The sequence below is a fragment of the Poromitra crassiceps genome, assembly GCF_964638095.1.
Source record: "Poromitra crassiceps genome assembly, chromosome: 2".
Taxonomy (NCBI): Eukaryota; Metazoa; Chordata; class Actinopteri; order Beryciformes; family Melamphaidae; genus Poromitra; species Poromitra crassiceps.
Genome location: NC_139624.1, coordinates 2,946,848 through 3,235,205, shown reverse-complemented (window position 1 = coordinate 3,235,205; position 288,358 = coordinate 2,946,848). Strand labels below are relative to the sequence as shown.

At 44.5% G+C, this 288,358-nt stretch overlaps 1 protein-coding gene across 1 annotated transcript; it reads right to left on the bottom strand.

The window, feature by feature from the left end:
- Positions 1 to 138,600: 138,600 nt before the first annotated feature.
- LOC310791693 (plexin-C1-like) lies at positions 138,601 to 264,297 on the bottom strand (the record flags this gene model as incomplete). The annotated part of the gene is made up of 13 exons (XM_083653348.1): positions 138,601 to 138,700; positions 139,343 to 139,445; positions 140,897 to 141,059; positions 141,163 to 141,271; positions 143,114 to 143,214; positions 144,360 to 144,494; positions 161,087 to 161,203; positions 163,093 to 163,743; positions 259,893 to 260,120; positions 262,613 to 262,741; positions 262,871 to 263,046; positions 263,584 to 263,913; positions 264,162 to 264,297. The coding sequence occupies 13 exons, from the start codon at positions 264,295 to 264,297 to the stop codon at positions 138,601 to 138,603; spliced, it is 2,478 nt and encodes an 825-aa protein (XP_083509474.1).
- Positions 264,298 to 288,358: the final 24,061 nt, after the last annotated feature.

Sequence of the window (288,358 nt, the reverse complement as noted above, 5' to 3'; positions counted from 1 at the left end):
GTCTCACGTCGTGGGTAACAGATGAGCTCACCTTGTCTCACGTCCTGGCTGACATGAGCTCACCTTGTCTCACGTCCTGGGTAACAGATGAGCTCACCTTGTCTCACGTCCTGGCTAACATGAGCTCACCTTGCCTCACGTCCTGGCTAACATGAGCTCACCTTGTCTCACGTCCTGGCTAACATGAGCTCACCTTGTCTCACGTCCTGGGTAACAGATAAGCTCACCTTGTCTCACGTCCTGGGTAACAGATGAGCTCAGCTTGTCTCACGTCCTGGCTAACATGAGCTCACCTTGTCTCGCATCCTGGGTAACATGAGCTCACCTTGTCTCACGTCCTGGGTAACAGATGAGCTCCCCTTGTCTCACATCCTGGCTAACATGAGCTCAACTTGTCTCACGTCCTGGGTAACAGATGAGCTCACCTTGTCTCATGTCCTGGCTAACATGAGCTCACCTTGTCTCAGGTCCTGGGTAACATGAGCTCACCTTGTCTCACGTCCTGGGTAACATGAGCTCACCTTGCCTCACGTCCTGGCTAACATGAGCTCACCTTGTCTCATGTCCTGGCTAACATGAGCTCACCTTGTCTCACGTCCTGGGTAACAGATGCGCTCACCTTGTCTCACGTCCTGTGTAACATGAGCTCACCTTGTCTCACGTCCTGGCTAACATGAGCTCACCTTGTCTCACATCCTGGGTAACAGATGAGCTCCCCTTGTCTCACGTCCTGGCTAACATGAGCTCACCTTGTCTCACGTCCTGGCTAACATGAGCTCACCTTGTCTCACGTCCTGGGTAACAGATGAGCTCACCTTGTCTCCCGTCCTGGCAAACATGAGCTCACCTTGTCTCACATCCTGGGTAACAGATGAGCTCACCTTGTCTCACGTCCTGGGTAACAGATGAGCTCACCTTGTCTCACGTCCTGGGTAACAGATGAGCTCACCTTGTCTCACGTCCTGGGTAACAGATGAGCTCACCTTGTCTCACGTCCTGGGTAACAGATGAGATCACCTTGTCTCACGTCCTGGCTAACATGAGCTCACCTTGTCTCACGTCCTGGGTAACAGATGAGGGCCCTGCCGCTGCTCCGCTCTCGGTGGATGATTCTGAAACTGAGGGCCATGTGTTTCATGATGTTAAAAGCTTTGCAAAGTAATGTTGTCGCTGTGATGCAGATTCATTTACCATACTGATTAAGTTATGTTATATGCTGAAAATCTGCTGCAAGGGAGCTAGATTCCTGGCTGCATACATCTGTCTGTGTGTGTGTGTGTGTGTGTGTGTGTGTGTGTGTGTGTGTGTTTCACACACACACACGCACATGCACAGAGCAGAGATGCAACAGCAGACTGTGAATGCAGCCAGACTGAAAAATGATCTAGAGCATGAACCACCATCAACTTCTCCATTCTAACAGACTGAGTGAAGCTGTAGGAGGATTTAAGTCTTTACCAGGCAGATCAAGCTCATGATTCCGGACTGATGTCCTCTCTTCATTCTGGACGATCAGAGTCACTTCCTCTGTGCTTGTATCCAAGTCTTTGCAGAGACGACAATCGGACTCAGCATTTTCTTGTTGACCTTTCACCTTAAATTATATCACAACAGTTGTACTTGAAAGATCGTTTCATTGTCATGTTCATGATGACAATCTTGTCAACAGTTTGACATGTTTAGATACATATATCACCGTGTGTGTGTGTGTGTGTGTGTGTGTGTGTGTGTGTGTGTGTGTGTGTGTGTGTGTGTGTCTGTGTGTGTGTGTGTGAGAGGGGAGAGAGATTTGGTCAGCGGTCATTTTTTTGTGCATAATATCTGCTATGGGTGTCGTTAGTCCTGGGATTTGGGGCCCTAAATGTTTTATGAATAGCCCTGCAGGTCTCAAATGGGGGGGAAGAGTAGCTAATCTGAAAAAAAGTATGGTATTGATCAGAAATGCAAGATTTTTCTTCCTCTCTGTGTGCAAGTAGTAGCCTAACCTATAACAAAAGGAAGAGACATCACTCATCACAGCGTTCAAATTCTGCATTGGGGCTAGACTTTAGGGACAGTTCTATAGATACAGTTGGTCTGTGTGGGAACGCAGACAAAACGGTACTTCCGCTAGCGTTGTGTCAGTAGGGCGTGGTGGAAAACCAATAATATGTCTTAATGACCTGACTCACCTGCGGAAGGTGCTGCAGCTCTACACTACATTATCGGGGATTCAGGTACACATACTGTTCAGATGTGTGTTTACTGCAGGGGTTAATGTTGCATTCCTTTATCGCAAAATAACTGGGATGTGGAGGCTAAATGACGTAACATCGCACATGCTCGCACATGCACACGCACACATACACACACACTCACAATATACATACAGTAGGCTAAAGGAAGACATCATTTCTTAAGAGATTCCCCACAGATAAGACGTACGTAGTCCACCATGGGCCGGACCAGATTTCAGTACCAGTCGAGTGCGCAAATTCTAAGCAAGATTTTTGAAAAGGTACTTTTGTCACATGGTTCTCGGCTCATGAAGTTAGCCAGCCCATACAATAAATTGGATTCTAGGTGCTGATGCATACAGTACATATCCTATTCTATATCTATATATACAGTATATACTGTCTATATATATATATATATATATATATGAAGGAGGGAATCTCTTGTGCTTCAGCTCCCCCACAGAGGGAGGTCGGTGCTTCTCAGAACAGGAGGATATCACAGTAAAGGAAGAATCTGGAGCACACAGGTCACTGGTGAGAAGGTTTCTTTTAATAGGCTAAGTGCACCAACGTTTCGACGCAACGCGTCTTCATCAGGGTCAAAAAGGAATGACAGAATGACAGCAGTTTAAATATACCTCCCCAATAGACAAGGCAGTTTGCAATTGGTTAGACGGGATGGGGGGTGGTCAATTAATAAGCCAATCCTGTGACAGCACTTAGGAAGGGGGGTGGGGGTGGGGTGGGAGGGAGGGGGAAAAGGGAAAAGGAGAGGATAAAGGATTAATGCATAAAATATAATTACATATTTAAACATAGGAACACAATACAAATATCAGTACATTTAGATTTACATTTAGAGGAAGCAGGAGAGGCTGAGCTCATCATTAAGTCCATTAGGCTCCACCGTATTCAGTGTATGAATCCAGAAGGCTTCATGCCTCAACAGTTTTGTGACAATATCGCCACCTCTCTGTGGGGAAGAGACTTTCTCTATCCCCCAGAACTTAAGGGAGGCGACTGAGCCATGGTGGGCTTGTTTATAATGTCTTACTATTGCATAGTCCAGATTTTGGGTGCGTATGGCCGTTTTATGTTCAGCAATGCGGAGCTTTAATGCACGTTTGGTTTGTCCTATATCGACACTCCCACACAAACATTTCAGCATATAGATCACATGTGTGGTCCTACAGTTTATGAAGGACTTGATTGGATATTTTTTACCAGTCCAGGGGTGAAGGAAATGTTTTGTGTCGGAGAAGTTTGAGCAATGAGTACAGTGGCCACATCTGTAGAAACCCGAGGGAGGGGGTGGGAGCCAGGTGAGAGTAGAGGGGGGTGGAGTCATGGTGCTGTGCACTAACCTGTCTCTCAGTGATCGGGCTCGCCTGAAGGGATTCGGGGGGGATCAGTACAGAGAGACTTCATGATTGGATCCGACTGAAGAACGTGCCAGTGTTTCACCATGATCTGTTTGATGGCTCCGCTGATGGGAGAGAACTCAGTGGCAAAGCAGAGGTGTGGCTGTGCGGGTGTAATACCGACAGTTTTGTTGAGGAGGCGGGTTCTCGGGGTGCGCACAGCTCTTTCATAGGCTGCCGCGATGTCAGTCTGGGCATACCCTCTGTCTGAGAAGCGCTGCTTCATCTCCCCAGCCTTAAGAATGAATTCATCCTCCGTGCTGCAAATTCGTTTCAATCGGAGGAATTGACCCACCGGGATGTTTTTGATTAATTGTTTCGGGTGATGGCTATCTGCTCTCAACAGGGTGTTCCTACTGAGTGGTTTGCGGTAGATGACGGTAGATATATATATATATATTAGGGCTGTCAGTCTTAATCGCGATGCGATTAAGGGCCGACCATAACGCGTTATTTTTTTTTTCTCGTGTTAATCGCATGCCGCTATTACACGTAGTCAAGCCGTTCGCAGCGGTTTCATGAAGTAAAGCAGAAATACATCTCCGTGAAGAAAAGGGTATTAATGGCAAGTTCCGCTTCAAGTAGAGGGTGAGCAGATGTCATGAGTAGAAGACGGTAGAATGGAGCAAAACCAACACTGCGGTGCGCACACGTGTACTACACTCAACAGCTGGCTTGGCTATCCTTCGGTACATAGGTTACTCGTCTCATCTGCAGAATGAAATGTTCAACAGCTTGCTGCCTCATCTGCTGCTCATATTGGGCACATTCTTGTCAAATATTGATTTGATAGTAACACCAAAGTAAAACCAGAAATCCCGATATCGCAGGTGATGTTGCTCCATGCTTTGTGTTTTGCGGATTCACTTGTGTTGTTCAGTCAGCCAGGCAAGAAGCCTGCTGAAGAGAGGAGAGATTTCCGTTCTCTATTCTGTCCAATTCATAGCTTTCAAGGGGCGTTACGTGCTGCCGGGAACACCCACCTGGCGGGCAAAAAAAAAACTTGTTCATTCCGTTGCCAGCCGAGTCAACTAGTTTCTCACGCTGTGTTTGTTCAGCCGTTTGTACACACGTCTTTGCGGCCAACATTTCATCAAAGGTAAGCTCAAGTAACGTTACAATAATGATTAAAATACCCCGTTAACGTTACTTGAGCTTACCTTTGATGAAATGTTGGCCGCAAAAACGTGTGTACTCTGATGGTAGAAAAAAAGCCATTTGCCCTCCCCACTGAACCACGTCTAATCGCACAAATGCACAACCTCCTCCTGTCTGAGGTTTCTTTCTCCAACGGGATTCTGTAAAAGCACAAGCCAGGCGTGTCTCCTCGTCGGTTAGTGCAACCAATAGCACAACAGGTATCCGGCAAGTTTTTTTTTGACCGTCAGGTGGGCGTTCCCGGCAGCACGTAACGCCCCTTGAAAGCTATGAATAGACCAGACCAAATGAAAATCGCAACAATGTTGCAACTTCACCCCCCCGAATCGCACAGAGTCCACCAGCTTATGTGAAAGCGACCTTAAAGGAACACTCCGCCCATTTTCAACCAGCTTTGTATCATTAGAACATCAGTAGTATATCAGAAAACTGTAAACGGTTTTGAAGTCTGTCATTTAATTTGACAGTTATTGAGTGTTAAAGTGTGGACCAGTGACATCACTGGTCCACACTAACTCAAATTAATAACTCATTACCTCAAATCAACTCTCAATAACTGTCAAACTAGATGCAGCCGCGTTTTGGACCATCTGGAGGCGGCGGAGCAGGGACTGGTCGATCCCCGCATAAAGTGCGTTGCAATAGTCTAAGCGGGTGGTAATAAAAGCATGTATCGCCGTCTCCAGGTTTTTCTGGGAGAGATAGTCCCTCGTCTTTGCCAGGAGCCTAAGATGATAAAAACTGCTTTTTACCACAGCGCTGACTTGCTTTTCGAATTTAAAAACACTGTCGAAAATGACTCCAAGGTTTCTTACTGAATAATAATATAATAATGAATTGTATTTGTATAGCACACTTTCAAATCAAAACTGACATCTCAAGGTGCTTCACAAGAGAAAGTACAAGCACACAGAATAAAAAAATAATAATGATAATAATAAAAGAAAAAAAAAACTTAAATAGAGGATTAAAAACAGGCCCTAGTGGAACGCAGCATGAAAAAGGTGGGTCTTTAGGCTGCTTTTAAAGGATGGCTTTCCCGTGGGGAATATGAATATATATTAAATCTCACGCCCCTAAGGTTTTCGAATCCGTTGACATTTTTGAAATTGGTTGTTTACAGCTAGAGATATCAACCAAAATCCACTCTGTGTGTGTGTGTGGGGGGGGGGGGTGGAGGGGCGGGTGCGGGAGCCGAAATCCTACAGTTCCCACAACGCACTGGGCTCGCGTGGCCTTAGATTCCACGCCCACCCCTCAGGCATTTGGCTGATATCAAACTCCAGTAGGTGGCGGTAATGCACATATATGTTTGCCAACCGCCATAAAACTCAAAGAAGAAGAAGAAGAAGGCTTCGACATAAAAACATTATGAGAAGAAGAAAAAATCAAAAATAAAATTGCCTCCAAATTGCACCAAATTTAAACCGAGGTATAATATGTCGGGAGATGTCTTCATAAAAAAAAATTCATGCATTTTAAGGCATTTTCCAAGGAGTTACGCGCATCTGATGTTGTAACTATTTCATGTAAAAATGTGTAAAAACGGGTACATTGCTCAGCGTTGATTTCGTTACTTCAACGCACCTACTACTAGATGTAAAATTTGACGAGCTTTCCAATGCCGCCAGTCCCGTGTCTGTCTGTGCTTCCGTTCCCGAGATATGGTCTCTTTGCAAGGAGCTATGGGAAGCTAATATTAGCTACCGTAGGCTAGGCGGTCGAAAAATATGGCTGCCTTTTGTTTTTCTTCAAGACCTCTGAAGGGGCGTGGAGGACCTCTAGAGGCGGGACCATGGCCCACATGGCCCACAGGCCCACAAGTAGTGTAGTTCATAGGTGCTCGACTTCCGCAAGGCTGGACTTGTCGCCCCGACGCCACTGGCGCCGGAACAAGGGGGACATGGGGACATTTTGTCCCCCTTAAAATTTGGTCCCCCTAAAAAAATTTTTTTTTTTAATCTGAGGGGGCAACTGCCCCTGACGCTTAGAGCCCACTTTACACTGTTTACACAGCCTGTGATGCTTGTTAAAGCCATGATCGTTGTGGGATTATTACACCTGAGACAGACAGACCCAGGGATCAAATTACAGAGAGCCCACTTTACACTGTTTACACAGCCTGTGACACTTGTTAAAGCCGTGATCATTGTGGGATTATTACACCTGAGAGACAGACAGACCTGGACTCTGTTTGCACTCACTGTCATTGGCTGCTGCTATAATCGTATACGGTTATTGTTATTTTATTTTAGTGTTTCTGCCTGTGTTGCTGTCTGTTGTAGTGTAATTGTAAAATGACCTAAAGGGAGAGCAGGTCACCAAGTGAGTGAGAAAAGGAGAAAATACTGAATAATTACATCACTACAGTATAATCCTAATGTTAATTTAAAATTAGATATTCCTCTAAATATGGCTAAAAATCATCCAGACGTTAAAAAAAACATAAATTTTTGAAAAAAAACATTGAAAAAAAAAATTAAAAAAAAAAAATTTTAAAAAAAAATTTTAAAAAAAAATTTTGACCAAAAAAATAAAAATGTCCCCCTAATTGCAAACTCGTTCCGGCGCCACTGCCCGACGCGTTTTGCGTCAGAGCGTCATGGAAATAATGTGAGAGATGGTTGATAGCTCTGGCTGTAAACAACCAATTTCAAAAATTTCAACGGGTTCGAAAACCTTAGGGGCGTGAGATTTAATATATATTCATATTCCCCACGGGAAAGCCATCCTTTTTAAAGGCAGCAAGGGAGTCCGAGGCCCGGATGGATCCTGGGAGCAGATTCAACAGGCGTGGCCCCAGTGCACAAAAGGCACGATTTCCCATGGTTGAGAGCCTTGTGCGTGGGATTGCAAGCAGATTTTGGCTGCCAGATCTGAGAGTCCGGGATAAGATAAGATAAGATATTACTTTATTGTCAGACAGAGTCCGAAAATTGTCTTGCATCCACAGACACTTGTTTCTCATTTATACATACAATAGTGCAAAACGACAACCAACACCATCCTCAAAGTGCATAGTAGACAAAACAAAACAATAACAAAAGACAAGAATAAGGAAAGTGGCTGCAGCGCTTCCTTAGTCCCTGAGGTTTGGGGGAGAGGAGGTCCCGGAGGTAGGTCGGCCCGGGGTGGTTGGTGGCCTTGTAGAAGAGCAGGAGGGTTTTGTAAAGTATGCGCTGGTTTACTGGCAACCAATGGAGGGAGAGGAGGACTGGGGTGGCTTTTCCGGGTTTTTGTGAGGACACTGTTTTGCACATATTGTAGTCTCTGGATGTTTTTGGCGGGGAGGCCTGCCAGCAGTGAATTACAGTAGTCGATGCTGTTGTGTCTTACGTCGGCTCCGCTAGGCCGGAGGCGGGGGTTTAGCGAAGCCGCGGGGTGGTGGTGGCTTCCCTTCTCCCCGTAGCGTAACCCCCGTCCGCCGCGCAGCGCATGCATGTAATTGTAAATAACAACAAATTGATATCCATTTTCCTGGCCGATGGTCTCATTGCCCGGTCATACAGTATAGAGGCAACAGGATTTCATAACCAGTTTAAAAGTTCTGTGTATGGATTTAATTGTAACGTTATACGTTATAGCCTACTTGGGCTGTGGGCGGAGGGCATGTGTGCGGTCGCTATGACGACCAGCAGGGCTGTAATATAAATATGTGACATGAGTCACATGATTTTAGATGGGTCAAAGTAATATTTCCGATATATTCTGCCCATTCTCTGGCCAGGCGAGTTGTAATAATATATTCCAAACACACTCCTTGCTAGCAAGGGTAGTGAGCACACTCACCAAATAAGAATAAAAATTCAGGTGCACGGCACAAAAGTAACAGTGAAAAAACAAGGAACGCCAGCACGCTATGAATGTCCTTTCAGGGTTTTTATTCCATCATCAAGACCATACAACGGACGTTTCAGCCAACAGGCCTTCTTCAGCGTTGTAACATGGTAAGGCGGAAATGACAATTATACAGTATAAAGGTAGCATCCGGAAACACAATCAATTAAGCCAAAGATTCAGTGAAAAGTTTCTTTCCAAATACACCACTCTAAGAAACAAATACAAAAAGAGAAATAACAGTGACTTTTGCAAACAGTGGTGTGAAATTATCAGCAAGTGCTCGCTCGATCTCATGCTTCTTGTGATCAAACATGCTGATTCTGACCTGTCCAAAACCCGTCTGGAGATTGCCGACCGAAAGAAGGAGATGAGTAGCAAGCTCAATTCTAAGCATTACAAGGAGATCGAGACAGAGAAAGCAGCTGTTCAAGCGACATACGAGCAGGAGGTGTTGGAGATGAAACTCAACAAGTACCGCAGAGACACCTTGGATTATAAGAATGACCGCGTCTAGTCCTGGTTATCTTCGGGCGGCTTCAAACCCTACCACCGTCAACACTTCAGACGGAATGAATACACCGCTTCCAGCGAGATGTCCACGGAGGAGTCGGGCAGCAAGGCTCCAGCTGCGGGCAGACGGCGCCATTTTTTAGGAGTCCGCCTCACAGGTACATGACCAGAGGGGCAGTAAGTGGCAACCCACCCAGAGGGGGGCAAGCGGCACCGTGCGCACCGGCAGAGTGAACAGGAGCCAGAGGGGAAAAACATTGTGAACCTCTCCAATAGACCCTTGTCTCCACAAGAAACATCCATCCTCCCTAAAGGTTTATCTTTTATTCCCTCTACTAGAACTGACCCGTTCAAAACCAGAGTTGAAATATTTTAATTCTTAAGAAATGTGAAACTGCGGGCTTTTTTTGATAAGGGACCTCCCCAAGTAGTTGTGAATTCTTTACAGACTGTTTCAGATGAACCTGTGTCTACTCCCGTGCCGACGAGGCTGAGGGCCAAGAGCACTTTTGTTCCACCTGCATTAAACCCGTCTGTTGCCACCTTTTGCAGACTGGTGGAGCAGGATGCAATGGAGAAGGTTAGTTTATGCAATAAAGAGAGACTCTATTCCAATATCGAATTGGAGGAAAGAAATGCACTGTCTACATTGTCCAATGATTCAACTATTGTTATAAAAAATGCCGACAAAGGGGGCGCTATTGTTGTCCAAAACAAAGAAGCTTATAGAACAGAAATCTTGAGTCAGCTTGGTGACAGTGTGTTTTATACTCCAGTAATGGGGGACCCCACAATTAAGCTTGCTAAATAGATTGATTCATTTTTGTGTACAGCCCTTACTAATTCTTCAATCTGTCAGGACGAATACAACTTCTTGTTACAGAAACATCCTATACACCCTGTTTTCTATAGACTTCCTAAGATACATACAGTAAGAACTGTGTCGAACCTGTACCTGGCAGACCCATAGTAGCTGGTACACAGTCTCTGACAGAACCTTTGTCTCAATATATTGACAAACACATTAAATCTTTAGTTTCCATTCTTCCTTCATATCTTAAAGACACCACCGACTTCCTTAATAAGTTGGGTGCTGTACAAGACTTTGAAAAAGTGACCTTTTATGTACTATGGATGTAAACAGTCTTTATACTAATGTGTGTTATAAGTTAGCCTGGCTTAGCCTAGCCAGTGACTCATAGGAATAGACTACGTGACAACCAGGAATAGACTAGTGACCACTGGAGAGACAGTTGACAGCCGGAACAGGGACGGCACCCGGGAGCAGTATGGGTTAGCGCCCCAGCCTGCGTCTTCCGTGAGGAAGAAGCCCAACAATCCACGAGAGGCCTTTTAGGAGGGCCATTCAAGCCGCAAGTGGAGTCTGCAGTGCCACCAATTACTGGTACTGCATGGTATCCACCAAGATACCATCACATCGGAATGAGATGTTTGGAGCGGGGGAGTCTGGTGCAGTGCACAGGTCCTAGACCTGGTGAGACGAGGGAGGAGCCCGGCCAGGTGGCAACCCACAGAGCCCGGTCCCTCTACGTACCAGAGTCCTCCCCCCCCCCGGTCCCGGCAGAGTAGTTCCGGAGCAGCGGATTGAGTGGCCCTGACCACGTGACCACCTTCGACCCTTCCTAGAGGGCTGACCGTGGGTAGCTACTGGGACGTAAGTTGGGGCTTGGCACCTGGGCGAGGGTGTATGATGTTACGAGACCCGAAACATCCTGTGACCCCAGGGTACATCACGTCCCAGTTGCATCCATGCGATGTTTTCTCTTTATGCCTCATGTGGAGGGCCTTGAAGCCCTCGCCCATTTTCTGAATAAGAGACAGAATCTCACACCCCTACTGGCTTTTTGACAGATCTCTCTAAGCTAGTCCTAAACTGTAATTATTTTAAATTTGAAAATTCATATTATCTACAGTGTCAGGGTGTTAGCATGGGGTGCCCGTGATCTCTTTATGGGTAAATTTGAAGATGATTTTGTTTACCATAACATCCCCTTTTCTGGTTTATTGAAATGTTGGTTTAGGTTTATTGATGATATTTTTTTCATTTTTACTGGGTCTCTCTCTCAATTAGAGGAGTTTAAACTCCACATGAACTCAAGAATGCCATCTATAAGGTTTTCCTTAGAATACAGTCAAGAGTGTCTCTTTTCTAGATGTTTGTGTGAGCAAAACAAATAAACTGGTCACGAAGGTACATAAAAAAAAAGACTGACAGGAACAGCTTTCTTGACTTTTCCAGTTACCATCCTCCGGGGCTTAAAAAAGGTTTACGTACAGCCAACTGTTGAGGATCAGAATAATTTGTATCAGTGACTCAGTTTTTGAACAGCAGGCGTCTGAGCTCTGCGACCACTTTAGTATTAAAGGCTACAATAGTAGAGACTTGAATAATAGCCTCCAGAGGGTGAAGAGCCTTAACAGACACGACCTGCTGTTGCCTAGAACCTCCTCCACCCATGATTTTAACATTGTATGCGCCACCACTTTTTCTCCTGCATCTCAGGAAATTATTTTACAACATTGGCATATACTGCGTCGCGACCCCCTAGTGGGCCATGTATATGACTTTTTTTTTTCTTCGCCCAGAAACGTTCTAGGAACCTGAGAGACAGGTTAGTTAGAGCGGACTCCTACACACGTCCACGTCCTTTTCATTTTCTGTCAACTTTACCCAATGGGAACTTTCCTTGCTCCAATTGTGTTCAATGTAATGCAATGATCAGAGGAGAGTTCTTCTACTACCCTCACTCTGGTAAAAAGTTTTCTATCAAAAGTAGAATTTCATGTAAAACTAAGTTTGTTGTTTACCTTTTAAAATGCAGTTGTAATTTTGTCTACATTGGGAAAACTTCTAGAGAGCTTAAAATACGAATCTCAGAACACAAGAGCAGTATCAGAATGGCGGACGAAAAATCTTCTGTGGCCAGACATTTTAATTCTGCTGGACACAATGTGTCCTCCCTCAGGTTCCAGGGGATAGAGCTAGTTGCACCTCTTAACAGGGGTGGTAACAGAGATAGCTCTCTTACAGAGAGAAGCATTTTGGATCAATAATTTGCAGACAGAACATCCTAAGGGCCTCAATGAGGAGCTCCTATTGGGCTGTTTTCTTTAAAGAAATTGTAATTAGGGGTCCAAGCACGAAGTGCGTGGATCCCTATTGTATCTGTTCCGATTATTGTTTATCTTCTTCTCCGGTAAAACTGTATGTACAGCAGAAACTGTAATGCTCAGCGTAGCCAGACTGGGCACATAGATTGTAAATGTGCCTCACTACTCAGAAACAAAAAATGACCCATATCGGCCATGACCCATATCGGCCAGATGGTGGCGCTATAACAGTCCATTTCACGTTATGGTCCATATCTTCTGAACCGTGTGTCCTATACTCAGAATTCCTTGGATCAATACGCATCTATCCATCTAGGCCCCGCCCATTTGCGTGTGCCTAGATTTTCCGCCATTTTGAATTTGATCAAAAACCTACTTTTGCGAACTCCTCCTAGACCGTTTGGCCAAATCACACGGAAATTCTTCTGGGTCATCTATGGACTACCCCGACCTAAAGTTATTAAAGGATTTTGGATACGTGAAACCGTTTTGAAATTATAAATGTCTAAACTTTTGTGTATTTGCTTTTGTTCTTTTCCTGCCCTAAAAGTGTGTGGATGTCAGAAACCATACACCCCCCATCACCCAAACTTTCCACAGTTTCACGACATCACCCACTACTCAGAGTAAAACAATTACACCAATCCACCAGATGGTGGCGCTATAACAGCCAATTTCACGTTTGTCGGTCCATAACTTCTGAACCACGAGCCGTAGAATCAAAATTCCACGTCTACCGGTTTCCTTGGAGCATCATGCATCTAACCTACTATGCCACGCCCATTTCTGTCTGGTAGATTTTCCGCCATTTTGAATTTGATCAAAAAGCTACTTTTGCGAGCTCCTCCTAGACCGTTTGGCCAAATCACACAAAACTTTTTCTGGGTCATCTATGGACTACCCCGACCTGAAGTTATTAAAGGATTTTGGATACGTGAAACCGTTTTGAAATTATAAATGTCTAAACTTTTGTGTATTTGCTTTTGTTCTTTTCCTGCCCTAAAAGTGTGTGGATCTCAGAAACCATACACCCCCTATCACCCAAACTTTCCACACAGGTTCACGACATCACCCAGTCCTCAGAGAAAAATAATTACACCAATCCACCATATGGTGGCGCTATAACAGCCAATTTCACGTTTTTTTGGTCCATAACTCCTGAACCACGAGCCGTATAATCAAAATTCCACATCTAGTGGTTTCCCTGGAGCATCATGCATATAACCTACTAGGGCAGGCCCATTTCTGTCTGGTAGATTTTCCGCCATTTTGAATTTGATCAAAAACCTACTTTTGCGAACTCCTCCTAGACCGTTTGGCCAAATCACACGAAACTTTTTCTGGGTCATCTATGGACTACCCCGACCTAAAGTTATCAAAGGATTTTGGATACGTGAAACCGTTTTGAAATGATAAATGTCTAAACTTTTAATGAAACACACCCCGACACTAAATTGCTCACAACTCATTAACCAGTCAATTACAACTACTACTGCTACTACTACTACTACTACTACTGCTTGGAAACCGTCAGGTCACCGGATCTCAACCAAACTTTGTTTACTTGTGCACATACCAACTCTGAATAAATGTGCACTATTCAGTGTCTATATTATCTGACATATACCCCACACAGGCCAGTTTGCGGTAGTCCGAGGGGTATGTGGGGGCACTGAAAGGGTGTCTCTTCATTGTATCTACTTGGACTCGGACATCATGCACGGTTACATCACAGTGGCAGTGATCTAGTGGATCTAGTCCTGGGGAATGACGCGGCTGGCATGAGGGTTTTCCCAGAGGCCTGTGACCCGCCGCTGGTGGGGGCTCCTGAGAGGGGGCTCCTGGAGGCAGAATACCCTGAGCTAGTGTCCGTAGGTGTGGTTACTCGCGCTCAGGCGAGGGCAGTGGCCAGTGAGCATGGCGAGGAGCTGACGCCTGCAATATTGGAAAGCGAAGAGGTTTCCGCAACGCGGACATTGCCCGTGATGGAGTCCGAGGGGGATGTTTTTACAGCAGCAGAGGGATTCGTCACTGGGTCAGGCGATGAAGGAGGCGACTAGCGCTAGAGAGGCAGAGCAGGTCGCAGTTGGGTATTTTGTGAGGGACGGTATGCTTTTCCAGAAGTAGAGGCCACCGGCATGGCCGGCAGATGTTGAGGGCGGTTTATTAGAGCAGGTGGTGTTGCCCGCACGTTACCGACAGGAAGTAATGCGCCTGGCTCATGATTCGCCGCTCGGTCAACCCGATCTCCAAAACAAATTGTAAAATAGCAGTTTGTGGACCAACGTTGCTATGTTACAATTTCGGCTCCGAAATTGTAAAATGGTAACGTACGTTTCTACAGGGGTGGGCATGGTTTGGGCGTGGTTCATGGATATTTTTTGTTTCTAACCCCTCCCCCTACCCTAACCCTACAATACAGTCTCACAGACAATTGTAAAATAGCAATGTTTTGGACCAACGTTGCTATGTTACAATTTCGACTCCAAAATTGTAAAATGGTAACATTCTGAGATTTTAGGGTTAGGGGAGGGGGAGGGGTTAGAAACGGAACATCTCCGTAAACCACGCCCACCCCTGTAGAAACGTACGTTACCAAAAACGTTGCTATTTTACAATTTTTTGGGAGATCGGGTTGTAACCCTAATCCAAAAATCTCAGAACGTTACCATTTTACAATTTTCGAGCCGAAATTATAACATAGCAACGTTGGTCCAAAACGTTGCTATTTTACAATTTTCTGTGAGACTGTGTTGGCTCGGTGGGTATCTGGCTGCAGAGAAAACAAGAGAGAAGATGGTGCGTCACTTCTACTGGCCTCGCATATGGAAGGATGTGAAGGGGCATTGTCGAGCATGTCCGACCTGTCAGGTGGTGGGGAAGCCTGGGAGGCTCCCACCCGTTGCGCCGTTGCAGCCTTTAGCAGTGGAGATGCAGCCATTTGCCCACCTAGTAATTGACTGTGTGCCGAAGTCCAAGCGGGGGAATGAATATTTGCTCACGATTTTAGATGCAGCCACCCGGTACCCCGAGGCGATTCCTTTGCGGAGTATCCGGGCAAAGGTGCATCTCCAAAAGTTTGCTTGGGCTGGCGTTCCACGTACAATTCAGTCGGATCTGGGGACACATTTTACGTCGGCTTTGTTCAAACAGGTGATGGCTGGGTGGAATATTACCACCAAATATTCGTCGGCTTATCATCCTCAGTCGCAGGGAGCCATAGAGAGGTTTCACAGTACATTGAAGGGCATGATTCAAACGTTTGTGGCGGCACAGCCAAAGGAGTGGGATGAGGCCATCCCCTTTCTTTTATTTGCTGTTTGTGAGACTCCATCCGAGTTTAGCACGTTTTAATTAATTGTTGGTCATCAAGTGAGGGGCCCGCTGAGTATGTTCAAGGAGATGGTGGTGGAACGGAAAGAGCCTGGTGGGACTGAGCAGTATGTGTATACTTTCCGCACAAGACTGAAGTTAGCATGTGAAATAGCCGGACGTAACATGGCTGGAGCTAAGGCAAGATGAAAGTATGATAAAAAGGCTGTAAGGCGGTCTTTCGATCCAGGGGATAGGGTGCTGCTGGCTGTGCCGGAGTCGAGGGACCCCCTGGGGCCTGGGTTCATACTGAGTACTCCTGATCAGCGGAGGAAAACGAGGCTTTGTCACATTAACCTGTTAAAGGCCTATGAGGAGCGTGAGACATTTGTGGGTTGTGCAGGGATAGAGGCAGATGAGGACGCAGGCGGGGAGGGTCTGGAGCTGTCCGGCCCTCCGCCGGAAGTCGTCAGTGCACGTCTGTATAACTCTCGAGCTCGACTGGAGCTGGAAGCCGGGTTGGTTCATCTTATGGGAGAACAACGAGACTATGTTTTGCGGTTATTGGATTCACACCTTTCTCTGTGTAGGGACGTCCCGGGAAGAACACATCTGGCGGTGCATGATCTGAATGTTGGGGAGGCTCGGCCCCATCAAACAGCATCCATATCGTTACCCCCGTGGAAGAAGAAAGTGCTGCAGGAGGAGTTCGAATATATGCTGGACATCGGCATGATAGAGCCAGCTGGCGGAGCGTGGAGTTCCCCGGTAGTGGTCGTGGCGCAGGAGGGGAAAGCAGATCGGTTCTGTGTTGATTACTGAAACCCAACCAGGTGACAAAAGCTGACGCTTATCCTATCCCGTTGCTAGACAATTGTATCGATCAGGTTGGGCAGGCGAAGTTCGTGACTAAAATAGACCTCAAAGGCTATTTCCAAGTTCCATTGACCAAACGAGCCAGCGAAATTTCCACCTTTGCTATGCATGATGGTTTATATCATTTCCTGGTGATGCCATTTGGGATGAAAAATGCTCCCGCGACGTTCCAACGTCTAATGAATACGGTCACAAGGGGATTGAAGAACACTGTGGCGTATATTGATGACATGGTGACGTATAGCATGACATGGGAGGAACATGTGCCGCAGGTGAGAGAGCTGTTTGAGCGCTTTGTAGATGCTGGTCTTGTGATCAATTTGAAGAAGTGCGAGTTTGGGAGAGGTAGGGTTACCTACCTAGGGTATCAGGTCGGATGCGGTTCGGTACTGCCTCGGGAGGCAAAAGTGAGGGCTATTTTAGAATATCCCGTCCCACAGATCAGGTCACAGCTGCGGTGTTTCCTGGGAATGTGTGGGTTTTACAACAGGTTTGTGAAGAAGTATGCCCATATTACAGCGCCTCTGACCAACCTGTTGAGCGAGAAGGTACGGTGGATTTGGGAGTGTCAGGAAGCGGTGGAGCAGGTAAAGGGGATCCTGGCTAGTTCCCGGGAGCTTAAGGCTCCAGATTTTACCCAGCCGTTTAAGCTGGCCGTTGACGCTTCAGAGGTAGGAGTTGGTGCAGTGTTGCTGCAGGAGGAAGACGGAGAGGAGAAACCAGTAGTGTATTTTTCAAAGAAGCTGAAGAAACATCAGAAAGCGTATTCTACCATCGAGAAGGAGGCCTTGGCGTTGGTCTTGGCTGTCCAGCACTTTGAAGTCTACGTGGCTAGGAGTGATACTGTTCTAGTTTACTCCGATCACAATCCTCTGGCTTTTCGTGCGAGATTCCGCACAGCTAACGCGAGTGTTTCAGTGGAGTTTGGTGCTGCAGCCGTATAATCTCTATGTTAAAAACATCTCTGGCAAGGAAAATAGAATTGCAGATGCCCTGTCTAGAGGATAGGAGAGGTCTGGTTTATAGAAGGAAAATTAATTTGGTCCTGCTCTAGTGAGAATTGCGTGACTCTTCTTCTCTATTTAGAATGGGAGAGTCCTGGTTTTAGGATATTACAAAATATCATTTTCAACCTTAGAATCACCGAAAATAACCCGTGTATATATGTAAAATAGTGGTGTCAACTGGAAAATAGGTACGAGTTTAGAAGAATTATAAAATATAAAAAAAAGAAAATATATATATATATATTTTTTTTATATATATTTTCGTGTAAACTCGGAAATAAATGTAATTATTAAAGGTGATGGATAATCAGTTTTTTTTTCTTTTCTCTTTTTATAGGGGTGGGCACGGCTGGACTGCAATGTAATTCTACCGGTGCAATGGCCGGTGGGCCGCTCGCTAGTGGGCCGGTCAGGTTGGTGAAAAAGTATGTATTATGTATTTGAAAAAAAAAAAAAAAATTTTTTTTTTGGGAACTGAAATGTACCCAGGCCCGGGCCCGTGTGGCCCGGGCGGTTCCGCGACCCATGATTACACCTAAAACCCCTAGACCGGGTCATAACATGTGGCTTTATAAGTAAATCCCCATGTGAGCGCGAGCGAAGCGAGCGCGAGCTTGAAAAATTGGGCCGTTTCGAAATTGTGGGCCTGTCTGACACATGGCAGGTAGCTTTTTTGGTCCCAGTCCAGCCCTGGGGGTGGGGGTATGTCACAGTTCGTTAGTATGATGTTTGTCGGTTACCCCTGTTATGTGATTTATGACGTCGCGTGAGGCTGTCATAGGAGAGTGGGAGTTGACTTGAGGGAGTGTGATCTATATGACGTGGCAATAGGCGGCGGGGCGTTCTCTCTGCCACTCTGAACAAGGAAGACATGTCGTCTCTACCACTCCTGTTTCTATTCTCTTTATTCCTTTATTTCCACGTATGGGTGTGAGCAGTGTTCGAATTGGGGGGGAGCTAAGGGGAGCTGAGCTCCCCTAAGAAGGACATTGGCTCCCCTGAAAGACTGCTTTGTGAAATGTAGGGGGAGCTCTAAAATATTGGCTGTTTCTTTTTCAGACAGGTTATAGAGTTCGATTTTCTGTACTGAAATAAATAATACTACAAATACGTCAAAGTTGTGTCTTTATTTTGCTCTGAATCGCTTATTAACGTTCACACTTCGATGTTTATTATTTCTATTCCTGCTGGGGCCATCCATGCGTGGCGGCGCTGCAGTCAAATCCCTCACCTAGTTTGCACGTTTGACTTGTCTTTACTTGCCGGCTGTATTTGAAACTTTAAAAAATAAAAACAAACCGTGATGGCATCCTGGGCGATTGGCGAAAATGTCTAAATGAAATCAACCGAGCCTCGCACAATTTGGGTTTGCCAAGAAACCTAAAACGACAACTAATGTTGAACATTCTGCACCTGTGCTTCGCGTCAGCTCAGAGGGGGAGAGATCAGCTGTTTCAACCGCAGCACACAGCAACGCACCAGGGACGTCTACAGCGAGTTTGCCGAACAGGCAGCCGGTACGAGAGCCGCTGGTGGTTGATGTAAACATCAGCTCGGACTCAGGAGAAGAGAGCGAGGCTCTATGGGACGTTCACAATGACAGCTCGGAGGAGAGTTCAGGTGCTGAGCCGTCGGTTGACAATAATAATGACAGCTTGGATGAAGAGAGCGAAGCTTCAGTAGCCGCTCCTGCTGCAGCACCAGACGGCCCCGCGGACCCCGCCCCCACCACAGACACAGTGCTGTGCACAGACCCACCTTTCAACTGGACAAAGAAGCGATGGAGTGGGTGGAGAGACAGAAATCCATGGCTCTTCACCAAAAATAAAAAGTTAGGATGTGCTGTGTGCAAAGCTGCAAAAAGCCTGCTGCAATACGGCTAGTAGAATGTTTTTCACATGGTCTTTAACCCAGCAAGCACCGTTCTAAAAGAGGAGCAAATGATACATTTGTTTATTTATATTGAGACCCGTTATGTTGCCAAATTGCATCAATTAATTTGCTTCAAAGTGAAAATTTCGGGGGGGGGGGGGGGGGGGAGGAGTCTCCTCCCCCCCCCCCCCCCCCCCCCCGTCCAACCCCTCAAAAAATTTGGCTCCCCCAGGACCCATGGTCCAAATCGAACCCTGGGTGTGAGTGTGTGTGAGATACTTTTCTATTAGCGTCTAAACTAATAAACGGAAGCTGGTTGTAGCTAGCTTCTACACCCCGGCTTGGGCTGTCCCGTGAAGCGGTTTGCCTCAGCCGGCCTGCTGTCTGCGCCCTGTGCCGTATGCTGGGTAAGTTCCTTTTGCAAACTTTCCATCTGACAGCCTGGTTATTTCGTTCTGCCGTGGTGTGTTGCGGGTCCAGTCCATCTAGACATGAGCTTATCTCCTTTTAGAACTGAACCCGTGACAGGAGGAACACGCGTAGTTATAATGACATTGAATTAGTGTAACGGCGTTGTGTAGGTGGTACTTGCAGCAACCCATGTTAAGGGCTTGCCCAGGGGTGGATTCGAACTGCTGACCCTTGGCTTGGGAGACCGACATGTTAACCACAACGCCAAGAGAGCTAGCTCTCTTGGCGGAGCTGATTAACATGCCTTTATACCTGGGGAGAGTGAGTTTAACCAATCCACTCGCTACCACTCGGGACTCACGAGGAATCCGCGCTGATTCAACTCAGTTACACTCACCCCTTTAAGCTCACTCCACACCCACTGGACATCCGGGTTCACGGCATCAATGTAACGGCGTTGTGTAGGTGGTACTTGCAGCAACCCATGTTAAGGGCTTGCCCAGGGGTGGATTCGAACTGCCGACCCTCGGCTTGGGAGACCGACATATTAACCGCAACGCCAAGAGAGCTAGCTCCCTTGGCGGAGCTGATTAACATGCCTTTATACCTGGGGAGTGAGTTTAACCAATCCACTCGCTACCACTCGGGACTCACGAGGAATCCGCGCTGATTCAACTCGGTTACATTAGGGCCCCAGCCAGGTCTAAGGCTGACATGTTAACTCATTCACCGCCAAAGACGTCTTTGACGTGTTATCAGCAATGGCCTTCCCCGCCAAGGACGTGTTTGACGTGTTTTTGTTTTTATTGGTGCAGCGCCTGCAGCAAACACTTGCCCAGCCTGTCACACAGACACAGGTCCCTGCCTTCAAAGGGTAGCCGACAGCACGCGATCAAACACATACCGCAGCTGTTGTTTTGAAATTGAGCGAGAGGAAAAGCAGCAAAACGGGTAACGCTTCCTTGTGCAGACAGGAGAAACTACATTGAAACGCCCTCGGCGCGCTGCACGAGCTGGAGTCGCCTTCCTCTGTGCCAGCCATGAGAAAACGGGAGAAAGTAATCAAGAGATGTGTTTGATCATCGGAGGAATGAGGAAATGATCGATCAGTTTGCGAGGGCGGTGAGGACGTGTTGAATAGCCGAGGGGAAAACGGGAACGATCAAATAGCAGAGTTGATATGACAGGGACGAGGACGAGGACCAGAACAAATCAAAATAAACACAGGAACAGCTAGGCAGCAGCGGGCAGAAGGCACTCACAGCAGCCCGCTGTCCTTCTCAAGAGCTCTTCAGTCACTTCATGAAATCGCTGGGCTGCTCGCCCTCCAGTGTTGCTCCTGGCCAATCCCAGCGCCACAGGGCGTGGTTATTGCTTATCCTATGTTGGGTTAGAAATCTAAAAGGGGGATCGTGTGTGTGTGTGTGTGTGTGTGTGTGTGTGTGTGTGTGTGTGTGTGTGTGTGTGTGTGTGTGTGTGTGTGTGTGTGTGTGTGTGTGTGTGTGTGTGTCTGTCTGTCTGTCTGTCTGTCTGTCTGTCTGTCTGTCTGCACACTCACACCGAGTAAACTGTATTGTTGAATGTAAAAAAAAAGCACTTCATGTGTGTATATATATATATATATATATATTTTTTTTTGTCATTTGTGTCCTAACGAATAATATTTACATGTCTGATGTCAATACAGTTCAAAATAAAAGAATTGAGAGTGAGTTATGCCTGAGATTGTGCCCTTTTACAAAAATGCTTTTTTCTCCCTTTTCTCTTCCCAGACAGGCTTTTTTGGTGAACATGGGGTGTATAAAAAGGGTTATAAGTAGAGTACAGAACATGCTAAAAGCTAACTTTCTTTTTGGGGATGAAAGTAGAGACTTAGATCTTCATTTCGAGGTATTGGACATCACTGTAGTCCTAGTACAGAATTTACTGTGGGTCTTGAAAGATGACCAAACATTATGGAAATACTTGGCCTGTGCCAAAAATGCCAGTCAGATATTGGCAGTGAATGAGTTAATAGTGCCTGAAGTGCCTACTCTCCGCCAGATCGTCCTGAATGTAGAAGTTTGGGAAATTTGCCATCGATTCGCCAACTAGTGCTTTCTCTATCTGCACATCTCGTAGTCGTGTTTATGTTGTCACAAACGTTAAAATCGTTAGAAACATTAAAAATCCACGAGCAGTGGCAGACGTCGACCTGCCTGCTGTCGCCATCTTGGAGGGTGAGGTCAGGACCTGCCATTGGAGACAGGCGCTGCTCTTGCTGCTGCAGCCTGAGTGTGTGGCATCGAGGATGGTGCCAGCCGTGCCAGCTCCAAGCCCCTTCGGGAGTGGGTGGTGGGCGCTCGCTGCCGGCATGGCATGAGGGACCTCACGCCCTCAGAGTCCTTCCACTGCTTCTCAAACCGGTGTGCCATGTCCTCCACGGTCGCCCAGAAGAGTAGACTGACTCCCAGTCACTGAGGAGGGCCGCCTGGTAGTTCAAGTTCAAGTTCATCTTTATTGTCATAATAAATACAATGAAATTCTTATGCTCGGAGCACCCTCAGCCTAAACACACAAGGACATGGTCACACAGACCGACAAGAAAAAATAAGGTGTAAACCTACATAACTCTGTAGGCTACACAACACAACAGCTATACACTCAAGTACATACCACAATCCACCAATACAATACAATACAATGTGATTTACAAATAAAAGTGACAAGTGCGTTTCAGTACGTATGGTGCAGCTGTTCAGCAGCCTGACTGGCTGGGGGAAGAAACTATCACTGAGACGGTGGGGTGTGATTTGATGCTCCGGTAACGTTTTTTGGATGGGAGGAGTGAGAAGAGGGTATGGGAGCGGTGGCTGTTGTCTTTAATGATGTTCTGAGCTTTCTTTACAGCGAGCGGTGTAGATGTTATGGAGTTGTGGCAGTTCTGTGCCAATGATTTTAGGTAAGTCTGCAGGATGGCAGGATGAAGTTATTAGCCATCGCAGCAATCTGGCCCGCTGCCCTGTAGGTCTTCTCAGCCAGGTTAACTGTAACCTGCCAGGCCCTGGAGGGGAGCTGAGTCTTGCCAGAGGGGGGGAACAGATGGGTCGCCACAGCATCCTCCAGCTCTGGCATGGCTGTGTAGCCCAGCTCCGGCTCACCGTCCATGGTGGACTAGCAGGTGAATGCCTGGGTGGGGGACCTAGCCTGGTGGGGCTTCCCCACGAGGACTGCAAAGAAGTCCAGACATTGTGGAACTGAGTTGTGGGGGAGCTACGGGGCCTGGGAAAAAACTCCCCCGGAGCATGGAGCTAGGGGGGAGGGGGCTCGGCCCAATCGATGCCATGCTTGGCGACCGCTCTGGTCAACACCTCCCGGAACTGCTTCTGATCTCCCACGAAGGCAGCTGGAGGTCTCTCCAGACTCGCCCAGGGCATCTCACTCGCATCCTCTTCACTCACATCTGGGTGGAGAGAAATGACATCATCGGCGCTAAGGGCGAAATTGTGCTCTGTGAGGGCACCATCCTGGCTGTCAGCCCACTGATGGGAGTGAAAATCGACCATCTGCTGATGGGCAGCCAGCCCACTTGGCTCCGACCCACGGGGAAGAGGTGCCTCTGCCGCCATGCCAGGCGTGGTGCCATGCAGCAGATCCTCACAGAGGATGGAGGCACGGTAGCGGTGAGTGGAATTAGAAAAGGTGGTACAGCGGATGCAGAAGACTGGATCCGCCAGCTGTCCACTGTCCACTGTTCTTCCGTAGGAAGGAGCCGTTAAGACAGATTGTGGCAGACCAGTTTCGGTACTTTCAGGTGAGACATTTTGTTCAGGCCCAGTTCCCAACTTTTCCACATGTACCTCCCAGGCTACCTTGGGACAGATGTCTGGAAATCCTGCCCAATCAAAGGCGTATAATTTCACAAATGTACGATCACCTCATGTCATTAGACACTCATACTCTTTTGAAAACTAAATTAGCCTGGGAAGCCGAGTTGGGGTCGGAAATTACAGATGAGTTTTGGGATGCAGCTGTTGATAGGATACATTCATCAACATCATGCGCACGCCTCGGGCTTATACAATTTAAGGTCCTGCACCGTACACACTTTAGCAAGGCCAGGCTGGCCGAGATATATCCGAATGTTGATAACAGATGTGACCGCTGCAACAACACTCCTGCAGATTTGTCTCATATGTTTTATTTCTGTCCCAAACTAAGTAATTTCTGGACCTCGGTTTTTAGAACCATGTCAGATATTTTAGGAAAGGATTTGCAACCCTGTACTTTCATATTGCTATTTGGAGCTCCAGAAGACCACACTACTCTAACTGTTAAACAAGCTGATATTGTGGCCTACGCATCACTATTAGCTCGTCGCAGAATACTGTTAGACTGGAAGTCCCCTAAGCCACCATCATCCACTGTTTGGCTTAGAGACCTTGTCTTTTTTCTTAAGCTTGAAAAAATTTAATTCACTCTCAGGGGCTCTGTAGACCGTTTCCATAAGAAATGGCAAGGCATGATAGATTACTTTATGAACCTTCAAACACTCCCCCCGGAATGAGAAAATTATTTGTATTACTTGTATAACTATTTTTTTTTTCTTCATTTTTTCATTTTTTCTTTTTATCCTTTGCTATGGTGTGTGTGCATACATTTTGCTGTTGTGAATTAATGATGTGCTTTACTTTGTTGTTCGGAATCAGAACTGAGTATACACTCGCTGAACCAGTATGAATCAGGGTCTTTCAAGGTAGGGGTGGGAGGGAATGGGGAGGGAGGAGGGAAGGGGCATCTGCTGTCAAAAAAAAAGAAAATCTGAAGGAGATAATTAATGTTGATTGTTCATGTTTGCCATGTCTGTCCTTCAATAAAAATCATTGAAAAAAAAAAAAAAAAGACAGATTGTGGCTGTCGGATAGCTTGAAGCTAACGGCTAGCTTAGGCCTGAATAGCTAGCTAGCTATGTCAGAGGAACTGAATGCAGAGAGAATGGTCTTCCTTGGCGTTGGTGCAGGACGTGTCAATGACACATCAGAGGGAGGTGGGTGGCCGCACCAATCACCTGCCAAGGTATGCCAGGATGCCTTCAAGTGCACCTGGGTCTTTTTTTAAGGTCTTCTTAAGAGAAAAAAAAGAAAAGCATTCAGTTCAGCGCTGCTTGTGCAGGCTTCAGCATATATGAGAATCCGAGTTTGAAACGAAGTAAAACTTACTGTATATGGATCGTACAGTTTTACCACAAACTGACTTTCTTCTTGACTTGCAAAGTTATCTTTTAAATTGACAAACATAATGTGTACCTCATGGCATAATTCAAATGAGATCAAAAAAAGTATTGCCTCTCGTCATTCACCACCATTCATTTTTTTCAGATGCTGGTGCATGTAGGCTCCGACGGGAAGGGGCGGGCCTTTGGCTCTGTTAACACATTGAGTGCCAGCCGTTTTTTCAATCCTGTAGGTAAGTTGTGCCAGGTTTTTTTTTGAGGATTCTGGCTCATTTTACAACAGCCGAGGATTCTTTTCTGTTAAGACTTCGTGAACACCAATCATCTAAAAATAACTAATAGAATGTGTGCTTTCTCTGTCTAAAAGAGTTAGTTTGCAGAGTTAGTAGTTATGTAGATATTAGCCGTTGAGTACAGCATGGTTTTAGCGTATGAGACAGGAAGCTGAGATAATCGCAGTTTTGTGAAATTCAATCAAACAGCAGAACAGTCACCTGCCTGTGATTATGGGTGCCCTTGGGCAAGTCTGTATACTGTATTGTGTGTGTGTGTGTGTGTGTGTGTGTGTGTGTGTGTGTGTGTGTTCGCGCGTTGCTCCGCGGCTCTGAGAGGAAGAGATCTCTGTCCGTTCTTTGCCCCCACAGCGTGTCTGTCTCCCACTCTGTGTGCTCTCTCTCTCTCTCTCTCTCTCTCTCTCTCTCCTCTCTCTCTCTCTCTCTCTCTCTCTCGGGACTAGAGAGAGAGAGAGAGAGAGAGAGAGAGTGTGTGTGTGTCTCCAAACTCCTCCCTCCGTCTGTGCTGCTGAGGGAGGATTCTCCGCGGCCGTCTGGACTGTAAAACTGTTTCTTGAGGTGTCGGCTGAGAGCTTTGAATAAGCTTTTGCGATTCTGGTCTTATTTATGCGCAAAGGTACTCGAGTGTGTGTGTGCGCGCACGCGCGCGCGCGTGTGTGTGTGTGTGTGTGTGTGTGTGTGTGTGTGTGTGAAATCGAAAGAGTTTTCGCCCAGCTACTTCCTTGAAAATTACACTGGCTTTCTCCAGCGCGCTGGCTGGCTGTGGCTCTGGCTGTGGCTGGCTGTGGCTTTCTCTCTGTCTTGGGAGAGAACTGTCGCCACTTAGTGGTCGGTAAAATAGATTATACACATTCTCTTCCTCCCAATATTGATATAGAAGACGTAAAAGGGGTTGATTGATGTCCCACCGTCAAAAAAAAAAAATGTTTATGTAAGACGAGATAGCTCGTCTATGGCACTCAACCGTTGGATTATGTAAGACGAGATATCTCGGCTATGGCACTCAACGTGTTAAGTTTATATAATGCCAATTTTTAAGGATTTAACTTTTTCCAAAATTATAATTAATGAATTAGACTTATTACAATTTGTATTTCTTTTTTTTTGTATTAACCTATTATAAAATGTGTTGTGTTTAATTATACAAACTTATAGCCTCCACTCACTCCACCATTCTCTTTCAATAAACAAATGTTAGCTTAGAAATGGAGTCCGCTAACGTCCTAAAACAACCCATAACACAGAGTTCAACAAAAAGTCCACCTATGCACACAACAACAACAACAAAAAGGTTTCTGGATGAAAAGCATCATTTACATTTCTCAACTGAATTTCAGTGAGTAATTTTTATATTCAAGGAATTATGATCTTATGCTCATTTGCTTAGAAATACTGTGGGGATCTGAATAGCTAACATTAGTGGTTGCAATAATCATCGGTCTCTGAGCATGACTGATGGATATCTGACACACAACCAGAAGGTGTGCGATAACGCAAAATTTGGTATTGACGCGATACCAAGATGTGTTGCACAGACAGCTACTGGTATTGATCCTACTGATGCTGATGTGGTATTGATAGTATTGATATTTCGATTGATCTGCCCACATACATTCCGGATGTCCATCTGCTGGTCTTCCAGGCGCCGTTTCATCTGAGCGATGGACTTCATCCGCTTGCTCCAGTAGATCGTCACGACGACTGACACAAAAAGAGCAAGTCAGTTAAAGCACGGCAGACAACCAAGCTGTGAACAGAAAAAAACTTACAATTGGGGTTCGATCAATGTCGGCCGATACCAGTATTTTTGGCTTGAAGCTGCCCATGCTTGATATTTTGTGTCAATATGGAATAGGTTTGAATTTGACCATTTCCTCCAAAATTCCCACAAGAATTAGAAATATTCCGGGTCTCCCCATGATGTTATTCTTGTCATGATGGAGCCACTGAAGCAGAAGCAGAATCACTTTTATTGCCACAATATCCAAGATTACAGTACATACAAGGAATTTGTCTTAGTGTAAGTATGCAGCGTAGCGGTCATATAAATATTCAGAGATAAAGGTAACTAAAAGACAAAATCACAGCATTGCAAGTGCAGTCTAATATACAGTATATAGCCTGGCAGCCGGTCACGTGAACTCACATTTCATTTCATTCTGCGGGACCGTCTGGCTTCAAGCCCTTGGAGGGCTTGAAGCAGAAACTGCAAAGCGGACTGCAAAGCTCAGTGCCCTCACTGCCCCATGATTGAAAGCGCAAGTTGGCCAATCAGGAATGCCACTAGCACTGCACAAGCAAAACAATAATGGCCTTGCCTGTTCACCTCGAGGAGTAATGTCAACGTTTGTGGAGTTTAAACAGCCATAAATTGCAGTTATTGCAGAAATATTATCAATAACAACAATTAAACAAGTAGAAGAGTATGCAACAGCGGAGTTTCTTGGCGGAAAATTAGATTTTTGCTGTTCTCCCAAGTGGATTTGGTTTTGACTGGATCCAACGCTCTTACTGCGAGGGTTAAATTCCGATCCTGTCTGCCTGGGCTGGGCTAGCACCTAAATGCTAAATATGCTGAATGGGGACAATGGGAGGATTTCCCCTATGCTGACAAATTGACCATGCGTCTATGGACCATGCGTCTATGACGAGACACCGTCTGAATCATTGGCCATGGCCGTGTTGTACTTATACACGGCATCGCAGTGCTTGCAGTGAGCAAAGTCGTCTTTTAACTCAAAATGGTCCCAAACAAAACTCCGCTCTCAGTTCTCCTAAAACTACTTAGATTGCGCCCTCACCTGGTTGCGACCACCTAGTGAAATTTGCTCCCATGCCTGGCAGATAACATTTGTTGTGAGGAATATACATTTTTAAAACACAACTCGAGTTTCTCGTTGTCGCCCAACTCAAAAAAGTCAACATAAATCGTGACTCTGATGAAGATGCTGTCGGGTCGAAATGTTGGTCTGCACCTAGTGAATTACATTTATTCCAGTGAATCGAGTGCTCCAGGTCCTTCTTGGGTTTACCCATTTATTTCTGTTATAAATTGCAGACATTTTACTAAAAAGTATGACCCTTGCCTCATCATAAGCAGTACAATAGAACAAGAAATTAGTCTCATTTTCAATTTCCTGTAGTTCACACAATAGACAGAGTCTATCTTCTTCAGGGGTAGCTTTAAGTCTACCAGTTTCTAGTGCTATAGACCTTATTCACAGCGCGGCCATCTTGGATTACGTCATCGCACAGGGTGGCAACGCGTCTGAGCCTGCGTTACAACCCATGTAAACAATGGAGCGGTGGTCCCAAAACCTGAGTTCTGTTCCACCAATTTCTTTTGACAAAATTGATAAATGGGCAGATGACGTCAACATCCCCAAAAGGATTCAAAAGAAGGGCTACAGTAACTGGATTGAAGGGTACATCCACGATATCATAGAGCAGTCCTGTCCAAGATGGCGCCGCCCAGGGCAGCTGTGGTGTTGACGTGTGCTGCGTTTTGTCTGTCCTGTGCTGTTTACGTGTCTTGTCTAACTTCTTACACAAAAGAAGCACTTCTGCACATTGGGTGTTCAACCCCACTGGATATTGTACCAACATTACTCACCTGATCCACGGATATATTGGATATCCTGGTGCGAGGGACGGCGTTCTTCGCCAGTGCCGTGTGTTGGACTAGAAGGCAACGGGGAAGAAGAGGAGGTTGCCTGGTTCACCTACGCCGGAGAGGATCGCGTCCACCTCTCCCGGGTATATTCCTTGGAAACATGAACTCTTTACCCAATAAAATGGATGAGCTCCGGTTATTGGTCTCGAGGAACAATGACTTCCACTCCACGGCTGTTTTCGCGTTAGTAGAGTCCCATCTAACGCCGGCAGTTCCAGACGAGGCTGTACAGCTGGAAGGTTTTTCCGCTTTTCGGGCTGACAGAGACTTCGAGGCGGTTGGCAAGTCGCGTGGAGGAGGATTAATGTTCTTTGTGAACAATCGCTGGTGTTCCGATGTGACAGTGATTCATCAACACTGTTCTAATGCACTTGAATCTCTCTTCATCCTCTGTCATCCATTCTATTCCCCACGCAAGTTTAATGCGTTCATCCTCATGTGTGTTTACATTCCTCCGGATGCTGAGGTCACAGCAGCAGTAAACACATTAGCAGAACAGCTGTCGGGGGCGGAGCGTAATTACCCGGACAGTTTTGCTGTAGTTTTGGGGGATTTCAACCAGGCTCATTTGAGTCGGGCTCTCCCCAAATACAGGCAGCAGGTCACGTGCCCAACCCGGGGAGTGAACATTTTGGATCACTGCTACTGTACCATCAAGCAAGCTTACCACTCTGTCCCCCGTGCTGCGCTGGGCAAAGGTGATCACCATCTCATACACCTGATCCCTCACTACAGGCAGAGATTAAAAATCTCTAAACCTGTAGTGAGGAGTTACAGAGTGTGGTCCAGTGACGCATGTGAGCGACTCCGTGCCTGGCTTGAGAGCGCTGGTTGTGACCAGGACTGTGTCGAATGGGCGGGGCCTGAGGCTGGAAACAATCTGGATGAATACACAGACACTGTGACATCATTTATCAGCCTCGGTGAGGAGGTGTGTGTACCACTCCGCTCCAGGAGGGTTTACAACAACGACAAGCCCTGGTTCTCAGCCCAACTCAGAAGGCTAAGGACGGAGAAGGAGGTGGCCAGGCGTAACGGAGACGTGGCTCTGTTCAGGCAAGCTAAGTACAGCTTTGCCAAAGCGGTGAAGGAGGCGAAACATCGCTTCTCAGAGAAACTGCGGCAGCAGCTCTCTGAGGGGAATTCCTTCTCCGTCTGGAAAGGTCTCAAGACCATTACAAACTATAAGCCAAAGTCCCCACAGGCGTCTGACAACCTACCCCTTGCGAACGAGCTCAATGAGTTCTACTGTAGGTTTGAGAAAGAAAGGTTCCCCTCCTCCCCCTCCCCTCCCTCCCCTCTCCCCTCCTCCCCTCCCTCCCCTCCCTCCCCTCCCCTCCCCTCTCCCCCCCGCCCTCTTCCTCCACCCCCCCCTGCCACAACCTTCATCCCCACACCCCCCTCTCTCTGTCACGGAAAGAGAGGTGAAACTGCTGCTGAGGAGCCAGAATCCCCGTAAGGCAGCCGGCCCGGATTCTGTCTCTCCCTCTGTCCTGAAGCACTGCGCTGACCAGCTCGCCCCGGTGTTTACCAACATCTTTAATGCCTCGCTGGAGCAGTGTCACGTCCCAGCGTGCTTCAAGGTCTCGACCATCATCCCCGTCCCCAAGAAGGCCAAGGTGTCGGGCCTAAATGACTACAGACCCGTCGCCCTGACCTCTGTGGTCATGAAGGTCCTGGAGCGCCTTGTCCTGGCTCACCTGAAGAGCATCACAGATCCTGTACTGGACCCACTGCAGTTCGCGTACAGAGCCAACAGATCCACGGAGGATGCCGTGAACATGGCTCTGCACTACACCTTACAACACCTGGACACTGCAGGCGACTACGCCAGGATCCTGTTCGTGGACTTCAGCTCGGCCTTCAATACCATCCTGCCATCCATCCTGGAGCACCAGCTGTCCCTGCTGCAAGTGCCGGAGTCCACTCGGAGGTGGATCACGAGCTTCCTCACCAACAGGTCGCAGCGGGTCAAGCTGGGGAAGTGCACTTCCAGCTCCAGGTCCACCAACACCGGTTCCCCGCAGGGCTGTGTCCTGTCCTCACTCCTGTTCTCCCTGTACACCAACAGCTGTGTTTCCCTCCACCCATCCGTCAAACTCCTGAAATTTGCGGATGATACCACCCTGGTAGGCCTCATCTCCAATGGGGATGAGTCGGCCTACAGGAGGGAGATCGAGAGGCTACAGAGTTGGTGCAGCAACAACAACTTAGAGCTGAATGCTCTAAAGACAGTGGAGATGGTGGTGGACTTCAGGAGGAACGCAGCCCCGCCCCCTCCCATCATGCTGGGAGGCACTCAGGTGACCCAAGTAGAGTCATGTCGGTTCCTGGGCATGATCCTCTCTCGGGACCTGAAGTGGGAACTCAACATCATGGCCCTCCTAAAGAAGGCCCAGAAGAGGCTGTATTTCCTCAGGCAGCTGAGGAAGTTCAGACTGTCAAGAACAAGAACTATGATGGCTCGGTTCTATACAGCCATCATTGAGTCTATCCTCACACACTCCATCATCACCTGGTTCCCTGCTGCAGCTGCAAAAGATCTCGCCAAGCTGCAGCGGGTGATACGCTCTGCGGAGAGGGTGATTGGCCGTCCTCTGCCCTCCCTCAAGTCCCTGCATGACTCCAGGGCTTTGAGGAGAGGGAGAAAGATCATGGCCGACCCCTCCCACCCTGGCCACGGCCTCCTCACCCTGCTCCCCTCTGGGAGACGGTTGCGGCTGCCGAAGGCTACAAAGGTCCGCCATAGACTGAGCTTTTTCCCCTCAGCCGCCAGGCTGCTAAATGCCTCTGGGTTCCCTCCCACCCCTGCCCCCTAGGCAGTGTCACCGGACATCTTTGCACTATGTTCCTTAACTCTGCACTTTATATCTATACTTCCTGCACTGTGCTATGTTTGTGTTGTTGTCTTGTTGTTATATGTGGAAAAGATTAAGAAATGCGCACACTGTCAATGTCAAAACAAATTCCTATGTGTTTTACACAATGGCAAATAAAGATATCTGAATCTGAATCTGAATATTCAAGGTAAATTAGGGTGCAACGTTACTGTGTACAAAGACTTGCTATCTGTGCAGTGCTTGCTCCGCCGTCATATTAACTTCACTTATCGTGAATTGTGCATGTTAATCATGAATCAATCTAACACGATTAATTTGTAATCTGACAACTTTAGTAGCGCTAACATTGCTGACATCGTCAGTTAGCTGTAAGTAGATATTGGCCACTTGTAGGTGCTATGACGTTTCCATGCTAACATTGTTTTATTAAATGGATGAATGAGCGTTATTCTATCATTAGTAGGCTACTTTTCAGATAGGTTTAACGTTGAAGGATACGTTCATATCAAATTACATAGCCTGGAAGCAAGCTTCCAGGCTATGTAATTTGAAGCAAGCTTCCAGGCTATGTAATTTGATATGAACGTATCCTTCAACGTTAAACCTATCTGAAAAGTAGGATACTAATGATAGAATAACGCTCATTCATCCATTTAATAAAACAATGTTAGCATGGAAACGTCATTCCATATAAAATGAAGACATTTTGGGCTCATTAAATATGTTAATCTTGTTAAATAAAACTTACGTTGTTTTTGAACAAAGACTCACTCTTGTATTTGCATACAGAGTTTCGATTGGCTATTCAGCTTTTGTTTACATCGGAGTAGCCACGAGTAGCCTTTGTTTCCCCCTCCCCACTCCCAGGGACTGTTGTCTCTCTGGCATGATCTGACTGCTTTAGCTAATGCAGCTGCAAGCTCCCATTAACCCAGGACAATATTGAGCTTAAAGGCGTCTGTGCGGATTCACTTTTTTAAACTTTATTTGCGAGTACTCCCGGGCCACTTTCCTGACATGGAGGCGCTCATTGCCACCCGACAACTGTAACGTTAGTGTTTCCCGTGAGATGATCTTGTTGGGGTGAGTTTAATATCTAACAACATGTCTGTGCATGCGCGTGTCTGTCCGTCCGTCCGTCCGTCTGTCTGTTTGTGTTGTGTGTTTATCGCCATTGTGTGGATGGCTCTCTGGCTAACGTTAGCAAATGACTTAAAATAAGAAGTGAGATTTAATCCGTTGTAAGCGCACAGAGAAGCCATTTTGGCCTGTCATTGTTCTGTCATACGCTTTCTCCTCTCCCACATTTCCCATTCTCTCCCCACCTCCTCCCTCCCCCTGCTCTCTTCTCCCCCACAGCCCCCGCCCCCCCCCACTTTCCCCTCTCCTGCTCTCTCCTCTTGCTCCTTCCCCACCTCCTATACCCTCCAACATTTCCCATTCCCTCCCCACCCCATCACTCTCTCACATTCCCCCTGCTCTCCTCCCTTCTCCTGCTCTCTCCTCTGCTCTATCCTTCATTTCTATATTTTCTATATTTCTCTATAAATTGTTCAAAATGTTATCTTTATTCTGTATATTCTTGCTACTGTTGTGTGAGCTAGAATTAGCTAGACATATTTTTTTGTGAAGCCCTCTGAGACATGCTTGTGAATTAGGGCTATATAAATAAACTTGACTTGACTTGACTTGACTTTCTCTCATTGGCCAGGAGATGTTTTTGCGCCAAAATGGTGGTAGCGCTATTGTCTAGCATACAGTTGTCGACTCTTGTCTTCAATCCTCTTTGATAGCTAGCTTGATCAGCTAGCTTGCCATGTCAAAAAATGGACAGAATTATAAACCGATATGCTAGATGTAACGCTATGTCCATTGCAGTGTTTTTGAGATCACATGGGAATGCGCTGCATGCACACTGTAGTCAGGAGGACATGAGAACATGACAGTAAGGATGCAAGTATTGCATCCATTTAACCCAGTGCGCCTGGAATCTGCTTACCTACAAGTCAAATCAAGGACCCCTAAACTGACAAAAATTAGACCATAAACCCCCATTTCATAATATATTTTAGATGTTTTATTACAGAAATACATGAAACCGTCGTTTTGTTACTTATGGATCTAATTATAGTGATAATATAATAGCCCGCCGTAAATTCGCGCAAATTATTTCATACTATTTATAGATCCGCGCCCGCCATGCACCCGACATTTCACAGCGCTATTCACCTTATGTAGCCACGCCCATTTGACCTGGTTGTGTGGTCGTTCGACGACTTCCGGCAAAGAAAAAAGGAAAAAAAATGGCTGGCTGCTCCAATATAATCTAACTCTGAATTAACTAATAATTTCGCCAATTGTGTGTAACATACCAATCGTTAATTCTCGCATTCCAGGGAATTACGTTAACGTCTGAAGCGTCTGAAGCTTTCTTTGTTGGAGTCCAGGTATGTTTTACAAGAAAGTGCTCGTCATTGTCGACGATAACGTTATCTGACCTGGCTAACAGTGGATACTCGCTTGCTTGCTGTGTACCGAGCTCAAAGTAGTAGGCTACGTTCTGTGTTTTACACCCTGCGCTGTCCGCTACAAAAACAACTCTCTTCTTCATGACGTTCTTTCATATTTGGCGCCGTGACCGCCGGAAGTGTTAATAGGACCCGGAAGAATTTGGCCCACTGTAAGGACTGAACATAAGGTGAATAAAAGGAGCGAACTTATGGTTTCTGCTGCCGTTGGTGCGATCGGTGCAGTCCAAGACTCCAAATAAACTTCCATGCTGTATTATGTCCAGTCCACCACTTGCCCTCATGTAGCTTACTCGGCTAACACTATAGCTTTAAGTTTAGTTTACTGGATTGCCTCATTGTATGGGAAAATACGAACGCGTCTTCTCTTCAAACACGTCTTCAGCGGAGACTCCTCTTTGAGGGTGACATCATTGACCCTATATGGACCAAAAGTGGAGCCTAGCGACCTAGCACATGGCTATTGTTTTGTTTAGCACTGCCGTGGGTCCTTTGGGGATGCTACAATTAATAGGCGACTAAGAATGTGCCTGACAGAAAATGTAGCTTAAAATATGTTCATAGACTAGAGAACATAATTAGTGGCCGGGCCAGCGAAGCGGCAGGGCCACTTATTGTATTTGCCTGTATTATTAGTGGCCGGGCCAGCGAAGCGCCAGGCCACTTCTTGTATTTGCCTGTATTCTTCATCCTCCCGGGAAGTTCGACTTCCCATGGATGAAAACTAACCAAACTTTGCACAAAGGTCCAGTCCCATGCCAAACGTCTTTGACACAAATTTGGGGCCAATAGTCCTAACGGTGGCACTACAGCGACCGTCTAAAGTTTAAAACTTAAAAAATTCATAAAAAATCAGGCGTACGTGCTACGGCTTTGCAACTTTCACCTAAATGTGCGCCTAAATGAGGGGAAGCTTTTGTACAATGCAACCTATGGCCAATTATGAAGTCTAAAGACCGCAAAACTGCAAAAACTGCAAAAACGATTAAACCCTACTCCTCCCACATTTTTTCTTCAAACGACACCAAACTTCAGTATCTGCATCGTTAGACTGTTCTACACAAAAGTATCAAACCAGATTTTCGATCGGTCAAAAATTGAGCCCACAGTGCATCAAAACGTTGAATTCTGGCCCCGTGTATAGCCTAATTACCTTAATTACCTTTGGCAATTAGGTTGTATTTGTGATGTCATCAGTCAGTCAAACAATTGTGATGCCATCACTAATGTCACTCGAGCAATTGTGATGTCATAATTTTTTTTTCCCCCATTGACTTGCATGGGGTTTCGAAAAATCTTGTTACATTTGGCAATTAGGTTGTATTTGTGATGTCATCAGTCAGTCAAGCAATTGTGATGCCATCACTGATGTCACTCGAGCAATTGTGATGTTATAATATTTTTTTTCCCCATTGACTTGCATGGGGTTTCGAAAAATCTTGCAGTAAATTAGCTGTAATTCAGAAACCATAACAGCTACAGCTACGAAACTTGGTAGGGAGGTGCACAGAGGGGCCTTTTATTCTACACGAAAGAATTACACAAATTGAGCAGATGGTGGAGCTATAACAGCCCTCTTTACATTCTGGTCCATAACTTCTGAACCGTATGGTCTATCATCAAAGCCTTGAGAGTTGCCCGGCCACGACCCATTGCTGCGCAGCAGCTATAATTATTATTCTTCTTCTCCCGGGAAGTTCGACTTCCCATGGATGAAAACTAACCAAACTTTGCACAAAGGTCCAGTCCCATGCCAAACGTCTTTGACACAAATTTGGGGCCAATAGTCCTAACGGTGGCACTACAGCGACCGTCTAAAGTTTCAAACTTTGAAAATTCATAAAAAATCAGGCATACGTGCTACGGCTTTGCAACTTTTACCGAAATGTGCGCCCAAATGAGGAGAAACTTTTGTACAATGCAACCTATGGCCAATTATGAAGTCTAAAGACCCCAAAACTGCAAAAACTGTAAAACTAATTAAACCCTACTCCTCCCACATTTTTTCTTCAAACGACACCAAACTTAAGCATCTGCATCGTTAGACTGTCCTACACAAAAGTATCGAAACAGATTTTCGATCGGTCAAAAATTGAGCCCACAGTGCATCAAAACGTTGAATTCTGACCCGTCTATTATTAAACATCTGAGACCCGACCCCGTTCAGAACCGATAAATGTCGGACCCGGACCCGGAGTGGACCCGTCTATTATTACAAATCTGAGACATCAGATTTCGAAACTTGGACATCGAAAGGTGTCGATGTCAAAGTTGCTTGTTAACTGCTACAAGTTGTATATCAAATGAAACTTTGTGCATCTTAACGTTATAGCATTCTCACCTGGTTGATGCTGCCTAACGCTAGTTAGATAGTACAGTGGCAGTCTCTCTATGCTACTGCCATTCCTTCGCCCAAAAACACACACAACAGCGCTAGAAACAATCACATACATGTTGTGACTTGTGTACTCACCATGCGATCATCGAATAATAATCCAAAAGTACGGGAAACAGTCATCTTCAATTAAATCCATAGCGAGAGGAGCCAGCAAGAGGGTTACCTCTCTGCAACGAAAATCACTTCCTCGTTTGCCTGAGGCGCATCTGTGCGCATGTGTCCGCATGTGGTGGTCACATGCGCCTCATGTAAACGAGGAAGTAATTTTCATTGCAGATGGGAACGCTCTTTGCTAGTTATTTTCTCTATGGATATACTTGCAGTTTGTGACAACAAGCCTCACGTGTGCTGTTTTGATGCGTTTCTCTCGTGATCAGCGCTGATCGCCGGGTCCACTCGGGTCTTATTGGACCTGGCATTTCACTGTCAGAGCCCCGAGACCCGTGACAATCACTACTGGAACCGACCCAGACCCAGAGGCACTTCTTTTGAATGGACCCAGACCCGGCCGGGTCCGGGTCGGAACCTCGGGTATTCGGGGGGTCGGGCATACCCGAAGACCTCTAGCTCAAAGCCTTGAGACTTGCCCGGCCACGACCCATTGCTGCGCAGCAGCTATAATTAATATTATTTTTCTTCATTAATGATACACCGTTTCAACCGCCCGCAACCCATCCGCTATTAATCAGAATGTTTTTTTTTTTTATCCCGCCCACGGGGCGGGATATCCGCGGTCAGCGTGGTTATAACTGCGGTACTGCCTGATTAAGACCCATGAGGGTCGAAACGTTGCATTATTGTAATTAAAAACTCACTGTGGGAGCTTAAAAAACAGTGTGCGGATTTTCTTTTTCTATAACTGCGGCCCACGCATCACTAATATATTATATATATATATATATATATATATATATATATATATATATATATATATATATATATATATATATATATATATATGCAGTATATATATTAGGCACAACCCATCTGACAGAGACTGACAGCTGAAATGGTTTGGGAGTGGTTAATGTAAATGAGGAGCTATTGTCCACTCCCCCCTTACCTGGCTGCCTCAGGTGTGAAAAACTTTTCCAACTTTGAGGGGCGATTTCTCAGCGTCTTGCTTTTCAGAGTGTGAACAATCAAATAAGCATAATCTGGTTCAATTTTCAAAAAGCTTATAGTCTGCAGTTTCAGAATCTGTACAAAACTGAAAAATGACCTCGGCCTACTTGTGGGTCGAAACGCCAGGACTTGTCACAATATGATTCCTCGTTGGCCAAATAAGGACTTACTTGAACCTTTGCAACCAAAAGAGAGTGGTCGGGTAATTTGCATTTATCACCCAATAGAGATAGAAACCTTCTACTCTAACTCTCTCAATGAGTTCGTTTGGAGTGAAAACATGAAAACGAACACAATTATTTAGTCCATCATGTGGGACAACAATGTAATCGACTACTGCTTTTCCTTTAAAGGAAGGCTTTCCCGTGGGGAATATGAAGATATATTAAATCCTTGCAAATAACCATATCTCGGGAACGGAAGCACCTACAGACACGGGACTGGCGGCATTGGAAAGCTCGTCAAATTTTACATCTAGTAGAAGGTGCGTTGAAGTTACGAAATCAACGCTGAGCAATGTACCCTTTTTTACATGAAATAGTTACAACATCAGATGCTCATAACTCCTAGGAAAATGCCTTAAAATGCATGAATTTTTTTTATGAAGACATCTCCCGACATATATACTTCCGTTTAAATTTGGTGCAATTTGGAGGCAAAAAATAATAATATTATTCTTCTTCTACTATTGTTTTTATGTCGAAGCCTTCTTCTTCTTTGAGTTTTATGGCGGTTGGCAAACATATATGTGCATTACCGCCACCTACTGGAGTTTGATATCAGCCAAATGCCTGAGGGGTGGGCGTGGAATAGAAGGCCACGAGCCCAGTGCATTGTGGGAAGTGTAGGATTTCACGGCTTGTAGTTTGTGATTTCTTTTAGCCCTCTCCAGACAGAGGCTGTCCAGAGTCAACTGCATCATATCCGAGGTGTACGATGCTGACTGGACCAGATCCAGATCAGCAAATTGATATATCTGTCCGACATTATTTTATGTACTTACTTAGAAGAATAATGCACGGGATGAGCAGCAGGACGAGCAACGTCCATGGATGAGATGGATGATCAAGTCTCACTGTCTTCTCTCCAAACTTTATCTGGAAAACAACAACAGCAGTATGTTCAGAGAGGTACTTAGAAAGGGACCTTTCAGCAAAGTGAATTTTATGATTTTTTTTCTCCCCAATTGACTGTACTTCACCAATTCCCCCTGCTGTCCCTCTGCCGATCTGGGGAGAGTTGTAGACTAGCGCATGCTTCCACTGATACATGTGCTGTCGGCAACCAGTTCTTTTCACCTAACAGCGTCAAGTTTCACCGGTAGAATGCGTGGGAGGATCACGCTGTTCCCCCCCAGTTCAGTCAGTCTCAAGTCTTGAGGCACAAGACCCAAGTCAAGTCCCAAGTCTAAATGTAGAATAGCAAGTCAAGTCTCAAGTCTTCTCTTCACGCAGCAAGTTGTCTCAAGATATTCAAACTGTGACTTGAGGCCAAGTCATGTGACTAGAGTCCCACCTCTGGCTTGTATAGTATTTAACATAGGAGAAATAATAAGCAATTGAGATGAATGTGTTGCTGCTGATAAAACTAACCCACAACAGCCGAAACCTCGTCAGGTCCTTTTTGAGGAAACAGTTATTCTGGGTCACAGCCTCGCTGAAAAGCTTTCATTGAGGGAGTGAAAAGTGGCAACAACACGTACAAGTACAAGTCAAAGCCAAGTCCCAAGTCACCAGAACCCAAGTCAAGTCTCAATGCATCAAGTCAATTCTGTCTTCAAACTGTGACTTGGCATCCATTGCACAAAAAATGATTTGAGGATTTCCTTTGTTGTGTGTAATTTTCTGCTGCCTTGTACATCATTTGACCAAACAGCATGGGAAGAGTTCAGGGCTGCAGGGGACCTGGACGATTATGCAGAAACTGTAACAGGCTTCATAAAAAAATGCACAGAGGATATAATCCCAACAAAAATAATCAAACTAATGCCAAACCAGAAACCCTGGATCAACAGTGATGTCGGGGCTGCCCTCCACGCCAGGACCACCGCCTTCAACTCTGGAACACCAGAGGAATACAAGCAGACAAGAACCACTATAAAAAGAGCACGGAGAGAATATGGCAATATGCTAGAGTCCAAACTGGACTCTAACAACTCCAGGCATCTATGGAGAGGACTCCCTGCTGCCACTGACTTCAAGGGGGAGAAACAGCTATCCCCCCACACATCACCCTCCCTGCCGGACAAACTCAACGCGTTCTACGCTAGGTTTGACCCCTCTGCCAGAGCGCCCCCCCTCCTCCCCCCCTCCTCTCCTCCCCCCCCGCCACTTCTCCCCCCATCACCTCTCCTCCTCTCCATCCCCCCACCACCCCTCCTCCTCTCCTCCCCCCACCACCCCCACTGCCCTCCTCCCCCCGACCACCTCCCCGCCACCTCTCCCCCCCACCACCCCTCCTCCTCTCCTCCACCCCACCCCTCAGCACCCCCTCCCATTCCCACCTAACCACCAACCCCCCCCCACCTCCCACCCCCCACAGATCCAGACCGCCCTCTCACCATCACTGAGGATGAGGTGCGCCGGTCGTTCTTGCGTATCAACCCACGCAAGGCGGCCAGCCCCGACGGCATCCCTGGGCGTGTCCTCAAGGCCTGCACCCACCAGCTGGCAGGCGTATTCACAGACATTTTCAACCAGTCCCTCTCCCTCCGACAAGTTCCCTCCTGCTTCAAAGCAGCGACAATCATCCCCATTCCCAAGCAGCAGAAAGTGACCAGCCTCAACGACTGGCGCCCAATAGCCCTCACGCCAACAGCCAGCAAGTGCTTTGAAAAGCTGGTTATATCACAGATCCGCCCCACACTCCCCCCGGACCATGACCCGCTACAATTTGCATACCGCCCCAACAGGAGCACAGCGGATGCAGTAGCACACATGCTCCACACCGCCCTCTCCCACCTGGAGGGGAAGGACACCTATGTGAGAATGCTGTTCGTGGACTACAGCTCAGCATTCAACACCATAGTACCCTCCAGGCTGGTACGCAAGCTCAAGGATCTGGGACTAAACACAGCAATGTGTGACTGGATCCTGGATTTCCTGACAGATCGCCGCCAGGTGGTGAGAGTGGGCAACCTCACCTCCTCCCCACTGACCATCAGCATAGGAGCGCCGCAGAGGTGCGTCTCCAGCCCGTTCTGGTACGACCTCTACACCCACGACTGCGTGGCGACTCAATCTTCGAACACCATCGTGAAGTTTGCAGACGACACAGCAGTCGTGGGGCTGATCTCTGTAAATCTAAATAAATCTAAATAAATGTAGGTGCTTCTGTTAATCTATAAATCTTTGCACGGGCTCGCACCCTAGTACTTATCTGAGCTAATCATTCCTTATGTTCCCACGCGTACTCTCCGCTCACAGGACGGTAATTATCTTACCGGCCCTAAAATTAAGAAAAAATCAGCAGGTAGCAGAGCATTTTCTTACCGTGCTCCACATCTCTGGAACCAGCGATTATTTCCATAATAAAACAGAGTTTCATTATCTGAAACTCTGTAAATGGTTTAGCCCGGCATCTCTCGGCCTGTCTCGGAGGGGAGTCCCCGGATGGGGTCCATAGCTGGACCCCTACAGTACAACGACCTCACAAGGTTCCTCCTCAGCCAAGTCACTGAGGCAATCCATGTGACAATCCATGTGGTGGATTGCCACCATATGGTGGAAAGGTTTTCTTGCGTTCACTGGGGGTGCAGGGGGTACCGCTGTGTCCCGGCCTGGCCTTCTCTCCCACGCCTTATGTGTGTGGGGGCCGGGGCCGGGGCGGGGGGCATCGGTGCCCTCCATCACTGGTCGAGGGCTGCCGGTTGGTTTAGAATAGCTTAGGTAGGCGATAGATTAGCTACAGCCTAACTATAGGCTGACCTGTTATAGTGTTCAGGCAAAGATCAGACTAGAGCAGAATAGGACAGGCCAGACTAGGCTGTAGATTAGCTAGATCCCCTATGTCCCAGTTAGCTCTGGTTAATGTCTAGAGTAGTCAGTTTGTCTGATCTCCCCCCCCCCCCTCTTTCTCTTTCCCCCTTCCCCCGCTCCTTCCCCTCTTCTCCCTTCCTGTTCTCTCCTCTCCCACATTTCCCATTCCCCCCCACCTCCTCTCTTTCCATGCTCTTTCCTCCCCCACATCCCACCGCTCTCCCCCCCCTTCTCCTGCTCTCTCCTCTTTCTCCCCTTCTCTGCTCCTTCTCCTTCTCCTCTTCTCCCCAATTTTTCCCCATTCCCTGCCACTTCCTGCTCTCCCCTCTCTCACATTCCCCCTGCTCTCCCTCCCCTGCACCCTCCCACCTCTCCTTCTCTGTTCTCTCCTCCCCCACATTTCCCATTTTCTCCCCACCTCCTCCCTCTCCCTGCCCTCTCCTCCCCCACATCCCCCCACTCTCCCTCCCTCCTCCACTCTCCTGCTCTCTCATCTTCCCCCCTTCCCCCACTACTCTAAAGCATAGTACACATTCTACTCCAAAGCATGGCACCCATTCTATCCCCTCCAATATTCCGCCACTATTTAAAGCATGGCACCCATTCTTCCCTAAAGCGAGGCACCCATAAGCTCTATATGTGAACATGTGTTTATTTGGCAAAGGGACTCACTACTAAAGGCTTGCAGCCAATTAAATTATGCATAGTTTGGTTGCTAAGAAATCGACATATGTCCGTTTGCAAGATGTGTGTCTATATTTCTCTATCATATAATTGTTCGATGTGTTATTATTACTACTGTAATTTGTTAATGTTGTGTCAGCTAGCCCTCCTTTCCCTGCTCTCTCCATATAGTCTCCCATACTCCTCTATACTCCCATACTCTTCCATACGCTCTCTCCTCTCCCACATTTCCCATTCTCTCCCCACCTCCTCCCTCCCCCTGCTCTCTTCTCCCCCACACACACCCCCGCTCCCCCCCCCCTTTCCCCTCTCCTGCTCTCTCCTCTTGCTCCTTCCCCACCTCCTATACCCTCCAACATTTCCCATTCCCTCCCCACCCCATCACTCTCTCACATTCCCCATGCTCTCCTCCCTTCTCCTGCTCTCTCCTCTGCTCTATCCTTCATTTCTATATTTCTCTATGAATTGTTCAAAATGTTATCTTTATTCTGTATATTCTTGCTACTGTTGTGTCAGCTAGAATTAGCTAGACATATTTTCTGTGAAGCCCTCTGAGACATGCTTGTGAATTAGGGCTATATAAATAAACTTGACTTGACTTGACTTGAAGTTTGCAGACGACACAGCAGTCGTGGGGCTGATCTCCAGGAGCGACGAGACGGCCTACAGAGAGGAGGTGGGGGCCTGGAACAATGGTGCCAGGACAACCACCTCTCTCTGAACGTCTCCAAGACCAAGGAGATCATTGTAGACTACAGGAGGTGGGGGGGGGGGGATCACCATCAACGGCACAGTGGTGGAAAGGGTGGACAGCTTCAAGTACCTGGGAGTCAACATCCACCAGGACCTGACATGGGCCGGTCACACCGCCACTGTTGTAAAAAAGGCCCAACAGCGACTACAGCGGACTCAGGCACCTGAAGAAATTTGGGCTAAGGGCAGAAATCCTTAGGGACTTCTACAGAGGCACCATTGAAAGCCTGCTGACTGGCTGCTTCACCTACAGGAACTGTACCACCATGGACCGCAGGGCGCTACGAAGAGTGAGACGCGCGGCCCAGCACGTAACAGGATGTGAGCTGCCAGAACTGCAGGAACTGTATAACCAGCGGTGCCTCAGGAGGTCCCTGAAGATCATCAAAGACACAAACCATCCCCACAACAGCCTGTTCTCCCTGTTACCCTCAGGGAGGAGATACAGGGTCCCAAAAGCATGCACAAATCGCTTGAGGGACAGTTTCTTCCCGCAGGCCACGAGACTCCTTAACATACACAAATAGTGTAGTAGCTGTACTGTACCGTACTGTAGCTGCTACCATTATGTATGTCTAATGTTTAATTGTATGTTTATATGCTATTTGCACCTGTACGTCAAATACGTCGAATTTAAAATGTTTAAGCACGTCTAAAGTATGCACATGACATGTGCACCTATGTGCAGTGAATATGCCTGTCTCTGACTTGTCTTATCACTCTACTGCCTTATTGCTTGTTGTGTCTCTTGTTGTTTTTGCACTCATATGCCCTGTTATATTTGTACTATGTTGTAAACGGAGTCCACAGCACAATAATTTCACACGTGATACTTGTACCACGGAGTGACAATAAAAAAATAAAAAAAAATCTTGAATCGTTAATAATCCGAATAAAAACTGCCTGGTTTAATAAGGATATATTGTCAGGATCGGTGTTGGACATGTGGATCTATTCGCGGGTAGTTGAGGGCCACGGGAAACTTGGTAGGTCTTGAGAAGCTGGGGTGTTGTGGAACTTGATGGCTGGGGCTGCACAGTTCGAGGTTTGGGAACGGTCGCAGAGATTGCAGAAGTTGCTGGTTGCAGAAGTTGCAGGTTGCAGACGTTGCAGAGATTGGTATGATCCTTGATGTGAAATTATGAATCACTGGCGAGGACCTGCAGGAACAGGCCCTTATAGATGTGAATATGACATCACCTGTGTTATGACATCACCAGCGAAAGGCATGAAAGACGCTTATGAATCATGACATCATCAGTGATTGATGACATCATAGTAGGAATGACGACGTCAAAGTAGGAATGATGACGTCATCCTAACAGTACCCTCCCCTCAACGGACGTCACCTGGCGTCCAATGAGGCCATCAAGGATGGCATCTGGGAGACAAAAAATCCGTAGGTTCTGGTGGAGGTGCTCTTCCGCAGGTGGTTAGACGCAGGTGGTTAGGCCCCAAAGGGGGTGTAAGAGAGTGAGGTGCTCTTCAGCAGGTGGTTAGATGCAGGTGGTCAGACCCCAAAGGGGGTGTAGGACAGTGGAGGTGCTCCTCCCTAATACAGGAAGCCATAGATGGACCGATACGTAGATAGAACTTCCACCGGTTCCGGTGGATCCTCTGGGGCCGGCCATCCCGCGGGGCACGATACAAACACGGGAGGCTGGAGACCATCAAAAGGGTCAAATGCCGCCGTCACCGAAGGCAGAGCCGCAGGGGGATCTGACACAGCGAGGCCTGCCCTCCCGACCTGTAGTTTGGGGGGGTCACCCACCGTCTCCTCCTTTAAACGCCTCTTATTTCTTCTTGCTCTTGACCGAGGGCTGGCGACACTACGGGGACCTCACAGCATCAAGCTGGAACCTACGTGTGGGTCAACAACTGAAATTGGCTGCTCCTGGGGTACGGGTTCAGACTCGGCGAGGGGAAGGTCCACAGGTTGTGCCTCAGGTACGGGTTCAGACTCGGCGAGGGGCAGGTCCATAGGTTGTGCCTCAGGGCCAGCAGACTCGGAGGCCCCCTGCGGGGGGACGGAGCCGATCTGCAGGCAGCGATTGAACTTCCCCATGAGACGATCGACAGTCCTCTCCAACTCCCTAACCCTCTTGGCGACACACTGCCACTCCTGGGTCCTGCAGGGAACGCTACCCAACCGTACAGATTTCTTGGCTGGACACGTAGAGTCTTGACCCACTGAGAGTACCACGGGCCGGCGAGCGGTGGGACCACTTACTGGACGCCGGGAGCAGGAGGAGAGGTAATGCCCGGCTCGACCACAGTACAGGCAGCTCCGGGTGTCCAAACGGCGCTGCCTCTCCTCTGGTGTGATGCGAACCCTGCCGGTCAGATCACGGTACAGATGGCTGCTGGGACTCAAATGTGGCTGCCCCTGCTCTGGGATGACGCGAACTCCCCCCCAGAATATGCCCTTAGCAGCTGGAGGCGGCTGAGAGGCAGAGCTAGAAGCAACGGCCGCAGTAGCGAGGGGGGGGGGTAGCAGGTCTGGAAACCTCCGGGACGACAGTGCCCTCGGAAGCTGGGGCAGGAGGAGCGGAAGTCTGCAGAATGACACCCTCAGGAGGGTTTAGTCCGTCGAGACGATCTAGCCGTTTTACCAGGAGGGCGTACCGATCCTCGGCCTTGGAAGCCAGGGCCAGGTGGGCCTTGTTTGCTTCTTCCTGTCTGTCGAGTAGTTCCTGAAACTGGAGCATTTGCTGCCGTTGTGTCTCCGTGAGTATTAATTTTAGTATTTGAGTGGAGATATCCAGCTGACCGCCTGGTGGGTCAGCAGAAGCGGCCGGCCGGGTAACTGGCCTCTCGGGGGCTTCCTCCTTGATTGGGGTACCTGCTAAGTCCATCTCAGAGTGGTTCACGCTCTGAAACTCATACATATCTAGCCGGTTCGCCAGGAGGGCAACCTCAGGAGGGTTTAGTCCGTCGAGACGATCTAGCCGTTTTGCCAGGAGGGCAAAACGCCTCTCCTCCTGAGAAGTCTGAACTTTCTGGGCGTCCCGCAGGCGTGACAACATGGTAACCATGGTTTGTAAGGTCTCCTCGGTGACAAGGCCCTTCGTTGGTTCGCCTGGTGGGTCACCTGAAGCGGCCGGCGGGAAAACTGGCGTCTCAGGGTCTTCCTCCTTGATTGGGGGGAGAAATTTGCCCGCTAAATCCATTTCTGAGTGATTCATACTGTCAGGATCGGTGTTGGACATGTGGATCTATTCGCGGGTAGTTGAGGGCCACGGGAAACTTGGTAGGTCTTGAGAAGCTGGGGTGTTGTGGAACTTGATGGCTGGGGCTGCACAGTTCGAGGTTTGGGAACGGTCGCAGAGATTGCAGAAGTTGCTGGTTGCAGAAGTTGCAGGTTGCAGACGTTGCAGAGATTGGTATGATCCTTGATGTGAAATTATGAATCACTGGCGAGGACCTGCAGGAACAGGCCCTTATAGATGTGAATATGACATCACCTGTGTTATGACATCACCAGCGAAAGGCATGAACGACGCTTATGAATCATGACATCATCAGTGATTGATGACATCATAGTAGGAATGACGACGTCAAAGTAGGAATGGTGACGTCATCCTAACATATATAGCTTGATGTGTGAGTGAAAGATTTACCTTTATGAAGTGAATTTCAGTTGTACTTCGAATCTCACAGGTGACAAAGTCGGTCCCGTTACTGGTTTCTATGGTTTCCACAATGCAGTCATACGGTGTCTCCTCCTTAAAGGCCTGAACTTTGAGCTCTGCTGGGGCGATCTGCAGCTTGTCTGCCTTTTTCTGAAACAACAACAGAGACAAATGCAAACCCGTAAGAAGTTGTGTCCAGTGTTGGGCAGTAACTTAGTTACAGTAACTTAGTTGTTATAATTGTATTAGTTTCCTCAGTAACTAATGTAAGGGATTACAATTTCCAAAAAGTAATTATTTTACAGTTACTGATCCAAGTAACTTCAAGTTCCTGCGCTACTTTCTCCAGCGCTGGCAATTGTGGTGATAGGTCTGGCTATGTAAGACTACTGCGTTGCCAGAACACGATTTGTTTTTTCTCCTAGGCAGGCAAATAAATACAAACTATGCAGTTTGGCTGATTGTTGACTCGTCCTGTAAGGTTAATTATTGTTTCAATAAAGTGGATTCAGTTCTAAAAGGAGCTGGTTGAACAGGTTGGACCTGCCTTTACAGGAGGGGGGTAGCTAAAGTAATATAGTAGCTAGTAACGTATCTAATTACTTTTGATACTAATTAAGTAAAATAATTGTATTACTTTTTAAAAGAAGTAATCCGTAATAAGTAACTAATTACACTTCCTGAGTAACTTGCTCAGCACTACATATGTGCATGTGGCTGTGTGTTTGGAGCGTGTGCATGTATGTTTGGAACGTGTATGACAGTGTGTTTGGAAAGTGTCATACCTGTATGGTGACGCGCAGGCCGTCCACGCTCCTGGTGGAGCTGAAGCTGGTGAACTGGGGGTCTGGGTGGTAGCTGAAGTTTGAGGAACACAGCAGCTTTTGGTTTCCAACGATCATGAATGATGCGCTGGTAAAAACCTCACGAGCGGCCGGAGGCGTGTCGTAAGACAGACTCTGTAGGGGACGAGAATAAGAAAAAGTGTGATGTCTAACGCAATCTGGGCACCCAGATTCTGACTAGTATGACTCTGGGACAGACGGCCGATTTCCCGCTATTTCTGCTGCATAGTGGATGTCCGCGCCAAGATTTCTGCTTCCGTGCGCCGCGGTTATTGTTTACAGTCCAATTGACACAATATTTTTTTATTTTATTTGCACACAGTAAAAATCAAGAAGAGAAAGAAAGATACAAGTATGGAAATATTGTGCAGGTAAGAGACAATAATTATTATCTCTAAACCAGTATAAACAATTACAGCAAAAACATACAATATAAACAAGAACAAGAGAGAAGAACAAACACCAAAAAAAGAAATAAGAGCAAAGAAAATAAAATAAAACATGGCAATGTGAGTGTAGTGTGTAATGTGCGAAGACTATGTGTGACTCAATAGAGAGTGGAGAAGGGTGAGTTTGATTTATTGTTCCCGTACGTTTTGCGACCAAACGCACACACTTTATTGATGTAATTTGCATGGGCAGCGACCAAGGATGAATAATAAACGAGTCCACCACTTCCAAACATGTTTGCCATTTGGGGGATCCACTGCCTTATGTGAAGACTTGGCTGGGCAAAGGAAGAAGAGCAGCCCACTCAACAAGTTGCATGGGTCGCCATTACACAGAAAACAAGGATAACTACTTCAGCCCTCTGTAAAAAAGGTGAAAAAGTGTTTAAGTGTACCCACTTTCACAGGGACCGAGATCCAGCTAGGAGTTTACAACCAGCTAGTGATGACAAGAAGTCAGACTCTTCTGAACCTAAGACTGAAGACAGTGATGAAGAATGGATGGAAATTAGTGAACCTTAGACTCAAAGAGAAACAGTGAAGTTATTGGGAAGAAACACTTGAGTTGCCCAATTTGGGTTAAAAAATTCTGGTCAAAAAGGAGACTTGAACAGACATGATAATCCACACATGGTGAGAAACTATTTCATTGCTCAGTCTGTGGTAAAGGTTTTGGTCGTAAAGCACACTTGAAGAGACGCATGCTAGTCAACACAGGTGAGAACCAATTTAATTGTTCAGTCTGTGGTAAATGTTTTGGTCATGAGAATTTTTTTTTGAAGAGACATGATAGTTCACACAGGTGAGAAAAAATGTAATTGTTCAGTCTGTTTTTAACTGTGTTGTTGTCATGTTTAAATAAATAATTGACTATATAGATTGTCGAGTGTTTCTCATTTCTACACCATACAGGCATTAAAAAATTGGATGTGTGTGTTCAGGGATGCATGATTTTATTTGATTTTATTTGATTTTATTAGACGTCAATCATGGAAAAAACAAGTTACAACAAGTTTATCAGAGCGTCAGGGATACAGACACATGAAAGTCTTTCGACTTATTTCCACTGTGGTCCCTGGACTGGGACAAACAACATAGTAACAAATACATACAATACACCAATTAACACCAATAAATAAAATAAATAAAGCATCCTAAGCTACACTACCTACAGCATAAACACACCAAGAGTTAATACTAAAAAAAGGTGACCATTCTATTCTGAAACATTATCTAAAAGCCATGCTTTGACCTTTATCTTAAAAATGAGATGGCTGGAGATGCTTTTTATAGCTAGGGGTAGAGAGTTCCAATTAACTGCTCCCCCAAACTTAAAAGAGCGTTTACCCATTTCGGTGGTGAACGTGGGCACGGTCAGGTCTGCAATACTGGCTCTGATGAGGTGTGTGTGGGCTTCACTACGTTTCTGGAAGAGCTTACAAAGAAACGTATGAAGCTGAGGGTGGGAGGAGAACAATATGAAGCGATGAAGGTTGGGGTAGTATAGTTCCTGCAAGAAATTCAAACCACTTTCACCCATAAACAATGACTGAATAGTCCATGGGCCAGACCAGATTCCGGTACCACTCATGGTGGCAAAACTTGCTTATAATTTTTGATAAGACACATGTCTGTAGATGATATTTTGGTATGATTGTTTCGGTACTATTGTTTTTGGTCCTATTTTAAACGGGATCTTCTTACCTTTCATTTAAGGCAACTGCTGCTAACAACAACTGCTGTTTGCTTCAAGAGGAAACCTGCCTATCTGCTGCCAAAAGGGCCTAAACACCTCGGCCCTTTTCACACCTAGAAAACCCCCACTTTGCACTCAAGAAGAACAAGAACAGCTCAAACTCAAACTGAAAATGCATGCTGACATAAGCATGATCACATAATTTTTAGTAATCTATTCATATCCTAATTAATATTAGGTCAATAATAGATTAGTGTAATTGTGTTAATAGTCCCATGAAATACTTAGGCCTATAGATTCAAATGTTATTTTCTAATGTTAGAAATAACTGGTCAAGATGAGCTCTGATAATAGGCTCTTTCACACACAGATTGTGCAAAATTGCAGTTCAGAAGGCCCGCAAAGCCAGCAGCCTCGCCACAGAAATTGCTTTCACACAGAGCCAAGCAGCACGACCACATTCCCGTCCTGCGGTGTGCATTCAGGCGACATCCACCGCTCCCGGATTGAAAGGCGAGCGGAGGCATTCCACTCAGCTCCTCGCCCAAATTAATATTTTCATAGGTTAGTGTAGCCTAGCCTACTGTATGATGAACGAATTCATTCAACAACCAAACATCGCTGATGTATGCCAGCCAACGAGGTGCAGCTGCGGTTGTTAAGGATCAGATAAAACACGAAAGTGTTGTCCACATGCATGGTAACAATCAATCAATCATCAATCAATCATTTTTAATACATGTCCCAGAAGGGCACTTTGGTTTACATCAGGCAGTAGTGGTTATTACAACATCATTACTAGTTTGAAAGTAGTAATAAAGGCACACTTCAGGATTATAGTAACATTATTACTAGTTTGAAAAGTAATAAAGGCACACTTCAATATTATACAATACATATACATTTGTTGCAATATGTACAGATTCCAAAAGACCATCTACTCCCTTCTGCCGAGTCGCCGCGTGCGCAGCGCCCCGTTGCAAACTAGCTCGTCAACAAACGCAAGTGGCTATGCTGTCAATACAGCGCCAGATGGATGTATCTGAGGAAAGGGGGGGGGGAGGATGCAAGAGAGCTATAGGGTGTAACAAGGCGGGGGGTTTGGGTGGGGGGAGAGGATCGTGAGATGGGGTGGGATGTGCGTGTGTGCGTGTATGTTTGTGAATGTGTATATGTGGGTCCGTGTGTAAATGTCCAAAATGTACTTGTGTGTGCAAAGTCTGAGTATGCCTGGAATTCCTTTCAGGGTCACGGCAAGTCTCTGCCATGGTTGTAGAGCATGATAACACAGCAAGTTGCTATGGAGACAGCCTCGTGATGTACAGATCAAAGTCAACAACAGGTGTCCATGGGAGGCGGGGGAGGGGTGAGGGTATAGAGCTCCTTTGCATTGTCGCTTCAGGGTTGTTGTTTTTTTGCCAGTGGCCTTGCCGGGCCAACAAGCGAGGGGGGGATGCCGAAATGAGCTGGATGTTGTGGTTAGCGAAGCAAAAACAGCATTCCAAATGATTTCCACTCCAGGGTCGGTCTCACAACTTAACCACTTCCGCGCCGAGCGATAATTATCTCCAAAATCGGATCCATTTTGCGATTCAGATGGGAAATCACACCATCCATCTTGCGATTCCGATCAGAAGTTGAAGCAGTCTGAGTATTCACAACACGGCCCACCTCGTTTAACATATTCAACATGACGGGTAGTTTTGGGCTCTCAGGAATAGCTCCCATCATTTTTATCTTTCGATAGACTATGGCAATGCTCAGTCCGATAAGCAAGTGTCCTGCTATCATAAATCCAAATAGATAAACATCTTCGGTGTCCTCAACGGAGAGAATGGCCAGGCAGAGAACCCGCCACTTCATCCATGAATCCATCACATAGCCCGCAGCAAAGGTACCGTCGGGGCAGATAGGTTCCCCCGAACCTGCGCTTCTCGTGGAGAAAAGAAAACAAGGCTTTCAATACACCATCATGTAGCCTATTAGGTAGGCTACAAGGCTAATTCTTATCTTTTGGTTCCAGTTTTTTGTAAAGCAAATTATTCCCATCAAGTAGCCTAATTAGGGGCCGTTCTGAAAGACGACGCCCGCATATCAAACAGCTGCAGTCTGCATAACGTTCATCGGGGGAATAGTAGCCTATAGACTACTATAACGTTAGTAGTTTTTGTAAGGGAATGCACAGAGCTGGTTTCGAGAGGGAATATCCTCAGACCAACTCGCCACAGACAGCTATAGTCCTCTGAAGCTTATTATTATATCCGTTAATTTTACCTACTAATGTCAACATCGTTTGAGCATGAAGCCTAACCTACTTACTAGGCACGGAGCATTCCTCCTGGCGTCCCTGCAGTCATGATTGTATAGGCTACTTTTTTTACTTTCACTCATGCACTTTCTTGCTGCATGAGGTGATTTCCCCTGAATTTTTTTTAGGAATGAGCTGACCATTCGCACCGTTCCGGCTTGCTGCTCCGACGCGTTCAAGTGGAGGCGGGTTGCCTGCTAATCCGGCGCTGTGACAAGGTCTAGTCGCAGGACAAAAGGCGTACAACAATTACCCACCAATGCGCGTTTCACATCGGAGGCGCGGATCCTATTTTCCGTGCATTTTTCGGCTTTCAAGGCCGGTGTGAAAGCGCCTAATAAGACTGCTGGTAGTGGGGCTCAGCCCCTAATCATAATGTGACATGCATACAGTGCCTCGCAAAAGTGGTTGAACACCCCCCTCCCCACCACCACCACCACCACCAGCAACTAATATAACTAATATAGCCAGTCCAGTAGTAAATATTTTTTAGAAAATGAAAAATTGAATATGTGTTTGAAGTATCCAACCCCTTTCACTTTGGCAAACCTCAACTAAAATACACAATGGAGTCCACTGCAATGAATGTGCAAGGGCAAAACAGAAGCTGCCCTGGCATTATAGCTACACTCACTGGAACTTTACTGGAACGCCATACTAATACTGGGTAGATATCAGCTTTCAGCTCGGTGTTAACCGACTACCAAAGTGACATCCGCCTTAAAGGAGAATTTCGTTTTTTTTAACCTGGACCCCTCTCCTCACATTAATTATGATCTGACGACTCACCCAGCGATCTCCGCAGCGTTTCCGGCCGTCCTAGCATTGTTTTGAGATCAATAGCGTCCAAGCCAGTCCTAAAATGGAGCTCTGAGGGGGCCAAGTGGCAGCCTGTCTTTCCTGCATCTAAATAGCCAGTTTTATTCCCGTTTTCGCCACATATCTTTCCAATTTTAGTATAGCCTACTAAATTGGAACGATACAGAGAAGACTGGCTGTGGTCGTGTATCGTTCCAATTTTAGTATAGCCTACTAAATTGGAAGATACAGAGAAGACTGGCGTGGTCGTGTATCGTTCCAATTTTAGTATAGCCTACTAAATTGGAACGATACAGAGAAGACTGGCGTGCAGTCGTGTATCGTTCCAATTTAGTAGGCTATACTAAAATTGGAACGATACACTGGCCAGCCGGCAGGAAAGTATCGCGGGACTTGACTTGGTGACCGAGATCACGAATGAGGTAATTTGATCCCTGGGAGACTCCAGGGAACAGCCCGGGAGGAAATATCAGTCTGGTGGTTGTTGCGGGATGAGATTATGACGATATGTGGTGAAAACGGGAATAAAACTGGCTATTTAGATGCCACTTGGCCCCCTTGGAGCTCCATTTTAGGACTGGCTTGGATGCTATTGATCTCAAAACAACACTAGGATGGCCAGAAACGCTGCGGAGATCGTTGGGTGAGTCGTCAGATCATAATTAATGTGAGGAGAGGGGTCCAGGTTAAAAAAAAACGAAATTCTCCTTTAAGGTTTGACATGTTGCATTCTGAGATACTTTTCTCCTGACTAGTTGTTGTTTTTGCACCATTCTGTGTAAATTCTTGAGACTGTTGTGAGATCAGCCGTTTCAGAAGGGTTGCACCAACAACCATGCCGTGCCGCGGTCAAAGTCGCTTATGGTGTGAGTTGCATATGTTAGTTAGTTTGTTAGTTTGTTCAGCCATAGTAACCACACGCAATGCCAGCATTCAAAATAGCTGTTGAATTCAACAATTTGATCAATTATAAACAATAAACACATGTTGCATGCAGGTGTAATTACACCTCAATTAGGTCAACAACAGACACGTTTGATATTAAATTTGACAAACCAGAGCTCTGAAATGAAAGCCACCACGTCTCTTGCCCAGGACAAAATGATCCCTTATTTGGACTAAATGTTCGATGGACAATTAGATGGTTATTGTGCTTTTGGCTTTAATTGAGTGTACCTGTGCTGTAAATGTGTTATTGAGACAGCGTCCAAAATTAGCACCAGCCACCAGCCAAATGCTGGTAAAATATGCAAGTGGCTGGTAGATTTGCTTCACTCACCATCCAAAAACCCCACAATGGTAATCTATTGAGTGGCTGGTAAAATTTTAACATTCACTAGCCATTTGACTGGTGGACAAAAAAGTTAATTTTGGACCCTGTATTGAGATCCAGGTGAATTTATTTCTTGTTGTTGTGCTGTTGGCTTTTGAGTGTTCAGGTGGCTGTGCTGTAAATCCTGTTGAGAGTCAGGTGAATGTGTCTTAGTTATTCTGGCTTTAATTCTGCTTACCGGTATGTGTGCTGTGAGGGGGGGCTCTTTATGTGACCATGCCCAAGGGCCCATCATGTCATAATCCACCTGGGCATAAGATGTTGGGAGAAGTATTCCTCTATACCGGTGGAGAGGAGTGGAACAAGATCCCCAATGGAATTAAATCTGCAAATTCTCTAAATGGTTTTAAAAACCTGAAAAAAATATTGCTGAGTAAACTAGAGTAATGTGTGAGGCTCTGAGCCTTCCATTGTAATGGTTATTGAACTTGTGTGTTTTTGTTGATTGTTCTATTTGGTTTATTTGATGTTTTGTGTTTCCTGTCCTGTTTTTATTAGGCCAGGGACCATGTTGGAAATAAGTGTTCACACTTTTACATGTCTGTCCCTTTTATTTTGTCTGCTATATCCATCAAATCAATCAATCAATCAATCAATCAATCAATCAATCAATCAATCAATCAATCAATAAGATACTCTGGTACCATAGATCTATGAGCATCCTTATGCTTGACTATGGTGTTTGTTATGGCCAATCCATGTCTAAAGCACAGAAACCCAATAACAGAACACTCAGGTTCAGATCAGGGAAGCCATCCCAATGATGCTCCTCCGAGTGCTGTGAGCATTCCAGTGTTTGTGTGTCGTCTCTCTGATGTTCCTTGATGCCAATGGGCTAAAATAAATGATACAATTTAGGCAAAAACTTTGGAAAAATGTGTGTCATTGATGGTTTGAAGAGCTCAAGTCACCTCTATGTCCTGACCATTAGCCTAAACCAGGATATGCACCAGCGTCTAAAATGCAATTTACTTTAGGAGTGGTTAACTTCACGAGCTGTGTCACAGCTGTGTCACAGCTACCACTCAGGAACGACTATCATACCAAAATATCATCTACAGACATGTATCTTATCAAAAATCATAAGTAAGGTTTGCCACCTTGAGTGGTACCGAGAAGTGAAATTTTGAGCTCTGGCCCATGGACTAGAAGGGGCGGGACGTCCGCTATACAGCGGAAAACACGAAATATCAGCCATCTGTCGCAGAGTCATAGTCAGACTGATTGAGTCTAACGTGACGTGATGTGACACCAGATAATATAAGGTGATATAGTGACATGATGTAACATATTGTAATGTAATATGACTTGACATGATGTCATGTAACACAACACACAATATAACATCACAACTTAATATAATGTAGCTTTATGGACATAACATGGCACATAACTTAAAGTCCCTGGAAACCAGAAATATTTCTTTATTATTTAGCATTTTGAGTTCATCACATCACAGGACCCTATGTTAATAAGCCACCAGCCAAATTTGAACGATGATGAACGTCGCAAAGTATATACATTTAGGTTTGACAGTCATGGCAAAACTCATGAGAATCAATTATTTTTTAGAGTGTATTTTCTCCCGCGGACTGTGTGGGCGCGTCCCGTCTGCAGCAGGGAAATTTCTCTCGGAGAGAGAGGGAGAGAAGGAGAGAGAGAGAATTTAAGAGAGATTGGGTGAGTGTGTGCGTGTGTGTATGTGTGTGTGTGTGTGCGTGCGTGTGTGTGTGTGTGTGTGTGTGTGTGTGTGTTCGCGCATTGCTCTGACGCCGGGATTGCACTGGTTGCATTTCCGTTGCGTTGCAGCTGTTCTCCGGTTTTGCTCCGTGCTCTGTGCTCCGCCAACACTAACCCGGCTGCGTGCAGAGCACGTCACGGCTCCACTCCGCCAGACAGCTAGAGTGAAGAGACCCATAGGTTCTCACGGTGAAATCGCACGAGACAATTTGTATGTTGGATAAATACAACAACAAACAGGCAGAAGATCATAGTTCCCAACTGGAGAAGCAGAGGAGGGGTGGACTTGCTTGGTGTTGTCCTTGTAAAAAGGATGTGTTGTGTCATATATTATTTTGTGGTTTTCCACTTCAATTATGAACTTTTCCTCATACATGTTTGTCCTCTGGCTTGATATTGAATGCTGTAAACACCTCTGCCCTGTTGATTTCATGCCTGGCTCCGCCCAACTTGCTGCGGCTTTGCTCAGTCATCCGTGAAAAATAGAAGCCTTGCGTATCTTTTTCGGAGAGCTCCGGATCGTCGGAGCTGGGACGGAGTAGACACGCAACGCAGCGGAGTAGGTGGGAGTTGACACAATGATTAGAGTGGAAACGTATCGGCTCCGATGCCGTACCGCAGCGCAGATGGACCGAACATGGACCTAGTGGAATGTAGGCGTGAGAGGAAGAGATCTGTCCGTTCTTTGCCCCCACAGCGCTCGCTGAGTGTCCGTCTCCCACTCTGTGTGCTGTGTGCTTCTCTCTCTCTCTCTCTCTCTCTCTCTCTCTCTCTCTCTCTCTCTCTCTCTCGGGACTAGTGAGAGAGAGAGAGAGAGAGAGAGAGAGAGAGAGAGAGAGAGAACAGCATAGCGCTCGACACAGCCTGGTGACGCGAGGTTACTCACACACACGCACACACACACACAGTAGGGCGGGTTGCGCGCGTGTACAAAGGTTATATAGCGCTTATGACGTCATAAGCTCCTGCATTTTAGCACCTCGCGCACTGCTCTCTTCAATGAGGAAGTACCTTGTAGAAGCTTGTAGAAAAGTGTCGATTTTAAGGCTTTGGGTTGAAAGTAATGTATAATAATTTCGGAGGCACACAATTACTAACATAAGACCCTAAATTACATAGTTAGAACGTTTTTGTGGATTTTGGTTTCCAGGGACTTTAATGTAATGTAACATGATGCAACATGAACTTGACATAACGTGATGTAATGCAGTGTAGAATGACAAGACCAAGCCCACCGTTGAGTTGTCATGTGACTGGGCTGTCGTGGGCTGACAGTGTGTGTGTGTGTGTGTGTGTGTGTGTGTGTGTGTGTGTGTGTGTGTGTGTGTGTGTGTGTGTGTGTGTACCCATCCGAGTATACTCAAGGCATGAAACATACTCTTATCTTGGCCATACATTTAATATAGCAGGAGACTGGGAAGACCAAGTCAGGGAGCTGACTCGCGACTACTCTGTCAGACTTGACCTAATTGACTCCTCCCCCCTCCCCATCCTAATGAAACTACAGGCGATCAGAGAAGTTGCACTTGCCAAAATACAACATCTGTTTTCAAATCTCCATATACCACAAAACATTATCACGGAGCTGAATGACAAGACAGCGCGAGCTGTGAGGAAATGGCTCTGCCTAAACACTCACTCGACCCGAGACATCATCTTTCAGCCCCGTGGAGATGGAGGTCTGGGCGTCCCAAACATTGAATGGGTTTACACTGCCACCAGAACTGCTCATCTACTCAACATGCTCAACAGTGATGACCTACAACTCAGAGAAATGGCCCGTGCCTCACTCTTTCTACACCTGCAGCGTCGCAAGATACCACCCGCTGAGGAGAACGAGCCACAATTCCTGGGATTCAAAAGAAAAGAAAACGGTAAACTGGACATCAGAGCCACAGGCTTTGGTGTGCGGTCAGACTGGATGGACCTTAATGACCTATGCCCAGGGCCGTAGCCAGGGTTCCGAAATAGGGGAGGTCCAGCAAGGGGAGGCGGATTCGGGCCGAAAAAAAATTGAGTTTTTTTTTTCCCTTTTTAAGCCATATTTAGAGTAATATATCATTTTAAATCAACATTAGGATTATACTGTTGTGATGTCATTATTCAGTATATTCTCTTTCATGTCACCACCTGCTCAGCTCTCCTGTCAACATAATTGTAACTAACAAACACAAACTGTTTTAGCCAAATTCATATCAAAATGACACCTACAAACACAGGTACACAACCCAAGCCGTACACAACACACAAAGTCATCATCGATAATAAAAAAAAACATACAGAGGGACATTTATTTATTCCTGATAGGAACGATTGAAAAATAAAATAAAATATATTATGTTGTTTTTAACTTTACACCACCTCTTTTTGTTACTTATTGGGTCATGAAACTGAAACCATGCATATAGCCACCTGCATACCTGACTTCGGGAGATTGGCAATTGGCATCATGCATGATTAGCCAGTAGCATCCCAACGTGTCACACAGGTAACATTACTTAAGAGACAGACTAGACACTTACTTTCTTGGTTGTTGCAAAAAAATCTGTCAGTGTCACTCACTGTCTGTCGTTCACTCGCTCACTGTCTCGCAGGTCGCTCACCTTCAATTATCTCGCCAGGCAGACAGACAGTCATCACTCACCACCATGCTGCTGCTCTCTCGGAATCAAGTTACCGCGGACGCGGCGTCAGATGACTTCCTGCCTGACCTGCCTTTCGTTTCAAAATAAAAGCGATCCCGTGTTTTTCATGCTTTTCCATGCAGATTGTTTTATTAAAAAAAAAAAAAAAAATCTCTGAAATATTAGGGGAGGTCCGGACCTCCCCGTCCTCATAGCTAGCTACGGCCCTGCCTATGCCACCGCTCAGGATTGCAGCTGAGCTGGGTGACGCCTGACGGTACAACCGTGGCGCTCAACAACCGCATCATCATAGATCTGCTTATTTCCACCCGGGCGATCTATGAACAGGACGGCACGCACCATGAACTGACAAACAAATCCGCGAGAGCATCTATTCTAAGAATGAAGAGGTCACACAACATTCAGCACTGGACCAGCCTGAGCCTGCAAGGAAAGCTGGCCCTTCTACCCTTTGCAGACCATGCACTGTCACATTCCATCTTCTCCAATAACACCATAGGTGAGGACATTCTCATCTTCACCATCAAGGCCCGCCTACAAGTCCTACCAACAAAATATAACCTGGCAACCTGGTATCCATCAACACATGACCCACACTGTATCCTACACCCAGCCCCCGCGACAAAGAGACAATAGCACATATCCTAAACGGCTGCAGCCAATACAAAGGACTTTACATAAGCAGGCATGACCGCCTGGTGGATCTGGTGTCAAACAGCATCAGAGAAGTACAGGACAATACAACACAAATGCACAAACACAGCACTGTCAAACTGGACTGGTTCAATCACAACACCACCGACAATAACACACTGCACAATATCCCAAATACCCCAGACATTGTTTTCATCAATGAAAGCAGAAAGTCAGTCACCATCATTGAAATAGCCTGCTCTTTTGATCTGTACATGGACACCTGCTTCACAACCAAACTCATGAAATATCAGCCCTTGGTAGAATATATTACAACTCTAGGCTATAGCTGTCAACTCATTGTGCTTGTGTTTGGGGGTCTGGGGCATGTCCACAAACTCCTGCTCCGTGGACTGCAATTAGGCAGGCTGCTAAAGCCTGATGCAAAAAAATTAGCAAAATACTGCTCCATTTCAGCCATAATAGGCAGCCTCTTTATCTGGAGAAGACGATGCTTTGTATACCCTTGAGTGCTAAACATGCTTACATATGTTAGTTTGCATACATTATATTTAAGTCATCATCTTGCTGCAATGTCTTTTCCTATGCATGGCACCGTAACCCCGGCGTTACGTTTCTGATTTTTTGCTGTTCATCTGTCATTTATGTGATTAATTAGGTAGTTAATTCTGAACAATGCTGTTCATGCTACATACCAAATTAACCGGCTAAATCTTGCGCATTAAACCATGTCTTCCTTTTTCAGATCAAATCAACACAGCAGAAGTTATAGCTGTCTTTGTACAAAGACAAAGACAACATTTCAGATTATTTGGCTTTTTCAAATGGCTTTTTATAATGGCTTTTTGGAAATCCGTCTAGGTATCTCCCTACAAAAACCACTGCCAAATACTGATGTTTTGGTATTTTTTCATCTTCTTTGAGTTGGGATGTGGTAAGGCCTGTGGCTATGTCTCCATTGGGTTTCTAGCCATAAATACAACAACCACAGGTAACTGTTTACACTCTAAAAGTGTTTTTTATTCTAGGCGAGAATCAACCACTGTGTTTGAGCTGGTGTTACTCAGGGTCAGTAAGACATAGAGTCATTCTGAAACTTGGAACAGAAACTTCAAAGTCTTACATTTCAGAAAAGGTCAGGCAGTTGTCTGTAACCCTAGCGGTTCAGCCACAGTAAGCATTTTAGTTTGGGTATGTCGTTTTCACCATTTTCTTCAGAAATAGGTGCAGCTTTAGAAGAGGTTGGAAGTACATGCATCAGTGGCTGGTCCAATATAAATGTACTGTACTGCGGCCTTCTTCTAAAATGTTTGGGTCTGTAATATTTGCTCTACTTTGGATCCAAATAAAAGTATTTAAATGTGTGTGCGTGCGTGCGTGCATGAGTGTGTACCATTGAGTTGTTGTGTGTGGGCTGGCTGACTGTGTTTGTGTGGCTGTGGACGATCCCCTCCACAAAGTCCAGGTGAGATCCCACAACTGTGATCGTCCTCTTCCCACTGCAGCAGGCACAGCACCAGCAGCCAATCAGAGGACACAACAGCAGCCAATCAGAGGACAGGGCAGAGGAGCAGCAGCAGCCAATCAGAGGGGAGGAACATTACACATACAGTATATCATACCAGATAGCCATTGAGTCAAGTTAAGTCAATCTATTTATAGAACACATTTAAAAACAACCAGAAGTTAACCAAAGTACTGTACAACAAGTTAAAACAACATAAGAATAAGGCAGGCAAAAATACAGTACCAGTAACAGTATGCATTAAAACAACATAAAATATAACAGACAGATAATAAGCCAGAGAGAAAGATAAAATTGATGTGAGTGCTAAAGTTTCAAGATTATTTAATAGCCATAGTAAGTAAACATGTTACTTCCCCCTGGCCTTAAACCCTAATTTAAGGCCTGGCGCAGCGCTATTAGTGGGCGTGGTCAGGCGCATTCCCTAATTTGTCCTCGGTGCTAAAGCCGGCGTTAACCATTTAACCATGCCTTTTAAGCGTAGAATTATTCACAACTGCTGCTCCTGCACATCACAGCACAGGCTAAATGATGCGACATAAATATACATTATGTAAAGTCATGGCATAAATGTGTCTTTGTTGAACAAGTACGTGTCAAGTAAGCTAAGTCTTGTTGGAGCAGACATCACAGTACACTATAAACTCGACTATACCACGTTGTATTTGCGACGCCACCTGGATTACATGTATGTTTCACATAGGGTTGTGTTTTGATTTTTATGTTTTATTTTGTTTAACGCCAGTTTAGCGCCTATAAGGACAGGGGGAAGATTCAGGGTTAGGGTTCCGATCCGACTCACAACATTTGCATATCATAGCAGACTGGAGTATTGGCCTTGGTGGAGATCTGCGCTCTCCGAATGCCCTTCTAGTTAGCCTATTCATTAGTTTGTCTATTTGGCAAACCAGCGGCTGATCTTTTGTACTTGCATGTGCATGTTCCTCCTGACCTGCTGTTCTGTTGAAGGCTTGCTGTAAAACCTGAACACAGTTTGACGAGTCTGACTCAACACTGAGAGAGAAGTGGCAGTTGCAGTTTTTGCAGTAAAAGAGGGACGTGATCTGATTTTGAAAGTGGTTTCTGAAGGGAAGTGCCAGCCTGCCAGCCTGTAAACATCTCTGAATTACTGACACACTTTCGTGGAATAAGTCTCAAGTCAATCTAATGAGGTCAGAGGTCAGAGGCTGCGCACGCGGCAACCCGGCTGAGGGCAGCAGACGGTCTTTTGGAATCTGTACATATTGCAACAAATGTATATGTATTATAATAACCACTACTGCCTGATGTGAAACAAAGTGCCCTTCTGGGACATGTATTAAACTGATTGATTGATTGATTGATTGATTGATTGATTGATTGATTGATTGTGAATGACTTGATTTGATGAAGGAACAGAAGACTTGACATGAGACTTGACTTGGGTTCTGGTGACTTGGGACTTGACTCTGACTTGTACTTTGATGACTTGAAAAGGTTTCTAAAGTATTGACTTGAGATCTTGTGTTTGTGTAAATGACTTAGATTGAAAGTGATGAGATTTGTTCCAGCAGATGACTGAATTTAAATTCTGTTTTCTGAATTTGTATGGAATGATTGTATTTATTGAAGTTGAAACTGATGATAGAAATCCAACTCACGATGCCCTTCCCAATTGTTATCCTATTAAAACCATATTGCATTGAAACGTCTTGTCTTATATTTAGTTTTGTTAAGATATTCATTTTGGACTCTTGGGCCCCTATCGTTGCATCGGCGCAGTTTCTAGGCCGAGCGGCAGGCGCAGATCAAAGCAGTGGGCGTGGAAAGGCGCACTTGATATCGTCGTGCTGGCGCTAGATGCAGCCCAAAGCATTACAACCACGCCTTTTAGGCGTAAAATTATGCACCGTCATGCTCATTGGATAAGTGCAATAAACGAATCGCAGGCTTGCCTTTTTAGCTCCAATTCCAGTGATCCCGCAAAACCAGACGAAAGCCAAACGCTCTGCCCCCCCCCCTCCCTTCATCCAGCCTGTCTGTCTGCATTATAGGCTATTATTCCATATTATTATGCTTCTCAAACCAATCTAACTGCAGTTTCAATACTGCAAGCATGTAAATACGCTACACTATAGCAAGATCAAAGTGAAAATAATGTTCTATGCATCAGCTAGAAAAATATAGCCTATTAGATTGGTGAAAGTTTGTCCAGAAAGATATCATTTTCTCTCGCCTGCTGCAGGAAGGATGATGCACATAAATATACCCTACATTATGTCAAGTCATTGCATAAATGTGTTTTTATTGTAAAACTAAATGTGAAATAGGGCCAAGTTATTGGAGGGACATCACAGTATAGCAGATGCCATTAGAAGCGCGTTCCGAAGCGCGTTCCGCTGTTACTTCTCTAAATCACGTTAACTCGACAAGGGGTATATATAGCCTCAAGAGGACATATATGTTTCACATAGGGTGGTGTTTTCATTTCAAAGTTTTATTTGGTCCAATATTGAAATGTTGACAATGGCAGGCTGTGTTACCATTACACATTAATTTAGAACTACCTTTTATATCTATTTTGGCTCATTTGGTGGCTATTTAGTAGCGAAATGAAGAAACACAATGCATGCTGGGAACTCAGAGAGAGAGAGAGAGAAGGGTGACAGAGAAGAAGCAGTGAAGGCAGAGAATAGGCCTGCTTTTCAAAAGCGCAAAGCGCTAAATGTAGGCCAGCTCCCAAGATATCACTAGGCTGGTATTTAGCGCCGACACGCCCACTTTGGGACTGCGCCACGCCCATTCGGCCTAAAGCGCATTTGGCAGCCTAAAGCCTATTGCTATCTTGCCGAAACAGGCGCAAGGCACGTTTTTTTGCGGTTAAGGCCCGTAATAGCGCCGATGGCCTGTGGGAGAATAGAGCCCAGGATCTGTTCTGACTAGACTTGAGACCTGACTTGAGCCTGACTTGGTGTAGTCTTCCTTGTGCCTGACTTGGTCTAGTCTTACAGTATCTTGAGCCTGACTTGGCCTAGTCTTACCTTGAGCCTGACTTGGTCTAGTCTTACAGTATCTTGAGCCTCACTTGGCCTAGTCTTACCTTGAGCCTGACTTGATCTAGTCTTACAGTATCTTGAGCCTGACTTGGCCTAGTCTTACAGTATCTTGAGCCTGACTTGGCCTAGTCTTACAGTATCTTGAGACCTGACTTGAGCCTGACTTGGTGTAGTCTTACCTTGAGCCTGACTTGATCTAGTCTTACAGTACCTTGAGCCTGACTTGGACTAGTCTTACCTTGAGCCTGACTTGATCTAGTCTTACAGTACCTTGAGCCTGACTTGGTCTAGTCTTACAGTATCTTGAGCCTGATGTGGCCTAGTCTTACCTTGAGCCTGACTTGGTCTAGTCTTGCCTTGCGCCTGACTTGGTCTAGTGCAGGGATGGGCAACTTTGAGGATAGAGAGGGCCACAAAAAAAAATCCTCGCTACCAGAGGGCCAGATTGTGACCGTGCACTTCCACCAGTAGACTACTGTAACACCATCACTTTCATTTTTTATTTATTTTATTTATTTTTTAACCAGGAAGTCCCATTGAGATACGATTGGCCCTATTCTCCCACAGGCCTTCGGCGCAAAAACTGGCCTTACACGGAAAAAAACGTGCCTTGCGCCTGCCTCTGGAAGATAGCAACATGGCTTTAGGCCCCCAAATGCGCTTTACGCAAAATGGGCGTGGCGCAGTCCCAGAATGGGCGAGAATGGGCGTTTCGGCCTTAAATACCGGCCTAATGACATCTTCCCACCTGGCGTTAATTTAGCGCTTTGCACTTTTGAAAACCAGGCCTATTCAGTCCGCCGTTGCGCGGAGCGCTCCTCTGCCTCTCCTATGTGCCCCTTCTCTCTGTGTCACTCCCTCTCTCTTACTCATCAGTCTGACAGGCACAATACGGACTGCTTGAAAAAAAGTTTGCCGGTTCTCTCTCTCTCTCAGAAAAAATAAGTTGTTATACCTACATAGTATAACAACATGACAGTTTTTTCTAACATGACAGTTTTGAGCCCGTGACATTCAGAGGCTATTGCATCATCCTACCTGTGCAGTGAAGGTGAGAGAAAACGAGATAATTCTGGGCAAACATTCACTGCCTGGCTTCCCTGCAACAGCCAGACATGTGAAATCTCCCAGCATGCATTGGGCTAATACATTTCGATAATAATAAATTGCATCGAAATTAGCCTAAATAGATAGAAAGGTACATTGAAATAGATCTAAATAATGTGTAATGTTCCCACAACATGCTATTGTAGAACATTTCAATATTGGACAAAATAAAATTTATTTATTTTTATTTATTTATTTATTTATTTCAGGGACAATGCAGCATTAATGAACATTTGCATGTAAAATGTGCCGGATTATAGCCTTAGCTAATTTCCATCCGTAGTCCCTCGACAGGTGAGGTACAAAAAAAGTTTAAAATAGAAATAGAAAAATTAGTGCATACATAGAGCATACATACACATACAGCAATGTAAGTGACATAGGGTAAAAAGGAGAGGAGACATACATATGCACGAAGGGGGCATTCAACTTTGCAAATCAAGTGGGCACACACAGACCTTCAATGCAACACAAATGAAACAAAAACAGGAAACAGAAGGGTTTAAATGTGGTCGCAGATTTGATTTGTTCTGAGCCATGATTTTAACAGGCCCTTGAAGGTATGAAAACTGCTACTCTCTCTGACTGAGATTGGTAGGCTATTCCATAGTTTGCTTCCCCTATAGGACAAAACATTTTGTCCGATAGAGGACCGTCTCAGAGGTAGTTCACAGTCGCCTCTCGACGAGCTTCGCATGATGTTCTGGGTAGCTCTCCGTTTGACAAAGCATTCTAAAGGAGGTGGTGCTAGCCCATGAAGAATTTTATAAATCATACAAGCAATTTTAAATTTTTTATAATTGTCGAAGCTGAGGAGCTTGTACTTTAGAAGTATATTGCAATGATGGTAAGATATAGGTTTCTTATCTAAGATTTTCAGGGCCTTTTTATATAGAGACTCGATGGACTTCAAGGTGGTTACTCCTGTGAAGGACCAGCTCGTGAGGCAGTAGTCTATGGTCCCTATCGTTGCATCGGCGCTGTTTCTAGGCCGAGCGGCTGGCGCAGCTCAAACATTATGTCTACATTATGTAAAGTCATTGCATAAATGTGTTTCTATTGTAAAACTAAATGTCAAGTAGGGCCAAGTTATTGGAGCGGACATCACAATATAGCACATCACAGAAGCGCGTTCCGCTGTCACTTATCTAAATCACGTTAAACCCACAAGGGGTATATATAGGCTCAAGAGGACATATATGTTTCACATAGGGTGGTGTTTCATTTCGATGTTTTATTTGGTCCAATATTGAAATGTTCTACAATTGCAGGTTGTCTTACCATTACACATTATTTTAGATCTACCTTTTATATCTATTTCGGCTCATTTGGTTTCTATTTAGTAGCGAAATGGAGGACCCAATTGCATGCTGGGAGTGGACATTCACAGGCAGTAAACTTACAACTGCTATTTCCTATGGGAAGCTGGGTGCTGCTATGTGTTGTGTCTGTTTGAGCGAGGGAGTCAGAGAGAGAGAGAGAAGGGTGACTCAGAGGCAGAAGAGCACTGGCGCACTGAATAGGCCTGGTTTCAGAGAGAGACAGAGAAGGGTGACAGGGGAGAGGCACAAGTGCACTGACGCACTGAATAGGCCTGGTTTTCAAAGGCGCAAAGCGCTAAATTTACGGCAGGTGCGAAGATAGCAGTACGCCGGTATTTAAGGCCGACACGCCCACTTTGGCCCATTCTGGGACTGCGCCACGCCCATTCGGCCTAAAGCGCATTTGGCAGCGTAAAGCCATATTGATATCGTCCCAAAACAGGCGCAAGGCACGTTTTTTTGCGTTTAAGGCCCGTTTTAGCGCCGAAGGCTTGTGGGAGAATAGGGCCCAATGGGCTCTATCGTTGCAGCGGCGCAGTTTCTAGGCCGAGCGCCAGCCGCAGCGCAAAGCAGTGGGCGTGGAAAAGCGCACTTGATATCTTGGTATCGGCGCTAAACTCAGCCTCAACCATTATAACCACGCCTTTTAAGCGTAAAATTATGCATTGTCCGCTCATTGGAGAATTGCAGGGAAGAGACACACGCTTGCCTTTTAAGCTCCAATTCCTGGACAAATCCGGTAAAACCAGACAAAGCCAAGGGCTCCGCCGCCCCCCCCTCCCTTCATCCGGTCTGTCTATCTCCATATATAGGCTATTATTCCATATTATTATGCTTCTCAAACCAATCTAACTGCAGTTAAAATACTGCAAGCATGTAAATACGCTACACTATAGCAAGACCAAAGTGAAAATAATTTCTAAATGCATCTGATAGAAAAAAATATTGCCTATGGCTGGATGTCATGAGATTAGATGAAAGTTTGGCCAGAATGATATCGTTTTATCTCTCCTCCCCCACTGCACGATGCAACATCCTCTGAATGACACCTATCACTTTTACTGGATCTGATAACTTAATTCTATTTAATTTACAGGATTTTATTATTGAGTAATAGTATTTTATTTGGCCTATATATGCGTCCCCCCCACCCCCTGCCCACAGGCTCTGACAAATATGTTCATTCTCAATAAAATCTTCAGTAATCAATCAGAGGGGCTTTAAAAGCCAGATTGGCAGCAGCTGGCGCAGTGTGATCAATATGGCAGACCAAAACCGATCCACTAAATTCACAGCTGAGGAGAAGATGGTGCTGGCGAATCAGGTGATATATCTGTCCACCATTCATTTTGAATAGCTACAAAACAACTCTTTACTTAAGTTGTTTATTCATCTATCCATTCAGGTTCAAATGTACCATCGCGCACTGTTTGGGGAGGAGAATTACCCCGCCGACGCCCCGCGCCCAGTCCTGGACCGCCTGAGTGAGCCGCCCCAGGTGGCCGTCTATGCGCTGCGCTTGTTCAGCACCTCGGACAGCTCCGCTGCCACAGACGGGGGAAACATTTGGAAATAATTATAACTTTCTATGCTTTGCACACAGAAAAAATAAATACAACAGACAATTCTGTAATGAATAGCTGTAATGAAGAGTGGGGTTTGAAGAAGCGCTACACAACAGTTTATCCAGTTTCTCTCTCTCTTTCTTTCTCTCTCCCTTTCTCTCACATTAAACGATATACATGCCTATAATGTCAATTATCTGAATGAAATAATAATACATATTAATTAGGAATATTAGTAATATTAGTAGCCTAGCTAATTTCGGGGGGGGGGGGGGGGGTAATAAAACGTAGAGCTATATTACACATAAATGGGGATTATTATGATAGCCTAAACTAAATTTATGAAACTGCATTACAGCTTCACCCAAAGCCTGAGAAGGGTTGCAATCTTATATTCTATTGTATTCTAAAGTATTTTTTTCTATATATTGTATTCTCCATTCACTTTCCTGTCCCCGGTGCACAGAATCCTGCTTTAGGCCTGCTTTTCAAAAGCGCAAAGCGCTAAAAGTAGGCCAGGTCGGAAGATGGCTGGAAGATAGTAGTACGCCGGTATTTAGCGCCGACACGCCCACTTCGGCGCATTCAGGGACTCCGCCACGCCCATTCGGCCTAAAGCGCATTTGGCAGCCTAAAGCCTATTGCTATTTTCCCGAAACAGGCGCAAGGCACGTTTTTTTGCGGTTAAGGCCCGTAATAGCGCCGATGGCCTGTGGGAGAATAGGGCCCATCATGTGCAAAAATCATTGAATGAAGAAAGGTTAGGGCCGCACTGTCAGTCAGAGATGCTCTAATCTGCCTAAAATTGCAGAGATTGAATTTTAGAGTGTTCGATACCTTTTTTATGTGACTCTTGAAAGAGAGTGTGGAGTCCAAAGTGAGCCCTAGATACTTAAACTCATCCACAGTTTCTATCTCCACCCCTCCCACAAGGATGTTAAGATGTGGGTTTAAGATGGGTTTTTTCGAGAAAACCATAGCCACTGTTTTCTTGGTATTTAATGCAAGATAAGATTTTTCGAGCCAGACCTGAATTTGAGTCATGGCTACAGAGAGGGTGTTAGAGGCTTCTTCCATAGTTTTGGATGGAGTGAAGATTACTGCGTCATCTGCGTACATTAAGGTGTTACTAGGGCATACATCTGGTAAATCATTAATATAAAGTGAAAATAATATAGGTGCAAAAATGGAACCCTGAGGCAGTCCTGTAGTACATTCTATATAGGGAGATTTGACACCCTTTACCATTACACACTGTTTTCTATCTGAAAGATAGGATTTCATCCACAAGATGGCTGTCGTGGAGAAGTTAAAGTGGGAGAGTTTAGCTAGAAGGGCTTCATGGTTAACAGTATCGAATGCTCTTCTGAGATCTAGAAATACACAAGACACAAAATTATATTTGTCTAAAAAGCACTTTGTCTTTTCCAAAAAAAGTAAGGTGGCAGACTCTGTTGAGTGATGAGAGCGAAAACCAAATTGCATTGGATGCAGGGGCTTGTGACTATTATTTAAATGATTAATTAATTGATTAGTTATAAATTTTTCTATTACTTTGGAAAATATAGGTAGTATACTAATGGGTCTATAGTTTTTGGGGTCCGTTTTATGACCAGATTTGTGTATGGGGCTTACTATGGCTAGCTTCCAAGCTGCCGGAAAGACAGAATGCTTAATAGACAAATTGATCAAATGCGTAATAGGGCAAATCAGGTTATCTCCATATCTTTTCAAAAAGCTACAGTCGAGACCATAGTCGTCTCTAGCTTTAGAGTTATTCAAGTTGCCAATAATTTTGGCTGTTTCAGCTTCAGTGATTTCTTTAAAGGAAAAAATAGGATATGTATCATTTATCGGAGAATAGGAGTCTTGAGTAGAGGGGGGGGAAAGCTGGGCTATCTCCTGAATAGACTTTACGAAGAAGGAGTTCATCTCTGTCGCAACGGTGACAGGATTGTCAATCAGTTGGCCGTTTACAATTAATTCAAGGTAATTTGTGTTCTTTTTATTTATTCTACCAGTTAGTTTATTTATATTTTGCCAGACTTTCTTCCCATTTCCTCTAGCATTTGAGATCAGGGTCATAAAGAAGTTGGCTTTCAGCTTCCGCATTGTTTGTGTAACCTTGTTTCTCATTGAGGTGAAATTTTGCCTGTCTATTATTAATCCAGTTTGTAAAGATTTTTTCAGGAGTAGATCCCTGGCCTTCATTAGTTTTAGGCAATCACTATTGATCCATGGCAGGTTGTCTTTCCTTCTTCTCTGGCTCCCTCTAATGGAGAAGGTGTCAATAATCTCCTTGACTTTTGCTATGAGATATTTTGCATTGATATTTACATCATGACAAGACAATAGATCAACCCAGGATAATTCTTTTAGGGCAGATTCAACATGTTGATGTTGACTCTTAGGGATTATGCTAAAGCTTGTTTTTTTTTCTCGTTTTATCTATGGGTGGATTTACGGGACATTTTTTGTTAAGTTTTCTATAAAAAAAAATTATATTATGGTCTGAGAGACCGGTCAAGAAGTTTAACGTTTTATGAATTCTGTCTGGTTTATTTGTAAATAGAAGGTCAATTCTGGTTCTGGTCAGGTTTGTGATTCTAGTCGGCTGTTCTATAAGTTGGGTAAAGTTGTGATAGTCAGTGATTTTTTTTAGGTTTTTTCTATTATTTTTTTCATCCCAGTTTACGTTCAGGTCGCCCAATAAAATTAATTCCTTTTTGTGGTCACACATATTGAGCATAGCTTTAAGGTCGTCATAGAAGTTTGCTTTTGCAGAAGGTTTTCTGTAAATACAAATGACTGTAAAAGTCATTTCTGCAGATAGTGAGATATTTACCCCAATGCATTCAATGTTAGTAGCATTAGGCCATTCAATCTGGCTACATTTCAGGTGATCTTTAACATACAGGAGGACACCTCCTCCTCTCCCCTCATCCCTATCTTTTCTAAAAACATTAAAGCCAGGCATTGTTATGGCGGCTTCCGGAGAAGACCGGGATAGCCACGTTTCAGATAAACCTAGGATATCGATGTTGGAATCATTTAGTAGATGTTCTAGTTGTTCTCTCTTCGGGATCATACTTTGAATGTTAATATGGCCCCCAAGTAGGCCTGACTTCTTACTTTCTGGGTGCCATATTTCTTTGGCCTGGTTAAGTGTTCGAAAAAGTCTAAAAGTACGTTGTTTTTTAAAAGCTGGGTTTCTGTTACTAATCCTAGTGTCACCTTGGTAGGTTCTTACTGTTACTGGGCTCGCCAGTGTTCGCTGGTGCTCGTCCGTAGAGACCGGGTGGCCGATCATAGGCCGCGGGGGCCCAGCCCGCAACCGTGTTGTGGCGGCCGGATGGCCAGGCGCTGCTAAGCCACAGGAGTTTTCACTTGAGGAGAAATCAGCAGGACCCTGGGAGGGATCCTCATAACAGTAGGTGGGAGCAGTTTATATAGTGGGGTCATGCTGAGATATGTGTCAGTCAGAGTTGAAAGCAATGTGTTGGATGAGATTTTTTGTGAGTGTTTTTACACCCTTAATATTTGGGTGCAGGCCATCTGGTTTAAAAAGTTCTGGTCTGGACCAGAAGTGGTCAAAGTGACTGATAAAGCCACACCCAGTCGCAGTGCAGAACGTTTTAACCCATTCATGGAGACCAAAGAGACGGCTAAAACGTTCAGAATTTAGTGAGAGTGTAGGAATGGGGCCGGAAAAGACACAGGTTTTGCCAAGACTTTGGATTGTAATGGCAAGAGATTCAAGCTTTGTGCGGAATATAACTGATTGTTTATTTCTGGTGTCATTTGTACCGACGTGGATAATGAGTGTGTGAACTGAGGGATGGAGATCACATAGGACTGGGGTGAGTTCAGTAATATCATCAATTTTACCACCAGGAAGGCAGTAAGTGATGGCACATGGAAGTTCAACAGATCTAATGATCGAGTCTCCAAGGATCAGGATTTCTGGCTGGCTGTTCTTACAGCCCCCTCTGAAAACGCTGAGTTTAGGATGGAGAGGCGGTTGCAACTGGTTCATGTCATTGGTTTCAGCTGGGAGCGGAGATGCACTGCTAGTGACGTCACCGCTGGCCACAGCAGAGTCCAGGGGTGTGACGGACAGGTGGGTCACGGGCTGCGGGCTCACGGGGAAGCACACAGAGTTGGGGTTTGGGGGAGATGGCGGGGACGTAAGTCGAGAGCGTTTTGTCTGTGCTATTGGAGGTGACTCTGGGTGGATACGCCGCTTCCTCTTCGCCTTGGAGTGGACCAGAGACGGGGCAGGCTGTTTTGGGGAAGACAGCAAGCTGGTAGCACTAGCCGCTACGACTGTAGCACTAGTCGCTACCACATTAGCACTAGCAGGTGTCACGGCTAGCTCTGCAAGTGGAGCAAAAGCGTTTGATAACGGGAAAAACTCCTCGTCACCGCTGGGAGAAAACAATGGGAGAGAGACCCGTCTCCCGCTCCTCACCACATCTGCCCAAGATGGACCAGGAGTAGGACTTCCAGGGTTGAGGGTAGCGTCCCCTTGCAGACCAGCCAAGCGGGAGGAGAGTTGGTTTTGCCGCTGGAGGACATCATGGAGGAGGGATTCGATTGATTGGATTTCAGACCTCACACTGGACAACTCAACTGGGGTAAGTGGAGGCATGCTGTGGATAGAGAAGAAAAGCTGCCAGTACACAGAACTATGGGCAGTGGGAAATGTTGTTGCTGTTGATGGCAGGGCTAGCAGGGCGCTAACAGCTGTTAGCTGCTAGGCTCAGCGGCTGCGGGACTTACTCGCGACTTAAATCGCGAAATCCAAACACAACCCTATGTGAAACATATATGTCATCCTGGGCCTATATATATCCCTCGTAGATTTAACGTGATTTAGATAAGTGACAGCGTAACGCGGTTCTACTGTCATGTGCTATACTGTGATGTCTGCTCCAATAAATTGGCCCTACTTCACATTTAGTTTTACAATAAAAACACATTTCTGCAATGACTTTACATAATGTAGGCTATATTTATGTGCATCATCCTACCTGTGCAGCAGGGGAGAGAAAACGATATCATTCTGGACAAACTTTCACCAATCTAATTAATCTCATCATAGGGATAGGCTATATTTTTCTAGCTGATGCGTTTAGAACATTCTTTTCACTTTGATCTTGCTATTGTAACCCCTCCCTGGTCTGTCACTATAGCTAGTGCAGATCTAGTAACCAGGGTTTGGCCTCTAGTCTAAGTTCGATAAGTTTGTAGATAGCCACCCCAATTAACACACGTGAACACTGATAGCTGTGGTATAAGGAAAGTGTTCTTTACTACAAAGTGGAAAAAATAAATTAGGATAATAAAATAAACTGTCTTCACAATTCAGCTTTGTGGATTCACAATATTCTTTTCAGTTCTACATTCAATTCTTTCATCTTTCCTTTTAAACACCAAATAAAACAAACCTGAGATCTCAGAAAACAACAAAGAAAACAGAACCACTCAAAAAAAGGTCCTACCACACTCTACGATCACTGTCCGAGCGAGACGGCAGATAGGGGAGTGGATGGGCAGTGGATGGGCAATGGGGCAGTGGATGGGGCAATGGGGCAGTGGATGGAGCAATGGGGCAGTGGATGGGGCAATGGGGCAGTGGGATGGACAGCACGACAGTCAGTGGACAGACAGCAGGACAGTCAGTGGGTGGACAGCAGGGCAGCGGACGGACAGCAGGGCAGGGGATGGACAGCAGGACAGGGGACGGACAGCAGGACAGTGGACGGACAGGAGGACAGTGGACGGACAGCAGGACAGTGGGCTCCAACGGTTCCTCTACAAAAAAAACAGCCTACACAAAATGCAGGGCAGTTAATAATAAAGTCCCTTATAAAAGTCCTTTGAGATCTATTTCAATAAAATACTACAATGTCTTCCCTCCTTTCCAGTAACTCCTAAGTAACAACTGTAGACATATTGTAATAATCCGCTCCCGGGATCATTAAGTGAGGAGGAGAAGAGGCAATACTTGGTACAGTCTTTATTCCTGGTTCACACTCATAGCTTCTAGCTACACACACAGCTCCTAGCTACACACACGTCCTGTCCGCTTCCTCGTATTCCCAGACTCCCTCCCCAGCCGAGACCGGAAGTCCCCTATACACTGGCTGGTCCGCTGCCTTCACGTAACGTCGTAATCACCACCGACATGTCAAACTCTGGGTCGCCACATTACCCCCTCCCTTCTTAGGCCAGCTCCCACGCTGGCACCTACAACCCACACATATCCCCCTGTACCAAAACACACCAACACATCAACGCTTTTCCCCAATATCTTTTTTTCCTATCCCCACATTAAATTCTAATTCCCCACAACAGTCTTTTCTTTTCTTTTTTTTCACACACCATCATCTACATCATTGACATTTTCCCCCTTTCCTTTTACACTCATTTTCACTCACATTTCAATTATTTAAACCGCCATTTCCATCCCCCCTTTCAAAGCTTCTGTCCCATCTGAAGCACTCTAGTCCCTCCCAACCCCCAGTGGGGTTAGTCCTTCGCAGGGTGACTCTCTTCGGTCCCCCTTCTGTGCCCTACAGTCATCACACGCCCTGCAGTAGCTCCGCACGTCCTCTTTTTGTTTGCCCCAGTAGTACATGCTACGGATGCGGCTGAGTGTCTCTTCAGGCCCGAAATGCCTTTTAAGTCTGAGATGACCTCTTACGGGGCCCCTGTGCATGCACCGCAAGACCAATTCCCGCAGGTAGCTGGGTACAACCGTCCGGGACCCCTCTTTCCCGTGTCCTTTCCTCACCAACATCCCCTCTTCATCCAGACGCAGGTCCGTAAACATGTTCCACAGTCCCTTCGTGGTACCGGAAAACATGTGAATCTCCTCTCCAGGGGGTCGGCTCCCGGCCGCCACCCACGCGAGCACCGGACCGATGTCCGCGTCCTCCGCCTGCCTGCGTTTCCACTCCTCCACGTCGACATCCATGATGGTCATGTCGTCTCCCATCAGCCCAAAGTCTACACAGTAGTTCTCCAATCCCCCACCCCCAGGGGGCGGCGCTTTCATTCCAGTAAGGAGAAAATGACCGACGGCGATCTCCACCGTGGCTTCCTGCACCGCAATTGTGGGGGGTGTGGAGCAGTCAGGTTGGGCTGGTTCCTCCGGCGTTGACCCCTCTCGCTCACCCGGAGACAGGAGCGTTGCTCTCCTGACTGTAACAGCGTTGCAGATGATGTCCTCTACCGTGGGGGTTGCAGAGCAGCTAGGCTCCTCCGGCGTTAGCAACACCCGTCCATCTGGACACGCAGTCCACACTCTCCTGACCTGAATGACCTCTTCCCCCCGGCTGCACACATTCTCCTCTGGAGACACAATCGTCAGTCCCCTGACTCTAATAACGTTCTCTTCAGCCTGTGTCCCTCCTTCGTCCTCCACAGACTCAGTGCAGTTCCTGGCCAAATGTCCAGGCTTCTTACACGACCAACAGAGTCTCACCTGCCAGCCGCCTGCGCATCTCTCCTCTCTCGCTGTCCTCTGTCCTCTGACAGCCTCCGGACACTCCCTGGCCAGATGTCCAAACGCCCCCAGTACCGTTGCTCCGCGTACCTGGTTTGCCCCGAATGCATGCTGTGACACCACCTCGCCAGATGTCCCTGTGCTCCACAAGTCCAACACAGTTTCTGCGGCTCCTCCGTCTGCCGTTCTCTGCACTGCGTGGCTTCCCTCAGTCGTTTCATAAGCTCCTCTGCCCAGACAGGCGTCGCTTCCAACAGCCGTCTGATCTCCTGCATCAAGCGGGCCTCCACGCCGGCAAGCACTGCGCTGAACTCCTGCTTCAGGCGTGTCTCCATGCCAGCCAGTACCGCGCTGAACTCCGGAGTCGGTAGCTCCTCCCTCCCCTCGTCCAACGACGAGGGTCCACCAACGTGTGCCATTCCACGTGGTGTTTGTAGCAGTTAGCACACCAGCTAACCCCCAGCTAGCACACCAGCTAGCCTCCAGCTAGCACGCACAGCTAGCCTTGCAGCAGTTTAGCAGACACAGCTAACCTTTCAGCAGCTAGCAGACACAGCTAGCCGCCCACGCCTGGCCGATCCTCCAAGGCGTTAATTTTCACTTCTTCTCCGCTCCACTTCTCTCCGCGCTAACTGTAGCACTCAAGCCGGCCTACTTGAGGGAAATCCAGCCCGATTAGCTTGCAGCTGGCTGGAACCTCCGCGACGAGCAGCAACAGTCCGTCTCTCCGTTCCTCTTTTTTTTTATGTTACCGCACGAGGCGAGCGGCAAAGTTCGTAGTTAACACTTCTGTACACCAATGTAATAATCAGCTCCCGGGATCATTAAGTGAGGAGGAGAAGAGGCAATACTTGGTACAGTCTTTATTCCTGGTTCACACTCATAGCTTCTAGCTACACACACAGCTCCTAGCTACACACATGTCCTGTCCGCTTCCTCGTATTCCCAGACTCCCTCCCCAGCCGAGACCGGAAGTCCCCTATACACTGGCTGGTCCGCTGCCTTCACGTAACGTCGTAATCACCACCGACATGTCAAACTCTGGGTCGCCACAATATTAATGCAACTCAATACCACAGTATAAACGTGAATTCAACATAAACATCTCAAAAAAATAATAAGTAATTGTATTCTTACCCTTAGCCCACATACATGTACAGTGTAGATCATTACACAGTTCAACACATAGCTATCAGGCTTTATAATATTTTACATGAAGCTAATGCAACGTAAACATCTCAACAACACTAATTGCGGCACCTAGCTAGGCCACAAGTTGAATGGGTATCACAATATAGCAGCACACAGCCACACACAGTACAGCAGATGCAACTGCACATGACTCATAGGCACAACTTTTACATGACATGTTCATGAGATAGTTCAAACATTTGCAACATTATCCCGACTGGTTTTTTGTGTAAGTACAGGGTCTGTATTCAACTTTTTAAGTGCATGCCTACTAACGTGGTTAAACAGGCTAACGTAACACTGAGCTACAACAGACTCACCGAGATATCCAATGATCAAGCTTCTAAGAAGAATCCCGGGCGATGTTGTAGCTCCTTGTCAACTGTGTTCTTAGTCTAATTCAATTCGAAGATATTTCAAGTTATTTCAAAGCTCTAATTCAGGTTTCCAAGTGGTAAGTTGCCTAGCAAGCGCCAAACCACATTAGCAGTAGTCTGTCTTGACAAAAGAAAAGAAAAGATTGTCTGTTACAAAAAGGATGGCCACTCGGTAGCGCTCTCTGCGCGCTGAGGCAGAGCATATCAGAGATCGTCTACAGAGAAAGATGATCACTCCGAGTGCAAAGGACGGGTGTTAAACAACTTAATTTAAAGTGACAGTAATATAATGCAGGTCTAGGGTTGAACTGCCCAGGTTACACTATAGTGTAGCGTATTTACATGCTTGCAGTATTTAAACTGCAGTTAGATTGGTTTGAGAATAATATGGAATAATAGCCTATATATGGAGACAGACAGAGGGGATAAAAGGGAGGGGGGGAGATCAGAGCCCTCGGCTTTTCTGAAGCCGGACTGGATCGCTCCGTGGAATTGGAGCTGAAAAGTGAAGCATGTGATTCGTTTACTGCAGTTCCCCAATGAGCAGATAATGTGCATAATTGTACGCTTAAAAGGCGTGGTTATAATGATTAAGGCCACCTGTTGCGCCGACACCAAGATATCAAGTGCGCTGGTCCACACCCACTAATCTGGGCTGCGCCTGGCACTAAACGCAGTTTATAGGCCAATGCAATGATAGAGCCCGATATCTCTTTTACAAAGCAGACCTGCCAAGACAGCAGCAGCAATAAAATGAGGTAATCACACAGGACACAGAACAAAAGGTAGGCTACATACATCCGAAATACAATGCATCACACACAAAACAACGCAAGAAACCAACATGGTAATGTTGGTTTAAAAATGGGGGGTTTAATGGGGGATAAAAATGGGATAAAAAATCTGGAAAAAAATATTAAAAAACAACATAAACAAAAACCAACAACATGGTAATAAAAGTGTCTGAATGAGGATGATACAGAGGCTTATAGCTTTCCAGTCGTGGCCCAATCTACGGAAAACAAAGGCATTCTTCGTGTAAGACGTTCTGCAATAGAGCTTTAAATTCACCAAACGAGACCAGGGTGTCTAAGTGGATGAGTTTTTTTAGTCCGTTCCATGTCAGAGGTGCATAGTGAGAGAAGGCTGTCTTTCCTAGTTCAGTAATAGTCCAGTCAATCTAACTCAAAAAAGGGCCCAACATAGAAGTAATTGCAATAGTAATGTTTCATAGTTTTTATTGGTCCTAATACCCACCTACATCATATATTAAAAGTATAACTTCATGGATTTAGTGGAACATACTTTTTTCCAAGGTCGAAAGCAAATTTTCCATGTTTTAGACTTAGAGTGACGCAGTCTGGGTAAAATTGTGTTAATATTAGAGGGTCTATGTACACCTATCCAACATGTTTGGTGTCTTTTTCTAGGTTTTTGGGGTCAATCTTTCCAATAAAATACTTTTTCAGAGGATATTCTAATGTAGTATACCTGTATTTGAGGTACTACTACCTTTTTTAAGTCAGAATTGAGTTAAAATCGAATATTTAATCTGCAATCTCTCAATGTTTTCAATCTAATATTTAATTAAAGACTAAGTAAAAATATCTGCTCTGTCTGCATAGTTGCATTTGGATTGTGTGCCCAAGTAGTATATTCCAACCTGCCAGCATGCACTACATACCACAGTCTGTGGGATGATGCGATTGGGAATGATGCAATGTCCAGCTTGACACATGGATAATCTATGGACCATGCCAAAGACTTAGAGGAACTAGCAAAAGCCTCAGATCTGCATGACTGTAATGGCTGTCACTGCAACCGGGACAAATGAAAGTGAACTACTCTAGATCATAGCCCACCGTTTGGAGGCAGAGAAGACAACCATGGTAGATGACCGAACAGCAGCACACTGGCTACAGTACATGGAGATGATTGATCTAGTCTATGCATTCATCAGATCGGAGAGAACTGGAAATTGGGTTCAGCACCTTGATACCCTGACAGACATGATGCCATTCATGGCCGCCTCTGGACATAACTTGTATGTCAAATCATTGCGCATATACCTCCAGAAAACGCAGCAACTAGAAAACACGCACCCCCAAGTTTACGAAAGATTTCAGGAAGATGGTCTACAAGTTGTCCGTAGGTCAGATAAATACTGGGCTGGACTCTCCCCGGACCTTGTGATAGAACAAGCCCTCATGCGAAGTATGAAAACGACCGGAGGACTGACACGGGGAAGGGGTATGTCTGAAACACAATGTTTGGTGTGGGTTCTTTCCAACCCTACAACATCTGAAATCAACAATGTCATGCAAGAACTGACAGGGGTAAATTACGAAACTAGTGAACAGCACAAGGACCTTTCTGCATCAAGACAGGCAAGAGACAACGTGGACACTATCAAAATTCTTAGTTTGTTAGAGTTGCAAAATCCGTTTGCCGGGTATGACCACCTTCAACATTTAATCACTGGTGTGACAGCCCATAATACGGTGAATGTGGACCATTCAAAAGAGGTTGGTAGAATGGTCCTAAAGGACATGGTAGGGAAAAAGGTGACAGAATATACGTTCAAGAGGAAAGCACATGCATGGACTCCAAATCCACAGTCAAACTGAACAAAGAAGAAGTTGTCAATATCGATCCGCAGCTCTTGTTTCAGAGACTAGTGATTGCTGGGACACAGGCAGACAAGTTGGCTGAAGCCTTCAAGTACGAACTTTATGGGTATCCACCTGCCCTCTCATCAGTCTGATTGGGCTGATTGAGGAGGGAAGATGGCGACGGTTTGACACGCTGCTTCAGCAGCAGCAGTGTTGAAGGTCTCATGTAGTCAGACATATGGAAATACCTATTCTAGTTTGATGAAACACAAGCTAGCAACAATATTTTATTAGTAGCGACACAACTTTCAAGACTTCTGCACACGGACACGGCCAGCAAAACGACAGGGAAGCGACCTGCTGTGAGAATCCAGACCGCGTCAAGCCGAATTCCACCTTTTGAGGCAAGCGGGAGGGTTTAATCACCCTCCCTTCGCGGTAAGTCTCTCAACACACGGAGGAATTGTTTTCCGGGACGGAGGGGGACCAGAGGGAACGTTGGGAGAGAGCGTTTCACTGGCTCCCAGCCATTATTCCAACAGGTGTCCTGCCGTACCCAGAGGACAACACGCCGGTGAGGGAGAGGGAGCGCGAGGGAGAGGCCTAACTACAGCCGGAGCGGAGCCGCAAATCAGCCAGCTAAACGACAGGGAAGCGACCTGCTGTGAGAATCCAGACCGCGTTAAGCCGAATTCCACCTTTTGAGGCAAGCGGGAGGGTGGAATCACCCTCCCTTCGCGGTAAGTCTCTCAACATACGGAGGAATTGTTTCCGGGACGGAGGGGAATCAGAGGGAGCGTTGAGAGAGAGCGTTTCACTGGCTCCCAGCCATTATTCCAACAGGTGTACTGCCGTACCCGGAGGCCAACACGCTGGTGGGAGAGAGGGAGCGCGAGGGAGAGGCCCAACTACAGCCGGAGCGGAGCCGCAAATCAGCCAGCAAAACGACAGGGAAGCGACCTGGGAGAGGCCTAACCCCAGCCGGAGCCGACTACCTGCTATTACGACCTGCAGGAGTTTCACTCCCACGGTATCCCAGTCGCAAAGTATTTTTTACACAGACAGAATAAGAGAGGAAAATGGCGAACACCAATGCCAAACAGAAAGACATTCAAGATGTCAGAAGTCTCATTGAAAGCAAGTTTGATGGACTAAAATTATCACTGGAACTTTCGCAAGGGGAACTGAGTGAAATCAAGAAGAATGTTGAAATGGTGGTGGTTTTGATAAAGAGGGTTGAAGAGCTAGAACGACAGAACAGGGAGAAAGACACTAAAATTGCAACACTGGAGGGCAGAATTAATGATATTGAGCAATACTCCAGAATAAATGATATAGTGGTGACAGGTTTAAAAACCAAGCCTCAGTCTTATGCCAAGGCTGCAGCCGGTCCACAAAATGGAGAGTTGGACCGGGGGGACATCAAGTCAGTGGAACAGCAACTGACTATGTTCCTTCGGTCTAACCATGTCCAAGTAAATGAGCAGGATATTGAGGCCTGCCACCCCCTCCCTCAATCTTTTCAACAGAAAAAAGAGGGCAAGATAGCGCCCATCATAGTGAGATTTACAAACAGGAAGTCCAAAATTAACCTAATACAACAAGGAAAAATGTTAAAGGGGACCAATGTATATCTAAACGAACATCTTACAAAAACCAATGCTGAGTTGGCCAGGCACGCCAGGCAACTGCGCAGAGAGATGAAGATTAAGGGAACGTGGACCAGAAATTGTAAAGTTTACATATTAACAAATGGATCCCCTGAAACAGCCAAAGTGATGCTAGTGAGAAGCCTAGAAGAACTAGGAAAGTTCTGAGGAAGTAGAGGCTTTATAAGGTAATCCAATGAAATGCTCATTTAAACATCTATGAGCAGAAACCAAGAAACAGATCCAGAAACCAATTTTTTTAACAACCTAGATAATTGTAATTATGTTACAGTGGATCAATTTAATAATACCATTAAAGTAGAGCACTGCATTTCAATAATTCATTTTAATAGCCGTAGTCTGAATAAGAACTTTCAGGATATAGTTGATTACTTAAAGGATGGGTTTTCCGTGGGGAATATGAATATATATTAAATCTCACGCCCCTAAGGTTTTCGAATCCGTTGAAATTTTTGAAATTGGAGGTTTACTCACAGAGATATCAACCGAAATCCACTCTGTGTGTGGGGGGGGGTGGTGGGGGGGAGGTGCGGGTGCGGGGACTCGAAATACTACATTTCCCACAATGCACTGGGCTCGCGTGGCCTTCGTTTTTATGCCCACCCCTCAGGCATTTGGCTGATATCAAACTCCAGTAGGTGGCGGTAATGCACATATATGTTTGCCAACCGCCATAAAACTCAAAGAAGAAGAAGAAGAAGGCTTCGACAATGAAATATACAAAGAACAAGAAATAAATCGAAAATAAAATTGCCTCCAAATTGCACCAAATGTAAACGGTAGTATATATGTCGGGAGATGTCTTCATAAAAAAATTTTCATGCATTTTAAGGCATTTTCGTAGGAGTTACGCGCATCTGATGTTGTAACTATTTTCTGTAAAAATGTGTAAAAACGGGTACATTGCTCAGCGTTGATTTCGTTACTTCAACCCACCTACTACTAGATGTAAAATTTGACGAGCTTTCCAATGCCGCCAGTCCCGTGTCGATTAGTGCTTCCGTTCCCGAGATAATGGTCTCTTTGCAAGGAACTATGGGAAGCTAATATTAGCTACAGCAGGCTAGGCGGTTGACAAGATGGCTGCGTTTTTGTTTTGGTCAAGGCCTCTGAAGGGGCGTGGAGGACCTCTAGAGGCGGGACCATGGCCAACAACAGTTGTAGTTCATAGGTGCACGACTTCCGCAAGGCGGACTTAGGCCAGATGACGCGAAACGCGTCGGCTGGCCCAAAAAATATGTGAGAGATGCTTGATATCTCTGGCAGTGAATATCCAATTTCAAAAATTTCAACGGATTCGAAAACCTTAGGGGCGTGAGATTTAATATATATTCATATTCCCCACGGAAAACCCATCCTTTAACAGCTTGATTGCCAGCGACGAGTGTACTCGTCAAACACAATCCAGCTGTTAACTGCCAGCGACGAGTGTACTCGTCAAAAAAATCGATTTTTTTTTTTTGACGGTAGGTTGTGCATCTAAGCCTTTTACATCTCTTATATAGGTATTGGACGTGTACAACGTGTACAACCCATTCCACCGACCCACTAAGTGGCGACAAGGAAGGAGGAAGGCAAGCAAAAAGCAGTGTGACTGAAGCCATTCTCATGAAGGTGGATTGGCGAAGGCGCTTTAATTTTCGCGCTGATTGCTGGCGGTGCGGGATTGCAGATTTGCATAGTGGATTGCGGGTGGGACACACTTTGAAACACGCAGCATAATATGACCAGAATCGCAAAAGCTTCATCAAAGCCCTCAACCAAAACCCCAAGACGCGAGCGAGTCCAACCAGACTTCCTCAAAGAGCGGCTGCACAGACAGGCACACACCCGCACAGCAGCAGCAAAGCAATGGTGACAAGCGGGGACTGCCCCCTAGTCCGACACCAAATTGGAAACAAATCCCATTCTAAAAGGCTTTTAGAATGGGATTTTCAACCCATTCTTTTTTGTTTCTTTTTCGCTATAATTTAGAGTAATTTAATTTCTATTCAGAAATTTATTTGAGAGGTCGAGAGTATGAGAAAGTGCATTTGCAAAGGTAGGAAAGTGCTTGTGACATGGCGCTGCAACAAAAAAGAACGCCCACAGGAGGGAGGAGTTGAGCAGAGGGAAGTTTACTGCTGTTATGGAGGAAATTACTGTTCAAACTATTGTTTAGGTCTTACTGATGCCAAAAATGAATGGTTAAAGTGACAGTTCTATCGAATCTCACAAAAAGCCGTTTATCTCTGAATATTTATTCTGACGCTAAAACCATGCTGTATTCAACTGCTAATGCTTACATAACTACTAACTCTACAAACTAACTCTTTTAGACAGAGAAAGTACACATTCTATTAGTACTTTTGAGATATTGTATGTTCACAAACTCCAAGCAGAAAATAATCCTCGGCTGTTGTAAAATGAGCCACAATCCTCAAAAAAACGGCTTGGCAGAAGCTACCTACAGCAAGAAAAAAATGGCTGGCAGTCAATGTGTTAAGAGAATTTCTGAGGCCTTTCAATGTTATTGCAATTTCGGAAACCTGGATTGGGGAGGGTAAATGTGAGGAATTTGAAATTCCAGGATATGAGTTGAACTACATAAACAGAACTGAAAAAGGAGGAGGGGGAACAGCATTGTATGTAGATAGAAGATTAAAGTATAGTGTAGTGGACAGATTGACAGTGGCTGTGGAGAATGTATGTGAATGTATAACCATTGAGATTGACATGAGTAGGAATAGAAATATTATGATAAGCTGTATTTACAGGGCCCCGAGTTATGACATAACTATGTTCAAGGAGTGGATAGAAAATGCATATGTAAAGACTGAGCAGAAGGTCCTGTTTATATGTGGCGACTTTAACATAGACCTGCTAAATCCAAATAAGCAATCTGCGATAAATGATTTCTGTGAAACCATTTATGCGATGAGCCTATATCCCACAATTACTAAACCAAGTAGAATTACCTCACATTCAGCCACAATCATAGACAATATATTTACCAACAATATGGACAATAAAATAGTAAGCGGACTTTTGGTGAAGGATATTACTGACCATCTGCCAGTCTTTGCCATATATGACTGTAAGCTTAAAGTAAGGGAGGACAATAACATCAGACATAGAAGAACGAGAACTGTGGATTCTGTGAATGCTTTTAGAGAGAATCTGAAGTCTCATGATTGGAGTGACGTCTTACAGGCCCAGGATGTAAATACTGCATACGAATTGTTCCTGGATTCCTTCCTAGCACAATACAACAAAAGCTGTCCAGTCAGGCAAAGTAAAAGTAAAAACAAGAACAGTGATAAGCCTTGGCTTACCAGCGGTATACTGAACGCTTGTAAGAAAAAGAATAGTATGTACAGAGAATTTATTAAATATAGATGTAAAGATAAAGAAACTAAATATAAAAGATATAAAAACAAATTAGTAGATATCATTAGAAAAAGTAAAAAGGAGTTTTATGATAATAAATTAGAAATTAACAAAAATAACATCAAGGGAACATGGGATATACTAAATAAAATTATCACAAACAAAACCACCAGCACTAGCTACCCCAGTCATTTTATTGACAATGGAAAAGTTGTCGGTGACATGAATGAGGTAGCTGAAGGTTTTAATGAATTCTTTGTTTCAGTGGGCCCAAAACTGGCGGAGTTGATAACACCGCCAGCAGAGGGCAGTGCAGCGCAATTCTATGGTAACAGAAACTCTGCAACTATATTCCTGAAAAAAGTTGATGAAAAAGAGATTATTGAACTTGTTAATAAATTTAAAAACAAAAAATCCACAGATTGGAATGGGATAGACATGACTCTAGTTAAGGAAGTAATAGCGGCCATTGTAGTGCCTCTAACCCATATTTGTAATTTATCTTTTCAGTTGGGCAGCTTCCCTGAAAAAATGAAAATAGCTAAAGTAATACCATTGTTCAAGGCTGGAAATAAAAAATTATATACCAATTATAGACCGGTTTCACTTTTATCTCAATTTTCAAAAATTCTTGAAAAACTTTTTGTTGCCAGACTGGACTGCTTTATTGATAAACACAAATTATTAATTGATTGTCAATATGGGTTTAGAGAAAGTAGATCAACCTCGATGGCCTTGATGGAGCTTATGGAAGAACTTTCAAGTGCAGTAGATAATAAAAAGTTTGCTGTGGGGATTTTCATAGACCTGAAGAAGGCATTCGATACCCTAGATCATAACATTCTGTTGGAGAAAATGGAAAGGTTTGGAATCAGAGGGGTGGGACTGGATTGGCTGAAGAGTTACATCATGGACAGGAGTCAGTTTGTGCAGGTGGCAGATGCCATGTCCAAACCTGCTGACATTATGTGTGGAGTACCACAGGGTTCTATAGTTGGTCCAAAATTATTTATTATGTATATAAACGATATTTGCAATGTGTCCGATATTTTGAAATATGTAATTTTTGCTGATGACACCAATATTTTCTACTCAGATGTCTGTTTACAGAGGTTAATGGAGAAGGTGACAGTAGAACTAGAAAAACTTAAAATGTGGTTCGATGTTAATAAGTTATCTTTGAATTTAAATAAAACTAAGTTTATGATTTTTGGAAATCGCAAAACACATTTAATAACTGAGGTAGGTTTAAGGATAGGAGGGGTTGATTTAGAAAGAGTATACGAAAATACTTTCCTGGGGGTAGTAATAGACCATAAATTCAGTTGGAAATCCCAAGCGAACAAAGTAAGATCTAAAATCTCCAGAAACATCGGGGTTTTGAACAAAGTCAGACACTTCCTTAACCACAGATCCATGAACACTCTCTATTCCACGTTGATTTTACCTTATTTAACTTACTGTGTTGAGATCTGGGGTAATGCTTGCAAAACCACACTACAGTCAGTTTGTACAGTACAGAAAAGAGCAATACGAATAGTGAATAATGTTGGATTCTATGATCATACTAATTTATTATTTATAAAGTCAAAAACATTAAAATTTATGGACTTGGTGGATCAAAAAACAGCTTTGATTGTATATAAAGCCAGAAAGGGAGTGCTCCCGTCCAACATACAAATAATGTTCAAAGAAAGAGAGGGGGGGTATGCCCTTCTGTAACACAGCTATGAAAAGCAGGTGCATATCTGTCTGTGGTGTGAAGTTGTGGAACGCTTTGCCGGAAGACTTAAAAACCAGTAAGAATGTGTTGATCTTTAAAAAAAGGTATAAAGACATGATGTTGGAAAATTACAGTCTAGTTCCTAGGTAACTGAATGATGTAGGGGACAGGAGGAAAAAAAGAAAGAAAGAAATAATAATAATAATAATAATAATAATAATAATAATAATAATAATAAAGAAAAAAAGAAAAAAGTGTATGTATAAGTATATATATATATATATAGGTATATGTATATATATATATAATAATAAAAAATAAAACAATGAATATAAAATGTATGAATATGCATGTATGGATTGTGTTTGTTTTGTTATTTGCTACCCACTGGTTTTTGACTGTCGTATTGTTTGTTTATTTTTTTACTTTTTTTTTGTTTTGTTGTTGTTTGTTTCTTGTATTAGGATATTTTTTCCTTGCAATCCTTTGTTGTTTATTTGATGGCAAGTAAGGACAAGGTCCAAAATGTCTGATCATGATGATCTTATTTTAATTGTAAGAAAAGGGGGGGCTTCACATAAGCGTTTGCTTCTGCCCCAAACCTTTGGTTATGACCTAAGTGTATGCTTGGTGGTGGTGGTGGTGACCAATAAATTTTTTTCATTCATTCATTCATTCTTTGAAACGAAAACGGTGTTTCTCCCAGCGAACAAACCGCAAATTGCAAGAGATATATGGAATGCTGTGCCTCATGATGATGTGCCAGAAAGAGACATCCTGTATGTCTTACATGGAGGGGCCCTCCTCCACCGACTACCCTGGGAGATAGGAAAGACATACGGGGACACTTACAGTGGTTACGTTCGAAAACATTATGGCCAATCAGTGGTGATCGTGTTTGATGGGTACAGTAGCCAGCCATCTACGAAGGATGGTGCCCATAAAAGGAGGAATGCAAAAACTGGCCGGAAGGTTTCATTCACGCCAACCATGTCACTGACGTTGAAAAAACAGGAATTTCTGTCAAACAATGAAAACAAACAACGCTTCATAAACCCGTTGGGGGAAGGACTACAACTTGCAGGGTTTGACGTTCAAAATGCTCAGGGAGATGCAGATGTGCTCATAGTTCAGACAGCAGTGACAGCAGCATTGAAACAAAGAACTGTCTTTGTTGGAGATGACACTGACCTCCTCATTCTTCTGTTACACCTCTATCAGCAAGGAGAGCTGTATTTCATGTCTGAGCCCAAGAAGTCGTCTTTGTCATGTCGCAGTTTTTTGAACATTGGGCATGCAAGAGATGTGTTGGGTGAGGATGTTAGCAACAACATCTTATTCGTGCATGCCTTGCTTGGCTGTGATACAACATCCAGAGTGTTTGGAGTTGGGAAAGGGGTATCTCTGCGTCTGGTTCAAGAAAGCGACTCATTCAGAGTGCAGCCCAGCATTTTTCAAAAACAATCTGCTACCAAGGATGAAATTGCTGCTGCAGGGTAAAGGGCAATGATACTAATCTACAAAGGCGGAGAAACAGATTCTCTCAATGACCTCAGGCTGAAACGTTTCTATGCTAAGGTGACTGAAAGCAAAACGGCTATCCACCCTCGCAACTTGCCACCAACATCTTCGTCTGCCATGTTTCACAGCTTCAGAGTGTACCATCAGGTTCAGGAATGGAGGGTAAACTTGCTACCACCGGAGGAATGGGGCTGGAGAATCCAAGACTCATGTCTTATTCCCATCCATTCCGACCAGGACCCTGCTCCTCAGTCCTTGTTGGAGCTTGTGCGCTGCAGATGCAAGTCAGGTTGCGGCACTATGCGCTGCAAATTCCGTCGTCAAGGACTTGATTGCTCCCTAGCCTGTTCAGAGTGCAGAGGTGTGTGCGCCAATATGTCGGCACATCATTTGGATGAGGGCATGGAGTGAAGATTACATGTTGGCCTATAGTCAAGGCATGTTTCAAGCTTACCAAGACAAATTTGTATGTACAGAAAATTCAATGATAATAAAACGTTTATAACCTGATTTTATTGACTTTGGATTTTTTTTAAAGGTAATTTTGGGGTAAGGATACTAATACATTCAGAACAGGTCATATCTGATGGTTTTATGTGAAAGAACACCCTAAAAAACATGTTCAGAAGCAGAGGTACTCACTTCTTTATGTGAGACAGTGACAAGAAGGCCCCAGATATCAACCCCTGAATTTACATTGATCCACTAAATATATAATCTTATACTTTTAATATGTTATTTATATGACCCTAGGGATCACATAAAACCTTGAATAATTACTATTGCAATTTGTTCTATCTCAAACCACAGATTGACTGGACTATAAGCACTCTGGGAGTTTTAAGAGTAGCCATCTAGTGGACCTGGTATGGTAGATAGAAGCAAAGGAAAGTAGACCACAAAGATATAGGGGAAGCTTCCCTATGATGGCTTTATATATAAAGATATACATGTGCAATTTCCTCCGAAGGTAAAGAGAGGGCCAACTTATCATTTGATATAGCACAGTGGTGAGTGAGCCACTTGGCCTTAGTGATGAAGTGCAAAGAGGCATGATAAACACTATCAAGTTTCTTTAGCAAGGAGGAGGCAGCATGCAAGTATATTATATCACAGTAGTCTATTATAGGCAAGAATGTGGCTTGAACTAGTTTCTTTCTAGCCTCAAAACAAAGGCATTGCTTATTTCCAAAGAGAAAAACAAGTTTTATGTTAAGTTTTTTTGTGAGGTTCCCAATATGCACATTAAAAGAGAGTTTCTCGTCTAACCATAGCCCAAGATATTTAGGATGAGACCTTTTCTATGGCTGTTCCCTTTACGGTAGAAACATTAGCAAGATCCACTGGCTGTAAACGAGCCCTTGTAAAGACCATATATTTAGTTCTTTTAGCATTTAAAACAAGTTTAAGATCAAAAAGGGATCTTGGTAGGCAGTTAAAGGCAGCCTGGAGGTCCTCAATTTGATGAAAAGGACTAGTAATTAAAGTTTATTATACCAACATTTATATTTTTCATATTCAAATTTAATAATTCTTCGATTCAGATGACACCAGAAACTTTGCTCTAGCTTTAAAACAGGCCGCTACAGCAATTTTATGGGGTGCATCACCCAAATAATGTGATATTAATCAGATTAGTAATGTTGCATCTGCAATGTGCATCCTGGATATAGTTTGTTACAATAGCGTTAGCTCAAATGCTAACGTTAAACAGTATGTGGATGCAATGCTAATGCCATTAGCACCATGTTCTGGGTTGTACAGTAAAATAAAAACATAAATTTTGGTGGTCTAACCTAACGCAACCAAAAACGTCCACCGTGTATATATATATATATATTTATTTGACCCAGGGGCCACACTGAGTGAGGTTGGGGGCCGCATGGGGCCCGCGGGCCCCATGCGGCAGTTGCCCACCCCTGGTCTAGTCTTACCTGGCCCAGGAGGAGCTTGGTGTGATGGTGGTGCAAGACGGTGCTGAGCGGTAAGTGATGGATGTGTTGCCATGGCAACTGCCATCAGGAAGCACGACACAAACCTCGGCCACGCCTTTGTCCCCACTGGGGACGTCAAACATCAGATCCACCCCTGTGTTATCCCACACAGGAGACCTGGCCGCCACACACACACGCACGCACGCACGCACACACGCACGCACACACACACACACACACACACACACACACACACACACACACACACTTTTATTTACTGTAAGCATTAATATATTTTTTGGTAACCCTTTTTTTTACAGGTACCCTAGTTACATATGAACTATTTGTAATTACACATGAACACCAAATGTAATTACACAGTAATTACCAGTAGTTCTAAATTACGTTCATATGTAGTTACATTGTAACAGACCTGTAAAATGGAGTGAGTCTGTTCAACTGTAGTTCATATGTAGTTACATTGTAACAGACCTGTAAAATGGAGTGAGTCTGTTCAACTGTAGTTCATATGTAGTTACATAGTAACAGACCTGTAAAATGGAGTGAGTCTGTTCAACTGTAGTTCATATGTAGTTACATGGTACCGGACCTGTAAAGTGGAGTGAGACTGTTCAACTGTAGTTCATATGTAGTTACATGGTACCGGACCTGTAAAGTGGAGTGAGTCTTTTCAACTGTAGGTCATATGTAGTTACATGGTACCGGACCGCTTTAACCACTCAGCCACGAGGGCTTTCCAAATTTCATGGTGGAGTTTAAGAGGATAATTGTATGTCAGTCAGATGTAGTTGCTGTCACTTCATAGCTTTGTTATTATACACAGAGACTTGGGGGAAAATATTGATACTTTATTTAGTTGTAGGTATGATGTTGTCCAGAATTCCCATACACAAATTCTAATAAAAGTATTGTAGATATAGAGGTAACAGTGAAACTATAATCAAAATAGCCATTCACACAGTCACACTGCAGAAATGCATTCACATTAATCAATATTGCCTGTCTTTCAAGCTACAACTAACAAAGTATCAACATTTTCCCCCAAGTCTATGTTTATAATAACAAAGCTAGGAGGTTATCCTCCCAAACTCCACTAAGAAAGTTGGAAAGCCCTCGTGGCTGAGTGGTTAAAGCCGCCTGCTTTGCAATCTGAAGTTCAGTGGTTCGAGTCCACCACTGGCTTTTAGCAATCTCTGTCCCAGGCCAGAGCTTCTTTACAGGTCCGGTGCCATGTAACTACATATGAACTACAGTTAAATAGACTCACTCCACTTTACAGGTCCGGTACCATGTAACTACATATGAACTACAGTTGAATAGACTCACTCCACTTTACAGGTCCGTTACAATGTAACTACATATGAACTACAGTTGAATAGACACTCCACTTTACAGGTCTGTTACCATGTAACTACATATGAACTACAGTTGAACAGACTCACTCCATTTTACAGGTCCGTTACAAATGTAACTACATATGAACTACAGTTGAACAGGCTCACTCCATTTTAAAAAGTTAGTGGTTATTGTTTTAAAAGACAAAGTTTGATGAGAATCGACTAGTTGTTTGGGACCTGACACCCGACTGCAAGCACACTGGCATCATTGGTGATGCTGCTGGAAACACTAATTTAGAGGTTCTGGGATGTTGAAAGTTTCCACTGATTGTACCTTTAAGGCCTTTTTGGAATGTTGTTTTTTAATGTTATTTTTTTCTCTTGTTGGCAATTTGACAATGTGTCACATCTGACATCTTTCTGATTATCTTTCTTTGCACAGAGAGCTATGCAGCATCGCAATCGGGGGCTGTGACTCAAATGTCCGTAGAAGACAAAATGATGCCACTGCACATGCGTTGGGCGCCAGGTCCCAAACAACTTTAGTCAAAAGTTGTCTTTTAAAACAATAACCGCTAACTTTTTAAGCGGCCGTGCTCACTGGACCTGTGTTTTTTTTTTTTTTTTTTTTTTTTTTAAGACAACAATATACAAACAAGACAATCAGGCTCCGACACAGGAAAGGAAAGGAAAAAAAACGGTAACACTTTACTTGGATAGTCCGCCTAGCATTGACAGTAAATATATGGACCACCTTAGCTATATGTTTTTGACGCGGCAAAATGAAGCTCATTTCCCGATATTGTTTGATTTCGTTTGATTGGATGAATGGATTTTCCTGTTGCATTGTGGGAAATCTGTTCAAACCTGGAGCCGGGAAAACAGGAAAGGGCGTGAGCGTGGACGGGACTCGGGGGAGGGTTTCCTCCGCCACGGCATCCATCTTGTTCATGTTATTTTCCCTGCTAGCCGTTAGCTTGGCTAACAAATGTTGCTAACGTTAGTTGCTATTGCTAGCCTTGCTCCATTGCTCTCACAGTGAATACAGTAGCCCGAAGAAAAACCAGAGTATTATTTCCTCCAGACCTCGTGCGGCGTCACCAGCCTGCCGCTTGCATCTTCCACAAAATCGAGGTAATCTTATTTTCTAACGTAACGCTAATTGCATAGCATGACATTAACGCTAGCTACATGTCCATTTGTCATTACAGGAGGACATTAGACTAGAGTAGCATAAGTTAACGTTATACAACGTTAAACAGTATTGCATGCTGCACAGATTCGGACGTAGACAGAAAACAAACGCAGTTCTGTTTACCTAGGTTACCTCTTTGAGATAGGGTGACCATACGTCCTCTTTTGCCCGGACATGTCCTCTTTTCACGTCCTGTCCGGGGTGTCCGGGGGGGGGGTTTATTAATTATTGAAAATGTCCGGGTTTTCACAGGACCATTAGGCATAACGGTGCCTGGCGCTTTAAATAGTACTCTGTTGCGTGTGACGTAATCCCTGAGAGGCTGCCTCCCTTGTGGGCGGCTCTTGTGTCACTCACAAACACAGAGAGCTGACATCGGAGCAGCAGCACTGGCTCCGAGCCTCCTACTACAAAATGCCGAAGCGTAAGTGTGAATTAAGATTCCCCACTTATCGTCCTGGTCGGGACAAATGGGAGGCGGAGTGCACTGTGTGCAAAGCTATGTGTCCCTTTCAAATAAAGGTGCGGGGGATCTGAAAGCTCACATGGACACAGACAAACATAAGAAAGCTGTGCGGGGGGAGAGTTCGTCTACAAAATTAACAGACCCGGGAAAACGGAGGATCTGCATTTCATACTGTGAAACACCACAACAGCTACAGGTCCATGGATTGCACTATAGTGCCTTGAAGTAATATTGATAGTATTATATTAATATTGAAGTAGCCTAATTTTTGGTTTGTTACGGTTTTATTATTTACATTATTACATTGACTATATTGTAAGAGATATTTTGTTAAAATATTTTCTAATACAGAGGTATTATTTATAACATTATTTCATATTTTTGTATTTATTTTTCCAGTAAGACTTGAAAAGAGTATTTTTTTGTATTATAGGCTATATAATAAAGTATCTCGAGGCGGAGCCGAGTGTCCTCTTTTTGGAAATCAAAATATGGTCACCCTACTTTGAGATGAGGCAGACTCAAAGCATACTCATATGATCTACCAGCTATAGCGTTATATATCTAGCTAACGTTAGATGAGGGGGAACAAGGGGGTTCAACTCCTCTGGATAGTTTATCCACCTCTGCATTTACAGTATTTACCAATCGCACGTAGTGTTGGGTAAGCAAACGTTAACGTTATACAGTGATTAACAGTGTCTAATTCGTTTCTTCCAGGGGTAGCCGCCGTCCAGTACCAGATGGGACACACACAACAGAGGATCATGATTTGTGAAGATCAAAGCTATAATATTCTGTTCTCCTGAGATTAACGCTAAACTACACAACAGAGGATCATGATTTGTGAAGATCAAAGCTATAATATTCTGTTCTCCTGAGATTAACGCTAAACTACACAACAGAGGATCATGATTTGTGAAGATCAAAGCTATAATATTCTGTTCTCCTGAGATTAACGCTAAACTACACAACAGAGGATCATGATTTGTGAAGATCAAAGCTATAATATTCTGTTCTCCTGAGATTAACGCTAAACTACACGTTACTGCTGATCAGTTGTTTCAACATAGGAAATTGCAATAACACACAAGCCAAATGCTGACATGAGAGATTTGCTTTGAACAATTGTAGCTAGTATCTGCCAGTGACCGGAGAATATTGTTATATTTGCTTGTTTTAATGCTTTTGTCAATAAACATTGTCAACAAAGATAGCCTTGTTATATATTATCATGTATAAGATTGTTGATGTCGAGTGAACACAAACTATGAACCGAAGATTGGACCAGAGGACAGGATGACGGAGAAACTTAACCGACCAGCAGTCTGAGTCTGCTTCAATCAACGAATGCTTTATATTGATTGAAATGAAATGTGGTGATATCTGGTGGTCTGAAATTACTCTCTCTAGCTAGGCTAACTGGCTCATATTATGTCATATTATTGTAACGTCTGAATCAGCGTTTCATAACTTTATAATAGCCTTGCGTTTATAGCCTGGATGACGTTAGCTAATGCTACCCATCCTTCCATTGGTGTTACACGTTATATTGTTAACTGAGCTTTGCGGAATTACCTCAACACAATTGTGTATCAGCTTTAAATGTCCAATATATACAGCATTAAACAAACGACCAGCAGCATTCAAATGTGCAAAAACGTCATATTTATTGAAATGTGATAATGTCACAAGTCACATTACATAACGATATAGCGTTAGGTGTTCTTTTGATCAACAGACCTTTACTTTTAATCTCTGGCTACCTTGCTAGCTAGTTAGCCGCAGATCAGCTCTGAAGCCCCAACTTGTATGGTCGCTGCCCGTCCACTAAAACCCGATTTCGATATAGCGTTTAGGTGTTCTTTTGATCAACATACCTCATAACGGGGATCTATACTGTTACGTGTGTCTACTAAAATCATTAAAAGATCATAAAGGTAACGCTGTTATTGGTATTTTACTTTTAATCTCTGGCTACGCCTGCCTTGGCAACTGGTTGGGATCATCTGGTTTCCTGTGGCTGGTGTCAATCAAGGAAAATCCCGCCCCCAAAGTTACAATTTTTATCGGCTCTTTTACTCGAAATGGGACCATAATTTAGAAAACGGAGCCCAGGAGAGCATGAAAAAGACTTGAAATTGTTTATTCAGACCATAAGCTCATTCGGAAAATGTTTATTTAAGACACAGAACGAGAGAGAAGTCGGCTCATTTTTACATTGGAGCCAATGTACGTGTCGTCACTTCCGGACCTGACGTGCGCCCCCCTGCGGACTTTCGAATTGATGGAATTTCAGGACTGGCCTCATACATTCCCTAATTCTGTTGCCCACTGCCGCCTACAGATAGTCTACAGAGTTAGTAACATTTCAACAGCTTATTAGTTGACATTCAACAATTCAGCTTCGTCTGTAGATGTTTAACAGATGATTTTTAGAGTATTATGTGACAATTCATGAACATATCTACATATTTTCATAATAAATTAGTTGAACTTGAACTATGCACTCAACCTATACTTTACAGATGTTTCACGAATATTCAACAAACAAATTGTAAACTATTTAATATTTGTTGAACCTGAAGCGATTCTCAGAATAAATTAGTTGAACATGAGCTGCACTCAACCTATGCTTTACAAATGTTCAAAAACCTATATATGAATATTCAGCAATTAGTTAACCATTTAATTAATATTTGTCAGCTTATTAGTGAGGGGATTCAACTGTTTCACTGTGGCTGTGTCACGGTTCAGCCGTGTCGGTCTTCAATGGCACCGCTGACCCTCATCAGCTGTTCCGCTTCACTGGTACCAACAATGGTAGTCACTCTCTTTGCTGCTCCATACAGTTTACCTGAGTTTTCCCAGTGTTTCTTGTGCCTGTAGGCTACATTAATCCTGTTTCTTCTGTGTTGTAGATTATTCTCCTCTTTGCTGCACCACTTGTCTGTCAACCCGTCTGCCTGCTCGGCCTGGATCACAAACACCCCGTGGCTTCCAGCTTCCATCCATCTCATCATTCACATCCCCTTGACCACTAGCCTGGTAAACCAGCCGGTCAAATGTATGGTGGTACATTTCATTTAGTTTTTCGTTCCTGTCTGGCCTGAAGCCTTCACCCACTGTTTTGCAGTGGGCGGAGGCTGGGCGGGTGTACTTGCCTTGACAGGCAACTCCTTCAGCGAATCAGCATTGGATCCAGTCAAACCTAAATCCACTCCATTTTCCGCCGAGAAACTCTGCTGTTGCGACGATACTCCTGTACTTGTTTAATTGTTATTGAGTCTATTTCTGCAATAACTGCACTTTATGGCTGTTTAAACTCAACAAACATTGACATTACTCCTCGAGGCGGACAGGCAAAGAGGCGGCCACTATTGTTTTGTTAGTGCAGTGCTAGTGGCGTTCCTGATTGGCCAACTTGGCTGTCAATCATAGGGCATTGAGCGCAGTCGCTGATTGGCACTTCCACTTTGCAGTTCCTGCCCTCCCAGTGCTTGAGGCCAGATGGTCCCGCAGAACGAAATTAAATGTGAGTTCATGTGACCGGCTGGTTTACCAGGCTTCTTGACCACCATCGTTTTGCAAATAAACCTTGCATCTCCACTCACCTCATGTTTCTTCCTTTGGGTCCAAGCTAGCGGTAAAAGTCTGTCAGACAGACTTTTACAGGGGTGGGCAACTATTTTTCATGGGGGGCCACATGAGAAACCCAGATTGTTGCCGGGGGCCGAACAAATATTGTCATGCCGTAACCCAGGAACTTTGATGATAGAGAGGGCCACAAAAAAATTTCCTCGCTACCAGATTTTGCTGAGGGCTGAACGGCGCCAGCACGAAAAATTTGGGGCATTTGAAGCCAGGTTTAGACGAATAACTCATTTTAAATTAACAATTGTGATGTCATTATTCAGTCTTAACCACCAATATTTGATCCTTTTCTCACTCACTCCTATGTCACCACCTGCTCTCCCTGCAGGGCTTGAAATAAAAAAAAATGACCACCTGACAATATGGCTGCTAGATTTTAAAGTTACCAGCCAATTAGAATTTCCACTAGCCTAAATGTTTTTCTTGAAATAAACCAGAATATGAGTGTGTTAATTTAAGCATAAGTATCAGTAAGTGGCCCGGGATTCTCAAAGCCTGTGTTGAGGGTGACACAAGAACAAAAATGCACTCTTGAAGCTAAATAAATCCAAAACCAACAAGTTAATTATTTAAATTTCTACTTCAATGTAGAACAGTCATTTCTTACACATGAGATTACTTTTAGCCTTTTAGTCATAAATATTATTGAAAGATATTCCATATTCCAGACTGAAATGTTATAACATTTGGACACTTATTCAGCGGGTATCTTGCATGCTGCAATTCCATCGCGGGCCACACAGAGGGCCGTATGTTGCCCATGTGGCTTAAAGTTGAGCTGAACCCAAATATGATTCCCCCCCCCCATTTTGGTTCAAATACTTGGGTATTCAGTGCACCTATCAAGATTTCATTCATAACAGTAATCTACAGTTTGCTGATGTCACATAGTACTATCAAATGTCTACCCCATTTCAACCAATCATATCACGACATGGCAGCTGTGAATCAATCTTTATTTCACGAGAATTTTCTCCAAATGAAGGAGAAAATGGTGCCTAGTGACTGTAATCTGGCAGAATTTCTAGCCCATAAACTAACTACTAACTTGGCCAATTGTATGTAGGCTAACATACAAAATAAAGCAAACGGTAATGTCTAAGAATGCAAAGAAATGTAACTGGTTAAACTCGCATTCCAGGATAATGTTAGTTAACGTTGTTAAGGCCGAATTCAGACCCCGGCCCCTCGGAGCTCCACTAACCTCACGTCACCAGGCTCTTCCCGAGGAGAACGCCACAACACGCTGAATCCCACTTTTCCGATTTGGGGGCGGAAAACACGGCAGGATTGGCCAAAGCCCAATCCACTCCCCAGAATTGTCAAATAAAATCATCGACATGCTATTGCCCGCCTCTCAACCTGTCATCTAAGACAAGTTATGTTTTCAGTCTGAAACGTGACTCCGAGCCATGCGCCACTTGGGCTCCGTTGGGTTAATTTTGTCTTTAACAGATTATCTATAGAGCAATAACAGTCCATGAACATAATGCTCTGAATAAATTAGTTGAACTTGAACCACTCACTCAACAAACCACGAGTGGAGTACTGCCTTGTCCATGTAGTGCATTCATAAACCTGTTGCTTTTACCACAGAATTTCAACTACATCATGTAAATGTGAAGTTGACCATCAGCATAACCACTAACCATCTGTAGATTTTCATCTACCCAAGTAAAGTGAAAACGAGTTGACCATCTCCAAATTCACCTTATGCAGCCCCGCCCACTCGACCCATTGTATCACGACTTCCTGTTCAAAACGCCAGCTGTTTTACATGCTTAAACTAGTCTGACTCACTTGGTCAAACCTAGTTTGACTCACATTATGAGTCAGACTAGGTTTATGAGTCATTTATTTATTTAGCGAATGCAAGGTCCTTAAGCCAAGCAGTTGCCTCCTGATCTGCTGTATGGAGGGTGACTAGTCCTCCTTCAAGTCTTTGTAGAGGGCAAGCTTCGATGATGTGTTGCATTGTCTGCTGCTCTCCACAAGCACACAGTGGGCTTGGGCTGCTGCCCCACTTGTGAAGGCTGGCCAAGCAGGGGCAATGTCCAGTCCTGAATCTATTGAGGGTTGACCACTGCCTCCTTGGGAGGTTAGTGCCAGGGACCGGTAGAGTGGTGTCTGACACCAGGTGTTTGTTTGGGACGTCCTTGGACTTCCATTCCTTTTTCCAAGCTGATTTGGTGGTGAAGTCAGCTGGTGGAGGGTTCTTCCAGATTGGTCGTCTAGATGAAAGACGAGCAGTGGTTGGGTTGAAGATGTCTGTGTGGATTGGTAGGTGGGGGGAGTCTTTGGCCTTTTGGAGCATCCTTTGAGTGAAGGCTTCTCGCCGGATATGTGGAGGGGCTATGATGGATAGGACAGGGATCCAGGGGAGTGGTGTTGAGCGGATTGTACCGGTGATGATTCTCATGGTTGTGTTGAGTTGCGTGTCCACGTGGTGTGTGTGGAATGACCTGGACCAGACGGGGGCACAATATTCTGCAGAGGAGTATGCTAGGGCCAGTGCTGAGGTACGCAGTGTGGGGGCTGTTGCCCCCCACTTTGAGCCAGCAAGCTTGCAGAGCAGGTTGTTCCTGTCATGAGTCATAGGAAGTGTAAATACAATCGAAACTTCCGATGGTATTTACACTTCCTGTTAGTCTCTCAAGCCAGACGGTCTCTTCTACATAGGGTGAATAAGTAGATATGGAACTGGATTATTTCATAACTACTAAACATCTGTAGATTTTCATTTGGACTATGTAAGTGAAAACTAGTTGAGAGTCTACAGGCTATTTATATCCATACTGTTCATGAAAACGTTAACTGTACAGATGAAGCAGAAGTACAAAATTCTACAAAATTTGTATTTCTCCCCACACATAACTTATAAGGCACATTAGGCAAAGAGAATTGTGACACTTGTCATCACTGCCAAAAAAGATGGGCTGATGGTGTTAATGGATTTAATCAAAACAAAATGGTATGAGGCCAGCAACACCTGCCTTAGACTATTAACACTGTCTTAATTTCACACACCTGCTTAAACAGTGAGGGGACACATCCTAACAATTAGCCAAGTCCCAGGGCATCACTATACTGTACTTTTTAGTTTTGGAGGAACCGGGTTGTCCACAAGGCCGGATGAAAGTAGCCATGGGCCCCAGGGCTACGCATTTTTCAAGGGCCCTGTGTGTGAAGATTGATTGATTGATTGATTGATTAAGTGATGATGAAGTATTTATCTGCCTTCTCCTTAATTCTCTCTGGTGAAACAATTTGCATGAGAGCAGGCAGCTGTAACAGGTTTTTTAAACAGGAAACCTTGTCTCAACCACAAACAAAAATGTTCCCTTTTACACGTACAGTCGGCTAACACAGGAAGCTTTGATCTCAAAGAGAGATGACTGTCAAACTGCAAGCAAAACAACTTGGTTAAGGCTAGGCAAGCAAAACAACTTGGTTAAGGCTAGGCAAGCAAAACAACTTGGTTAAGGCTAGGCAAGCAAAACAACTTGGTTAAGGCTAGGCAAGCAAAACAACTTGGTTAAGGCTAGGCAAGCAAAACAACTTGGTTGGGTTTAGGCAACTAAAGGGTTATGGTTGTCTAAACCCAACCAAGTTGTTTTACTTGCCTAACCTAATCCAGATTGTTGGGGGTAAAAACTGTTCAAACCGGGTTAAAATCTGGACACGTCTGGGCTCAAACCAGCTCTCTGCCAACGACAAAGTTGGAAGTCAGTAATGCTTCAGGTCCACCAATCCCACCCAGGGATGTATATTTACCGAACGGGCCTACCAGGCCCAGGTCCAGGGGCCCAAGAGCTCAGGGGGCCCATAACAGACCGACTGAGGTGGAGCAAGGCCCAGTGGAGCTGCTCAGTGGCCAGCAGATGTGAACAGGGCGCTCCTGAAAAAGAGAGCATTGCTCTCAGTGAGACTCCCCTGAATAAAGCTTAAAGGGGGACTTACCACCCAGATATGTAACAAAACGGCATGCTGCTTGATTTGAAAAAACCTATGGGAAAAACCAAGAAATGACGTATCCTCTTGTCTATACTATACTCTTTGGCTGTGCTCAGCTCAGGAAATCGACATTACAGTTTGCCCACCGCCTCGAAAATAATTTATATGAGAGCTGCAATATCTTATGGAAACAGCGTTGCTCAAAATGGTTGAAAGTTATATCAATTTGGCCATTCAGTGGCGAACTAGAAATTGAATTATTTTTCTTCCATGTGTGTGTGTGGCTTGTCTAACTATCGTTAGAGAGGCTGGTTGCCGCAGCACAGCACAATAGGACAAACCCCCCGCTCTGAGATAACACAATGCGAGATTTCTCCACGTTATGTCCTTGTCCAGCTTGCCATATAGACCGCCATGAGGTCCTTTTTTGTTTTCGTTTCTCCCCTTTTCGTGATTGTTGTCAAAGGTTGTGCAAAAGTTTTCCTCTTGAGCGCAGAGCTGCAGCGGGGCGCAGAGCGTTCTCCCCCTCCCTCCTCCCAGACCCCGGCTGGCGAAACAGCCTCCTGCATGGGGCGCTCTGTAACCCTCACGGAGCAACAACAAACAAATACAGACAGAAGTAGCTGGTGTGCTATTTTTCTGCACAATCAGTGTCTGAGATTGGGTACAGGATTGCGGGAATCCCGCATCTGTTTGCGAAGGTGCGACTGGACAGGATGCTTTTCACAGACAGGGGCACAGCGTCAGTGAGGCTGCAGGAGCTGAGTAGCCTAAGTCGGAGTGAGGTGAGTGTCACTTCACCATGCCTTCTCCGAGTCCTCCCCGTCGAAAGTGAAGCAGGAAAATACATTTTAGGCTGTTAGGCATTCTCTGTTGTCTCTCAACCTAATATATATGGAATTCTGGACAAGATCATATCTAGGCTACATCAGACTTGCATATGAGAGACCAAATCTCATATGGGGGTCCATTGCCACAATGTGAACTAAATTAGGGCTCCTTAGTATAAAAAAGGTTGGGAATGATTTACAGCAACACAATGCCGTTTCCTTCCTTTTATGATTATAGTGGCGTTTATTGATAGTATTGTGTTACATAGGAGTTGGTAGGAAAATAACAGGCGATTGTAATCAATTAACAGGTGATTAACAGGTCAAGTGACACAAACAGCCAATGGGCTGTGTGTATTGTAGCACCATATTGGTAGGAAAATGCTTGTGACATCATGGGAATAGGCTTGGAGTTGTGAGGAGCCGGGAAAGGGTACAGGGGGAGTAGGGGAGTAACTATCTTGAAATCCCATAGTCTTTGGGGACAACGTGACATCAGGTTGTACCAAATCTCCCATTCATTTGAGGGCAGAAAAAAGCAGTGTTCCACCCATAGAGGGCACTTATGCCAGTTATGCTGCTGAAAAATGATACAAATGGTAGAATGGCAACAGTTTGGTCTCAAATGTGGAAATTTTGACCAGAATCCTTCACACACCACCCCAAAGTCATATATATTGTTTGAAAGCTGAAAAAAAGTGTTTTGGGGGTAAGTTACACTTTAAATTAATAATAATAATAATATAATAGCGAGCCTCTTCGCAGGGCCACCGCCTGTCTTGCTCATCTTTCCCATTAGAGGGTTATTTTGCTTTTGGCTTTAATTGAGTGAACCTGCACTTAAATCCTGTGAGGTGAATGCATTTCTTGTTATTGTGCTGTTGGCTTTGAGTGTTCAGGTGGCTGTGCTGTAAATCCTAATGAGATGCAGCCAGGTGAATGTATGTCTTAACAGGATGAACACAGTGTGGTGCCCCAGGTTGACGTCACTTGAAGTGCCCTCCTTCGTCAATTTGACAAGCAAAAAAGTGAAATTTAGTCTGCCAATAAAAGGCTTAAATTTACATTAACTTAAACAATACAACAAGCTTGCTCAACATACAGCAAGACAATGTAGCTACCAAACAACAAATTACTTTACATCACAGATTGACCTGAGCCTACAAATGCCATTTTAGGCTTTACACAGAAATACTGTATTCAATTTGAATGCAACTCATATTAAATACATCTTGCTAAAATACATCGTTTCCATTGTAATTGTTGGCCTGAATGAAGAGTAAATGCCAAACCATTACAGAGCATGACTTAAAACAAACATTACACAGAGATCTAATGCAACTTCAGAACCACAGACGAGGAAGGCTCCATACCACCAAAGACAAGCTCAAAAACTGTAGCAAGCAGTCACTTCAGGTGAGTTGTTGTGACAGCGGGACCTGCAGAAGGTGAAAGCAGCAGCACATTGAGACAATTGGATGAACCTGGACTTTAGTCCAGACCAGCCCACCACAATCAGCCAGACACCAACCATCCTTGTTGATTATTTCACAACACAATCGGTCAGCTCCATGGCTCAGACTAAACTGTGTCCGGTTTGCCCATTCGGTGGGTCACGCGTTTCTAAGCACTGTGATTGGCTTGAAGGTCTGGACACCAACAGCCGGCAAATTGGTGTAAAAACTAACCAACTCAGTTGTTTAAGCCACAAAATTATTACTGCTCTGTAATGTATTTTTTCAGACCGTCATCAGATAGCGCGGCCAACTGAATATATTGCAATGCATAGGCTATCCGTTATTATGGTTGTTATAAGCATCACAAACCGCATGTCCAGTTTCAAAGTGAAAACATTTCAAGAAGCATTTTTACCTTATTCACTTTTTTAAGTTGTGAAAACGATCTCTCACCCTTAGTCTACAGTTAGTGACAGGATGAGAGATCTCTCACCCACAGTAACAGGCAGGGTTAAGAAAAGCCTGAGTGTGGTGAGCACACGGGAAGTAGTTTTCAGCCTACCTTTTCTTAGCAGTTCCTCTGGTGAACATGTTTTCTCTCATCACACAAAATGCTTTAACTGGATACATTCAAATGTGATGGAGGGGGGTGGGGGGCACCTACACACCAATCACGATTCTTTCTCATTATGCATATATTCGTTTAGTATTGAAGATTAATTTCGGCCACGGAGTAGGCCTAATATATAAAGAAAATATGACGAAGCTTATAAAGAATTGAATTTTAATGTGTGGTGCCCCCGTAACAACGCAAATTGGCTGGTGCCCTCGGGCACTCGCCCGATCCGATATATGGATAAACCTGGCTCAGAGTCGGGGGGGCCTATCTTGGTACAGGAGATATCTGCTATTTGCGCTTGCGTGCCTTAACGCAGGGAAGATTGCAGTCTGCTGTCCAGGTGTTATGACGAGTTTTGCACCCCCACCCGGCAGCAGCTAAACGCATCCCCACCTCATGGGAGCATATTGTAATGATTTTTACAGAAACATTACTGTTTAAAAATTATATAATTGTTTGGGTAGACGTGACCTCCCTGTTTTTAAATTAAAACAGACCCAAAATATGGTCGGATGCAATTACTCGCAGGGAAGCATAACTTGTCACAACAACGGGCGCACACGCAGATTAGAGGCGTGCCAAATCATTTATGCACGGCGCAAATGGGATTTGGGCGGTGTTAACCACCAAAATTATTCACAGGTGTGGCCTGGCAATGCCTGGGCATTACATCAATTAAACCAGATTCTCGTCTTGCAGTCCCTGTAATACAGTTTGCGTGAGGCATGCTGTAATTCTCCCCATGCTAATTTGGATAGGTGTAGGCCTATTGACTGTATATATTATCCCTATCTCATAACGACACCATCACTATAAATACATCTGTGTTTTGATGCAATTCGGGCACACAATTGTTGACTGGGGTGGAACAATACAAACGTGTTTGAAGCGGGTAAACGGCGGAGACAAAAGAAAAGATTGGAGGATTTACAGTGGACTCAATTAAAACAGTCTCGTAACGACTCGTGCCGAGGACAGAGAGAGATGGAGAGAGCTTATGACAGATCGGCTGTGGTCAGTAGCGGAGGGTATAGGCAGAGGGTGCGCCCACCCCGGGCCCACTCCACAGTTTTTTGCAGGCCAGGCCACCGGCCTGACGTGCCCGATTATGCAGTTCGTGCCTGTCTGTGTGTGAGAGAGAGAGGGAGACAGGGGCAGACAGGGTGCTGTCTGTGACAGCCTGTCGCTGTCCATCTGCGGTGGTGCTGAACCGAGGGCTGTGCCTCGATGTTGAAACATCTGAAGAGGCCTGGCTGGCAACCTGTGTTTTTCTTTTTCTTCTTCAGAACAAGCTTGTCTGTAAAGTGGCTTCACTGTAGGCTTTCTTGGACATAATATTACTTGGCTCAATGAGTGACAAATTGTGTTTTCGGATATAGGGGCTATCAGCTATTTTACAGTTGTGACTGTAGTGTGTGAGTGTGAGAGGAATTCAATCAATAGACAATAACATTGGTGTGTTTAAAATGAGATATTCCACTAAATATGGCTAAAACAGATTCAAACATGCAAAAAAGGCAAATTTTTCTTCGCGGGGGCCCCCCTAGAAGCTTCGCCCCCTCTGGGCTGATAGGGTCGCTCCGCCCCTGGCTGTGGTGGCAACAACCCTCCGGGTTATGGGATAGCAGTAGGTGAAGAAGATGGCGCCGGGAGAAGGCGACTCGCTAGGGAGCTCTAGTGACTTCATAGACAAATAGGCTTGTATTCCAGTGTAAACGCGTTTTGTTTTGATTTCGTTGCTTCGACTCGCTTTGTAAATACCTATTGTATATAACAGTGTTCTGAATAGTGTAGATAGTGGCGTCTTCGCACTTTTCTTTGCAAGAAACTGCGACGGCGGGGACCCGCTTTGTCCGCTCGCACGCAAAAAAAACAACAACAAACAACAGCCCCGCGCCCCCGCCATGGAGGCAGAGAACGGAGGCACGGACACCAGCGGATATAACACGGAAATCAGCGTCGGAATAAAATACAACAGGGACGCGCTGATCAAAATCAGGAAAGAACGGAAATATTCCAACAGCAACTGGCAAGCTCCAGATCTTACGGATTTTCCTGAACTCAAAAAACAACGCTGGAGGAGGGGGAAGAGAGGGGGGCTTCTCACCCGCTTGAGGAAGCGCGCGGATAAACCACCTCTCCCCAGCATTCTTCTGGCAAATGTTCAATCGTTGGAAAATAAACTTTGTGAACTAAGAGCGCGTGCAATATACCAAAAAGACATAGCGCGATGCAATGTTCTGTGCCTAACGGAAACCTGGCTTACTCCTGACACAACGGACCACTCTATCGCGTTACCAGGATTCAGTGTATTCAGAGGAGACAGAAACGAACGATCCGGTAAGAAGAAGGGAGGGGGCGTTTGTCTTATGATTAATGAAAACTGGTGCGTGAACAACACAGTCATAGGAAGATACTGCTCGGAGGACCTAGAATATGTAATGCTCCAATGCGTGCCGTTCTGGAGTCCTCGAGAATTCAGTACAGTAACCGTGATGGGTGTATACATCCCCCCACAGGCAAACACCACGGCTGCGCTGAAAGAGCTGCAACGAGCGATCAGCGCACATAAGACAAAACAACCGGAAATGGCCCTGGTAGTGACCGGGGATTTTAACAAAGCAAACCTGAAAGGAAGAATGCCCACGCTGCACCAGCATGTTCACTTCCCCACTCGAGTCAATAACACACTGGATAAATGTTATACAAATATCCGCCACAGCTACAAGGCCGTACCCCGTCCACCCTTTGGCAAATCAGATCACGCCTCCATTCTGCTGTTGCCCAGGTATCAACACAAACTGAAAAAACAGCCCCCAGCATTCCGAACCGCCCACTGCTGGTCAGACCAATCAGACGACATCCTGAGGGACTGTTTTGACCAAGTAGCATGGGAGGAGTTCAGAGTGGCAGGAGACCTGGGCGCGTACGCAGAGACGGTGTCATGCTTCATTAAGAAGTGTACCGACGACATAGTCCCGACAAAGAAAGTCAAAATAATGCCCAAACCAGAAACCCTGGATCAACAGCGAGGTCAAGGCTGCCCTGCACGCCAGGACCACCGCCTACAGTTCAGGCACACCAGATCAATACAAGCAGACACAATATGCCCTCCGGACCGCTATTAAAAAAGCACAGAGAGACTACGGAAGGCAGCTGGAGTCAAAACTGGACACCAACAACCCCAGACACCTGTGGAAAGGCCTCCATGCTGCTACTGACTTCAAAGAGGTGAAACGACAGAACCCCAGCACGTCACCCACCCTACCGGATGAACTCAACGCGTTCTACGCTAGATTCGACCCCTCTGCCAGAGCGCCTCCCATCCACCCCCCCCCCCCTCCCCTCCCCCACCCCTCTCCCACTCTCCCCTCCCCCCTCTCCGTCCCCCCACCACCCTTCCTCCCCCCCCCCCCGACCACCATCCCTCCTCCCCCCCCCCGACCACCACCCTCCCCCCTCTCCCCCCCCCCACCAACTCCCCTCCCCCCACCCCCACAGATCCAGACCGCCCTCTCACCATCACTGAGGATGAAGTGTGCCGGTCGTTCCTGCGTATCAACCCACGCAAGGCGGCCGGCCCGGACGGCATCCCCGGGCGGGTCCTCAAGGCCTGCGCTCACCAGCTGGCACCCGTATACACAGACATCTTCAACCAGTCCCTCTCCCTCCGACGAGTCCCCCCCTGCTTCAAAGCAGCAACAATCATCCCCATTCCCAAACAGCAAAAAGTGACCAGCCTCAACGACTGGTGCCCAATAGCCCTCACGCCAATAGCCAGCAAGTGCTTTGAGAAGCTGGTCATATCAAAGATCCGCCCCACACTCCCCCCGGACCACGACCCGCTACAATTTGCATACCGCCCCAACAGGAGCACAGCGGATGCAGTAGCACACGTGCTCCACACCGCCCTGTCCCACCTGGAGGGGAAGGACACCTATGTAAGAATGCTGTTCGTGGACTACAGCTCAGCATTCAACACCATAGTACCCTCCAGGCTGGTAAGCAAACTCAGGGATCTGGGACTAAACACGGCAATGTGCGACTGGATCCTGGATTTCCTGACAGACCGCCGCCAGGTGGTGAGGGTGGGCAACCTCACCTCCTCCCCACTGACCATTAGCATAGGAGCGCCCCAGGGGTGCGTCTCCAGCCCCTTCTGGTACGACCTCTACACCCACGACTGCGTGGCGACTCAAACTTCAAACACAATTGTGAAGTTTGCAGACGACACAGCGGTCGTGGGGCTGATCTCGGGGGGCGACGAGACGGCCTACAGAGAGGAGGTGGGGGTACTGGAACAATGGTGCCAGGACAACCACCTCTCTCTGAACGTCTCCAAGACCAAGGAGATCATTGTAGACTACAGGAGAGGGTGGGGCGCACACCCCCCAATCACCATCAACGGCACAGTGGTGGAAAGGGTGGACAGCTTCAAGTACCTGGGAGTCAACATCCACCAGGACCTGACCTGGGCCGGCCACACCGCCACTGTTGTCAAAAAGGCCCAACAGCGACTACACGGACTCAGGCGCCTGAAGAAATTCGGGCTGAGGAAAGAAATCCTCGGGGACTTCTACAGAGGCACCATTGAAAGTCTGCTGACAGGCGGCTTCACCGCCTGGTACGGGAACTGTACCACCATAGACCGCAGAGCGCTACGGAGGGTGAGGCGCGCGGCCCAGCACGTAACAGGAGGTGAACTGCCAGAACTGCACGAACTGTACAACCAGCGGTGCCTCAGGAGGTCCCTGAAGATCATCAAAGACACAAACCATCCCCACAACAGCCTGTTCTCCCTGCTACCCTCAGGGAGGAGATACAGGGTTCCAAAAACATGCACAAATCGCTTGAGGAACAGTTTCTTCCCGCAGGCCACGAGACTCCTTAATATGCACAAAATAGTGCAGTAGTCGTACCGTACCGTACTGCAGCTGCTACTAACGTTTAATTGTAAATTTAAGTGTATGTTTAATAAGGTGCCTAACGTTTAATTGTAAATTTAACTCATTGAGTGCCATGGACGGACATGTTCGTCATTTCAAATAGTAACGTAGAGTGCCAAGGACGGACATGTTCGTCAATTGCGTTTTTTGACGGTGGGGCGTCGATCAAAGCCTTCTGCCTCTCCTGTACAAATATTATAGCTATTGGAGGTCTATAACCTATTTTACAGAATTCTTAGGTGGCGACAGTGCTCTCCAGGTTAACAGAAAGGCAGAGAAAAACAGAGAATAAGTCGTTGGGGAAACGGAAATCGCATCGCATCCGTATGCATCGATATGCATGAAGCGTTTTAACGTTAGATGTGCCTGCAGCCTGTCCGCTGCGACAGGCTGTCGCCGACAGCCCATTCGCATGATCAGCCGTTATTATTCTCAACTGGAAGCATACAGTAGTAGCCGGTGACAAACACATGCGGAAAAAGCTGGATGTCGCCGACGCGCACCCTTCACAGTGCAGAGCAAACTCAGCAGAGAGCCACCTCCCATAAGGAGGAGTGTGCAGTTGAGGCGGGGCGAGGCGGGGCGGGGCGGGGCGGGGGGGGGGGGGGGGGGGGGGGGGGGGGCACGCAGAGCAGCACACAACACTGACCCAGGCAGACCCAGGCAGCAGGACAGGGTTGGCAAACGCAAGCCAGAATATCCGATGCCCACCAGCAGCAAATCAAGATCAGCAAGAAGCTGCAACCAGCAGCGCACGCAGGGGCCAGCGCTGCTGGTTGCAGCTAAAAATATTATTCTGCCAAACAAAATTCCCTGGCCTTCACTGTTTTATTGAAGGAAATTATTTTTGAGGTGTGACTACATCAGAAAATTAGCTTCAGAGTCAGTGATGTGTTTGAAATGTTTAATTTCACAAAAGGGCCATTATCTCAGCTTCTAGAAAAAAACTGCTCTTTTTTGTTAAATCAAGCTATCTTCTCCGGCTGATAACTAAAGAACGGAAAATGATATCAATAAACCTGTTTTTGCTGATGATAGAAAAGAGTCTCATCGTTCTTTTTGCGTGTTCATTGTTTACATAGTAATATCACACAATATTCTGTGGGCCTCGAGAAATCACTGAAAAAAGCTCTGAAACTCTGGCACTGGGAGCGTCCATTCTCCAAAAGTGGCTGGCACTCAATGAGTTAAGTGTATGTTTAATAAGGTACATGCTATTTGCACATGTATGTATAAAACGTCGAATTTGGAATGTCTGAACACGTCTAACGTAAGCACATGACATGTGCACCTATGTGCAATGAATATGCCACTGTCGTATAAGCCACCGACTTGTCTTATTGCTTATTGATGCCTATTTCTTATTGCCTTATTGCTGTCTTATTGCTATTGATGCCTATTTCTTATTGCCTATTACTTATTGCTTGTTGCCTATTTGTACTATGTCGTAAACAGAGTTCACTGCACAAGAATTTCACACGTGGTACTTGTACCATGGAGTGACAATAAAAATCTTGAATCTTGAATCTTGAATCTTGAATAGCCTATTGTAAGTAGGCTAATGTAAGTCAAGTCAAGTCAAGTCAAGTTTATTTGTATAGCACATTTCATACACAGAGGCAATTCAAAGTGCTTCACATAAAATGGTTGACAGGAAAATAAAAGAAAAGAAGAGAGTAAAACGGACATTTAAAAGCATCACAACAAAACTTAAAAAAAAGAGTATAAAAAGTGCATTAAGCAAATTCATTAAGCACACAGGAAAATAAACGAAAAGAAGAAATAAAATGGACATTTAAAAGCATCACAACAAAACTTAAAAAAAAAAAAAAAAGAGTATAAAAAGTGCAATAGGCAGCAGGCGCAGCAGTTGCAGAAAGAGCTAAAACTTATAGAGGACTCATTGGGTTTGCATAGTAGCTGTCAGCAGTTAAAAGCGACGGTAAACATAAAAGTCTTTAGTCTATTTTTAAAAGTAAGTAAGGTTGGGGCAGATCTGAGGTCTTCAGGCAATTTGTTCCAGCTAGCAGAAGCATAGTGGGTAAATGCAGCCTTCCCGTGATTTGATTTGATCCTAGGGACAGTTAATAAGCTGGACCCTGTTGACCTAAGAGTTCTAGACGGTTCGTAGCGTGGGAGCAATTCAGCTACAAGTTTTCTCAATTCATTTACCATAACCCCTCCTTGCGATGTGATAAAAGTTTCTCAGGGAATTATAGTTGATTGCCTCACAGAATAATCTACTGGTTACATAATTTTAGCAGCAGAATTTGATGTCCTGGCGTGGCACGTCCGTGCGTAATGATGTTTCTGTGCTCCGCAGAGCAGAGATCAAGGTGCGATCAAGCGCAGCGAGTGTTTTAGGGCCTATAGAGGTGCTTTTCAAAGCTTTTAGCGCAAAGTAATTGCGTGCTGCTGACGATAGGATAACGCCATCTATCCCCACATTTTAGCGCTGAAATGCCTGCTTTGGCATATGGCACACCTATGCCCAGTACAATTATAACAGGCATGTGCTTGTGCCCGCCCCCAATTTGCATTGCGCGCGGCGTTAAACGAAACGTGCAAACGCTAAATTACCGAAGATAGGGCCCTTAGTTATTATTCTGGCCTTAATTGTGCGCATGTGCGCTGGGGGCCCCTTTATGTATCCAGGCCCAGGGGCCCGTCATGTCATAATCCGCTGACCCCACCCCTTCCCCCTACCGCGCCGCCGGCTTACTTGATTGTTGCACTGTGCTGTGGCCTTGCTTTCAGCCATTGTGGGAGTTCTGCTGGACTACCTGGTTCGTCCAAAACTAAAAAGTATAGTGATGTCCTGGGACTGGGTTAATCGTTAGGATGTGTCCCCTCACTGTCTAAGCAGGTGCGTGAGTGTTAATACCCGAAGGCAGATGTGTTGCTGGCCTCATATCATTTTTTTCATCCATTAAAGCAGTAATACTCAACTTGCGGCCCAGGGACCAGATGCGGCCCGCGATAGGGTGCAGAGTGGCCCCCCGACCTTTTTCTAATTCACAATTGAAAACTAGTTTGACTGAGCTGCAGCTAAATTGTCAAATATGGCTGTCTGTTCGCTGCCCAGGCACTTACAGTATATGTACTTAACTAACTTAACTTAACCTAACTAACTATCCTGTATGCACAAAATTGTGAGACTAAACTCCGACTGACACCCTAATAACCTACAATCCGCTAAAGAAAGATTTATATTAATATTTGTTTATTAATTGGCCCCTGGCCTCCTGTCATTTTGCAAAAGTGGCCCCTGGGCAACGCAAGTTGAGTATCCCTGCATTAAAGCCATCAGTCCATCTTTTTGGGCAGTTTGCCCAATGTGCCTTCCAAGTTATGTGTGTGGATAAATAAAACATTTGTACAACTTTGTACTTCTGCTTCATCTGTACATGTTTTCATAAATAGTATGGATATAAATTGCCTGTAGACTGTCAACTAGTTTTCACTTTACTTGGATAGTCCAGATGAAAATCTACAGATGTTTAGCGATTATGCAAGTGATGGTCAACTTCACATTTACATTATGTAGTTGAAATTCTGTGGTAAAAGCAACAGGTTTATGAATGCACTACATGGAGAAGGCAGTACTCCATGAACTAGAGTATGTTCATGGACTGTTATTACTCTATAGATCAGTGGTTCCCAACCTACGGTACGCGTACCGTAGGTGGTACTTGCGACCCCTGCTGGTGGTACTTGGAAGGCTCTGTGAAAATTCAAAAAAAAAAAAAAAAAAAAAATTTTTTTTTTTTTTTTTTTTTTTTTTTTTAGTTTTTGTGCAAAATCCATGGTGGTCATTAGTAGTAGTTTTCAAACATGTGAAAGTGAAATAATAATAATAATAATTAATATTATTGGCAGTGTTTCTCAAGGTAGGTGGTACTTGCGCCCCCCCTGCTGGTGGTACTTGATCCCTGGAATCCCAATGTTTAAATTATGAAGTGGATCAAAACGGGAGGGAATCGTAAAAGAGCTGTAGTAGAGGAGAGCAGCAACGATGAAGCACAAGGAGGTGAAGACAGCAGTCAACCCAGCACAAGTGCAGCTGCTGCAGGTTGCACATAGGCTGCAGGTTGGAATAAATTTGCCTCCTGCGTGAACTGTGCATAGCTGAATACAGGCCCGTAGCTACCATTGAGGACACCGAGGTCACGACCTCGGTATTTTCCACACCAATTTTTTTTTTTTTTTTTTTTTTTTTAAATAGCCCTGGTCCCCAGATCTATTAATCTGTCATTGATGTTTTAATGCGACAGTTGATCGGAAATGCAACAATTTGCTTCCTCTCTGTGTGCTATAGAAGAGAGATAACTCACAACATTCAGATTTTGCATTGAGGCTAGATTGGGGCTAGACTTTGGGGACAGTTCTATTGAAGTGAATGGGTAAGTAACTCCCCTGTAAGTGATGTTTGTGTAGATGGGCCATTGTATTTAATTGAGCAGTATTCTGCCATGTGACCTGTATGCAGAATATAAATTATATCATATGGGGAGACATTTATTTTTTGTATCATTTTAAAGCAACAGCACAGTAAAGAGGATATTAATCTAACATGATGTATGTAGTTCTTTATAGATCTAGCCTCTTCATTTTGCTCTCAAAGTGCACCAGATTGAAGCATTTTACTTTAAAATGGACAACATTTTCTATCCGGGGGTGCACAGCCCCCCCTGGTCCCCCCACGCCGCGCTAAAATGACCTCGGTATTTCTCAAACTCTGGCTACGGGCCTGGCTGAATAGACTGTATTTTAACGTCGGTCATATGGTGGTACTTGGAGAGCCAACTACTTTCTCAGGTGGTACTTGGTGTAAAAAGGTTGGGAACCACTGCTATAGATAATCTGTTAAACATCTACAGACCTTTACAGCACAGACACAGACATGAGGTGAGTGGAGATGAAAAGGTTTATTTGCAAAGCGATGGTGGTCAAGAGGATGTGAATGATAAGATGGATGGAAGCTGGAAGCCACGGGGTGTTTGTGATCCAGGCTGAGCAGCCAGACGTGCTGACAGACAAGTGGTTCAGCAGAGACGAGAAGAATCTTCAACACAGAAGAAACCGGATTACATAGCCTACAGGCGCAAGGAAAGACTGGGAAAACTCAGGTAAACTGTATGGAGTAGTCAAGAGAGTGACTACCATTGTTGGTACCAGTGAAGCGGAACAGCTGATGAAGTTCACTGGGGATGACCGACACGGCTGAACCGTGACACAGACACAGCGAAACAGTTGAATCCCCGCACTAATGGGACCGAATTTCATGAATGAAGATCCAGTCACGTCACCATATATGGCATCATATATCACCGCATCCTGAATAGCCAATCAGCCCATTATGTCAAAACATCGGTGATGTCATATACTTGCTGATGTCATTTGTGATGTCATACTTGCGCTGTGATGTCATCTGTGATGCCATACATCTCTGTTTGCTGAGCCAATCACCGAACAGGACGTGAGCAGTATATAGCTGTGGTTATCACGTCATCATCCTCTTCCGGATTGTTCACCTCAGTGGCTGGGCGTATCTCACGCTGATTCTTCTCTGGAGCTGTGTTGCGCCCCACCCACCTCCCCAGTCCACCACCAACGTCTTGAGACTCCTGAAGAATTCCCTACGCGGAGTGGATGGAGTCATTACACCAAAATTAGTTGTCATGCCATTTGTGAATAAAGCTTGCTTGTTTTACCCACTGGTCTCTCATGATTGAAATAAGCTGTTGACACTTTGTGGAAAATTGGTATATATAATCTTGAACATTAGTTGATCATTAGAATGTTCGACAAATATTAATTAAATGGTTAACTAATTGTTGAATATTCAAGTTGTTGAACATTTGTAAAGCATAGGTTGAGTGCAGGTCATGTTCAACTAATTTATTCTGAGCTGATAATTAGAATCGTTTATAATTAGAAGGTTCAACAAATATTAATTAAATAGTTTACAATTTGTTTGTTGAATATTCGTGAAACATCTGTAAAGTATAGGTTGAGTGCATAGTTCAAGTTCAACTAATTTATTATGAAAATATGTAGATATGTTCATGAATTGTCACATAATACTCTATAAATCATCTGTTAAACATCTACAGACGAAGCTGAATTGAGGAATTGTTGAATGTCAACTAATAAGCTGTTGAAACGTTACTAATACTCTGTAGACGATCTGTAGGCGGACTATCCAAGTAAAGTGTTACCAAAAAAACAAACATACATCAACATTGCAACATGGCGCTATCAGCCGCATAATGTTATATGTGCTTATATATATATATATATATTAAAAAAAAGTGCATGGGGTCCCGCGCAAAGGGTCCATGAGATACCAGCTGGGCGAGCCAACTGTCACCCCTAACCTCAGTTACTGGTCATTCTTAACCTCGTCGAAGTAGGCCAAAAACGGGTCCCAGAGAGTTGGGAACCTCCCAAGCGTGTTGGTTCTCTGGGACCTGAGTTTTTCCATCTGTACAACAGAGATCATGTCCACCAGCCACACCTGAAAAGAAGGTGAAGAGGAGGACTTCCATTCCTTCAGAATGAGTCTTTTGGCGACTGGACCTGTGTTTTTCACATCAGAACACTTTGGAAATCATGTCGAGTGCACATCCAATAATAGTTCAGTCTGTTTGATATTGATGACTGTTCGCACTGTAAACATGAAAGCCAGATTATTGGCAATCCTGTCAGCAGCGGAGGTTGAAGATCCATCCCCCTGTCAGGAGAAGAGGTAGGAGGAGTGACATTGATGAGCAGCGCGCTTTTCCCTTTTTTCATCTTGAGACGCCCAGAGCGCTCCGCCCAAAAACACTAGCCGCCAACAGCACTTAAACGCCAGGTGCAGTCCTTGAAAGAGGAGCGCTCCTAGCGCATCCTTACCATCGAGAATGAATTTCAGAAATGCGCTGGCTTCTCAAAAACACAGGTCCAATGTGAACAGCCCCAGTAAGAGGACACTTCCCCAGCAAGCCATCAGGCGAGCTATCAGAAGCGCCTGACTGTAAGGATTACAGAGCCTGCCTGCCCTGGGGTTGCTATGGTCATTAATTGGCTTGTTAATGGGTGTGTTGCCAGAGCCCCCCCCCCCTCAGTGCATGAGCTTGGCCTATAAATGCATGAGGTTGGCCAATAGATCCCATTATTTGATAGCCTAATTTTTATAATTCCATACTTTTTTATAATTCTTTATATATAATATTTTTAATGATCCTAGTGGATCATACTAAATAACTTCATAGTACTGTACTTCCTATCTTTGTTGAGCAAGAGTTTTGTGTGAAAGGCCTGTCCCAAATATAGGCCGGTTGAGTTCAGTGACTGAAACAAATAAATGCCCCGGCTATTAATTGATGTTTTACGGTATGTTGTTTTTATTTCTTTTAACATTCCATTTTATGTCCAGTGCTTTGAACTGCAAATCCAAGTGCTTCACAAATAGTTTCTTCTTCCAGAAATCTCCACTTCAGTAGCACTTACATACTCCAAACTTTCCAGTTTTATTCATAACTATATGAGGGGTTTGTTCATATTATTCATAGCGTGATTTATATAACATTGCATTCGCTTTTTCAAAATGAGTTTTTTCTCATACTCTGAGACAAAAAGTTCAGTAGCACTTACATACACCAAACTTTCCAGTTTTATCTACAATAAAATTGGGAGCGTGGATATCCGACTGATGTATGGCGGTCGTGCCATTTTTTGTTCATGGGGTTGATGGATTAAACCCAGACAAAATCACGAGGAGAGGAGGGGGAAGGGGAGGAGAGGAGAGATGTCATAAGACAGTTGTGATGGCTAAGTGGGTGGGCCTCAGTGACATCATCAGACAGTTGTGATGGCTAAGTGGGTGGGTGGGTGGGCCTCAGTGACGTCATCATGCTGTGATGGCTAAGTGGGTGGTCTCAGTGATGTCATCAGACAGTTGTGATGGCTAAGTGGGTGGGTGGGTGGGCCTTAGTGACATCATCGGTTGTGATGGCTAAGTGGGTGGGCCTCAGTGACGTCATCAGACAGTTGTGATGGCTAAGTGGGTGGGTGGGCCTAGAGATCTGATGTGATGTCATCAGACAGTTGTGATGGCCAAGTGGGTGGGCCTCAGTGACATCATCAGACAGTTGTGATGGCTAAGTGGGTGCGTGGGTCTAGAGATCTGTTCTGATGTCATCAGACAGTTGTGATGGCTAAGTGGGTGGGTGGGCCTAGAGATCTGATGTGATGTCATCAGACAGTCGTGATGCCTAAGTTGGTCGGCGTCAGTGATGTCATCAGTGATGTCATCAAACAGTTGTGATGGCAAAGTGGGTTGGTGGGCCTAGAGATCTGATATGATGTCATCAGACAGTCGAGATGCCTAAGTTGGTCGGCGTCAGTGATGTCATCAGTGATGTCATCAGACAGTTGTGATGGCTAAGTGGGTGGGTGGGCCTACTGTTGACGTCTACTGATACAGGACAAAAGTTGGCTATGACAACTATGATGTCACTCAGTAGTGATGGCTAAGTAGGTGAGCCTGAGAAATATCATCAATGATGTCACTTGAGCAATTGTAATGTCATCGATGTCACACAAGAAATTGTGTGATGTCACTCACTCATAAATGATCAGTGATTTAAGACATCACCTGATGACCTGATGATGTCACTGATGATGTCAGAAACACTGTGACATAATCACCAATGAATCACCAAACAAACAATTAAAAATGTACCCTATTTGGATGTCTCACCTCACTATTGTTATTGTTATTAGTGGCCGGGCCAGCGAAGCGGCAGGGCCACTTATTGTATTTGCCTGTATTATTAGTGGCCGGGCCAGCGAAGCGCCAGGCCACTTCTTGTATTTGCCTGTATTCTTCATCCTCCCGGGAAGTTCGACTTCCCATGGATGAAAACTAACCAAACTTTGCACAAAGGTCCAGTCCCATGCCAAACGTCTTTGACACAAATTTGGGGCCAATAGTCCTAACGGTGGCACTACAGCGACCGTCTAAAGTTTCAAACTTAAAAAATTGATAAAAAATCAGGCGTACGTGCTACGGCTTTGCAACTTTCACCGAAATGTGCGCCTAAATGAGGGGAAGCTTTTGTACAATGCAACCTATGGCCAATTATGAAGTCTAAAGACCGCAAAACTGCAAAAACTGCAAAAACGTATTAAACCCTACTCCTCCCACATTTTTTCTTCAAATGACACCAAACTTCAGCATCTGCATCGTTAGACTGTCCTACACAAAAGTATCAAAACAGATTTTCGATCGGTCAAAAATTGAGCCCACAGTGCATCAAAACGTTGAATTCTGGCCCCGTGTATAGCCTAATTACCTTAATTACCTTAATTAATGACGAGTGCAGCAACGCACAGGTGCAGTGGCCAGTACTACAGTCAATGAAGTGGTGGTCACAAATCCTGGTCAGACGGAGGAGGAGCCAGGCCCGGACTCGCCCCACAGAGCCCGGAACCTCCAAGCAGCACTAGTCCCCCCACAGAGCGGAAAATCAGAACAGCGTCGGGTGAAGTGGCCTGCCGCCAACAAGAAAGAGTGGCTTCAGTTGGATGAGGACATAGATAAGATCCTGGAAACAGCATCAAAGGGCGATGCTGACCGTAAACTCCAGACTATGTGCACCCTCATAATGAGCATAGGCGCGGAACGGTTTGGTGTCACAGAAAGGCCTGTGACTAGTAAACCAGCGAGACCAAACCGGCGAGAGCTCAAGATCAGCCAGCTGAGGCAGGAACTGAAATCCCTGAAGCGCCAGTTCAAGGCGGCAAAGGAGGAGGAGAGAGCCGCCTTGTCTGAACTCAGGGAGATCTTAAGGAAGAGGCTCATCACACTCAGGCGAGCTGAGTGGCACAGAAGGAAAGGAAAGGAGAGGGCCAACAAGCGCAAGGCATTCATTTCCAATCCATTCAGCTTCACCAAGCGACTACTGGGACAGAAGAAAAGTGGCAACCTGACGTGTCCTATCGAGGAGATTAACCACCATCTCAACATCACCTTCAGTGACCCATTAAGGGAGCAAGACCTCGGCCCATGCGAGGCACTTGTAAAGCCTCCAGAGCCGGTAGCCCAGTTCAACACCTCTGAGCTCACCCTGAAAGAGGTCAAAGAAGCAGTGATGGCCACAAGATCAGGTTCCACCCCTGGTCCCAGCGGAGTCCCATACAGAGTCTACAAGCAGTGTCCAAGACTTCTTGTGCGACTCTGGAAGATCTTAAAGGTGATCTGGCGGAGAGGAAAGGTCGCTGCCCAGTGGAGGTTTGCAGAGGGAGTCTGGATTCCAAAAGAAGAGGATTCAAGTAACATCGAGCAGTTTCGCATCATCTCGCTGCTCAGTGCCGAAGGAAAGATCTTCTTCAAGATTGTGTCCCAACGGCTAACTGAATTCCTCTTGAGGAATGGCTACATAGACACCTCAGTACAGAAGGGGGGAGTCCCAGGAGTACCTGGATGCCTAGAGCACACCGGGGTGGTGACTCAGCTGATCCGCGAGGCAAGGGAAAGCAGAGGAGATCTGGCAGCACTCTGGCTTGACCTAACCAACGCCTATGGATCCATCCCCCACAAGCTTGTCGAAACAGCACTGACAAGACATCATGTGCCAGAGACCATCCGAAACCTCATTCTGGACTACTACAACAATTTCCGATTGAGGGTTACATCAGGATCAGCAACATCTGCCTGGCAACGCCTGGAGAAGGGTATAATCACCGGCTGTACAATCTCAGTGCCACTCTTCTCCCTGGCCATGAACATGATGGTGAAGTCAGCTGAGGTGGAGTGTAGAGGCCCATTGTCAAGGTCTGGCACTCGGCAGCCCCCCATAAGAGCATTTATGGATGACCTTACGGTGATGGCAACCTCTGTTCCTGGGTGTAGATGGCTCCTCCAGGGGCTTGAACGAATCATCTCTTGGGCAAGGATGAGTTTCAAGCCTGCTAAGTCCAGGTCACTGGTCCTCAAGAAAGGCAGAGTGGCCGATCGGTTCCGCTTTGCCATAGGAGGGACACCAATTCCAACGGTGACGGAAAAACCTGTCAAGAGCCTGGGTAAGATATTTAACAGTTCCTTGAGGGATTCAGATGCACTCCAACAAACCAAGAGCGACTTGACATCCTGGCTCACAGCAATAGACAAGTCGGGGCTCCCAGGAAAATTCAAAGCCTGGATGTACCAACATGGAGTCCTGCCGAGGCTTCTCTGGCCCCTGCTTGTCTACGAGGTGCCTATGACAACTGTGGAGATGCTGGAAAGAACCATCAGTCAATCTCTCCGGAGGTGGCTTGGGCTTCCGCGGTCCCTTAGCAGCATTGCCTTCTATGGGCATTCCAACAAGCTGCAGCTTCCCATCAGCGGCTTGTCAGAGGAATTCAAGGTTACACGTGCCAGGGAAGTTATGATGTACCGCGACTCCTCTGACGCCAAAGTCGCTGGAGCGGGAATCCTTGTAAAAACTGGAAGGAAGTGGAAGGCACAGGAAGCAGTCGATAGAGCAGAGGCACGGCTACAGCACAGCATCTTGGTCGGCAATGTGGCAGTGGGACGGGCAGGACTAGGCAGTTTTCCCAAACCCCGCTACGACAAAGCCAAAGGAAGGGAGAAACGTCACATGGTGCAGGATGAGATACGAGCGGAGGTGGAGGAAGACCGCCGGACCAAGATGGTCGGCATGTACCAGCAAGGCGCCTGGACAAGGTGGGAGCACGCTGAACAGCGTAAAATCACCTGGCCAGAGCTCTGGAGATTCGAACCCCAGCACATAAAGTTCCTCATCCAATCTGTGTACGACGTTCTCCCAAGTCCAACCAACCTGCACCGCTGGGGCTTAGCAGACACTCCGGCATGCCAACTGTGCCAGAAGAGAGGCACCATGGAACACATCCTCAGTTGCTGTTCGAGGGCATTGGGGGATGGGCGGTACCGCTGGCGTCATGACCAGGTCCTCAGGGCTCTGGCAGACACAGTCAGCACAGCCATCAACAACAGCAAGTACCAGCGCACCCCCAAGCAATCCATCGCCTTCGTCAGAGCTGGGGAGAAGGCACAACAGCAGCCAAGTTCCTCCGGAGGGCTTCTCACCACGGCACGGGATTGGAAGCTCCAAGTCGACCTGGGAAGGCAGCTTAAGTTCCCGGAACACATCTTTGCCACTTCACTCCGCCCAGACATGGTGTTAACATCAGAGTCAACGAAGCAAGTGGTCCTAGTGGAGCTTACTGTCCCTTGGGAAGACCGGATCGATGAGGCCAATGAGCGTAAGAGGGCCAAATACGCTGAGCTTGTGACGGAGTGCAGGAACAAAGGCTGGAAAGCCCGCGGCGAACCAGTCGAAGTAGGGTGCCGGGGTTTCGCTGGCCAGTCATTATACCGAACCCTCAAACTCCTTGGAGTAAAAGGTCAGCTGTGCAAAAGAGCCATCAAAAACATCTCAGAGGCTGCGGAAAAAGCTTCAAGATGGCTGTGGATCCGAAGGGGGGATCCGTGGAGTAGTGGGCCACTTGGACACAAGTCTGGGGCTGATCACCCCTGACTAGGGTCGCCCGGGCGAGGGTGTCTGATGATCAAAGACCCGAAACACCCTATGACCCCGGGTCCATCACTGATGATGTGTCCAAGTAGCACCAAGAGGTGTATTCTAGAACTATTTCATCTGGCTCTGCCAGTGACCTCCGGGAAAGACTGGATGACGTCCATGAATAGAATGGCGACGACTGGAGAGACAGTTGACAGCGCGGAAAGACGGCAACCGGGGCAGCAAGGGTTAGCACCCCGAACTGCAGCTCCTGTGAAGGAGCACCCAAAAGCAAGCTACGAAGAACCCTTTTGAACCATACCCCCAGAGATTCCCGAGAGGGGGGGAGGATGAGAATCTCAAACGGACGGATTTACTGGCAACGACCCAAGCAAATGGACAATCGACAACGAGCACAGTCTGTATCTGCGGCAAGGTGTGCAAAAACCCGACAGGTCTCAAGATCCACCAGACCAAGATGGCCTGTTTAAAGGGTGGACGAGTGCAGCAACGCACAGGTGCAGTGGCCAGTACTACAGTCAATGAAGTGGTGGTCACAAATCCTGGTCAGACGGAGGAGGAGCCAGGCCCGGACTCGCCCCACAGAGCCCGGAACCTCCAAGCAGCACTAGTCCCCCCACAGAGCGGAAAATCAGAACAGCGTCGGGTGAAGTGGCCTGCCGCCAACAAGAAAGAGTGGCTTCAGTTGGATGAGGACATAGATAAGATCCTGGAAACAGCATCAAAGGGCGATGCTGACCGTAAACTCCAGACTATGTGCACCCTCATAATGAGCATAGGCGCGGAACGGTTTGGTGTCACAGAAAGGCCTGTGACTAGTAAACCAGCGAGACCAAACCGGCGAGAGCTCAAGATCAGCCAGCTGAGGCAGGAACTGAAATCCCTGAAGCGCCAGTTCAAGGCGGCAAAGGAGGAGGAGAGAGCCGCCTTGTCTGAACTCAGGGAGATCTTAAGGAAGAGGCTCATCACACTCAGGCGAGCTGAGTGGCACAGAAGGAAAGGAAAGGAGAGGGCCAACAAGCGCAAGGCATTCATTTCCAATCCATTCAGCTTCACCAAGCGACTACTGGGACAGAAGAAAAGTGGCAACCTGACGTGTCCTATCGAGGAGATTAACCACCATCTCAACATCACCTTCAGTGACCCATTAAGGGAGCAAGACCTCGGCCCATGCGAGGCACTTGTAAAGCCTCCAGAGCCGGTAGCCCAGTTCAACACCTCTGAGCTCACCCTGAAAGAGGTCAAAGAAGCAGTGATGGCCACAAGATCAGGTTCCACCCCTGGTCCCAGCGGAGTCCCATACAGAGTCTACAAGCAGTGTCCAAGACTTCTTGTGCGACTCTGGAAGATCTTAAAGGTGATCTGGCGGAGAGGAAAGGTCGCTGCCCAGTGGAGGTTTGCAGAGGGAGTCTGGATTCCAAAAGAAGAGGATTCAAGTAACATCGAGCAGTTTCGCATCATCTCGCTGCTCAGTGCCGAAGGAAAGATCTTCTTCAAGATTGTGTCCCAACGGCTAACTGAATTCCTCTTGAGGAATGGCTACATAGACACCTCAGTACAGAAGGGGGGAGTCCCAGGAGTACCTGGATGCCTAGAGCACACCGGGGTGGTGACTCAGCTGATCCGCGAGGCAAGGGAAAGCAGAGGAGATCTGGCAGCACTCTGGCTTGACCTAACCAACGCCTATGGATCCATCCCCCACAAGCTTGTCGAAACAGCACTGACAAGACATCATGTGCCAGAGACCATCCGAAACCTCATTCTGGACTACTACAACAATTTCCGATTGAGGGTTACATCAGGATCAGCAACATCTGCCTGGCAACGCCTGGAGAAGGGTATAATCACCGGCTGTACAATCTCAGTGCCACTCTTCTCCCTGGCCATGAACATGATGGTGAAGTCAGCTGAGGTGGAGTGTAGAGGCCCATTGTCAAGGTCTGGCACTCGGCAGCCCCCCATAAGAGCATTTATGGATGACCTTACGGTGATGGCAACCTCTGTTCCTGGGTGTAGATGGCTCCTCCAGGGGCTTGAACGAATCATCTCTTGGGCAAGGATGAGTTTCAAGCCTGCTAAGTCCAGGTCACTGGTCCTCAAGAAAGGCAGAGTGGCCGATCGGTTCCGCTTTGCCATAGGAGGGACACCAATTCCAACGGTGACGGAAAAACCTGTCAAGAGCCTGGGTAAGATATTTAACAGTTCCTTGAGGGATTCAGATGCACTCCAACAAACCAAGAGCGACTTGACATCCTGGCTCACAGCAATAGACAAGTCGGGGCTCCCAGGAAAATTCAAAGCCTGGATGTACCAACATGGAGTCCTGCCGAGGCTTCTCTGGCCCCTGCTTGTCTACGAGGTGCCTATGACAACTGTGGAGATGCTGGAAAGAACCATCAGTCAATCTCTCCGGAGGTGGCTTGGGCTTCCGCGGTCCCTTAGCAGCATTGCCTTCTATGGGCATTCCAACAAGCTGCAGCTTCCCATCAGCGGCTTGTCAGAGGAATTCAAGGTTACACGTGCCAGGGAAGTTATGATGTACCGCGACTCCTCTGACGCCAAAGTCGCTGGAGCGGGAATCCTTGTAAAAACTGGAAGGAAGTGGAAGGCACAGGAAGCAGTCGATAGAGCAGAGGCACGGCTACAGCACAGCATCTTGGTCGGCAATGTGGCAGTGGGACGGGCAGGACTAGGCAGTTTTCCCAAACCCCGCTACGACAAAGCCAAAGGAAGGGAGAAACGTCACATGGTGCAGGATGAGATACGAGCGGAGGTGGAGGAAGACCGCCGGACCAAGATGGTCGGCATGTACCAGCAAGGCGCCTGGACAAGGTGGGAGCACGCTGAACAGCGTAAAATCACCTGGCCAGAGCTCTGGAGATTCGAACCCCAGCACATAAAGTTCCTCATCCAATCTGTGTACGACGTTCTCCCAAGTCCAACCAACCTGCACCGCTGGGGCTTAGCAGACACTCCGGCATGCCAACTGTGCCAGAAGAGAGGCACCATGGAACACATCCTCAGTTGCTGTTCGAGGGCATTGGGGGATGGGCGGTACCGCTGGCGTCATGACCAGGTCCTCAGGGCTCTGGCAGACACAGTCAGCACAGCCATCAACAACAGCAAGTACCAGCGCACCCCCAAGCAATCCATCGCCTTCGTCAGAGCTGGGGAGAAGGCACAACAGCAGCCAAGTTCCTCCGGAGGGCTTCTCACCACGGCACGGGATTGGAAGCTCCAAGTCGACCTGGGAAGGCAGCTTAAGTTCCCGGAACACATCTTTGCCACTTCACTCCGCCCAGACATGGTGTTAACATCAGAGTCAACGAAGCAAGTGGTCCTAGTGGAGCTTACTGTCCCTTGGGAAGACCGGATCGATGAGGCCAATGAGCGTAAGAGGGTCAAATACGCTGAGCTTGTGACGGAGTGCAGGAACAAAGGCTGGAAAGCCCGCGGCGAACCAGTCGAAGTAGGGTGCCGGGGTTTCGCTGGCCAGTCATTATACCGAACCCTCAAACTCCTTGGAGTAAAAGGTCAGCTGTGCAAAAGAGCCATCAAAAACATCTCAGAGGCTGCGGAAAAAGCTTCAAGATGGCTGTGGATCCGAAGGGGGGATCCGTGGAGTAGTGGGCCACTTGGACACAAGTCTGGGGCTGATCACCCCTGACTAGGGTCGCCCGGGCGAGGGTGTCTGATGATCAAAGACCCGAAACACCCTATGACCCCGGGTCCATCACTGATGATGTGTCCAAGTAGCACCAAGAGGTGTATTCTAGAACTATTACCTATGGCAATTAGGTTGTATTTGTGATGTCATCAGTCAGTCAAGCAATTGTGATGCCATCACTGATGTCACTCGAGCAATTGTGATGTCATAATAGCTCAAAGCCTTGAGACTTGCCCAGCCACGACCCATTGCTGTGCAGCAGCCACTTTTTTGGCACGTAAAAACTCCCACAATTTCTTGCCACATAGACATGCCCGAACTCAAAACATGCGGCTTATTGAGGACAGGTGTGCTATGACTTTTCTAAGGGTTTGGTCAAGCGGTTTGGGCGCTATTCGCCATTAAGCGCCATTTCTTTCCCCATTGACTTGCATGGGGTTTCGAAAAATCTTGCAGTAAATTAGCTGTAATTCAGAAACCATAACAGCTACAGCTACGAAACTTGGTAGGGAGGTGCACAGAGGGGCCTTTTACTATACACGAAAGAATTACACAAATTGAGCAGATGGTGGCGCTATAACAGCCCTCTTTACATTCTGGTCCATAACTTTTGAACCGTAGGGTCTATCATCAAACTTCTTTTTTCCCTGGATTCCTTGGGTCCTTCCGCATCTACTCATCTAGGCCACGCCCATTTCCGTCTGACTAGATTTTCCGCCATTCAGAATTTGGTCCAAAACAGTTCTTTTGCGATTCCTCCTTGAAATTTTGTCCAATCTTCACCAAACCAAAGCACAAATCATGTGATGAGTGTCCTGCACAACACTGTTTCGTGGTATTTGAAAAAAGCACACCGTTGCGATATAATCGACTTCCAAACTTCTGTGGGTGGGGCCAATTTCACAAGAATCGCCATAACTCTGGAACACAACGTGCGATCCTAACCAACCTTGGTCCAGGTGTGGAAGGATGTACTCTGAGCCTATAGGATAAATATTGTGTCATTTCGCCTTTAGGGGGCGCTATAGCAGCATTCAGTACCTGTACCTTCTAAATTGTTTTATTTTGAAGGGCGGCAGGAAGTGCTGATTCATTGTCATTATGGCCAACCTTCCTTCTTGTATTGACACTTGACACATGCACGCACGCTATTATATAGACTTCAGACATACCTATACCTGTATTACAAGTGCTATATCACTCATGGTCTCACTCTCATAAATTCTACATTATCTTTTGAGCAGCTGCAGCTCTTCTCTGTTAAAAAACACATGAAAAAAGTGTACTGGAAGCAGGAATCCAGTGTAATTTGACCAGATAAATATAGCTTAAGAGTATCTCTGAGCAGGAGTGTTGCATGTTGGGTAGAGAGAATGATGTTCACAAAAACAACGCATTTAGCTGTATCTCAGAAACCATACGAGGTACAGCTACAAAACTTGTTAGGGAGGTTCACAGAGGGGTCTTTTACTATCCACGAAAAGATTGCACCAAAAAGCCCTTGGTCCCAAAGATTTGACCCAGGGCTCGGTCCTGGGTCCAATTTTGTTCACCATTTATGTGGATAAGCTGGGCCGTAATGTTCCCAATGCTAAGTTCCATTTTTATTTAGATGACACTGTAATCTATTGCTGTCGATCCACTCTCACTCATGCCCTTGGCTATTTGCAGACTGCTTTTAATGTCGTTGAGTCTCAACTAACTGATTTAAAACTTGTCCTAAATGCAGCAACAACTAAATTTATGTTGTTTTCAAATGGCAGAAAGACCACAGATCCTCCTCCCAACATGTTGTCTCTGCAGGGCACGCAGATCGAATTAGTGTCATCTTATAAGTTTTGGGGCATTTTAATTGATGATCGTTTATCTTTCAGACTCCACATTGAAAGTCTCGTGAAAAAGTTGAAACTGAAGCTGGGTTTCTTCTTTCGAAACAGGTCATGCTTTTCTTTCGTTGCCAGGAAGAAATTGGTTGCAGCCACCTTTCTCCCTGTGCTTGACTATGGTGATCTGTTGTATATGCATGCTCCTGTCTATTGTCTCCATTCTCTGGACACTGTATATTAGGGGTGGGGGAAAAAATCGATTCACCTAAGTATCGCGATTTTTAATGTCACGATTTTTTGGATCGATCTTTTATTCCAGAATCGATAATCGCAAAAAAAAAAAAAAAAAAAAAGATTTTTTTTTTTTGGTGCTTGCAGTCAGGCCACTCACTGAACAGCAGGCCAGGCGCCACCTACTGGTTTACTAGTGGTTTTATTACTTTATTAGTTAGTCTGAAGTAATAATTACACTTCAGGGTTAAAGTGGATGCATCTCATTGTAAAATTGGACTTCAAACGGCCCAAATCTGGCTTCAAACGGCCCAAATTGGGCTTCAAACGGCCCAAATTTCACGCGTGTCGGCCCATATCGGCCTGGCCTGCTTGGTATCTAATGGCCGGCCTGAATTATGATCCCAGTCTGCCCCTGTTTTTAACTATATCGCCCAGCCCTACTCATGATATATAATATACAGTCTCTAGTGTATGATTCAACTTTTCCCATGTTCTAATCTAGTGTAAAAAAGCAAACAAACTGAAAAAATAAAAGAAAAAAATAAACAAAAATCGCAATAAATCGTAATATCGAATCGCAATAATCGTAGAATCGCAATAATCGTAGAATCGCAATACTTAAGAATCGCAATATAAATCGAATCGGCACCCAAGAATCGTGATAGTATCGAATCGGGAGATAAGTGAATCGCCACAGCCCTACTGTATATCATGGTGCTCTGAGGTTTGTCACGGGCTGTAAAGCCCTCACTCACCACTGCACCCTATACAGTATGCCAGGGTTGAGTGGCCCTCTCTGGCTGCACGTAGGCTCACCCATTGGTACATGTTTATCTATAAATCCATCCTTGGATTAATTCCACCGTACCTCTGTGGCTATATTTCTAGAGCCCACAGTAATTACCGCTTACGCTCAACCAATTACTACCAGCTAAATGTCCCCAAAATTCGTACGGATCTTGGCAAACATGCTTTCATGTATTCTGCCCCTACAGCTTGCAACTCACTTCAGAGCAACCTCAAACTGAAGGAACTTGTTCCACTTGGAACTTTCAAAATTCTAATTAAGGTCATAGAAGTAGATTATTTTCACATTTGCACATGTTTTTTATGAACGTTGTAACTGCTTTTGCATGTTTTATTGCATGTTTGTGCATTGGTATTTGTCTGTTTTAATGTTGTAACTTTATTTATTTCATGCTGCTATCTTGGCCAGGCTTCCCTTGAAAAAGAGGTCTTTGTATCTCAATGGGACCGACCTGGTTAAATAAAGGTTAAATAAAAATAAAATAAAAATTGACAAGATGGTGACGCTATAACAGCCCTCTTTATGTTTTGGTTCATAACTTTTGAACCGTAGGGTCTATAATCAAACTTATTCTTTCCCTGGATTCCTTGGGATGTTCCGCATCGGGTATTCGGGGGGTCGGGCATACCCGAAGACCTCTAGCTCAAAGCCTTGAGACCTGCCCGGCCACGACCCATTGCTGCGCAGCAGCTATAATTATTATTGACTCACTCCTTGGAACTGCAGTCCATGTGGGCCTGGATCCGGACTCGGGTCACATTCCACAGGTTCCGACCCGTCAAAACCACCCGGTTTCTGCCATGGAATGACAGAACACTGGGTCTGACCGATGAGATCTCTGGTTTCTACAGTAACACACACACACGCACACACGCACACACGCACGCACACACACACACACACACACACACACACACACACACACACACACACACACACACACACACACACACACACACACAACACAGTCAAGAAGGAAGTCAGTCAGAATGTGAGGTAACCCTTCACATTTAGCTGAAAAAAATCGCAATGTTTTAATATTTCAATTTCAAATTTGCAAGAGTCTATAATTCTCTTGCTGGACTCTATATGAAAATTCTAGCATCATCTACTAACCCTCATGCCATCGAGTTTCAAAACCAAAACCAATCAGTGTGAATAGAAAAACCTACACACCATTAGAATCAGAATCAAAATCTGAATCAGTTTTATTGGCCAAGTATGTGCACATACAAGGAAATTGGCTCCGGTTCGCTTACCTCTCAATGTACTCTCACACAAAAGTATGGGGTTAGGGTTAGTTATATATATATATATATATATATATATATATATATATATATATATATATATATATATATATGCATAAATAAACTAGTTCCGTATAAATAAGCTACATGTGTAAACAATCAGGTATCAGTTTTCCAGTTATTTACCCTTCAATGTGAACGAGGCTTTGGGTCAGATATTGCACAGATATGACTCAGTAAAACGTATTTCAAGTTGTGTGTGTGGTGTGCAGTTATTTATTTCACAGTAAACATATACAAATGTTGTGTGTGTGTGTGTGTGTGTGGTCTGCGTACGGGGGGGGGGGTTATATATTATTTGTTGCAAATCAGTCAGCTGTAGTTCAGATGGTCAATAGATGATGGTGTGAATATATAGGTCTTTTTTTCCCTAAAATATTGAAAAGTCAGCTAAAAAAGTGGGAGTGTGATGGTGTGTGAATGTGGTCCTGATGTGAAGAGGATCAGACTTACCAAGAACTTCCGTCCAGAATCAAACTGGCAAATCTCCTGCAGAAGAGAAGGAGAGAGAGAACGAAAGAGGGGGGGGGAGTGACAGAGAGAGGGGGGAGCGAGAGGGGGGAGGGACAGAGAGAGGGGGAGAAGGGACAGAGGGAGAGAGAGAGGAGATGAAGGAACACAAAGCATGCTGGGATGAGACAGCTTCCAGGCTGTTTGCATTAACAGCAGGTATAATAAAGTGGCCAGTGAGTGTATATTGAATAGAGTGCTGCAGGGATGACATATTTTTGTAGGGCAACCTGAAAGTTAACATCACCCTGCCCCTGGGTTCCCTCGTCAAATAAAGAAAGACAAAAAAGAAAAAAACCATTGGGTTGGATTATTGCAGAAAATCTGCAATCCCAGATCTGTGGTTAACAAAGGTGTTTGATACTTTGTTGTATTCAGCAAGATCATCTTAAAAATAAACATCACTTTTATGATTTTTTAAGCGTAAATACCAGTGCCCAACACAATGGGGGAATTTATGATCCCAGTCCTGGAATTCCATTCACTCGAAAGGCCGGAGGGGGGCGCACGTAGGGTCCCGAAGTGACGTCACATACATTGGCCTCAATTGAAAAATGAGCCGACTTCTCTCTCGGTCTGTGTCTTAAATAAACATTTTCCGAATGAGTTTATGGTCTGAATAAACAATTTCAAGTATTTTTCATGCTCTCATGGGCTCCGTTTTCTAAATTATGGTCCCATTTCGAGTAAAAGAGGCGATAAATAAGACTAACTTTTGGGGCGGGATTTTCCTTGATTGACACCAGCCACAGCAAACCAGATGATCCCAACCACAGCACAACCACTGTATTCACTGTGAGAACATCTTGAACAAGATGGCTGTCGTGGCTAGGGGGACATTTTTCAGAGAGCAATTCGGACCCTCCCCCGAGTCCCGTCCACGCTCACGCCCCTTCCTGTTTTCCCGGCTCCAGATTTGAACAGATTTCCCACAATGCACCAGGAAAATCTATTCATCCAATCAAACAAAATCAAACAATATCGGGAAGTGAGCTTCATTTTGCCGTGTCAAAAACAATTAGCTCAGGTAGTCCACTATATTTCCTGTCTATGGTAAATACAATCGCCAGAAATCACGATCACCAGGAAATCATAAGTGTGGTGTTAATTTGTGAAGATGATCTTGCTGGGCGGAAAAAACTGTCATAAACTTTTGTTAACCACAGTCCTTATTTCAGGCATCGATCCAAAATGCATTCAAACAAGGTTAGGTCGAAACCTAGTAGCATATGGTCAGCGCAGAAAAGCGTTGATGAGCCTGTTGGTTGTAGCAGGCAGCGACATTGTTAAAGTGGAGGGCTGTCGCTGGCAAAAGTATGAAGGATATAATGGGAAACCAGTATGTAAGAAAGCCCTAGAAAATAATTATTTAATTATGTACTTGCATTTAATAAAACATTGTATTATAATACATTCATGTGTGTGTGTGTGTGTGTGTGTGTGTGTGTGTGTGTGTGTGTGTGTGTGTGTGTGTGTGTGTGTGTGTGTCTGCGCGCGCACGCATGTATTTGTTGTGAAATTCTAAAAGATGTGTATTTGTCGCATTAAAAGGACCCCACCCCTCTGTATAGCCTCATGGTGCCTTTTCAACTTCTCTCCCAGTTAGCAGTATCTCAAAATCATAAGTTCATGATGAAATAGCCTATGCTGCGGTGCAGGCTTTCAAAAAACCACAAAATGTGATTGTAGATGCTACGGTTCAAAAGTTATGGACCAAAAGGTAAAGAGGGCTGTTATAGCGCCACCTAGTGGTCAACTAGTGTAATTTTTCCACCCATAGTAAAAGGTGACTTGGTTTCTGAGTGGGACCAAATCGGCTTGCAAATTGGTGAGTAAATTGGGTGGACAAACCCTGTTATAGGGCCTGCAACCTGCGTGCGCTGGCCAAAAACCCATTGACTTTGAGATGAGGGAACCCATGCTAACTAGTCTAGGACCTGGCTCAGATATGTATGCACTTCATTTAGGAGAGAATATCTCAACTAATAGATACTAATATGACCCCTACAAACAACTTGGGATGTGTGCCAAAATCTCTATCCGGGACGAAAACCCCGAAAATGGCCAAAATGGCCGGGTTTTCTAAAAAGTGAATGGGATTTTTTTCCTTTAAAGATATCCTCATGAATTTCTACCAGTTTCATCTTCACATGAACTCATTGAGTGCCAGCCACTTTTGGAGAACGGATGTGCCCAGTGCCAGAGTTTCAGAGCGTTTTCAGTGATTTCTCGAGGCCCACAGAATATTGTGTGATATTACTATGTAAACACCGAACACGCAAAAAGAACAAGGAGGCTCTATTGTATCATCAGCAAAAAAAGTTTATTGATACCATTTTCCGTTCTTTAGTTATCAGCCGGAGAAGATAGGTCAAAAACAGCAAAAACATGCATTTCTATCTAGAAGCTGAGATATTCAGCCTTTTGTGAAATGCAGCATTTCAAGCACATTCACTGACTCTAGCTAATATTTTCTGATGTAGTGACCTGATGTAGTTCTGTGGAGCCTGCGTGCCCCACCCCCCTCTCCCCCACTCAGCTGCAAACTCCTCCCCACACGCACCCAGTCTATTTTCGGAGCCTCCGTTTTTGCGGGCGCTGCGGCTCACAGCGCGACAGCACTGCGACAGCTCACAGCGCGACAAGGAAATGCCAAACGGGACTGCAGGTAAAGGTTTGGCCCTTCGGGGTCGGGTGCTGCCTTTCTGGTGGGTAATCGTGTGGAGAAACTATATGCAGACAGACAGACAGAGGCAGAGCAGCTCAGTTGTGTGCGCAGATTGATTGCTGTGGGCAGGCACCGTCAAGCAGCAGCCAGAGCAATCTACATGGCTCTGGGCTGCAGCATGAGCGGTTTCTCTTTGATCACGGCTTTTTCAGGCTGTATTCCTGACATTTCTGTAATCTGGAGAGCACTGTCGCCACCTAAGGGTTCTGTAAAATAGGTTAGACACATTCAATAGCTCCCATATTGTAAGACGCGATGTAAGAGGCTTAGATCGACATCCCTCCATCAAAAAACGCAATTGACGACTTTAGTCGTCAATGGCACTCTACGTCACTAAATGAATTGACGACTAAAGTCGTCATTGGCACTCAATGTTGTATTACACTTTTTCTTAAAAAAAGGGTTTAATATGCAATTTAGGCAATATATCATTAAAGCAGCTACGAGCAAGATTTTCGATTGTTATTAAACAGTCTAAATTTAATATCAATGCATCACATCTTACCTCTAATAGTAGACGAGACCAACGCAGAGTCGTCTCGCTTGAACCCTGAGTGAATCAGCCAGTGTTAGTCTCTCTGTGGCCAGGGCAGATCAGGAAGTGAAATGAAACTGTTTGCAGCAGCCACTTCGGCCATAACCACAAAATAACTTCCAAAAAACCTGTTAGAATATAACGAGAGATGTTCGCGAGAGTATGCATGGCGTTCACATTGTTTATGCTATGTTGGTAGGCAGCACGAACGGGGTAGGCAGGCAGCTGCGTTTCACTTCCGGGTTTCACTTCTGCGTTTATCCGGTCCGGCGCTAAGGAAGGAGAGAGAGAGAGAGCCCCCTGTTGACGCGAGTTTAGACAGACACAGACTTAATAATCATCTAAGGGAGCAATCTCCGATTCACACGGCTTTGGTCTCAGCTACTATTATAGGTAAGATGTGATGCATCAATATTGTAATTATAGCCTACTGTTTAATAACAATCGAAAAAGTTGCTCGTAGCTGCTTTAAATATACATAAAATAGCATATAAACTGTTGTAATTACAGATTGTTCAGAATGGCAACTTATTACAATACAACTAACAACACACAGGAATTGCCATATATTTATTAACTTAAACTGTCTGGACTCAAAACAAAGTTAGAGCTTTTGTGTCATCTCGAGTTGAACTGACAATTAGGAATTTGAAGAATATAGTAGAAGACCTGGCTCAGAAATGTATGCACTTCAGTTAGGAGAGAATATCTCAACTGTTAGAGACTGATGTGACCCCTGCGAACAACTTGGGGTGTGTGAGAAAATCTCTATACGGGGCGAAAAACCCGAAATTGGCCAAAATGGCCCTTTTGACACTACAGGTGTATTGGATTTTTTTAAAGATAAATTGCATATATATACTTTTTAAGAAAAATTGTAATACAAAAAATATGTCTCTTAACTCATTCACCGCCAATGACGTCTTTGACGTGTTATCAGCAATGGCCTTCCCCGCCAAGGACGTGTTTGACGTGTTTTTGTTTTTATTGGTGCAGCGCCTGCAGCAAACACTTGCCCAGCCTGTGACACAGACACAGGTCCCTGCCTTCAAAGGGTAGCCGACAGCACGCGATCAAACACATACCGCAGCTGTTGTTTTGAAATTGAGCAAGAGGAAAAGCAGAGAACGGGTAACGCTTCCTTGTGCAGACAGGAGAAACGCCATTGAAACGCCCTCGGCGCGCTGCACGAGCTGGAGTCGCCTTCCTCTGTGCCAGCCAGGAGAAAACGGGAGAAAGTAATCAAGAGATGTGTTTGATCATCGGAGGAATGAGGAAATGATCGATCAGTTTGCGAGGGCGGTGAGGACGTGTTGAATAGCCGAGGGGAAAACGGGAACGATCAAATAGCAGAGTTGATATGACAGGGAGACATGGACGAGGACTGGTGTACCAGAACAAATCAAAAATAAACACAGGAACAGCTAGGCAGCAGCGGGCAGAAGGCACTCACAGCAGCCCGCTGTCCTTCTCAAGAGCTCTTCAGTTGGTTCATGAAATCGCTGGGCTGCGTGCCCTCCAGTGTTGCTCCTGGCCAATCCCAGCGCCACAGGGCGTGGTTATTGCTTATCCTATGTTGGGTTAGAAATCTAAAAGGGGGATCGTGTGTGTGTGTGTGTGTGTGTGTGTGTGTGTGTGTGTGTGTGTCTGTCTGTCTGTCTGTCTGTCTGTCTGTCGGTGTGTCTGTCTGTCTGTCTGTCTGTCTGTCTGTCTGCACACTCACACCGAGTAAACTGTATTGTTGAATGTAAAAAAAAAGCACTTCATGTGTGTATATATATATATATATATATATATTTTTTTTGTCATTTGTGTCCTAACGAATAATATTTACATGTCTGATGTCAATACAGTTCAAAATAAAAGAATTGAGAGTGAGTTATGCCTGAGATTGTGCCCTTTTACAAAAATGCTTTTTTCTCCCTTTTCTCTTCCCAGACAGGCTTTTTTGGTGAACATGGGGTGTATAAAAAGGGTTATAAGTAGAGTACAGAACATGCTAAAAGCTAACTTTCTTTTTGGGGGTGAAAGTAGAGACTTAGATCTTCATTTCGAGGTATTGGACATCACTGTAGTCCTAGTACAGAATTTACTGTGGGTCTTGAAAGATGACCAAACATTATGGAAATACTTGGCCTGTGCCAAAAATGCCAGTCAGATATTGGCAGTGAATGAGTTAATGTGAAGATTAAACTGGTAGAAATGCATGACGATATCTTTAAAGGGGAAAGAATCCCATTCACTTTTTTTTTTAAATGGCCATGTGTGTGTGTGTGTGTGTGTGTGTGTGTGTGTGTGTGTGTGTGTGTGTGTGTGTGTGTGTGTGTGTGTGTGTGTGTGTGTGTGTGTGTGTGTGTGTGTGTGTGTAGCCGTTTTCCCACATGCGCTTTTTACCGCTAAATGACCGGAACGTGGTCTAATGCCTTCATGTGTGAAAGTTGTTTTCCGGTATAAGCGCGACCCCGTCATCGCGGACATTTCACCAGTTTCGAGCCAGTCAGAAGAGCGGTATGCTCTTAAGGGGACACAAGTGTAGAACGGGTCCAGTCATTTGCCGCGACACCGGTCCTTCTCTCATGGGCGAGGTGTACACACGTTGCTTAATGTTCCAGCGGGCATAATCTAATCATTCGCGCACATTAAAGCAAACTGGCGAAATGATCTTGTGATAATAAGAGCGGTATGTCAGCTTCATGTGTGGGCGTGCTGATTTCCCCCTCTCCCCTCTCTGCTGCCTGCTCGCTCTCTGGCCACAGTCCTTCAGTCCTCCTCCTTCAGTCACAGCCCGACAGGGACACAGACGAAGCAAATGCACGAAGCAAATGTGGAAGTATTTTGCTTACGTTGCCGACAGCGAAGGCAAGCCCGGACACATCAAACAAAGCCAGCCTGTAAAAAGTGCTTCAATGCGACGCAGGTGAACATCGAACCAGCCAGGCTATTTCTCTCAGACACGGATCCCAACTTCTTCAAATATTTCAGTTCAAAGACTGGTTAGCGAATGTGAATGATACAACATACACATGCCCTCTTAAGTTAAACGAGTGTGATTTATTGTGTGACAAGCAAACTTATTTCACCATCGGAGTTTTGCCGACACGTCACTCCCCAACCGCTCTGCAGTGCCGCCCCGCCCCCCAACATACAGGCAATTTCGCTGCTATATTCCCACATGCGAGCGCCCAGGTGTGAAGGGAAATGTCCGATATTGACTTGCAGGTAATTTTCCGGTACGCATGTGGGAAAACGGCTTAGGTGTGTGTGTGTGTGTGTGTGTGTGTGTGTGTGTGTGTGTGTGTGTGTGTGTGTGTGTGTGTGTGTGTGTGTGTGTGTGTGTGTGTGTGTGTCCCAGATAGAGATTTTGGCACAGTTGATGGTGTCAACTGTTTCTGTGAAGAGGTCACGTTCACGCATGTCAAAACTGCGCACAAACCAAATAGCTACGGCAGCAACCACAATGGATAAATGGCTCAAACGTCCAGTTGCAGTCGCACCAGATTCAGTTTTAGGGGAGCCCGGTGACCAAAGGAAGAAAGAGGCCAAGCCCAAAAACTGGTGCTTCAGTGACACATATATTTTGTATGGATTTAGGCTACTCGTACGTTCACTGACCCATTCACTGACCCATTCACTGACCCATTCACTGACCCATTCCAGCCACAGTGTTTTCTCTGAGGCACAAACAATAGGCATGAGGGTTACATGCTGCCACTCCGACGTGCTGCCACTCCGACGTTCTGCCACTCCGAAATATCGGCACTCAGAAACGGGGGTCTATATTCCCCGTTTTTCACTAACCTCTCCCAGCCCCCACGCCAAACCTAACCTCCCCCCATGCCTAAACCTAACCTCCCCCAGACCCTAACCCAAAACCTAACCTCTCCCACCCCCACGCCTAAACCTAAGGTCGGCATTGCGGCTTCTAAGGTGAACGACCGCCAGTCCGAATAATGGAAGTTAACGTTCGGAGTGGCAGCATGTCGGAAAGGCAGAGGAACCCCAGGCATGAGTGAGGGGGCACTATTGGCATGAGTGAGTAATATTAAACCGTCGAGTGTGCTCTGAAACACCTTCAGTCCTCACACGAAAACGCTGTCATTCCTCCTGCCTCACTTATCACTCAAACTAGCTGTCAGGCATCACTCCTCACGTCTCACACAAAAACGTTGTCGATCCTCCTGCAGACTAGTTGTCAGACATCACTCAAACTAGTTGTCAGACATCACTCAAACTAGCTGTCAGGCATCACTCCTCACGTCTCACACAAAAACGTTGTCGATCCTCCTGCAGACTAGTTGTCAGACATCACTCAAACTAGCTGTCAGTCATCACATGAAATCGCTGTCATTCGTTGTTTTTGGTTGTTCTTCCGTGTAGAATGCCTCTGTGAAATGAGCAACAATTTCTTACAACTTCACTTTCGGTTGAGTGATTTTGCCTTCAAAATAAAAGCGTGTTTTTTTTAATTTACAATAGATTAAAGTAGTAATCCATGAGACCCAACATAATTAACATCGTAACACTAAGAGGAACATCTAGTTTAATAATCAAAGATTAAACTAGATGTAACTCTTAGTGTTACTATGTTAATTCTGTGTGGGAGGAGAATTAACATCGTAACACTAAGAGGAACATCTAGTTTAATCTTTGATTATTAAACTAGATGTTCCTCTTAGTGTTACTATGTTAATTCTATTGGGTCTCATAGTTTACTACTTTAATCCATTGTAAATATAAAAAAACGTGCGCTTTTATTTTGAAAGGCAAAATCATTCAACCGGAAGTGAAGTTGTAAAAACTGGTTGCTAAATTCACAGGCATTCTTTCCCCATCACACATGGAAGAACAACCAAAAACAATGAATGACAGCATTTTCATGTGATGACTGACAGCTAGTTTGAGTGATGCCTGACAGCTAGTCTGCAGGAGGATCGACAACGTTTTTGTGTGAGACGTGAGGAGTGATGCCTGACAGCTAGTTTGAGTGATAAGTGAGGCAGGAGGAATGACAGCGTTTTCGTGTGAGGACTGAAGGTGTTTCAGAGCACACTCGACGGTTTACTATAGGAGACATGACAACTGACAACGCTTTAGACTGAGGAACGATAGCCTATACTCTGACTGACGAGGATGCCCTAAAATGGTTGCCGTACCTCTAAGAGGATTTATATCTATCTATGTATTTTGGTTAGTGTATATATATATATATATATATATATATATATTGGTTTAGCTAACTTTGTAATTGTATGGTGTTTGTTGAATACTGTATATGATTGACTAGTCAGTCACTGATTGTTTGCCTCACCCCAATGATCATGTAATCACCACCAGATGTGTGAATAGGGTGTGGCCTAGCCTTTAAAACATTTCCAGTACCTGTTGTTCCAAACTGCTGTTGATTTTGAAGAAGGCCGGACGGCCGAAACGTCATCATTAAAGTATGCATATGGAGCCAGAGTGTGCGACACTTTCTTTCATTTGAGGGGACACTATTGGCATGAGTGAGGGGACACTATTGGCATGAGTGAGGGGACACTATTGGCATGAGTGAGGGGGCACTATTGGCATGAGTGAGGGGACACTATTGGTATCAGTGAGGGGGTAATATTGGCATGAGTGACGGGACACTATTGGCATGAGTCAGGAGACAGCATTGGCATGGTTGAGGGGGTACTATTGGTATGAGTGAGGGGTAATATTAGCATGAGTGAGGGGTACTATTGGCATGAGTGAGGGGCACTATTTGTATGAGTGAGGGGGCACTATTGGCATGAGTGAGGGGTACTATTGTCATGAGTGAGGGGTACTATTGGCATGAGTGAGGGGTACTATTGGCATGAGTGAGGGGTACTATTGGTATGAGTGAGGGGGCACTATTGGCATGAGTGAGGGGTACTATTGGCATGCGTGAGGGGTACTATTTGGTATGAGTGAGGGGGCACTATTGGTATGAGTGAGGGGACACTATTGGCATGAGTGAGGGGTACTATTGGCATGAGTGATGGGGCATTATTGGTATGAGTGAGGGGTACTATTGGTATGAGTGAGGGGGCACTATTGGCATGGCAAAACAGCTCAAGGGTTACATAAGACAAACAAAGGTTGGGAACCACTGTCCTAAAGGATGAATAGGATTATTACACTGATAGCTCCTGTCGTTGCCCAGGAACACACGTTGTTTCTCCAGCTGCATCCGACCGAGACGCACCGACGACACCTGGGGACAAAACAAACATTATCAGATGTCCAGATATCATGTTAACACCATCAATATCAAATTCTGATATCACAATGATTTGATCAACTCAAAGATCACGAGAATTATTATAAAAAGGTATTGAGAGCTTTCAGGTGATGTCACCCCCCTCCGGTGGCCATGTTGGAGGTGGTCTACTCTGTGAACAGCTGACTGTGTTTTGTCATCTCAGCAGAATCGAACAGATGGTTAATTTCTGTCACTGTCATTTCATCACTGATCCATCTGATTGATATGGTGTTTTGATTTTGTAAGTTTAGCTAACGATAGCATCTGGTCAGCTAACCATCATTGTCTTGTTGTTAACACATCTGATTAGCACTCTAGCTAACATAGCTAGTAGCCAGGGGTGTGTGGTAAATACAGAGGTGGCCAGGTAAACTATCCTAGTCACCACCTTGTTTCCCCTCATTGATTGATACGGTTGATCTGAAAATACGTGAGTAAACTATCAAAGAGGTGGGTAAACTGTGTTTACTTGCGTTTACCCTCCACTACACCCCTGCTAGTAGCAGTTAGCATTAGCATATTTACATTAATATCTGTGTGTTTGCTCGTCAGGTTAACTCAAGCTACAACTCAGTGTATCAGACTGTCACTCACAGGGCAGAAGTGGGTGTTCCTCTGATGTCAGAACAGTTGGTCAGCTCCAGTGTTTCTTTCAGAGAATCCATCCCAACTCTAATCCTCACAGTGACCTCCAGGCCTGTTGATAGGAAACAACATGATGAATGGCGGGAGCCACAAAATGAAGAATAGCTTGATTCCAAAGTCATGTGATTTTGTCATGGCTCTGTGGCTCTCAGGAGCCAAGTTCAGTCCAGTTAACTCGAAGTGAGACATCAGAACAAACACAATGTGAAAAAGAATTCACCGTTTAACCAACAGGAAGTGAGGAAGAGGAACAAGGACCGAGCCATAACAGCTTGAAATACTCCTGGCTGTGACCACAGAATGGCTTTGTAAGAGCTCGTATTGTTCGAGAGAACTGCTAGTAACATAATTGAAATGAGAGCTAAGCCGGGAGACAGAAATTATTTATTTGAGAACAATTAGTCTTCTCAGATGTGGTTCTGTATAGTCTTTGACATTAAATCCACACTCTAGTCTATACTACTAGAGCCGTTGAGCTAGCAGCTGTACCAAAGTCAACTACCTGCAGAACCAGTGAAGTCAGATATGTCAGAAGACACATACTCTAAGAAAAGTGATTTCTGTCGTAAAGGTAAAGCTCACTATTGAATGTTATTGAACTTATTAGAGACCAAGTCAAGACGGAGACCAGAGCAATGCATGACCAAGATTAAAACAGGCGATAATTTTTTCATTTTTCTGCAGGATGAACAGAGATGTGATCCATCTGCACTAAACCCTTCAGCATCATAGATAATCAATAGAAGTTAAAGAAATCATTATTATAATGACGTGTAGGTTTCTACAGGTGAAATACCTTTAGTGGTTTGCAGGGAGAAAACAAACCAAACATCAATGAAATCACACATTTCTTATATTTTCAGTAGCGCATAAAACAGACAAAACAGCCATGGGACTGAGACAAGTCAAATATTGCAGCCCTGATCACATTCCTTGAAAAATAATATAATTTTTTTTAATAACAGTAATTTTCTTTTTAAATATCAAGCAGTGCAGATCAGGTAGATTATTTTCCTCCCAAAACACAAATCGGTCCCCTTTACACCTGGCATTAAAATGTGTTTGGTGATGGGATTGCAATGGGATAGTGCTTGACCACATGAAGGTACAGGTGTAAATGCAGCCTGGACTCATTGAGTCCGGATTCTGATCCGATCAGCCAAACCACCTCCGGAGGTGGTCAGGGACACATTGTGACCACATTGTGGAATTGGAATTGCAATTGCGTTGTCAATCCACATACAACTATGTGGACAGAAATACTGTATCTAATCGCACGACTGTTCCAAACCAGCAAGGTATCTTTACCCGCTTCAAAAGTATGTGTCGTCGCTGTTTGAACTGGGCAGAGCAATCGGATCTCAATCGGATCTCAACGTGGACGCTGGAGACACACCAGGTGTAAACGTATGGTTAAATCATACAGTATACAATCTGGATACGAGATGCATTGTTTTGGAGAGAAACCATTCAAGTGTTCTTTAGGAGTTCAAAGTCACTGACCTTCAGCAGGCAGCGTGCTGTTGTTCAGGATGCAGGTGCATTGTGGGAAGTTGGGGCGAAGCTGTTTGCTACACAGCTCGCCGCTCCCCCCAATGAATTCACAGGCGAAGTTATCTAGTGACTGTCGACCCAGACTCAGGTGGGTCTGGACGGTCACACTGACCTGAGGAGGAAGCGAGATGCAGGGGTTGAAATGGGAAACGGACTCGACCGATGATCCACAACTGACCAGGAAATTAAAAGGCTTAATTGTCCCTTGTTTGTACCTGCCCACCACTCGTCCTCTCCACTCGATAAGAAACCATTTTCTGTTGTCTGGCATCGTCGGGAATGGAGAACCAGAATGAGTCTGGACACTTGTCTTCAAACGTACAACTAGAGTGGTCCGATAGGAAAGATAAATAATGTCATTACCAAGTTTACAATTATTTGAATTCGGTATGCACATTTGTATCACCTTAATTGATTAATTGGTCATGTTAACGACCAATTAATCATTATGTAAAACATTGCGTTAACACTTTCTATGAAGGTCATGTCTATATTATAAGATATTATTCATTTCAGAACTGCTCATAAGTCCTCATAATTGTGTAATACCATCATACAATTGCTAATAACCTTATACAGTGTTGTCACTTTACTAGCTAACTCACTTTAGCCCCCAAAATCAAGCTATAACACATTATTCATGTTTATAAGCTATTATTCCAATCCAGAAACATATAATTTATTATCTGGTATGACACGGTAGTGCAGTTCTCTGTGTGTCTTTATAACTGGCTAAAGTTATGGTAGTTATAACGTGCTATGTAACCCATGACTAAGATTGTTCTTTAAAACACTTGTGCTTGGAGATATAAAGCATTATGAATGCTGAACTTATAAGACATTATATCCACCACTTATAATACTTTATAAACCTTGTTATAAGGTGTTATGCATGATTATAAACATTTATAAAGGGTCTTATAAAGCCTTATAAATGCATTATAATGCCTTATGAATGTGCTCATAATGCATTATAGACATGACCTTCATAGAAAGTGTTACCAAAATTGCTTTTGACATTGAAAATAGAACATACATAACAAACATAATATTCATAACATAACATAACACATAAATGCGAGTTTTTACACCTGTCTTAGGTAGGTCTACTCAACAGTTAATGAACCAACCAAACTTCCTGCATTAGCTGTCATTGTGCTTATACACTTATATGTATTTCAACATATTAGGGGTTAGGGTTAGGGTTAACCTAACCCTAACCCTAACCCACAATGAATACTGTCCCACACTGGACTTTTTGCCTGCTTGCTTGGCTTTCTTTTTCCTCTGTATAAGCGAGGAAAGTTAAATTGCAGCCTTGTAGTGGTAAATCATTTCAGCAATATATATATATATATATTATTATTGTTATTTTAAATAGCACATAGCCTACAATCAGTTAATATATGGGGTGAAAATCCAACACATTTTATGTAATACATTTATGTAATACTGAAGATGTTACCTAACCATTTGAGGAGAAAAAAAAGATGACATCATATTCCAAGGAGGCGTGGCCTACCCTTTTGTGTAAACTCACCTTTTTTTTTTGTTAACGTAACATTATTACATTACATTTGGGTGATAGAGACGGACGGACAATCCGAAACCATAATGCCTCCGGCCATGACTATCGCCAGGCGGAGACATAAAAATAGTTAAAAATCAACACTGCACTAGGCAAGATTTTTATGTAAAAATACATCAGTCTTTAGCAACCTAAAAGTTCACACAAAGTGGAGTTGCAACAGAGGAAAGTGCTCCATCCCCGCTAACTAAGATGCTGCAGGTTCACCAATAAAATTCTCTCTGGTATCAACACTGGTGGGAAATCTTGGAAGTGACAAATCAAACGGTAAGCAATCCAAAAACTCCTGAGGCAGAGAAAGCCAGACTCACAGATGATTTGTGTGCTTATGGTTTGATTCATCACTTCCGAGATTTCCCTCCAGTGTTGATACCCAACAGAATTGACTGTGTAAAAGATGGATGACACATCTACACTTCCTACCGCCATGCAAAAGTGAAGCCAAAATATTTTGTTTCCGCAAGCTGCCATCTTTTGTAGATAAGTAGCAATTTGTAATTGATGAACCATATAGCAAAACATCATCTGTGCTAAATCTGCTCCATAGTAAATGTGAGAGATGTGTGCAGATGTCTGACCTGCTGACAGAGCTGCACCAGCCACAGAAGGGATCCTGTGCAGACCAACAGGCCTGCAGGCTCCTGTGTGTTTGACACTGAGACACCGGTACACGTTTCAACTGGAACCAAAACACATGCACACAGTCAGCAACACGCAGCAAACATGGCCCACATGTGGTGCTATGGTGGCAAACAGACATGTGAGGCTGGAGACACACTAGAGCAGTGATTCCCAAAGTGTAGGCCGTGGCCCCCTGGTGGGCCGTGGAGATACTGCAGGTAGGCCACGAGTGGTCTGCCTTAGTCTGGGCACCCTTTACACCGCTTTTGGCCATGGAGGCGTAAACCAAGGAAACAGGAAACAATACCGGAAATAAGTGTGCAAAAAATCGTCTTTGTTGCCTTTAGCTTGACGCGGCGAGGTTAGCTAGAGCCTGATAAAAAGAACAACAACACAAGTTGTATCGTAGCGTTAGCACATTTCTCCAGTAATCACTGCTGAGGAAGGTTTCTGGAGAGCCAAAGACAATGGAGTACTCGCCATGTGAAATCTTATGATCAATGTCCATGTCTTTCCCAGCACAGGCAGCAGAGATGCCTTTGGATTTCAACTGTTGTACTTGATCCTCCATTATCAATAACAGCTGTCAGACAACTACTGTATAACTATTCCATCAACTGGCCATTTGTTAGAAAAGTAAAGCTTCTGTATTGGCTTAAAATATGTGATATTGTGAATCCGCGATGTTTCTACAATAACTTCTTTAAAAACTTTGTTCGGTTCCATCTTTTGTTTTGTTGTTTGCCGTTTTATTTTCTTATTCGTTGTGTCTGATCCTCAAGTGAACAAGCTATTTCCACTGCTTGTTTCCTGTCTAGGGTGGGCTCTAGGCCGGAAACAGGCCGGGTGACAAAATCACTTGTAAACGGAGGCCAGGCTCTTTCTCGCCGAGAAGAGCCTGGTGACGCGAGGTTAGGTCTGCCTACACTCCTGAAAATATATTTCATGAGAAGAAAAGCGCTCTGGAACAAAGTAACATGCCGCGGAAACAACACGGACCATTTCTGCATGCATATGTGCAAATGAATAGCTATTAATTCAAATTGGATCACACAAATTCCGATGAGATTAGTGGTCCTTCAGGATTAGCGATTAGTAGATTTACAAAAAATCAGATATATCATGTCATTATAAGTGTGATGCAGTGCGGTTTTCTAGCATTATTCACATTACATAATATACTGTTACACATGTTGAGCCTACCTGGTTTCCTAAAGCCACGTAGACATGTTTACGATCCACTTGGTCCAGGTGCATTCTGGGAAACACTTGGCGGTCATTATCAGCCCTGTAGAGCACCAGGGGGCAGGTGGTCTGATATGTGTGGTCCACAGCAAGCTGACAAGACAATTACACTTTCAGTTATACAAACATTTACTGTCTGGAGCCAAAAGTTAGCTACTGGAAAACTTGCAAAGAAAGAACTTAAAAAATATATATAAATGGCAATGACTATTTTCCCCATTATTCATAACTATCACATTTGAAGCTCAGCATTTGAAGCTAGCTTGGCTTGGGAGACTTGTGGGTCTCCATAGAACCCATTCTCGTTCAGATATCTTGTGGTGAGAGCAGGGCTGTGCAGACTAGAGACCTTGTTAAAAAGGGGCACATATGCAGACCTGCCAAACTTGCAAAAATACCACAATAGTGTTATGCTTAGTTCAGATGCATTCGCACCAATTCGCTCATTATTACATAGTACATTATCCCAATCCTCGCCATATCATCAAGTTATTCAACATATCAATAGGCAACACGTTCTCACTCCGAGCGCGTAGCATATTGACGCTTTGTCCCGTCCCTTGTGTGTCGCTTGTTACTAACACGGTACCCTTGAGGAGGTTAGATTTAGGCGTGGGGGGTGGGAGAGGTTAGGTTTAGGGTTAGGGTCTGGGGGAGGTTAGGTTTAGGCATGGGGGGTGGGAGAGGTTAGGTTTAGGGTTAGGGCCTGGGGGAGGTTAGGTTTAGGCGTAAGGGGTGGGAGAGGTTAGGTTTAGGGTTAGGGTCTGGGAGAGGTTAGCTCCTCCCCCCAGACCCTAATGGGGGAGCAGTTGACTAATGGGGGAGCAGTTGCCATGAGCGTCAAAGATTACTTCCATGGGTTTACATTGAGTTTAGTCGGAAAGCCCAAGTCGTTTCATGGGTCGCTCAAAGGTACCGTGTTAGTAACAAGCGGACAAGGGACGTGACAAAGCATCAATATGCTACGCGCTCGGAGTGAGAATGGGTTGCAAAAGGCTATGAAGAAAACAATAAGATCATAATATTCTTGAGAATAATTCCTTTAACCTCTTCTACTCCACCCCTCCCTACCAGACACACATTTTTGTCTTTTTTTGTGGGGGAATGCCAATTTTAGGATGAGATAGCAGGTCAACAGTAAAGGCCACATAGAGGTGGTCATCTGAAAGCTGGGAACCTGAAGATTAATTTGAGGTGCTGCTTAGAACTGTGACACAGTTTTCTTTTCATAAATCTGTAATAGACCTTGTGTTTTGGTAACGCAGCTATTCAAATGTTGAATGTTTATAGAGTTTGGGCTTAGAACATTATATAAATATGATGGCCATCCCCATGCCATAGATCCACTGAATGTCCTAGGTTAGTTTGTGGTTGTAGCATTTCATGAGGCTGGGATTATCCTAGAAGTCACAATAGGTCATTTCATACAGTGAGGTCACACACTTTTTTTTTGGTCTCACTACAATGAAGTGGCTACTATGGGGACTAACATCATCACACATGAATACAATTGGGCTAATTGAATCGACAAGAGTCTCAGATTTCCTGTCTTACCCAATTTATGCAATTCCAAGATTGTTTAGGGGCCCCAGTATGTGGAAATATTCAAATAGAATAGAGGAAAATAACACATTTGTGACATGTCTGTAAAGGGGAGACTCATGGGTACCCATAGAACTCATTACCATTCAGATATCTTAAGATGAGAGGTCAAGGGACCCTTTTGGAAAGGGCCATGTCCATTTTTCCCTTATGCTTATTTAGTCGACTGGATAGTGGAGTGGCTCAGTGTGCAGAAGATTCCCAGTTCGGAACATGCTTGGACGCTACCTTAATGTAACTGAGCGTCCTTGGGTTCTTTATATTTTGTAATTACAGTAGGAATGAAATAATGACACTGATACCGCTCCATGTTGGGACATGCTGCCATGTGTTTCCTCAACAGGCGAGAGAGAGAGAGAGAGACAGACAGAGCGAACAACAGTCCACTTCCTTTTCCGGACTTTCAAAATAAAAGAGCTCTATCACAGATACAAGAACAGTCCGTTACAGTAATATCGTCCGCGGACAAAAAGGGCACATGGACATCAAGGTGCAAAGAGGCAGTGCTTGAGCACCCTCTGACGCCCCCCACCCCCACACCCCCGCACATGCCTGGGTCAGAGCTCGGGACTCTTTTGAAAATGGCCAAGCCAGTTTTTCACTCGCCAAAATTTGGTGCGTTATTTAGCCCCCTACCCAACAAAGGAGCATGAAATGGTAGGCACCAATGCATGCTTTATAGGCTTCTAGTTTCATATGATACCATGATCTTCACTCTCACTTTGAAAATTAGCTCGACATCAAACAAGAATTGTACGGACAAAATAATGGAAACAACATAGCGTCCAACCACAATCAGTCAATCATGGTGATTCTTGAGAATCACCACGAGAATCTTCCAAACCACAGCAGGAAGTGCAGCTTGCAGCAGCAGCCTTTATACCTCGCATGGGATTATCCTAGAAGTCACAATAGGTAATTTCATACAGTGAGGTCACACACTTTTTTTTTTGTCTCACTACAATGAAGTGGCTACTATGAGAAAGACAGTTTGTCACTGGGATTATGAAGTGGGCTCCTTCCATCAGGTTTGGTTGAACTGGTTGAAACATGGTCTCATTGGTCGACCCTATACTTCCCTATACTTCCCTGGCACTGAACCTGCTGTGATGCCAGCTGCACACTGTGATGACGTTAGTCATTTGGTTGTGTGTCATTGGTTGTGTGTTAATCTTGTGTCATTCCTTCCCTGTGTGTATGTGGTAGAGTAGCCGTTTCTCAAAGAGGCCATATACACCTGGCACTTACATGCATTTTCTGTGATCAGATTGCAATCTGATTGGAATCTGATCACCCAAAACAGGTGTCCTCTCAATCCGCATACATTTGCTGCATGAGGATTGGGAGGACACATTGCATTTAGACTTGTGTTCAATGTGGTCACAATGCATCACTGCAGAGGTGGCTTTGCCGATCAGATTGCAATCCGTCTTCAATGTGTTGGGGGTGTTTACACCTGTACTTTCAAGTGGTCAAGTACTATCCAATTGCAATCTGATCACAGAAAATGCATGTTAGTGCCAGGTGTAAATGGCCTCAAAGTCAAGGAAAGGTCCTAATTTGGCTGAATTACAAGGATGCTACGTCATCGGAGGCCGCCGAAGTACTGTTCCAATGTTAGGATGATGTCATCATTCCTACTGTGATGTCATCATTCCTACTATGATGTCGTCGTTCCTACTATGATGTCATGGATCACTGATGATGTCGCAGACGGTGATGATGTCATGATTCATAGGTGTCTCAGTCATGCCTTTCGAATGGCCTCGCTGGTGATGTCACAACACAGGTGATGTCATGTTCGGGATCTATAAAGGTTCGTTTCTGCAGGCCCTCAGTAGTTGTTCATAAACGAATCTTGCGACAACACTCTGCAACCGTTCCCAACTTCGAACCTTGCAGACCCAGCTATCAAGTTCAACAGCGTTCCTACTCATCGAGACTTCAGTTTACCAAGTGTGTCTTGGCCATCAACTATCCGCGACTAGATCCACATTTCCCACACCAAGCCTGACAGTATGAACAACTCAGAACCGGATCTAGCGGATACATTTCCGCCAATCAGGGAGGCCTTGCGAACAATAATTGAGCTGATTGCCCACCAGGAACAAGCAATCCAGGCTCTGGCTTCCAAGGCCGAGGATCGGTACGCCCTCCTGGTTAACCGGCTGGATCGTCTCGACGGACTAAACCCTCCTGAGGGTGTCATTCCGCAGTCCCAGCTTCTGAGCGGAGACTGCGAGTCTGGGGACTGGGTGTCATTCCCAGCCCCAACTTCTGAGCGATCAGTCGCCCCAACCCAAACACCGGAGGTTTCCAGTGCAGCGACGCCTCTTGCTCCCACCGTGCCTGCTTCGCAGCAGCTGGTTGAGCCACAGCACGTGCCCCTGCTGGGTGCTGCTGAGTATGGAGACGATTTCAAGGAGAGGCTCGCAGATTTCCTGCGGGCCGAGGGCATGACGGTGGAGGACCTCCAAAGGTCATTCCCTACTGCTCCCGTGCCTCCTATTCCTCCTGCCGCTGCATCTGCTTCCGAGCGCACCGTCGTTCCGGAGGTTTCCAGACCTGCTACCCCCCCAGCTACAGCGGCCGTTGCTTCTAGCCCTGCCTCTCGGCCGCCTCCAGCTCCTAAGCGCATACTCTGGGGGGGAGTTAGTGTCATCCCACAGCAAAGGCAGCCACATCTGAACACCAGCAGCCATCTGTACCGTGATCAGACCGGCAGGGTTCGCATCACACCAGAGGAGAGGCAGCGCCGTTTGGACACCCGGAGCTGCCGGTACTGTGGTCGAGCCGGGCATCACCTCTCCTCCTGCTCCCTGCGTCCAGTAAGTGGGTCCAACACTCGCCGGCCTGTGAGACTCTCAGCGGGTCAAGGCTCTAAGAGTCCAGCCCCGAAACCCGTACGGTTGGGCAGCGTTCCCTGCAGGACCCAGGAGTGGCAGTGTGTCTCCAAGAAGGTTAAGGAGTTGGAGAAGACTGTCGATCGTCTCATTGAGAAGTTCAATCACTGCCTGCAGATCAGCTCCGTCCCCCCGCAGGGGGCCTCCAAGTCTGCCGGCCCTGAGGCACAACCTGTGGACCTTCCCCTCGCCGAGTCTGAACCCGTACCTCAGCAGCAGCCAATTCCAGTTCTTGACCCACACATAGGTCCCAGCTTGACGCTGGGAGGTCCCCGTAGTGTCGTCAGCCTTCGGTCAGGAGCAAAGAAGAGGCGTTCAAAGAAGGAGATGGTGGGTGTCCTGCCCAAACTACAGGTCGGGAAGGTAGGCCTCGCTGAGTCAGAGCCCCCTTGTCTGCCTTCGGAGACGGCGGCATTGGTTGGGGCTCAGCCTTTAGATTGTGCGGAGCCTTCTGGAGCTTCTGCAGTTCCTTTGGCTCCTTCTTCCAAGTTTGGAGCGTCCGCTGAGACTCCACCTTCGGAGCCCGCAGAGTTTGAAGTGTTGCGTCAGAGGCACAGTTCTTGGTGGGGGCCACCGGACCGTGACATTGACCCTTTTGATGGTCTCCAGTCTCCCATGTTTGGATCGTGCCCCGGGGGATGGCCGACTCCAGTGGATCCACCGGAGTCGGCAGACCGAGTCTGTCGGTCTATCTATGGCTTCGATATCCAGTATTAGGGAGGAGCACCTCCACTGTCTGACACCCCCTTTGGGCCCTAACCACCTGCATCTAACCACCTGCTGAAGAGCACCTCCACTGTCTGACACCCCCTTTGGGGTCTGACCACCTGCATCTAACCACCTGCTGAAGAGCACCTCACTGTCCTACACCCCCTTTGGGGCCTAACCACCTGCTGAAGAGCACCTCCACTGTCTGACACCCCCTTTGGGGTCTGACCACCTGCATCTAACCACCTGCTGAAGAGCACCTCACTGTCCTACACCCCCTTTGGGGTCTAACCACCTGCATCTAACCTCCTGCTGAGGAGCCCCTCCACCAGAACCTGCGGATTTTCTGTTCTCCAGATATCATCCTTGATGGCCTCATTGGACGCGTCCGTAGAGGGAAGGGTACTGTTATGATGATGTCATCATTCCTACTGTGATGTCATCATTCCTACTATGATGTCGTCGTTCCTACTATGATGTCATGGATCACTGATGATGTCGCAGACGGTGATGATGTCATGATTCATAAGTGTCTCAGTCATGCCTTTCGAATGGCCTCGCTGGTGATGTCACAACACAGGTGATGTCATGTTCGGGATCTATAAAGGTTCGTTTCTGCAGGCCCTCAGTAGTTGTTCATAAACGAATCTCGCGACAACACCCTGCAACCGTTCCCAACTTCGAACCTTGCAGACCCAGCTATCAAGTTCAACAGCGTTCCTACTCATCGAGACTTCAGTTTACCAAGTGTGTCTTGGCCATCAACTATCCGCGACTAGATCCACATTTCCCACACCAAGCCTGACATCCAATGTCTGAATCCTACAAAGGACTGCGTCCTCAGGAGAGAGACATTTTGAGGATCCCCATGGGTATCCTCACGTTAAGTGCCCACAATTCTATGCGCACGGATGAATGATTGCTGTCTTTTAAAAATGGCAAGCAGCAAAACATCATCGGCTGCGCAAATTTACACATTTAAATCTATCTTCTGTCATTCGTGAATATGTTATCACTTTAGTGTGCCTGCAAATGTTTTAATGCCCAACTGTTTACAGGCCTGGATTAACACAGTGTGATGCCCCTGGATGACCCAGACTTGAAGTGCCCCCCTCCCCCCCTACATGTAAAAAGTGAAACTTACTATGGCAATAAATACCACACATTTACATGACTGTTGTCATGCCCTCAACCTCTGCCTCCTAGTCTCTCTTGCCCCCTCCCTTCTGTTGTGATTACAGGATTGGAGCCAGGTGTGTGGAGCTGCGTTCCAGCTATCACAGCTGCCAATCATCACCAATCAGCAGGCTTCATATACCCAGCCCAGACTCCAAGACACTGTCAGATTATCAATCAAGCTACATGGAGAGAAACCTCTGCTGTCCCGAATCTGATTACTTGCGCCAATCCTCACCTTTCTGTCTGCCTGCTCACCACCTGCCTGGACTTCAGCCTGCCTGCCCGTTTACCTCCAGCCTGCCATCTTTCAACCTGGGTATCTAGTCCAGCCGGACCAAGGCGATAACATTTAAATAAACAACCATTGTTAAAACTTGATATTCTGTCTCTGTCTGTCTCTGCCCTTTGAGTCCAACAAACCAAACCCTAACAAATGTATTGCTAAAGTAGAGCCTCAACACACACATACCAGACAAGACATGGGTAGATGATGGGGACTAACATCATCACAAATGAATACAATTGGGCTAACTGAATTTACAAGAGTCTCAGCTTTCCAGTCACACTCAATTTCTGTAATTCCAATATTGTTTAGGGGTCCTATATGCAGAAATATTCAAATAGAAATAGACAAAAATAACACATTTATAATGCATGCAAAAAAACATGTTTTTTTTTAAGATGAAAATGGATTAGCATAAAGTATATAAAGGGAGGCTTCTATGGGTAAACATAGAAGTCTCCCTTTGCATTATTATTCAGATATCTTGAGGTAACAGGTCAAGGGACCCCTTATTATGGCCATGCCCGTTTTTCCCTTGCCAAAATTTTGTCTAACTTTGGAGTGGTATTTGGCCCCTTGCCGACAAGCTAGCATGTCATGGTTAGTATCAATTGATACCTTAGATCTTCTAGTTTCATATGGTGTCTTCGCTCTAGCTTTAAAAATGAGCCTGCTGCAGCCTCTAAATGACAGTAAAATTAGCCGCGGAATCATTTTTGGCTGATGCCCCCTGATGCCCCAGGGTACTCGCCCTGCCCATATAGTTGTTAATCCGGGCTTGATTGTTTATTAATAAGCTAGAAACTTCTGTGAAATCGGACATCTGGGACCATGACGCAATCACGCACTTGGTAGCCTGTTTGCTCTTTCCAATGTGAGGAAGGACTCTTTCCTACAGAGGTAGGACGTGACTAGGAAGGACAAGTCCTGCCGAGGAAGGATCCTTGACAGTGACTGCGTTTACATGGACTTGAGTATCCCGGTTACTGTCGGGGTTTTGGAGTATCCCGTTTTTGTGTTTGCGCATGTAAACATCATATCCTGGTTTCAGAAACCTGGATAAGCACTTATCCCAGTTTTGAGAAAGCCGGTTATGCTAGGTGGAGTACTCTGAAAGAACCCGGATACTGCTGCATGTATACACCTTATCCTGCTTTCTGACCGCAGCAGACTACCTGCGCAGGCGCGGCTTGAGCCAAGTGACGTGACGTAACAGCAATATCCGAAAAATGGCGGCGGTTGCAAAGAAAGGCAAGTCGGCCCACTTCTGGAGGGATGAGGAAACTGAGTTTTGTCTTTCGGCGATGAAAGAATTAAATGTACTTCGCACTTTAGATGGGAGAAGGCACCGAAATGCTGACACATTCAAAACTATACCGGACAGACTGCAGGCCGGTTTCCCAACACGTTCCGTGGAGCAGGTCAGGTCACAGTGGAAAACACTAAAGAAACGTTACTACGAGGTAAAAAACCACAACAAAAGAAGTGGCTCTGACACAGCAACGTTCAAATTTGACAAAATGTTGGACGAGATGCTTGGTAACCGTCCGCTGGCCACTATAGAAGTCGACGGTGTTGACGTCAGCTTTCCTTCTGCTACAGATGAGCATTCACCTGATACACCAAATCCAGGTAAGTTAGCTAGTGTTAGCACGTAGCTAATTTAGCTACACGTTAATTAGCGTTATATCCCAAGTATTTTTCATGCCATATGGGCGATGTTCATGGGCAAACAAGTAAACATACAAAACGTTTACCTAACTAAGTATATCCTATCAATCAATAGATGTGGAATACGACACAGTTGAAATGGATAACAGCCGAGGGAGAGCCCCTGCAGCAGCTGAGGAAACCTCTGCATCCACCAGTACTGATAGCATCCCTGCATCTGCTGAGACACCCTCCCAACCGACAACCGATGACATATTATAGCCTACATTATAGTCAGATGATAACATACTGCAGTCTTTTTAGCTCCAGGTAACCAGTAAAAGAGAGATTATGTATGTAGCCTATCTGTAGCTGACTGCAATTAATAAAATATCTAATCGTGATACACAATACTTTTATTTAGGTTTTTATTTTCTTAACCCTTGTACCCCGCTAACCCGGTAACCCTTAACCGTCCACTGGTCCGTGTACAGGGTCCGTGATATTAGTTCTTATTTTTGATAGTCTTAATTTATTTATTTTTTTATTTTTTATTGATTCTTATCCATTGGTAACTTCATCTCTCATACCTCATATCAACATTTCATGCTTACTCAGAATTTTAACCCCTCGAATGCCAGTTTACTGTACTTTCTGTACAATACAATTTTCAGTTGAAAACACAAAATATGATTTTTTTCCCTTCCCATGAATGCCACCTGGTGGCGGGGTGGTGGGATTATCATAGCTGTGGATTGATGACATTTTTGGCGGAGGAATTACTTTATTCCAGCTTCCATCTTTTGAGAATTGCAAATTTGCATTTTTTTTACTTTCATGGATCTTGATATTAGTACTTGTTTTTTATATTTATAAGTAAGTATTTTCTTATTTTTTATCGATCCATATCCGTTCCTGCTTCCATTCCTCCTACCTCATAGCCATAGTTGAACATCCGGGTCAAAACACACGCTTGAACGACACCATTTAGGCCATGAGCGAGGGAGCTCAGAGCTGGCCTCCACGGATGGCGCTCTGACCGCCTCCGCCGCCCAAGACGCTCCTTCGTGGGCATCGGATGTTACTGTGGCCCGCTGCGCCTCGCTGCTTTTGCGTGTCTCAACGCGGAAGTCATGGAAAGCTCTTAGAACGGCATGGATCACGACAAGATTACACATCTAGAGTAAATTTTTGACGCCGATTCCAGAAATGCTCGTCACGAGTCTCTACAATGAACGGGCGCGGAGATACAATGTAGTTTCAAATAAGGTAAGTTTTACAAAAAAAACATGAAACTGCCCATTTTCGACTTCCAGCTAGTTTTCACAAAAAACACAAACGAGCTTCATTGTATGGAATCAAATAAGGGCCAAGCTTCAAATTATTAGTTTGCACCGGAAAATCCGCGTTCCCAGGTCATGTGACCATATTTCCATGATAATCACTGTAGGGTATATTTCATGTAAATCTCCATGCAATTCGTTGCTGTGCTGTGCTGTGTGATGTGCTGGGCAAATAGGGGGGGGGGGGGCAAACACAATAGAAACTACAAATTTGATGTCTTGAGTCGAACTGAGAGGTGTAAGATCAGAAAAATAATTATTTTTGGGGAAAGTGGCTGGGAGTCGAATTTTTTTTGTTTTGTTTTTTTGCAAAATTAACATTGAAATCAATGGGAAAACTATGCAATGGATTTTGAAGCCTTGTAACTCAACCAAATGTTCAATCAACCCCAAGGTTAGATATTAAGGTCAAATTTCAAGGTATTTGGTCCAGGATGCCCGCTGAAAAAAAGTGAAATACATTAATTTTGTAAGAATTTCCTGGAGGTCTCAAAAAGGCGGTTATAATGAAATCAATGACCGTGCAGCCGGTCCTTAATGGACAATTGAGGATTATTTGAGTTTCTGGGTGCCAGGACGATGTTTTTCTAGTTCTGGCAACGTGAATTACCATAATAAACCATAAAAAAAACCTGTGCTGAATTTCACACCTTTCGCTCCAGGATTTTCCAAATTTAACTTACGCGAGCTGGCTAGCTGGACCAGTAGGGTATTATACTGCATTACACTGACATACAGCATGCAACACATAAATAAACCAGATACACACATGAATGTGTTTAAGGCACATACATATGTTACCCTCAGGCTCTTCTAAATTTCGTGTTAACACTACAGTTGGAAGAGCCCTCCCATCGAGCATAGCATTTTCGTTAGACAATCTGTGTTGGGCATTAAACTCACCTTATTTCTGCACTTTGAAGTCACAGGTAGGGTCGGGTAGGGCAAACTAATTATATCGGAAGCCTAGTTGCCAAAAAAAAGTGAGCGGTGGTGGTCTGTCTAAATGCATTGTAGAATGTATGTACAAGACAAAATGATGCCAGTGCGCATGCGTCTGGACTCTGTTTCCAGGCAACTCGGTGATTCTCGTCAAACTTTGTCTTAAAAAAAAGAACAGCTCACTTTTTTCCGCAACTAGGCTTCCGATATAAATAGTTTGGACCTTGGATGGACTTGGTGTGTCAACGATGATTGCCACAAGTGAGCTGGTTATTTTTTTTTGTAAGTGTGTCAATTTAGGATGAAAACAAACGGACTTGGTGTGCAAAGACCTTAACTCATTCACCGCCAAAGACATCTTTGACGTGTTATCAGAAATAGCCATCCACGCCAAAGACGTGTTTGACGTGTTTTTGTTTTTATTAGTACAGCGCGTAGTTCAAACACTTCCCCAGCCTGTGACATGTTATCAGGCCACAAAGACAAGCCGACAACACGCGAGCAAACACATACCGCAGCTGTTGTTTTGAAATGAGCTGAGGAAAAACAGAAAACAGAGAAACGCGCTTCCTTGTGAAGTTGTGCAGAGAGGAGAAACGCCATTGAAACGCCCCTCGGCGCGCTGCACGAGCTGATCGGCTTGCTGCAGGGCAGCGGACATCGATCGTTCGCGGTAGTCAAACCCGTGACCAACATGATCGATCCTGGTCCCTTCCTGTGTCCCAGCCCGAAAGAGACGAGACAGAGTCACAACTGTGTGAGTTGGAGGAGAACAGCAGCCTCGCCACAGAAATGGCTTTCACACAGAGCGAAGCAGCACGGCCACTTTCCTGTCGAGGGCGAGGAAGACTGGACTGACTCCAATGCGACAGGACCCGGATGATCTCGCGGTAAGGAGTGTGTGTGTGTGTGTGTGTGTGTGTGTGTGTGTGTGTGTGTGTGTGAGAGAGAGACTACACTGATCTCTGCATTCTATTCTATGATCACACTCACTCACACTGAGTAAACTGTATTGTTGAATGTAAAAAAAAGCACATCATGTATATATATATATATATATATATATATATATTTATTTATTTTTTCATTTGTGTCATAACGAATAATATTTACATGTCTGATGTCAATACAGTTCAAAATAAAAGAATTGAGAGCGAGTTCTGCCTGAGATTGTGTGATTTAGAAAAATGCCATTTTCTGCAATTCATCTTCTCAGAGAGACCTTTTTGGTGAAAACAGGGTGTATATAAATGGCTATAAGTAGAGTACAGAACATGCTAAAAGCTCACTTTTTTCCCCCTGGTGAACCCAGAGAGGTACATCTTCATTTTGAGGTATTGCAAATCACTTTGGTGCTAATAGATAATTTACTGTGGGTCTTGAAAGATGACCAACAATTATGAAAATCTTTGGCCTGTGCTAAATAGTGGCAGTCCTAAACTGGCCATGAATGAGTTAAAGCTTAATGTCAAGATTATAATTTCAGACATTTTTAGGGGTTATATTTGGGTACATTAATCAGAGAAAATAATAAAATACAAATAAAAATAATATTAAATTAACTGATAACTTGACCTGATGCTTGACTCGAAAACATATCAGGTGAAACGGCTGATTACTTTTGATAGAGCAAAGCCACGCAAAGTGAAGATTTCCTGCTTAATCTGCATACAGTTTTACCCCTCAACCACAATATCTCATTCAATAATTCCTCATCTCACCAGAGTAAAGGGACGACCCACCCTGCTAGCAGCAATAAGATTGAGCTTAATTGTCCCTTTATGGATCGGTCCCCATCTGTCTGTCTGTCTGTCCATTAGACACACTGTAACGTTGACTTTGTGCCACTAGGCATCAGTATTGACTGACCCAAGGGTGGAGGTAACCCTTTATTTTACAGGTACCCTAGTTACATATGAACTATTTGTAATTACACATGAACACCAAATATAATTACACAGTAATTACCAATAGTTATAAATGAAGTTCATATGTAGTTACATTGTAACAGACCTGTAAAATGGAGTGAGTCTGTTCAACTGTAGTTGATATGTAGTTATATTGTAACAGACCTGTAAAATGGAGTGAGTCTATTCAACTGTAGTTCATATGTAGTTACATTGTAACAGACCTGTAAAATGGAGTGAGTCTGTTCAACTGTAGTTCATATGTAGTTACATTGTAACAGACCTGTAAAATGGAGTCAATCTATTCAACTGTAGTTCATATATAGTTACATGGTACCGTACCTGTAAAGTGGAGTGAGTCTATTCAACTGTAGGTCATATGTAGTTACATGGTACCGGACCTGTAAAGTGGAGTGAGTCTATTCAACTGTAGTTCATATGTAGTTACATGGTACCGGACCTGTAAAGTGGAGTGAGTCTATTCAACTGTAGTTCATATGCATGGTACCGGATCTGTAAAGTGGAGTGAGTCTATTTAACTGTACTTCATATGTAGTTATATGGTACCGGACCTGTAAAGAAGCTCCGGGCTGGAACAGAGATTGCTAAAACCCAGTGGTGGATTCAAACCACTGAACTTCTGATTGCAAAGCAAGCGGCTTTAACCACTCAGCCACGAGGGCTTTCCAAATTTCAAATTGGTGGAGTTTGAGAGGATAACTGTATGTCAGTCAGATGTAGTTGTCACTTCATAGCTTTGTTATTATAAACAGAGACTTGGGGAAAATATTGATTGTTATAATATTGAAAATATTGATTTTTAGTTGTAGATATGATTTTGTCCAGAATTCCCATACAAAAATTAAAATAAAAGTATTGTAGGTATAGAGGTAACAGTGAATCTATAATCAAAATAGCCATTCTTCTACATTCTAATTGTTAGCTTATTGTAAATGAGTCATTTTCCCCATCAATTTCCCAATTTCTCAATTAGTTGGGGATCCAGTCGAAGCCCCTGTGGTCACCAGACCCCTGGATCATCTCTCCCCAAAGTCTACCCCCTCCCCCCAAGTCTATAAATCCCCCCGATGTGAAGCATAAGGGGGAACTCCTCCCAATTTGCTAAATAAATTGTATGCACTGTGCTCAAGAAACTATATATTTTTTTAAAAATACATTCTAATCATTTGCTGAATTGGGGTGGAAATAGTCACATGAGCCATTTACAGCTCATGTGTGTGTGTGTGTGTGTGGGGGGGGGAGTCTGGCACAGTCACACTGCAGAAATGCATTCATATTAACTCATTCATGGCCAGTTTAGGACTGCCAATATTTAGCTCAGGCCAAAGATTTTCATAATTGTTGGTCATCATTCAAGACCCACAGTAAATTATCTATTAGCACCAAAGTGATTTGCAATACCTCAAAATGAAGATGTACGTCTCTGGGTTCACCAGAAAAAAAAGTGAGCTTTTAGCATGTTCTGTACTCTACTTATAGCCATTTATATACACCCTGTTTTCACCAAAAAGGTCGCTCTGAGAAGAGAAATCGGAGAAAAGGGCATTTTTGTAAAGGACACATTCTCAGGCAGAACTCGCTCTCAATTCTTTTATTTTGAACTGTATTGACATCAGACATGTAAATATTATTTGTTATGACACAAATGACAAAAAAAATATATATATATATATATATATATATATATATATATACATGAAGTGCTTTTTTTACATTCAACAATACAGTTTACTCAGTGTGAATGTGTGTGTCTGCGCGGGGCCCATGTGTGTCTCTTTACATTACATTTCGTCATTTAGCAGACACAGCAGTAGAGTAACATCAACACACACACACACACACACACACACACACACAGAGAGAGAGAGTTCTGTCCACAGCTGCTGCTGGATCGCACCTCCTTCCCAGGGAACCCTATTGATCTCCCCGCAAATTAGCATAGGAGGAGAACACCAAACTGGTATGAGATCAGCGTCTAGCCTCCTCTGCCTCTGCATCATAACAAAATGTGTGGCGAGGCTGCCAAGCTTTACGGGCTAACCGAACTACAATTTTGCGTGATCTGTGTTTGAAAGAGCCTATAGTCACTTTCAATGTAATCCCGGCGGGTCTTTGATGCACGGCGCAAATGCGCTGTGAAAAATGGCTCCTGTCTTTTGCTGTGGTTTCCTGGTTCTCCTCCTCCTCCTCTCGTTCCGCCTGGGACACAGGAACCGGGTCCGGCTTGGGTTTGCGACCAGGCGCTGGAACCGGATCGATCATGTTGGTCACGGGTTTGACTACCGCGAACAACTCATCCAGGTTCGCTGCCCTGCAGCAAGGCGACCAGCGCAGCACGCCGAGGGGCGTTTCAATGGCGTTTCTCCTCTCTGCAACAGGCAGCGTTTCTCCGTTTTCTGTTCTTCCTCCTCCCCCATTTCAAAACAACAGCTGCGTAGTTGTTTGTTCATGTGTTGTCGGCTTGGCTTTGAGGCCAGGGACCTGATACCATGTCACAGGCTGGGGAAGTCTTTGAACTACGCGCTGCACTAATAAAAACAAAAACACGTCAAACACGTCTTTGGCGGGGAGGCACATTCCTGATAAGACGTTAAAGACGTATTTGGCCATGAATGAGTTAATCAATATTGCCTGTCTTTCAAGCTACAACTAACAAAGTATCAACATTTTTTCCCAAGTCTCTGTTTATAATAACAAAGCTATGAAGTGGCAACTACATCTGACTGACATAGTTATCCTCCCAAACTCCATTTAGAAAGTTGGAAAGCCCTCGTGGCTGAGTGGTTAAAGCCGCTTGCCTTGCAATCTGAAGTTCAGTGGTTCCAATCCACCACTGGGTTTTAGCAATCTCTGTCCCGGTACCATGTAACTACACATGAACTACAGTTAAATAGACTCACTCCACTTTACAGGTCTGTTACCATGTAACTACATATGAACTACAGTTGAATAGACTCACTCCACTTTACAGGTCCAGTACCATGTAACTACGTATGAACTACAGTTAAATAGACTCACTCCACTTTACAGGTCTGTTACCATGTAACTACTTATGAACTACAGTTGAATAGACTCACTCCACTTTACAGGTCTGGTCCCATGTAACTACATATGAACTACAGTTGAATAGACCCACTCCACTTTACAGGTCCGGTACCATGTAACTACATATGAACTACAGTTAAATAGACTCACTCCACTTTACAGGTCCGTTACCATGTAACTACATATGAACTACAGTTGAATAGACTCACTCCAATTTACAGGTCCGGTAACATGTAACTACATATGAACTACAGTTGAATAGACTCACTCCATTTTACAAGGTTTGTTACAATGTAAGTACATATGAACTACAGTTGAACAGACTCACTCCATTTTACAGGTCTGTTACAATGTAACTACATATGAACTTCATTTATAACTATTGGTAATTACTGTGTAATTACATTTGGTGTTCATGTGTAATTACAAATAGTTCATATGTAACTAGGGTACCTGTAAAATAAAGGGTTACCATTTTCAGGGATTATTAGCAGTTGTGGTGAAAGCAAACTTATGAAGGGCCCTATTGTGTCTCGTGTGTTACTGTACAGTGTTACTGTGGGGGTTCTCCAGACTTCTGTGTGCTTCTTTATCACGTGAGTTATATCAGAGGAAACAGTGTTAAAGAGTACATAAACAGAGAGCATAAAGACTTTCTGTTTAATATTAATCATGTTAGAGATGGAAGGAAGATGTGGACGGGTGTTGCAGAGTGAAATTGGACATTAGTTTGTAGGCTCTTATGCAGCAATCAACCATCTCTTGAACTCAAGCTGTATTTATTTTTTATCCTGTGGCCCAACAGGTAAATTAGGGCTCCAAACTAAAGTTAGTGAAAATGTTGTTATTTAATGATATGAAAGCATCATACATGCCTTTTAGACTTAACCATTTGATCTATATCTCAGTTGTTCCCCGCCCGTTTGCTCCTCTCCACTAAAATGTATGTAGGCTACATTGTCTACCCAGACATTATTATAAAGAACATTGGGATTCAGTCTAAAATCAGCTGTTTTTAATGATGACTCATGTCATGTCATGATGTCATGTTGAGCCAGGTAAAGTGGATGATGTCATGTGATGATGTCATGTTGAGATGCACCTTGATGAGCTGTCCATCTCCCGTTCCGATGAAGAAAACCATCCAGGTGTTCTGGCTCACTGCCAGCAGCGAGGTCATCGAGCTCTGCCTGGACAGCACCCTCACTGGGCTCAAGGCCTGGGGCTGACAGACACACACACACGCACACACACACACACACACACACACACACACACACACGCACACGCACATAAACACACGTTAGATTCTGTATGGATTCCTGTGTGGTCTGTCATAGGCTACTTTCAGGGACAAATTTCAGACGTAAGACAAGTTAATTGTGGACCGCTTTTCTGATTGGGGACAAAAGCAGTGTCCCCAATTTAGAAAAAAGCAGATTTTGGGGTCAGTGGTTATGGTTAGGGTAAGTCTCCAGGAAATTAATATCAGTCTATGTACTGTAATGTCCCGAAACATGACCATGGTCTGATGTGTGTGTGTGTGCCTGTGTGTGCGTGCACTTACAGTATGTGTGTGTGTGTGTGTGTGTGTGTGTGTGTGTGTGTGTGTGTGTGTGTGTGTGCCTGTGTGTGCATGCACACAAATGAGTTGCACCAGCAGAGATGTGGTCATAACTCATCTCCATGTTCTGCTCTTTCAGAGTGAAAGGTGAACCCTCTTGTTCAGGTTTGGATAAAGGAATAGAGAATGAGCATGTTGATGCTCTTCATGTTACGCTGCAGAAAATCTTTTCCAACATGTCATTTAGTCTCCTATACAGTCTTGAAGCCTTAATTTGTCTTAAAACATGAAAGAATCTGACAGTGGGGTGAGATAATTCCACTTCTTTCCAGTGTAAATCAGATTATGTTATGAAATTTCGGCAATGTGGTCATTTTCTTGAGTAATCTGCTTTCTTTTGACTTGCTTCTAGATACAGAAGCTTGTTGAAACAGGTGAAACTGCCCTGGAAAGCGGGGGATAATTTCAACTCCCTGTCAGATTTCTTTAGTTGTTTTGATGAAATCAGGACTTGAAGGCTCAACATGCTTGTTAAAGGGAGAGGTCACTCCAAAATAAAAATACAAATACGTATTTTCCTCTTACCTGTATAATGCTATTTATCCACCTCTTTTTTGGTGTGAGTTGCCTAGTTTTGGAGATATTGGCCGTAGATATGTCTGGCTTCTCTTCAATACAATGGAACTGGATTGTGGTCCTCAAAGCGCCAAAAAAAATACATTTGAAAAACTCAACAGCAATGTCTCTTTCTAGAAACAGACAAGGTTGTGAGCAGTTTCGTGTAGGAACTATGACTGAACTACACCCACCAACCGTGCAGAAGTCAGCATGCTAACGTTACAGCTAAGCTAACTTTACACAGCTAAGCTAACAGATGCACACTTCCTTCTGCATGGTGAGACATTGTAGTTTGGTCGAAAGAAAATAGTTCCGACATGAAACTGCTCAAAACAAAGTCTTTGGATTATCTTGAGTAACTAACTGGGTCATGATTTCTGGAAAGATAAATTGCTGTTGAGCTTTCAATAAAAAAAAACGCTTTGAGCATCACGGGGCAGTGGTGGATTAAGGTTAGAGAAGCAAGCTTATGACCGGAAGGTCAACCCCCGGGACCGGCACAATCAATCTCGGTGGGTAAAGTGAAAAGGCAGTACTTGCCCCTCCCTCATTACCACCACTGAGGTGCCCTTGAGCAAGGCCCTTAACCCCAACCACTCCAGTGGAGCTGCTCAGTGGCCAGCAGATTCGACTGTGGTTGTACCGGTCAGCTTCCAAGCATGAATGTGTTTGTGTGAATGTGAACAGGGCACTCCTGAAAATGAGAGAGCTTTCAGTGAAACTCCCCCTGTATAAATAAAGGTAAAAAAAAACAAGCAGAGTGCCATCCAGTTCCATTGAGAAGGCAGAGATCTCTACGACCGATATCTCCAAAACAATCTAGATGGATAAAAATAACACTACAGGTAAGAGGAAAAAGATGTATTTTTGATTTTGTGGTGAACTGTCCCTTTAAGGTTCATGCTTTGCAGAGTGCTGCTACCCACCTTGTCCTTGTTAGGGTTAGGGTTACATCTACTAGTGCTGCAGAAGTCTGGATCCACATAGGTCCGTAGAGTCCAGTCCGGGCTGATGTCAAACACGGCCAGCACCGTGTTGGTTGGGTCTCCGTCCATGCTGAACACACCGGCCCAGAGAACTGGTGAGCCACCTGTGATAACCGAGGAGGCCAGGAGCCTGATGCGCCCTGCGCCTCCAGCGATACCTCCAGGAGACAGCTGGAGAGACGCACCACGCATGGACACAAAGGTCTGGGTCTTATTCCCTTTGCTCTCCAGCCAAAGCAGGCGGACTTTACTTCTGGGCAAGTTGGAGAATAGATAGATGGTTGAACTGATCTGAAACCCGTCCACAAACTCCACATTGCCCTTACGTTTGATCCTGGGGTAAGAAGAATATCCCACGTCATTGCTTGAGAATATGCCCAACTTGTCCTCGCTGTATTTAGTATCTTGCAGTCTGGCCACCCACTCTTCAGGAAAACATTCCTCCTCTGCAGTTGTGACTCCGTCCTTCTGGATGGCAGTCAGGATGTACGTCTCGGTCCGAGTCGGACTCTCCTGCACCTGCACCAGGAAGCCCACAGACGCACTGCGGCGCCTCAGCGACCCCACCTGGAAGTTCTCATCGTGCTTCACCTAGGACAGAAGTGAAGAAGTACTCTTTTTTAGTCTTTTATTAAGTAAAAGTAGAAATACCACAGTATAAAATACTCTGTTACAAGTAAAAGTCCTGCATTCAAAATGTTACTGAAGTAAAAGTACAAAAGTAGTAGCATCAAAATGTACTGATACAGCCGATCATCACATCCTTTTATTTTATTTTACTTTTTATTGACAGATTATCATCATTACATTGTATACATTGTAGATATGTACTGCCATTTTTTTTTTAGAGATAAAAGAAAAGACAAAGACCACAACAGCCGCAACAGCAGCAACAAAACAAACAAACAAAAACAAAAAACAAACAAACAAAACAGGGAGTCGACTTTTCACTATACATTCATCTTGGATCCAAAAAGATAAAGTCTGGCCTAATGGGTGTTATATATTGAACCCAGCATTCCCATCTTGAGGTAAATTGTTCTACTTTATGATTGATAACAGCAGTTAGTCTTTCCATCTTATATATATCCATCGTAATATTCATCCATTCTTTCACTTTAGGGCTTTCCTGTGGTAACCACTTCCTGGTGAGAGCTTTTTTACCAGCTACCAGCAATATATTAATCAAATATCTGTCTTCTTTCAACCAGTCTTCCGATATACCAAAATACATTGTTTTACTATCTAGGGGTATTATCGAAAACATCCTGTATAGCTTCGTGAATCTGTTTCCAATAACCCCTGATAACGGGGCAGTCCCAAAATACATGATAGTGATGTGCTATTTGACTTCCATCACATCCTTTTAAACAGGCTAAATCAATTAGTGGATATCTCCTGGTCTGCCTTAGATTGGTTGTTTGCATACCTTGCTAATAGGAGTGTCTCAGTCTCTGTTGGTCAGTTCAGGTCAGACATCACTCTTCTATCTTGTGGTGTCCCACAGGGCTCAGCCATAGGACCTATACTGTTCTTTCGCCCGCCCTGTAGCTTGCCGAGCTGGCCCTTGCATATGTAGCTCGCCCACTTCGCAGCCTCGCCCGCAGCTCGGCTGCTGCATGGCCTCGCCTGCACTATTGGCACACGCTAAATGTCTCCTTCTCTCCCCCCCCCCCTCTCTCCCTCTCCTCTCTCTCCCTCAGTCTCTCTTCCTCTCCTCTCTCTCCCTCTCCTCTCTCTCCCTCTCCCTTATGCTTAAAATACACTACAAGTGTTTCCCTCCGATTTTACATAGGATCTCCAGTTGGGCTCAGTCTGTCTTTGTTGACTCTAGTCTACAGTTGTTGTGGGCAGTTGTTGTGCCAATTAGCAACAAAAGTTAGTGATTTATGGGTACAGAATTCTCCCGACACCAGTCAGAGCCAGTCGGAGCCACAATGATTATATCAAACATGTTCTCGCGTTGAGTCGAGTAGTGTAAACTGGTACAATGACCCGACTCAACTCAACTCACAGGTGCATGTGGAATCCCGTCAATATCCAATGAAAAACTATAGTTGGCAATGAGCCAAAAGCAGTCAAATAGCTAGTCTTCATACAATAGATATTTCTGATACCAAGGCACACGTGAATAATAAAGGGAAGCATCAAAGACGCTAGTATGCCAGTTGCTCACGGTTAAGTCAGAAGGAATAAAACCGAAACTTCCCGTTACAAATGTCAAAATAAAAGTATACCATTGCAACCGTTTTGTGTGTGCGATCCAAAATATGCCAAGTACCAAAGAGGAAATAAAGAACACATTTCCATAGAAACCTGTTTTAAATTAACGTAATGTTGTGGCTTCGAAAAGTCAATTTGAACCCGTAGTGAGTCATGCATTAATACATTGGCACTTTTATTTTGAAACTAAAATTGTCCAGCTTCCTTCCGTATGATTAGTATGGTCACGTCAGTTTGCTGGTTTTGTGTTGTGGGTTCAAGACACCGTCTTTTAACTTGAAAGACGTGAGTTTGCTGGGCGCACAGTCGGGTAGTGTATTTTGATCTGTGATTCCAGTCGTGTCATGTATTTCAGTGAGTTTTTCACTTGTGATAAACAATCCTAATGAAAAAGTCGTGTAGTATAAACTCCCAGTCTTAATAATCACAGTTAAGATTTCAAAGTCGTCTAGTGTATCTAGGCTATTAGTCTCTCTCTTGTGTGTGCATGCATGTGTGTCACTGATGACATCATCAGTGATGTCACAATGATGTCACAATGCCTATGTATGCCATGACTGATGACATCATCACTCATGACATCATCACTGAACTATAGCCTCAGCATTAGGACAATTAGGGAAATTAATCTGCCCTAATTAAAAAATCCGGCTCTGTCTGGTCACCCGCATGGGTGCCCTTTACACCACCTAAAAGTTTCAGCCCGATCGCATGTAAAACGGCATAGCTGTGGCCGGCCAAAATTCTTGAAACAGACAGATAGAGAAACAGAGTCCACATCGCCAAATTTAGAAAATTCACCCTTTGCTAAATCCTGCCCCCCTTGGTTACTGTTGCTATGGAAGGCAAGCCACACGTAAAAAGGATGTTCACAACGATATGAGTGAGAGACATTCCCAAGTAAATAACGGCCAATTTCTGGAGTAACAGCTCCCAAATATCGGACAGAAGTAGACAGAAAGGAGTACAATAATGCTTGTGAGAGCTAGTACATTCACAATAGCATGTGTTGGCTAGTATTGTGAATTAAGAGATCATTAAACTTGAAGGAAAAGCTCACCGGTCCCAATGCAAGATAAGCTATACAAGATGTTTATTGTCACTCTCGATGTACAAGTAGGCTACAGACGTGTGAAATTCTTGAACTGTGTTGTGTTCCTTTACATATCATCATCATCTGATTTATCCGTAGCCAGACATATTGTATTGAATTGAATTGAATTTTTTATTTGTCTCGAACAGAAATAAAAAAAAAACCACATTAATTTACAAAACAACATATTATATGTCCGAGAAGGGACAGAAAGAAGCCATGCTTATCTAGTCCTGCCCCTCCTTACTACTTCATAAAATAAGGTTTAAATAATAATAGCTGCTTTACAATACAAAACAGATAGCCTACCATAGGCAATCCAACTTAATGCTACGAAATGTGAAATAAAATATACAAAGTAAGTGCAATACTCATTTTTCAAGCTCTCTCTTATACATGTCCATAATTGATAGTTTATAGATTCTTTTGAAATTTCCTATATGATTACTTCTTTTGATCATTTCATCCAAGCCATTCCAAAGCAGCACCCCACAAACAGAGATGCACATGCTTTTTCCAGTTGTGCGAACCTTTGGTTGTTTTAAATTCAGTGATCCTCTTAAATAGTGACCCCCATCTCTACCAGAGAACATGTGTTGAATGTTTTCTGGCATCATCTTGTTAATAACTTTAAACATAATTTGCCCGGTTTTATATTTTACCATATCCATGAACTTCAGAGTGTGAGATTTTAAAAACAGACTGTTTGTGTGTTCTAGATAACCGACTTGATGTACTATCCTTATGGCTCGTTTCTGCAATGTGCATATCTTTTGTAGGTTGCTTTTGTAAGTATTTCCCCAGATTTCAATACAGTATGACAGATAAGGTTCAATAAGTGTGCAGTATAATAATTATCGGGAGCAGTGCCTTCCATAATTATGACAGTTATACTGTCGAAATGAAAAAAGCAGCATCTGCTAAAAGAAGTGTATATGTGTCATATGTGGGAAATTAGTTGATGAACTGATCTTTGCTTTGTGTTGATTAGCTAATGTTTCTGTGGCATTTTGATTAACATTATGATTTAATTCCTTTTGGAACAAATGCTGGTTTAACAGATGAAATCTAACTGAAGCATAGCATAGCATTTACTGCGCAGCCCAGCTATAACTAACGTTAGTCCGGCTGCCTGCTCTCTTGTTTATCCTTACAACAGCTCACGCTTATGAGGAGAGGAGCTTTGTGAACAATATCCCCACAGTCAAAGCACTTCACTGAGATATCCATATAAAAACTCTCCTCATGCTTTACACCCAAATAAACCCAAAAACGTTTGTGTGACTCTTGACTGACTCCAATGGCTAACAGTGTAACGTTAGCTGATGGGAGTTGTAACGTTAAACACATTTCCTGGCATACACAGGCATTGGACAAGCTGGTAAGTTCTGAAAATATGTCTATTGCGTTATTCCAGTTAACGTTATCGTTATCGGTAAAGTTATGCCGACTGTAAAAGACTAGCGCTTGCAAGCTAACAGACTGTTTTACTGCATTGGACATTGCTATGAACAGGCGTTTACCTTGAACAATGCTGTTAGCTTGCATCCGTTAAAACCGATTACGTTAGCTGGAGTAATAAAACACATATTTTCTGAACTTATTACCACTTCAGTCCTACGGAGTTGCAATATATATAGTCCCATATATGCACAACTCCGGCATTGTTCCCGTAGTTACAGACTAGTGCTTCTGTTCTGACTAGTAGTAGCTTGCCCGAACCGCCCTGCCTAGCAACGGTTGCTAGGATTGGACAGTGGCCGTTCTAGGGTGGGACTTAGCGAAGGGTGAATGAGCAATCTCACGCGCTTGATTCCTAGGCTGCCCACTGCGTGTCACATGGTCTGCCCTCACCCAGGAAGGATGACATCACTGATGACATCATCACGGATGGCATCACTGATGACATCATCACTGATGACATCATCAGGGAATTCCAGAAAGGATGACATCACTGATGACATCATCACTGATGACATCACTGATGAGGTAATTAGGGCAATCACCTAAAAAATCCGGGGTAACACTTTACTTGGATAGTCCACCTACAGATAGTCGACAGAGTATAGTAAGGTTTCAACAGGAAGGCATCCTCTCTGCCCATGGTAGGATTGCCTTTTCCCCGGGAGGGTCTGGTGAGACCAAGGAGGAGCCCGGCCTGGAGTCACCCACAGGGCCTAGACCCTCCATGCACCGAAGGGTCTTTCAATACTGCGGTGTAGCACTAACTCTATTGCAGCAGACTGGGCGTGATCAACCCTTCCGCGGGCAGCGTTGCAGACAGAGTAGGAAGGCTGATCCGTGAGCGGCTGCTTCTGGGACGCGGGTCGGGGTCTTAATCGGCCTCGGCTGGGTCTGGGCGAGGGTGTATGATGTTGACAGACCCGAAACACCTTACGACCCCAGCTAACATCACTGATGACGCGTCCCAGCGCATGCTGTAGTATGTATTTTAAACAGCTTATTAGTTGACATTCAACAATTCATCAATTCAACTTCGTCTGTAGATGTTTCATAGATGATCTAGTATAAATGTGACAATTTATGAACATTTCTACATATTTTCATAATAAATTAGTTGAACTTGAACTCTGCACTCAACCTATGCTTTACAGATCTTTCACGAATATTCAACAAACAATTTCTAAACTATTGAATTAATATTTGTTGAACCTTCTAATTATCAGCGATTCTCAGAATTAATTAGTTGAACATGAGCTATGCACTCAACCTATTGTTATGATAGAGCATTATAGCTGGTTATTTGGTCTGTTAGGATAGAAGGAGTAGGTGTGCTTTGGACAGGTTAGACTATTGGTAGGGAGAGACTGACGTCACACGGTGGAGTGGTGTTTGATCCATTAACAGGTTGCACCTGGAAAAGGGGCAGAGATACTGTGGCGTTTGAATTTGCAAGCGCGCCACGTCGAGCGAGGACGCCAAGGCAGACTCTGGAGACAAAGAGACTATTCTAAACAAACTTTTACACACCACCACAGACCACCTGGGATACACCTTCCCACCACGACTGAACTTCCATACCGAGAGCGGGCTGGCCGAGCTGGACAGTCGAAGCAGCTGAGAAGGGCTTGTCTGGTCAAGAGCGAGCAGGTCGCAACAAAGCCAACGACAACACCAGGAGTAGATAACGTTATCGTTAATGGCTTGAGTGAGTCAAACCTACACAATACCCCCTCAGATAGAATTGCATTCACTAGTCTCACCTTCACGTTAAAACACGTAGGGAAAACACCAGTTTACTAACGGGGTAATCTAGGAAGTAATATGAGCCAGGTTAGCTAGCAGCGTAACACTATGCTTTACAAATGTTCAACAACTTATGTACGAATATTCAACAATTAGTTAACCATTTAATTAATATTTGTCGAACATTCTTATGATCAACTAATGTTCAAGATTATATATGCCAATGTTCCACAAAGTTTCAACAGCTTATTAGTGGGGGGATTCAACTGTTTCGCTGTGTCTGTGTCACGTTTCATCCGTGTCGGTCTTCAATGGCACCGCTGAACCTCATCAGCTGTTTCATTTCACTGGTACCACCAATCTTAGTCACTCTCTTGGCTGCTCCAGACAGTTTACCTGTGTTTTCACTCTCTTGGCTGCTCCATACAGTTTACCTGAGTTGGATCCATACAGTTTACCTGAGTTTTCAGTCTCTTGGCTGCTCCATACAGTTGACCTGAGTTTTCCCAGTGTTTCCTTGTGCCTGTAGGCTACATTAATCCTGTTTCATCTGTGTTGTAGATTATTCTCGTCTCTGCTGCACCACTTGTCTGTCAGCCCGTCTGCCTGCTCGGCCTGGATCACAAACACCCCGTGGCTTCCAGCTTCCATCCAATTTATCATTCACATCCCCTTGACCACCATCGTCTTGCAAATAAACCTTTTCATCTCCACTCACCTCATGTCTGTGTCTTCCTTTGGGTCCAAGCTAGCGGTGAAAGTCTGTAGTCTAGATGTTGTCTGTAGATGTTTAACAGATTATCTATAGAGAAATAAGAGTCCATGAAGATATTCTCTGAGTAAATTATTTGAACTTGAACCACTCACAAACCACAGGGTGTGGCTGATGGACATGATCTATGTTAGACAGATGGAGAGACTCAGGTCCCTGAGAGCCGACTCGCTTAAAAGGCTCTCGACTATTTGGGACCCTTTTTTGGCCTACTTTGATGAACTTAAGAATGAATAGTGTCTGAGGCTCTCCCGTCTGGTTTCTCGTCGTGGACCCCTTACATGGGACCCCATGCACAATATCTATTACAGATACAAGCACCTTATGCGGCTGGTAGCAACATGTAATGTTGAACGTTGATAAACAGGCTCCTGTGTCTGAGCCTGTTTATGTGTCTTCTATAAAGATTGAAAATAAGATATTGGGGGGGGGGGGGGGGGGGGGGGTAGTGACCATCACTTGCATAGCCACTAAACAACTGTAGATTTTCATCTGGACTACCCAAGTAAAGTGAAAACTAGTTGATAGTCTACAAATTCACCTACATATAAGTAGATATGGAAGTTGATTATTGCATAACCACTAAACATCTGTAGATTTTCATCTGGACTACCCAAGTAAAGTGAAAACTAGATGACAGTCTACAGACAATTTATATAGATTCCATACTATTCATGAAAGATTTGACTGTACAGATGAAGCCGAAGTACAAAGTTGTATTTGTTTTTCCCCCTCCGCACACATAACTTATAAGGCACATTAGGCAAACTGCCAAACAAGATGGACTGATTTTTTTTTTAATGGATTAAAAAAATATATATGAGGCCAGCAACACCTGCCTTAGGCTAGTAACACTCACACACCTGCTTAAACAGTGAGGGGACACATCCTAACGATTAGGCTAGTCCCAGGGCATCACTATACTTTTTAGTTTTGGACGAACTGGGTCATCCAGCAGAACTCCCACAATGGCTGAAAGCCATGCCACACCACAGTGCAACATTCAAGTAAGCCGGCGCGGTAGGGGGAAGGGGTGTGATTGGTGGACCTGAAGCATTACTGATTTCCAACTTTGTCGTCGATAGAGAGCTGGTTTGAGCCCAGCTCAAGGGGTGAGTGTACACGCACACATGTGTGCATTATGTGTGAGAAAGATGGATATCGGTCTACAGTGAGCCTGTACTGAAGTCCAATCAATGTGGAGCATCAAAACGAGCTAAATGTATTTTCCCAGATCTGATGGTTGTAGTTGATTCCCACTTCCACTGGTTTTCTGTAGCAAGATTTGTCTTTAACTCATTGAGTGCCAGCCACTTTTGGAGAACGGACGCTCCCAGTGCCAGAGTTTCAGAGCGTTTTCAGTGATTTCTCGAGGCCCACAGAATATTGTGTGATATTACTATGTAAAAACCGAACACGCACAAAGAACGAGGAGACTCTCTTCTATCATCGGCAAAAAAAAGTTTATTGATATCATTTTCCGTTCTTTAGTTATGAGCCGGAGAAGATAGGTTGTTTTGAGCAAAAAGAGACGTTTCAAATTAGAAGCTGAGATAATTAGCCTTTTGTGAAATGAAGCATTTCAAGCACATGACTGACTCTGAAGCTAATATTTTCTGATGTAGTCACACCTCACAAATAATTTCCTTCAATAAAACAGTGAAAACAAAGGAATTTTGTTTGGCAAAATAATATTTTTTAGCTGCAACCAGCAGCGCTGGCCCCTGCGTGCGCTGCTGGTTGCAGCTTCTTGCTGGTCTTGATTTACTGCTGGTGAGCATCAGATATTCTAGCTTGCGTTTGCCAATCCTGTCCTGCTGTCTGGGTCTGTCTGGGTCTGTGTTGTATGCTGCCCTGCGTGCCCCACCCCGCTCAACTGCAAACCCCACCTCCGTGGGAGTGTCTCTGGTGGCTCTCTGCTGCGTTTGCTCTGTACTGAAAAGTGCGCTACATCCAGCTTTTTTACAGCGTTCTGCGTGTATTTGTCACCGGCTCCCATGCTTCCAGTTGAGAATAATAACAACTCCACAACTAATCATGCGGATGGGCTATCGCAGCGGACACGGAGGGGCTCAATTGTGGCAGCAGATTGGCTGCTGCAGGCACAGCTAACGTTATGCTTCATGCATATCGATGCATACGGATGCGATTTCCGTTTCCCCATGACTTCTTCTCTGTTTTTTCCTCGCCTTTCTGTAATCTGGAGAGCACTGTCGCCACCTAATGGGTCTGTAAAATAGCTTTTACACATTCAACATCCACCATACTTTCACAGGAGATGGATCTGGCTTTGATCCACGTCCCACCGTCAAAAAACGCAATTGACGACTTAAGTCGTCATTGGCACTGAACGTTACTATTTGAATTGACGACTATAGTCGTCATTGGCACTCAATGAGTTAAGCTTTTCGGGTGTTTATTATCTGCTCTAGATTTCCAACCTTTTCTACACAGATGTAATAATAATCATCCAAAATTATGTGAAATTGTATGTTTGATTGTCTTTAATAGAAAAACATTCAATCTTAATGGGGGAGATCCCAAATACAGTATGTGAAGGGAAAATGCACTATGGCATTATTGTATGCAAATTAAGCGTGGCTGATGTTTGTGCAGGTTGGACAGGGCACTTGTTGAGTCGTGATGTCTGGGGGGGGGGGTGCAAAAGTCATAAGGAAGAGGTTTTGGGATGCCTTTGTATAGATCAGGAAATCAGTCACTCGTCGCAAATGAATACAGGAGGACTTATTGAATAGAACAATTCATCAGACGAGTTGCAACATCCACTGTGAAAATCAAAGCAATTAAAGTCCAGAGCAAAAGTGCTCACTCGTTTATGAAGTGAACAGTCTCGCCCCCTTCTTCTGACTTCCTCTCAAGCTGGCCACGTGACCCGTTTATCTCAGGCAGCATGGTTTAAAGGATGCAGTTTTTAACAGTCAGCTCTCATTGAGGTCAAAGCTTCCTGTGTTAGCCGACTGTGCGTGCAAAAGGGAATGTTTGCAGCCGTTGTGTTCAAGACAGGCAGTTTGTGGTGTTTGAAAACCTGTTACAGCAAATGAACAAATTGTTTCACCAGAGAGGATTAAGGAGAAGCCAGAGAAATACTTCATCATCACTTAATCACTTAACACATTCACTGCCAGCCGTTTTTTTTTTACTGTAGGTAGCTTCTGCCAGAGGTTTTTTTTGAGGATTCTGGCTCATCTTTCAAGACCCGAGGATTCTTTTCTGCTAAGATTTTGTGAACACAAAATATCTCAAAAGAACTAATAGAATGTGTGCTTTCTCTGTCTAAAATAGTTAGTTTGTAGAGTTAGTAGTTATGTAGGCATTAGCACTTGAATACAGCATGGTTTCAGCGTCTGAAAATTTAAGCTGAGATAAATAGCTTTTTGTGAAATTCGATAGAACAGTCACTTTAACCATTCATTTTTGGCATCAGTAAGACGTCAGACATCTAAACAATAGTTTTGAACAGTAATTTCCTCCATAACAGCAGGAAACACCCCTCTCCTTCAAACTGCTCCCTCCGTGTGTGTTCTTCTTGGCTGCAGCGGGCGTGTCACAAGCTCGTTTCTGCTGCTGCTGCTGCTGCTCCTGTCTGCTGGCGGCCGCTTGGCAAGTCTGGATGGGCTCGCTCGTTTCTTGGGGTTTCGGTTGAGAGCTTTGATGAAGCTTTTGCGATTCTGGTCTTATTTATGCTGCGTGTTTCAAAGTGTGTTGCACCCATAATCTATTATGCAAATTTGCAATCCCCCACCGCCAGCAATCAGCGCGAAAACGAAAGCGTTTTCGCCAATCCATTTTACAGTAGAATGGTTTCATCGCGCGTTCCCCTGCAGTTTTGGCTCTGCTTTTTCTAGTCTGGAGAGCACTGTCGCCACTTAGTGGGTCGGTGGAATGGGTTGTACACGTTCGGTGGCTCCCATATTTATATAGGAGATGTAAAAGGCTTAGATACACGTCCCACCGTCAAATTTTTTTTTTTTTTTTTTGACGTATTAACACGTTAACTGCCAACGACGTACTGATACGTCAAGCAGAATCCAACCGTTAACTGCCAGCGACGTATGGATACGTCAAAAAAAACGTTTTTTTTTTTTTGACGGTGGATCGTTGATCTGGCCCTTTTGCATCTTCTATTATACTGTTAGAGCCGCCGGGCGTGTGCAATCCATTCCGCCGACCCACTGAGTGGCGACGGTGCTCAGACACCGAGGTGCCAAACAACACCGAGTGTTGTTTGGCCAGAAACGCACGCATTCCAGCTGAGCTCAACCGAGGACCCAGAAGCGAACGAGCCTCATTCTCATACTGTAGGCGAAAACCTTTCACACGGGCGCACGGCGGTGGGGGCTTCCAAAGGTGGACTGGGTGGAAAGCACACTTTGAAGCGCGCAGCATAAGCCTAGAGTCACACAAGGCTTCGTCAAAGCTCTCAACCGAAAATCCAAGAACGGATTAAGCCACATCCACGCTCGCCGACGAGGGGCCGCCAGAGAGAGAGGCTGCTGCTCACTGCTCAGACAGGCAGGAGAGACTGGCTTGTGACTGACAAACACGGAGACACGCCCACGGAGGGAGGAGTTGTAAGGAGAGGGGGTGCGGGTGCTGCTATGGAGGAAATTACTGTTCAGAACTATATTGTTTATGTCTGATGTCTCACTGATGCCAAAAATAAATGGTTAAAGTGACTGTTTGATATTGAATTTCACAAAACTGCGATTATCTCAGCTTTTTGTCTCAGACGCTGAAACCATGCTGTACTCAACGGCTAATATCTACATAACTACTAACTCTACAAACTAACTCTTTTAGACAGAGAAAGCACACATTCTATTAGTACTTTTGTGAACTTTGTGTTGACAAACTCCAAGCAGAAAATTATCCTTGGCTCTTGTAAAATGAGCCAGAATCCTCAAAAAAACCCTCTGGCAAAAGCTACCTACAGTAAAAAAAAAAAGGCTGGCAGTGAATGTGTTAACACGTCATTGGCAGTCAACCGTTGGATTTTTTTTGACGTATCAACACGTCATTGGCAGTGAACGTGTTAATCAATCAATCAATCAATCCTCACCCACAGGGCCCTTGAAAAAGTCATAGCCCCGGGGCCCATGGCTACTTTAATCCGGCCTTCTGGATGAACCGGTTCGGCCAAAACTAAAAAGTATAGTGATGCCCTGGGACTTGGCTAAGTTTTAGGATTGAAAACAGCTTAAACAGTGAAGGGACACTTCACTGTTTAAGCCGGTGTGTGAAATTAAGACAGTGTTAACTCATTCATGGCCAGTTTAGGACTGCCAATATTTAGCACAGGCCAAAGATTTTCATAATTGTTGGTCATCTTTCAAGACCCACAGTAAATTATCTATTAGCACCAGAGTGATTTGCAATACCTCAAAATGAAGATGTACGTCTCTGGGTTCACCAGGGAAAAAAAAGTGAGCTTTTAGCATGTTCTGTACTCTACTTATAGCCATTTATATACACCCTGTTTTCACCAAAAAGGTCTCTCTGAGAAGATAAATTGCAGAAAATGGCATTTTTCTAAATCACACAATCTCAGGCAGAACTCGCTCTCAATTCTTTTATTTTGAACTGTATTGACATCAGACATGTAAATATTATTCGTTATGACACAAATGAAAAAAGAAAAAAAAAATATATATATATATATATATATATATATATATATATATATATATATATATACATAAAGTGCCTTTTTGGGGCCGGTTGTGCATGCACAGCAGGACCCCTACATTCGACTCTGTCGCCGATTTGCATATTTGAGCACGGATTCAGGTTCTTTCCACACTCCCAGCATGCATTTCGGCATAAGCAGAGGCAGAACGCAGCAGAGAAGACGCCATAAGCTCCGGAAAGTTTTTTACAATTTAAAGTTTTATTTCATCACTAAATTAATTTCTGATGACTTTTGATGCCTACAAGCAGGGTAGTAGGTTTCAATAAGTGCCACTTTACGAACATTTATGGCGAAAAATGGCAAAAAGTTCCAGAGCACAATTGGCTGCATCTACATCAGCTGTGTTGCTGCGCGCATAGCGTACTGACGGTCATCTGTCTATCTGTCTGCACGCGCGCACACACACACACACACACACACACACACACACACACACAGCAGCGCCGCAGCAGGCAGAGGAGAGGTTTCTACACACCGCCGACGAGACTCATATCTGCTCTGCCACTTCGAGTGCACAGCGCTTCTGTCTCCCTCCCACCGTGTGCTGTGTTCATTCGTTCTCTCTCTCTCTCTCTCTCTCTCTCACTAGTCGAGAGAGAGAGAGAGAGAGAGAGAGAGAGAGAGAGAGAGAGAGAGAGAGAGAGAGAGCTCTGTGTCACTTCCTGAAAGTCTTCGCTCTTAAATGTTTATATACTTGGCCAATACGTATCTATCATACAAACAAAGCAAGCTGCCAAACGGTAATGTCTTCATTTAATTAATGTAGAACGCAAAACATCGTTGTTTTCATGTGTGTAAGGTATGGATGCATGTTGTGTGATTGGAAACTGTGTGCACTGTGTACAGTTTGCATAGACTGAAGGCTGCGTACTTGTGCGTACATAATGTATGTTTTCTAAAGGTGTACTAACTCACTGTAAAACATGGAATGTACAATTTGTCAGAAATTGATTAAAAAAGAATTAGGCCTAATTATTAAAATCTAAAGTAACCGTAGTTATTGTAGAACCTAAATGGTTTCATAATTGGGAAAATAGGTCCAGATAAATAATTCTGTTTTGGATTGCGGTGCGTGGGACCCTTACATCATGTCACAGCTTGGTTTTCAGTTTGAGTGTGGAAGAGGCTGTCTGACAGAAAGAAAAAGCAAAAATAATAATTGGGGAAAAAATAAAACGGAATTTAGAAATAAATCTAAAGGATCTCATTGCTGTGTTTGTGCAGAAATGGAAATTTTACCATGCACCGGCCCTATGCCAGGTTTCGACCTGGCCTTGTTTACATTCAACAATACAGTTTACTCAGTGTGAGTGAGTGTGATCATAGAATAGAATGCAGAGATCAGTGTAGTCTCTCTCACACACACACACACACACACACACACACACACACACACACACACACACACACACACACACACACACTCCTTACCGCGAGATCATCCGGGTCCTGTCGCATTGGAATCCAGTCTTCCTCGCCCTCGACAGGAAAGTGGCCGTGCTGCTTCGCTCTGTGTGAAAGCCATTTCTGTGGCGAGGCTGCTGTTCTCCTCCTGCTCACACAGTTGTGACTCCGTCTCGTCTATTTCGGGCTGGGACACAGGAACGGGGTCGAGGGACCAGGATCGATCATGTTGGTCACGGGTTTGACTACCGCGAACGATCGATGTCCGCTGCCCTGCAACAAGCCGATCAGCTCGTGCAGCGCGCCGAGGGGCATTTCAATGGCGTTTCTCCTCTCTGCACAACTTCACAAGGAAGCGCGTTTCTCTGTTTTTCCTCCTGCTCATTTCAAAACAACAGCTGCGGTATGTGTTTGATCGCGTGTTGTCGGCTTGTCTTTGAGGTTTTAGGGACCTGATAACATGTCACAGGCTGGGGAAGTGTTTGAACTACGCGCTGCACTAATAAAAACAAAAACACGTCAAACACGTCATTGGCCCTCTGGGCTATCCCTGATAACACGTCAAAGACGTCTTTGGCCCTGAATGAGTTAATAGCCTAAGGCAGGTGTTGTTGGCCTCATACCATTTTGTTTTTATTAAAATGATCAGTCCATCTTTTTTGGCAGTGACGACAAGTGTCACAATTCTCTTTGCCTAATGTGCCTTAGTTATGTGTGGATAAATACAAATTTTGTACAACTTTGTAACTTCTGCTTCATCTGTACATGTTAACGTTTTCATGAATAGTATGGATATAAATAGCCTGTAGACTGTCAACTAGTTTTCACTTTACTTGGGTAGTCCAAATGAAAATCTACAGATGTTTAGTGGTTATGAAATAATCAAGTTCCATATCTACTTATTCACCTTATGTATAAGAGACCATCTGGCTTGAGAGACTAACAGGAAGTGTAAATACAATCGGAACTTCCGATTGTATTTACACTTACTGTGACTCATAAACCTAGTCTGATTCATAATGTGAGTCAAACTAGGTTTGACCAGGTGAGTCAGACTAGTTTGAGCAGGTAAAACAGCTGGCGTTTTGAACAGGAAGTCGTGATACAATGGGTCAAGTGGGCGGGGCTGCATAAGGTGAATATGGAGGTGAATTTGTAGATGGTCAACTCGTTTTCACTTTACTTGGGTAGTCCAGATGAAAATCTACAGTTGTTTAGTGGTTATGCAAGTGATAGTCAACGTCACATTTACATTATGTAGTTGAAATTCTGTGGTAAAAGCAACGGGTTTATGAATGCACTACATGGACAAGGCAGTACTCCACTCGTGGTTTGTTGAGTGAGTGGTTCAAGTTCAACTAATTTATTCAGAGAATATGTTCATGGACTGTTATTGCTCTATAGATAATCTGGTATACATCTACAGACTTTTACCGCTAGCTTGGACGCTAAGGAAGACATAGACATGAGGTGAGTGGAGATGAAAAGGTTTATTTCCAAACTGATGGTGGTCAAGGGGATGTGAATGATAAGATGGATGGAACCTGGAAGCCACGGGGAGTTTGTGATCCAGGCCGAGCAGGCAGACGTGCTGACAGACAAGTGGTGCAGCAGAGACGAGAATAATCTTCAACACAGATGAAACAGGATTAATGTAGCCTACAGGCACAAGGAAACACTGGGAAAACTCAGGTAAACTGTATGGAGAAGCCAAGAGAGTGACTACCAGTCACTCTGGTACCAGTGAAGTGGAACAGCTGATGAGGTTCAGTGGTGCCATTGAAGACCAACACGGCTGAACCGTGACACAGACACAGCGAAACAGTTGAATCCCCCCACTATTAAAGGTCCTATCTGTAAGTTTGGCGGGAAAATAACAACGTGTTTTCTATTACCAATGAGTGAATGCGCCGTTCCGTAACTTAAAAAACGAGCCCAGCTGCGTCTCTCTGCATTCACCCATTGCAAAGATATTGCAGGATTTTCATGCTGGCCACGGGTTATACTTTCCCGGCAAATTTGGCGGATGTGACATTGTGCGCGTTCACGAGCCTGCCTCTTGTCCTCATGGCTCCAGCGGAAATACCAACGAAGAAGTGGCTAACGTTACGTTCGTCGCTAGCTGCCAGCAAAAGCAAACAACACAGACTCCAGCAATAAGTCCACACACACAAAAATAAATAAATATGTATCTAGTGATGCCCATCTGGCCAGACAGCAGCAATGTGACCGACATTGGGGGGAAACTAGAGCTGGGGCTGTGTTTTCGGTTCTTGAAGGGACCTTGCTGCTTGTAGCTACTGTAATGTGGTTTTGACCAGATAACGTTAGCTGCTTGCTAATGGATTTACCACCTGGTCAGAAACTCCGCTAATAACATTACCGTCTTGTGTGAAGTAATGTAACAGTCGCAAATATGCCTAACATTACTACCGTTATGCTTATGGTCATGGAACATTATTGTTTGACTGCAGTTAGCTCCGGTGGTGAGACTGCCTATTATAACGTTAGCTTGATGCTATTCGCGGCTAACTAATAGATTTAGCTATATTTATAGAAATTACCACCCAGCCCCACTAATAACGTTACCATCTTGGGTTGACAATGAATGTAACAGTCGTAAATATGCCTAACATAGTTTGGTCAACTATTATACGGTACCGGGGGAGAAGGCTCTGACTGCAGTTAGCTGCAGTGAGACCTTACATTATTATAACGTTAGCTTGATGCTATAGATTTAGCTATATTTATAGAAATTACCACCAGCCCCACTAATAACGTCGTAAGTGTAGTCGCAGACTGTAGTTCAATCATGGAAGACCAAATAAGGCATTAATAGAGCACCCCATGCTGTCATAACCCAAATGACATCATAAATGACATCATAAATGACATCAGTTATGACATCATAAATGCCCTTCTCCCAAATGACATCAGTTATGACATCATAAATGACATCAGTTATGACATCATAAATGCCCTTCTCCTGGTACTATATAAAGCCCCATCACCACAGCTTAAATCACACTTGTGCAGTCATCACTCACCTTGTGTCAGCATCACGCATTCATCCAGCATCTCCAGAGCAAAAAGCTTCATTCAGTCCAGCACCATGTCCGAGTCCGAAAACGAGCAGCAAAGTTTCAGCTCCACCGTGGACGCTTTCCTCCAGAGCACATTCAACGCCCCGGCCAGCCTCGGGCAAATCCCCAATCCCCAGGCTCCATCTCCGGGCGTCACAGGCGTCTCATGGGACGCTCCCCTCACCAGGGGCCGCGGCTGCAAAAGAAGATCCAACGTCAAGGAGGTCCTCGTCTCGCCTGGATCTCAGTCCGCACAGCACTCCGGAGGCCGCGGCCGCGGCAAAAGAGCCCAGAAGTCCACCTCCCCCGGATCTCAGTCCGCACAGCACTCCGGAGGCCGTGGCCGCAGCAAAAGAGCCCAGAAGTCCACCTCCAAGAAAGGCCCAGCGAAGCGCACCACGACTGCCGGCTCCTCGTATCCCCCCTTTTCAGCCGGCATCTCTTCCGGCGGCCGCACTCATTGCAGGCCGGGTGCCAATCCCCGAGCAACTCTGCCCTGTTGCATATGGCCGCTTCCCTCTCCCGCGTCCGGTCGGGTATTATCAAACATGCATTTAGTCCCTGGTTTCAGTCAACGTTGCGGCATTGCTGCTGCACTCATTTCAGGCCGGGTGCCAATCCCTTAGCATACGGCATACGGCATACGGCCGCTTCCCTCTCCCGTGTCCATTCGGGTTTTAACAACATGCCTCTAGTCCCAGTTTCCAGTCAACCTTTTCTTTTTCATAGCATGGTTCCTCTCTTACGCATCCAATCCATCGATCCAATCCCAGTCATTTAGATAAAGTATAACCCTTGTAAACTTTTCCGGCCATGCTGAGTAGCGCGCTAGCTACCTGGCTAGCCACCGGCCTTCCATGCTATACTGCGCATGCGCGTGGCTGGTCTAGCGTTGCCAAAGATGCGCATTGCAAATGCAAGATGCGACACTATCGTCTCCCGTCGCATGCTTCAGGCAAAATGGCGATAATCATCAGTTCTGCTGTTGCCGTCCTTCAAAATATAAGAAAATGTATAGCTCAGCGCTAGAGCGGACTGGCTTGAATGTGGGAAAGCGGGGTTCGAATCCCGTGTGCGCGCTGATATTTTAATTTAAGATCCTGGTGAAATATGGTCTAAATCTGAAGTTCAATAAACGTCTGCAAATAGCGGGTGAAAAAACTTTCACTTTCAAATTTAAACGTCTTTTCAACCGAAAAATGCTTGCGGGTGGTTCTGGCTTCAGCATATGCTTGAATTAAGTTCTAGAGGTGAATGGTTGCAGAAAAGAGGCACCATGAGTTCCCTACTTTCTCCCAGTAGGGAATCGATCTTCCTCTACGAGATTTACTCTGGTATTGCAAATGCATACGAAGCTTCAGTCTCGATCATAAACAAAAGGTGCTCCTCCCAGTCCACCACGGCTTTAATGTGCAGTGCAGCATCACCCGGCTTTCCGTTATGCATAACTCGTCAGGTCAGCAGAGCTCATTCCCCGGTCACGGCGCAGTAGATTCAGCAGAGCACATCCCTGGTCACAGCACAGTGGCTACAGCAGAGCATATCCCGGCAGCGTTGCCAGACGTACGATAATTATCGTACCTGTACGATAATTTTGACCTCTGTACGATGTACGATCAATAATCCCCAAATCCCCCAAACGTACGAGAATCTCATCATTTCGTGACACTTAGACGAATCCTACGTCTATCACTCTATCTGTTTATACAATCATCTCTTCAAACAAACATATTTGCAGCTAATACGTGCAGGGTGTTTTGTTGTTGTTGCAACGCAGGCTGAGACCACAGTGTTGAAAAATCATGCCAAGTCCAAAAAGTAGCCTGTGATTAGCGCAGCCCCCCGACATAGGCGCGCCGAAGGCACGCGCGCTGGGGAGGGGGCGTACGATAATTTCACTCCAAAAACGATAATTTTGACCCTCTGGTACGATAATTCAACATTTGCCATCTGGCAACACTGTATCCCGGTCACAGCAGTGGCTCAGCAGAGCATATCCCTGGGCACAGCTCAGTGGCTTCAGCAGAGCTCCTCCCCGGTCACAGCACAGTGGCTTCAGCAAAGCATATCCCTGGTCACAGCACAGTGGTTTCAGCAGAGCTCCTCCCTGGTCACAGCACAGTGGCTTCAGCAAAGCATATCCCCGGTCACAGCACAGTGGCTTCAGCAGAGCTCCTCCCTGGTCACAGCACAGTGGCTCCAGCAAAGCATATAGCCGGGCACAGCACAGTGGCTTCAGCAAAAGTATACCCCCTGGGCACACCTCTTAGAAAATTGGAACGGAATCTCATTTTTCTACGACGAAATCGTCTCGTCTGCCGACGACTTAAAACTTTCTACAGATGCAGCACATTCACTGCTCCCCCTCCCGCTGGACGTCAAAACTAATCAAAAAGGTCATGGCACGAAAACCGCGTGTCTCCACAGCCAGTCTCTGCCTCAACTGAACTAAGTCCACCGTACAACAGCTCAGCCGAGGGTGCGGGTGCAACTCTCCCGAAGTGACAGTACACGACTGTCAAAACAAATGAAAAAGGCCCATAATAGACATACTGTAGACACGCAACTTAAAGTCAAATCCAAGGGGAAAACGTACTTATTAACAATGGTCAGCCCACCTTTAATATTCCAAATGTCAAAATGCACAAATCAGAACGTGCATCTATTAGGAATAGAACGGATAGATAGGAAAACTATGAGAAAGATATCAAGCCTATCTTTGCCTCATACAATTTGGGATAAAGTAAGTGCACAACTAAAGAATATAACATTATGTCTACTCATTTTTAGACATTTTCATGCCATAATAATATAATGCTAAAGGTTAAATATTGCATCTTTAAGCCATTGCTGGCTATGCTCATGCAGGTTGTTGCGACCTTGGTCATTACTGACCTTAAAAAATGCAGGTCATCGCTGACCTTTTTCTTTTGGGGGGGGTGGTCCCCTCCCGGGGGGGTCCTCCCTTCAACAACTGGGCTGCTGTCCTCATCAGCCATGCGTCCTACATCCATCCAGAGCAAGCTGCTATATCATCAGCCCAAAGATGCCTCCTTCCATGATTGGTAGGAAGTATTAATGCATTTCGTTGGTGGCGGTCTTCTCTCCCAATCCCCGTTTGGTGCCCATGCCCGGGCAATTTGCATATAACCCCATAAGTGTCCTCGCCATTGCTTAACCTCAGTCAGCCCACGTCCTGACAATTTGCACAACCCATCATCCCTGCATTCTGCTTAAACATCAGTCAGCCCATGTCCTGACAAGTCAGCCCCCGTCCTGACAATTTGCTCAACCCATTATCTCTGCATTCTGCTTAAACCTGTCAGCCCACGTCCCGAGAAGTCAGTCCACATCCTGACAACTTGCTCAACCCATTATCCCTGCATCCTGCTTAAACTTCAGTCAGCCCACGTCCTGACAAGTCAGCCAATGTCCGACAATCTGCATAACCCATCATTCCGGCATTTGCATAAACCTCAATCAGCCCTTGGCCCCCTTTTCCTCATCTCTCCCCATCATCACATGACAGGATCCTGGTTCATCCTTCACTTCAAGACCACACTCCAGAAATGCAACATCCCTGCAGAGAACTATTCCAGTCACTCCTTCAGGATCGGAGCAGCCACATCAGCAGCCATGCAGGGGGCGTCCTCCGCCTCCCTTCAACAACTGGGGCGCTGGTCCTCATCCGCCTATGCATCTTTCATTCGACCAGAGCAAGACACCATATTATCAGCCCAAAGATCCCTCCTTCCATGACTAAAGAGGCAACAAGCACTTCGTTGGTGGTGATCAAACTCTCCCTTTCCTCATCAATGCGCCCATGCCCGGGCTATCCACATCCACGCCCTTGCAACCCCGCTTTGCCTTAAAAAACCCCGGTCAGCCCCTCATCTCCCGACATGCCTAAATTCTCCCCCCGTCAGCCCACGACCTGACTAAAGCATACCCCAGGCGAGCTCCATGACCCCCGTTTTCACTCTCCCAGTTCCTGAAATAACTTTAAATTCCTTTGGGGGATGTCCTATCTCATACAGCACTGACGCCCCTCTCTCATAAGCAAGAGGAGCGTCACATCATGGAGTCATACGCCATACTCAAACTGTCTATTCTGATTCAATAAAGTTTGTTAAAATTATATTACGAGTCTCTCATGATTGAAGTGTAGTCGCAGACTGTAGTTCAATCATTGAAGACCAAATAAGGCATTAATAGAGCACCCCATGCTGTCATAACCCAAATGACATCATAAATGACATCATAAATGACATCAGTTATGACATCATAAATGCCCTTCTCCCAAATGACATCAGTTATGACATCATAAATGACATCAGTTACGACATCATAAATGCCCTTCTCCTGGTACTATATAAAGCCCCATCACCACAGCTTAAATCACACTTGTGCAGTCATCACTCACCTTGTGTCAGCATCACGCATTCATCCAGCATCTCCAGAGCAAAAAGCTTCATCCCACCACCTCCCCAGATCACCACCAATGTCATGACTCCTGTTGGAAACAAATCCCCTTAGGGGGGATGTCCTATCTCATACAGCACTGACGCCCCTCTCTCATAAGCAAGAGGAGCGTCACATCATGGAGTCATACGCCATACTCAAACTGTCTATTCTGATTCAATAAAGTTTGTTAAAATTATATTACGAGTCTCTCATGATTGAACTGATGTTATGCTTATTATGGTACATTGTTTGTTCAGTTTGGTCAATTAGACGGTACCGGGGGAGAAGGCTCTGACTGCAGTTAGCTGCAGTATAATGTTAGCTTGATGCTAATCGCGGCTAACTAATATTGATTTACATTTATAGAAATTACCACCGAGCTCCACTAATAACGTTACCGTCTTGTGTGGATAATGAATATAACAGTCGTAAATATGCCTAACGTTACTGTTATGCTTATGAAACATTGTTTGATTGTTCAGTTTGGACAACTCCAGGCATTACTACAGGGGAAGCAGGGTGGTTCCTGGCTCACGGTAACGTGAATATCCTTATCCATTTCCCCGCAGCCAATGCAAGCCAAAACACGACCAAATATGCCACAATAACATCTGATAATTCACCCAGAATCCTCCCTGGGCATCTCGAGGCTGGTTGAATTGTCCAGGTTGCTGTTTTCAAGTGACTTTTATGAGTTAATGTTAAAAAGCAACCAACAGTCTGCTGTTGCAAGGCAGCTGCTTGTGCGCGTGCGTGTATGGTGCCCACGCGTCAGCTCGTTCACACGCTGCCTGCAGTTACTCTAACAGCCACTGGTGTCAGTAATAGTTAGAACTTATGGAGAGGACCTCCCAGCTAGCAGGGAATGTTCCCACAACATTGGCTAACATTACCTACCAGTTCTATAAATGTTTTTATGTTTTTATGTTTTATATTTAGATTTTTTAATCTAATGTTTTTAATCTAATGTTCAGATAACATTTTAAGGATGTTATTAATTTAAACAAATGTTCCTATAATGTTACATGCTAACAAAGGAAGAACGTTTTTGGTGCAACATTCCGAGGGTGTTTTGGGGATGTTGTTGAGGTAACAGATTATAGATTGTTCTTCTATAAAACATTCCCACAATGTTTAATGATAACAAAGATAGAACATTCTCAACACAACATTCTTAAAGTGTTTTCAGGATGTTATTCAGGCCTCAGATTAGAGAACATTTTTTTACAAAATGTTCCTAAAATGTTAGATGATAACAAAGGATGAACATTTTCAACAGAACATTCTGGAAATGTTATGCCGATATTTGGATGCCTCAGATGACAGAACGTTGTTTATAGAACGTTCCCACAACATTAGATGATAACAAAGGAAGAACATTGTCAAAGCAACATTTTCAAAATGTTTTCAGGATGTTATGTGTTGTCATAGAATGTTTCCACAATGTTAGCTAATAACAAAGGAAGGACATTCTCAAAGGAACATTTTTAAAATGTTTTCAGGATGTTGTGTGTTTTAATATAATGTTCCCACAATGTTAGCTGATAACAAAGGAAGGACATTCTCAAAGGAACATTTTTAAAATGTTTTCAGGATGTTGTGTGTTTTAATATAATGTTCCCACAATGTTAGCTGATAACAAAGGAAGGACATTCTCAAAGGAACATTTTTAAAATGTTTTCAGGATGTTATGTGTTGTTATAGAATGTTCCCACAATGTTAGCTGATAACAAAGGAAGGACATTCTCAAAGGAACATTTTTAAAATGTTTCCAGGATGTTAAGTGTTTTATAGAATGTTCCCACAATGTTAGCTGATAACAAAGGAAGGACATTCTCAAAGGAACATTTTTTAAATGTTTTCAGGATGTTGTGTGTTTTAATATAATGTTCCCACAATGTTAGCTGATAACAAAGGAAGGACATTCTCAAAGGAACATTTTTAAAATGTTTTCAGGATGTTGTGTGTTTTAATATAATGTTCCCACAATGTTCGCTGATAACAAAGGAAGGACATTCTCAAAGGAACATTTTAAAATGTTTCCTGGATGTTAAGTGTTGTTATAGAATGTTCCCACAGCGTTGGCTGATAACAAAGGAAGGACATTCTCAAAATAACATTTTCAAAATGTTTCTTGGATGTTATGTTTTTTTATAGAATGTTCCCACAATGTTAGCTGATAACAAAGGAAGGACATTCTCAAAGGAACATTTTTAAAATGTTTTCAGGATGTTGTGTGTTTTTATAGAATGTTCCCACAACGTTGGCTGATAACAAAGGAAGGACATTCTCAAAGGAACATTTTCAAAATGTTTTAAGGATGCTATGTGTTTTATAGAATGTTCCCACAATGTTAGCTGATAACAAAGGAAGGACATTCTCAAAGGAATATTTTCAAAATGTTTTCAGGATGTTGTGTGTTTTAATATAATGTTCCCACAATGTTCGCTGATAACAAAGGAAGGACATTCTCAAAGGAACATTTTCAAAATGTTTTCAGGATGTTATGTGTTTTTTTTATAATGCTCCCACAACATTAGCTGATAACAAAGGAAGGACATTCTCAAAGGAACATTTTAAAAATGTTTCCAGGATGTTAAGTGTTTTTATAGGATGTTCCTATAATGTTAGCTGATAACAAAGGAAGGACATTCTCAAAGGAACATTTATCAAATATTTCCAGGATGTTATTGAAGCCTCGGAATACAGAACATTTTTTCTAAAATGTTTCCACAATGTTAGATGATAACAAAGCAAGGACATTCTCAAATTAACATTTTAAAAATGTTCTCATGATGTTATGTGTTTTTATAGAATGTTCCCACAATACTAGCTGATAACAAAGGAAGGACATTCTCAAAGGAACATTTTCAAAATGTTTTCAGGATGTTATGTTTTTTTTATAATGCTCCCACAACATTAGCTGATAACAAAGGAAGGACATTCTCAAAGGAACATTTTTAAAATGTTTCCAGGATGTTAAGTGTTTTTATAGGATGTTCCTATAATGTTAGCTGATAACAAAAGAAGGACATTCTCAAAGGAACATTTATCAAATGTTTCCAGGATGTTATTGAAGCCTCGGATTACAGAACATTTTTTCTAAAATGTTTCCACAATGTTAGAGGTCAAGTCTACCCCTCAGAGTTAGCATAAAGGTCATTGTGGGGTAAAATCCAGTGTTTCTGGTGCGTCATCGCAGATTCTACCTCCAAAAAAGTATTTCAATCATGAGAGGCCAGTTGGTAGGATTTAACGAACTTTATTTAGCAATCGGCATGCATGGCAAATACTTTGGCGCATGACTCCATTAGCCAGTGGCGCTGCTCTTGAGGCAAGAGGAGGGCATCTGCATGGGCTAGGAGATCCCCCTCCATTAGCCAGTGGCGCTGCTCTTGAGGCAAGAGGAGGGCATCTGCATGGGCTAGGAGATCCCCCCCCAGTGGGGGATCAGGAGTCACGACTCGTTGGTGGCGGACTGGGGAGGTGGGTGGGGCAAAACAACGCTTCGGAGGACGGCTCAGGGGAGATGGACTGCCGTGAAGCTGCTGCTGCTATGATCGGCCAGAGAGAGAGAGGTGACGTAGAACCCTTGCTATATATATGAGAATTAACTGACGTCATATCTGACGTCATTACAGACGTCATACTAAGACTTTGACTGACCACGTCATGCTAGAACTTGACTGACGTCAGGGGGTGATCGGATTAGATTATGCACGAATGGCCTTCAGCTTGAAATATGGTCTAGAGACCTCACTTCAATCATGAGAGGCCAGTTGGTAGGATTTAACAAACTTTATTTAGCAATCGGCATGCATGGCAAATACTTTGGCGCATGACTCCATTAGCCAGTGGCGCTGCTCTTGAGGCAAGAGGAGGGCATCTGCATGGGCTAGGAGATCCGGCGCATGACTCCATTAGCCAGTGGCGCTGCTCTTGAGGCAAGAGGAGGGCATCTGCATGGGCTAGGAGATCCCCCCCCCAGTGGGGGATCAGGAGTCACGACTCATTGGTGGCGGACTGGGGAGGTGGGTGGGGCAAAACATCGCTTCGGAGGACGGCTCAGGGTAGATGGACTGCCGTGAAGCTGCTGCTGCTATGATCGGCCAGAGAGAGAGAGGTGACGTAGAACCCTTGCTATATATATGAGAATTAACTGATGTCATATCTGACGTCATTACAGACGTCATACTAAGACTTTGGCTGACCACGTCATGCTAGAACTTGACTGACGTCAGGGGGTGATCGGATTAGATTATGCACGAATGGCCTTCAGCTTGAAATATGGTCTAGAGACCTCACTTCAATCATGAGAGGCCAGTTGGTAGGATTTAACGAACTTTATTTAGCAATCGGCATGCATGGCAAATACTTTGGCGCATGACTCCATTAGCCAGTGGCGCTGCTCTTGAGGCAAGAGGAGGGCATCTGCATGGGCTAGGAGATCCCCCAAAAGGAAGATCTGATTACCGGAGGTTAATTGAGATCTGCGGGCACCGGTAGTTGATTGAACTTTTCTGGCCTTCGACCTTTTGGCGACTTACAGCTATTTGCGGCTGGCGCTCCCAACTCGGTCGGGCCTTCGATCTTGGTACATTAGTAATTGATTGTACTTTTCTGGCCTTCAACCTTTTTAACGACTTATGGCTACTTGCGGCTGGCGCTTCCCAACTCGGTCGGGCCTTCGATCTTGATCCCCCTACTTGCGTTGCGGCTGGCGCTTCCCGGCTCGGTCGGGCCTTGCGCGCCGCACGACTTGGCCTTCTGACTGACCCTGACTCTCTCTCTCGACTCTCTCTCTCCCCCAAAAATGGTCCGGGAGATTTACTGCGCCTACTGGGCGCTGTGCTTTTCGGGGAGCCACCACCAACGAGACATTTTGGCACGGAGCCCGGGACACTGTTTGTTGCCATGCTCGCCGATTGAGGAAGGAGGGTTCTTTGGGCCACGGTATGGCCGCCTGCTCCGGGCGGGTGTAGCTGGAGAGCTGGTGAAGACCAGCGGGAGCGTCCGCTTGAGGTGCTGGATGACTTAGGGGTTGGTGACTTAGTGATTTAGGGGTTCCCAACTTGGCCTGGGTGACTTAGTGATTTCCCGACTGGGCGCTGGACTTGGATGACTTAGGGGTTGGTGACTTAGTGACTTAGGGGTTCCCGACTTGGCCTGGGTGACTTAGTGATATCCCAACTCGGCGCTGGACTTGGATGACTTAGGGGTTGGTGACTTAGTGACTTAGGGGTTCCCAACTTGGCCTGGGTGACTTAGTCGGAGGGCACTCCTTGCACGGCAGCTGAGGTGGCCGCCCCGATCCCGAAGGAGTGGCTGGAGTAGTTCTTCATCGGGAGGTTGCCATTCTGGAGCGTCCGCTTGAGGTACAGGATGAACCAGGATCTTGACGTGTGGTGACGAGGTGCGATGAGGAACAGGGGAGCCGGGGCCAGTCTGAGGCCTGAGCCTGGTGTAGCGAGCCATGGGGAGTAGATTGTTTCCAGGAGTTAGGATGACTTAGGGGTTGGTGACTTAGTGACTTAGGGGTTGGTGACTTAGTGACTTAGGGGATGACTTAGGGGTTGGTGACTTAGTGACTTAGGGGATGACTTAGGGGTTGGTGACTTAGTGGCTTAGGGGATGACTTAGGGTGACTTGACTTGGCGCTGGGCTTGGATGACTTAGGGGTTTGTACGGCGAACCAAATGTACAACGAGGAGTCCGGAATCCGAGTCCGGATCCGGATCTTCCCCCTGACTTAGGGGTTCCCGGCTTGGCCTGGGTGACTTGACTTGGCGTTGGACTTGGGTGACTTCGGGGTTTGTATGGTGACCCGAATTGTACGATGAGGGGTCCGGAATCCGAATCCGGATCCGGAGGTTGTCGGCTTTTAACATGAATGTTTTTTTTTTGTTTTTTTTCCTTCCTCTTAGTTGTATTATTACTATTGCTATTAGTGGGCGTTTAATGATGGAATGATCGGATCACAGACCAGATAAGTTGTCAATCAACTCGCTTTATTTAATCAAAACACAAGGGACACCTACAGTACATGTGGTGTTTTCAAAGCAATGTAAATCAATATCCCTTTTTTGGTGGGGGGGGATCCTTTGCGGGCAGCCGGAGCGGGGGTGGGCGTCCCCGCAGGTGCTACATGCGTGCAGGAAATTACATTTGGGATATGTGCACACGTTTTCATTGAAATATCTGCAAAGGGAGCTGGGGGTATGGGTATGCACCTGGGAGGACCCGCTGGTGGAGGGGGCGGTGCTGGACTGGAAGGCCGCCTTTGGGCAGAATTGTGCCCCGGTTCGCCGCATGAGTAACAGGTGTTCGCCGGCCGCCCGCTAACCAGCGACATGAATATCTGCATGTCCATGATGGACCAGTCAAGCCGCCTATTTGCCCAGGTGATCATCAGGGCGGCTTTAGCGGAGAATGCTTTATGATATTGGTAAAATAGTTTACCGTGGCTGGAGTAGAGGTCCCCTATTAGCGCTAGATATTTGTCTAGCTCATGGCGGCGCTCTGGGTACACTTCGCAGATCACGTCACGGTAGACGCCAAACGTGTTCAGGAAGTCACATAAGGAAAAGTCTTTGGGCAGGCGGGGGTCGGACGACTTTAAATAAACAGGGCCCTCTGGGTCACCCGTAGCCTTCCTTTTACACTCGGGAGATGGCAGGAGTATGCTAACTAAGTTAATGTCTCTGCCCTTTAAAATCTTGGACCTTAGCCTGGGCGAAATATTGGCACAGGGAGAAACAAAAGACATACCGAATGGGATGGCAGGCGTGGCGGACGCCAGAGTGTTCATCTGGGCGGGTTGGGTGGTGGTGGGGAGCACGTCGGCTTGCTGCATGGGTGGGGGTAGGATCGGCTGCTGCGCCAGCTGGGCTGCTGCGAACGTGGGGGGAATGGAGGGGGGGGTTTCCAGGGCGCTCAGACGGGCTCCTACTGATCTGCTCGCATCTAGCAGGGACAGCAGGATGGCTCTTGACGACCCCTGTCGGCTCGGCGGAGCTACGAATGGGGCCGCTTCCGCTTCCGGGGCGGCGGCCTGGAGGTCAGTGCGACCAGGAAGGACGAGGCGTCTCGCGGCAGCCCCGCGGCCTGCGTTTCCCCGGCGGCTCCCAGCTCTCGGGGCAGCTGCCTCTACTGGTCTTCGCCCGCGGCCTCTCGCGCGTCCGCGCAGAGCGGCCTCTCCTTCCGGCACGCTCGCACGCGTTCTTGGGCGTCCACGGGCCGTCGCAGTGGCGCGCCCCGTGCCACGGGAACGCGCGCTGGGCCTTCTCGTAGGGGCTATGCTAGCAGCCTGTGGTCCAGCCGCTTCGCCAGCGTCTTCATCAGAAGCCTCGGAAAGCAGGTACGCTCCGTGGCCGGTCCGGAACAGGGAAGCGATGTCTAAGCTGTCGTCGCTATCCATGGACAGCTCTGGCTCGGAACTCGACATACCGGAATGGAGTGGGGAGCGTTGAAATCTGCGGTGAATATCCACGGGTGGAGAAGGCTTGAGGATGCTGATTCGGTCTGCAGATGTGGAGCAAAACAACGCTTCGGAGGACGGCTCAGGGGAGATGGACTGCCGTGAAGCTGCTGCTGCTATGATCGGCCAGAGAGAGAGAGGTGACGTAGAACCCTTGCTATATATATGAGAATTAACTGACTTCATATCTGACGTCATTACAGACGTCATACTAAGACTTTGGCTGACCACGTCATGCTAGAACTTGACTGACGTCAGGGGGTGATCGGATTAGATTATGCACGAATGGCCTTCAGCTTGAAATATGGTCTAGAGACCTCACTTCTCATTATAAGCTGTAGCCTACATGTATATGTCACATTAGTTTGACATCTCATCATTGGATGTTTACCCCTTAAGGTCACTAAAGAAATCAGTGAGGATTAGATTCAGGAACAACTTATATTGAAACAAAATGATATCTGCAGTGTGCATTTATTCATCAAAATACAAGGATTGTTAAGATTTTAAGGACCGAGAAGCAGAATGCTAGAGGCAGGTGTAACAAAACTGGGGGCACAAAACTAAACATTCCAACATGTTCTTAATGAACAACAGGCAGGTAGGCGGTCTAGCAAGCAGTCTGACAAGCAGACAGGATGGCTGACAAGCAGGCAGGCAAGCAGGCACAGTAATCCAAGAAGCTGAGGGCAGAAAGAAATGTAGGTCAGCAGAGTCAACAGATCCAGGGGTTGTCGTAAATTAGGTGTATAAAATAAATAAATAACAATGTGAGAGTTAGGCTACAGAAAGCGGCTTTACCATCCTGAGGGTGGAGCAGGGCAGGCAGGGTCAGGAGAGGTGCAGGGCAGGGCCATGCTGAGGGTGGAGCAGGGCAGGCAGGGTCAGGAGAGGTGCAGGGCAGGGCCATGCTGAAGGTGGAGCAGGGCAGGCAGGGTCAGGAGAGGTGCAGGGCAGAGCTTTACCATGCTGAGGGTGGAGCAGGGCAGGCAGGGTCAGGAGAGGTGCAGGGCAGAGCCGTAGGGCAGATGGAGGCTGTAGTTACTGCCGATTGTCGCTGTTGTTAAGGCACCCGCCTTCACATTTGCAGAGGACTGTGCATCTGAGACTGGTACGGTTGCATTTGCACCTTCCCGTGCATGCCTTGAGGCAGCCGCAGTGCACGAGAAGGGCACATGCTGCTGATGCGTCACTGAGAGTGGTCCATAGTGGTTGCCATGTACCGGTGCCATCTTTGTGCCAGCCCCACTCACTGAAGTCAGGAATTTCCTGCTGGACTCGGGTGGCCTGACTCCAGTAGAAACTCGCCTGTAAGAGCGCTCGCTTGATGTGCTGGAACAGTGCGGCTTGGGTAGGTGGGAGGCTTTCCAACGACCTGCTTCCAGTGGTGAAGAGGTGATGCCTGGCCTCATTGACACCAGCTGCACCACACCCCTTGCTGTACATCAGTATGACAAAGCGTTCGATGGTCTGCATATGGACAGACTCGAGACTGAAGAGGTCAGGGTTATGAGTGAGAGCCACTAATGTGTCGGTGAGGCCCGGTGTGCTAGTCCAGGCTGCCCAAGCTGTCTTCTTGCCACATCCAAGAAACTGTGAAGTCTTGTCACACCCTGTTAAGCTGTGGAAGAGGGGTAGTGCCAAGGACTTTGACGGACCAAGATCAGAGTAGATGGTATGGACTGGTATGTCACGATACCTTTTACGACTGTCAAAACGACGACATCGCTGTCTACTGTGCGAACATAGGCTGTTGTATGACCCTGCTCTGCTGCATGTGCCAGATGCAGGAGGATCCTGGTGTCTGCCTCGTAATGGTTACACATCTGGGGCCGGTTGCACCAACTGGTCTTACGACTGGTCTTAAGCTAAGTTGGCCGTAACTTTACGACCTAACAGCTACGCCGGTTGCACCAACAGGGCAAAAGCCTTCTTCTCACTAAGACCGGGCGTAAATATTACGCTTAGTCCAGAGCAGGCGTAAGGTGCAGTCATGGGTGCAGTATAGACGGTTTTCACCTGTGTGTTGCGCAATAGCTACAACCCCTGGCTGTATTCAGACCCCAAGCATATCTTGTGCGTTTGCTGTGATGCTCATTGAGCGCAGACTGTGTGCGACCGGATGTCAGGACCTCAGCCTTGGACAGGACGGTGACCCAGAGTCGAGCAGCAGCTTCCCAATCATTAGATGCATCTTGTCTTCAATGTGCAGCACGCCCATCATTGCAACCAGCTTGTCTTCTCCCAAAGTGTGGGGATATTGCCATCGGAGCAGTTTGATAGCATACAGTGGCTGATCTGCACGGAGGACACTAATCTGGCCTGGGTTGAGGAACTCAGTGCCCTGCATTGTCAGTTCCATGACTGTTTACCAAAGATACATGCTGTTACTGTTTGTCACGTTTTGTCCCCTCCCCTGTCTCTAATAGACACGTTTGAAAATCTAACGTTATAGGGCAAAACATTATTTCCGAAAATAATAATAATGAATAAGTATAAAGAAGTTGGATTTAACCCCAAAACGACCTATGCTAGTGACCTTGAGGAGTAAACGTCAAATAATGAGATGTCAAACTAATGTGACATATACATGTACAGTACAGCTTATAATGAGAAATACTATGTTGGAGGTAGAATTTGCGATGACGCACCAGAAACACTGGATTTGACCCCAAAATGACATCTATGCTAACTTTGAGGGGTAAACTTGACCTCAATTCATTAAAATAACATCAGAAGCTGATTCTACAACCCAGAAAACCCCTAAGAAGTGGTATAATTTATGATTCTAACCCTTTTCGTTTTTTGGGGTGGTGGCCATATTGGATTTTGCAAATATGGCGTCCCAGTGGGGCGCCTAGCAAAATTTTATTAAGTATGGTATGGACAACATCTGTGCCAAATTTGGTGCTTTTGGAAGAATCTGAACCAAACGGCCCTTATAATGCCCTAAGGCCCCCGACTAAAAGGAACATTTATCAAATGTTTCCAGGATGTTATTGAAGCCCCTCGGATTACAGAACATTTTTTCTAAAACATTTGTGTAAAATGTATGACGTTTGGCTGATTGTTGACAACCAAGTAATAAGTAAAGTCATTGTATTACTTTTTAAATTAATAATCAATAATAAGTAACTAATTATACTTCCCAAACACTAATTCTCAGAATGTTTGGAACTGGCTCACATTAAAATAACATGTCTGTCTGTCCGTCCGTCTGTCTGCCTGTCTGTCTATCCGTGTGAGAAGGTAGCAAGGTGACATTGACATTTAGGATCTTAAAATGTACTTTTTCTCTCTCTCAGCACTGATCTCTATTTGTCTGAAATATTCAGCTCTTCAAATAAGATCAGTAAGATCCAAATTAGCCTGCCCTGCACAAACACAATCATGTGTCTCAGACTCTCAGTGATCAAATTCAAGTATCAGCTCCATGTAGCCTACTGTATTCAGTTCTCAGATAGATAATATTGTGTAACTGCTAAAATTCAGAAGGTGGCGGTATTGCACAAAATGCTGTTTGCCAACCGCCATTAAACAGAAGAAGAAGAAGAAGGTACTACCCGGAAGTGACCAGGCCAGCACAGCACAACAAGTTTCGTTTGAAATTCGAGCGGGCGTTTCACCGGAGGGTAGCCTGCCGCCCGGGATACGGTAATATTGACAAAACTAGTTGCTTATAATGTATTTGAAACTGTATGTCTTGTATAAGCAGACGGTACCGAAGTATTTTGGTGTACCCCGAAACGCAACATTATGTGTGTTTTTCTATTAGCTGGCATACGTTAGCTAACGCTAAAGCAGATTAGCTTGCATTAGCGCTTATTCTCTAGAGACTGCTTTACACAACGTTACCAGCGTTATTTAACGCTAGGTTAGTCCGTGAGACTGATGTAACGTTAATGTTACGGTAAGAGTTAAATCGTTTTAGACTTATTTGTGAATTGCATTTACTCAAAGGGTGAACAGTATACAAAACAATGCTAGCTGACGTTAGTGCGGGAGTCAGTCTGCTTAGCTAGCTAGCAGCCAGAGACAATCAACTACCAATGGGTTGCAACTACTGTATAACGTTAGCTGCTAACTCAATGCTAAGTTACAACTCTCTCCTGTTCACAATTTAGGCAGTGATGTCAGGAGGATTTTGTCTGTCTTGAAGGGGTGATCATGAAAGGCTACGACAGAAGGTAAGAGATATAAGGTTACTGTTGTCACTGGGTTCTTTCTCACACACCCTAAAATAGTAAATGGCATGTTAACCTGTCTATTTTGTCATGGTTTATCACAGAACAGAGATTATTTTCTCTCTCTCTCTCTCTTTATATATATATATATATATATATATATATATATATATATATATATATATATATATAGCAGGGGATTCATCCCCAGGGGAGCAGAGTGATAACTGCCAACTCCACACAGAAACTCCTTTTTGATTAACCCACCTGGGCAGTAGGCAGTGAGGACATGGGGACAGTACAAAGACTGCTTCTAAACGGTTGTTTCACGCAAGCAGTATCATTTTAACAGTGCCGGCTAAATTACTGGCTTCACTAGGCGGACTATCATATCTTCGGATCTGCAATTGGAGGTCGGATACGAGTAGGAGAGCTTTTTTAACAGCGTTTTCCACCTATTGAGGATTTGAACGCTGTGTGACGATGACCGCTGTACGAGAATATTATCGGAGTACAGTAGCAGCGTCACGTTATGGGGCTAGGGCCAGTCAGCTTCTTAGTGTATGTAAAATTCTGACACACTGGAATAGTGATATAGTGAATTACAAGTGAAATAATAGACTGTAAACTCTCAATTTCGTGGACCCTCTCTTAATGCAAGTGTGTGTGTATAGAGAGCTATCTCACTCTCTTTCTCCCTGCAGAATCATATTAGCTTCCCCGTGGCCTGGCAGCAAATGCTTTATGGACTGGGGCCCGGTGGGTGGGAACCACTGGTGTAGAGGTAAAAGCACTTGCCTACCACCGCGGAGTCCCAGGTTCAACTCCTGCCAGAGGTACCTCTGGCTTGGTCAGACATTCCTAAAGATTGGCCGTGTCTGCGGGTGGGAAGCCGGTAGGGTATGAGTCCTGGTCGCTGCACTAGCGCCTCATCTGGTTGGCCGGGCCACCTGTTTCGGGGAATGGGCACTGGGGGGAATGGCATGATCCTCCCATGCGCTACGTCCTGCTGGTGAAACCCCTCTGGCTGGCGCAATGACCGTTATAACAGGGAATTGGCCAGGTACATTTGGGGAGAAAATGTGAGAAAAATCCAGAAAAAGAGATTCTCCAGAAGATGCTGACAAAAAAAAGTACACTCATTAGTACTACAGATAGAAAATGAAGTTTTCTGACTGCAATCTTATCTGACTTGGTTGTCCAGCTTAAGGCAGTGTGTCCAGAGGCTGCTCTGTGTGGGCTGCGGCGTGCTACCCCCACATTATCTCCTCGGAAAAACTAGTGCTCGACACATCAACTCCATCTGAGACTTCTCGTCCGCAATGGTGCCAGGTATGACCAGGATAACTTTATTTTATTCTAATTGATAATTATCCTTGCTTTTCATATATATAATTTTTAGGATAAAAACATTGTTTAAGGAAAACAGCAGGTGCCTGGTGCTTGCCTGTGCTTCAGCTTGGCATATACAGCATTGTAGCGATCCTCGGTCTGGAGGTATAAAGCAAGCACATTGGTACTTGGCCAACAGGATTGTCACTTTGTTCTGATGGTTAACGTTGCTGGGCTTGTAACTAGTGAGAGAGATTGAGGGTTCAAAACCAGCCTCGCCTGTGCTGTTAGTATATATGATTCTTGGTGACGTGTTCCTGTTTGTGATTACAAGTTAGTCATTTGATGATGGCAAGCATTAAGGCCAGCCCAGGACATGCTCCAGTGAGGCACTGCGAGGTGGAGCTCATTTTTTGACAATTTGACATTTTAATTGTTTAATTTCCATAAATTAGAAACTTCCCCTTATATATAACTTTTTGAATCACTGACATAGCTCTCTCAGATCAAAAGTTATGAATATTTGAATCTGTTATGTCTAAAAGTAAAACGTGCGGGGAAATGGGTTTCAACATTCCACAACATATTTTCTAGAGTGGCATTCCTCCAAAACCATAAAAAATACTTTCCCTTGTGTTTTATGAAAATAATTATTCACCATGATGTACTATGGAGATGAAAGTTAGTAAATCACTCAAAATCTCAAAATACCTGCTAAACTTGTTTTCAACCTTCTTTGGCTGTGGTGGCCTCCCACAGCTTGAGAAAAGTAATAGGAAAATTGATCGTCTGGCTTCATTAAGTCCCCCCCCACCCCCCCAAAAAAACAAAAACAAACAAACATGATAGCAGTTGTAACTTTGAAATTACAGCACAATTGTCCATATATCTTGGTATATATATCCAATTAAAAGCCACTTATGAGTACAGATAGAAAATGAAGTTTTCTGACTGCAATCTGACTTTGTTGTCCAGGTTAAGTGTGTTCAGAGGCTGCCCTGTGCACGCTGCATCGTCACTACCCCCTCATCACTCCATCGCCATCGACAACAGATACAGCTGCCCAGAGGTATGACAGTACAACTGTATTTTATTTTTAAAAAGCTGAGGGACCTGGTGCTTGCATGTGGTTGGAATACAGTATATATAATATCTTCCCGTTTGTGATTCCCAGAGCGGTCATGTCTCCTGTCAAGGGCCTGTACCAGCCACCCACCCTCTGCTGGGATACCAGCCATCCACCCGCTGCTCAGCGCTGCCCTGTGTAGAGCATCCTGCCCACTCTCAGCAGACTTCCCCCAAGCAGGGCTTAAATAGGAAGAGACTAAGGTAGAGTCCTGCTCTGGATGTCTGTTTTTCTTTGCACAGATCCCCATGTCTTATCTTAATCATGGAATATTTCAAATGTGATACAGTTGCCATACTCTTCAGGTGCTTCTAAAAGCTGTTGGGAGTAATTGTTGGTGTGGGTGTGTGTTTCTAGATGTGCCCTCTGGTGTGTTTGCTCCAACCTCATCTTCACTGAACATCAGATCATCCTCAGTCTGACTGACCTCACTCAGCCTCAACCCAAAGCACACGCCACTAACGGACTCGTCAACATCAGTAGGTGAGTTATCCCTTTTTATATTATTATTTTTTCTCATTTCCCCAAATTGTACTTGGCCAATTTCCCTCTGCTGCCCCGCTTGCTGCTCCACCCCCTCTGTCGATCTGGGGAGAGCCGTAGACTGGCACTATGCTTCCTCTGACACATGCACATTTGCCAGCCGCTTTTCACCTGATAGCGGGGAGCTTCAGTGGCTGGATGTAGCACGTGGGAGGATCACGCTATTCCCACCAGTCCCCTTCCGCCCCGAACAGGCGCCCTGACCGACTAGAGGAGGCGGTCGTACAGCGACCTCATGCCCTTAATCTGGCTTCCCGCCCGCAGACACAGCCAATCGTGTCTGTATAGACGCCCGACCAAGCCGGTGGTAGCACAATTAATCGTATTTTCATCGTCATCGCAATATGAACATGCGCAATAAACACATCGCAAAGACTGCCTGAAACGCAATGAATAACAAAAGTGGTTTTATTTACATGCGTCATGCATTCGCACTCAGCATCTGATCATTTTGTCTTGTGTTGTAAATTCAGCACACACCGTCCCCTTGCAACAGTGCACTCCGCCCCTCTGCCAAAGCCCAAACACCAGCACACCAGTGTGTAGTTTCAGCTAGAATTGAATTTCTTTATTCAGTGGGCATAGGCTATGTTTGGGGTCTATGTTACCATTATTAAAGCAGAAAGACATAGGAACTGTATAGCTAATATGCATACCCGTAAAATACCAATTATTAGCCCGGGCGTTAATTGACAAAATATGTAGCCAGACCCCGCGTTAATATGGGACCTGCGGCAGTTTGGGACCTGCTTTAATTATTTTTGTACAAAAATATTGCTCAGCAAAGATTGTAAATAGTATGAAATTGTTTATTTAAACCATTTATTTTAATCAGTTGGCTACAGCCCCCCACACGATTGCTTGTCTATGGGGAGAGCCGCGCCTCCCTCTCAGCGCAGCAGAGCATTGCATGCCAGTTCTGGCCTGTACATGAAATCAAATAAAATTTGAGCTGAACTGTGAACTACCGGTATTTACCACTAAACTTTCTCCGCTGAAGGTGAGAGAACATGATCATCATGTGAGCAGATTATTTGTTGCATGCGCTGCCTCCTCCGCTGGCAGGGGAAACATTATAGCCTATCATACTCACATTTCTCAATCAGAGATGTCGGATTTGTAGGCCTACAAAAATCTTCAGAAAATGCCTACACAATTTTCATAACTGTCAGGTGTTGCTGGAAAACGAATTTTTAAAAAGTTCATCACTCACGGAGCCTACCCTCTTCAGTAGCGCACATGTGAAAGTGCCGTGAAATACCAATTAGAAGCCGACTTCTATGCCCGCTGGCAGGGAAACATACCATAGGCACATTTCTCAAAATAATTATTACACCAGAGATGTCGGTTTTAGTGTATAAAAATCTTCAGGAAATTTTCAGAATCATTAGATGTTGATGGAAAACGAATTTTGATCAGCAAGTTTCGTGCATGTGTTTTTTTTCCTCGTTGTTCCTCGTTTCCTTGTTGTTCGTCTTCTTCATCCGATTTTTCTTCTTCGTTGTGTTTGGGAGATGCATTCAACAGGATGTCGCAAAGGTAAAAAGAAAACATTGAAAAAACTAACCGGGCGTCAAATTGGGACCTGCTTTTATGTACAAAATATGTATCCAGACCCCGCTTAAATATGGGACCCGCGGCAATTTGGAAGTCGGCTTCTAATTGGTATTTTACGGTACTTTAATATCTGTTTATTTATCGCAAGTCGTATCGTCATCGCTATATTGAACAATGTTATCGCACATCGCAGATTTTCCTCATATCGTGCAGGCCTACCTGCGACCCTCGTCTTGGTAGGCAGGGAATCTACTGCTACACTACCCGGATGCCCAGTAGGAGGAAATATTAAGCAGGAAGTATATGCTAATTTATTTGTCAGCTCATAGTCATCTAATTCTAGGGCTGGCCCGAATAAAAACATTTGGGCTCCGGATATTCGGTGGTAATCAACAGTGAATATTTGGATACTTGAGATGCAACACGCATCTTGGTCTACTTTCGTTTCGCGTTTCTCCCCCAGACCATGCTGCCACTGGGGGAGAAACGCGCACACACAGTGGTTATCCTATAGAAAATGACTGAAAGATTATCTAAATATATTAGGCTATAAGCTGTGTTGTGTTCTGTGTGCTGTGAACATGACTCTGGAAGGACTTTACTGCAGCCACACGATCCATCAGAAAGGATAGCTTTCTGTTGTTTTGGAATGTCAACGCCATTTAAAAATAAAAATAAAATGCCTCTAATTTGCGGTGACAAATCTGTCCGTCCAGAAAAAAGATGTGGCCTGTGTGTTTCAGTAGCAGACTACTGTCTCTGCACACCCAGCACCGCCGTTAAGAACTAAAGTAAACACTAGGGATGCACCGATCGATCGGCACGTGACCGGAAATGGCCGATTTTCACGTGATCGGGCCCGACTGGTGACCGGCTCCGGTCAGTCCACATAGCCGATTCTCTGCGCCGGTCGGCTTTCTCCTTTTTTTGTTTGGTCAATTACCTGCAGCTGCACGTGACGTGCGCGCACCACAAGCAGCCAAAAGGAAACATGCCAGCATGTCATCCTCATTGTGGAAATTGTACAGTTTGTCACACATGCAAGTTGAAAATAAGCCGCGGAGGAGCAGGGTACATTGCCGAGTCCCGCTCGGCTGGAGTCCACTCCGGTCTGAGCGGCTCGCTTCACCTCACCGGCCCCTCTCTCTCCCCAGCCACAGTGCAACACAGCCGGCTTGGCGAAGTGAAGGTAGGCTACTATCCAGCCCTGTGTTACATTCCCTGACCAGCTGCAGTCCACATCATCGCTGCCTGCTGCAGATCAGCTGCTGCTGCTATCTGTCAGTCAGTCACGTTGTAACGTGGATACAGGAGAGGAGGACTATTTGTTTGGTATTGCGAATAGAATGACGAACATAATAATAAAACGCATCAGACCAGTGTGCAAGCTTTACTGTGCGTGATGATTTTTTTTCCGGATGGCGCATTAAAAGAAACTGACTCAGTGTGTAAACTCAACTCAAACTCATTTCCTCATCTACAGGACAAATCCACAACTGTAGAGTGGGCATGGCTTCGAATGTCTCTGGGCTCCAGACCTATAAGCTATAAACTCCTTGTCCAGGGATAACATTTTGATGTTTATTTATTTTTATTCTATTCGTTTATTTGGCAGGGACATATACAAAAAAAACATTAAAGAGAGATGCTTTGTAACAGATTTAGCCATAGGCTACTTTCCATCTGGAGCCCCTCATGCAAATGATAAGAAATGTGACATGAATCTTAATTTTCTATTAAAGCAAAGTAAAAAAATAACCCGTCAATTATTGTTCTTGGAAAGAAAATCGGAATCGGCCAAAATTGGTATCGGCAAGTCAGACTATTCGGAAATCGGAATTGGCCAAGAAAATGGCAATCGGTGCATCTCTAGTAAACATGTGTAGTGCCGTTGGTTAGGTTTAGGCAACAAAGCCACATTGTTAAATTTCTACCTCTTCTCTGACAGTTCCTTGACCTCTGCGTTCACTATAAAAGCTTGTCTTGCATTAATTTGTCTTTTTCTTTTCGCATCCCCTCAGCCTTGTCGGCGGACAGGTCTTCCGCTCCGGTGCAGAAGGACAGCAGCCTATGGGAGCAGATCACAGCCTGCATTGTCAGCCAGTGATGCTGGACAGTCCGAAGTTGAGGGTCAGCATGAAGAGAACCCAGACCACAGACCACTTTTTTCAAATGACAATGAGTAAAAAATCTTTTTTTTCCCCTTAATGTGACCAGCCTTTATAATGTGAACAGCTTTGTATGTTCTCTAGCTAGTTCCACAGTCTCCACACATCTGTGACAGTTCACACAACTTTAACACTACAAACATATACATCAAACACAAGTCAATATACAAGTAATGTGATGATGTCGTTTTTGAGATATTATGGTAAAAATGAATAAATGAATGAAAAATGTTATTCTGTTGAAAGATGTTTGAATATTCATGTATGATTGTATTAATAGTCCAATTACAATAGGGTAAATTGTCAGTCATCCTAGTGACCACAGTGTCAAGGATCACAGTCAGGGATTTTACCAGAAAACATTTATATAATGTTTTCAACATAATTATTCTTGCAGCGGAATGTTGAAAACGTTCCAGTCCAAAACCTTTTTAAGAACATTTGGGCATAGTATTCTAACAATGTTGTACCTTAACATTTTAAGAAGGTTATCACCAAACATCTTTAACTCATTGAGTGCCAGCCACTTTTGGAGAACGGATGCTCCCAGTGCCAGAGTTTCAGAGCGTTTTCAGTGATTTCTCGAGGCCCACAGAATATTGTGTGATATTACTATGTAAACACTGAACACGCACAAAGAACGATGAGACTCTATTCTATCATCTGCAAAAAAAAGTTTATTGATCCCATTTTCCGTTCTTTAGTTATGAGCCGGAGAAGATAGCTTGATTCATCCAAAAACAGCAATTTTTTTCTAGAAGCTGAGATAATTGGCCTTTTGTGAAATTAAACATTTCAAGCACATCACTGACTCTGAAGCTAATCTTTTCTAATGTAGTCACACCTCAAAAATAATTTCCTTCAATAAAACAGTGAAGGCCAGGGAATTCTGTTTGGCAGAATAATATTTTTTAGCTACAACCAGCAGCGCTGGCCCCTGCGTGCGCTGCTGGTTGCAGCTTCTTGCTGGTCTCGATTTGCTGCTGGTGGGCATCGGATATTCTGGCTTGCGTTTGTCAATCCTGTCCTGCTGCCTGGGTCTGTCTGGGTGTTGCGTGCTGCTCTGCGTGCCCCCCCCCCCCCGCCCCGCCTCGCCCCGCCTCGCCCCGCCTCGCCTCGCCTCGCCTCAACTGCACACTCCTCCTCCTGTCTGTGGTGGCTCTCTGCTGAGTTTGCTGTGCGCACAGTGAAGGGTGCTCGACATCCTGCTTTTTTACAGCGTTCCGCGTGTGTTTGTCACCGGCAACGATGCTTCCAGTTGAGAATAATAACAACTCCACGGTGTGGATGTGCGGATGTGCTGTCGCAACCGACACGGAGCGGCTCAATTGTGGGAGCAGATTGGCTGCTGCAGGCACAGCTGCAGTAACGTGCTTCAGTATATCGATGCATACGGATGCGATGCGATTTCCGTTTCCATAACGACTTCTTCTTTGTTTTTTCCTTGCCTTTCTGTTATGTGGAGAGCACTGTCGCCACCTAAGGGTTCTGTAAAATAGGTTAGACACATCCAATAGCTATAATATTTGTACAGGAGAGGCAGAAGGCTTTGATCGACGCCCCACCGTCAAAAAACGCAATTGACGAACATGTCCGTCCTTGGCACTCTACGTTACTATTTGAAATGACGAACATGTCCGTCCATGGCACTCAATGAGTTAAGATGTTTTTCGAGAATTTCATTCTACCTAGAACATTCTGGGAACAAAAATAAGTTATTGTTCAAAATGTTTTAAGAACATTAGGGCATAAAGTTCTAGCAATATTGTCACCAAACATTTTAAGAAGGTTATCAACAAACATTATTAGAATGTTTGTAGAGAATGTTATCCTAAAACATTCTGGGAACTGAAAGAAAACTACCAGCTAAGAATGTTTTTAAGAACATTATGGCATAATGTTCTAGCAATGTTGTCACCAAACATTTTAAGAAGGTTATCAACAAACATTTTTTGAATGTTTGTAGAGAATGTTATCCTAGAACATTCTGGGAACTAAAAGAAAACTACCCGCGGAGAACGTTTATAACACGTTGAGTGCCAATGACGAGATATCTCGGCTTACAGAATCCAACCGTTGAGTGCCAAAGACGAGATATCTCGGCTTACATAAAAAAAAAAAAATTTGACGGTGGGACATCGATCAACCCCTTTTACGTCTCCTATACCAGAATTGGAGGTATTGAATGTGTATAATCTATTTTACCGACCCACTGAGTGGCGACATGTCTCTCCACAGTAGAAAGTCAACCAAAAGCAGCCGCCTCCCGCGGCTGCTTCCTCCATTCTCAAGGAAATGGCTTGGCGATTTTACAGTCATCAGTCACCAGACTCGCCCGAGAGCGGCCGCGCCAGCAGCAGCACACGGGGGATTGCAAATTTGCATAATAGATTATGGGTGAAACACACTTTGAAACGCCCGCAGAAAGGCCAGAATCGCACGCATTCCGAAAACCCAGAAACGAACGAGCCTCATTCTCATACTGTAGGCGAAAACGCTTTCACGCTGCTGCACACCGGCGCACAACGGTGTGGGGTTCCAAAAATAGACTGGGTGGGCAGCATAAAGCCTAGAATCGCACAAAGCTTCATCAAAGCTCTCAACCGAAAATCCAATAAACGATTGAGTCCCATCCACAGTCCACACTCGCCACACTCGCCGACGAGGGGCCGCCAGAGAGGGAGGCTGCTCACTGCTCAGACAGGCAGGAGAAACTGGCTTGTGACAAACGCCACCAGACACGCCCACGGAGGGAGGAGTTTAAAGGAGAGGGTGTTCAGAACTATATTGTTCAGATGTCTGATCTCTCACTGATGCCAAAAATAAATGGTTAAAGTGACTGTTCTGCCTGTTTGATTGAATTTCACAAAACTGCGATTATCTCAGCTTTCACTCTCAGACAGCTGAAACCATGCTGTACTCAACGGCTAATATCTACATAACTACTAACTCTACAAACTAACTCTTTTAGACAGAGAAAGCACACATTCTATTAGTACTTTTGTGAACTTTGTGTTCACAAACTCCAAGCAGAAAAGAATCCTCGGCTCTTGTAAAATGAGCCAGAATCCTCAAAAAACGGCTTGGCAGAAGCTACCTACAGCAAAAAAAAAAACGGCTGGCAGTCAATGTGTTATTATGGCATAATGTGCTAGCAATGTTGTCACCAAACATTTTAAGAAGGTTGTCAACAAACATTTTTTGAATGTTTTTAGAGAATGTTATCATAGAACATTCTGGGAACTAAAATAAAACTACCCGCGGAGAACGTTTTTAAGAACATTATGGCATAATGTGCTAGCAATGTTGTCACCAAACATTTTAAGAAGGTTATCAACAAACATTTTTTTAATGTTTTTAGAGAATGTTATCATAGAACATTCTGGGAACTAAAAGAAAACTACCCGCGAAAAACATTCAAAGAACATTTTGCGTAACCTTCTCAGAACGTTCTTAGAACAAAAAAATTCTAGCTGGGCTTTAAGCTGTTGAAACTTTGTGGAACATTGGTATATATAATCTTGAACATTAGTTGATCATTAGAATGTTCGACAAATATTAATTAAATGGTTAACTAATTCTTGAATATTCATATATAGGTTGTTGAACATTTATAAAGCATAGGTTGAGTGCATAGCTCATGTTCAACTAATTCTGAGAATCGCTGATAATTAGAAGGTTCAACAAATATTAATTAAATAGTTTACAAATTGTTTGTTGAATATTTGTGAAACATCTGTAAAGCATAGGTTGAGTGCAGAGTTCAAGTTCAACTAATTTATGATGAAATTATGTAGATATGTTCATGAATTGTCACATATACTCATAACAGATCATCTGTTAAACATCTACAGACAAAGCTGAATTGATGAATTGTTGAATGTCAACTAATAAGCTGTTGAAACGTTATGAATACTCTGTAGACCAGGGGTGCCCAATACGTCGATCGCGATCGACCGGTCGATCGCGAAGGTAGTGTGGTCGATCGCGTGGCATTGGGGAAGATTTTTTTTTTTTTTTTTTTTTTTTTTTTTTTTTTTTTTACTGTTTTTCCACTGTTTCCATTGTTTTTCCACTGTTTCCACTGTTTTTCCACTGTTCCACTGTTTTCCACTCAGTTATACTCAGTGTATATATATATAAATAAATATGTTCGGTAGATCACTTTGACTTGGTCATTTTAAAAGTAGCTCCCAAGCTGAAAAAGTGTGGGCACCCCTGCTGTAGACTATGTGTAGGCGGACTATCCAAGTAAAGTGTTACCAAATCGGGTTCCGTCAGTGTCCCTGAATGTTTCAGCCCGATCGCACATAAGACGGCATAGCTGTGGCCGGACAAAATTCTGCTCACACGCACGCACACACGCACGCACACGGACACTTATCTAATTATAATAAGATAGATAGATCCTGCCTCTTGGACAGATTATTAGCCATTATAAGGGCTTTTTTATAATCATTTTTAAAAGGATGATATCCAGCTGGATTTTTTCTTTTAAAGCTACATTGGCCGGCTTTCCCAAAAGCTTCTTAGCGCTAAGAAGCTTCTTAGACCCTTCTTAAGGCTCCCGTAAGAAGCAAGTTTTATATTTATTTTATCTGTTCTGTTTTACTGGGAACTGCTGTCTGACTGTCCCTGAATCACAGCAAGTACCCTCACCACAGCACAGGTGCAGGGATATAAGGTGAAGGAACCACAGACAAGGGGAGACCAGAGGGGAATGGAGATGCCGTGCTGACAGCAGGAGTCCAGAGGAGGAGCGGCTGAGATGGAGAGCCGTGTGTAGCCCTGCCCGCGGCTTGGGTAAGATGCAGGTGTGAGCGGCTTCGTCTGGGATGGCCGCCGAGTACCCCTCTCTCCAGGCGTACCTATGGGCGCACCGTGGCGGATTCACGGGGGAGAAGGAGAGAGGGGGAAGGACCGGAAGCCGCTCCACCTGGAACTGGGAGCCGTGGATGGGGTGGGGCTCCCCAGTCTCTTCCATGTTGCCGTTCCTCCTCCAAGACTATTCAGAGGACAAACCGAGCCAACGAGAGACGGAGGGAGACGGCCGATACAGTGAGGAGGCCACACAGCGCACCAGGACAGACCCAGGAGAGTGGAGAGCCAACACAGCACCTATCCCAACGAGGCCTGTGATTTGGCGAGCTGCGTTGGAGAAGCAAGCGTCTCATCCGTGAAAGCAAGGGGGAGGCCATTGGACCGCAGCAGAGGGCTGGCGTTGCGACGTGCCCCGCTCTCGAGTTAGGTACCCCTTGCTCCTTTCCTCCTGTCCAGCATTTTTTTAAACACGGCGATGGCCATATTTTAGACCTGCTTTTAGCGTTTCATCTTGGACATTTTTATTCATAGTTTTGATCTTAATGGTCTCTTTTACCCCCAGCCACTTTTAAAGTATTCCGTAGTTCCACTTGCTGTCACTACCCCTTGCCAGGGCCACCGTGACTTTTTGACTGCTATTGCAGCACATCCCCCTAGCCTCAACCCAAATGTGAGATTTGTCGAGCTTAATACCTACGGGTTCCTATCACGAGTGATTAGCATGCAGTGTGGCTATTAATTTGCAGTGGATATTTGCCTTGAAAAGTTAACTTGAGTGGCAGTGGTGGGTGACGCTGTGTTTGGTCTTTAAAGGATACCGGAGAGCAAGCGGGAGGACTGAGACAAGTGGACCTGGATCTTCAGTCAGTGGACTTGGGCTGGGCTGGGTCACCTATTTTTTTTATAAATAAACATTGTTATTCCCTTTGTACATTGGTTGTAGTTTTTCTGTTTACTCCTGATTTTAAATGAACCTGTGCAGCCTTTTAATCTTTTAGAACAGTCCTAGGCTCTGCTGCAATCCTAGGTGGCGTTGTCGGGCAACATTTTATTAAGGACCCTTTTAAGCATTTTTAACGTGTAAAAGTTGGCCACGTTACACACCCTTTAGTGTTTAAAATTGGGGAACACTTGAAAATCTCTCCTATGTAATATGTTTACTTGTGTTTTAAATGTTTTACCGTAGGCTATATTCCTCTAATCAGAATGGATTCCTTTTATAATAAGAACTTTGTGGATTTATATAGCGTGTGCAAACTTTTTACAATTTTCTGTGGATTTATATAGCACCTTTCACAGAACCCAAGGTCGCTTAAATTTTAATGTAGGCTATTATTTCTAGCCTACCTGTCACAGGGTCTCACATTGTCCCCTGCATCAGTGAGCTGTTGATATTTGGTGGGCATGGCTTCAACTACCCTACTGCTATCCTTGCATATCGATTTTCGCCATTGTAAATAATAATTTGTTCTTAATGATTTACCTGGTTAAATAAAGGTTAAATATTTTCCCCATTCACGGCACCAAGTTACAGTATGTTATAGAGAGGCAAAGTGACTGCCTACTTCCTGTTTCAGCACTGTACCAGAGATTGTCATCCGCCATTTATTTTCCCATAGACAATTTGTAAAATACTTATATGTTTTGGTCTGAGTGAAATGTTATGTGGTCTCTCCTGTTATTAAATATATGTGAAACGTTTGGTTTGAACAAGTAAAACTATTTTTATATGCATTTTATGAAATGTCTATGGAAAAATTAAAGGTGTATGAAAATCTCTGGTATAGTGATGAAGCAGGGAGTAGGTGGTCACTTTGCCTCTATATGCTTTCATTTTATGTTTTCATTGTCTTATTTGTCTGATTTTATCCAGGTCATTATTTGCGTCAGTTGACGTTTTCAGATATTCTTCTGCGTGTGCTACTTTTGTGGGGGAACCTGGTGTTTCATATTTGTAATGGGCAATGCGATCAAGGCTATTTAATTTGTTTAACACATAACATACACATTGCAAATGAATGGTACATAACGTTATCCTACATGGAATAGGTAGGCAGAACAGCAGGGGAATGGGATTCAACTCGCAGTTAGTATTATCATTGCGTTCGGGCGCCTCGTTTCCCCGCTTGTTCATTTTTAGCGTTATTTATTGATGGGGGTGAGTAGGACGCCACTTGTGGTAAATGGCCTGCATTTATATAGCGCTTTTATCCAAAGCGCTTTACAATCAGTAGGTACATTCACCCATTCACACACCGATGGCGGCAGGTTACCACACAGGGTGCTGGCACACCAACAGGAGCAATTTGGGGTTCAGTATCTTGCCCAAGGACACTTCGACATGCAGACTGGAGGAGCCGGACCACCGACCTCTTTTATCCAAAGCGATTAGTGGACGACCCGCTCTACCTCCTGAGCTACAGCTGCCCCACTTGTTACATCAAAACTTAATTTGGGAGCATGTAATTATGTGGAACAATCGATTGGCCTGGCATCGATTGTTTGTTTTCAGCACCGAGATGGTGGACAGCTCCAGTTAAGATGCTTCTTAAGATCCTTCTTTCGGGCTTAGGGTTTAGGGTTAGGTCTTAGGAAGGCCATTAAGAACGCGTTTGGGAAACACTCTTTTCTTAAGGCTCCGTCTTACCTGACCTCTTCTTTGGAGCCTTCTTAAGGAGTTAAGAAGGTTCTTATTTGGGAAACGCAGCCATTATCTATTTTAAATGAATGTTTGGATGCCATTAAGACCTGGATGGCTGATAACTTCCTTTAAGTAAATCCTGATAAGATGGACCTCTTATACAGTAATTGCTCCTGAAAACTTAACCCCCACCACCAAGCAGTGCATTGGTCCGTTAAGTGTCTGTGTGCATCAGAAAAAGCGTAATGTAGGTGTCATCTTTGATCAACCCTTGTCTTTCGGCAATCATGTCAGCCAGCTCTCACAGATGTGCCTTTTCCAGCTGAGGAACATTGCCAAACTAAGTTCAGTGTTCAAAGCTGAAATGGAGATGATCATTCATCATTAATTTATTTCTTCACACTTAGATTACCGCAATGCTCTTTTAAAGTAAAAAAAATAAATGTTCACAAAGTGTTTTCTATTACCAATGAGTGAATGTGCGGTTCCGTAACTTAAAAAACTGAGCCCAGCTGCATATCTCTGCGTTCACCCATTGCAAAGATTATTGCAGGATTTTCATGCTGCTCGCAGGTCATACTTTTCCGGCAAATTTGGCGGATGTGACGTTCTGCGCGTTCACAACCCTGCCTCTTGTCCTCCGGCCGGAAATATGACAGAAGATGACTAAGAGGCAGTGACGTTACGTTCATCGCTAGCTGCCAGCAAAAACGAACAACAACACAGACTCCAGCAAAAAGTCCACGCAAAAAAAATACATTGAAGTCCGTCTGGCCAGACAGAAGCAATGTGACCGACATTGGGGGGAAACTTGAGTCGGGGCTGTGTTTTTGGTTCATCGAGGGACCTTGTTGCTTGTAACTGCTGTAATGTTGCTTTGGCCAATAACTTTAGCTGCTTGCTAATGGATTTACCACCTGATCAGAAACTCCGCTAATGACATTACCGTCATGTGTGAAGTAATGCAACAGTCGCAAATATGCCTAACGTTACTACCGTTATGCTTATGGTCATGGAACATTGTTTGACTGACTGCAGTTAGCTGCGGTGAGACTGCCTAATATTATAACGTTAGCTTCACTAACTAATAGATTTATAGATTTACATTTATAGAAATTACCACCCAGCCCCACTAATGACGTAGCGTCTTGTGTTGATAATGAATGCAACAGTTATAGATATGCCTAACGCCAGGGGCGGACTGGGATCATAATTCAGGCCGGGCATTTATACCAAGCAGGCCAGGCCAATACGGGCCGACGCGCGCAAAAGATTTTGGCCGTTTGAAGCCCAATTTGGGTCGTTTGAAGCAAGATTTAGTGAATATAATGCTAACGCGATGATACATGTTACCTATTTGTTCACTAATAGAAACATCAACATTGCCTAGATAACTGCAAGTATAATATGAAGAAGTAAAACCAAAAACATGCCTCTGTACAAACGCTTCACAGCAAACTTTATGGTAACCCTTTATTTTACAGGTACCCTAGTTACATATGAACTATTTGTAATTACACATGAACACCAAATGTAATTACACAGTAATTACCAATAGTTATAAATGAAGTTCATATGTAGTTACATTGTAACAGGCCTGTAAAATGGAGTGAGTCTGTTTAACTGTAGTTCATATGTAGTTACATTGTAACGGACCTGTAAAATGGAGTGAGTCTGTTCAACTGTAGTTCATATGTAGTTACATGGTAACAGACCTGTAAAGTGTAGTGAGTCTATTCAACTGTAGTTCATATGTAGTTACATTGTAACGGACCTGTAAAGTGGAGTGAGTCTATTCAACTGTAGTTCATATGTAGTTACATGGTACCGGACCTGTAAAGTGGAGTGAGTCTATTTAACTGTAGTTCATATGTAGTTACATGGCACCGGACCTGTAAAAAAGCTCTGGCCTGGGACAGAGATTGCTAAAACCCAGTGGTGGATTCAAACCACTGAACTTCAGATTGCAAAGCAGGCGGCTTTAACCACTCAACCACGAGGGCTTTCCAACTTTCTTAGTGGAGTTTGGGACTCCAACTGTATGTCAGTCAGATGTAGTTGTCACTTCCTAGCTTTGTTATTATAAGCATAGACTTGGGGGAAAATGTTGATACTTTGTTAGCTCATACCAGGTCTCATCGCTCATACCAGGTCTCATGGAGAGGGTCCCTCTCCAGATCCTGTCCTCTTACCACCGGTGTCCCTCAGGGCTCAGTCCTGGGCCCCTTACTTTTCCTTCTCTATATCAGATCTCTTGCCTATGTGATCTCTTCTCATGGCTTTTCTTATCACTGCTATGCTGACGACACCCAGCTTTTCCTTTCCTTCCCCCCCTCCGACACTCAAATCGAGGCTCGCATCTCTGCATGCCTCAAAGACATTGGCGACTGGATGTCTGCCCACCACCTCAAGCTCAACCTTGGTAAGACAGAGCTACTCTTCCTCCCAAGAAAGGCCTGCCCTCTCGCAGATCTCTCCATCTCCATTGACAACACCACTGTACTTTCCTCCCAAACAGCTAAGAACCTTGGGGTGATCCTTAACAACCAGCTGTCTTGCTCAGCCAACATAGCTGCTACAGCACGCTCCTGTAGGTTCTCTCTCTACAACATCCGCAAAATCCGTCCCTTTCTCACAAGAGAAGCGACTCAACTCCTGGTCCAGTCTCTTGTCTCCTCCCGCCTGGACTACTGCAACGTGCTCATGGCCGGCCTACCTGCCACCGACATCCGACCGCTTCAGCTCATTCAGAACGCTGCAGCCCGTCTCGTATTCAACCAACCCAAATTCTCTCACGTCACTCCCCTCTTCCAGGCGCTCCACTGGCTTCCCATCTCGGCCCGCATCAAATTCAAGACACTGGTACTGGCCTACCGGGCAGTACACCAGTCAGCTCCCCTGTACCTGCAATCTATGGTCAGGTTCCAAACCTCTCAGCGCTCCCTTCGCTCCTCCACCAGTGCAGGTCGCCTCGCCCCTCCTTCGCTACGGGGGCTCAAAAGTCGCTCATCCCGATCTCAACTCTTCTCATCCCTGGCACCTCAATGGTGGAACGAGCTTCCACCTTCGGTCAGGATGGCTGAATCACTGCCGATCTTTCGGAAAAGACTAAAGACGCAGCTTTTCAGGCTCCATCTGGGCCCTTCTTGATCTAACTTCGTTCTCTCTCTTTCACCAAAAAAAAAAAAAAAAAAAAAAAACTAAACTTGTACCACTAACCTAAACTTGTACCACTGTTCCTTCAGAAGTTGTAGTTATCACAGACTGTGCTCCATAGTAGATTGCTCTATTGCTGACAAAAATGTGTTATTGTAAGTCGCTTTGGATAAAAGCGTCTGCCAAATGACGTAATGTAATGTAATGTAATGTTAGTTGTAGCTTGAAAGACAGGCAATATTGAAAATTGGAAATGACTCATTTACAATAAGCTAACAATTAGAATGTAGAAGAATGGCTATTTTGATAATAGTTTCACTGTTACCTCTATACCTACAATACTTTTATTAGAATTTTTGTATGGGAATTTTGGACAAAATCATACCTACAACTAAATAAAGTATCAATATTTTCCCCCAAGTGTATAATAACAAAGCTATGAAGTGACAGCAATTACATCTGACTGACATACAGTTATCCTCTTAAACTCCACCATGAAATTCAGAAAGCCCTCGTGGCTGAGTGGTTAAAGCCGCCTGCTTTGCAATCTGAAGTTCAGTGGTTCGAATCCACCACTGGGTTTTAGCTATCTCTGTCCCAGCCGGGAGCTTCTTTACAGGTCGGTACCATGTTACTACATATGAACTACAGTTGAACAGACTCACTCCACTTTACAGGTCCGGTACCATGTAACTACATATGAACTACAGTTGAACGGTCTCACTCCACTTTACAGGTCCGGTACCATGTAACTACATATGAACTACAGTTGAACGGTCTCACTCCACTTTACAGGTATGTTACAATGTAACTTCATATGAACTACAGTTGAACAGACTCACTCCATTTTACAGGTATGTTACAATGTAACTACATATGAACTACAGTTGAACAGACTCACTCCATTTTACAGGTCTGTTACAATGTAACTACATATGAACTACAGTTGAACAGACTCACTCCATTTTACAGGTCTGTTACAATGTAACTACATATGAACGTAATTTAGAACTATTGGTAATTACTGTGTAATTACATTTGGTGTTCATGTGTAATTACAAATAGTTCATATGTAACTAGGGTACCTGTAAAATAAAGGGTTACCAACTTTATTTAAGGAAGAGTGATCAGATCGTGCATACTGCGTTATATCATCATGTGTCTGTTTGTGTGACTCACCTCGAGTGGCCTGGGCTGGGACGAGTCTGACTGACAAGTTAACTCATTCCTGCCTGCCTGTCTGCTATCCGCGCAAATAGGAACACTACTGGCCTCAGTGGCCTGCCTGGTCTGCTGTTCAGTGAGTGGCCTGACTGCGGGCACAATATCAAAGAAGAGATGAGGAGGGCTACGGCGTTCAAAAAACAGTGAGGCAATAGTCAAACGAAGGTGCTCTTTGGATGAAGCATGGGTGTGGCAGCAGAGAAATCCAAAAAATACAGGATCCAAGGCACTCTTCTTAATAAGTTAAAAGGCTTTAATAATAGTGCTAGTTGATACTGGAACAATAAAAGTATAAAAGCGTCAATATAGCGTCTATATATATATATATATAGGCTATATGTTCAGTGAGTGGCCTGAGCACACACCCAATTTTTTTTTTTTTTTTTTTCAGGCCAGGCCAGGCCACCGGGCATTTGCCCGACGTGCCCGATTATGCAGTCCGCGCCTGCCTAATGCTACTACTGTTATGCTTATGGAACATTGTGTGACTGTTCAGTTTGATTGCGTCCAGCTCACATCAACGCCAGACATTAGACGGTACCGTGGGAGCAGGCTCTAACTGCAGTTGGCTGCAGTGAGACTGCACATTATTATAATGTTATCTTGATGCTAATCGCGGCTAACTAATATTGATTTACAGATGTACATTTATAGAAATTACCACCCAGCTCTACTATCCTTCCCCCCCGTAGGGAATTCTTCAGGAGTCAAGACGTTGCTGGTGGACTGGGGAGGTGGGTGGGGCCAAACACAGCTCCAGAGAAGACGATCGGCCCAGGTACAGCCACCACTAATAGTCCAGGCAAAGTAACTCATTTTGGAACCAAAAAACAAACTAATTGTAAAATAATTTTTTGCAGCTTAGATCATTTCTATGAGGTGTCCAGAACAACATACTAAAAGTCCTAAGAAATCCTAGTTGAGGAAATATGTTTAATTCTCATCAATCCAAGATGTGTGCCAGTAAGGCCAGACAACAATACACCCCAATGGGGCTATTTTTTTCCTTTACTCCTATCAAAATAAAACTTTATACAATGAAAGTATCCATGAAAAGTAACATTTTTTGTATTACAAGTTTCTTTGAAAATTAATTTGAATATGCAAATGAGCTATACACTAATCGATAGGCTACCCAAAATATACCCGCATAGGAGTAAAGGAAAAGATGAAGCCTATCACAATCAAACCTCACACAGTAAAAGTATACATGAAAAGTAACTTTTTTGTTTTACAAGTTTCTTGGAAAAATCTATTTTAAATATGCAAATGAGCTCAACACTAGGCCTAATTGACTTGTCCAATAAGCCATAAAGTCACAAGTAAAACAGGGGCCAAATAACTAACACATTCATGTCTATTCAGTAAGTTAACCTATGCATAAACAAGATAAATTTGAAGTCACTTGCCACACTTACCTGGGTCACTTGCCACAAAAAGGCTTATATTGACCTTAGGAATTGATTGCACAATCTTGCCTCCAGTTGCTTTCTAAATTATTATTTTTTATTTGCGAACAAGCCTAACCTAATGACATGACAAAAAGTCAGAATAGCCATCTTAGTCATTAGTAACGTGGTGAGATTACATTTTGGGCTGGTAGATTTACAAATAATTGGTATTGTTGGTAAGATTACGAGATAACAGGCAGAAGTCATTCTTACCAACTAAACGATTCACTCTCACACAGAAGACAGATGAAAAATCAGATAGACACACTTTCCAGACATTCCAGCTCTTTAAATAATTTTGCCAGACACCAAAACTGCTTCTGTTTTTGTAGTAAGCAAGTATTTCAGACCAGGCGGGCCACACATCAGACTTCCACCGTTTGTAAAGTAGCTTTGCAGTGTTATGAGAAGCTAGCAACAGCAATATCTAGGCTAGAAACCCAATCGGAACATTTTAAGTTACCAACTCCTTTCTTTTAAATTTTCCCGATTTTTTATCCCATTTTATCCCCCATTAGTGCTCACTTGATTTCTCAATCCTGGTTGCTACTCCATCCTCTGCCGATCTGGGGAGAGCCGAGACTGGCTCCATGCTTCCTCCGAGACATGGGCAGTCAGCCAGCCGCTTCTTTTCACCTGCCAGAGGAAGCTTCACCGGTAGGACAAAGCACGTGGGAGGTTCACGCTATTCCAACCAGTTCCCCTCCCTCTGAACAGGCGCCCTTAACAACCAGAGGAGGAACCACATTAGCAACCAGGATATTGTATGTTTTTGTGAAGGGGGTTCCTATATGAAGGAAACCCCCGGGAGGCACGGGGAGAACATGCAAACTCCACACAGAAAGGCCCTTTTGACGAACCCACCCGGGCGGTGGGCACTCGAGGACATGCGGCACGCATTCCTTCAGCGTTCACATCGTCCCAGGTGGGAATCGAACCCACGACCTTCGAGCTATGAGGCGATAGTGCTTACCACTGCACCACCGTACCTCCCACCAACTCCTTTCTAACTAGACATTTCTATCTGGTTAGGCTTGTTCGCAAATAAAAAAAAAAATTTAGAAAGCAACTGGAGGCAAGATTGTGCAATCAATTCTTAAGGTCAATATAAGTCTTTTTGTGGCAAGTGACCCAGGTAAGTGTGGCAAGTGACTTCAAATTTATCTTGTTTATGCATAGGTTAACTTACTGAATAGACATGAATGTGTTAGTTATTTGGCCCCTGTTTTACTTGTGACTTTATGGCTTATTGGACAAGTCAATTAGGCCTATAGTGTTGAGCTCATTTGCATATTTAAAATAGATTTTTCCAAGAAACTTGTAAAACAAAAAAGTTCCTTTTCATGTATACTTTCACTGTGTGAGGTTTGATTGTGATAGGCTTCATTTTTTCCTTTACTCCTATGCGGGTATATTTTGGGTAGCCTATATTCGATTAGTGTATAGCTCATTTGCATATTCAAATAAATTTTCAAAGAAACTTGTAATACAAAAAATGTTACTTTTCATGGATACTTTTATTGTATGAATTTGTATTTTGATAGGAGTAAAGGAAAAAAATAGCCCCATTGGGGTGTATTGTTGTCTGGCCTTACTGGCACACATCTTGGATTGATGAGAATTAAACATATTTCCTCAACTAGGATTTCTTAGGACTTTTAGTATGTTGTTCTGGACACCTCATAGAAATGATCTAAGCTGCAAAAAATTCTTTTACAATTAGTTTGTCGTAAAACGCTACTTTGCCTGGACTATAAGGTGAACGGCCAGGAAGAGGGTGATGACGCACTGACCATGGCTATATTGCCACATCATAGGCTCAGCAGCGCCGTCATAGCAGACGTCATATTGACAGGGGCTGATTGGCTACACCAGTCTATTGGTCTGCTCAATCAGAACAGGTAAACCTCTTGAACTGCTTGCCTTCTGTAATTCTGTGGATTAGTTCTGGATGTCTTGTCTTTGTCTGTTGTGTCTTTCATGTGTACCTCTTGAATGGAGAATGCCATTGGATGCAAAACAAATTTCAGCCTGCTGACAATAAAGTTGTATCGTATCGTATCGTATTGAGGATGGGGTGATGAGTCACGAGACACACGTCATAACAGACATAGACGGATTATGACTTCACGGGCCCCTGGGCATGCCCCCCTCACAGCGGAAAAAAAAAAAAAAAAAAAAAAATTGCCCCCCGATTTTTTTTAATCCAGAATGCAACTCGGGCAAGTTATCAGATATCTGCACTGATTGCAAAGGGTGGACAGCTTTTTCATGTGGTGACTTTGTGAAACAGTGTCTGAATGTGGCTGCAGATATACTGTGTTCACTCCTGAGATTGCATCCCTGCAAATTGTCATGGCAAATTGTTTACAAAAGATGAACAATAAAGCTGATTTTCAAAGTACCTTGAGGATTTTTCAAGTTGTGAATTAAGTCAAATTTCTCTCGATTACAAAGGTGGAAAATACAACTGTTTTTAACTGGGTGTTTACTGATTAAATGTTTAAGCTCCCCACAAATGCAGATGTTTTTTTTTAAATATATATAACCAATTGCAAATTATTACAATTACCAAACAGATAAAAAGTAGATTATTATATTGAAATGTTATTTTAGATTTAGAATGTTAATTTTCTATAAAACACAATACATTTTAATGTAATTCCACAACGTTTATTTTTGGCCCTCGGCCCTCCACCCAGATTGAGTTTTGGCCCTTCATGGGAAAGAATTTGGGCACCCCTGAGCTAGAGTCTCTTCGCAGGCCGCCTGCGAAGTGAGCTCAGGGGTCCATAAGCTAGAGTCTCAGCTGCGAAGTGAGCTCAGGGGGCCCATAAGCTAGAGTCTCAGCTGCGAAGTGAGCTCAGGGGGCCCATAAGCTAGAGTCTCAGCTGCGAAGTGAGCTCAGGGGCCCATAAGCTAGAGTCTCAGCTGCGAAGTGAGCTCAGGGGCCCATAAGCTAGAGTCTCAGCTGCAAAGTGAGCTCAGGGGCCCATAAGCTAGAGTCTCAGCTGCGAAGTGAGCTCAGGGGGCCCATAAGCTAGAGTCTCAGCTGCGAAGTGAGCTCAGGGGCCCATAAGCTAGAGTCTCAGCTGCAAAGTGAGCTCAGGGGCCCATAAGCTAGAGTCTCAGCTGCAAAGTGAGCTCAGGGGCCCATAAGCTAAAGTCTCAGCTGCAAAGTGAGCTCAGGGGCCCATAAGCTAAAGTCTCAGCTGCAAAGAGAGCTCAGGGGCCCCATCAGTTAGTCTCTTCGCAGGCCGCCTGCGGCGGCCTGCGGAGAGACTCTAGCTCATGGGCCCCCTGAGCTCTCGGGCCCCTGGGCGAGTGCCCGGTATGCCCGTTCAGTAATACAGCCCTGATAACAGACGTCACATACTTGACTTATGTTGAGAGCTGATTGCTATTGTGATATGAGGTAACGTGACTGGTGTCCGTCTTGAAACTCGGTCAAGACTAACATTTCAATCATGAGACCAGTGGGTAAAATTTGACAAGCAAGCTTTATTCACAAATAGCATGGCAACTAATTTTGGCCTAATGACTCCGGGGTAAGATGACCCTCTTCTTGTGGTGAGAGAGGAGGGCATCTGCTCAGTCTAGGACAGGGCCCGAAATTAGAGCCCGCCACCCGCCAATGGCGGGCATATTTTAGCTTTGGCGAGTTAGGTTTGGCGTCTCTCCGCCACGTGGCGGGTCGCAAAATAGTCGTCATGTAATATTAAAACTGTGTGTAGCCGCCTGTGTCCACCAAGCGTCTTTTTCCGACTGTTAAACGCTGGGAGTGCGCTGCGGAGCACTGATCCCAGCCACAATATACAAGGAAGCACTCTGAAATTAACGTTAGTTCAATGCAGTAGTATAACATGAGTGCTTCCTGAGGCTGTTCCATTCTGGCTCTCCCGTATAGGCTACCAAACGTGACTCTGGAATGAAATGCAGTCTCAATTTAGCGGAGGTAAATTGACAGCCGAACGTCGGCGAATCAATCAATCAATGAATCAATCGCTCGCACTTGTTGCCGACACCACTCGTATGATACAGTATATATGAGGAGATATAGTTATGTGTGTTTTGGTGCGCAGCTGGCTAACACGAGTGCTTTGTGAGACTGTTTCATTCTGGCTCTGCCCTTATAGGCTACCAAACATGACTGGAGTGGAATGGAATGCAGTCGTCAATTTAGCGGAGGTAAAAAGCATCTTTTAACCTCTGCTAAATTGACAGCCTACATCGGGCGAATTAATCAATGAATCAATCGCTCGCGCTTGTTGCCGAGCTGGTATGATGAGGAGATGAATCAAAATGCTTACCACCAATAAAGCCGGAGCCGAGAGAACGAGTGCAGGAGAGCTAATGCAGGTGCCAGGTGTGAGTGGGAGAGAAAGGTGTGTAGCCCAAGTTGTGCGCTGTCTGTCTGCACTGAGACTGTCGCAGTTATTACTTTTAGCTGCGTTGTTGTAGGGAATTCTTCAGGAGTCAAGACATTGGTGGTGGACTGGGGAGGTGGGTGGGGCGAAACACAGCTCCAGAGAAGATGATCGGCCCAGTATACAGCCACTACTAAGGTGAACGGCCAGGAAGAGGCTGATGATGCGCTGACCATGGCTATATATACTGCCGCGTCATAGGCTCAGCAGCGACGACATAGCAGATGTCATATTGACAGGGGCTGATTGGCTATTGAGGCTGGGGTGATGAGTCATGAGACACACGTCATAACAGATGTCACACTTGACTTGATGTTGAGAGCTGATTGCTATTGTGAGATGAGGTAACGTGACTGGTCTCCATCTTCATCGTCATTCCGGGGACAACGGATGGAAATTAGCCTTGTGCTAAATCCGGCAATTTTTACACCCTTATTATGTTCCAGGTGACTGTATCTGCTTCATGGTTTTTGGGTTCATTAATTTTGCACTGTCCCGTCTAAATAAACAATTAAACTAAAACTAAACTTGAAACTCGGTCGAGACCAACAGAATCTGCTCAGAGGGTGGCTGTTATTGTTTATTTTTATTTTTTAAGTATGCGCACATCCACAGAGAATGCATGGAGAGCCTTAACAAGCTTTAATGACTTACAGCTGGTGGGGGTAGAGTTTCTGCAGGCAGCAGCAGGAGCATTTTTCTCCGTGAGGTAAATAGAGAGAGAAGGTAAAACACTGCCCATGTGCTTATATTACCGAGATTATCCATGATACAAAGTGGGTTGCGAAGCGATAAAGCCATCCTTTAACTGATGCACGATTTCATAAGAAACTCAACAGAGACCCTACATCAGCATTTGCAATTGAAATGTCTGGTTTCCTGACGTGCTTAAAAGAAAATGGGGAATAACCAGTAAGGAATATGACTTCCTCAACATCAAATGTCTTGTGACTACCACTTTCTATACTCTTCATAAAGTGCACAAAAACAGTTCCACCGCACTAGGAAGACCAATTACTTCTGGAGTTAATTCACTCACATCTACTCTTTCTAATTATGTTGATTACTTCATAAAACCATTTGTTGAGAACCTATCCATCCTACCATCTTATGATCTTATGTCAAAGATTCTGGAGATGTGATCAATATAATTGAAAATATTCCCTCTACTGCCATCACAGACAGACAATACTATCTTGGCTACATTTGATGTTGAATCCCTATCCGAATATCCCTCATGATGGCGGACTGGATGCATTGGAACAATTCCTCAATGGAAGAGACAACAAACTTCCCTCTAACAAATGTATTCTAGAAATGGCAGACTTTGTTCTTTCCTTTTTGAACATGATCACTATACCAACAATATTGAGGAGTTACAATGGGAACTCCTCCACGTCACTTTTCCAGTCTCTATGTTATAAAAGCTTCGCGTCACTGCCAAGAATGTGCTCGCTTAGCACGTCATCAATGGCCCTTCCCGCCTGCCCCCTCCACCCCGCCGGAGCATCTGCTGTGACCTGCTAAGCTACAGCCATAGTACAATAGAGAGCCGCAGGGATGACGTATTTTTGTAGTCAGAACGCGGAAGTCCCGGACTTCCTGGTTCTTCACTGTTTCTGTCTATGGGATTTTTGAATGGGTTTTTGCCGCAATGCTTCAAATACGGTCTCTGGGCAACGCAAGATTAATCAAACGCGAACCAGATTTCAGTCGGATAATCTTCACACATGAGGACCACTTTCATGAGTTTTGAAGCGTAAATGCGAGCCCTAGAAGTAAAATGCTCGAGCTAAGCTAATCCAGAACTACACACTGTCGCATAGGCTTCCACGTCACGTCAGCACTCAACCTGGACTGTTGTTGATGTGTGCACTGATTACCCCGGGCTGAACGGGGCTGAACCAGGTGAGGGAAAGAGAATTTCCGTGTTTGTCCTTTGAAGTGGTGACGTTATTGACGTACATATATCCCCATCGACTCAACAGTGTAGTCTCATTTAGCCGTTTGCTAGCTAGCCGCCCTTTTATCAGTAAAAGCTTCAAAACTCATAAAAGTGGTCCTCGTGTGTGAAGATGATATTACTATACACTGGTTCGCGTTTGATTAAAGGACGGCTTTTCCGTGGGGGATATGAATATATATTAAATCTCACGCCCCTAAGGTTTTCGAATCCGTTGAAATTTTTGAAATTGGAGCTTCACTCCCAGAGATATCAAGCATCTCTCACATATTTTTTGGGCCAGCCGACGCGTTTCGCGTCATCTGGCCCAAGTCCGCCTTGCGGAAGTCGTGCACCTATGAACTACAACTGTTGTGAGCCATGGTCCCGCCTCTAGAGGTCCTCCACGCCCCTTCAGAGGTCTGAAGAAAAACAAAAAGGCAGCCATCTTTTTCGACCACCTAGCCTGCTGTAGCTAGGTTAGCTTTCCATAGCTCCTTGCAAAGAGACGATTTTCTCGGGAACGGAAGCACGGACAGACACGTGACTGGCGGCATTGGAAAGCTCGTCAAATTTTACATCTAGTAGTAGGTGGGTTGAAGTAACGAAATCAACGCTGAGCAATGTACCCGTTTTTACAAATTTTTACAGAAAATAGTTACAACATCAGATGCGCGTAACTCCTACGAAAATGCCTTAAAATGCATGAATTTTTTTTTATGAAGACATCTCCCGACTATATACTTCAGTTTAAATTTGGTGCAATTTGGAGGCAATTTATTTTCGATTTATTTTCGATTTATTTCTTCTTCTCTCCATGTAAAATGGTCGAAGCCTTCTTCTTCTTCTTCTTTGAGTTTTATGGCGGTTGGCAAACATATATGTGCATTACCGCCACCTACTGGAGTTTGATATCAGCCAAACGCCTGAGGGGTGGGCATGGAAACGAAGGCTACGCGAGCCCAGTGCATTGTGGGAAATGTAGTATTTCGAGTCCCCACACCCGCACCTCCCCCCCACCACCCCCCCCCCCCCCCCACACACACAGAGTGGATTTCTGGTGATATCTCAGGCTGTAAACAACCAATTTCAAAAATTTCAACGGATTTGAAAACCTTAGGGGCGTGAGATTTAATATATATTCATATCCCCCACGGAAAAGCCGGCCTTTAAGCCAGCGTTGCCCAGAGAGATTATTAGAAGCATCGCGCCAAAAACCCATTCAAAACTCCCATAGGCGAAAACAGTGAAGAACCAGGACTGTTAGCATCGATGATTTCCGGACTCGTTCCTGCGGCTCTCTATAGACCTTATTCACAGCGCGGCCATTTTGGGATGACGTCACCCGCTTGTTGGGAACGCAACAAGACTCTCATCCAAACCCCTGTCTGAACATGGGAGCAGTAGACCAAAAGTTTGAGTTCTGTCACATCAATTTCGTTTGAGCACATCGATAAATGGGCAGATGAATGTGTACAGAGGGGTATACCACGAATGTTATATAAGAAGATCCAGGATCTGTCCCTTGATCTGGTTTGTCTAAACCAGATAAGCTCGATTGTAGTTAACTCGTACCACGAACGTACTGTAGATCGCCACTCGTTAAGTGGAACCAGATTTTTCTAATCAAGTTGAGAGCACATGAAAATGTGCGTGCACAGGAGCTTGTGCCTGCAAAAGAGGCGTGGTTTTTAACAACTAGCCAATCACAATGCAATATGGACTGCTCCAGCTCAGAGCCGTAGCTTTTACAGCGCCAGACACGTCTATTTCCTCATTCATTCAAAGCCAACTACTACTATGTCAGAATCAAAATCCGCATTGGATATTATTAGTCTGTTCCCGAATGACTGTCTAAAGTTACCACTTTTATTCACATCAGTCATTTATTTGAAGAGCGGTTTCTGCCTCCACGTATCAGCTCAATTCACCCTCTCAATAAACTCAATACAACCGGCATGTCTTTTTTGCGAGTGGAAGCAATGTGTAATCTATCTCAGTCCAAAATCCGTATGTATAGACCATTTAGGCTCAATGAATAATAATGATCTCATGATGTGTTTAGGCGCACTGATTGAATAATTCCTATAGGCTATCAATAAAAAAAAGAATGTTAATAAAATTAAAAAAGGCTTCTGAACTGAATCGACACGGTACGTGTGGGCATAGATTTCATTTATAAAAAATAGCCTATATTTAGTGGTCACATTTATAGGCTATTGTCAGCAGAGTCGCATATCTCCATATTTCATATAATGATTATATGAAGTTCAATCACATCATACAGGCCAAAAGCAACACAGTTGCAGCTGCAAAATGCAGGAGTAGCCTAGATATGAATAATCTGTGTGCAGGCGATCCCATATTAAATTGCTTAGATGTAGTAGGCTATTCTAGCATGTATGACCATTTCCAACCCAATGTCAGCCTCAGTCCATTGTGCACACGGCACCGTGCGCTTTGGAGACGTTTATGTAACCTTTTTATGACGGTTTAGTGATATTTCTCCGCTCACCATTCAGCTGCAATCGATCGGCGGGGTCAAACAACGTATCTAGGCTACTTGAGAGCACAAAAATGAATATATAAAAACATATTCCAAAGTGGTGTAAGTAGGACTTAATTTAAATGATGTCTTGGACTATTTTCAATAATGAAGACTACTTAACAGCCAACGCCCAGTTCTCATCATATCACAGTGCACGCATTGTTAGGCTCGCCCCCTTTCTCTGATGCTGTCTCCTCACCCAGTCACAGTTTACCACATGTGGCAATAACCAATCAGCCCAAGGTATTCCTCTCCAGCTGATCCCAATCACCTAATCAGCGTAGTATATCAGGGTCCATGTTTTACTCTGTTGCTATGTGCTGTGTATGTGCCATGTGTCATTCTCAGTTGCTGATCATCATAGCTGAAGCAGTTGTTTTCGCTCTTACCGGCTTCGCTGTAGTCGCTGTCCCTCATGTTCTGGTTGTTTTGCTCGTCGTCAATCTCTTTCCTCGCTAAGGATTATCTCTCCATTCATGGAGTAAATCGGCTCAAGCAAAGCGGCCATTTCCCTCCAGCCAGGAGGGAAGTCTCAAGTCAACAACAGACTTCAGACTGTCATCAGTGACCAAAAACATTTTTGTTCAACAAGCAGCAATGCATGCAGTCTCACTATTCTTTCAGCGGATGGGTGTTCAGGCGTCCAAGCATTCAGGCTTCCGCACCGGGCAGCGATCATCGCGTCTCCAGGCTTCTCCAAGCAAGCACGCATCACCAGGCCGTTCCTTTCCACGTTGCCTGTGGTGGTCAGTTGTACAGCAGGCGCGGATCCCTCTGCTATTACCGGGGAGTTAAGTCTTTACTTAAACCGTAAATAAACGGGAGGTTGTGTCAGTTGAAAGCTGTCACGTCGCTGCCTGATGACGATGACGTCATCACCGCACATTGCATATTTCATTCATAATTCTTCTTGTCAGCATGTTGTTGAGATCATGTGATATGGAAACGTTGCATTGAGGCCGTGTTGTTTTATTACCACTCCGACAGTAACAGCATCTTTGTTTACATTCAGCTGTCTGTCATTTTCACGTCTTTTTCCGTGTCAAGCTACCCAGTCTTAACACACCACTTCCTGTTCTTAAAGGGGGACTAACCCCCCAGATATGTATCAGAACAGTGATTTGAAAATACCTATGGAAAAAACCAAGAAATGACATATACTCTTGTCTATACTAGACTCTTTGGCTGTGTTGAAGTCAGGATTTTTTTTCGGAAATTGACGCCATTACAGTTTGCCTACCGCCTCAAAAATAATTTATTTGAGAGGGGCAATATCTTTATAAATATCAACAACTAGCCAACGCTGGTGGTCTGTATGGAAACAGCATTGCTTAAAATGGTTGAAAGTTATATAAATTTGGTAATTCAGTGGCGAACTTGAAATTTAATTATTTTTGTCCATGTGTGTGTGTGTGGCGTCTGTACCTATCGATAAGAGCAAAGTGACGTGGGCTCGTTACCGCAGCACACCGCACAATAGGACAAACCCCCCGCTCTGGGGTAACACAATGTGAGATTTCTCCACGTCATTCCCTCGTCCAACTTGCCATGAAGTCCCTTTTTCATTTTAGTTTGGGGGCTTTTCGTGATTCTTGTTAAAAGTTGTGCAAAAGTTTTCCTCTCAGCGCAGTGCAGGCTGCGCCTCCTCCCTCCTGCCAGACCCCGGCTGGCGAAACAGCCTCCTGCATGCATGGGGCGCTCTGTAACCTAACGGAGCAACAAACAAACACAGACAGAAATAGCTGGTGTGCGATTTTTCTGCTCAATACAGTCTGAGATTGGGTACAGGATTGAGGGAATCCCGCATCTGTTTGCGAAGGTGCAACTGGACAGGACGCTTTTCACAGACGGGCACAGCGTCAGTAGCTGAGTAGCCTGCTATAGTCGGAGCGAGGTGAGTGTCTCTCAGGGCATAGCTGCAGATCTCTCCTCCTAGCTCCTCCGCCCAATTTCAGTCTGTCCAAACTCAATACCGATATAATCTCAGTATGAGATGCAGGGAAAGATATTATATTAGCCGATGTGTTTAGAGCAGCGTTGTCACGTCGTAGTATAGCGTTATATTTTACATGTGCGCTAAACTGCGACGAGATTTGTTTGCGAAAATGTCAGACTGTTCCCATGCAAATCCCCCCGAGGAGCACACACAGACAGAGTGTGCTGCTCCAGTCCCCAGTCCCCAGTCGCTCTGCTCTGCTGACTTCATTTCCTGAAAAGTTGGCGTTGCTTGTATACAGTGACGATATTATAGTAGCCGATGTGTTTAGACCAGCTTTGTCACGTTGTCACGTCGTAGTATAGCGTTATATTTTACATGTGCGCTAAACTGCGACCAGGGCCGGCCCGCCCTATATGCGAACTAAGCGGCTGCCTAGGGCCCCGAGAGTTGGGGGCCCCCCCTTCCCCCCCAAAAAAAAAAAAAAAAAAAAAAAAATTTTTTTAAATAAACATAGGCTATAATATTATAGGCTGTGTGTGGTAGTTAACACATTCACTGCCAGCCATTTTTCAATACTGTAGTTAGCTTCTGCCAAGGTTTTTTTTTTGAGGATTCTGGCTCATCTTTCAAGAGCCGAGGATTCGTTTCTGTGAACACACAATATCTCAAAAGAACTAATAGTATGTGTGCTTTCTCTGTCTAAAAGAGTTAGTTTGTAGAGTTAGTTATGTAAGCATTAGCAGTTGAATACAGCATGGTTTCAGCGTCAGAAAATTTATTCTGAGATAAACGGCTTTTTGTGAAATTCGATAGAACAGTCACTTTAACCATTCATTTTTGGCATCAGTAAGACATCAGACATCTAAACAATAGTTTTGAACAGTAATTTCCTCCATAACAGCAGGAAACCCCTCTCTGCTTCAAACTCCTCCCTCCGTGGGCGTTCTCCTCCGCCCTCCTTGGCTCTGCAGCGGGTCTGTCACAAACGAGTTGCTGCTGCCTGGCTGCTGCCTGGCAGTCTGGATGGGGCTCGCTGGATGGGGCTCGCTCATTTCTTGCCATTTCGGTTGAGAGCTCTGATGAAGCTCTTGCGATTCTGCGCTTATTTATGCTGCGTGTTTCAAAGTGTGCACCCAGTCTATTCTTGGAACCCCCCACCGTTGCCACCGCTGTGCGTCAGTGCGAAAGCGAAAGCGTTTTCGCCATCCATTTTACAGTATGACCCACATGGAAAGAATCTATATGAACATATATGCAACTATATGCAACCTATATGCAACCTATATGCAGCATATATGAGCATATAGGCCATATATATGCCGCATATAGGTTGCATATAGGCCAGATTTAGGTGCATTTATGCGCATATAGGAGCATATAGGCCATATATATGCCGCATATAGGTTGCATATAGGCCAGATTTAGGTGCATATATGCGCATATAGGAGCATATAGGCCATATATATGCCGCATATAGGTTGCATATAGGCCAGATTTAGGTGCATATATGCGCATATAGGAGCATATAGGCCATATATATGCCGCATATAGGTTGCATATAGGCCAGATTTAGGTGCATATATGCGCATATAGGCCACATTTATGCCGCATATAGGTTGCATATAGGCCAGATTCAGGTGCATATAAGTGCATATACCGGGCATATGGGTCTCCTATAGCTTCTTTATATCCACATATAGGTACTATATGTGCACATACAGGGCATATATGTCTCCTATATAGCTTCTTTATATACACATAAAGGCCCTATATGTTCATAATACAGGTCATATAGGTCTCACTTCTTTATATCCACATATAGGCCATATATGTACACAATACAAGGTATATGCCTCCTATATAGGTCATTTACAAATCTGTTTGTATAGACTGTGTCATAATCCATATATACCCAGCGAGCACAAAATGTTTTTTCAACGTTGATTTTTAGTTTAAATCTGGGTGATATTGGGTTTGAACGTCTAAGACCTAATTTCACCCTCTTTTCAACCGGCTAAAATGCGGTTACAACGTAAACGTGTAAAAAAACACAATTTGGTTCATCATATTGTTAAAACATTTGTTGTAGTTTGGAATAGAGACAATATTGATAGTGTGTGAATTGGCATTTTATTGTCTTTTATTGTGTAACTGAGAGTTGAAATCTGGTCTACACGAAAACTACATTTCAACACATTTTATGTCACATGAAATATCATAAATATGGGACTATAGGCTATGTGGTGCCAGCAAAAAGCTTCCAGGACACAACTATGGTTAATAGTTTAGCGCAATACTATAAAATAATGAATTCAGTTCCTGCAGCAACGCGCATGCGCAAGTACTAGCTGTGACTGACTAGACCAAAGCAAGTCTGCACCGGTCTGCACCAAGTGCGGAACGAGGTGCTCTGGGCACACTATGTTATTGTAACAGACTGTATACGAGGCTCTGTGTAGGCCTACCTCCTGAGTCTCTGGTGTTAAATGAAGTTAACCTCTGAAGCCGTACAGCCTACAGACTATAGATGCACACACACACACAACATAATTTTACTCTGTTACATAATATGACTCGTACGCATCACATAAAATAACTTCCCGATCGCTGACAATTGTGGTCTACGTTGTGTGCGAGAGAGTATATAATGTGCCCGGCTATATAATATAGGAAATCGGCCAATTTTATGTATGCACCATATATGGGAAAACTATATGTGGCCCTATATTAAAACATATAGGGTACATATAGATTCTTTACATGTGGGGAGAACCGCTTCCTCGCGCTTTTCCCTGCAGTTTTGGCTCGCCTCTTCCTACTCTGGAGAGACATGTCGCCACTCAGTGGGTCGGTAAAATAGATTATACACATTCAATACCTCCAATATTTGTATAAAAGACGTAAAAGGGTTGGATCCACGTCCCACCGTCAAAAAAAAAAAAAAAAATTTAAGCCGAGATATCTCGTCTTTGGCAGTCAACCGTTGGATTCTGTAAGCCGAGATATCTCGTCAATGGCAGTGAACGTGTTAAAACATAGGTTGACGTTTATTTATGTTTGTAGTTTAAACAAAAACATAAATACTGTAGGCTACATACAACACAAAAGGCTGTTATTTACCTTTTGTCGCCACCTGGTGAGTAAATATATATGTAACTAAAACCATTAAAATTGACAACCGGTCCTGCATGTATCTACCGGTCCTTGGCACAAAAAAGGTTGGGAACCCCTGGTTTAACTGACCTGGCAACCCCTATGGCTGCTGGGTTCTACACGCTTGCTTGACACTGATAGGGCTACAAACGAGCGTCATTGTCATGTTTGTTTGTTTTAAATATTCTTCTAAATATGGCTAAAAGTCCAAAAACGTCAAATTTTCTTCGCGGGCAGCGCCGAGAGTCCCCTCCTTACAGCACCCCCTACTTAACTCATTCACCGCCAATGACGTCTTTGACGTGTTATCAGAAATAGCCCTCCCCGCCAATGACGTGTTTGACGTGTTTTTGTTTTTATTGGTGCAGCGCCTGCAGCAAACACTTGCCCAGCCTGTGACACAGACACAGGTCCCTGCCTTCAAAGGGTAGCCGACAGCACGCGATCAAACACATACCGCAGCTGTTGTTTTGAAATTGAGCAAGAAGAAAAGCAGAGAACGGGTAACGCTTCCTTGTGCAGACAGGAGAAACGCCATTGAAACGCCCTCGGCGCGCTGCACGAGCTGGAGTCGCCTTCCTCTGTGCCAGCCAGGAGAAAACGGGAGAAAGTAATCAAGAGATGTGTTTGATCATCGGAGGAATGAGGAAATGATCGATCAGTTTGCGAGGGCGGTGAGGACGTGTTGAATAGCCGAGGGGAAAACGGGAACGATCAAATAGCAGAGTTGATATGACAGGGAGACATGGACGAGGACGGGTGTACCAGAACAAATCAAAAATAAACACAGGAACAGCTAGGCAGCAGCGGGCAGAAGGCAGTCACAGCAGCCCGCTGTCCTTCTCAAGAGCTCTTCAGTTGGTTCATGAAATCGCTGGGCTGCGTGCCCTCCAGTGTTGCTCCTGGCCAATCCCAGCGCCACAGGGCGTGGTTATTGCTTATCCTATGTTGGGTTAGAAATCTAAAAGGGGGATCGTGTGTGTGTGTGTGTGTGTGTGTGTGTGTGTGTGTGTGTGTGTGTGTGTGTGTGTGTCTGTCTGTCTGTCTGTCTGTCTGTCTGTCTGTCTGTCTGTCTGTCTGTCGGTGTGTCTGTCTGTCTGTCTGTCTGTCTGTCTGTCTGCACACTCACACCGAGTAAACTGTATTGTTGAATGTAAAAAAAAGCACTTCATGTGTATATATATATATATATATATTTTTTTTTTTTGTCATTTGTGTCCTAACGAATAATATTTACATGTCTGATGTCAATACAGTTCAAAATAAAAGAATTGAGAGTGAGTTATGCCTGAGATTGTGCCCTTTTACAAAAATTGCCTTTTCTCCTGTTCATTTTCTCTGGGAGAACTTTTGGGGGAAAACAGGGTGTATATAAATGGCTATAAGTAGAGTACAGAACATGCTAAAAGCTCACTTTTTTTTCCTGGTGAACCCAGAGACGTACATCTTCATTTTGAGGTATTGCAAATCACTCTGGTGCTAATAGATAATTTACTGTGGGTCTTGAAAGATGACCAACAATTATGAAAATCTTTGGCCTGTGCTAAATATTGGCAGTCCCAAACTGGCCCTGAATGAGTTAAAAGTACTTCCAGCGCGGATGCCCCCAAACCCCCGCCCCTGGGAGGGGGCCCCTGATCTATATCCTGCTTAGGGCCCCCAGATGGCTAGGGCCGGCCCTGACTGCGACGAGATTTGTTTGCGGAAATGTCAGACTGTTCCCATGCAAAAGCCCCCGCCTCTCATGACTGAGAGGCTCAGAGCACTGTGCTGCGTACTGCTGCTACTGCTGCATGAGAGCAGACTCTCTCCTGGCCGGGAGAAAGTGCTTCCAAGTCGGACTGATAATATAAACATCGTCATTCAAGCTTATCCAGGTAAGATATTAATAAAGTAATGACACATTCAGCGGGAAACTAACTATAATTAAGACATGTGCCAACTTCGACAACGTTTGGTTCAGTATTTTAAGAGCAAACTTCCTGAAAAGTTGCTGTTTTGGAGATTTATAAAAGGTTGGGAATGATTTTACAGCAACACAATGTCATGTCCTTCCTTTTATGATTATAGTGGCGTTTATTGATAGTATTGTGTTACATAGGAGTTGGTAGGAAAATAACAGGCGATTGTAATAAATTAACAGGTCAAGTGACATCATGGGAATAGGCTTGGAGTTGTGAGGAGCCGAAAGGGTACAGGGGGAGTAGTGGAGTAACTATCTTGAAATCCCATAGTCTTTGGGGACACTGTGACGTCAGTTTGTACCTAATCTCCCATTCATTTCAGGAAAAAAAAAAGCAGTGTTCCACCCTTAGAGGGCGCTTATGCCAGATATGCTGCTGAAAAATGATACAAATGGTAAAATGGCAACAGTTTGGTGTCAAATGTGGAAATTTTTACCAGAATTCTTCACTCATCACCCCCAAAGTCATATATATTGGTTAAAAGTTGAAAAAAAGTGTTTTGGGGGTTAGTTACACTTTAATGAATTTCAAAGTAAAATGCCTTCTTTTAACCATAAATAATGCCAAAGCTAAAATAATGAATACAGTGACATGCTAGTCATGTAACAAGAGGCTGGGAATCCCATTGTTATATGTTGGCCAACCATAAGATATCACTGCGAGTTGCAACTAGCAGTCTATAGTGCATTTGCAAGGCAGTGAAACCATTTTATTTCTTTTATTTGTTTATTAACCAGTTTCTTTATATCTCATGCATTAAGCATTATGTTTCAGCTCTAGGGTTGCCACCAGAATGAACCGTTTGCCCCATGGATCTTTTGGTCTGCGTGTCCGAGATGCTATGGCACTTCAGCATCAGTGCTTCTCCAGGCCGGGTCCTGTCAATCACCGTGAATCTGCCCAGACTTCCCCATGGTCTGGCCTCAGCTGCGCCAGCAGGGCTATGAGCAGTCCAAAGATGGTCGCTATCTGATGACATCATCACCGGCCGCCACCGTATCTTTTTCATGCAAATAGCTACTAATAATGCTTGCATTCCCATGAATTATTGGCATGTAATCTTGAAATAATTTGTCCTTGAAAGGGCTGAAAAGGGTTGAAGCTATTATTATAAGAATTTCGCATCGGGTGAATTCTGTCTGCCTCTCCACCTAGCGATCCTGTCCATGTGTCATATTGTTTATTTTCAGCTCATCAATCATCATGTGATGACTGCTAACCCATACAGCATTGCTGGCTAAGCCCAAAATCATCATCTCATCACCAGTCATGGTTTGGCTAAGCTGGAAATCTTAAAAAGCTTCTGCTTAAGCTGTATTCAGTCAGTTTGTTGATGTTGACTATGCAAAAATCAAGTCCTTGTGTTGTCTAAACTGAAAATCAAATTCATCGTCAAATTCATTGTGACCAATCAGCTGAATTCAAAGGTGTTGTTGATTTTCCACTGCCATTCCTTTAAGCCATTGCTGGCTATGCTCATGCAGGTCATTGTGACCTTTTATCCACTGCCGTCCAAAGCCCCGATTATGCAGGTCGTTGCTGATGTGGGTCAACTCAGTACTGACCTTAAATACAGGTCTCTGCTGATCTTCTATCCATTGCTGTCCAAAGCCCCAACCAGTCCCCCCCAGTCTAAAAAAGTGGACCGGGGGTCGTACCCGGGACCTTCTGTCGTGAGGCGGCACAGCTCACCACTTATCCACTGTGCTGTCCGTGTTGTGCATTTTATTTCTGCCTATTTGTTCAGGTATAGTTTTCCTTGCTTTTATGAAAGTTCATTGCATTGGGTAATCTTGGCTGTCTCTCTTGCTAGTGATCCAGTCCAGGCATCATAACATTGTTGTTTCAAATCATCAACTCATCTGATTAATGCCGTCAATCCGGACCCATACAGCATTGCTGGCTAAGCTCAATATCATTGCCATAGTCATGGTTTGGCTAAATCCGACAGTCATAGTTGGTGGGCTAAGCTGGAAATCATCATATAGCCATTGTTGGTGGCTAAAGTGGGTATCAAATTATTTGTCACTGTTTAAGCTGAAATCAGTCATTGTTGTTGACTAATCCGAAGTCAAGTATCCTCGTTCTAAGCAAAAAATAATGAAAAATCATCAAACATTGCAATCAAGATGAATTCAAAACCACTGCTGGAATCATTGTTGGCTAAGCTGGATATCAATCTCAGTCATTGTCTGAGTTGGGGGAAGAAAAGCGCAGCCCGTTGGCGAGGTAAAGTCCGGTGAGTTAGTAAGTCACTGATAAAAAGAAAAGAAAGGATATGTTCAATAGATCATCACCAATAATCATGAGGAATCTTCAATGGACATGCTTATTCTCAGCTATCGTCATTATGGACATTGTCAGTGATCTGCCTCTGAGATGTGTATCTGGGACAGAATCCTTCAGAAGCGTTGGATACAGTCCCTGGGACCCTCATTCCTATGGGCTATGTCTTTGTTTATTTTTGGTCGCTTTTTTTTTTTTTTTTTTTTTTTTTTTTTGTGTGTGTGTGTGTGTGATCATCTATTATAATTGCTCCATGTCTTAGATCTTATTTTTATTTTTTTTATTTTGCCTTTATTTATACAGGGAAGGCTCTTGAGAGCAAGCTCTCATTTTCAAGAGTGCCCTGTTACAATGAACATATACAATGGTTTACAGACAGACAAGATAAGAGCAATAAGAACAAATGATAATCAACTAAAACATGTGCATTCCTCGTGCAGTGTGCTCTCGAGGAGTACTCTAAATGAGTCCAGAGAGATCAATTTCTCCAGCTTTAGAGTGTCCTGAAGTATATTCCACTTGCTAGGGGCATAAAATGAAAAAGCAGTCTTTCTTTGTTCGGATCTCACTCGTGGAATACGCAGCCTGAGGTGAGATTGCGAGCGTGTACAATAACTGGTGTTGATGTGAGTAAGAAGTGAAGACAGATACAGTGGAAGCTGTCCAATCAAGGCTTTGTAAATAAATAAGAGACAGTGCTGTTCTCTTCTAGCTGTCAGAGAGGGCCAGCTCACCTTTTCATACAAAATACAATGATGAGTAAGAAAACAATCACCTGTTATGAAGCGCAGGGCGCTGTGATACACAGTGTCGAGCGACTTCAAAGCAGTTGAGGCATGCATGTACACAATATCTCCATAATCAAAAACAGACAATATTAGAGATTGAACAATCGATCTTCTAGTGCAGAATGAAAAACAAGATCTATTTCTATACAAGAAACCAATTTTCCTCCTTAGTTTCTTTACAAGGTGATCTATATGCACGGTAAAGGACAGTTTGGCATCTAGCCAGATGCCTAGATATTTATATGAATTAACATGTTCAATTGGGTCATTTTGCAAAGTAATTACACTTTTACAATTACAGTAATTACACTAATTACACTCGTTGACAAGAGGAGATCTCGAAAAAAGCATCCATTTAGTTTTATTTGAATTTAGGACCAATTTAACACGTTCACTGCCGTCGACGAGTTGACTCGTCAAAAAAAAAAAAAAAAAAATTTGACGGTGGGACGTGGATCAACACCCCCCACGTCTCCTATAAAAATATGGGAGCCACCGAACGTGTACAACCCATTCCACCGACCCACTAAGTGGCGACAGTGCTCTCCAGACTAGAAAAAGCCGAGCCAAAACTGCAGGGGAACGCGCGAGGAAACCATTCTCATACTGTAAAATGGATTGGCGAAAACTCTTTCGCTTTCGTGCTGGGAGCTGGCGGTGGGGGATTGTAAATTTGCATAATAGATTATGGGTGCAACACACTTTGAAACACCGGCAGAAAGCCCACAATCGCACGCAGCTTCATTCCAGCTGAGCTCACAACCGAAACGAACGAGCCCCATGCAGCCCATGCATACGAGCCCAAAGAGCGGCCGCCAGCAGCCAGGCAGCACAGACAGGCAGAGCCTCGCTTGTACCGCTGCAGCCACGGAAGGAGGAGGAGAACACACACGGAGGGAGGAGTTTGAAGGAGAGGGGGGAGAGGGTGCTGCTATGGAGGAAATTACTGTTCAAAACTATTGTTTAGATGTCTGACGTCTTACGCCAAAAATAAATGGTTAAAGTGACTGTTCTATCGAATTTCACAAAAAGCCATTTATCTCAGCTTAAATTTTCAGACGCTGAAACCATGCTGTATTCAACTGCTAATGCCTACATAACTACTAACTCTACAAACTAACTCTTTTAGACAGAGAAAGCACACATTCTATTAGTTCTTTTGAGATATTTTGTGTTCACAAAATCTTAGCAGAAAATAATCCTTGGCTCTTGAAAGATGAGCCAGAATCCTCAAAAAAAAACCTTGGCAGAAGCTACCTACAGTAAAAAAAAAACTGCTGGCAGTGAATGTGTTAAGGTCAAACAAGGACCGCTGTAGAGTATTGAATGCGGCTTGTAATCTCTCAACAGCCTGAGCAGGGGTGTCCCCGACACAATATAGGATTGTGTCATCCGCGTAGAAATGTACACTACAATGCTCTATAGGGAAAAAAATATTGTTGATGTAAAGGGTGAACAGTATTGGTCCAGAAATGGATCCTTGGGGGACCCCCTTACCAATAGATAGGGAGCTGGATCTTATGTTGTCAACGACAATAGATTGTTTTCTATCGGAAAGATAGTTTGCGAACCACTTGAGTGAGTGGTCGTCCAGACCAATGGAGGCCATTTTGTTCAACAGAATGTTATGGTCAACAGTATCAAACGCCTTTGACAGATCGACAAAGAGGGCCGCACAATGCTGGCGGGTGTTAAGGCAGTTTAGTATATTTTGTTTACAACTAGAGAGGTAGCAGTGACAGTGCTGTGTCTGGGCCTAAACCCGGATTGATGTGATTGGAGGATGTTGTGTGTGTCTAGAAAGGCCCGTAGTTGTTCATTCGCTAGTGATTCGAGGACTTTAGCTAAACTACACAGCTTGGAAATTGGTCGGTATTTGTCTGGAATGCTCGGGTCGCCACCTTTAAACAGAGGTGTGATCTGAGCGGTCTTCCAGACGGAGGGAATTTCACCCGACATAAACGTTAAATTAATGATATGCGCAATCGGAGGGGCGATCAATTGTGCACCGAGGTGCAAAAAGAAAGGGGCAATATCGTCCTCGCCCTTTGATTTCTTTATGTTTAATTTTGATAGAGCCCTGTAGACTTCGTTTGTGTTTACCGGCCGGAATGAGAAGCGGTCTGCAAACGGAGAGGTGGTCAGAGGATCCTCTGCTGGTGGAGCCAGTGCTTGGACCGGGGGGACCGTGGTGTTAAAAGATCTGTCAAACAAATAACGGTAACACTTTACAATAACGTACACAAATACTATAGTAGTTACTAGGGGTGTCACAATATATCGTCCCACGAAATTTCGCGATAGTAAAACGTCACGATATGTATCGTTGAGATGAAATCTCATATCGTGAATTTTTTTTTTTTTTTTTTTTTCTTAAAAAATAGACAAAGAAACGTCTTTGTTTGTTGAAGTTCAATGTGTGGAAAGTAGATCAGTTGAACTAGTCTCTGAAGAGACACAGGAGAGAAACCATTCAATTGAGTTTCTGGCAAAACTGTTTACTTGACAGGAAAAACTGAAGATGCATAAAAAATAGACTAAGAAAAGTCTTGTTGTTTGAGTTTGAAGAAAAACTGAAGATGCATAATGAGAATTTATACTGCTGAGAAACCTTTTAGTTCAAAGTAAATCTAAGTGACGGTGTAACTCATTCTATTTCAAGATAAGCCTTATCTCCAATCTCATGTTTTTTCTAGTTGTTATTGTAATAACAATTTCCCACAACAGCATATTTTGTATTTGTGCATTTCAAATAAAATACTACTTTTCCAGTCATATATTGTCATTATTCAAGTTTAAAAAAATATTGTTAAAATCGTATCGTATCGTATCGTTATCGTGAACCCAGTATCGTGATACGTATCGTATCGTGAACTGAGTGTATCGTGACACCCCTAGTAGTTACTAGTAAACTAACCATTAACTAATAGCCAGTTAATGAGTAGCTAATGAAAAATTTGGCATTAGTCAATCACTAGTTAATCATAGTTAATGAGTAGGTAGTCATTAGTTAATGATTAGTATCTAATTTCCTGAGTAGAGTAGTTAATCATTACCTAATGATTACTAAATGTCAGCTCGTGAATAGAGTAGTTAATCATTACTTAATGATTCCAAAATGTCAGTGCGTGAATGTATTAGTTAATCATTAGTTAATCATTAGTTAATCTTTTTGTGTACCCTATTGTAAAGTGGTGCATCATACTCAGTAGTTTATGAATACTGAATCATTACCTGTCCATTAGTTACTCTTTTCGCACCCTAATATAAAGTGAAAGATATCCTTATCAAATAAACACTCCCTCCAGGTGAGATTTGAACCCTGAACCCCAAGATTGTTAAATTGTAAGTCTGGTTCTCTACCATCTGAGCTAACCAGCCTGTTGCTTGTTAGAGCCATACTATCGAATGTAGAGCCTGAGACCAAGTATTATAGTTTAAAGGTATATTCCACCCAAATACTACTTTCTGTCCAAGTACTTACAAGTACTTAGACATAAGTAGTATTTGGCTGAAACATACCTAAGTACTTGGACATGAAGTAGTATTTGGATGGAATATACCTTTAAAACTATAAGTATTTGGAGAGAAGGTAGTACCGTATTTGGGTGGAATATATCTTAAAAACTATAAGTACTTGAACAGAAAGTAGTATGTGGATAGGACATAATACTTAGTCTCTGACTCTACAGACCTATAGTATGGCTCTACCAAATAACAGGCTGGTTAGCTCAGATGGTAGAGAACCAGACTTACAATTTAACGATCTTGGGGTTCAGGGTTCGAATCTCACCTGGAGGGAGTGTTTATTTGATAAGGATATCTTTCACTTTATATTAGGGTGCGAAAAGAGTAACTAATGGACAGGTAATGATTCAGTATTCATAAACTACTGAGTATGATGCACCACTTTACAATAGGGTACACAAAAAGATTAACTAATGATTAACTAATACATTCACGCACTGACATTGTGGAATCATTAAGTAATGATTAACTACTCTATTCACGAGCTGACATTTAGTAATCATTAGGTAATGATTAACTTCTCTACTCAGGAAATGAGATACTAATCATTAACTAATGACTACCTACTCATTAACTATGATTAACTAGTGATTGACTAATGCCAAATTTTTCATTAGCTACTCATTAACTGGCTATTAGTTAATGGTTAGTTTACTAGTAACTACTATAGTATTTGTGTACGTTATTGTAAAGTGTTACCCAAATAACCAGCAGAGATAAAGTGACGGTTAAAGGCGTCACACATTTGCAGTTTTTCTGAGATTATGCCATGTTCACCAATGATCTGAGGAGGGAGGGCAGAGTTAGTTGTGGGTTTTAGCGATTTAACTGTTTTCCAGAAACTAGCTGAATTTCCTTGTGCATTGCTAAGTGAAGTTAAGTAGAAGTCAGACTTGGCCTTTCTGATTGAACTGATACACTTATTTCTAGACTTCCTGAACTGTAACCAGTCCGCAGGGGCACCAGAGGATCTCGCCTTGGACCAGGCCGAATCTCTAAGACGTAGGGCTGATTTAACGCAGCTATTGAACCAAGGGCTAGAACGATTTTTTATTCTAAAAGTTTTATAGGGGGCATGCTTATCAGCAAGAGAGTTAAAGACAAGAGAAAAATGTTCTGAGGCTAATTCCGGGTCAGGAACTAAACACAGCCTCCCCAGATCAGAGTGAAAGAGGTCGTGCAAGAAGCCCTGCTCTATAAAGTGTTTAAAATTGCGTCGTCTTATAAAATTACCTTTAGATTTAGAGGCTTTAGTCAGTCTGACACATGCTATTGGGCAATGCTCACTGACGCCTTGTGCAAAAACCCCACTCTGGGGATATTTCAGTGGTCTATTAGTTAAAATAATATCAATTAAAGTGGACTTTGAGGGGGTTTTCTTGTTTGGTCTTGTCGGGTGTTGGATAAGCTGTGACAAATCTAATTGTAGGCAATTGTAGCCGCCTACTTATAGTAGGCGGCTTTACATTATGGCTCCCCTACCCAGGTTAGACCCGTGTGCCAGGTGCGTTCATTTATACTATAATTATCATGGTCATTGCTTGAGGAACTGCCAACCCCGATGAAGAGGGTGTTTGGTGCAAATGGCATGCAGTGGCATGCAGTGACAGTGACTACACTGCATCCGGTGGCGCGGCACGGCTGCGACTCGGGCACAAGAGAACGGCGTCTGTTTGTTAATCGTTTGTTGGTTTTAAGATTGTCAAGTCTCGTCAAAGTTTTGTCAAGTGTACTGGAGTTTGTTTGGGTGCTGGCGAACTAGCTGGCCCGAAGTAAGTGAGTGATTCAGAGACAATAATATGATGGGGAAGAAGACTGCTGGAGTGCTGCTGCTGCTAATGCTAATTACAGCTAGCATCTGCACCGGCACGCAATACAACGTAAACACTGTGCTTCCTGGGGGAAGCGAGCAAGCGACGCGGGTCTACGGCAGGGAATGGCTGCTGTCTCTTCGGGAAAAAGCCACACCAGAACCGGGCCTGCTGGACCACGTTCCGGAGGAGCTGCTGCAACAGCGAGGAGATAGGCGGCCACGCAAACGAGGAAAGAGGGGCGGCATTCAACACCGTCTCCGCCGGAGGTGTAACAAGCCACCGCTACCATCAATACTATTCAGCAACGCTCGCTCCCTAAGGAACAAGATGGAAGAACTTCGCCTGAATACAAGGGTCTGCCACGAATATCGTGAGTCATGTCTCATGATTTACACAAAGTCCTGGCTTCAGGACGACTACCCAGACTCGTTGGTACAGGTACCAGGTTTCACAAGTGTCCACATGGACAGGAACGGTAACTCGGGGAAATTAAGAGGGGGTGGGATATGCACCTATATTAATGATGCTTGGTGCAGGAATTACAGTATAAAAGACACTGTGTGCACCCCTGACCTTGAGCTCATATGCTTAAGTCTAAGACCGTTCTACCTCCCTAGAGACTATGGGAACATCTTCATCTGCGCGGTTTACATCCCGCCTAGTGGAAATGCGTCCAGGGCTGCCTCACGCATAGCAGACTGCGTCCACCAGCAGCTAAGAAACAAGCCAGACGCACCGATGTTTTTACTTGGAGATTTCAACCACTGCAAGTTGGAACTTGCCCTCCCAGGGTTTCAGCAATATGTTCACCACAGCACAAGGAAAGACAAGATATTGGACAAATGCTACGGCAACATTAATCATGCATATGAGGCTAGAATCAGACCCCCCCTCTCAAATTCAGACCATAACACAATACAGCTAATACCCACATTTAAGTCAGCCATTAAAAGAAGCAAACCTGTCTCAAAAACGGTCAGTGTGTGGCAAGATAAGAACAAGGAGGAGCTAAGTGGCTGCTTCTTTGCCACAGACTGGCAGGTTTTCCATGAAGAGGACAACATCGACGGCACTGCAGAGGCGATCACAGGGTACATCCACTTTTGTGTGGACTCAATAGTCCCAAAAAAGACTATCAGGGTTTACCCCAACAATAAGGATTACATCACCCCGGATATTAAAAATTGCATCAGAAGGAAGAAGCAAGCCTTTTGGAAGAACAACACGATTGAACTGAAATCAATTCAAAAAGAACTCAAGGGGAAGCTAAGGGAAGCCAGAGAGCAACATAGCCTACGCGTCCGAGAGGCTTTCTCAAACAAGAACTCAAAAGAGCTGTGGGACTCTGTCATAGAAATGACTAACTTAAACTCAGAAAAGAAGGGCATGTATGTACACAATGAGCTAGGAAAGGCAAATGAACTTAATTTTTTTTATAAACGTTTTGATTCTGATTCTGCTAGGAATGTTAATGAATGCAGAAAGCTGCTAACCACAGTGGTGTGCGACCCGGTAATGAACAGAATAGTAATTGACCAAAGTGCTGTGACCAATGTTTTTAAAAAACTGCACATCATGAAGGCCAGTGGGCCAGACCGTATCTCTGCTCTACTTCTCAAAACTTTTGCTGAGGAGCTGACTCCAGCTTGGAGTCCTCTATTCCAGCTGTCAGTAGACTCAGGTATTATCCCTGCTATATGGAAAAAAGCTGTAATCATTCCTGTTGCTAAAAAATCATGTCCTAAGGAAAATAATGATTTCAGACCAGTAGCATTAACATCAATAGTGATGAAATCATTAGAACGTATTATAGTAGGAAAACTACGTGAGGAGGTAGAACAAATTATAGACCCTCACCAATTTGCTTAATAGAGGTAGAGGCACTGATGATGCTCTAAATTCTACAACTCATCTAATCTTAAAGCACCTTGAGAACCCCTCAGCGTATGCTAGATTAATGTTTATGGACTTTAGCTCAGCATTTAATACTATTCTCCCTCAGACCCTGTTAAACAGGCTGAAACAGATGGATGTCAACCCTTACATAATTAGATGGTACAGTGCTTTTCTCATAGAAAGGCAACAGCAGGTAAAAGTTAACTCCACACTCTCTGACATACAGGTCATACTGTAAGTACGGGAGCCCCTCAAGGCTGCATAAGCTCTCCTTTTCTTTTTATAGCATATACAAACTATCTGAAGAATAAGTATCCCAACAATTATATAATTAAGTTTTCAGATGATACAGTTATACTCAGTCTATTGTTTAAAATTTCAAATGTTGACATGTACAAACAAGAGCTAGCAGAGGTTGTGAAGTGGTGTGAGGAGCAGAACCTCATTCTAAATGTAAAAAAAACAAAGGAAATTGTTTTTGATCCTAGGTCTGTGGGGGATCACAGTCAGATCCTGATCCATGGGGATGGAGTAGAGCAGGTGACATCGTATAAGTATTTAGGAATTTATTTTGATTCTCAGTTAAACTGGGCCAACCAAGTTGATTTTGTATGTTCTCGTATTAACCAGCGCTTGCACTTTCTGAGAAGGCTCAGGGTCCATGGAGTGGAAAAAAACATCATGCTGCTGTTCTACAGGGCAGCCATTGAATCCATCATCCGCTATGGCATCACTACATGGTTTGGTAACCTGTCCGTTAAACTAAAATCACAACTCCAAAACCTAATTAAGAGGGCTGGTAAAATTATCGGTATGCAGCCCCCATCTCCTCTCCAAGAGATCTTCGAGGAGACGGCGAGGAAGCAGGGCCTCAAAATTACCTGCGACCCAAATCATATCCTCCATAAAGAGTATGAGATGCTGCCGTCAGGCAGAAGGTACAGGTTACCAAACTGTAAATTGAACAGGTATAAATTTTCCTTTGTCCCACTGTCCATTAAAGCACTCAATAGTAAGAGATAACGCAGACCAACTTAATACAGCCCATCATGTTCTATTTTTAGGGAAGCGGTGCAATATTTAATAATCTTTCATTTCAACATTTTTCTCTTTCTTTGCGGAGGGCTGGTGCAATACTTTACTACTGGGTACGCTTGATGTATATGTACACTGTAGGAATTTAATGTTAATTGTCGTCTGATTGCACTGTCTATATGTCAATATGTATATGTCTAACGCTGTGTCTCTTGATGGCCAAAAATAATTTCTCCCAAGGGAGACAATAAAGGCTTATTCAATTCAATACCATGTGTCAATTTTAAAGTAATTGAGAGCACTGTCCTGATCTTTTTGTCTTAAAGGAGAATTTCATTTTTTTTTTACCTGGACCCATCTCCTGGCAATAATTATGATTTGGCCACTCACCCAGCGATGTCCACGGCGTTTCTGGCCGTCCTAGCGTTGTTTTGAGATCAATAGCGTCCAAGTCAGTTGTAAAATGGAGCTGATTTGGGGCCAAGTGTGAGCCTGTCTTTCCTGCATCTAAATAGCTATTTTTATTCCCGTTTTCGCCACATATCGTAATAATGTGATCCCTCAACATCCACCAGAGTGATATTTCGCCCCAGGCCATTTCCTGGACTCTCACAGGGATCAAATTACCTCAAACGTGATCTCGGTCACCAAGTCTCGTGAAGTCCCACGATACTTTCCTGCTGACTGGCCAACTACAGGTAGGACGCTTTGCGGTGGTGGTTTTAGCGTAACCTATGTGGGTTTGGCATAACCTTCGTTATTTCGAATCCCACATAGGTTACGCCAAACCCCACATAGGTTACGCTAAAACCACCACCGCAAAGCGTCCTACCTGTAGTTGGCCAGTCGGCAGGAAAGTATCGTGGGACTTCACGAGACTTGGTGACCGAGATCACGTTTGAGGTAATTTGATGGCCTGGGGCGAAATATCACTCTGGTGGATGTTGAGGGATCACATTATTACGATATGTGGCGAAAACAGGAATAAAAATAGCTATTTAGATGCAGGAAAGACAGGCTCACACTTGGCCCCAAATCAGCTCCATTTTACAACTGACTTGGACGCTATTGATCTCAAAACAACGCTAGGACGGCCAGAAACGCCGCGGACATCGCTGGGTGAGTGGCAAAATCATAATTATTGCCAGGAGATGGGTCCAGGTTCAAAAAAACCGAAATTCTCCTTTAACACGTTCACTGCCAATGGCGAGTTGACTCGTCAAACACAATCCAACCGTTCACTGCCAATGACGAGTTGAGTCGTCAAAAAATATATTTTTTTTTTTTTGGCGGTGCTACGTGGATCAATGCCCCCCACGTCTCCTATAACAATATTGGAAGTATTGAATGTGTATAATCTATTTTACCGACCAACTAAGTGGCGACAGTGCTCCCCCGACAGAGAGAAAGCCAACCAAAAACAGCCGCGGGAGAAAGCCATTCTCAAGGAAATGGCTTGGCGATTTTACAGTCATCAGTCACCAGACTCGCCCGAGAGCGGCCGCGCCAGCAGAGCAGCACACCGAGAGCGGAGAGCGGTGCCTGGGTGCTGGCGTGGGGGATTGCAAATTTGCATAATAGATTATGGGTGAAACACACTTTGAAACACCCGCAGAAAGGCCAGAATCGCACGCATTCCGAAAACCCAGAAACGTAGGCGAAAATGCTTTCACGCTGCTGCACACGGGCGCACAATGGTGGGGGGTTCCAAAAATAGACTGGGTGGGCAGCATAAAGCCTAGAATCGCACAAAGCTTCATCAAAGCTCTCAAACCCAAGAAACAAGTGAGCCCTATCCTCACTTGCTGCCAGGGAGGGAGGCTGCTCAAACTCGCAGCAGCAGCAGCAGCAGCAGAACACTCGCTTGTGACAAACGCAGGCTGAAAGCCACCAGACACGCCCACGGAGGGAGGAGTTTGAAGGAGAGGGCGTTCAGAACTATATTGTTTAGATGTCTGATCTCTCACTGATGCCAAAAATAAATGGTTAAAGTGACTGTTCTGCCTGTTTGATTGAATTTCACAAAACTGCGATTATCTCAGCTTTCACTCTCAGACGCTGAAACAGGGGCGGTTTTAGCATCAGAGCTTTGGGTGGGCTCAGCCCACCCAAAGGTCATGGACCACTGAACCCCTAGGGGGGTCCGGGGGCATGCCCCCCGGAAGAAAATTTTGTACAGTTTCAAGTAAAAATGGATGAAACTGGCGCACTTTGAGATCAAAATGAAGAGACTAGATCTATGAAGAACTACACACATCAATATCTTCTTTACCGTTCTGTGGTTTTACAGCAATGAAAAAACAATTGTTTCCCTATATATACTATATATATTCTGCATACAGGTTACTATATGGTAGAATTATGCTTGCATAAATAATACCAAAATCACTTCAGGGGAGTTTCAAGTAAAGTAACATTTTGCTTTGTAGGCAAAACAAAAGTAAAATTAAATCAAAAGGGAACTTCCTAACTTATTGGCTGGAATAATATTCCGACAAGATAATAATATACTGTAAGCACTAAAGCAGGAGTTTGCAGTCAACTAGTTGAAATTAATATGGCAGTATTTGTGGGGGTCAAAATCTATGTAGGGTGTACCACCACAAATAGATCAGTGTATGGGAAACACTGACTATTAAATTGTGTGACTAGAAAGACACCAATAAATCTGAGAAAATGTACTTTAATTTTGAACAACAGCACTACAACGGTGGCATTACAAATGGTATTATGAAATTATTGTGTGAAAAAACAAGAATGCCACTTTTTTCATGAACTTTAAGCAGAAAATTAAAAAATAGTTTTAAAGCAAAAATAAATAATAAATAAAGATAATTTTAACATTGGCTCAACCAGCCCATCTTACTGACCACCAGGGGTCCTGGTCCTTAATCCCTTTTTATTACTCCCATGCCACTGGTACTGTACACAAACAAGGCAGGGGTATCAGACTCATATTAGGTAGAGGGCCGGATTTGTTCAACTGAGACCTCATGGGGGCCGGATTTTTTTTTTACTAAAATCAATTTGACTCATTTACCCATTTACTTCACAAAAGAAATACTGCTCTTTCCATTTCTCTTGAAACTGCCTGCATTCCGTGTCAACCTTTCTCTTTTTCGACAGCATCTTGTTCAGGGGCGGACTGGGATCATAATTCAGGCCGGGCATTAGATACCAAGCAGGCCAGGCGATACGGGCCAACGCGCGTGCCGGCGTCAGAAAAATTTGGGCTCAATTTGGGCCGTTTGAAGCCAGATGTGGGCCGTTTGAAGCCCAATTTGGGTCGTTTAAAGCCAGATTTGGGCCGTTTGAAGCCCGATTTGGGCCGTTTGAAGCCCAATTTGGGCCGTTTGAAGCCCAATTTGGGCCAAGTCCAATTTTACAATGAGATGCACCCACTTTAATCCTGAATGAAGTAATAAAACCACTAGTAAACGAGTAGGCGGCGCCTGGCCTGCTGTTCAGTGTGTGGCCTGACTGCGGGCACAATTTTTTTTTTTTTTTTTTTTTTGCAGGCCAGGCCAGGCCACCGGGCATTTGCCCGACGTGCCCGATTATGCAGTCCGCGCCTGATCTTGTTGATTCTTTTGGTTTTTGGTAGGTAGCTGAATGCGCGATTCAATTCCAGCGTGGCATCATGGCGGCTTTGTTTACACCTGATGACCTACTGACATACTTCCTTGTAGTGCAGGTTAATTAACTTATGAATGAACTCTTAGCTTGCTTATTAGCCACACGTAGTTCATGATAATGGGGTGCAAATTTAATAATAATAATAATATATATATATATATTTTTTAATATTCCAAAACATCTCGCGGGCCGGATGAAACCTGCCCGTGGGCCGGATCCGGCCCGCGGGCCGTATCTCTGACATCCCTGCCTTAGAGGGAAATAACAAGCCTGTAAGAACTTTTATTGAGATACTGAACTAACATCACAGCAAGACATAAGTGATGCCATGCACACATGTTAAGCTATCGTCATCATCACATCAGACAGGCTGTGTAAAGCAGCCACTTGCGATTCTGAAGGGCTTAATTTCATTCAGATAACAAGGGACCCGTTTGAAAATGTTTGTCACTTATGCCCATATGTTTCTCAAAAAACATCACATCCATTTACACCCGCTTACTGCGAGCTAGCATGACATGGCTGGCTGGTGCCATGGTAGCCTACCTACCTTCCTCCAGTCCACCTGTTTGTCTGGCAGGCACAGCGACAAGTTCTTTTGTTTAGCCTACGACAACGTTACGTGCTAATTTGCATATCAATATGCGCTAATTAAGTAACTACTAACGACTCTGACTGCTCAATGCTCACCTCAGTTTCATTGATCATGAGTGGGGAGAACGATTGTGTGGACTGTGGAGGACCACTTCGCTGCTGTACTGTGTGTGTGACCTGTGTGAAGTGATGTGGGATTAGGCAGATAGATGGAGGAGGGAGCGCCTGCGCAGCCGCGGTTCTAGAAACTTTTCGGGTGGGCTGAACCCCCCTAAATTTTTGTCTCAGCCCACCCTAAGAACATAGAGGGGGGGGGGGGAAACATGCACACAGCGCATTGAGTGTAGTCAGAAACTGCTACTAATGACCACCATGGATTTGGAGAGGGATTAAAAAAAAAAAAAAAAAAAAAAAGTTTTTTTGCCTCTATTTTTTTTGGGTGGGCTGAGACTATTTTTGGGTGGGCTAAAGCCCACCCAAAAAACGGCCTAGAACCGCCCCTGCGCTGAAACCATGCTGTACTCAACGGCTAATATCTACATAACTACTAACTCTACAAACTAACTCTTTTAGACAGAGAAAGCACACATTCTATTAGTACTTTTGTGAACTTTGTGTTCACAAACTCCAAGCAGAAAATAATCCTCGGCTCTTGTAAAATGAGCCAGAATCCTCAAAAAACGGCTTGGCAGAAGCTACCTACAGCAAAAAAAAAACGGCTGGCAGTCAATGTGTTAAGATCAAACTGATCCTGATCCTTCGCCCATTTATTGCAAGCCGATGCTGTCGGTCCCCTTGCCATAGCCATTGCTGGCTAAAACCCATTCATTGCAAGCAGGTCCTGCCCCCACCCTTGCCATTGCTGGCTATCTCAAGTTTTAAATTCTCCAGTCATTGCCAACCATTGCTGGCTAAGCCCAAATATATCGGATTATTGCCATTAACCATTGCTCACTAAAGCTCATAAATCATGTCGATTTATATACTCTGTATGTATTTTGATTTTGATTTTTGATTTGCCCTGCCTTCCAGCACCCTAGACATTGTCAGGGTTCGTTTTGTTCAGTTTGAACCATTAACTATTATTCTGCTGGGTCATTATTATTATCATCACTTAATTTTATCATTATTATTACTAGGAACTGTTTCAATTCTTTGTCTATATCATTTATTTATTTTTATAATATTGTCTCTTCTCTCCATTATGTAATTCTAGATTTCTTTGTTATAGTTCATTGATGGCAGTATATATCTGCGTAAGTCTCAGGTTTCATGTTTTAAATACATTTTTCTTTTGGGGGAGTTTATTTCTCTATCTGTATGGAATATCAGTTCATATCCCATATCTTACTGGCCTTCATCTACCAGTGTTATCTGATCCGATCAAGTGGCTTCACTATCGGCCCAATGTTCTCTCCATTCATGAAACTTATTAACTAATTGTCCCGCAGAGTCTTGAGGTCCTCCAAAATGTTGTTTACCCCTTGACCGTGAATCGGTAAGTCAATGCATATACGATGGTGGTGGTTCTTTATCTCGATCCCGCATTACAAATTCATGTCCCACGTTTAAGGGTACACCTGGTTTCACCTGTTCACCATGTCTGTTGCTGGCTCGCTCTATGCCTTATCAATAGCCTGTCCATTCCTTCACCCGCATAGTTGGCCTACATCTCCGAGCATGCATGCATAGTTGGCCTACATCTTCCAGCATGCATTTCGCCCCTCATGGTAAATAACCTGCATAACCAGCCTACATCTCCCGGCATTTGTAAATAAACCCGCATAGCTGGCCTACATCTTCCAGCACGCATAGCCGGCCTACATCTCCCGGCATTTGTAAATAAACCCACATAGCTGGCCTACATCTTCCAGCATGCATAGCTGGCCTACATCTTCCAGCATGCATAGCTGGCCTACATCTTCCAGCATGCATTTTGCCCCTCATAGTAAATAACCCGCATATCTGGCCTACATCTTCCAGCATGCATAGCTGGCCTACATCTTCCAGCATGCATTTTACCCCTCATAGTAAATCACCTGCATAACCGGCCTATAGGTAAAGGTAAAGACCCACTGATTGTCACACACCTGAGTGTGCAAAATTTGTTCTCCGCATTTGACCCATCCCCTGGGGGAGCGGTGAACGGCAGCAGTACTGCACTCGGGACTGGTGATCTGGCCCCCTATTCCAACTCTTTGATGCTGAGTGCCAAGCAGGGAGGCAAATGGGTCCCATTTTTATAGTTTTTGGTATGACTCGGCCGGGGATCAAACTCGCAGCCTCCCAGTCTCAGGCCGGACGCTCAAACCACAAGGCCACTGAGCTGGTAATATATCTCCCAGCCTTTGTGAATATCCTGCATAGCTGGCCTTCATCTCTATGCATAGCTGGCGTACATCTTCCAGCATGCATTTTGCCCCTCGTAGTAAATTACCCGCATAGGTGTTCTACATCTCCCAGCATGCATTTTGCCCTCATAGCCTACATTTATTTATATGTTTGGTGAGCTCCATGATCCCCTTTATGCATTCCATTTATTCCAATTTAACTTTATTTTCTTTTGGGGGATTTCCTATCCTATTCTTCACTGACGACGCCCTCTCATCATCTCAGGAGAGCGTCATCATATCATGGAGTCATACGCCAAAATTAATTGTTGTATCATTAAAGCTTGTTATACTTTCTACTAGTTTCTCATTATTGAAATGATGTCTTGGACTATTTTCAATAATGAAGACTACTTAACAGCCAACGCCCAGTTCTCATTATATCACAGTGCATGCATTGTTAGGCTCGCCCCCTTTCTCTGATGCTGTCTCCTCACCCATTCACAGTTTACCACACATGTGGCAATAACCAATCAGCCCAAGGTATTCCTCTTCAGCTGATCCCAATCATCTAATCAGCGTATATCAGGGTCCATGTTTTACTCTGTTGCTATGTGCTGTGTATGTGTCATTCTCAGTTGCTGATCATCATCGCTGAAGCAGTTGTTTTCGCCCCACCTCCTCCCCTGACCACCACCATCATCATGACTCCTGATTGAAGAATTCCCTATGGGGGATTTCCTATCCTATTCTTCACTGACGACGCCCTCATCATCTCAGGAGAGCGTCATCATATCATGGAGTCATACGCCAAAATGAATTTGTTGTATGTAAAGCTTGTTATACTTTCTACTAGTCTCTCATTATTGAAATGTAGCCTGCAACAAGTGCAAGGCTTTAGTCCTTAATTAATTCAACAGGAGCCCTTTTTTTGCTTTTTGCTTTTTCTTTTTCATTTGAATGCAATGTATTTTTCATATGGGGACCATATGAATGGTGACTCGCTGTTTCCAGAGAGCTGATTGGTAAGCAGGTGGGTCTTTCATGGGTTTTGATCTTATCCTCTGAACTTAACAACAAGCTCTTCCAAGACCACCATTGATCTAATCCTGGTGTCAGATAAGTCAAAAATCTCCAACTGTGGTGTAATAGACTGCGGTCTTAGTGACCACTCAATAATCTTTTGTACACGAAGGATTATGAGGGCAGCCCTTGACTACCACAACACTATTAGGATCCGTTCTATGAAGAACTACAATAGTGAGGCATTAAAAGAAAAGTTAAGGGGCACGGACTGGTCACCTGTTTTCAGCTGTGCGCATGTTGACAAGGCCTGGGGATTTTTCAAATCCCTTTTTCTGGAAGCAGTAGATGAAATTGCACCAGAAAAAACCATCAGAATTAAAGTCAGATCGGAGCCTTGGATGAACCCAGAAATAATTGGAGCAATAAAGTCCAGAAATGACATGTTCACTAGATTTAGAAAAAATAGCGAAGAGCAATTTTATACTGAGTTTAAAACACTTAGAAATGAAGTACCGTAAATTCCGGACTATAAGACGCACCGGTCTATAAGCCGCAGCACCAAAATTGACTATTTTTTTCTTCTATAAGCCGCACCGGACTATAAGCCGCGGGTGTTTTGATGTTTAATTACCATATGAAAGGGTTCGTGCACAGAGAGGAATGTCGGGAAAGAGATCGCTGTTTGGGGAAGCTCCCATTTATTAACATTTCAACAAAACAAAACAAAAGTCAGGTCACTAATCCCCAGACAAAATCACACAACAATAGGCTACCGTATATGTGCAGCAAACCTGTAACCAGAGAAGTCAAGTCACTAATCCTCGTCTTCCTCTTCTTCCTGCGTACTGAAACCACCAAAGTCCTCATCTTCAGTGTCGGAAACGAACAGGTTCAGGGTGGCTTCGTCAACCACTCTCCTCTCTCCTTCATTGTCACTCAAAACCAACGAACTCCTCTTCATCACTGTCGGCATCGAACAGCCTCTGAAGCCTCTGACGGCCCTCAGCGCCAGCTGTGGCGGCGTCATCCTTTTCATCCCGCAGCAGTCCAGCGTTTTGGAACCCGTTGGTGATTGTGGATGTTTTCACACTCCTATAATATTCCGTGATCTTCCTTTGTGTGAATTCGCCGAAGTTTGTGATTTTCTCCTGGTAGTCGGGAGGGAGTTGTTCAGTAGTTCTCCCCCGGACGGACAGTCCCTTTCGTCTCATGAATCGGTAGCACCAAGATGGCCCACCTCTGAAATGTTCAATTTTCATCTCGGTGGCGATTGTTTTGGCCTTCAGTCGGATCTGCACCGTGGAAACGCCTCGGCCGTCTCCTCTCTGGGTCAACACCCAGTCCTCAAGGGAATCTTCAAGTTCCGGCCATCTGCTTTTGTGGCCTCTGAAGGACTTTTTTGTCTTATTACACTGAGACAGTTCCTCCTGCTGCTGCTTCCAACGTCTCACCATTGACTCATCGATGCCCAGGCTACGCGCTGCTGCTCTGTTTGTTTCTTTTAGTGCGAGTTCGACTGCTTTCAGCTTGAAAGCTGCGTCGTGTGACTTTCTGCGTACCTTCCCCATGGTAAGTGAGAGAGAGACTGCTCGTCTTGTTGTGATTCCGGGCTGATGAACTTTGCTTACCGTAATTACCATATGTAAGGGTTCACGCACAGAGGGGATTGTTGGCTGTTTGAGGAAGCTCCCATTTACCGTATTACCGTAACATTTCAACAAAACAACATAACACAACACCTTTGTTTATTTCGACAGTGCACACAGTGTCCGCGGTGTGGTGAAAAGAGGGCAACAGAGGAAATTAAAACAGAAGTGGATTTATAGGTAGAAAGAGTGCTAAAAAAGAGAGATTTTATTTGTATTTGAAATTTTTTTTCTGAAAAAATCCATAGATAAGACGCACCGTTATATAAGCCGCAGGGGCCAAAAAACGGGAAAAAAGCCGCGGCTTATAGTCCGGAATTTACGGTAACTAGATTAATTAAGATAGCCAAGGCGGAATACTACAATGAAAAAATAACAGAAAATAAGTCAAATCCTAAACAATTATGGAAGTGTCTGAAAATGACGGGATACGGGAACAGGCTCAAGACAAAAGCAAAAAATATGAATTTAGATATAGGAGGCACACTGATTACAGGACATGCCAATGTAGCTAATTATATAAATACGTTCTTCATTACAATAGCAAACAAACTAGTAAATAAATTGCCCAGCCCTAGTGGCAAATATGGAGAAAGACAGGTGGGGGAGTTTTACAGGAAGAAAGGTATCCTGGCAGATACCTTTTCTTTCTCAAGTGTGTCTGAGGACACGGTAGAAAAGAAACTTAAGGCCCTCAACCCTGCGAAGGCAACAGGACAGGACAAGATTCCCGCCAGATTCTTGAGGGATGCAGCGGAGACAATTGCTCCATGTATAACATTTATCTTAAACAAGTCCATTGAAAAGGGGCAGTTTCCCACTGATCTTAAATCAGCCAGAGTTATTCCTATCTACAAAAAAGGAAACAAATTAGACCCGGGGAATTACCGTCCTGTCTCGATCCTTAGCATGGTGTCAAAGGTAATGGAAAGAATCATCTTTGAACAAATAAATGAATACCTGTCAACAAACAACATCCTGTATGAGTATCAGTCGGGGTTCAGAATATCTCACTCCACAGACACATGTTTGCTGTACCTGACAGACCAAATCAGAACAGAAGTAGACAAGGGCAGATATTGTGGAATGGTTTTATTAGATTTACAAAAAGCCTTTGACACCGTGAACCATGATATACTGTTATTCAAAATGAAGGCTATGGGTTTTAACAGTGCTTCGCTAAGGTGGGTAGAGTCATACCTAAGGGGGAGGAAGCAAGTGGTAGAAGTGAATGGCATTATGTCATCTTCACTAGTGCCAACTTGCGGGGTGCCTCAAGGGAGCATTTTGGGTCCAGTCTTATTTCTTTTATATGTCAATGACATGAAATCTGCCTGTGAATGTGACTTGCTTCTCTTTGCGGACGATGCGGCTCTACTGGTCTCACACCAGGATAAAGGGGAGGTAGAAATCATACTCAGCCGAGAACTACTCAGGATCAGTTGCTGGCTGGTTGATAACAGGTTGTCCCTCCACTTAGGTAAGACAGAAGCCATTCTCTTTGGTTCTACCATCAAATTGAGGAGGTCTCCGGGGTTTAGGGTGGTGGTGGGAGACGTAGAGGTCTCAGCTAGGGAGGAGGTCACATATCTGGGCTGTGTGCTGGACAACACCTTATCAGGAGAGAGCATGGCGCAGAGGGTAGCCAAAAAGGTCAACCAGAGAGTGAAATTCCTCTCCAGGATTTCCACCTATGTCAACAGGTACGCTCTGGAAATCCTAGCGGGAGCACTGGTTCAGTGTCAATACGACTACGCATGTTCCTCCTGGTACACCGGCATCGCAGTGTCACTGAAAAACAGGCTCCAGACAGCACAAAATAGATTAGTCAGACTCATTTTACAATTGAATCCTAGGACTCACCTACTACAGTCTCACTTCGACAGCCTCAAGTGGCTAAGAGTAGAGGAGAGAGTAACACAAATCAAACTCGGCATGGTCCACAGGATAGTTAACAATGCTGTCCCAAAATATCTTAGACATTACTTCACCAAGGTCAGTGACGTACATGGGCACGGCACTAGAGGGAGCCCCACAGACTTGGTCCCAGTAAAATGTAAAAGATGCATCGGCCAAAATTCCTTTCTTTATTCAGCGGCAGTAGCCTGGAACAGTCTCCCAGCTGAGATTAAGACAATCAGCCCCTATCCCTCCTTCAAAGGTAAAGTCAAGAACTGGATCAGGAGAAATAGAACCTGGACTTAATGTGTTGTGTTATATTGTGGTATTATATTATTATATTATATATTATATTATATCTATATTATTATATAGTATATAATATTGTATGGTAATGATATGTAATGCTATAGTATATTATAAAATATTGTCCAGTATAGGTTCATGTAGGATGGATTTGATGGTAGCCAAGGTGACTGAGGTGGGGGGCGACCTGTTGTCGGCCAGCCAGTAACTGAGCCGGTGTCTCACTCGACCCTATATGTTATTAGATCTTATAGTATTTTATTTATTTTATTTATTTTATTTGATTATTTTTTAAAGTATGTTTTTATTAGGATTTGATGGGTTTATTTTTTAATAGCACAAATTGTCTTTTATCTTATTTTATGCTTATTTTTATTGGTTATTCACTGTGCCCCACTTTCCCATATCATTCTCCCCCCTGCGTGGCAGGCACACCCACGCATTACCCTCAGACTCTGACAAGTGCTTGTGGCACTCACACTATCACACACTTACACACATCCAGACATACACACAACAGTACACATTTTATAACAGTCATCATGAGGACCGCAATGGAAATAAGCTGTCAGCTTTATTGCGTTTTTATCCTTTTGATAATGGTGGGCCTGTGTATGTATATATGTATATTGTATATACTGTGTATTCATTATCAATAAAGAACTCAATCAATCAATCAAAAAAAACCTCCTACAAAGCAGGTTAGCTGTAGAGCATAAGTTGCTATGGTGATCTATCTCGATAAGAAGTTAACTAGCGTTGTGGTATGTCAAAATTAGGGTTAAACCTGAAGTTACCTCGCTAAGCCAGTAATCTTGTTTCGTGGTACACCCCTCAGGAGTCAAAACAAGGGTAGCCCTTGTTTTGACTCCTGTACACATTCATCTGCCCACTCGATCCAGTTGCTGTAGCAGCAACTGGATCGAGTCTTATATCCACGATATTCAAGGAAGCGCAGCCGATGGTCTAAATTGGAAACTGCTTTACACCCTCGCACCACTGAGCACCGAACCGATACATCTGGCGCTGTGGAGCAGTTGAACCCGAAATGACACAGCTGAAGAAGGCTGTGTTTGAGCTCACCACTGTCAGGCTAACCTAGCTAGCGAAGGTGTTAATGCTAGCGTCAATGTTAGCGCTACTAAAGTTGTCAGAGGTGTCACCTCCGACACAATATTGTTATCCAAGATTTTGATGCCATGGTATTCCCAAATATCCTTGTCCTCCTTGACCTGTCCGCTGCTTTTGACACAGTCAATCACCAAATCCTTCCCTCCATCCTGTCTGACCTAGGCATCTCAGGATCTGCACACTCCTGGTTTGCTTCCTATCTCTCTAACCACTCATACCGGGTCTTATGGAGAGGATCTCTCTCCAGATCCTGCCCTCTTACCACCGGTGTCCCCCAGGGCTCTGTCCTGGGCCCCTTGCTTTTCCTTCTCTATATCAGATCTCTCGGCCATGTCATCTCATGGCTTTTCCTATCACTGCTATGCCGATGACACTCAGCTTTACCTTTCCTTCCCCCCCTCAGACACCAACATCGAGGCACGCATCTCTGCATGCCTCAAAGACATTGGTGACTGGATGTCTGCCGACCACCTTAAGCTCAATCTTGGTAAGACAGAGCTACTCTTCCTCCCAGGGAAAGACTGCCCTCTAGCTGATCTCTCCATCTCCATTGACAATACCACTGTACTTCCCTCCCAAACAGCTAAGAACCTTGGGGTGATCATTGACAATCAGCTGTCTTGCTCAGCCAACATAGGTGCGACAGCACGCTCCTGTAGGTTCTCCCTCTACAACATCCGCAAAATCCGTCCCTTTCTCACAAGAGAAGCGACTCAACTCCTGGTCCAGTCACTTATCATCTCTCGCCTAGACTACTGCAACGTGCTCCTGGCCGGCCTACCTGCCACCGACATCCGACCGCTTCAGCTCATTCAGAACGCTGCAGCCCGTCTGGTATTCAACCAACTCAAATTCTCTCATGTCACTCCCCTCTTCCAGGACCTCCACTGGCTTCCCATCTCGGCACGCATCAAATTCAAGACATTGGTACTGGCCTACAGGGCAGTACACCAGTCAGCTCCCCTGTACCTGCAATCTATGGTCAGGTTCCAAACCTCTCAGCACTCCCTTCGCTCCTCCACCAGTGCAGGACGCCTCGCCCCTCCTTCGCTACAGGGGCTCAAAAGTCGCTCATCCCGATCTCGACTCTTCTCGTCCCTGGCACCTCAATGGTGGAACGAGCTTCCACCTTCGGTCAGGACAGCTGAATCACTGCCGATCTTTCGGAAAAGACTAAAGACACACCTTTTCAGGCTCCATCTGGGCCCTTCTTGATCTAACTTCTTTCTCTCTCTTTCTTAAAAAAAAAACTAAAAACTAACCTAAACTAAACTAAACTTGTACCACTGTTCCTTCAGAGGTTGTAGTTGTCATAGACTGTGTTGCATAGTTGATTGCTCTATTGCTGACAAAAATGTGTTAATGTAAGTCGCTTTGGATAAAAGCGTCTGCCAAATGACGTAATGTAATGTACAGTATTGGGAAGGTTTTATTAGCTCATTACGTCATGTCAGTTAGGGATCGTTTGGATATTTGATGACATTTACCCAGAATGTGTTTGTGACAGACAGCATCAGGCTGTAAAGCAGACAGATCGCTGTTTCCCTCAACATCACTGCACTGCTGTACCGTTAATTATATTGTCAGAGCAAGCTGGCTAGCGTTAGCCTGATATCCAGCCCCAATCGCAGTTGTCAGAAGGACCAGGCTAGGCTAACGTTATGTTAGCAGGCAGTTTAGCTGCATAGACTAGTGTTAGGTTAACGTTATTATCTATCGTTAGGTTGCCAGTTGTCACGACAGGTCACAACGAATCGGGCAAATCGTAGTTTGCACTGAGGTGTCAGGAGTGGGTGCTGTGTGTTATCTGGGCCCAGTAGCTGGCTATTAACTTAACAGCAAGTTAGCATGTTTCAAGTGTTTGCAGCGCGCCAATCCACACTGACTGTCAGCGCGCCAATCTCCAATCTACCCTGACGTCACAGAGAGAAAAACAAAATCAACAACAAAATCTATAGCCTAGTGGTTAAGACACAGGACTCTGAAGCGAGGGATCGAATCCCCAATGCGGTTATGTTTTTTTTTTCTCGATGTAGCAATAATTGTTGAATCTGGACATACAGTATATGCAATGCTGCTGCATGCATACTGTGCAGATTTTTATCTCAGTATCTGAATATAGCCGTTGTGGGAGCGGCATATTTCGTCGTTGTGGGGAAGTAGACGAATTACGTCGCTACGATTTCCAATCCGGAAATATAATTAGACCCTGACTAGATGTAGTGGTTTGACGTGCAGCAGAAGGTCGTTATGCGTGAAAGTGTTTGCTGGAACACTGCGTTCAGTTACGGCAAGAGTAATGGGACAATACACCACAGGATTCAGGAAGCTTGTGATAAATACAATAAGAGACACTTGCTATGGGTTTCCTAAGGGACTATAGAGCTGTTTTAGATCGATGATAGCACCTTTAAGGGTCCTTAACATGAAAAAGGTTGATACTCACTGGCCTAGGTGACCTAGATCTCTCTCTCTCTCTCTCTCTCTTTCTCTCTCTCTGCCTCCCTCCCTCCCTCTCTCTCCCTCGCTCTCTAAATAATGACATACAGGTATAGGCCTCAAACTCACACAAAACTATACTGTTACGTATCTTTGCCCAATTTTAATTGGGTAATCTCAAATCCTGGAGCTTTCCATAGTGGGTATACTGCGTATACCTGCACATCACATAGACTACACTACGCCACTGACTGAGGCCATTCTTTCTTTCTTTTGTTCTTTCTTTCTTCTTTCTGACAAAGACGAGGTCAGCGGGCAGCGGAGCAAGGGTCAACTGGAAAACACTGAGCGACATTAATGTCATGCACCACAATTGTCAAGTGATGTCATGCCCACTGATGATGATGTGGATGGCGTGGCATGTTTGGTCACAACCAAAAGAAAAATGCACCCACGGTGCATCGTCTGCAGAGTCTTCACGCAGCGCGCGAGAATTCTAGTTATAATTATTGATGCAATAATGTGTAAGCATCACTTTAATGTTGCAGCTGGAAAAGGGGGGCTGATTTCCATTAATTTATATATTGTAGTTTACAGTAATCTATACTGTAATAATACATCGCAATTTATTAGTTGATTATATTTTGTCATCTGAATCGGCAAAGTAATTACAGTAGCCTAACTTAATTTATCAAATAAAAGTATTGGAGTAAAAAGTAAAATATTTCCCTCTGAAATGTTCTTTGAGTAAATGTACAGTTACTTTGCACCTCTGACCTTGGAGATGTTGGCCAGGTCCAGCAGCTCACAGTAGCCGCACTCAGTGACACCACAGCTGATCAGAGTGCCGTTCTCCTGAAAGGGCAGCAGTATGTTGACGCTGAACGTGACGTTCCCCTCCTCTGATCCAGAAACCCTCTGGAAGCGGCCGTCCCCCCCCTCCTGCCCCCCCTCCACTGTGCCCCTCTGGGTCAGATTGTGGACTGGAGCCAGGCTGCGGGTCAGCTGGAAAGGCAAAGCAAGGCAAGTTTATTTATATAGCCAGCCTGGATGGCAGAATAAAACAGCATTGTATCTTTTTCCAATCCACGCATACAATATCAACGTTTGAACCAAAAATAGGCTACTTCATCAGTATCACATTTCTAGATATCAACGTTATAGAGTCTGGTATTAAAATAGTGTGGTGTTTAGGGTGGACACTTGTCTTTCACACCATGAGCCATATTCTGTGTCCCAGCAAGTACAAAGTCTCCATTTAAACCATAAGTCACATTTAACATTTTTCTTATTTAAGCCTAACCCTAACATTAACCAAGTTGTTTGACTTGACTAAACAAAACCAACGTTGAAAGTTATTATTTGTGGTTAATGTTGGAAAGGCAGCAAGGTTTTCCAATTAACTGCCGTTTTGTTTCAAATTTAGGTTGAGATTGTACTGTAGGCCTACGTAGTTTGCAACGTATTCTGGTGACTGGGTGTGATATAGCACATACAGCAACAAGGCAATTCAAAGTCCTTACATGAAACATTAAAAGTAGTGAGACAGTGACAAATTAATATAAAAGAACAAGCAAAATCCATTACATTTAAAGAATCAAAATCAAGCAAAATAGAAAGATTTTTACCCTCCTAAAGGAAACATGGAATCAAGTCACATTACTGTACTTCTTGGTATTCACTCTCACACACTGGTGACACTGTCAAATAAGATAATCACAACAAGACAACATAGACCTTTATTTGCCAGTTTGCCTCTTTGCATTCAAGTCAGCTCGTGTTTACCGTGAATACGACATAAATCCACTTGAACGGCTCCCTCATGTGGTGTTCACGACTTGGTATGTGGAATCTTTCTGAAAGCTTGGAAGCTCACGACCTGTGACGTGTCTGTGACGTTTTCACAAAATGGCGGACGCCATGGATGTTGATGGAAAGTAAATATATTGACATTTTAGCTGCATAGAGTGTTTCCTTGTCATTTTATTATATGTCCGAGGAACATGTTGATATTCTCAACAGTCTCATCTTGTTTCCTCTGTCATGCCTTTGCATTTCCTGCATTAACGTATTAGCCGTTCGCTAGCTAGTGGGTAGCTAAATTGTTAGCCTCAGTGGCTTCTAGTCAACTGTGCATGTTCACGATGTGACCACTTGAATGCCGTGTACACGACTTCCGGTCCCGTATTCACGGTAAACACGAGCCGTCTTGAACGAAGCATTTATCCCTGATAGGAAGTATATCCTGCATTATAGAGGACGGGTACATGTTGTAGCATGTGGAAAAGCAGTCTGAAAGAATCTACGGTATCTCCCTGTCACTTTTGTTGGGGAAGAGGAAACTTCTCCATATTCACTGGTAGTCTAGTAGAAATTTCTTGGACCCAGAAATGTTGTTTCCTATGAACTTTTATGATTGAAATGTCATCTATAGGCTTATTGGATGAAATTCAACTTGGTTGCTAAAAGTTGCATGTTGGGCAATTAGATTAATTAGCATAATGAGCTAATTAATCGTCACAAACAGGAAATGGCTATAATTCTGCTTGTTGTTGACTTAGAAAGGTGATCTAAGAGTCTAAGTCCATGTTTGTGATGTCCAGAAATTCATCTATCACCATGGTGTAGTCATGCAACCATTCCTCATAAGCATAATTTCCATAAATTATGGAAAAATTGGGTCAAAATCAGGAATTTTTTATATTTTTCACTTTTAGTCAACTTAAAAATGTGATCTTCTCTAAGTCTATCATAGTTTTGATGTCCATAAATTAATCTCTTGCCTTGCTTGCTAAGAGTTGGATTTTGCGCAATTTGTGTCCCTTATTAGCTAATTATCAAGTAAAGAAGAAAAACAAAAATCGCCACAGACTTCCCAAAGCACTTTATTTCAATGATAATGTACCATAATTATAGTACATATAAAATATAGGAATGTCTAGCCTCATTGTCATGCACTTGAATTTGCATATTAATATAATAAGAACACCAAATTTAATGAAACAAGTGAAAATTCAATAATGGTAAAAAAAAAAAAGGGCCCAAGTTAGCTTATTTGAAAGATATAAACATGTAGATTGAAATCACAGAATACAAGAAACAGCAATAAGTGCATTTAAAGTTGACTTAGAACAACCACAACCTCACACTCAATGGCCTTCACCCTCTTCATCATCTCTCTCCTCATTCCCTTCAGCCTCCTCACTTTCTATGTCTTTGTCTTCATGTGGGTTGCAGCAGCGGACCTCCCCTCCTTCACACTTGCAGTAGTCAGTGCAAGTGAGACCTGCAGCATTGCAGCTGCAGTTCTTTTGGCTGCAGGCCTTCAATGCACTGCAGCTGCAGCTGGTGACGTCAAGCAATTTAGCTGGAGCCACTGCTTGGGTGGAAACGGCGGGCATGACAACCCCTCCTTTCGCAACCTCCCACCCGAATTTAGTGATGTCTCTAGCCTCTGCAGGTGGTTCCCTCTGATCTGCAGCCTTCCACAACATTACCTGGAGATGTGCACGCAGTATGTGAAGCATCATGTTGACATCAGTTGGAGGAAGCTTTTTAAGTTCAGGTGGCTTTTTCCTCCGTCTGTAGATCTGGTAGCGAGCGTAATTCATCGACTTGGCCTTCTTCTGCCCATAGAGTGTGAGGAAGAACTCAGTTCCTGTATCTTTTAGGTCAGTGTGAGTGGCATCAGGTTCCCCAAGCACTGTAGTAAGACCAGGGATGGGACTTCCTTGAAGTACTTTCAGTGCAGATACCTTGCCCTTTCCACAGGGGTAGGAGACAGTGTCACATCCCGACAATGCATGCATCCCCAGGAGACACTGACATTTGTCACCCAACGCCCTAACTGTGGCATTGATGTCCAGGATTGTGCCATCCCACTTCTCCATCTGCACTGCTGATTGAATGTCGGCCTTCAACGTCCAGTACACTAACAGGACAAATACATCAGTGTCATCACTTAGGATACGTATGATAGGTGCCCCTGCTGTAGCTGCTTGCAGCATGTAGCTAACGAGGGTGATGTCAGCTTCCTCATGCTTGACGAGGCAGTCCTTCTGGTTCACAAGCAGGATCTTATCAGCAGTGAGGTCATATGTGCACAGAAGATGTGATAGTTGTGCCTTGTTTGATGTGCTCTTCATCACTGCCTCTCAATCTGGAAGCGGTGTGTTGATTGTCAGCTTGTACTCAGCTGCACCAACTCCTGCTCATCTTCTCCTCTCATGATCTTTGGAACTGGGCTCATCATTGTAACGGTCAAAGATGACAAGGGTCTCATCAACTCCAGCTGCAGTATAGGCATTGGCGAGGCGTGCTTTGATGCTAGATGCAATGTTGCTGATCGTACCTGCCACAGGACAGACAATGTGGTAGAGCAGCTGACTTGCATCAACTAGGACAACATTGGGAAGTGGAGCATTTTTATCAGGTACTCCCACTTTCCTGACAAGGACAGACTTGTCACCCTTTCTCAGACAACCAAATTCATCGATGAGTGATGGTGGAACAGGGCTGAGCTCATGATCAAAAACATCTTTCATTTCTATGCCGCGCTGCTGGCCCACGACTAAGAGTCGAGCAAAGAGGGCCTCCATGTCGTAGATGGGCTTGCCTTTAACAGTCATAGCTTTCTTCATCACCTCCATGGTTTTGACTCTCCTCTCAATGGTGCTATGGAAGCCTTCTGGGAGAGACTCTGCTAAATCTTTACTCTGCTGTTCACCAATCTGAAGAGCATTCTGCACATTCACACAGTCTGGAGCCACCTGTCCATTCACAATGTTGTACAGGTTTGCTGATTCTCTTTCAAGGGATGAGAGTGTTTCTGGAACTCCTCCATGATTTTCTCACGGTCCCTTTGATCCAGCGCTCGTCTTCTCTCACCTTCCTCCTTATGTTTGATGCACTGACCTCCAGGGGGGGCTGGTGTGTCCTGACTTATGTACATTTCTTCCACTGTCTGGGAAAGATGGGAACAAATAGGATGGGAATTGATCCACACTGCAACTTGCTCTTCATTGGTTGAGATGCCTTTCAACCCACCTTGTCCTTTCCCTTGTTTAATGTAGGTCTGCTCCCCAAACTGGTCAGCAGGTACAGCAGTTCCACCGTTAGAGTGGCGGCAGACGTGAGCCCCAGCTAACAGGTCCTGCTTGGCCTCATGTGGAAGATTCTGCATAAGCCTGAGTACCAGGTTATGTATCGTGCATAATTATGGTGCCCAGCAGCAAAGAAGTACAGGACCATCTGCTTGAGGCAGTGCTGCTGTAGGAGGAAGTCTCCCTCTCTCTCTGCACGAAGAAAATGAAGTGCGATGAAGGTGGGACGAATCAGACAGTCCACCCAGAGCCTGCCTGTAGGGTGCTCACATGCCTTGTCCAGATATTCTGCGATAGCAGCATCAGTTTGCAGCCCATCATTGGGGAGTCAAGTGGAGAGTAGCAGGTGACCAGTGGGAGAAGGGTGGGGAAGGGAGGACTGCACATCGCTGCTCATGAAATCTTTTTTTACATGTTATGAAACATTTGGGGTCGGGGACAAATAAATAGCACAATGAAAAATAAAAACTAAATAATATCTAATACCATGTCGCTTTTAAATGGACGTGGATCCAGATTACGCGGAAAGGTTCCATGACTTAGTTTTGGAAATAAATGAATTTCTGGACATCCAAACATAGGCATAGACTCTTAAATAACCTTTAAATGGACTAAAATAAAAAATATAGCTATTTCCTGGTTTCGGACTAATTATTACACAATGTATGCAAATTATACTAATAAAGAAAGGTTGCATGATTTAGTTATGGCAAGAGATTGATTTCTGGACATCAAAACATAGACTTAGACTGTAAGAGAATCTTTCTAAGTTGACTGAAAGCAAAAAAACCTAGCCATTTCCAGGTTTTGACCACATTTCTACATAATTTATGCAGATTATGCTAATGAGGAAAGGTTGTATTAGCACACCATGGTAACAGATGGATGTCTGGACATCACAAACATGGACCTAGACTCTTACATCACCTTTATAAGTTAACTACAAGCAGAATTATAGCCATTTCCTGTTTTTGGTGATTAATTAGCTCATTGTGCTAATTACGCGAATTGCCCAAAATGCAACTTTTAGCAACCAAGTTGAATTTCATCCACTAGGCCTATAGTTGACATTACCCATACATGCTGTAAATCTGCCCCCAGGAAGATTATTTTGGGCTTCGATTTGTGGAAAAATTAACTGGCAGAAAGTGTGGTTCGTTGGCGACAATTTTTTTATTAATATTATATCCAGCAAAAAAGACATTACAAAGATTTAGAATAGATATTGAATATTCTTTCTGTGGTCTAGAGGAAGAATCAATTTGTCATTTGTTTTTTCACCGTATGTTAGTGTTGCACGGTTTACCGGTTCCTACCGTCTACTCAGGTGCCAAAACGTCACGGTGCCTACTATACCATCTGCTTCAAACAACGCTACTACCGTGGGTCACTATACTACCGTGGGTCACTATACTACCGTGGGTTACTATACTACCGCGGAATGACGGTGCCTGCCAACCAATCACAATGTGTTGCTCCTGTTCTCAAACTCAGACAGTCAGAATATTATTGACGTTAGCACACCCTCTTGTGGAAGAAGTGGAATACAGCTTCAAGTGGGACGAGCGCTATCAGCTATTCTGTCTGAGGTAGCTTCCGGCATTCTGGAGTGAGGACCCCTGGCTGCTCTAGGACCTGGGAGCATAGGTGACCATACGGGTGCCTGTTCTAAACATTACTATATCAGTATGTTATCACATATGAATATTACATCTCCCTTCTTAAGCCAAATTAAACGTGTGGTCCTTTGTTTTACAAACTAAGTGTGAAATAACACGTATTACGAAAAACTATTCACCTGAGTGAGGGAAAAATACTGTGCAGATTTAAACTGGCGATTATGCAGATATTGGTATAACATTCTTGCTATCACATAGCACATAGCAGGCATTCCAATCTTCAATCTGCAATAAGAACATATTCACATGAACAAAAGTGCATTTACATAGATTTTTCTTTTTTCTCTTTCACATATTCCTCTTTTTTTTTAAAGCATAAGGCAGCGATCCGCCAGCAGTGCACCTTATAACTTTCACAGGTTTAGGACAGCACGTGGCTTGACCTCTCGACCTGACCTTGTGCGGTGTGGAACTGCATTGGTCAGCGGCTCAGCTGTGTGTGTGTCGGGAATGTGTGATGTCTTTTCAGGTGAGCGTTTATCAGGTGGTATTTTCTCAGGTGTGTGTGGGTCAGGTAGCCTGGTAAACCGCCCGTCACGTGAACTCACATTGCATTTGGTTCTCCGTGACGGTCTGGACCTGCACAGGTAGTTAAGATGATTGGTCGAGCCATGCCGGCTCGACGAATCAGCGGCGGCCGTAGGCGGGCTCTGGCTCGTCTGGGCAAGTAGTGGGTACATGGTCTTTGTAGTTCTTTTCACTCGTCAACATGGCTGCTGCCGCGGAAGTGACAGGCAGTGAATGAAATTGAATGTAACGTTCCCAATTCTATGTATTAAATTCTAAAAAACGACCCTCAACATTTGGGAAGGCTAAGCCACACAACTAGTTCGTTATAATCTAACTAAATGCTTCGAAGGTGACTTTACGACCGCGAGGACCCAATCAATGAATACCACGGAGATCGTCCACAGGCACCTTCCGCGATCTGATTGGTTGAAGTTAACACCCACCAGCGGTGATAGACAGATGGGTCATCCAATCACCTGCCAAGTAGCTTGGACAAAGTGCCCGCCTCCGTCAGCGGGTCTGGTGACTTCAAACCCAGATCGACTGGTTTAGTGAAACCTATGTGGAGCTATACCGTCCATCTGGCAGCGTCAGGTTATGGGTCAGGTGCATTGATCAGTTCCTCATGCTCTGCTTCCACAGGGCTGGTTTTGTTGTCTGACCAACAGTGATGCTCCTTGCTGTTCAGGAGATGTCTGCGGTTGCGGCGATACACCTGTCCCTCTTGGGTGCGAAGAATGTAGGAAGGTGCAGTGTCGGCTGGCTCGATGATGACTGCTGGCTTCCAGCGGCCCTGCTCTTGAAGTCTGATGGACTCTCCGCTGTGCAGTGGTGGCAGCAGTCTAGATGATCTATCGAAGTATTTCTTCTGGTGATGTTGTTTTTGTAGCCGTCTTGCATGTCCTTCTTTGTGGCTGACGATCTCAGGTTGCAGCTGCTGGTTGGTGTTTGGGAGAACTGAGCGAAGTCTGCGGCTCATTAGCAGCTGAGATGGTGACTTGAAGTTGTCGACCGGCGTGTTTCGGTATTCAAGTAGACTGATGTACGGGTCTTTTCGGTCCGCTTTAGCTTTGTCCATTAGTGCCTTGGCTGTTTGCACTGTTCTTTCCGCCAGGCCATTACTCTGGGGGTAATGTGGGCTTGATGTTATGTGCCTGAACTCCCAGGACTTGGCGAATGACTCAAACTCCTTTGACGCATACTGAGGGCCATTATCGGACATTAGAGTCTCTGCGATGCCGTGTCTCGCAAATGCTGCTATTAGTTTGCCTATCACGGCTGTCGCTGTGGTGCTGTGAAGTCGGTCCAGCTCGAAGAATCTGCTGTAGTAGTCGACAGTGACCATGTAGCTTTCTCCATTCCAGGTGAACATGTCTGTTGCTACTACCTGCCACGGCCTGTCTGGGATGCGGTGGGGTATCATCGGCTCTTTGGTGTTTGATGGGCGGCGTTCTAGACAGGTGGTGCAGCATCCGACTATGTTCTCAATGCACTTGGACATCCCCGGCCAGAACATGATGTCCCGTGCTCTCTCTTTACTCTTCTCCATGCCCATGTGGCCTGCATGGATTTTCTCTAGCATATTTTCTCTGAGACTGCTAGGAATAATTATTTTCTCCCCTTTAAAGAGGATGCCATTCATTTCAGACAGTTCATCTCTGTGGTTCCAAAACTCACTCACCCTCTGAGGGCAGTGTTTCCTTTGTTCAGGCCAGCCATCCTGTATGACTTTGCTCAGCTTCACGAGCTGTTCATCTTTCTCTGTTTCAGCTTAAATCTCTTTCAGTCGTGCGTCACTCACCGGCACGTTGCTGTACACGGTGTGTATTTGCATATCCATCCCCTCACTGAGGCTGGTGTCCTGAGATGCAAGTGATTTTCTTGAGAGCGTGTCAGCGACAGGTATGTCTTTACCTGGGCGGTGAGTGATCTTGAAGCTATATTTTTGTAGCTGGAGAATCATTCTCTGTAGCCTCGGTGGGGCTGCAGCTAGCGGCTTTTTCATGATCGACTCCAAGGGTTTGTGGTCGGATTCCACGTGGACATGTCGGCCGTATGCATATTGATGAAAGCGTTTGAATCCAAACAAGATTGCATACATCTCCTTCTCGATCTGCGCGTAGTTGACCTCACTGTCTGTGAAAGACTTGGACGCATAACTTATGGGCCTTCCTCCCTGTAGCAGTACAGCGCCTAGTCCATACTTTGAGGCGTCCACCTGCAGGCTGAGTTCTTTGTCCGGGTCAAAATATGCGAGAACCGGTCCCGGTTCGCTGGTGATGAGGTCTTTCATTTTCTGAAATGCTGCGTCGTGTTGTTTGTCCGACAGAAACTCACTGGACTGTTTCAGTAGCAGACGCATTGGTGCGTTGATCTCGGAGAGGCTGGGGGCAAACTTGGCTAGGTAATTGACCATGCCTAACACGGTCTCTAGCTCTGCACGGTTCTTTGGTGGTTCCATCATCTTGATGGCAGAGATCTTAGCCGGGTCTGGCTTCATACCTTCAGCTGAGAGGCGATGACCAAAGTAGCTGACCTCGGTAGCTGCTATGGTGCTTTTCTCTGGGTTGAGCCGGACTCCTTTCTCTCGTGAACGCTGAAGCATGGCACGCAGATTTCTGTCATGCTCCTCTCTGGTTGCACCATAGATGAGGATGTCAAGCGCAGGAACCGGTAACGTCCAAATGGCGTATTGAACGTTGTTAGCTTTGAGGACTCTTCAGCGAGTTTGATAGCCCAATATCCTGATCGCGCATCTAATACGCTAAAGTAGCGTGCACCTGCCAGCTGGGCTGTAATGTCCTCTAAAGTTGGCATAGGATAATGGGGACGTTGGATTGCTTCATTTAAGTCTCTGGGGTCAAGACAGATCCTGAGTTTGCCGGTGCGCGGCTTTTCAACGACAACTGAAGCATTGACCCATTCAGTTGGTTCTGTTACCTTAGCAATTATCTCTGTGTCCTCCATAATCTTTAGCTCTTTCTTTAGACGGCTGCGAAGGGCTAGTGGTATCCTTCTCGGTGGGCACACCACTGGTGTTGCGTCTGGGTCAAGACGAATGTTGCATTCTCCTGGGAATAAGCCTATAGCTTCAAATACATCAGCAAACTGTTCCATGATATTCTCTTTGTCAACTAATGAGTTAACAGATAGCACTAGCTTGATTAGATCTAAATCTAGACATGCCTTCAAGCCTAGCACTGGAGGCGCTTGTGTCTCTACTATGTAGAAGTCCAACATCATGCTGCGCTCTTTATACTTGCACTCTAAAGCGCATGTGCCTTTAACAGTTAGCTGTTGGCCTCCATAGCCTGTCAGTCTGTAGGTGGTGGGCATTAGCTCACACTTATCCTTCAGACGCTTGTATTCACCCAGAGGAATTACATTCACTTAAGCACCAGTGTCTAATTTAAATTTTAACTCAGTGCTCTGTTTTGGCATTTCAATGTCTGCAAAGGCTTGCTCAGTCTCTGAAACGTGGCCTCTCTGTGTAACTGTATCAATAAACAACTCTTCTGACTCTCTGTCTGCCGTTTGCTTATCAGTCACCACATGCACTGTTTTTGTCTTACAGACTTTGGCGAAGTGGTTTGATTTCCCACATTTAGAGCACTGTTTACCTCTTGCTGGGCAATACTCCTTTTCTCCGTGTGCTCTATTTCCACAGTAGCCACAGCTCTTGGCGTATTTTCCATCCGTGTCGCTTGTTTTGAAGCTTCGCTGCGCTTTGGGCGCGTTCCCGTTGCGGCACTCTTTGATGTGTACCGGCGTACAGCGTGCACGGTCTGTTCGTTTGATGCACCGCCACTGAGGATCCGCATCCAGCTTCGGATATCTCATGTGCTCTGGCTACATTTATAGCTCTATTCAATGTCAACTCCGATCCAACATTGAGGAGTTTTTCTCTCACTTTGACTGAGTGTATTCCAAACACAATGCGGTCCCTGACCATTTCATCTTCATTTGCATATGCACAGTCCTTTACAAGAAGTTTTAGCTCGGTGATAAACTGTTCCAGCGTCTCACTTTTCCCCTGTATTTTCTCGTGAAACTTATATCTTGCGAAAATCGTGTTTTTTCTTGGCATGACATATGCTTCGAAGCGGTCATAGTAACTTTTCAGTACCTTCGCTTCATCTGCGGTGAGAGTCCATGTATTGAAAATGTCTCTCCCTTTTTCTCCAATCCACAAGAGCAAGTAACTGCATTGTTCTTCCTCCCCTTTGCTTTTCAGCGGGCCGGAGAACATCAATCCCGCATGCTGCCTGAATTTCTTCCATTCTCCCAGCAGATCAGGGGATTCCCAGTTGATTTTCGGCGAGGGTATTCCGACGTCCATCTCGTCCGCTATTCTGACACCATGTCTTGTTTACACGCTTGTGTAAGGATCACAGCACGACGACTTTTCATACAGTTACTTTATTAAATCAACTCAGTGATACAGCTTCAAGTGGGGCGAGCGCTATCAGCTATTCTGTCTGAGGTAGCTTCCGGCATTCTGGAGTGAGGACCCCTGGCTGCTCTAGGACCTGGGAGCATAGGTGACCATACGGGTGCCTGTTCTAAACATCACTATATCAGTATGTTATCACATATGAATATTACAGGCAACATGGCGGAAGCTGGGCCTGCTTCGCCTAGTAGTAGCTCCGCAGTGCCATCAACGATAAACTTACTTAAGAAGCCTCATGCTAAAAGTTTAATATGGGATTACTTTGGCTTTTTACCTGATGAAGAAGGAAAAGCCGTAGATGATGGACAGCCAATATGCAGGCGGTGTAATCAGTGTATACAAGCAAAGGGAGGCAACACATTGAACCTGCTGAAACATCTCCAATGTTGTCACCCAGACCTCGCACTGGCATTAAAATGAGCTAATAAGGTTAGTATGGTTTGTCATAATAGGCCTACTTCGTAATGTGCTATTAACGTTAGCTAATGGGGGGCTTGCTTGCCATCATGCTTGCTAGTTGCTACTTGCGTAGCATTAGCAACGTAAAGCTAGTATGTTGTTGTGTGTCAGGTTACGTTAACGTTAATTAATGTGACCTACTTCAGAAGCAGAATGCTCACTATTGTAACGTTGCACGTTAGTGAGCATTCCGCTTCTGAAGTAGGTCACATTAATTAACGTTAATGTTAACATGACCCGGGAGGGATGTCCGCCCGAGATAATCAATCATTCTGTATACATCTAATGTGCGCATAATGTCATGTCTGCCACAATGTGAAAACACACAATGACAGTCAGACACACACAACTTGTTGCCCCATGACTGAGAAAAATATTGTATAGCCCATTTGACTTTTACCATAATAAACTTTGTTTTAATTACTTTTTATCGTTGTGTAAACAATAGCTGGTATTATATCCCCATCTGTATGCTATTGGGAAATGGGCACATGATTAGTACAGTCAGTAAAATACCCATTACAGTAAATTGTATAATTGTAATTCTAATGTATTCCCATCCCTCGAATTTCAGAAACAACCAGCTACCTCAGATAAGCAGCCCTCCTCCGGCTCCAAGACTGTACCAGAAGTGTTTCAGCAGCTAAATTGTGCTAAATAAATATGAGAAAAAGTCAAAGGAAGCCAAAACACTGAACAGAGCTGTGGCAGAATTAATTTGTTTGGACCAAATTCCAGTGTACATGGTGGAGAAATCCGGCTATAGGGAATTGGTGAAAAAATGAATTGGCAGATATGAGCTTCCTGGGAGGAACTTCTTCATGTATACCGAAATACCACAGCTTTATGAGGAAACCAGAGAGGCAGTTAAGGAAAAGTTGGTAACACTTTATAATAACGTTCAGTAGTAAGTCATTTATAAGCTAGTTTTAGTTAGTGATGAACTAATGATGAACTAATCATTTACAAAACATGAATATACATTTGTAGATGATTAATACGCGTTATGTAAACATATCACAAATGTGTTGTAAGTCATATATAAAATTTTAGTAAATCATGAAATGATCATACATCAATATATAGATACAGCTATACAGATACAATCATTAGTAAATTATTAACAAGTGATTAGTCAATATATTATGGTTCACTTGTAAGTCATTCAAAGTTGTTTTTGTTATTCCAACAATGTCTAATTGTTAATAATGAACAAATGATGAGCAAATCATTAGTAAATTATGTATAAGCTAGTCGATACATAATGAATTACTTGTAAGTCATTCAGTTTTTAGATTTCAACTATCTGTTCTGTCTATCAGTATCTATTTCGTAACTACACATTTGTTAATCATGAACAAATGATGAACAAATCATTACTATATGATCTGTATATAATGTGTGTATCATTATTGTAAGGTATAGCCTGTTAAAAGCCTAAAAACAATTATGATCAGTGTTACTATACCATAAGTACCAGCTATGACCTGTTAGTGAAGCTCCTCCCCAGGCAGACAGAAGCAGTCAGCACTTTGAAGCACTGCAGCACAAACTATACAAAGTCTTCCCCAACTGTAATAAATGATGTGTAAATCATTTACAAGTCACTTATAAAGCTTTCTGTATCCCTTGATCTAAACTGTAAACAATTTATCACACATAAATGTGTTACATCATTTGTAGATAACTGTGAGCCGGTAATAATTCTAAATCCTTTCTACCAACATAACTAGCCTGTTATCTCTACTGTACTGTACAGTCAAACTATAGTGACATCATCTAGCAGCGACCTAGTTGGCGAAAAGGTGCAATGTGATGAGTCATGAACAAATGTTTCATGTCCTCATGTCCTCACACAAGTCATCTTTGCTTACTTTTATTGCAGAATGTGAATCTATTTTCCTATTTTATTATATTAGGCTACTATTTTGTTGAAAGTACACAGTTTTACTGTACAGTAGATTGTTTGCACAGCAATTGAATAATTTAAAATCTTATTACTGCACTGTCGCAATAAAAAAAAATCTACTGTATTATGTACTGCTGTATATGCACATCATTTGTATCAGGTGTGGAAGATCTACAGATGATATATAACACAAGGTGTAGTCTCGTTTATTGTATGTGGGTTTCAGCTTGGAGTGCAATGGGGGGGGGGGGGGGGTGCGCACTCAGTCTACCTCTGTGGGATCTCTAACCAATTAACCAAAGTGTTGAATCATTCTGGGTGATTTCTTCAGATGAATCAGCGTCTGGGCATGCTTCCTGTTTTTACCAACTTTTGCTGAGGCTATTGCCTTCAGTTCTCCCTGTGGTTGCTATAGGGTAAGTCTCACTTTTGAAATTATAGTCGAAAGTCAGAGAATGTTTGTTGTGATCATAGTTTCACTTTTATCTCTAGCTACAATACAGTGATGGAACTCTGATTTAGGTTTGAGAGACAAAATCTCATCAAAGGGGCCCTGAGGTGGAGTAAATTAGGGGCCCTTGATATGAAAAAGGTTGAGAATCACTGGCATAGGGGACCTAAATACATCTCTAGCTCTCTCTAAATAATGACATTTAGGCCTAAATTAAGTAGCCTATGAATAAACAAACCTAAACATGTGTCCCTGTGTATTTTTGTGGTAATTTAATAGCAGACACAATTAGATTTTGATTTGATGCAAGTGGTATTTCAAAACCAGAGGAGATGCCTTCCCCTGTTATCTACCCGGTATTTGTGAAACAAAATCATTGAAGTGAAAGTTTTGTCACAAAACTATATTGTTGCATTTTTTATTGGGCATTTTTAAGTGGGTATACTCAAATCCTGGAGCTTTCCTAGTGGGTATACTGCATACCTGCGTATCACGTAGACTACACCACTGACAATTGTTTTGAGGCTTTTAAGAGGCTACCTTAAGTAATTAGTGATACATCAACAAATTACATACAGATCATTTACTAATGATTAGTTCATCATTTGTTCATGATTAACAAATGTGTAAAGTGACGAGATACTGGTAGACAGAACAGATGTTTAGAATATAAAGACTGAATGACTTAGAAGTTATTTATAATGTATATGAACTAATTACTTATAAATCTTTTACTAATGATTTGCTCATCATTTGTTCATGAATAACAAGAGATAATGGTTGGAATATAAAAACTTTTAATGACTTACAAGTGATTCGTAATATATTGACTAATTAGGATGTATGATCATTTCATGATTTACTAAGAGTTTATAGATTACATTTATATACATACATTATACAGATATACATTTTTGATATGTTTACATAACACTTATTAATCTACAAATGTTTTGTAAATGACTAGTTCATCATTACTTCATCATTAATTAATAGCTTATAAATTATTTACTACTAAACATTATTATAAAGTGTTACCGAAAAGTTGTCAGGGCCCAGCAAGTAGTTCTCCTGTACTACAGAACTGTGGACCAGCAGGACCATGGACGCCTATATGGCTGTTACGGTGCAGATGATAACAGAGAGCTGGGAGATGGAAGCGTGGTGCCTGGGGTGTTCGGAGCTGAACAGTGACCATACTGTCATACAGGAGGCCCTGGAAGAGACGATCTGGAAGACTGGGGTTTGGACATGAGCAGAATGGCAGGTATCACCACTGATAATGCATCAAACAACAGCTTACAACTGGATACCATGTTTTGGACACTATCTAGATTTGGCCACCAATAAAGCACTGGCGATTGATTTTATCCAGCCTGTCCAGGCTATGGAAAACAGTTTCTGCTTTCTCAAGGTCATCAAAGATGTCTTGCTGGCTGAAAAGCAGGACCTCTTGGGGTAGGGGCCAGAAGAAGTACCAAAGCACAAGCTGCTTCATGATGAACCAACCCGCTGGAGCTCAGCATATGACATAGTAGAGCGCTTCTTGGAGCAGCAGCAAAATGTGAGTGCTGTCCTAGCCAACAACAGGAAGAAGTGACATCTGATGCCAAAGGATAGTGACATCACCACCCTTGAAATCGTGAAGGAGTTGCTTGGCCCACTGCAAAGGTTCACGGATGCAGTCAGTGAAGAGAAACACCCCACACTCTCTGCAGTTCAGCTGATCATGTGGGAGATATCCACATACCTTACCCGTCGGAGGCCAATAGCAACCTGGCACGTGAAATGAAGGGGAACATTTCAGCACATCTGAAGAAGCGATATAAAGACAGAGATTTACAAATTACCCTCAACTGTGCTACATTCCTCGATCCTAGTTTCAAAAACACCTTTGTGTCCATGGAACCTGAAGTGAAAGAATGCCTTACCAACCAAGTGCAGCAGCACAATGACTCCAGACATCACACTGAGGCAGAGCAACTAGAGGAAAATGTGTTGCCACAGAACAAGCGGTCAAAAACTGACATGCAAGGGCTTCCCTCCAGCATCAAAACAAAGAAGAAGGGACTGGGAGAAAGCAGTGACCTCAGAGCTGAAGAGAGATTGACAGTGACACCAGAACAAAGAATTAAAAAAGAGCTGGAACTGTATGCCAAAATGGATGAGATTGATGGAGAAGGAAACCCACCTGTCTGGTGGAAAATGCATGCAGAAGGTCTACCACTCCTCTCACAATGTGCAAGAAAGTACTTGTGCATTTCAGCATCGAGCTGTGCCTCCGAGCGGGTGTTTAGCACCTCAGGAGTGATCTGCAGCCCAAGGCATGTTAGGTTGACTACAGCCAACGTGGACATGCTAGTTTTTCTAGCAAAAGACCTGCCTCAAATGAAAAATAAACCGTGAAACAGGAAAATGTACTGTAGAGGTGAAGGTGTAGGACAACTGCAACACCTCTGCTTTGCTTAATGACACTTATGTCTTAAGAAAATGACATGTGAATTGAATTGAATTGAATTTTTTATTTGTCTCGAACAGAAATTAAAAAACACATTAATTTACGAAACAACATATTATATGTCCGAGAAGGGACAGAAATAAGCCATGCTTATCTAGTCATGCCCCTCCTTACTACTTCATTAAATAAGGTTTAAATAATAATAGCTGCTTTACAATACAAAACAGATAGCCTACCATAGGCAATCCAACTTAATGCTACGAAATGTGAAATAAAATATACTAAGTAAGTGCAATACTCATTTTTCAAGCTCTCTCTTATACATGTCCATGATTGATAGTTTATAGATTCTTTTGACATTTCCTATATGATTACTCCTTTTGATCATTTCGTCCAAGCCATTCCAAAGCAGCACCCCACAAACAGAGATGCACATGCTTTTTCCAGTTGTGCGAACCTTTGGTTGTTTTAAATTCAGTGATCCTCTTAAATAGTGACCCCCATCTCTACCAGAGAACATGTGTTGAATGTTTTCTGGCATCATCTTGTTAATAACTTTAAACATAATTTGCCCGGTTTTATATTTTACCATATCCATGAACTTCAGAGTGTGAGATTTTAAAAACAGACTGTGTGTTCTAGATAACCAACTTGATGTACTATCCTTATGGCTCGTTTCTGCAATGTGCATATCTTTTGTAGGTTGCTTTTGTAAGTATTACCCCAGATTTCAATACAGTATGACAGATAAGGTTCAATAAGTGTGCAGTATAAGGTATGCAGTGCTTTCTGATTTAAGATGTGTCTTGTTTTTCCCAGTATTCCGATGCTTCTTGCTATCTTTGCGCACAAATACTTTATGTGAGGATTCCAGCATAGTTTGTGATCTATTGTAATACCCAGGAACTTGTTCTCGTATACTCTTTCTAATTCTACATTATTAATTTCCAAACAAAGTTTTGTGTTGATTTTTCGATTTCCAAAAATGATGAATTTTGTCTTAACTTTAGCTACAGTTTTTAAGTAGCTTAATATTATGCTGCTGTTCTGTTTCAAAATGTAGCCAGCCACTGTGGTATCTCATCTATTCTGTTTACAAGTGCTTTGTTTTTGCAATACAAAATGTCAGCAATTAATATGTAGCTACAATTCACATGGTATCTATCTTATCAATAGTCACTGGTGGTAATATTTCAGCTTAGTCTTTATTCTTCATGTTCATAAAGAGTGAAGTGAGCTGTCAAAACTCAAAGGAGTTTCTTTTTTTTTATGTTTAACCTCAGTGTCTTGTGAATCACAATTATTTATTCATGATTTATGTTCATATATTTTTATGTTAATTATCCAAGTTGCTTATACTGGATCTTTAAAAGCTAGAAAACCTGACAATGTTCACCTGTGTTTTGCACTAATGATTAGAGTAGATTGAGATTTCTATGACAACTGTATTTTTTTTCTTGCTTGCAGTGTAGAAGATTCTCCTAAGCAGCATTTTGAATTGTGTGGATTCAGTTCTCAGAAAAACAAGGCAGAATATGTTTTTCTGAAAAATTATCTCAATTCAGAAAAACAGGGCTGTTTTCTGAATTAATGATAATTATCTCATTAATTCAGAAAAACACAGCAGAATTTATTTTATTTAATGAAAACAACTCATTAATTGAGAAAAACAGGGCAGATTTTTTTTTTCTTCATTGAAAATTATCTCGTTAATTCAGAAAAACAGAGCAGAAAATATATTTTTTAATGAAAACTTATGTCATTAATTCAGAAAAACATGGCGATTTTTTATTTCTCAAGTGAATGCAATACCTTCCATACTGGACTACAATATTGGCAATAAAACATACCTGTGGCTCTAAGGGCTAAATTAGGGGTGACATGAAAAAGGTTGAGAATCACTGGCCGATGAAGCTGCAGAAGATTAAGTGATGTTACCTGATAAAGCCTCTCCTCCGTGGCGACGAAAACAGAGTTGTTGGTGACGGCAAAATGTCTGATGTTTCCATCCAAAGTGACCGCGTGCCCCCCCTCCTCCTCCTCCTCCTCCCCGCGGCACCGGACCGGCTCCCCGCTGAGAGCCAGCAGCACACCGAGCAACAGCAACCTCATGGTGCAGGGTGGACGGGCGGTGTCTCTCTGCTCTGTCTCCACCGCTGCGTAAAAGCGCACTGGTTAGAAGGGGGAGGAACAGTCAGGGCCGGCTCTAGTCATATTGGAGCCCTAGGCGAGACTTGATTTGGCGCCCCCCCTCCCCTTCACACACACACACACACACACACACACACACACACACACACACACACACACACACACACACACACACACATACATCTGTGAATATAAGTATCAGTAGAAAATATGTTATAGCATAATGAATCTATACATTACAGTATTTCACTGATAAATTGTGTGATTTCAAATTGTGTCAAAATGAAGAGATTTTTGTTTATTTATCCATTTATTTATTTTTTACATGTAAATCGGTAGCAGGAGTCACTGGTTACTCTGTTTCTCCAGGCCTGACTTGTATACTTTATTTTTTTTTATAAATAATTATGAGGGGGTGCCCCTTTTTCACTTATGCACGCACCAGGCCCCTAAACTGTCTGTGTACGTCTCTGGATAGCAGCAGCAGCAGCAGCTTGTTACTTACTTGCACGTTGGTTTCTCCCACAATCTGCTCTGCTGTTTCACTCACGTCTCCCCCCCCCCCCCCCCCTCTCTCGCTCCCCTTCTCTGTCAATAGTCACAGTATCTGTAGGTTCTTCACAATAAAAATCGTCCGGGTGCTTTGTCAATGAGTTCGCCTGAATCAGCAGAAATGTTTCAAAACGGCTCCAGACTACTGAAAGCGACCACGATTAGTCTAGTAGATGTCAAACAGAAACAAAACAAAAAAAGAGGGAAACTAAACTAAAGCAGCCTACAGCCTTTTAAAATGTATTTTCCTGGTTCACTTTTGATGGGGAGGAGAATGCACTAAGGCAGGTGAAGTGACACTCACCACCACCTCCGACGTAGGCTACTCAGCTGCTGCACTGACGCTGTCTGTGACAAGCGGCTTGTCGGGATTCCCGCAATCCTGCGCCCAATTTCAGGCACTGATTGTGCAGAAAAGGAGGGGGCGCCTGGGCGCACACCAGCGATTTTAGTTTTTTGTTTGTTTGTTGTTTTGTGAGGGCTACAGAGCGCCCTAGCCGAACTGGCGCCCCAGGCAGGAAACTGTTTCGCCTGTAGGGCGAGCCGGCCCCATGCAAGTTTGATGCTCTCCAAAAAACATCCATCCCCTAGCCAGGGGTGGACCTAGTGACATGATGATAATAGCTCTGGCTGGCTGCGCATATTTGGAATACAATACACATCATATAACATGTTACATTCATTCAATTCCATCCCTAGGCTTTGGTAGTGCGTGCCGTGAATGCGCGGAGAGAGGGCGTCGGGAACGCGCCGATAAAGCTTCTGGCATACTCTTCGCGCACGCGCTGGAGGAGGGGCTCTGGCGAGGGTGCACGCACTCTGCGCAGGCCAAAACAGAACATACTCAGTGCTCAGCTCGCTCCTCCAGGCAGTCTGAATGAAATTGAATGTAACGTTCCCAATTCTATGTATTAAATTCTAAAAAACGACCCTCAACATTTGGGAAGGCTTAGCCACACAACTAGTTCGTTATAATCGAACGTCATGCTTCAAAGGTGACTTTACGACGGTGAGGACTCAATCACAGCAGATATCCGCTGATAGCCTACCACGGAGATCTCACAGGCACAGGCAGCAAAACCCGACGCGCTGATAGAAAAATCTCCATGGACGCGCCGCGCTGCGCTCAGACCTCACCCCCCGACACGCCCCGTGCGATGACGTCATAATCGCCGCGCGCCCGACGAACTAGTTGTGTGGCTTAGCCTTCCCAAATGTGGAGGGGTCGTTTTTTATAATTTAATACATAGAATTGGGAACGTTACATTCAATTTCATTCAGACTGCCTGGAGCCTGGAGCTGCGCACTGAGTATGTTCTGTTTTGGCCCGCGTAGAGTGCGCGCGCCCTCCTCTGAGCCCCGCCTCCAGCGCGTGCGCGAAGAGTATGCCAGAAGCTTTAACGCGCAAGTGCGATGGTAACCAATCAGTGCGTAATGGTTCTTTCTCATCCTCAGGGGGCGGTGGGAATGAATGAGTCACAGAATCAGTCGTTTTCAATTCCGCCACGCTCAAAATGTAATGGCTGGGAGCCTCGTTGCCATTATTGTAGTGAGGTGGGGCATTTGATTGCGGGCTGTCCAAAGAAGGCTGAAGCTGAGGCCGATGTAAAACCTGTGGGGTTGATACAGGTGGTGCTTTCTCTGTCTCAGGGCAGAGAGACTGACGGTGATGGGTGGCGTTTAACTACCCACCCTGCCCTCATTTCCAAGGGCTCAGTCTCGCTGTCAGGAGAGGAGACAGACCAGGTACCAGTTAAGATCTTTCGTGATACAGGAGCTTTTCTGTCTATGCTGCTGGAAAGTGTGTTGCCATTTTCTAAAAGAACATCTTGTGGTTATGACACTGTGGTGCGTGGTCTGGAGATGAGAGTGCTCAGTGCGCCGTTGCACACAGTGAATCTACATTCACCGCTCGTTACCGGATCAGTTAAGGTGGCTTTGCGCACGCAGTTGCCAATGAGGGGGATTGTGCTGATTCTGGGTAACGATCTGGTTGGTGATAAGGTGTTTCCTGTTAGTGGAACTGTAGAGGAACCTGCGATCATGTCTTGTGATGATGTGAAAGATAGTGTGTTGCCTATTGTGAGTATACTATTGGGGTGGGCATTGGGCAACTATTTTTCATGGGGGGCCACATGAGAAAGCCAGATTGTTGCCGGGGGCTGAACAAATATTGTCATGCCGTAACCCATGGATGGGCAACTTTGATGATAGAGAGGGCCACAAAAAAATGTCCTCGCTACCAGATTTTGCTGAGGGCTGAACGGCGCCAGCGCGAAAGATTTGGGGCATTTTAGCCAGGTTTAGAGGAATAACTCATTTTAAATTAACAGTTGTGATGTCATTATTCAATATTTGATCATTTTCTCACTCACTCCTATGTCACCACCTGCTCTCCCTGCAGGGCTTGAAATTAACTTTTTTCACCACCTGCCAATATGGCTGCTAGATTTTAAAGTTACCAGCCAATTAGAATTTCCACTAGCCAAAATGTTTTTCTTGAAATAAACCAGAATATGAGTGGGTTAATTTAAGCATAAGTATCAGTAGCTAAGTGGCCAGGGATTCCCAAAGCCTGTGTTGAGGGTCACACAAGAACAAAAAGGCACTCTTGAAGCTAAATAAATCCAAAACCAACAAGTTAATTATTAAAATTTCTACTTCAATGTAGAACAGTCATTTCTTACACATGAGATTACTTTTAGCCTTTTAGTCATAAATATTATTGAAAGATATTCCATATTTCAGACTGAAATGCTATAACACAAGAGTATTGGCCAGAATGACATGAACATTTGGACACTTATTCAGCGGGTATCTTGCATGTTGCGTTCAGGTGCACTGTAAAAAAAAATTTTTTTTTTTTTTTTTTTTTGCAATTCCATCGCGGGCCACACAGGGGGCGCCCGCGGGCCGTATGTTGCCCATGTGTGCAGAAGGACCTGTGCTTGTGTCTTGTGAAGTGAACGATACGCTGTTCACTGACTCTGCTGTGCCGTGCGCACAAACAAATGAATTTGATGATGTTTTTGACTTGTCTGATGTATTTATTTTTTCTGAAGAAACACTGGTGACTGGGTCAGATGTGTGGCAGTTGTCTGATTCATTCCTGTGTTCTGAAGGGAAAGTAAAGTCACAAGCTAAGGCTAAATCTGATAAAAAAAATATTTTGATGATGTATTGGATCTGTCTGACTCGTTTATGGTTTCTGAGGAAACGCATGTAGCGTCAAATGAAGATTATTGCCCAGGATCAGTACTATTGCACAAGCTGAAGCTGAACAATTCTCAGTTTTTCATGCCTCCGCCGTCGATAGCCAGGCCAGAGGCATTATAGGGCCCTATTCTCCCACAGGCCTTCGGCGCTAAAACGGGCCTTAAATGCAAAAAAACGTGCCTTGCGCCTGTTTTGGGACGATATCAATATGGCTTTACGCTGCCAAATGCGCTTTAGGCCGAATGGGCGTGGCGCAGTCCCAGAATGGGCCAGAGTGGGCGTGTCGGCCTTAAATCTCGGCGTACTGCTATCTTCCCACCTGGCGTAAATTTAGCGCTTTGCGCTTTTGAAAAGCAGGCCTATTCAGTGCGCCAGTTGCGCGGAGCGCTCCCCTCTGGCTCTCTCCTCTGTCACCCTTCTCTGTGTCACTCTCTCCCTCTCTCCTCAGTCTGACAGGCACAATACGACTGTCTCTCTCTGACTCCCTCGCTCAGACAGACACAACACACGTCCTATAGGACGTGTGTTGTAAGTTGTAAGTTCACTGCCTGTGAATGTCCCAGCATGCAATTGGGTACTCCATTTCGCTACTAAATAGCAACCAAATGAGGCGAAATAGATATAAAAGGTCGATCTAAAATAATGTGTAATGGTAACACAGCCTGCAATTGTAGAACATTTCAATATTGGACCAAATAAAACATCAAAATTAAAACACCACCCTAAGTGAAACATATATGTCCTCCTGGGCCTATATATATCCCTTGTCGATTTAACGTGATTTAGATAAGTGACAGCGGAACGCGCTTCCTACTGTCATCTGCTATAGCCTACTGTGATGTCCGCTCCAATAACTTGGCCCTACTTCACATTTAGTTTTACAATAAAAACACATTTATGCAATGACTTTACATAATGTAGGGTATATTTATGTGCATCATTCCACCTGCAGCAGGGGAGAGAAAACGATATCTTTCTGGACAAACTTTCACCAATATAAAATTAATCTCATCATATAGGGATAGGCTATATTTTTCTAGCTGATGCCTTTAGAACATTCTTTTCACTTTGATCTTGCTATAGTGTAGCATATTTACATGCTTGAATAGAATAGAACTTTATTTGCCATTTCAACACATGGTTGATTGGAAATTGTCTTGGTGCAGAAGTGCTCACATAGAATCACATAGAATCACAGGAGACATAGATGCAGAGAGTTCCATACATACAAAAACAAGGAAGTAATAAAAAGGACAGTAACGACATTTTAAAAAACAATTCATGGAACCTGTTAAAAAAGCAGAGTGCCACAGTGCCACAGAAAGCTAAAATAATGCTCGATAAAGTGCTTAAAAAGTATTTAAAAAAGAAAAAGTGCTAAACTATTTTTTAAAGTGCTTTTTAGTGATAAAGTGCAAAAAAAGCCTAGCTGGTGTTGATCCTTCTAGCACAAAGTGCCTGTGCTCTTGAGGTAGAGTTGAGGTGACGGACAGCCTCGGGATATGTACTGTTTTTGAAGCGAGAAGTCCTACACCTAATGCTCTGGAGCCTCCTACCAGAGGGGAGGGGCTTAAAGAGGGAGTAAGCGGGGTGCGAGGGGTCTCGCATCACCTTCTCTCCCTTACGCTTGATGCGTGTGGCGTATAGGGAGGCCACAGAAGGAAGGTCGCAGCCGATGATCTTTGACGCCGTGCGTACTATTCTCTCTAGCCGAGCTTTGTCGTGTTCGCTTGTGTTGCCGTGCCACACAGACACTGAGAAAGTGAGGACACTCTCAACAGTGGCTCTATAAAAGCTGAGCTTCCCCTCCTTGGACACTCCAAACTTCCTGAGCTGTCGCAGTGAGTGGAGCCTCTGGTGGGCCTTGCTAATAATGAGGTCGGTGTTGGCCTCCCATTTTAAGTTTTCACAAATGGTTGTGCCAAGGAATTTAAAACTGTTCACTCGCTGCACCTGTTGGCCGTTGATGAGCAGAGGAGGGTGAACTGCTTCACCGCGCCGGAAATCTACAATCACTTCTTTTGTTTTGGAAGTGTTTAAGAGCAGGTCATTTTCTTTACACCAGTCGACAAGCCTGTGTACTTCAGCTCTGTAGGCTGATTCATCGTCGTTCTTGATTAGACCCACTACTGTTGTGTCGTCAGCGTATTTAAAGAAATGGACAGAGTCGGAGTGGGAGACGCAGTCATTTGTGTAAACAAGATAGAGGAAAGCAGAGAGAACACAGCCCTGGGGGGCCCCGGTGTTCAGGGTCAGGGACTTAGAGAGCAGGTTGCCAATTTTAACCACCTGTTTTCGGTCTGAGAGAAAGTCCAAGATCAGGTGGCACAGAGAGTCATCAATACCCAGCAGTTTAAGTTTTTCAAATAATTTAAAAGGCACAATCGTATTAAACGCGGAACTAAAATCAATAAAAAGAATTCTGGCGTAAGTGGCAGAGGCCTCTAGGTGTAGCAGGATGGTGTGGAGGCACATGGACACAGCATCCTCTACAGACCTGTTAGGCTGGTAGGCAAACTGATATTTGTCTAGTTTTACAATGCTAGACAGGTGGTCGCATACAAGTCGTTCAAAAACCTTCATTATCACAGGGGTCAGCGCGATGGGCCTGTAATCATTTAGGCAAGAAGGGTTGGGTTTTTTGGGCACAGGAATGACAGTGGCAGATTTATACAATGCCGGGATTTTAAGTGTGCACAAAAAACAGTTAAAGAGGTCAGTAAGAACGGGGGCAAGTTGGTCGGCACAGTTTTTCAAAGTAAAGGTAAAAACATTGTCTGGCCCTGCAGCTTTCCTGACATGTTGCTTACATAGTAGGGCTCTAACCTGGTGCTCCTCAACTATGAAAGGAGGGGTTACAGGCCCCATGCTGTCAGCTATTCTGGGGCGTTCACCTGACTGAACATCAAAGCGGCAGTAAAATGCATTTAATTTGTCAGGGAGTAGGGGATCCTCATCCTGGACTTTAGGTTTTTTCTTAGACCCAGTGATGGTGTGTAGACCCTGCCAGACCCCTCTAATGTCCTCAGATTTCAGTTTATCCTCCAGGCTCTCTCTGTATTTAGCCTTAGCTGATTTTGCTGCCTGTTCGAATTCATATCTGGCAGATTTATAGAGATCATTGTCTCCACTTTTGAAGGCCTGGTTCTTCCTAACCCAGAGGCTTTTAACCTCTTTGCTAAACCATGGCTTATTATTGCCATACACAGTCACCACATCTGATGGAATACACATCTCCTGAGAGAAATTGATATAGGAGGAAAGAGTGTCAGTGTATTCGTCCAACCCATCACATGCTTCTTTAAAAATGTCAAAGTCAGTGGTTTCCATAAAATATCTTAGCTCGTCAGCAGCCTCAGGGGAGAAGCGCCGCACAGGCCTAGCAGTCCGTTTAACAGTCTTTAGCTGCTGGCGGTGCTGGGGGAGAAGAAAGAGCGTGTTGTGGTCGGATTGGCCGAGGGGGGCGCGCACCACGGCATGAAACGCCTGGGGGATTATACAGTAACATTGATCAAGTGTTTTTTCACCCCTGGTAGCAACGTGTATTTGTTGTTTGTACCTGGGTGCCGCCTTCCGCAGGTTAACGTGGTTGAAATCACCTATCGCCAGAATGATGGAGTCCGGGTGCGCATTCTCCAAGTCAGTGATCCGTGCAGCCAGTTGCTGCGATGCCGATTTAGCCTCGGCTTGCGGGGGAATATATACTGCTACAAGGAGGACCGAGGCAGTTTCCCTTGGCAGGTAGAAAGGTCTACATTGGATGGCGAGTAGCTCTAGCTCAGGCGAACATGATTGGTGCGTTGTTTTTGTGTCGGTACACCACCTTAGGTTGACGTAGCAGCCGAGACCCCCGCCTCGTTGTTTCCCCGACTCTATGGTGTGATCTGCACGGTGGAAGGAAAAGCCATCTAGTTGTAGCGCAGAGTCGGGATGCCGGAGTGGAGCCACGTCTCGCTGAAAACCATGGCGGAGCAATCTGCGTAGTCCTTCCGCGTTGATGTTAACATGGCTAGTTCGTCTAGTTTGTTAGTTAAGGATCGCACATTGGATAGTATAATGCTCGGCAGTGGGGAGCGGTGTCTGCGCCTCCTGTAACGCACGAGAGCGCCTGCTCTTCTTCCGCGTCTCCTGGGCACAGGCTTGATGTGTGGGCCAGTATGTGAGCCCAGCTCTGTTTGTTTAACAAAGTCCGTCGAAGAGTGTAGTAACTGCACAAATAGTGTAGTAGCCGCACTGTACCGTACTGTAGCTGCTACCACTACGTATGTCTAACGTTTAATTGTATGTTTAATAAGGAATATGCTATTGTAACGCTGGTGTTGTGTAGCGTTAACTCCTTAATTAATAAACCTTTCTTCGGGCGTGGATAATAACTGCACGAGGAGAGCTTCTATCTTGAATCACTTCAGGTAACTTTATTGTTCGACTTCACCAAGACAACAGCCACCAAGCCTCCCTGCTTGGGGTCACTTCCCTGTTTGGGGTATCACTCCGCCCATTCTACTCCCTACACAGCCAAGCTGTATATATAGTTCCTACTTTAGAATAGAACTAGACAGGATATATTTATGACCTGATGAACCATTAATCACAGCATGTAAACATAAACCATACCCAAAATAAGATCATCTCAAAACAATGATTAACTAAATAAATCTCATCTTACATTCTTCCCCCTCTTTAAATGAAATGTCCTCATTTCAACATTTACCAAACAAAATAAATCTCATGAACACTAAATCTCATCTCCAATGAAAACCAATACCAATATCACTGCTAAATGCGAAATAGAAAGAAAATGTAAACCCGCACAACAGGTATATGAGCAGCATATGATCAGGAAAAGTAAACTTATACGGTCAAAATTGACTGAAAACAGTGACATTACATCCACATAACACAGCAACATCATGTTCTTTTTCTTTTCAAACAGTAAATCTTTTTTTTTTTTTTTCTTAAAGTGCAAAACCAGAACAGTGTCACACTAAGTGTGTATCAGTCCATATTATGAGCAAAACAGTCCATAACATGTCCTTTTGAGTGGAAGGGATTGATCATGGCAAGAACCGCGGTGGTCTGCGAACAACCCGTCCCAAACGAGTCGTAGACGAACCACGTGTCCCAACATGCACTGCCGGAGCAGCATCAGATCGCGGGTTTTGTTGTGGTACAACCTGAGAGACCCGTCCTGAAGGTCTTCTCAGCAGGGGAACAGAGGGGCAGGCAGGAGCAGAAGCCTGTCCCGTGTCAGGTTGCTCTCTCTGATACAACGGGAGTGAACCAGATAATGCTGTATACCTGGGGAGAGTGTCCATATGCTGTGGAATCACAGGTTGGTTCACTTGTGCTGAGGATCCATCCCAGGTGGATCGATATGGTTTTAAGCGATCATAGTGAACAACCTTGGTTCCTCCTCGAGCATTCCTCAAATCCAATAACTTGTACAGGAGTCCCTTGTCATCTGAGGAGACAACTCTGTAAGGTCCAGTCCAGTTTGGTTCAAGTTTCTTTCTCTGTGTAGTGGGATCGTCCATCCAAACAAGATCTCCACATTGATATGGTTTGAACCTCACTTGCTTGTTGAAGTAGTACTCACGCTTGAGTCTCTGCTCCTCACGATGAGAGCGAACAGCTTGGAAAACCGTGTCAAGCCGTGTCACCAGTTCTGTGCCATAGTTCTCTGGGGTTAGTGATACCACTGGCGTGGAGAGAGTGACAGTAGCAGGCAGACGAGGCTCCCTGCCATGAGCAAGAAAATAAGGCGAGTATCCAGTGCTAGAGTGAGGAGTAGAGTTAAAGGAGAGGACCACTGCTGGAAGATAGTGATCCCATTCACCTCCATTTTGGTGAATGAGTTTAGCCAACTGTTCTTTTAAAGTCCGGTTAAATCTCTCAACCATCCCGTTACCGCGGGGGTGGTATGGTGAGGTTCTTTTCTTTTTGATGTTCAGTCTCTGACAGATTGTCTGGATTATCTCTGATTCATACTGTCGTCCCTGATCTGAAAACAGTTCCTCTGGAACTCCATGTTCAGGAATGTAACGTTCACACAATAGTTGTGCTACAGTAGTTGCTTTCTGATCAGACATGGGGAAGGCACTGACATACTTCGTAAAGTGGTCTTGTACTACAAGCACATATCTATGTCCCTGTGATGTGATAGGCAACTCAGTAATATCTGTGCACACAAACTGAAATGGTCTCTCTGCCTGTATAGATTGTAAAGGAGCTCTATGTTGCGGTACGGGCTTTCTATAAGCCTCACATGTCTGACACAAATCACAAAAATTCTCAATATCCGAC